Source organism: Aphelocoma coerulescens, chromosome 1 (genome assembly GCF_041296385.1).
Source record: "Aphelocoma coerulescens isolate FSJ_1873_10779 chromosome 1, UR_Acoe_1.0, whole genome shotgun sequence".
Taxonomy (NCBI): Eukaryota; Metazoa; Chordata; class Aves; order Passeriformes; family Corvidae; genus Aphelocoma; species Aphelocoma coerulescens.
Genome location: NC_091013.1, coordinates 79,337,723 through 79,626,080, shown reverse-complemented (window position 1 = coordinate 79,626,080; position 288,358 = coordinate 79,337,723). Strand labels below are relative to the sequence as shown.

Here is a 288,358-nt window from a genome sequence, read left to right as displayed (position 1 = left end):
TCAGGGAGATCACACAATTTCTGTCTTTGGAAATTTTCAGGAGCAGATTAGACATATCCATGATACATGATCTCATGCTGGAAACTGACCCCCTCCAAGTAAGACGGTGGTCTAGGTGGCCTCATGATTTTCCTTACAACTGAGATGATTAGGCTTCTGTGAAATCTTGCCATGTGGATATCTGGTGTGAGTATTCTGGAAGAAACCAGCAATGCATTGGCAGTGGTTTTGCTGACTATGATTGGACTATGTCAACCCAGCAACACATCTATCAACAACCAGGTTGATTTTTGGGGATTATTATTGCTCAGATTCATTTGGGCTTACCTTGTATTTAGCTTTTTTATAGTTTTGTCTGCTTCTTCTGGGCTCTACCTTCTTGTTTAACTACAACAAGAGAGGCTAAGTCAGGAAGTGATGATTCATGAGAGATGCATTGGCACAGTTGTAAATACAAACCAGAAAACTCGACTCTCCATCCTCATGATGCACTGCACTGAACATCAGCTTTTCCAAAAAGACCTGTTCTGGACTGCACAAGCAGAATGGAGCAGAGCACAGTTATGGGAATTAAAGCTCTGCTTCTTGGCTGAAGTTTGTATAAAATCACAAGGTTTCTGTGCAACGGTCAATGTGCAGTAGTCACTGCTAGTCACAGTCACCACTCACAAGTGATAGGGTAGTTGTTTCTTCTAAGCATTTAGGAGGGAGCAAAATCGTATAAAATGCTTCCACTTTGGCTGGAGCTGTACAGAAAATATCAATATGGAACTCTTTTGTCTAAATTTTTGCAATTCACTCCCTACAGAAGGCTTTAGTAGGCTTGCAAGACTTTTCAGGGTCTGATTGTGATCAATCATTTGTCTGCCATCCACAGTCTACTATCCTGGTTGAAAATTAACAGAGGGCATGGGTTTTCTGGTGGTGATGTAACTGCTCAGTCACTGGCAATTCAAAACAATATGAAGATAAATGGAGAGTATATGTGCATATATATGTATATGCAAACACAGCAAACATATTTCTATTATGATCAAAAGCATGAGGCAGGGTGAATTTGGTTCTATTGCTTTTTACATTGATTTTTACATTTAAATTTACTGGGTAACCACAGGTTGGTATTAATCTCAACTAACTACAAGCAACTAATATAAAACTCTTTTTCTCCTCTGAGTAATGAGAAGAAACTGGGCAATATAAAACAGTGTCATGCATGAAATATCTACAATACATGCATGGATACAGGAGATGAATCCTACCAGAACCTTGCCACTTCGGCTCAGTTGCCATTAATGTTATTACTTCCTTAAGAAATTCTTCCAGAAAGTGAATATTCCAGCTTCCAAACATTTGGAAATTTAAAAAAGTGGTGGGATGACTTCTGCTTTCTTCTGTATGATAATTTACATGATCTTAATGAATTCTGTCTCTCGTCATAAGACTTATGTAAGGTGTCCTTGCCAATGGCGGGGGATTGGAACTAGATGATCATTAAGGTACCTTCCATCCCAAACCATTCTATGATTCTATGATCTCCTTTCTCCACGGATGTACCATGAATAGTTATTTCTATTTAATTTTTTTTTTTTTTTTTTCCCCCTCTTGTTTTTTTTTTTTGACTCCTCATTTGAGTGCAGCTATCAAGTAAGAATCAGAAGCTGATCCGCACTGCCAGAAATCAATAAATATTAACTAAGATATTAAATATTGATGAATTCAAAATCAATGAAATATCAAGGAAAAATACATTTTGCTGTGCATCAAAATAAGACATAAACCCAGTATTTTTGCCCTGGTATATATGTAGATATTGCTAAAATCACTACAACTGTGTGCATTTGAAGATAAAAACTGATGATTTATGCTTTGCTACATATATTGACCACCATAATCATATTTCTGTGTTGATGCATCTAATTTGAACTTCCTACTTAAATTAATGAAAATTCTGAAGAAGGTGTGAAATTAAAACTGCTGAAAAAGAAAAAATGACCCTCCTCTTCTGTAAAGGCAGCATTAAATTTGATAAAGTTCATTGTTATGAATTAGGTATGAGTGAAGGATCATGACTAGAGAAATGTATTTCCAGGACGTGTTATCAACCATTACTTATGAGCTGAAAGAACAGTAATAGTTTCAGCTGGCTTCAGCCAGTCAAGAAATATGCTTCCTATGTGTAATAATACTAAGTATTTCACAATATTTTTTCTTTATATGTCATGTTTACCATTATTTTTAAATTTATTTTCTTTATTAATTTCTCTGTAGCCATACTTCCTGGGGCTTTGCTTATGGAAAAGATTCAATAATTGTGAAGGAAATACTGGTCTGGGAAATATGATGCATGGGAAAATACGTTTAGGAAGATAAGCATGAACAGAAACATAGTAGAAGATGAATTTGGCAAAGCTAAAGAAAATTTGAGCAAAGCTAAATTCTAACCATTCTGTTCAAAATGTCCCGATTCATCCAAGATAAGCAGTTGCAGACTCAGGGAAAAAGGCTTAAGTCCTTTTATATTTAGAACTTCACCCATATCTTGGAATTAGCCTCCCTGTTTTGGAGATATTTGTCAGGAACAGCATTTATGCCAGAGATGTGTAGCCGTAGGAAGCCCAGAGAGCCCAAACCAACCACTATATAATATGGATGTGGCAATTTTGTCTATATCCTGCTTACAGGAGAGTCTGAATACTGACTCCCTCCTCAGAGACTCTTTCCTCTATCATGATCAATAGGAAAAGAGTCAGACACTCTAGGAGATCAGTTTGGCTGAACAGGGACTCCTGTTGGAGATCAAATTCATTAAGGAATCTCAGATGGAAGCTTTGCCAGGAAGTAGAAATGAGGACAGGCTACCAAGAAAGAACTGTTTGCAGTGATTCTTTAAGTGATGAATACCAGTCTATACTGGGATCCTTTCACAACAACAAAGTTTGAGAGAAAATACCTATTAGATATGGTTTTGCTCTCTATTTTGGGTATGGTCAGGTTTGGGACCCAGGTACATGTTTAGGAACCCAGACCATAAGATGTATGAAAAGAGGGAACTAGCTTTTTTCAGCTGGAGAAGAGACTAGAAAGGAGATCTGACTGTTCTCTTCACTTACCTGAAGAGAATTATAGAAAAGGTGGAACCAGATTCTGTCAGTGGTGCATGCTGAAAAGACCAGAAGCAACAACTGCAAGCCATAATATAGGAAATTCCCACTAGGCATAGGGGAATAATTTTACAGACTGAATGTGGCAGAATCCACAGAGGCTGTGAAATTTCCATCTCCAGAAATGTTGCAAACTGGTCTGGAGAAGCCACTGAGCAGCTTAATCCAACTCTGAAGTTCACCATGCCTTGAACAGGAATTTGGACCATGTAGTCTCCACAGATCCCTCACAACTTAATATTCTCATTCTATGCCATCTGGCTTTGGATCAAGATACTAATTCCTATCCATTTTTCACTCCTAAAAGTGTACAATTACTGTCTTCCAGTTAGTGTTGGGGTGGTCTAAAAAAATAATTCATCAGTCTCAAAAGGAGCAAGAACACAAGCCAGGTTGGGAGAGAATAAAAGCAATACTGCAGTGCAAGAAAACTCACACTTCACCAATAGATGGAAACCTTATGCGCGAAGTTTAAACTGTGGATTATATAATTGGGATGACTTTCTGTTAACCCAATGGATTTAAAAATGCTGCATCAGAGAGGGCATGACTGGTACTGACACATAATCAAAGAAGCCCCATGCCTTTAAGGTTTTGCTGGAGGAAAAGTCAAAGGCACAAGGATCTAGGGCCAAAAAGGCGAAAACAGTACCATTTCCACTGTATAAATTGTGGATACTCTAGTTGGGAAAAGAACAGGTAGGCAAGGTCTGTGCATGTATGAAGATTTCTAAACATCAGTGGGAATGGAGAAACTGTGCAAAGAGCTAGCAGTATCTGTAACTGGCTGGGGAGAGTCATGCTGAGGATAGGCATCCTGAAAAGTGAAATGTGATACAGCCTTGCCAAGGAAGGAGATGGGAACAAGAATTGGAAAGAAATTTAAATAAGATTGTCAATCTTCATGGCAAGGCTCTGTTTATCACTCTGTCAGAAATGAAGTGCAGATCTGGTGAATATATCAATCCTTCACCATCAACACAATTGCATGAAACATACTTGGAAGCATTTTTTACATCCCTTTCTTAAGTCTTTGATACAGGTTGTGTTTAAATTAAATTATACATGTGTTCAGCTCTGGAGCCCTGTAACAGAAGTACATGGACCGCTTGGACCGAGTCCAGAGGAGGGCCACAAAGCTGATCAGAGGGATGGAGCACTTCTTGTTTGAGGAAAGGCTGAGAGATTTGGGGTTGTTCAGCCTGGAGAGGAGAAAGCTCCAGGGAGACCTTATAGCACTTTCCTATATTTACAAGGAGCTACAAGAAACCTGGAGAGGAACTTCTAACAAGGGCATGTAGTGATGGGACAGGGGCTAATGGTGTTTAACTGAAAGAGAATATATTTAGATTAGCTATTAGGAAGAAATTCTTTACTCTGAGAGTGGTGAGACAGTGGCACAAGTTGCCCAGGGAAGTTGTGTATGCCCCATTCCTTTTTGAGTTTTCCAATTCTGATTCTCAGGTCATACCCAGCTGCAAAGCAGTTGGCAGGAGAGAGCCACCTGTGGCAATACTAATGGTGATGCCTTGTTTATTAGATGTTGAAATGCCTTTTCCATCCTGTGAGACTTTGTTTTTACATTTGAAACATATGGAAGTTTATGTCCTCTCATAATTTTTACACTATACTAGTGTAATTCAGAGATTTTTTTGTTTTTAATTCATCCTTTTATTTAAATTAAAAAAAAAAATCTCATTAAAGTTTTGATATTGGTAAATTTGTGTGGCTGTTCCCAAGGTTATGTGGATGCCACAGAAGCACTGATGTGTTCTAGAACTTCTGCATCTGTCACTTTTCTATGTGGGTTTTTCTGTGAATATTCTCAGGATGCTAGAAAAAAGTGTCAAGGGAGAGACATTTTCTGTGCAGTTGCTTTTTAATCTTGGGCCTTGCACTCTCCCATTCACAATGCATGGATGTAAAAGGGTAAATTCTTCACAAACATAAAACTGTCACGAAATGTTCCTTGTTTTGGGATATGGAAAGGAGCCACAGGCCACCTTTGTTTTATCAGTGTTTCCTCCTTTTTTAAAGTTGAATTTCAAAAAAAGACCTGAAACTCTGAAATCACTTCTTTGGTTTGTTTCCTAGCTTCCTCTGTCTGAATAAACATGTCAATCAGTCTCAGATCCTCTGTCTTTCATAGGCCTGGGAAAAGAACAAATAAAAGAAGTTTCTCTCCTCTCTCATCAACTTCCTCTGTTTTCTTGAGTCCTTGTCTACAGGGTCTGTTTGGAAAGAAATTAAGTCTTGACATCAGCGTTTTAAAGATCTGAAACTTTTTAAACTAACTGTTCCCCAGGCTTCATGCAGAAAACATTTTACCTTAGCAGAAAACTGAGATCAGTGCTTGGCCTCATAATGATAGAATCATAGAATTCTTTGGATAGGAAGGAACCTTACAAATCATCCACCTTCTCTGCCATGAGCAGGGGCACCTTCCACTAGACCAGGCTGCTCAAAGCACCATCCAACCTGGCCTTGAGCAATTCCAGGGATGGGGCAGCCACAACTTCTCGGGGCAACCTGTGCTGGTGTCTCACCATTGTCATAGTGAAGAAATAATAGTTTATTTTATTAAGTGATACTTAAATTAGCTCCATCAGTGTCATTTTTTTTTTTTTTTCTCATGAGCCCAAAAGAGCGTTTAAAAAAAAAGAGAAAATGAGAGGTAAATCAGATAGGTAGACATTTGTGGTCTGGCTTGCTTGGTGATTGATTTCTCCATGCATTTTCCAGGTTCAAATAGAGTTTTCTGGTCAATGTCATTCTTTCATGCAGCAGCACATTTTTTAATGAATTATGTATTTTCAGAAAGTACCTATGAGTCATGAATGGTGAGCTTAGTAGTCAGGTGCTTCTTTTTCCTATAAACTGGATAATATGTAAATGAAACAAAGACTGTAAAATTTCATCATCAATCTGTTTGGCTGTAGTTTATGGCTCCTCTACTATTCATGTGTATTTATTCTTTGCTGGTTTTTTGCTCATCTTTTTGTGTGCAGGTTTTATCATATCAAGTTCCCTTTCCAGGTCCTTATGCAGCATTATTAGGCTTTCGGTTCAGAACTGCTTGCACAGGCAAAACTTGACTTCACATAGAGATTTCCTTCAGTGAGACACACTCCTAGTACTTCGTTTTCCCCTGCAAGAAGTTAGAGGGGGGAATGGAAGAGTTTAATTTCTTTTAAGAGAAGTGACTCGAAGACAATACGATTAACAACTGCTTACAGAACACACTTAACACCGTAACAGAATATTTTTACACCAAAAGATATCTGTGTGTATTAACAAGTACTAGCTGACTTGTTTGCCTTCCAGATCTGTATGTTGACTTTGTACTACTGTTAATTTTGTTTCCACTGTAAATCTAAAATATAGGTCGCATTGTACAAGCTTTAATTAGCATTTGACGTTGCGACTACAGGCCTTTTTTGTTTCCTTTAATCTCTTTGAGCTTTCACTGTAATTTCAGGTTAGTATGTGCCTTGTTTGCTTCTGTCTGTAAAACTCACTTCATGCCAAATGATACATATATTAGAAACTGAAAGAAACAGCTTACAACCTGAAAGAAGACAATTTGAAGCCAACATGGGATAACAGCAAGTTAGACAAAGAGGATCTTTTTTTCATTTTGATGCCTGTAACATGAGGAACTGCAAGGAAGTTACAAATCCACATTTCTAAGTCCATGCTTGCATATTCAGTAACTTCAGTACTGACAGTGGACTGGAAACAGCCAGTGTTCCAGGGTTGTGTCTAAAAAATCTTTAGCAGAGGGATATAAGACAAATAGCATAAAGGATGGGGTCTTGTTCTAGCATTGGAAGTGTGGAAAGCCATGTGTCCCACAATGTTTTGAAAACTCAGTGGTCTCCATAAGTGGCTGATTCTAAGCTTTAGAAACCAATTATAGAAATGGATTTCATAAATATATATTTTATGACAAACAAAACTAATCTTTTTGTGTTTCCCTCCTTAATACAAGCTGCATTGTTCTATAAGACAAGGCTGAAGAAGCAAGTGAACCTCCTTTGGTATTCTGTGTTTGGTATTCCGTACAGAAAGAAACAGTTTGGTAAAAAGATGCAGGAGTTGCTAACTTTAAAATGAAAGATTCACCCAAAGTGACTACCCCTATTACTAAAGTATATCCAAAACAAATTTTGTTTTGATGTGTTATGCTTACATATTTTTCTTTTCAACTTACTTAGCCTGCTGATAGACCTGAATCAGACTATTAAACTAAATTTCCTTGTGATTCAGTGGGCACAGGTGGGATTGTGCATGACTTGCAAGTCATCCTGCCAGAGGAGATGTGTACCCTGAAGCTTTTGCGTTGCAGGTGGACAGCAGCACTTTCTTCTCCTTCCCAGAGAAGCAGCACAGCATTGCCTCCCCTTGACCAAAGAACAAACAAATGTTCTTTGCACATTCTATTCTTCTTTGTGCTTGAATTAAAAATCAATGGAAGTTGCATGACTGGCAGCTTAAAGGCAAGAGCATCTTACTGGCTATAAAACAGCATGTGGAGCACTGTTGGAAATCCCTCCACCCCACTGTGAGACTTTCTGAGAAGCTCCTCTACCGGTTCCCTACAATGACTGCCAATTATTTTTCCAGTAAAGGCTAGTTTTAGTGTTACCTTCTGTAAAGGGAAGCCACGAGACACCTTTCAATGAGCCATTGAGCAGGTTTTATGCACCTTTTCATTTCTGTCACTGTCAATAGGAGCTGACTCCAGTAATGGCCTAACTTGCTGTCATTCAGATATTACTGGCTGTGTCCCAGGCATTCCTTGTGGTTACTGAGGTGTCGTTCAGTTCCAAGGGAACCTAAGGCTCATCCATCACTTTAATATTGCTCTGCTATTATAATTGCACAGATGACTCATCGTGGACTATAACAAAGTCTTCCAAGACAGTTAATGGGAACAATAAGGACTAAAAGACATTGGCTGCTGCTCACTCAGTGGATAAGTTCCACTTTGTTGTTATGCAGGGTAGGACACTGGGTTCTGGCTGCCCCCTATTCTAGATGTGAAAGCCTCGGTATTCAACCAGGAGAGACCAATGCACTGAGATTGGGATGGATCTCAGTTCTTGAAATCCAGAACTTGCTTCCGACAAGACTTTGCCCATGACACGCTTGCTAAATCTTTTCCTTTGAAGCTACTTCCTAAGCCTTCTTATCACTATACATTTAGATACAGGTATCCATCTTGAGTCCTACCTATTCCCACCTATGTTTAGAAAAGAGTGGGGGCCATTAAACCAATTAAACACACTGTGCAATTGGTTAATAAAGGAATAAGTTTTTGGGTACTGGACCCTATATGAAGAGTCACCTGTCTATTAGTCCTAAAAAATAGGGAAATTCAGATACATTCCTGTTGAAGAATTTCCTATTGCTTACTATGTGTCTTCTGCTGACTACCTGAGTATTGCAGATTACTTTTCTGAGGTATTCTGTTCATAAAAACAGTGGCCTTTGGGTTTCCCATTGGTGCCAACCATATAAAGTATTTGTACTATGATATCCAACTTAAAGGTAAGTAAAACCATCCTGAAGCTTGTTCTGAAGTCTACTTCTTTTCCCAAATCAAGCGAGCCAATAAGGCAAAAAGGAAATATGGTGCGTAGAACTGTGGTTGAATCTTTATCATTTCTGAGATCCTAAACAAATACAGCAGTTAGGCTAATAAAGAGCTTATCCCCGAGACAGTCTATCACTTTTTTTTTCCATTGATGTGTTGACTTTTACTTCAGCCTGATGGTCAGGAAGCCTGAAGAGATGATACTGTGATAGCTGCTTGGCTCTCTCTTCAGTGGGTCCTTCATGGTGGCTGAACAAAGGCTTGCCACAACGAAAATGAAACTTTTTTTCAAGAGTTCTTATTAGTAGAAAATTTGAGGATAAAATTAAACCTGAGATTGAAAAAAAAACCTCTTAACTAACTGGAGCTGCACCAACTTAATTTTTCTCCATACTGCATGTTGAAAAGTGCCCAAAGAATTAATGTATCTTTTTCAAGGCAAGTATTATAGGCAAAGTTTTAACACTTTTTCCTTATTCTGCCTCCTAAAATATTCACCTGAAACTCATTCTTCCAGCTAGTTCTAGCTCCCTGCCTTATAATTTGTTCAGTACATTTTTTCCTGCTAATTTTGTATTGTCCCTCTTTGCTGAAATATGAAAGACACCAACCAGCAGAAACAATTATTGCAGCTTTTCCCTCCAACTTCACAACATAATTGTTATTCTTTTGTTTTGTTTGGGTGCTATGGAAACTCTTAATTGACTTTTAATTAATAACCAAGCCAGATACAGTTGAATACGGTTTAACTGGCATATATACCTTTAGGATTTCCAAACCACCACTAACCCACTTCAAACGGTGCTTGAGCATGTTAAAGATTATGCAAAGTTATTCAGAGAAAGAAAAGCTAAGAAGGGCAAAAGTTGCAGCCATATGCTTCCTGGGAACTTATCAAACAGAAACAAAGTCTATTAAAAAAGTCAAGGTTATTCCTTTGCCTGGACTAATCTGTTGTGCTCTGACAGATCAAAACTTGAAGGCACAAACACAATTTTGGAATAGAGAACTGCTGTAAGCCATGAATTTGCAAAAGTGGAGCTGGCAAAGAGGGGAAGGTGAGCAGGCTGGGCTTAGCTGTATGTGTGTTTTTAGACTACCTTCCTCACCTTCAGTTTCTTTAAAATTGTATCTGTTGCTGTGGAATTTTTGCATAAAGGACATTGCTTCAAAGCTTTGCATAATTTACGTTCCTCTCCCTCTGATCTTCTGTTGGCTGCTTACAAAGAAATCCATAATAAATTATCACTGGACTAACCAGGAAAAGGCAAGGATGCCAATGCTAAATTTTGACATTTACAGTATCTCCTATGCTTATATTCAGCAATCTCAGATAATTTCAAGCATTTTCATATAGACCACCTACAAAAGTGTACCCACAAAGCAATTATGGAAATACTTATGCATTCAGAAGCTGTCAACTTCCATTCAGTATACTGGATCCAGACTTCCAGAAAAATTTATCTCCATAAGCCTGTTCCCTCCTGCCTTTTTATTTCAGAAGCCATCAGACATAGGTAAAAGGGTAAAGCGAGGGCTCTCAAGTTTTGGCCATGTGACGAGCACTCAACCTGTTATGTGATGTGCTTGAGTAGAGGTGTTCTGAATAGTGTTTGTCACAGGTAAATGCCCTCTGTTTGTACAGTTATTTAGCCAGAGCAAACTGAATTTGCAAGAGAAATTTATGAGTTCTACTCCCATTTAAAAAATCTGAGTGGATGACTAGAAACTCTTTGCCCTTGGGAACCTCTCCCTCTAAGTTGTGCATGGCCATATGGTGGCTCAGCAGCACGATGCAGGACCAAGTTCACACACTTCCTGTGTCCTCTTTTCTTCAACCATATAGCTTCCCTATCACCTTTAACTCTAGTCCAGTATCCCAAACTTGTTTTGGTTCATAGAACTCTTAGGAACTTAAAAGAGTCTGGGCAGTATTTGTGGAGTCTGATGCAGTACACAAAAAGCCAGAGGGTTTGGTCATGCCTTAGAAAATCATTCTAATGACTGTAGAAATTTCTTTTTGAACCTTCGTGGAAAGGGAAATAAGGTGTATTAACTTCTATGAAATGATCAGTTTCTTTGATGGTAACACTTCAGAAGTGTTTGTTGTTATCGAAGAATTGGAATAGCCAGTTGATATCTTGTACTTTCTACACTATTTTAAATGCTTTCATTACATAGGTTAATCTGCCAGTGAATGATTATTAATATAAATTGATGTCATCTTTTTGGGTGTGAATTTTGATTTCATGGCATGCTAATTTCCTTGGAATTACTCCCAATTTAAACTGGTGAAAAAGGAAACCAGAATGAGTCAAAAGTTTTTATGAATCAAAGAGATTTTCTTTGATTTTGATGGGACATGCTTATATATTCATAGCAGAATTGGTTGTGCAGCAATCATCCAGAATTTTGCAGCTCTCACACTACCTGAATACAGAAAATGAGAAAGAAGTTTCTGAAACTCAAATAGGTCTCATTACTAAGTGATGCATGAACACTCTTGTGTGCACAGCCTGCAGCACCTAGGAGATATGAAAAATTAAGAATGGCATAAAATTAACACAGAGCTTGCTGTTCCTGTATCTCTTAGGATGTAATTTAATGATTAATTCTCCTGCGAATAGACTGTGTCAACTGATCAATGCAAATGAAAGCTGTCGAGTGGCTAATACCTGCAGTGATGGTTTGGAAAGTGGATGGAGCTAGAAAGTCTTAAGCACCAGAAGTAAAACTTGTATTGCATTAAGAGACACAAAGGAAGTCTAGTGTGCCCGTGGAAAACCAGAAACACACTCACTGCAAGCAGATATCCTGTGTAAACAGGGTTAAGTCAATAGGGTGTGATGGGACACCAAACCATATTGAGTATGCCCCTATGTCTTCTGTAAACTGTCTTAGCCATTTTTTCCTGTGAAAATATAATTTTCTGTACCTGTCCCCATATATCTTCTCTCTACCTTGTTTCTGAGAGCCTGGAATTGTCAGTTTGAACTTAAAGCAGGATATCACAAGGATCTTGGTATCTAAATATCTTTCACTGACATATGTTGAGAGACACACAGCAAGTAACTCAAGTTACCTGTCTAAAAATATCTGCATGTTGTTTTGTGTTTGTACTGCACAGTGCTGTTTAAAGAATTTCTTCTTCAGTAAACTTTCATATACAATGTCATCATGATGCATATTGACTTGAAATCCTAAAAAATTAGCATAGTGGTGGCCATCATTTAGTAAAAAAACCGCAAACAACCAAAGCCCAGCAAAATAAGGGGAGGTTCAAATGTGACATTAGGAAACATTTGTTTACTGAGAAGGTAGACAAACAGTGGAACAGGCTTCCTGGAGAGGTGATAGATCCCCAAGCCTGTCAGGCATCAAGAAGCATTTGAACAATGGCAATAATAATGTGCTTTTATTTTTGGTCAGCCCTGAAGAGGTCCAGGAGTTGCATCAGATGACTGTTGTAGGTCTCACAACTGGAACTATTCTATCCCATGTTGATCTTAAGTTGATCTGAGAGCTCTTGGTGAATCTTCATTAGGAAATTTTCTTGACTGACATTGCATTATTGGTCATTGTTGCTCTTGTCCTTTATTAGCTTGTCTCTGTCAGTTGATGTGACTCTGCATCTCCAGCTGCCTATGTCTCATTCCACTGTTTTCTATTTTTGTTCTGTGATCTTTATAGTTTTAAATTTCACTGATTCACATTTCACAATTTTCCATTTATTTCCCTGCATTTTTCATGGACCATTACTAGCATAAGTTTTAAATGACTCTATGGACAAACATCTTTCTTGGATGAAGATTGGCAGTAAACCATATTCATTCAGAAAGTCTTATCAGATATTATCAACTTATTACACCCCTTTTTTTCTGAAAAAGCCTTCCTTGCTTTTAGACCGTTAAAGAAAAACTGCATTCCTTATTTTTTTATGCTTAGGAGAATGAGGGTGAATTTAAAATGAACTATAAAGACAAAATAGAATTAAGAGCAGAAAATGTACAAGACCTTTTCACTGAGAGTATGTACTCACAAGAGCAAAAAGTAGAGAACAATATGGTGTGATAGAGTGTGGTGTGATATATAACTATCTCATGAAAAATCTGCTGAGATATGGCATCCTGTTGATTTTAGCTTTGTCATAAATACTGAGATTTCTCCTAAATTGGGCAACCTACTGAGAAAGAAGAAAAGATTGCCCGATGCAGATTTCATTCGTGCTACAAGAACATTGTGCAATCATCATAAGCATTTAGATGTCATTTATGGTGGAATTCTTAGAGCAAATCAAAATATACTACCTTGAGCTCAGTGACCTCTTCAGTTGGAAGCTGAAAGCTTGTTTGACTTTAATATTTGGCTACACATATAAACTGAGATAAAACTCCCTGACCTCATGGGATGGACAGCACCACAGCAGCACTATATGGTCCTTTGTGAATATGGTTATTTTTTTAAACAGATGAAGACCAGAAAGGGATTTTAAACACATCTAAGCTTTTTTCAAAGCTACCTTAGCAATATAATCTATGTTGGAATAACCTCTGGCACATGTGATTATTGCTGTTGGATGGGTCACTGAAGCACTTAACACAAATCTGCATCCAAAAAATCAACCCAATACTGCCTAACAGCTGCAAAGCAAATGGTGAGACTAGTTTTGGCAAAAAATTACAGGACAGGAAATCATAAAGAGCTGGTTTGATGCTCACAGCTGTTGCATCTGCTTCTGAAATTCTTTCCAAGAATTATTGTATTAGGAAGAACAGCAAACTTTATATTATTTTTTCTTCTTGCTCCAATCAAATTCCTAGTTTAAATTATACCAAAGTTGTTTCAGTTTAACAGTTACTTAAATAAGAACCATAGATTGTGTTAGGTATTGTAGACTCAATCAGCAACAAGATAGCTCTTGTGGAAGTTTATTGTTGAGCCAAAGTCTGGTTACTTTGTATGAAAAACCCATAGTTTTGTGTCAAGGCTGATGAATCGAATGCATAGCCTGACAAGAACCATACATGCACAGGTGGAGGCAGTTTCTGGAAAAGCTCTGGTTGTAGGGAAGTAGCCAAGATCACAGATCAAAGATTGTGAAGACATATGTCAATTCTTAAATATACATGCTGGGTGTTTTGGTGTTGATGCGACTGCCAAAAAGTGCAGGAATTTGAGGAGCCTGTTGCCATTTTAAACAAGCTAGGATAAATGGGGTTGAGCATCTTTGTGATAACCTGGAATGATGCCTAGAGATTTGATCCAGGCAGCAGTATCCCAACTACATGACTTCATTAACTTCTCTATGTGATTGATGTTGATGAATGTTGTGGGTTTGGACTTTATACACTTTAAGTCACATCAAAGACTTTAAGGAAGAGGGGAACCTGACAGTAGCTGGCTTGGTCTTCTCTTAGATGCCCTAGTGGTGCTCTTGTGGAAAAAAAGACTCCTGAAATTGCAGTGTCACACTGGATAAAGCGCAGAAAAACAAGCACCATTTTTTGGAAGTGTATCCAAGGCAATATCTAAAGACCTGAGAATTTGTAACAGATTTGTTGACATTTGGCACAGTGGCCCAATAAGCCAACCTGGATTTCAGAGCATCATGCTAAGACTCTCCTAGACAACAAACTTTTGTTCAGTTTTGAGACCAAGAGTTCTGTGCTGGTAGAACAGAACTTTCCAGTAAAATAATAGCCCAACAGTAACTAAAGTGAAAATTCAGTTTCTTATGTGAAGATTCAGAAATTATTGTGGATTGTTTTCTAGTACAAAAATCCAGCTTGAGAGTGTTCAAAATCCTTTCTATATTCTTTTGTTTTTCACTAAAACTGTTTTGAGTCCATGTTGTCTCTTACACAATGAAGCTCCAGCTCAGCAGATATTTCTGATTATTTCAGCAAGCCATATCAGCCACCTCAAGTAATGCTTATAAACCACACTCAGCTATGCAATTCTTTTACTTCCCTTGTTTCAGTCACTACCAGTCAGTAAAAACCAGGTATGTGAGAAATTTTTTTCAAAGAGGGCCTACCTAAATATGGATAGTTCATGGTTTTGGGAACCAGTCGTGTAAGTTTCATACACACTACTGGAAAGCATGTACCCAAACATTCCCTCCAGCATAAATTTTGGCAAGATCCTACCAGTTTATTATATCAGAAAAGTTGAATTTGCATTTACAGGTTTACATTATGTTTACTTACATCATATTGCTAAATATCATATGCTCCTGCTATAGCCATAAGAAGATAAAGGCCAGTTTTTGAGAAGTCTTCAATGGAATTTTCCCATATTGTCATTGGTTGTTTCTTTGCTAAGTTTCCCTCAGCTTCAAAATAAACAAAAAAAGTTCTCGATTGCACAGAGAAGTTGTGGCCACTGAAAAATAATGTTTATACGAATATAGTGAAAATGCTCATGCTAAAAACTTCTTTCAGACTTCCTGCTTTAGCTGCTCATACAATGTTGGATGTGTTACATTTGTGATCTTATAGCACTGAAAAGCATGTTCAATGCTTTCCAAAATGCCTCAGTTCACGGTCATTCTGACTCCAAGACAAAAAAAAAAGGCTCAGATATTTACACCTGAGGATTTGAAATATTTCTGTATTGCTGTATAAGGACCCAGTTGGTAGAATCAAGTAATTGCATATAAATGTATTGGTCTTATATAAAAATTTTCTTAGATTTTACTATTACAAAGATATAAACTCAAGAGCCAAATGTAGATTGAAAAATACAAGAGAAATATTTGTTTCTTCAAGGAGTTCTCTCTGAATATGTAGGCTTAAGTGATGCTTTTTTGAACACCGGGGTGTTTGAGATTATTAAGAAAGGATCATACAAAATATTTAGCCTGACTTGCATTTTCCCAAATATTTAATGGGTGTTAACCCATTTTTGCCCTCTGTATTTTGTGATCAAGGGTGATGTTATTGAGGAAGAGGTTAATTATTCAGCCAAATGCATCTGGTGTGATCATAAATATTTCCCAACAAAATTTGCAGTAACGCCTAAAATGTGCGCTAATTGTTGTCCTCTTATTCTGCAATGCTCCAGCGTATTCTTGTGTATAGTTATAACATTGCTATACACTGAGTCTTCTTCCTTCTTTTATCTGAATATTCATTGTTATCTATTAAAAGGCATAAGATCAAAGGAGCTGCCTCTTGCAGGACTTAAATTCATTGTAGGAGAGCTGCCTAGCCTATTTGATGTCATTCATCAGAAGCACAGGAGGGATTCATCCTAACTAGCTGTAGACATCCCTACTAATAGCTATAGCTGAGTTTGTGTCTCTAGTGGGTTCATAATGACTGGAGGGAAATGGTAATCTGTGGTGTGCATCAGCTGGTCCATTCTAGACATCTACTCAGGATAAAATCCATCAGAGAAACACTAGGCACCCTAATTTCTTCACTGATTATGAGAAGAGTCTGAGGCCTCTACATGGCTGAATTCAACATATTGGCATTCACTCAGATGACTTATTAGTCCCTTGGTTCATGTTGTCAGTCGATAATTGTTCTGCTGCTTAGGGTAGAGCAAAGTGGTACTGAGGATGAACATCTTCAGCAGACAGGCAAATGTCCCACACAGCATAAAACACTGGTCTTTCAGAGCCATAGATGGATTTGATTTGATTGACAAGGAAGGCTGAGAGAAGGGTTTTGTTTGGAGAAGTGTTAAAGCAAAAGATGCAAATGTCATTTCTTGCTATATGTGTGAGCAAACTGTCAGCTAGTCATACTTTTTGCTTGGTTTTGGATATTCTTCAGTAACCCAAAATAAGGATAACCATAATTTTCAGAGTGCTATGAATTTCCATTACCTTGTCTGACATACCTAATTAGCATTTAGGTAAAAGCAGCCTGACATTTTGAAATATGCCAAGCACCTAAAGCTTCTTCACATTTCAATGGTTCTTGTTAGCCAGAGTCTCTAATAGCCAGGCAAAGAAGAGATTTAAAGACTAACTTTGGGCACTGAAGGCAGAGCCTGGGCCACGAGAATCTGTAGCATTTCTAAACTAATATAGCTATCTAGGATGAGAGACATTAAGTGACCCTAACCAGAACTGATGCAGTAATCCAGGGTTTTCACAGGGACTTGGTCAGCTTTCTGGCCTTTTGACAATGGAAACTCTTATTCACATATTTCAGCATCAATGTCTCTAAGACCAGAACTAAGAATCTGTAAGAGCTGTAACCATGGAACTCTAAAGGCCAACACACCTGTAATATCCTATGGCAACATACTTTAAAAAAAAATAATAAAATCTAACATTAACCTGAGGCTGGAAAAAAAGGAATTCAAGCGCTTTCCTGGACTAATGCAAAAACTTAAAAAATGCAAATGATTTACAGTGGAATTTTGCAGACCCCTTGTCTTCCACAGAATCTAGAATACAATCTTGCACGTCTAGAATACAGGTTTACTTAAGAGTTTACATGTGTCTCAATGCATCCTTCATAAGCATTGATATAATAAAGATTAAGTAATAAATATGCATTTTATGAGGGTTTTGTATGAGCTGATAAGAGAATTTTTTAATCCCATCTTACCAGTGTCCTAGTCACAGTGAGTACAATGTGCTTTAACATGGCCTCAGGGAGGTGTCTATTTGTGGTTCATTAATAAGGGCTGTTTTCCAAAGAGCTATCTGTTATATAATTACAAAGAACTCTGAAAAATGACCTCCCAGTTTCTGTGGTGGGGTTGTTCAATGTTTCCTGATGGCATGAGAACAGATGAAAACCTCTGTGCAGTCCTAGCTTCTTGCCTAATTAGGCAGCTCTTGTATATTTGCTTTTTCTTAAACCATGCAAACACATTTTGCAATTTCATTATCTCATTTATAGTCTGTTGGGTGTAGGGATGAGATGTAAATTTCTGTAGTTAACCCTTTTTCTTTCTGCAGACAGATAGCAATTCTCCTTTTACCTGTAAGTGATATGCTGGGTGTTTTCTGTGGGACCTCAGGAGGTAACTGTGCCTGATAGATCATTAAGGGGAATAATATGCATCAGGACCAGCAACTGAGAGACAAAAGTTCTTTCTTTTGACATTTGCATCACATCTGAGAAAAGAAGGAGACATGCCCTTAGGCTGGGCAGGAGCCTGCTCAGTAGATTCAGTGAGCAGGGTGAATCCTACTGATCTTCACTGGCATAAAGCACTCCATTGTCTGTGTGACTCTAAACAAGGTGGTGGATTCCTTCACCATTGTGTGAAATATTAATGCCAATATATAAACACCCTGCCTGCTGTGAAAGGGTAGTTATGTTTGTAATGGGCTTTGAGCTTCCAGAACACAAGGTGCCCCAGCAAACAAAATATATGATGGCTCTGAGGTTGAATTATATTTCAGGCTGGGTAAGGGAAAGAATCCCGCTGTAGAATGCATAGTGCTTCCAAATACTCATTTCTATGTGGGTTTTCCAGGAGAATTTATTGTTTTAAAATTCCTTGGACAGATGTAAGAAACAATGAGGTGACCAGGTCTTGTGTTTGTGCTAGTAGGTGATTGGATTATCCAAAAAGGAGAAAGCCCATCTTCTTCCTCCTAGCTTTCCTCCAGATTCACAGTGTAGTTCTCAGTAATGGAAAATCAACACAAATACCACCACATCGTGTTGTCTTTTTCAGCTCTGTAAACCAAATCCTTAGACTCTTCAGATCATCTCATAACATGTACTGCACTGCTCCATAGTAAACATTATTAAATAGTATTGCAGGCTGTGTTCTGAGTCATTACTGCATGAGAAGGAAAGGAGGCATTTTTTCTAAACCTTCATATATAAATTTTTGTATAGGGGTTTAATAGATGGTTAATAGATATTTCAACAAATAATGAATTATTACAGAGTTTATCAGGTCATTATTCTGCTAATTTCATGTATTTATATACATGATGCATTTATAACCATTTGGTACATGTGCAGCATAGACCTGTTGCATGCTCTTCGCATCTATTAATTATTATAAATAATTTTAAATTTTAGTATTTTAATGATGTGTGGGTTTTAGCATATGAAAAATAGCCATTGCAGCTTTCTTAAAAGGAAAGAATCATTTAGTTATCAGTTGCATGTTCAATATGTTCAGCATCTAATTTAATTTTTTGCTTCTCTTGGTTTATGACAACATGATCTTTTCCTGACAGCTTTCCTTTGACAGTGCCAATACTTGCAGTTGCTTGTTCATGTGTGAATACTATTTGATAAGTCTCTATATTCATATGCTGTCATTATTCTGCAGTAAAATAAACCACCATCCTTTTCAGACATGGGTAGAATCGGATCAGAGCTTTTCTTTTCACATGATAATAAAGTAAAATGCTGAAGGACAGTATTGCTGTGTTTTGGGAGCTTTGTGAACTGAGCTGATGAGGAAGCAATTAAAGACAGGAAAAAACAGTCCTACTGAATCCGTCTCATACAAATTACAGGAATCAGAAAATCTTTCTCTATGTTAGAGCCTGATTTAAAAGCTCTGAGCAGTGAGGAGTGAAAAAACTGTATTTGTGAGCAATGCACAAAATACACTACTGTAAACAGGCATTAGCTCCTGAAGCTTGGAAACTGTGATTCACCTCTACTGTGTACTAAGTGTTTTGGTGAGCTAGATGTCCAAGTCCTTCCAGGTTTATTCACAGAATCTGAACAATAAAGAAGAATTCTATTATGATTGCAAAATGTTAAATCTTTCTTACTTACATTTCCTTCAGGGACTAAAGGCCAGCTCTGCACCCTTCCTGACTGAGACAGAAGGCACAGGTTTAAAAAGACAGTTTAATTCCTTGCACACTGGGAGCAAGTAGGAAAGGATAGATCTTCATATTAAGGACTAAAGATAATTCTTCAATATGGCATTTAGGGACTCACATATGATTTGCCGTGAGCCAAAGTCAGGCAGCTGCCTCTGAAGGTACCTATTGTCCATCCTGTTCCCAGGCTCAGGCAGACTCACACCACCAGCACTGCTGCTGCTGAGGATGTCACATATCTTGTACAAAGGTTACAGGGCCCTCCACAGCCACACAGGGAGGCTAATGCAGCGCTGTCCAGCACACTGGGTAGGATTTTACTCAGAAGACTGAAAGATGGAGCAGGGGGTGATAGAAATGGTATTTTAGCAATTTTCTGTGTAGCTAAGCCATGTGTAGGAGTCCATTTTGCCTTAAACAGCTTCCACAGGGTTGTAAATTCTTGCAGCTTCCAGGGTAAGGATAAAGGAACCTCCAGTGTAATGGAATATTACAAAAATACAGTAGATGCTTCTCTTCCCTTCCTCCACCACGGATGACTGTGGATTAAACAGTGGTGAAAAAATGTTCGTGGGCACAGGAGCAAATCTGACCTGTTAGTAGCGTTTCCTACATGCTTTTCATTCTTGCCAGTACCCTCACCCACACTATTCCGGGATATGACACAAGGGCTATTTCCAAGGGGCTGCCTGGATACAGCCACCCAATGCTGGAAGCTCTGCGAGGTAACTCTCTCTGTGGGCACAAGCTAGTTCAGCCCTGTGAGTTTCAGGGCCAAAGAAAGACCCTGGGCACATTTAATTTACTCATACATGTGCACACTCTGTGCTGGTACATTAGTGAGTCAGGTTCCTCTGTAACCTCTCAAGATGGGGAGGATGGAACTCAAGATGGGGAGGACTGTTACCCTGGCTCTCCCAGCCCCAGGTGGCTTTGGCAATGGGGGTGCTATGCACAGCTGCATAAGTGGGATCCTCACCTGCCTCTTTATTCTCTCATTAGGGACTGCTCTTGTCAGTCCCACTGTCAAGACATGATTGTGTAAGAGTAATGAAAGCAGAGAATAAAGCTCCTGATCATCACCAAATTATCACAAATCAATGAAAAGGTGATCAGCAAAATGTTTTGTGAAAGATGATATTGAGTGCATTAATCTTGTTAAAGAGGAAATTATATACAAACTGTTGGAAAGCAGTGCAAAACCAGGCATACAAGAAGTAAATCCTGGAAAAATATGGGGGAAATCAAGGGGCAAAATGCCACACTGTGATACACAGAAAGGAATGCCACTGTGGCATTGATGGGGCACTGCATGATAGCACAGGGTTGCACCAGACAAGGAGGATGGAGGTGGAGAATGCTGCAGCTACTGCTGTCCCCTCCAGCAGAAGCACAATATGGGTAGAAGAGGCAGCTCCCCATGACAGGACCAGATTGCTTCAGTTCATGATTTCGTCAGGGCCTTGGTGTATGGCCAGACCCCTAGGCATCTCCAGTTTCAAGATTTGTAAAAGCACAAAAATATGGAGTAAATTGATGTCTAGAGGTGAACAGCACTAAGTATTCTTACAGTGTTTAGTGTGAGGATCTCAATACCATGGAAACTCGTCACCATTCAGAAAAGCAAGATGGTTTTTTTATGCTCAGATTTTTTCTTGAACAGACAAAGGGCAAAATCTAAAGACTGATCAAATAGCAAAATCTAAAACACAATAACTCAGTACACCATCACAAATAAACACCTATTTACAAATTTAGTCCAACAAGTCATTTTTCAGCTTGTTTTAAAGTTTTCCTTGTTCTTATACACATGATATTGGCAAATAAACTTGATAGGATAATATAAAATCAAGCCTATTTAATACAGGATACAATATACATGCTAAATACTCTTAATTGCAAACTATCTCTACTTTACAAGATTACTTACAACCATAATTTTCCATTGCAATTTGTTCATTTGGCCTGCCTATGGGATCCCTTATCTGGGGCTGATCTGGTAATCTTGCATTCCTGTGGCAAGACCCATCAAGTAAGTGAAGATCAACCCCAGCGTTATTTCATTTAAAGGATGAAGTTCTCTCTGTCTCTTACAGGAGTCCTAGGTAGTTAGCTTACATTAGATTCTGAATTTACAGATATCTAGACTCATCTGTACTTCCTCCCATTCTGCTTGCTTGGTTTTTCAAATGCATCCTCCTAATGATTCCCCATTCCTTCAAGATGAGTTTCACTCTCTCAGTTGAAACAGCTTCACCAGCATCTGGATGTTTCTGACATCTGGAAATTGGCAAAAAAGTAGAGATTTTAAAAAATTACACGTAGTTCTCTCATATTATAAGTAATTGCCAGCTCTGAAGGCCTTTTTTCAAGATAATCAGTGATGAAGGAATTTATACGGTATGTAATTAACTGGGTTTGTTTTATGGAACTAAGGATAGGCACCTGAAAAAAAGTGCATTAGCAGCGATTCTGCTTCCACAGAAATGGGCCCATCTAGTGCACAGAATTTAGTTTACCTTGGAAAAGCACCGGTGTGTAGAAGGACATGAAATGACACTGATGTAAAATATGGAGAAAAAAATTCTGAGTTCAGTTAAGAGGTAATGTAATAGTAAAATAATCAGGCAAACAGAATACTTTGTGCACACAAAATATATTGCTTCAAATTAATAGCAGAGCACAGACATAGATGACAATGAGCACAGCCAAGTATTTGTCTTTGTCATAATTGTGCATTGAATACTAAATTAACTCAAAACCCAAAACAAGTCAGGGACATAGAAAGCTTCTGCCTAAGTCATCAGTGCAGGAGTGCTGCTATAGAGCCTGAGTAATATAGTTAGAACCAGGGACAGTGGTTAAATCAATTGTCCTGAGATGCTGTAGTTCTCATAAAGAAAATAATTTATTACTCTTCTGTGGGTCTCTGAGTAAAGACAGAGAAATGCAGTGGAGTTGTAAGCTAACAAGCTTGGATGCAGCAAAACTGTAGCCTGATCCTTCATAATTAATTATAAAAAAATTATAAACTCTCCCAAATATTGAAAGATAATGAAAGAAACAGAATCTGATTCCCCTATTTGTCTTTCCTGTTCAGTTTTGGTCATATTCATGTTTACTTTACATATAAACAACGATAACATCAAGATCGTAAAAATGGAGGTAAGGCAGGCCATAGACAGTCCTGCCTCACCTCCATTTGTGTAAACAGAATGTGGACCTCTGACAGCAACAAGGAAGAAACTGTCTGGGCGAAATGATAGAACACAAAGAAGACTGATTTTCCCAGGGTGGAACCAGACTTCATCTGAGAAGAGCTGCTTGACACAGTATGGTCAGCTGCTTTTGTCTGTGGTTTAATCTCCCTAGAAGTCAGGAGATAGAGGTCAGGATTCAAAATGCTAATAGTGAAGGAAATTAATTTCCTCCCTCGTCCTCCAGAAATTAATTGGAATGTCTTCAAAAACCTGACCAGAGTAGTGGGATCCTGCCTGGTTCAAGAGCAGTAAGCAAACTTCAGCATGGGTGGTTGTAGAGGAAAGAGCCAAACATGGTACAGGAACCAATGTTTGGAAACATTTGAAGTTTTCAGGGTTGGTGTTGAAAAAGCAAAATAAGCTGGGAAATGTAAAGTGCTCTCTCAGCCTAGATGTTGCAACAAGCAAAGAATTGTGAAGACATGAGCAAACTGTTGGCAGTCATCTAGGGGGGTGGAATCAGCTCCCTTAACTCCAGGTGTCCAAAGTGTCTTATTTCTGGTAATCTCAGTTTCCTTTGGGATGACTATAGAGACAGAGGACTGTTAAATAACACCACAAATTGCTCTCTGGATGCACTTTTCTTTTTCACTGACTAAAGGAACTCAGACAACCAGCTTGGGCTGGGCACTCAACTCAAGATGCATAGAATTAGGTAATTCCTACCTTTAGTAACCCAAAGCACACCAGAAGCTTGCCAAAGAGGGTGACAGAGACATGGGCCACAGCAGGCTTGCAGCTATCATCAGGAGCTCCAGTATTTCTGTGTAAGAGTGGATTTGGGACAAAACCAGCTCTCCATGTCAGCCTATAGTGAGACAGTTCTACCAGTTCAAAAGCAGGTTTGCACAGCTGTGTGAAAGCTGGTCAGCCCAGACTCCTACAACACGGTTGGTACTCAAAATTAGTGAGTCAGTGCTGTTTTGAGTGAGGATGGTAAAGCCATTGTGCTAAGAGTTTACCAGAGCTGGTAGAAATTTCTAACTTCTGGAAGAGGAGATTTGAAAAAGGGGTTTCAAATATAAAATCTGTTTTCACAGGAACAATTTTCCACAAGACCCCACAATACATGCTCTTTACATCCCCTGCACATCATAGAGTATTCTATCCATTTGATTCTCCATTTTAAATTGTGAGCTTCTGACACCAACTTTGTAGTATACTTTAAGCTCTATGGACAAAAGATCCAGGGATGGTTATCCTCACTATTATTCCTTAATCCCCCGAGAAGTTTGCTGAAATGACTATTGATTACTTTTGGATGGTTTTGACTTAATATTCCTGTGTGCACATGTGAAGAGACAGGTACCAGATCTTGACTACAATATCTGTATGATCAAAATTAGTAACCATTGTGCAGTATTTGTTTTATCACCACTTTGAATGTATAACTCAGAAGCTGACTGTTGAGCACTGGCTGCCATGATCTTGGTAGCATGAAGAAGAAACCTAGCAAATACTTAATTATGAGTCCAACACCTCACTAAGGGACTGGAAAGAGGTAGAATGAAACAGCTATGAGGCTGAAAATAAAGAAAATGTTTCACAAGTTTCTCCATACTCCAGGGAATAGGTCTAGTTCAAAACACAAAAACACAAAAAGTATGCTTTTATTTACAAGCATATGGCATGCTTGTTCAACTCACAGTCATTAAATCTGCAAAAATGAAGTAAATATTCTGGCAGTTTTATTAGGCATTCTTCCTTCTCTAGAAAAGCATACCCCGGACTGGATTCAGTTCAGAGAGAGGTTCTCAGGCTTCACCAAAGGCACAAAATGCAGCAATTATATCACCCAATGGTTGGAGCTGCCATCCCTTCCCTTGGGAGGCTTTTCACAGTCTGGTGGACCTCACTACAAGGAAAATCACACTAAAATGTCAGGTTGAGATCCAATCTATTTTTTTCCTTTTTAATTTTTTTTTATATATCTTCTTCCCCCTTATTGTTACAGTCATCAGCACTGAGGCATAAACCCTTCAACTTCTGACACTTAGTTATCTTTTTTCTTGATTTTTGAGAATTTTGGGTTAAGTTATAATAATTTTGAGTGTATTTCCTTTGACAGAATCAATCAGGACCTTAGCTGCTGTAGTGACCAGCTATTACTGCCAGCCAGGAAAACTCTCTACCTTCAGTGCAGCCAGTGGGCTTCTCTGTGCAATGCAAGGAGACATATAGGCATGTAAGCAGGGCATTTTCAGAGAACTCATGAATCCCTGCCATTTAAAAGTAGTGTATATCCACCTGCACTTGGCATTCCCAGTCAATGTATCCAGGTCAACCCTTTGCCATGAAGGACCTCAAAGTCTATTACCAATGTGTTCCATAGCTGAGGTCTGTGTCCACTCTTCTTTCCCATCTTTTCTGTGGAGTGTATTTGGATAACTCATAGCTCAATCTGTCATGCTCCTGTGTTTTCCTCCAGACAGAAGGAATTGTCACGTCCTTGAGCTCTTGGATTTAACCTGCTCCAAGAAATGTATTTTTTTGTCTTTTGTGAGGACAGAAAGGGCAATGACAATGTTTAATCTCAGGTGGGGTCAGTAGCAGAGGCTGTGATGGGAGCTCTGAGCAGTTCAGCAGGGACACACAGTTGGTGGGCTGGAACGAGCATGCAGACATGAACATAAGCACCTAATGGGCATCTCTGTCTGTTTAGGCTCTCAGATACTGTAAAATTAGTCTGTAGTTGGGCAGAGGGCTTGAGAAGTGAAATGGTACTCAGACAGTCAGTCCATGATGTTTCTGGAGAGACCTGAAACCTATATCTGCCATGGTGTGGGTGTTCGATTTCCTGGAACTGAGAAATTATTCCTTGAGCAGAAAGGAAACACACCATTTGAGGGAAAAGGGGGATTAAAAATGATGCAAGAACTTTAAATTAATTTTTTTTTCCCCAAAAGGACTGAAACAATAGCTGAGTAGGCTTTGACAGAGGTGAGAAGCCTGTGTGACTGTGGTACAGATTTATACTTGGAGCTGAAGTGGGTTTTGCAGCAAAACAGCACTGTCTGTGGTGACACCTGGCCTCTGTGAAGTCAGTGGGAAAACTCCAATGACCCCAGAAGATGAAAAGCCTTGAATGTGGGAACCAGTAAGCAGGATTAGATCTGCTGTCTGTCCTGTCTGTTTCTGAAACTCTGACAGATGGGTCCCCAGTTACAAGTACTTTGGAAGAATATGATAAGTATAAAATACTCAACTCCTAGGCCAGTATCTTGTAGCCAAGATATTGTCATGGCTTTTTGTCCTTAACCATGATTTTAGATTACTTAGATATGTTTATCTCATTGCATGAGATATTACATGGATTCTTTGGACATGGAAAAGCCACAGCCTCAGCCTTGGAGACAAAACAATTTCATATTTCAAATCCTTTTTCACTGGGATTCAAGTGACACTTCGGGCTCTCTCTGGAGCAGAATGCATTTTTTCATGGTCCAGACTACAGTTTCGTCCTATGCCTTCTGAACCAAACAGCTTTTCCCTTCCAAACCCCAAGGACTCATCATCAAAACCCACAAGATACCCAGAGCACTATGAAGTTTGCTTCTTTCCATTTAGCATTTAACATGAGTTGGACAGGGAAATACAGAGTATGCAGAGCCCCAAGACAGCCTGGCACAGTTGCTGAGACGCGTCAAGTGCAGTAGTGCATGTCAGCCCGTGCCAGGTTCTGCACTGGTTGGGAAGTAACGCAGCTGCAGTCCTAATCACCACTGCCCTCCCAGGGGAATTCCGTGCATGTTTGTGAAACTTTTCCTAGGGGATGTCGCTGGCTGGGAGGGTGTGAGAATAGAGCAATGGACACAGCTGTTTTCCTCATTCCATGTGCCAAATGTTTTCCCTTCTTGTTTACAGTGCTATAAATTATTTTTTAGTTGAACCTTTGTTCTGGGCGCGGCTTATCCTTGAGCTGGGTTTGCTTGTTTGTTTCCATTTCCTCTGCCTGCTTCCCAGCATGACTAACACTGTCTGTGCTGCTTCCCTTGTCTCCACTGTTTCCCCCCCAGTTCTCTGTCCTGGACACGGGCAAATGCCATGCTGGTACTCTGTGTGCTGCCAAAGAGCGACCTGCTCAGCGTCGAGCAGCGGGAAGTCTGCTAACAGTGGCAAAGAGGCAATGACTTCACGGAATCACAGAATTGTTTAGGTTGGGAAAGACCTCTGAGATCGCTGAGTCCAGTCATTGACGCAGCGTTGCCAAATCCCCCACTTGAGCATGTCCCTAAGTGCTACATCCACACATCTTTTAAATACCTCCAGGGATAGTGACTCCACCATTTCCCTGGGCAACAGACCTTTGTTTCTTGTTAAGAAAATGAAAACTTTGCTAGTTTGCAAATGAAAACTTGCACTACATGAGCAAAGCAAGATGGATGTCTGACAAAGAGAAAGAAGCCCTGTGTTCCCAAATGTTGCGGCCTAACCCCCACCAGCAACTAATCCCCACGCAGCCACTCGCTCACGGCCTCCAGAGGAATGGGGGAGAGAATCAGAAGGGTAAGAGTGAGAAAACTCCTGGGTTGAGATTTAAGACAGTTTAAGAGGTAAAGCAAAAGCTGGGCATGCAAACAAAGCAAAACAAGGAATTAATTCATCCCTTCCTATGGTCAGGCAGGTGTTCAGCCATTCCCAAGAAAGCAGGGCTCCATCACACCTAACAGTTTTTTGGAAGACAAACTCCATCACTCTGAATGTGTCCCCCTTGCTTCTTCTCCCTCAACTTGATATGCTGAGCATAATTCCATAGGGTCTGGAATGTCCCTTGGATCAACTGGGGTCAGCTGTCCCAGCTGTGTCCCCTCCCAACCCCTTGTGCACCCTCAGCTTCCACACTGATGGGGTGGGGTGAGGAGCAGAAAACCTTGGCTCTGTGTAAGCTCTGCTCAGCAGTAATGAAAACATCCCTGTGTCATCAACAGTTTCCAGAACAAACCCAAAACACAGCCCCATAGTAGGTACTAGGAAGAGCATTAACTCTGCCCCAGCTTAAACCAATACCTGATGTACTTTTTGATGGATTAATAGGAGTCTGGGAGATGTAAAGCGGCACCTGCCTTCATTTGATCATTCATATTCATTTGAACAGATATGTATTTTTCTTCTTTCTCATTGTCTTATATTTTGCTGGTCTGGGACAAGCTTTTTTGCTCTCCTATAATTGATATGATACATCTTCATAGATGACAACTCACTTTATCATTTCAAGCCTGTTAAGCCTCCCTGCAGACCACCATAGTCCTTCAGACTTTTCAGTGCCTTTGCTGCCTCTGCAACTGCTGGCAGCCTCTGAGCTAACTTCTGGTTCATGGGTTCTCAATGCTTCTCAGAAAGTGCAGACACCCCCTTAGCACAGGAAAGGCTTCATGCAATCATGGGTGACCATGCACTGCAAGCATGGACCTGGTGAGCTGAATAGCTTGAGCAAAAAGAGTTGAACTATCATCCTTATTTATTACTCCTTTCATATCTTTTGTGAGTTTAAGTGAAAGTGAACTTGAACCAAATCCCACTGCGGTTGGTGAAAAAATTTCTGCCTGTTCCTGAAACCTACAGCTCCTCAGGGTACCTATCTTGACCAGCTTTGTACCTCAAGTTATCCCACTGACTTCAGGCGAGTATTTAAAAGCTTTGCTGAATCCATTGGGAGCTCACAAAGACCATGTCTCAAAGCTTGTGTGGCAATGGAGCGATGACAGCTCAAAATGCAGCAAAGTAATGGGAAAAGCAAGAGTTCTGTTCCTTAACAGGAATGATTCAACAGAAGCAAAATGAGTCAGTGCAATTTGCGAGTGGATTTAATGAAAGTTTTGCCAAACCTAGCACATTTTGCAATGTAGAGATTTTTCCAAAAGAGAATGTTTTATCTCTGTTCTGTTTATTTCTCTGATATAAATTACAAAGTTGATGGCAGTATTTTTCACTCTGGACTGTTACCTGTGTCCTCTCAAGACTGAAAATCACTGCTGTGGAGTGATTGTATCCAGGGCCTGGGACTCCTGTTGGGACTCAAAGGATCTGGATCATTCTACAGCTTCATCATGGACATCGTAGATGGTCTGTGTCAGCTACTGCATCTCATTTCCTTGTTTATAAAATATGGATTGCAGTGCCTCTCTGTTTAAGAGAATGCTGTCAGGATAATGCCTTCTAATGATTATGAGACACCTGATAGTGATTGAAAGCACATATGCAGATAGATGAAACCTGCTGAGACAGATTGACAAAAATAAATGGGGATAATCTGAATCCAGAGAATTGTTTTCTACTGAACTACACTGTAGCCAATCTGTTATAACACACACCACCCCAACACAAAAATGCATACATTGTATACATCCTGTATAGAAATCCTTCTGAATGTGTATACAAGGTCCCAACAAACAAAGGAAAGTATTTTAGGATATTCTCTGTGCACAATCTTAGTCATTACTTATTGGCAGGAAGCAAGCCAGCTAAGCATTTCCCCAGCTTGTCAGCTTTCTGGGAAGCTGAAGCCAGGCCCTATCGCTGGGCAGGACTGCCAGCTGCAGGCTTGTCTTTCTTGTACTGAGGAGCCCAGCACTGGACACAGCACTCCAGATGTGCCTCACCAGGGCTGAGTAGAGGGGCAGGATCACCTCCCTCGACCTGCTGGCAAAGTTCTTCCTAATGCACCCCAGGATCCCTCTGGCCTTCTTGGCTACAAGGACACTGCTGGCTCAGGGACAGCTTGTTGTCCACCAGGACCCCCAGATCCTTCTCTGCAGAGCTGCTTTCCAGCAGGTCAGACCCCAGCCTGTGCTGGTGCCTGGGATTATTCCTCCCCAGGTGCAGGACCTGTATTTGCCTTTGGGTATCAGTCCCTCCTCACAGTTCTGTACCATCAGCAAACTTGCTGGGGGTACACTCTGCCCCCACATCCAGGTCACTGATGAATAAGTTGAACAGCTTGTTCAGTTTAGGCAAGGCTGTGCAGCCTGCTGACCATATATAATGTATTTCTGATTGCACATTTCATTACTGGGTAAGTCTGTTAAAATGCTCTAGCATGGAGGCACAGGAGCTTAAATAAGTAGTAGAATGGTGTGCAAAAACTACTGGTATTTTAAACAATAAAACTTATAAATACACCATGCTGTAGGGCTCTTTTATGTATCATTCAACAAAAGGGATAAGGAACATTTATCCTTATCAATTTAAAATGAACTACAATTTAAAATTAAAAAATAAAACTTAAAATAATATTAAAATTTAGGTATCAGTGGCTGTTACCCTTCCTGGCCTAAGCCCAATATTTTGCATGAAGTCCAGTTGCCAATTATAAATTGTGTAGTGCAATGCAAGTTCCGGGTACTGGAACATTGCATTGCCCAAGTGTTTTATTCAGAGTGTCAAACAACATGTTAATAACTTATTTAAATGCCAGTGCATCCAGTAATTTTATGATATTAGGGTTTAATTTATTCCCTAATTAAACTGAGAAAATTAAGGCAGGAGAAGGAAAAAAAGCAAGGCAGAGAAGGTGAGATTTGAATGTAAATGGAATTCCAGCAATGATTTGGGGCTGGAAAGAAAGTGTGCATCCCATAATCCATATTCTTTTTAAGAAAAATAAGCATAAAAATATGGTTTACCTAAAAAAGGTACCAGCAGGATAACTCATTATATAGACAACATGGAGTGAGACAAAAACTCTGGCTTGCTTGAAGGAACTTGTTCAGGAAAATAAGTTTCTGAGGTCCCAAAGAAAACAGAACAAAGCCAAATAACTTGGAATTAAAAAAAAAAAAAAAAAAAAAAAAAAAAAAAAAAAAAAAAGAAAAGAAAATTTATAAAAATGACACCATGTACACCCCAAGACAGTCAGGACAACTATCCAACCTCTCCTGAAGAAAAGGAGGAAGACATGTCTGCTCCCAGTCCTTCTCTGTGCAAAGACTCCAGGATGCTGACACCCCAAAGAGTGACTGTCAGCATTAGCACCCAGGACAGCACTGACAGGGTGAGCATAACACCAAAGAAAAGGAGGACATACTAAGAAGGCTTTTCTATATAAAATATTTTAAAGATATTGCAGTTTTTCTGTATTAATTTGGGTTAGTGTATGGTGTGGAGAGATGGATTGGATGGGTAGATTGTGAGATGGATAGCAAAGTGGTTGGATGTCACATCCAGAGGGTGGTGATCAATGACTCAGAGCCCCAATGGATGTCAGTGACGAGTGGTGTCCCCCAGGGGTCCATACTGGGACCAGTGTTATTTAATTTCTTCATTAATGACACAGATGAAGGGATTGAGTGCATCTTTAGCAGGTTTTCAGAGGATACCAGGCTGAGTGGTGCTGTTGCCACACCTGAAGGATGGGATGCCATCCAGAGGGACCTGGGCAAGCTTGAGAAGTAGGTTCATGGGAATCTCATGAGGTTTTACTAAACCAAGTGCAAGGTGCTGCACCTGTGTGGGGCATCCCCCAGTATCAGCAGAGGCTGGGGATGAGCAGATGGAGAGCAGCCCTGCTGAAAAGGATTTGGGGATGCTGGTGGATGAGAGGCTGGACATGAGCTGTCAATGTGCACTCACAGCCCAGAAAGCCAGAGGTGTCCTGGGCTGCATCCAAAGCAGCGTGGGCAGCAGGGCCAGGGAGGGGATTCTGCCCCTCTGCTCTGCTCTGGTGAGACCCCACCTGCAGTGCTGCATCCAGCGCTGGGGTCCCAGCACAGGGAGGACATGGAGCTGTTGAAGAGAGTACAGATGAAGCCACAAAGATCATCAAAGGGATGGACTTCTTATATGAGGAAAGGCTGAGAGAATTAGGATTGTTCAGCCTGGAAAAGAGAAGGCTTTGGGGTGACCTGAGTGCAGCCTTTCAGTACCTGAAGGGAGCCTACAAGAAAGACAGACACGCTTTTTACAAGGACATGTAGTGACAGGACAAGGGGGAATGGATTCAAGCTGGAAGAGTAGGTTTAGATTACATATGAGAAAAAGACTTTTCATAATTATTCTTTACATTGTAAATGATGTATCTGAGTTTCTGAAAATAGCTTAGCTGTTCAGCAAAGCAACTAAAGTTCCTCAGACCGTGGGGAGCCTATCCCTTTCAATATGACTGATTCACACATTGTAATCATTCTTCTTTGCAAGGCTATGATGTGTTTTCTTTCTCATTGGTAGGATTATATACTATGATATAATCTTCAGAGTACAGCATTTCAGTTTAAGTAAAACTTTTTTCTCTGAATCATTTGCAACAAAGCTTTTTTCAGTGACTAAATTACAATTCTGCTAGTAGCTTCCTGTTCTATTTTATTTTTATAAAAAGAAAATAAATGAGCTTTAAATAATAAAAAAATAGGGTTTACTTAGGAGTTCAGCTGCATCAGAATGGATTCATTTTTGACAACTTGTTTCTGAACAATTAGTTTGGCTGTTTAGAGGGCTTATGCAGAGATGAGGTTTTCAGGTACTTCATATTAGTCCTGTAGGTAGAAACATGATACCACAGGAAATACTTGTACTCTGTAGCAGCATTTTTATGAAGAAACCCACTTAAGCCCGAGAGCAGGTTTTAGGAAATGAGGACCTAAGTGACTTTCTCCAGATGAGTATTTTCAAACCTAGTTGTTTTTTTTTTTCATCAAAATTTTGGTGACTGAAAATAGGGCTAAGTTTTTAAAAGGACTTAAACACTCCAAAGATTTAAAGTGAAGTATGACCCACTGTAATTGCATAGCCTTTGGGAAATCATGTAATAGTTTTTGTGCTAGGGTTTGTAGCATGAAGCTGGTCCCCACACATAGAGAAGCCCTATGGGGAACCCCAATTACATCCCAAGTGGCTGCTCTTTGGGCATTGAAGGAACTCCCCAAAGGCTTGTTCCCTACCATGAAGGACCCTGAGGCACAGAGACATGTAGACTCCCAGTGTCCCTATCACTGACATGAGGCCCAATTCACTCCTCTGGGCTATCCTGGGGAGCCTCAGGCCCTAAGCTGGAGCACCCCATCACCACAAACCAAAGGGAGAGTTGCTATTACCCCACAGACAAAGAGGTCACTGCCAGGGATGTGAGGATCACCACTGGAGGGGGGGGGGGGCAGGCAGAGAAACGGTATTCTAGGATTGCACGGGACTTAATGGGATGTTCTGTGAAGGACGGGAAAAAGGGAGACCAAGGTGTTTTTGGAGAAAGATGAGTGAGAAAACAGTAAGATACAGGAATGCAATATAAAAGTATGGGCTGGTCAGTGCACCTGCCTGGCTGTGCCCTGTGTGTGACCAGTGTAGTCCATCGTGGACTCTGACTGAACCCCACTTCTAGCCATTTGTCCAGGCAAACAGCCCTGTTCTCTGTGCAGAAGGTCTCAGTGACAGCCCATGGATTGAGACCAGGGGCTGGAGGCCCCTGCATCTCTGGTGAAAAAGAGACTGGTGTCTGGAGAGACCAAATTGGCTGCTGGAGGGACCAGAGTGTAATGCTATGGAGCAGCGAGGAGTCCCCACGTGGGTGCAAAGGAGGAACTTTATTTACAAAACCCTGGCCTTTTTATGCCATTCATTGACTGTTAGTTTACACAGTTCTAAGGCACAACAAACCCAATTCAACCAACCACCATACACCACGGTGCGGGCACGAGGCATTCACTCAGCATGCCTCACTTCCCTTATTCTACATGAGTCACTCTCCCACAGCCCATTTCTACTTAGGCTGAGTAACAGGTCAGAGCCATGATTTTACAAAGCTTTACCTATCGGTCACACCAGAGGGTCCAGATCAGAGAGACTCTGGGATTTGGATGTCAAATGAGACCCACCACTGTGTGTGTGTGTGGTTTTGCATATCAGAGAGTTGTCCATAGCAGCAGCTGCAGGGTTGCAGCCTCAGAGGCTCGTATGTCCAAGTGCCAGCAGCTGGGGAGACTGGGAGCCCAGGGCAACTACTGAGACAGCTGAGTGTCTGAGCCCAGCTGCCGTAGGAATTCACCTTGCAGGATCACATTTCCCAGCAAGGAACATTCTGCCTGAGCTAACAGACAGAGGACAGGATGAGGCCACTGCTGCATTTTGTGTCTTTTGGAGTGCCATATTCTCTGTCTGTTGATCTGTGTGGCCAGCTAGGTATGTATGCACATGTACATATGTGTTGTATATGTGTGCTCCAGGCACATGTGCCTTCTGGGGACACCAGTGCACCCTCACTGATGGCTGGAGCTGGGGCTATGGAGGTGTGGCAGCCTTACCTCTGTCAGGCCACAGGATTTAGCAATCCCCTAACATCACACGTGGCTTCACCTGCCTGTAAGTGTCAGTAGCAAGGCAGTCCTCCATCCTCTCACATACAATCAAAGTTTGAATTAAAGAAGTTTTCCTTAAACAATTTTTTACTCAGAGCAAAAATCTGGTATTTAAAAGACTCAAAACAATCTATGATTCTGTGATTGTGTGGTCTCTGAGCTAAGCTATGAGGCCAGGCAGTTCAGGTGAATAGGGAAATTACCTGGTTTCCAGGACTGGGAGTACAGAGCCCATCTCAATGAAAACACTTGGAAACTCAGGTAGAGACTGAACCATGAGGAAGTTGTGGCTATTGGAGTCCAGTCTTTTTTATACAAATTGAAAACCTAAGTTGTGTTAATTTCCTTACCTGTGTTGTGATTTTGTTTCATGAGTCAGTGCAAAGAGTTGTCTTGCGAGATACAGTAATTGCTGGGAAACAAAGCTGAAATCTTAGACGGTGACTCTTGGGTCAATGCAGCCTTGACATTTATCAAAGATTTTTTTTCAGTCCTGTACCCAAGCTGTACAGATGTGACAACTTCCTCTGCACCAGACAATGGGGCATGATTCCTGGGACTGAAAACACCAGACTTAGACAATGACCAATTTTCAGTTTCTTTTTTTCCTTGACATAAGAGGGTCATTTTCTATTTCGTATTTCTACCCATGTCTTGCTGCCAAATGGCAAAAACATTACTGACATGAGAGACAGATTGCTGTGATGGATTGCTTGAGCAACAGAGCCAATGTGGGGAGAATACCAACAACATACAAAGAGAGAGAAAACAAATAGAGAAGGAACCAGCAGATGGCTGGGATACACATCTATAAAACTTTGTCAAACACCAGACAGAAGCTCTAGAGGGTCATTTTATAGGCACATTTTATGCATTGTTTGGTGCTAGTTTGAAGACTCACCACATCTCTTTCCCAGTAAAGCCAGGTTGCTGAATAACGTACCATGCAGTTATATGTGAGATTTGGGCCATGGATTCTGGTTTAATTTGGTAATTGGTGTCTAATGGGCAGTGGAAATTTAGTGATGTAATAATAAGTATTAAAATTAAAGGACAAGGATTTACTGTTTCTCAGGGTCTCACAATACTGTGGGATGTATCGCCCTATCTTTGCAATCCTCATTTCTGGATAATTTCTGTCACCCATAACGAGAAAATCCTGACCCTACGGCATCACTTTGACATTCCATATTCTTAATTATTTCTCTGTATCTCTCACAAGCACTATTTTTCAAACTTGTAACAATGTGCTTAGACATGCCATTTGATTACTCTGTTGTGGTTTGCTTATTTAATTACAGACCCCAGAGAAATCCAAACCTATGAAACCTTTGTTCTTCATTCTAAACTATGGACTGAAGAAAGGTGAAGGGGCTGGGTGATAGACCCTTTTGAAGACAAATGCAACAAGGGTCAAGTAAGCAATATATTCAGCTTATTGCTAAGTAGGATGTTGTTTGTGGGAAAGGCACTTGGACTTCCCATGCAGTTCATGCTACATGCTGCTTGGACAAGCCAAAAAATAGAAAAGGTGTGGCAGCTATGGGCCTTTTATGCACCCAGTGGTGAATTTACTGTATAGTGGTGCAATACTGCAGTGTTCAGTTATAAGCATAGGCAAGGGAATGAACAGGAGCCAAGGACCCTCATGTAGACAACACACTTTATAAAATGTACTTTAACATTTAAAACTTAAAGCAATTTCTTACAACCCTGCAGGCTTTTGATGCAATATCTTTAAGAAAAATGCTTTGCCGCAGAGCACAGCCATGCTTGCCTATCCTTGTCCTGACTTCCCAGAATCTGTACATTCCATGAGAGAAGGTCACCAAAGCTTTCTCTTCTCTGGCAGTGTGGTGGTGTTAGCTACTCAAACCTAAAAACAATATACAGGTTACAGCACCTAAAGGCCTTGGGTACTAGAATTCACACAGAGCTGTGTTACAGGATAGATTTGGGTCCAAAATGTCATTCACAGAAAAAAAAAAAAAAAAAAAAAGATTGAATACATCAGTCTCAGAGTCTTTGTCTTTTGGGTTTTTTTCTCAAAGGGGAACATGAGCTGAATTTCAGCAGTGTTTTTCTTCATGATGACTCCTTATGACTGCCAGAGCTTTGAGTTTAGAAGGTTAAAATGGGTTAGTAAAAGTGGCCCAAGGTTAATCTACCAATCCCCATCCTGTAGTAGAGTGATTGGACTAACTGTGCTGAGTATTGCTGACTGCTGCAACTTGTGTGGGTCCATGCTCATGGCTGCATTTTTTTTGCATGCATGTACACTTCAACAAGGGCACAATGATACATTAATTCTGCAGCTTTTTCATTTTGGGGAGTTTCCATGATGTTCTCAGTATTTCAGGTGAGGAGGGTTGCCCTTTGTGCACACCACCAGTCTCTCCAGCCCCCACTGTGCTGCCCCCAGCCCCATGGTTTGGCCACCCACAGACAGCAGCAGGGGCAGTGGGCACTGCTGGCACCAACAAGGCCTCTGCAGTTGAGCTTGCACTGCCACAGCTGAACTCGCATCTGGTTTAGAGCAGGGCAAGCTGTGAAAATGCAGATTGTGATATTCTTGGGTTCAGATCATCTTTTATAGAGAGGCAGGGACTGCTTTGCACTGGTAGCTGTTGCAACTGGGGATGAAGCTTATGTAGTCACAAAATCTTAGCTCACCGTATTGGCATTGCCACGATGGGCACTCTCAGATTCATTATTAGATGACGGTATATGACCCTTAGAGACAGACAGACTATACAGTGACAGTGATTTAGTGCCTGGGTGTCCAGATGCATAGAGCTCACTGAAATCAATACCTGTTAGTTATCTGACCAGCTCTGAAGATCCGGGCCAATAGACTCTAAAGCTTCATCAGCTCAGAAAGCACAGCTTTTAGTCTGAAAAACAAGGACAGAGGCTCCTGCTGAGTGTCTAATAATGCCTCATTATGCCTGCTGATTTTACATAAAAGGTGCTCAGACCATCTGCAGATGGACAGCAGCACAAATCTTTCCAGAGCTGCCTAGAAAACTCAGTGTTAGTGTTCGGTCCATTGGATGCTGCTGTTTCACATCAATGCTGCTTTCGCTTCTTCTTATTACAGCAGTGATAAACTGTCAGGCTTATCAGCAAGTTCTTGCCAAAGGTGTGACTTGCATGTGCATTCAGAAGTCTCTTTTTTCAGTTCTACTCCAGAGTTATCTATCAGCATAAATTTTAATCATTGTTATCTCAAGAGGAAATGCTATACTGCAATTAATGGCTCAAATAATTGTGCTCAGTATGCGATTTGGCTGACAGTCACAGCTCCTGTTAACTATATGGTCGCTGTTTCGGCGGGTACTGGAAAATCATGTTATTACCATTCCAAGATAATCAGCATTAACTCTGCGAATTCAGAGGCTGAGCAGGGCAGAGTGGCACAGACCAGAGTTACTCTGTGTGACATACTGCATTGCAGCAAGGCAGCTAATAACAGTGCAGCAAAGCACATTAGCTGTCGAGCAATACACTATGCTGTGGAGAACAGACTGACACCATGTCATATTTTGTAATCATGCATCCACTGGGGGATTTTTAAGGAGCTGAGGCGTATTTCTAACAGGGATGCTAATATAATGAACACTCAAATGCATTTCTTTCACTTCTGTTATTTGAAAAATATTATCACTCTGTTGTTTGTAGATGTTGGTGAGATAATTCTTATCTGTTAGAGTGCGCTGTTTGTCTGATAGCACATCCCACTGGGGACAGAGAATGATGTGATGAGCCTGTTGTAGGAGTTATACCCTGGTTTAAAGCAAAATCCAACAGCAAGAGTTATAAAGCCACAATATTTTAGGATGATAATTCCTTTTCTGTGAGGATTTTTTCAGTCATACAAACCAGACCTGGACATTTGTTTTCCATTAAGTATCAGTTGTTCCTCTAGAACAAGTGGAAATTTCACTGGATAGTAGTCACTGCTGTAATGGTTGTCACTGTTCTGCCCCATAATTGAGGATGCTTGCAGCAGAGAAAATATGAGAACTAGACCTACTCCCGCGAGTAAAAAACTACAGGTCACACTACACTTTCCCATGTCTTTGCAGGGGATTTGGGAACCCCCTGTTAACTCAGCTGTCCTAGACTTTCCCACTGGCCAGTGCATTAAGGGTGGTGGTGGGAAGAAATATAGGCCAAGTCTGACGGGTGCTCAAGCATCCATGCAGACCTAAGCACAGTAATCGCACTTTGCAGCACCTTTATGAGTGAGGTGACCTGCACCTGCACTTTTTGCTTTGCAGCATTTCCTTACAGAAAAATGTGTGCCAGTCCCAAGAACTGGAGGTTTTTCCTCCCTAGGGCATGTCACTGTAGTCTATTAGTAGTTACAGGTGCAAAAGGAGTGGCTAATAAATTGCTCTCAGACAAAATATCCCTTAGCCTGTCCTTTAAAATCTGTCCTGAGAAACTATCCTTCCACTTTTTACACATCCAAATCACCTAGAAATGCACTGGTAGATAAGATTAAGTAAAGGCTGACCATTGCTTTACTGCATAGTTGTACACTAGCACATATTTAGTGTTACTTGGAGAAAAATCTGCTAGTTTTCCATGCATACATGGAGGAAAATGTTCAAAATACCTTCAGAAACATTAACAGAGGATGCTATTTAAGAAATGGGACGTGAATTAGGTGGCAGAAGTTTGCAGATTTGATTTCATTATGAAAAATAAATAAAACAACTTTCAGAACATGTGCTGAAATACTGAAACTGCTTTTAAAGAGCTCACATAACCTACATAGTGATCCAAAGAAATAATCAGAAAATTTTACTATAAACACTGCAGACAAGTTTAGTAAATTCATGAGGACATATATAACAAAACCACCCTCATTTATTGGACAGAATAATAGTTAAGAAGAAAACTGAAGAAAGGAAAGCATCTTTCTGTATTATATATGCCAATATATGGTTACATTATATATATATACAGATTAGGTATACCAAATTCTAGTGCAAAAATAAAGACAACAGAGAAAAGAAAGAGACAACTGCTGCCTGGCTGGCTTCTAAATTTCTGATGAATCAGAAGTGTGTTACTGTGGAGAGGAATTAAACTGGTCTATAGTCTATATGGTCTTTTAAACTTTGTCATGAAACAAATCGAGAATCATGCCTAGAAATGTTGATCTCTTTAAAAGTGCTTTATATGAATGGAGTATTTTAATAATAAAACAAAACAAATAGCAACAGCTGTTTAATGACCTTGAAGTGATTTAGCTCAAACTCTCTCCAAATGCCCCTCTTGTCAGAGATAAATACAGGAAGCTCCAGGTTCATAGACAGCTTTTTGAGTAAAAACGAGGAGTGCATGATAATTGTTTCCCCAGATTCATAACCTCAAATACAGTGGCTTTTTTCAGGAAATTTGGACTGTTTTTATTTTGAAAATACAGATTTGCCTTTGCATCTTTGCATTCATAACTTCTATGAATATAATTATATTTTTATTAAGGTGATTCCTGACTTTGATTAGTCTTTATCAAACACATTTTACATTATGGGTAATTTTTGAGTGTTTCTCTGCACTATTTCTTCAAGTGTGTGACAGTTTTAAGCCATCATGATGCTTGTTTCGCTACTGAAGAAGACAGAAGGTGAAACTAGTTGGGTACAAGGAATCCATGCACATTATTTATCCCTGCCATGAATAAATCGATCCTGATTTCACCAGCAGTGTATCTTGAAGTATGATCAAGGAGACTGGTTTTTTATGCTATTGCTGCCATTTGTGTCTTTGCAATGGGCTTCTGTAGCATTTATGAATATTTTGTCTCTAATTATTTTGTTAACAAGGCAACCTGCGAATCAAAGTGTATTCTGCTCCATGTTCAGGGAGTTAACCTTTTGGGATCCCTCTTGCTGACCAGTTAAAAAATCTCCTGTAAAGTATATGTGAGAGGAAGTAATAAGTTAACTAAAAAATATGGAGATGAACAAACTACCCTTTATTTAACAGTATTGATTTCCTGAAGTGTTGAGTTCTAGAGCTCTTTGCTTCTTATTTTAGCCTCAGAGTGAGGTTTTTTATTATCATTTTAACAATTCTTTAGAATTTTGGTTCAGAGAAGAAACAATACAGCTCAGCTAGGAAACACCCCTTTCCCACCAGTAGCCTTGAATATTTTATCACCGAGTAGCTAACAAAATGAAAAGTACTGAGACAATATTCTCTTTCTTTAAAGTCATTTGGGCAAAAGAATGGCCTCAAAGAACCGTTTTCTGCAGAGGATAACAGGCTTCTGGGCTGGCTAGTTGCTAGCAGAGCTTTTTGTGCTGTTTTGGGGTCCATTTTGGCTCAGACTTAACAAGCTAATGTCCATCTGGACCGGAAAATGAAAAACCATCATGGTCTGAGAATACTCTGAGCTCCATCTTCTCTGTAATATTCCATCAGATAACTGTAGATGACATCACCTGTTTTCCAGTCTCTTTTCAGGGTGAGCAGTGCCAGCTCACTCAGCTTCTCCCAGTATGACAGATACTCCAAAACAGCTTTATTTCCCCTCACTTTCAAGAGCTGCACTCTGCAAAGCTTAGTCAGAACTACCACACCAATGGATCTAAGCACTGGCTGAAGAAATGAAAGATTTGTGTGTTCAGCATTGATCTCCACTGTCATAGGCCTGAAAAGTAATAATTTTAACAAATTCAAAATGATTAGCATCTCTGTTCGGAAAAAAAAAATAATGCAACTAATTTTGAAAATGGTCTTGGCTCTCTTTTGGTCATAGAAGAAGCAAGGGTGGCTTTGATTCACTTAACCATTCTTGTGAATTATGAATTTCTTGTGTTCTTGTTTACACAGAGGCCTGTTAAGGTTCACTTTCCACCTGCTCTGATTGGAAACAGGTGCTGAATAGTTACCTACAACAGAGACAATGTCCCCTATGTACTTCTGCAAGTTGCTTTCCTGGGCACAGGTAAGATGAAGCATCCACAGACTAATTTGTTCCGTGCTCAGTGAAAGAGTGTTAATCATTATGAACTAATGTGATTTTAATGGGAATGTCATAAGTACCCCAATGCAAATTCTATTTTAATGTAGCCATTAATTGTACTGTAATTTCATCAAATGAGATAACTTGCAATGCAGCATTTCGGCTGGTGCACTGAAATGATGCAGACCTGTGTTACTGACGGGATCTTCCTACATAAGCCTTGAAAACAGAGTGGGGGTCAGGTGGCTGGAAGGGGGTATGTGCAGACCAAATTTGATTCTCTACTCTTGTTTCTTACATAGTAATTAATCCAACTGAAAGAATCAAGAGCAGGCTACTAGAGGATGACTGGCCAATATCTGTGATAGAGAAACTTAGTTTATAAATCACTTAAAACAAGAATTCCTAATTCCCACGAAGAAAAGGACCTCTGTCTCCACTAACCAGCGTGACTTACCCCTTTGCACTCACTCACCTCTACTGGCACTTTTCCCATTACTTGTAATATTTCCAAGAGGCCTAGACAAAAGAATAGACCTTCCCATTTCACAAAGAAATTTAAAAATTTCCTCTGTAATGCTGCTGAAAGAAACGACCATCTTCCCAGTGAGCTAGGACAGTAACAAGGGTACATAGCCCTCAGTACCTGCATCAACAGCTGAGAAATAGGTGTTTGGAGAGGTATTTGGAGGCTGACATGCTCTGTCCCACACTTCTATGACCACCTTATACTAAAGTGCTCGTCTCACACCTCCCCAGCTCGTGGGATATCAGTCATAGAACTACAGTGACCTTCAAAGAGAAGAGAGAGAGGCGTGTTAACTCTTCACAGCCACTGTTAGACACAGGTGGCTGTCCTGACTTTGAGCAACAGTCTTCCTTCTCAGTGGGGAAGGGAAAGGCTGATGTTCAGGTCACTGGATACAAGCAGGAGTCAGGCTCTCTCCCAGACACATTCTGTTCTGTCAGCAGGAATTTTACTCGCCTTCTTGTGTGATACTCCCAGTTCTGCCAGTGCTGTAGCTTTTTTTTGTGAACTTAGGGCACATTCTGGGAAGGGAATGGAACCAAGAGCTAGGAATTCAAACCTTCAAAGCCTGAGAAGGAGAAAAATCTCAAACTTCTTTTTCCTAGGCAGCAATCTGATTGATAAGTAGTCTTCCAAAGCAGACTTCTTTGGAGGAGATTTTGAATGGTCAAAGGTGCTACTGTGTATGAAAAGGGCTGAAAGGTAGGCTGCAAATTAACTGATGCTGGCTCATTATAAAAACGTGGGTAATATTTCTGCAAATTGGTTAAGAGTCACTTGAAGTCTAGGACTTCTCTGGCAGGAAAATTAATTGGTATAAATCAGTTATAAATAAAAATAGGTTAGAATTTACAAGAAATTTCCTAAACTTCTAAAGACTGAATCTTTGGTGGACTTTTCCAGAGCTCTTCCTACTGGGGAAAGAAAGTCAACACTCTTTAAGGCAGAGTTTGTTAAAGATAATTAGGAGAATCTTATAACTTGGCTGAATGTACCATCAAGAGACTGGACTGAGTGAATCAGGAAGACTTTTTGGTTTATATTCTTATAGCTATCATCTTAGCAGGTGCCTTTGGGGCAAGACTTGGCAGACTACGTGAGAAGATTATGAGGGAATTGCTATTTTTCATCCAGTCACTTTTGCCTCTTGTTTCTGCCATTTCATTTCCACTTTTCATCCACAGTGATACCAGTGATCAGGTTTTGTTGTTCTTGTTTTCAATCAGGATGAACAGAGGCAATAAACACCTGAGATAATCCCACAGCTGTTAGCAATTGGATTTCTTTTTTTTCTTTGGGAAAGCCTTACAGCTACTGAATTGGAATCAGAAATGAATTTGGAAGTCAAACAGTTTCCTGACTGATGCACATTCCTGTTTTCTAGATGAGACTCCCGCCCCCCAGAGCAATGAAAACTACACACAACTCATACAAAACTTGAGCCTTTGCTTGTGGCTGTTTCCTGCAAAATGTTTTCAGAGTAAATTCATTCTGCAGCATATATCTCAATTACACATTTATTCCAATTGTTAGATGCATTGTCAGAAGGATAATAACGATACTGGGGACAGGGAAGATTTATCTGGCTAGGAAAAATCACATTGTGTTCAGACTCCCTGTAAAGCTTTTATTGACTCTGCTGCCAGCACAGATTAGTGCAATGCAAAAATGTTAAATACAAAACCAGCATTTCCCATTTAAATGGTTCAAATAATTAGCAGTTCTGAGCCTTTCCACTTTCATCTTTTTTAACAGCTGGCAGACTTCATTTTCAAAAATATATCTATGTGGATTTTTCTGCCCCCTTAACATTTCTGAATTCAAAGTCTTTTACTAGGCAGTCAATATCTTTGGATAAACATCTTGCCCAGTGCAACATCTTCCGAAGAATAATAAAGGCCTTAAGTCACTGCCTCTTCACAAAATTAAAGAAGCCACATTTCATATGTAAATTAATTTATTCATTTATATCAGTCATATAACTCCTGTACCTACAGGGTTTTACATTTTGTGGTAGCATGAATACAATAAATTGCTTTCTGATTCTCTTTCAATGAAATTTCTTTCCACTGACAATAGAGAGACCCTGAAGGTATTCAGTCCTATCTTGACTTCAGCATCTAATATTTTATAGAAAGGTCTCAGTGTTTGCTCTCAGGTGTGAGGCAATGCACCCTTTCAGACAGCCTGGTATTCAGCACAGGGTGGGAAGGAAGTGAAGGAAAGATGAGGCTAACTCTTCAAAGTGTATTACAGTGTATTGGGTTTTCATGGACAGCTTTTGGGATTGGGACGGACTACAGGTGTGACTTCTGTGAGAAGCTCCCAGAAGCTTTCCCCATGTCTGAGAGAGCCAATGACAGCTGGCTCCAAGATGGACATATAGCCACTGGCCAAGGCCAAGCCAATCAGCAATAGCGGTAGTGCCTTTGGAATAACAGATTTGAGAAGGAAAAAAGAGTTTTTGCACAGATGTAATTGTTGCCAGAAGAGAGAGGAGTGAGATTATGTGAGAGAAACAGCCTTGCAGACCCCAAGGTCAGTGGAGAAAGAAGGGAAGGAGCTGCTCCACGCACCAGAGCTGAGATACCCTTGCAGCCCCTTGTGCAGAACATGGTCAGGCGGCTGTGCCCGTTTCCCCATGGAAATGCATGATGGAGCAGCCCCTGGAGGAGCCCAAAAGAAGGCTATGACTGGAGCAGGTGGATGCCCAAAAGAAGGCTATGACCCTGTGGGAAGCCTACACTGGGGAAGGCCCCTGGCAGGACCTGTGGCCCCATAGAAAGAGGAGCCCACACTGGAGGAGATTTTCTGGCAGGACTCATGATCCTGTGATGGACCCACATTAGAGCACCCTGTTCCTGGAGGACTGTGCCCTGTGGAAGGGACCCATGCAGGAGCAGTTCAGGAGAAACTGTAGCCTGTGGGAAGGAGTCATGTTGGAGAAGTTCACAATGGACTTTCTCCTGAGGGAGAGATCCCCCACTGGAGCAGGGGAAGGAATCCTCCCTTGAGGAGGAAGCAGCAGCAGAAACAACATGGTATGAACTGACCATTAACCCTGTTCTCATCTCCCTGCACCACTGGAGGGAAGGAGATAGAGAAATGGGAATTAAGTGAAGTCGAGGAAGGAGGAAGGGGTGGTAGAAAGATGTTTATAAAATTTGTTTTACTTCTCATTATTCAATTCTGATTTTGATTAGCAATAAATTCAAGTAATTTCCCTAAGTCAAGTCTGTTTAGCCTGCGACAGTAACTGGTGAGTGATCTCTCCCTGTTCTTATTTTAACCCATGAGAATTTTATTATAATTTTTCCTCTCCTGTCCAGTTGCAGAGGTGAGTGATAGAGAAGTTTTGGTGGGCACCTGGTGTCCAGTCAGGGTCAACTCCCCACATTCAGCAATCTTGTTCTCAGCTCTATCTCATATCCAAAGGGTTTTACTTCAAGACAAGGATGGTACAGGAGTAAATTGTTTTTGTGTGTTCTTGGGTGTTTCATTATATTGTGTATGAGCAGCACTTTCTCTGCATTGGTTTGTGCAGTGCCATATAAAATCTTCCTTCTGCTGCCTTCTTCTTGTCTGGCTGAATGATACTCAAGGTTCACAGTAGAAGAGGCTCAGCATTTCAAAGATATGTGGAGAAAATAGTGATGGAGAGGAGGTGCATGCTGCGTATAAATTGTCTACCTAAGAGCAAGTATTGCTTCAGAGAAGGTGGGACCCTGAGAAAAAAATGAGAAATGAGACTCTGAAATATTCTTAAAAAAGAAAATACCAATGTGACCCTGCCAGAAGCCTATCCACCACACAGGCCAACTTCCTTTTCTTGTTTGCATAAGCCCACTTTCCCCAAAAAGCAACAGCAGAAGGATTAAAGAGAACAGCATATACTTTGGCTGTAGCATGCGACAACTGCAGATCCAGCAATAAGCGCAGTGGTAATTTTTTATTAGTTTTGATTTATGTATTGTCTTGTGCCAGACTCTTTTGAGTTGATACTTGACTTTAGAGAATTGCCCCCATGAATTTGCCAGGGACCACTTTGCTTAATCTGTTTTGAAATTGCAGGTGACATCAGGGTGTAAAATGGGAGACATTAATTGGTCATAGTAATCACCACATGGCTGAAGTCCAACCCTGTAAAAGTTGCTGCCTTTCAAATCCTCTGACCTTGGTATCATTGTATGCTCCCAGGCAAAAGGTCTTTACACTGGTAGCTGTGGAAAATCAATCTCAATTCCCTAAAGATGGAAGCACTGTTGCTAAATGTCACTGAGAGCTGGCAGCTGCTTTTCACTGGCTGTAGTTTTGAACAGAGGTATTAAAAAGCAAACACTGGCTTGGGGATTGTACACAGGTTCAAGTGTTTATGTTGATGTTTCAACTGTGATTTTTAATTTTTGGCATCCCTATCTGAAGAGATTTCACCTCAGTGTACACTGTTGTCTTTACCTCTCCTAAGTTTTTAGTGTCTTTTGGGAGTCATCCATAGAGCTGTATGTGTTGTAGATTCTCATTCCAGGCAATGAAACTGAGTGGGCCTGACATTCACACTATTTTGGTCCAATAAATTCTCTGTGATTACTTGGTAAAACAAAAGACCTGAGTTCATGAGAATCTCTTCTTCTATTTAATTTAACCAAATCAAACTCAGAACAAAAACAGCTTAGGAAAAAGACCCCAGAAAGACAAATTAGCACGACTGACAACTAGAACTTGCAAATGTGTACCAGTGTATCTGCATTTGTGCTTCCTGCTGGATATAACATGCAGTGGTTGAGTTAAATTTTTATGTCTTTGTTGGTTTCTGGATGACTGATATTTTAGAAAAATAAATAAATAAATAAATAAAGAAAACAAAACCTAAAAATGACCAAAGGAAGAAAAACAGTACAGAAGTTTAAACATGAAATTAATAATGAAAGGTTCCAGAAGTCCCTAGACTCAGCTAAATCCCTATATTTCCTCAGTGTCTTTGGCAACTCTTGAATCCTTTTTCTCTCTGGAGCATGGGCATAGTAAGAGCTATTTGTCTAATTCATTGTGAATTTGAAGCTTTCATAATAAATATTTTTTTATGTCTTAACTGTTGTTACTCCTGTTTTTTTAACACTCAAAACTGCTGAAGCAGCCTGTCAACACAATATCTTGAAAACAAATAGCTATGCTTGTCTTCTGTTTTTCTGTGGCTATTTCATTTCTCCTTCAAATTCTGAGTTGCACACCAGCAAATTATAACCCTGCCCAGATAATCCTGTATCTTTCTTCTCTTCCCAAATTTGTAGTATTATAGTTACTAATTTGGATGACTGCTATTTATAATTACTGGTGTCAATCTTGAATACACAGATTGCAGGGTTAAAGGAAAATAGTGGTTAAAATGTAGTGCTCTCCAGGATATTCACAAATCCTTTTCAGTGTGTTTGATGACAAATACTTGAAGGAAGTACCCTAAGACCCTGAATTTTTTTTAAATGAGATATTGCAATTTTATGTTTTAATCAGCAATATCAAATTATTGCTAGCATTAACTATCTGCCACAACTGACACATTTAAAGAAAAAATCTTCACTGAAATGCTGGTCTAGCCATGCTGCCACTGTGCTTTCTCAGAATTACAATAATTATTTGACTAATAGGGTGGGATGCAGTCTTCTAAATACAGGTTTCAATCTGCCTTTCCAGAAGGGCTTGAGACTCTATAGACCCTGTTTCATATCTTCTGGTCCCAGCTGGGTGTGTCAGATACAACAGAGTATCTGAGAAATGTGGTTCTGAGTATCAGCGTTCAGGCAACTGATCTCCTCTCACCATGTGTCTTATCTAACAGTTGATCTCCCCTGGGGGAAGGAAGGTAGAAAAAGAGGAAGAGAATAGAATTTAGTTTCTATTTCCATAAGTGGTACAATTTTAAAAAACCTTGAAATTATTTAACTAATTTCTGAAAATTAAGTTCTCAGTCATTTCTACTTTTCCTATGCATCAGGACTATGTGGAAGTCTTGGAGAGTCTCTTAAATGGTTGGGAGGAAGTCCTGGAGTCTTCTTGTCCAACCTCTTGTTCAAACCAGGATTGTTGCTGACACTAGATGATGGCTATGTGGCTTTAGTGAGATGAGTCTTGAAAGCCTCCAAGGATGGAGGTTTGAAATACTCCCTGGGCAGCCTGTGCCAGGGCAGCCCTGCTGCAAAAAAACCCCTTTTCCTCATGTCCATGCAGAATGTCTCATCCCAGGAACTGTGACTGTTGGTCCTTCTTCCGCCATCTGATGCCAAAATGAGTTTCACACTGCTGCTTCTCTAAGGCTCCTTCAAGCAGCCACTGGCAACTATTAGCTTTCCCTCACTCTCCTCTTCACCAGATCAAACAAGATCATCTTCCTCAGCCTTTCCCTATGGGCCATGAACTCAAGGTTTCTTCACCATCTCATGTTTTCTCCAGTCTTTCAATGCTTTTCTTGCACTAGGGGGACTAAATCTAGACATGGGATTCCTGATGTTGCCTCATCAGTGGTAAACATGGGGGGACACCACCTTCTCTTCAGCTGATGGCAGTCACCCTAATGTATCTCAGGATGCAGTTTGCACTATTTGCACTGAGAGCACACAGCTGGCTGATGTTCAGCCTGGTGCCAACAGTAATTGTCCTTTGATCGTGGCTGCTACTCAGCCAGTCATCTCCCAGGGGTACTGGTGGATGGAGTTAGTCCACCTGGGCACAGAGATTTGCACTTCTCACTGCTGAAATCCACATGATTTCTGCTGGCTCAGTTCTCAGGGTCCTTTTGGACTGAGACTTTATAATGCACTGTCTTCACAGTGCCTTCCTTTTTTTCGACTCCTATGTGTTGTCATTTAAAGATATGCTAAAGTTTTTACTTCTCCACATACAGGACAATGATGAAGACACTAAACAATACTGCCTTTGTACTGGCCTCTGGGTATCGTGTTTACAGTCTTGCAGAGAATTCACAACTGTTATCTGGTTTACATTTTATCCCAGTCAATACTTTGTTGTTTGTTCACATGTATCAGATTTCACTGGCACTGCCTATTCTCAAACTCAATAGACCTCTTAAAACCAGACAGTTAAGGTCTAAGTGCTGGGAACATATGCTTCCTGCAGAAAACAAAGACAGCTGGGTGAACTCAGCAACTTTGAAAGAGTAGAGAAAACACTAGTTTGAATATGGACTTAGGTACTAAATTTTTGCAATTAAATGTCATATTATTCATGAAATTTATGGCTTGTACAGTCTCCAGATAATGCACTAATTTCCACTGTCAGATACTTAGCAGATGTCTAAGGCAGAAGCTGTATTGCATTACTAAATTCAGTAAAGGAAGATAGGAAGACAGGAACAGAGAACCACACCTCCAGCCACACACACCTTTGTCCAGCAGGTACTTCGTCCCACCTCAAAGGCACCTTTGAGTCCAACAGTGGGATCCATCTCACCTGTTAGAGCTCTACAGTGCAGATACTGAGCATGCTGTTACAATTGCCTTAGGGAAATAAGCATTTTCGAGGTATTATTCTTCTGACTATCTCAGTTATGTATGGGGTGTTCTTATTGTTGATTTACTTGTGGATGCTTATGTTATGGACATCTACACCTGGTCACCTGAATCTCACCCTTGTCGACTATAGAGGGATCTTGTGGTTTACACAAATTCCAAACTTCCATGCCTAAATGTAATTTGAATAAATGTTCCTTCTTTATGTTCTGCAATGAAATGAAAGCTGTCTCTTACTAATTTCCTTGACCTCAGATCAAGTAAATTTCATCTGTTGCTGTCAAATATCTCATCTAAATGCTTTGTAGCAACTTAGAAGATCCATCTTTGGGGTACTCATTTCTGTTCTACATTTTGGTCATTGTAAGAATGGGAGTACCTCCAAATACCAGTTATCCTTCCTCCTGTACAGCCCTGATGAGAAGACACCTCTGGAGATTATCAATATGCAACCTAGAAAGACATGTGGTTTATCCAAACTATAAAATAGAGAGTGAGCTAATAGTAGTTGAAACTGCAGGTGATGAAAAGAAAAATCTTTTACAGAATCAGAAAGGAAAGCAGTCAGGAGGAACCTCTAGAGGGATGACAGAACTCAATAAAATTCAGTATCTAAATAGAAAATGAAATGAACCTTGCTTTTACTCAGTTAGGCAAGACTGGCTCCATCACAATGAATAAGCCACTTACATAGCTGTCATTTTAGTATTAGAACACATGAAAAATATTCTAATTTCTTGTAATTGTACACAAATGAATAGAGACCTTGAATCACTGATATTAACAGGATTGAAGAAGATACCTGCTGGTATTGCCACGTGAGAAGAACAATAGGCTGTCTCTAGAAACAATACAGCGCAATACCATTAGTAGCATTAAGTAACGACTGGTATCAAAGAATCACAAAATCATAGAATATCCTAAGTTGGAAGGGATCCATCAGGATCATTGAGTCCAACTCCTGGCCCTGCACAGGACACTCCAAGAGTCACACCATGTGCCCAAGAGTATTGTCCAAACGCTTCTAGAACTCTGCCAGGCTGGTGCAGTGACCACTCCCCTGGGGAGCCTGTTCCAGTGCCCAGCCACCCTCTGGGTGAAAAACCTGTTCCTGGTATCCAATCTAAACCTCCCCCAACTCAGCTTCATGCTTTTTCCTTGAGTCCTTACTTTTTCTCAGCTATTTCCTGTTACTTTGGATCTGCTACCCAAAAAAACTTGCTTTTGCTTGATGTGGAACTTCTTTTGCAATCCTCAGCAATGTTCTAGTATAGAAGAGCCCTGACACAATCCTGAGAGCACTCAGAGGCCTTTTTGTGTTACGGAACCACAACTTTGGACTTCAGTGGGGAAACAGGATCCTTCACAAGGCAATGCCAGACCCTAGCTAGAAATCATAATTTGTTTGAAGTAAAACTATTTTCTACTGTTTCGTATTCTGTTTATTACACAGAATTCCTAGTCTGGGAATTGGACAGTTGCCCAATTGATCTTAGTGGTTTTTTTTGCAGTGAAAAAGAGATAGTTTATGTAGTGTTGCATATGAGGAAGTTCCTCAATGAAATCATGCTTTTATTGGCAATGAAACACACCACTCCTGGTGTAGTAAAATTCTGTAGGTTCTATGGAAGGCTCTGGTGTGTACTGCTCAGATAGTACTTCTTCTCTGGCAAGCTGTTGAATTCTGCCTCAAAATCTAAAGTGGTAATTTATGCTTTTGGCAACTAATAAGGTGGTTAAAGTTACTACCTCTTTGAAAGACTGTGTAAAATTTACAGCATATTTGTTCTGACTGCAGAGTTTTAAGAATCATTTGCTGACTGCAAAGCATTACTCAAAAAAAAATTGTTGAGAAATTGGCACTATTTACTGTGCAGTCAGCAGGGGTGGCAGGTAACACTTAATTACATATTTAAATGCCTGCATGTTCTGCTGTGAAAATTTAAACAAGAAAAAATACCACACTTTATTAATAACACTAATTCCTGGCCTGGCTATTGTTCCTCATGGCAGGTGGTTGCTCGAATCACAAATCTGTAATCAAAAGGGTATTAAAGCACGATTGATCATTTCCAGAACACTTTTTTCAACTTGCAGGATTTTTACAGTTTTTCAGAAGTATCTCACTTTGTGCCATTGCAACTCCATGCAATGCATAATTTCCTGCAGTTTCAGCTCTCTCCTTAGGCATTGGATTTTAATTTTTATAATTTACGTGTTTCCCTCTCCCTCCTTCCTTCCTTCCTTCCTTCCTTCCTTCCTTCCTTCCTTCCTTCCCTCCCTCCTTCCTTCCCTCTTTCCTTCCTTCCTTCCTTCCTTCCCTCCCTCCTTCCTTCCTTCCTTCCCTCCTTCCTTCCTTCCTTCCTTCCTTCCTTCCTTCCTTCCTTCCTTCCTTCCTTCCTTCCGAATTCCTTCCTTCCTTCCGAATTCCTTCCTTTCTTCCTTCCTTCCGAATTCCTTCCTTCCTTCCTTCCTTCCTTCCTTCCTTCCTTCCGAATTCCTTCCGAATTCCTTCCGAATTCCTTCCGAATTCCTTCCGAATTCCTTCCTTCCGAATTCCTTCCTTCCTTCCGAATTCCTTCCTAATTCCTTCCTTCCTTCCTTCCTTCCTTCCTTCCTTCCTTCCTTCCTTCCTTCCTTCCTTCCTTCCTTCCTTCCTTCCTTCCTTCCTTCTGAATTCCTTCCTTCCGAATTCCTTCCTTCCTTCCTTCCGAATTCCTTCCTAATTCCTTCCTTCCTTCCTTCCTTCCTTCCTTCCTTCCTTCCTTCCTTCCTTCCTTCCTTCCTTCCTTCCTTCCTTCCTTCCTTCCTTCCTTCCTTCCTTCCTTCCGAATTCCTTCCGAATTCCTTCCTTCCTTCCTTCCGAATTCCTTCCTTCCTTCCTTCCGAATTCCTTCCTTCCGAATTTCTTCCGAATTCCTTCCTTCATTCCTTCCTTCTGAATTCCTTCCTTCCTTCCGAATTCCTTCCGAATTCCTTCCTTCTGAATTCCTTCCGAATTCCTTCCGAATTCCTTCCGAATTCCTTCCTTCCAAATTCCTTCCTTCCGAATTCCTTCCTTCCTTCCTTCTGAATTCCTTCCGAATTCCTTCCTTCCTTCCTCTTTAAATGGTTTCCAGTAAACTTGAGTTTAGCTGGCTAAAACAATTAATTATTAAAATTACCTTATTTATGATAAAGAATTTACTTCCAACCGCAAAAACATGAGGTTGACTAAGCTCTGCACTATGCTGTCAGGGAACAAGGTGATACTGCCTTCCCCAGCCAGCCTTTCCTAACAGCTTAAAGTGGTGATTATGAGTTTTTTGGTTTTTCTTTCTTTTCAGTTAATTTTAATCCAGATACTTCCATGGTGTAGCTCACTTCACGACTATGTAAGTGTTAGCAACAGTGGAGATGAAGGAGAAGAAGCTAAAGGCCACTAGACTGATATCAAAAATACTGGAACTTAGCTTTTTGGATGAAGTACAAACAGTCCTAAATCAAAGTGACAGCATTACCAAACCTCGTTACCTTCAAGAAATTAACTTAAGCATGCACACACAAGCTTTGCTGAAATTCTGTTGTGAACGAGTCTCTTTGAGATTCAGAGGTTGAAGCTGTAGCCTCTAGACATATTCAGATCCATGAAACCAAACCAGAATTAACAACACACAAATTAACCTTTTTTCCAGCTTATGATGAATTTTCTTCTCAGCTTCCAGCATTGGAACCCTTCTACCCCTCTGGTGCTTCTCTTTTTTCTTTAAAGGTATACCTTAAACCCAATATCTTTTTAACTGCAGAAAGCTGATGCTTTATATATTCTGCATATAAATAGTGTCTTACTATTTCTACCTCATTGTGGAACAGTTCAACAGAAAGACCACAGCAAGTGGTCTTTCTGGATAATGTTGTTTTCTGTCTCAAAAACTGCACAGGTAATTATTTTTAAGCTCACTTATGATATGTCTATAATTATAAAAGAATGTTTTGAGAAATAGACTGTAGCACAAATTGGTTTTAGTGTTTAGAATCTGTCTCTGTTTACTAGATCAAAACAAAATTAATCCACACTTTCTCTACAGTATGAAAGCAGCACTAAATTAAACGGTATCTTCTCTATCATGCTGCCAGTGCTGCTAAGAAATACAGCACTAGAAATAAGATGGCACAGTAACTCTCTTGCACTTTAATTCCTGCAAGGCTTCTATAATTTGTTTCTCTGCAATCTAGGATTTCTTTAGCGCAGTAAGAAACACAGAGAAAATTTTTGAGAGAGCAAAAGCGTAATTTATAGCATGGTCCTTGACCCATTCCTCAGCTAATAAGATCAGTTCTACCCTCTGTGATACCTGAATGTCATGGGGAGTTAATCATCAGAGCTTTTGGTTGTTGCACAGTTCCCATCAGGCTTACTGCACCATGGTTTCTCAGTCTAAAATTTCTTCTCAAATTCATATTGCTTACCCTGTCCATATTATCCTGCTGAATTATTTCTTTGGGCTTTTTACTAATGCATCACACTCTTCAGCGGGCCTGATGCCATGATGATTTTTCTTATCTTTTCTTTTATACCTCTGTTATACCTTTTTACAACTTCTGTACTCTTAGTGCTTTTTGCCTACATTCTTGGACTTGTTTGTTAAGTCAAGAGACAAAACATTTTAGAAGCTTTGTAGCTGGGGATCAGTGTGCCCCAGACCCCAAGGTCCTCTCCAGAACACATCCTGTAAACCAAGATAGAACCATCCAGGGGAAGGTTCCTTGGGGATGGGGGCTCATTCAAGCCTCTCATTGGGGAATCTTTGATAAATATGTTAATTAGTAAAACCTATAATGTGATACCAGGTCTTTGGTGTGGTGTGCATTTCGGTGTGCGTTTCGGTGCATTTGACCTATGAGAGCATGGTGCAACTAAGGATCCTTAAAATAAACACCAAGGTAAAGTCCTTTTTTGCCTTCTTACTGTGTCTGACTCTTGATTTTAAGACCAGAAAAAGGCATCAGGCCCAATATTGAGTAAATGAACACATTAGGAGTCTACAAAAATTCTGAATTTTGAAGGTGATTTTCAATATCTGGTTTGTCTTTAATGTGACTGGGAATTTATAATCAGCTACACTAGAAAGCTACTAGATAAATATTTTTATTTTTATTTTTATTTTTATTTTTATTTTTATTTTTATTTTTATTTTTATTTTTATTTTTATTTTTATTTTTATTTTTATTTTTATTTTTATGAAACCAGAATCAGCATATCTATGTCTCTTTAAAAAAAATCCTGTAAGTGCTTGCTTTCTGCCATTACATCTGCAATGTCTAGAGTTTTCTTGAGTGCTCTGGAGTTCTGCCTCTTCAGGCAGGTTTTATTGGCACCCATTGCTCAGGAATGAGCTCTGGCCGATGACAATGAGGTTTGACTGAGTAATGTTCTTGCAGGGACAGTAGGTGCAATCAGGGCTTGCATATCACCAGCTGTGCACAGGTTGGAAATGAACCTGTTTAAAAATTAGCTCTTTTTCTCAGAAAAATGTTTTCAGGTGGGATTTTATCTTCAACAACTCAGGAAAACCTCTACAGAATATAAGTATTTGTGAGGAAGGTATCAACATATTCTAAGTGTCACTATTTTTCCAACTAATATCACACATCAGGAAATCTGGGGAAACTGAAACCCTGATTTTTGCTCATTTTTGGATGTGGGCTCTAAGACTGTTTTTCTAGCTTGTGGTGATGTCACATTGATGCATGTAAATAAATATTCAGCACAAGCTAAAAAGTTTGGCTCAAGTGAAGCATGACTATTCTGAATTCCACAGAGAGGCTTGCCCTGTCATTTCACCAAAATAACTTTCTTGCAAGAAAGATCCAATGTAAAATAATCATCCGGACTACGACAGAAAGAATAACTGTTTCTTTGTGGACCCAAATCAGTGAACTTGTGAATCCAGTGGGGAAAAAAACTGACATGGACATGGGGTTGAAATGAAATCTTGCTTCTGAACACTACCTGATATGGATACCTGAAAAACATGGAGCAAACTGGTTGTATTGGAATAGAAATAATAGTTAGAAATACCAAGCTGTGAGCTGTAAGCATGTACCAAAACTAAGCTTGGAAGCTTAGGGATTGGGATTTTGCTGTAGAACTGCCTCTCAAAACAATTGTAATGATCCACACCACAAATGACATGATATATGACATTGTATGCCTGAATAGAATTAGTACTCTACAAGCGTGATAAATCCATCTGCCATCCTTCCCAAAGGAAAGAGGAATTCTATAGCTTTCTCTGCCTCACACAATCCATTTCAGCTGAATTCCAAACAACGGCAGGGCATGGTAGGTTTCCCAGCCACTTGTACATTCTCTTGTAATAATTCTTTTAGGGGAACTCAGTCTTCCTGTTATTAGTCGGAATGTACTTTATAATTGCCCACTGCTTCAGTCTGTCCTAACTGTTCAGAACTAAGAGACAGTTCAGAATTAATAGACAGGAAGTTTCTGTTTTCTGCAGTTTTTATGACTTTTTTGTTACATTGCATCCTGCCATTCAGTCATCACTGGAAAGAACAGAGAGTGTTGTTTGCCAATAGACAGGGGAGAGGACTTTGCAGGGATCTGTCATTTATTTTTAGTTTCAACAGATTTTAGTGTGAAAAAATGGATGATGTAATCGGTTTAGTTGGCAAATGGTGCCTTGGTCTAGACAGTGTGAATAAGCAGCATTGTATTAGTAATTTTCTTCAACGAGGAAAATGGTTTATTTGCAATGCAGTAGTGTGCTTGTGCTTGAATTTACCTTACTCTCTACAGAGCATGCCAACATATCTGCAGTCTGGTCTTATAAATGCAACCTCAAGACCATATTTAACAAATATAACGTCATTTAACATAGTATTCTAGTTCAGGCCTGTGTAGCAATAGCATGTAAACCCACTGTTTTTTTGAAGGAAAAGGTGGGGAACAGTTACACAATCAAGTAGGAACAGTTAATCTAGATGACCTTTATTCAAAGCCCAGGGAGAGGTGTGTTTAGTCACCAGTGACAACTCAGTCCAATTATTCAGCTTTCCATCTACAAACATGTCTACTGGGACCAGCCTTCAACCTTCACCAAAAAGACTTAGTAGCCCTTTGTATAACTTTTTATGAGCTGCTCTTCCCATGCCTCACAAGTCCCTACTTCTTGTGGTACCACGTGCTTATTAGCCATGCGCATTAGGAACTGAAGCTGTGTGGATGCTAAAGAGCAGGACCAGAGGAATTTTCCAGCTGCTGAAGCATTTTGTGAAGTTTTCCTTTCTCATGCTTTAGCTGAGAAACAGTGGAAGACGGTTCTGTAAACTAACTCTCTATCTCACATCTGCATGGACTTGTTTTGGTTCACTGGGAAAATATTTTGGAAATGGGTGTTATGCCGTTCAGCCAATCCCTCTGGGAGGCAGATGGTCAAGTATCCAATGGTTTTATGCCACCCTTGTGAACAAAGCTGAATTACATAATTAAATATAGCCACTTCTGGCCTTTGAACCCAATCCTGGACTTGTGTAGTTTCTCGCTGTCCCTGCGGACAACAGCAATGAAGCTGTAGAAGTTGTACTGAACTGAGTTTTGGGTGACCTTGACAAGGGAGCGCTTCTTCCTCTCTGTTCTTCCCTGACCTGGTTTAGATATTTGTGTTATGGTCAGGGAAGCTTCCCTGTATGGATCTGATTCTCTCCTGTGACTGTCAGAGGATGAAAGGCCAGGCCAGAGATGTCTTACCAGACATCTTAACAATGCTAAGTTTCTGAGCCAAAGACCCTGTTAATTATCCAGTGCTAACAACTGATAAGCAATATACAATCATGATATCAAATTGAAGCAAAGAGTCTCAAAGCCAGATTAATCTTGCTGCTTTTAGAGGAAAGAAGGCTTATACTCATCATTCATCCTCTATGTGTCTTTTCCCATTCTGTCAAGACTGCTGTAGTACATACTGGATAACTTCTTTGAGGTTTCCTCTCTCCGTAGGTTGTGGTCCTATGAACCTGAGACAAGTTATCACCTTAGATGAAAATGATAGTACTAAAGGGTTTTCTAGGAGTTACAGCTCAAGGTGATGATGCTTGCAAGTGAAATGAGGCGAGGATGTTCATGCTTTCATAAAGTTCACAATTTCCCTAAGATCTACAGGCTTGCTGTATCTTGGAACAGTAAGACCTCAGGGTTCTTCTAACAGATATCTGAGGTCAACATCAATGCCTAATTCAAAGACCTCGGCAGAGGAATATGTAGCATTTCCTCTTTTCTCGTGCACTGAATTTCTCTATCAAAGGCACATTTCTTTGATGTCTTGTAGTTTTAAATGCCCAAAAGACAAAGCATAGCTGTTGGCAATCTTTCAAGGCTTGTGCAGAAAAGCCAGACTGCAAAATTCACAAAAAGAAATTCAGCTGAAGAGTTTCAATGAACTACAACTAACAACCTTCAGTAAGCGTGCTGAGCAGACATCTCAGGATTTCTTGTGTGAACAATGGAAGCCTGGAAGAGAAGGCTGGAAGAAAAATGAGACTGTCTTGCAGAGTACTCATATTAAAAGCCTTCAGTGATTCTCAAAGAAAAAAAATTTACCTGTAGTGTAAGAATATTTCTCTTTGCCTGCTGATGAATTTCATGGGGGGATTTGAACTTTTTCTGCTTATTTTTAAATGTAGAGTTATGGAATATTTTATATATTTGTATATGAAAAAAATTATTTATATACATGTGTGGCTATATTTATACATACACAGATATAGTCCCAAGATGTATTTGATCAGAGAATTGTTGCATTTTTTTATTGAACTGAGGAGGAGCAGCTGCTTGGAACAAGATACAGTTAAAGAAATTACTCTGGAAACTTCCTGAGACCGGAAAAATCACTACAAATTAAGAGTAATTTATCATACAGTATTGTATAGCAAGTTTCTCAGTTATTTGGTACCCTATCAGGTGCTCTACCTGCAGGAAAGTTCATAAGGTCCTTTGCAGTTTTCAAGGACCACCCAGATAATTTTTTTTTCCTGGAGCATGCAGCCTCCTTAAATTTTCTCTGAGTTAAAGGCTTTAGCATGGTCTTTTAAAATTTCCAGCATTTATCTACAGGCAACTTTTTACCTGTTTTATGCTGCATGTAATTGTATGCTTCACACACGTTTTATAAAGAGTAAATAACAATATTGTGAGTCAGCCTTCACTTTGATAGGCTAAAAAAATGTCAGGTTGATTCTTTGGTCAAACCAGTTGTCGAGTGTTTACTTGCATGTCCCTGAAGGTCGATGTCATAGAGGATCAGAAATTGCAGTTTGTGTAATGTCAATCTGCTTTAGTGTCAGGATGCAGTGGAAAAGGCAGGAGGTGTCAGTGGGAGGAACAGTTTCACTTAGGAGATGCCTCGCAAACATGGTTTATAGGATGGTTATCACTTTCAGCTGGGTTATTACTTTGCCAACCTGTAGCCACTGTTGATTATTCAGCAGGGTCTTACATGAATATGCAACATGGTGTTTTGGAAACTAAAAGCAAACTACTGCCTTTAAACACATCAGCCACAAGAAAACTCCCTCAGTACACACCCACAAATCATTCTAAGCATACTGTGTTTTTTTTAATGTATAGATTTGGGTGTCTATTACAGCTGGTGGTGGGGTCCGTGGCTCTGACCCAGGAAGAGGTGACTGGTCCAGAGAGATGGTCCCAAAAGGGATCGCCTTCCCGAGGCCCAGTGTCTTCCCTCTCAGCTGCTGGCAGGAGGGCCCTTGCAGAGGCTAATATGCGTGTTACAGTAATCCCCGCTGTAACAGGTGTCCATGGGAGCTCTGGTCTATTCAAGGAGTGCCCTTTGGTCTCTGTTTTTCAATAAGCACTTTTTTGAGGGGTAAAGAACAGCAACTTGGTATTTGATGAAAGTTGCATAGCTTCTTAAAATGCTTGTCAGACAGAAGAAATTATAGACTCAGATAAAATAAAAAGCTCTTGATGCTGGCCATAGCTCATTGCAATCAGCTATGATATTAAAATGCAAGGACTAGTTTTAATTTGCTCCTTGAATTAGCTTTATGTAGAAGGACTTTTCAAGGGGTACTGCCATTTTGATTATTAAAATTGCTGACTCGTTCACTGCTGAAGATTTCAGGTATGCTGTAGCTGCATTTCCCAGTGAAACTAATTTGCTTACCTTTTCTTGTCAGGGTCTTAATTTGGACCCAAGTGTCTTTATTTTAATTGAAAAAAACAATTAGTCTTCTTCATGCAAGCCTACATGGCTTATCTTTATTTAATAATCAGTTGTGTAATCGGTGTTCAGATGCAGTTTAACTGAGAAAATTTCAGTGTTTTGCCTATGTGAGGTTATTTGAATACTGACAGTGCAGCTTCCTATAATGCAATCAATCCCTTGAGGGCACACAAATCCTTGCCTGACCTTTTGAAATAAATTAGCAACAGAATCCAAGGGTTGGTATTTTGATGTAAAGGTTGTAATGAATGCCATCTGTCGGGTATCAGAACAGTTTAATGAAGGCCTCTTACATCAGGTGCTCTACAAGTTCAGGAAGATGCTCTGGGGGCTCTGCTCTGAGCTACATCCAACCTGTATATTCTGGCAAAGCTGGACAATTTGCTTTCCTATGCCTTAATGAGAGAATCTATCTGAAAGCTGTAAAATACTGCAGTCCCCAGTCTTTCCACAATGTATGAAGGATCCCTGGGGTGGCCTGCTGAACAGTGTTAGTAGCTCCTGAGTCTGGCAGCAAGATGGAGGCTCATGCAATCGTGCTCCCATGATGGTCCTCACACCCCGGGCAGTGACCACTCCTCCCTCTGCGGGGTGATGGGGTATCCCACAACCCTGAGACTCTCCAGAACAGCCCCGAGTGAGGGTGTTGGGGTCTCCATTGTTCTGGTGAGGTGGCTGGGGCTCCCTCCTGTGCCATGTATCCCTCTGCTCTGTCTCGTGCGTGGGCAGAAGCCTTTAGGCATGTAAGCTAAAAAATTGTTACTGTACCTTGGGGGAAAAATCCTCTGGCATGGATGTCTGGCCCTCTCCCCACACCACCTAAGATATGTGATACTGTTGGATATATGTGGCAGGGAGAAAGGCCTGGTCGTCATAGACTGAAGAGTCTTCCATGAGCCACAGCCCTCAGTGGAGCTCCAAGAGTTTTTCAGACTTTTCTCTGTCTCCACAGAATTTCTTAAAACTAATGCCTCACTTCCTCTACACAAAGTCGAGTAAAAAGTGCTGAGTCTCCATCCTTGATGAAATTCAAAACTCAAGTGGAGAGGACTGAGAACTGCTGTAGTGCTGTAGGATGACCCTGCTTTGAACAGAGGACTGGACAAGACCATTTCCAGAGATCCCTTCCTACCTCAGCCCATCTGGGATTCTTCAATGTAAAATGGTCCCCCATTTTGGGGGAGGGAATCCTCTTTCTTCCCATAATACACGCAAGTGGAAATCCAGTATTACCAAACCAAATGAATTCGTTTATTCTTTGACAGAAAGTGATGACAATGGGAGCACACAGAAAGATTTGACAGAATCGCACTGATATCAAGGGTGGTTCTCCAGACCACCTTCATCTCAAGAGAGGGTAAACTGATTTCAGACTGAGCTGAGAAAGCTCATTTCAGTGTCTCCCACACTTGAGATGATACTCTCCAAACTCAGAACAAAAAGGTTAAGAAGTCTGCTCTTATTATTTTCCTAAGGAAATGCAATGAATAAAAGTTGAGGGTTTTTTTCTTATGTCAAAGAATTTGACTGTTTATGTCAAAATCTTTGAGGGCACCCTGTCCTTTTTATCCTGTTTGCTTTGTATTAGTTCTGAAACTGAAATTCTTTCAACTGAACCAGAAATCTTTGTCAGCTTGAAATTGGAGCATCAAATACACTAACTGTTATTACATAACTATTTCCATTTTTATTAAAGCATGTCTGTGCCACAGCAAGTTTCTATAAGCAATACATAAATGAGGTTTTGAAACTCGGTTTCAAAAATCAGGTTATATAAACTCAGCTTTGAAATATACAATTTTTTGCTACAAGAATTTCAGACCGTCTTAAATCAATTTTAGAAGACAGACTGAACCTAGAATATCTCCCTCCTACTAGTCATAGCAGAACATTTGCTGGTTTGGAAATTCCATCTCTAGAAGTATTTGGAACTAGATGATCTTTAAGGTCCCTTCTAACCCAAGCCATTCTATGATTCTTTGAAAAGAAATGGAAAACTGAATTTGCGCTTTGAACACTTAAAGCAGATTTTCATGGCCTGCCAATGAATGACCAAATAAACTATGAATGTGATATATTTTAGCATATTTGACCAAGACTGTCAATAAACAAAGTTAAAGCTCCTAGAATGAGAGACAAGAATGCTAATTTCTAAATTTTCATTATCTGCTGCACTGGAGTCCCTGGGAGACTAAGTACAAATTTGACATCTGCAGAATTTACATTACAGCAGTGTGCATGGGCAATGTACTCTGGACAAGAGCAAGAGAAATCTTAACTGAATTTACAGGGAAGTATTTTTACAGCTGTTACAGATCTTAAAATCAACTAGAAGCAGATTTTGCGTTCTTCAGAAAGGAGAAGATGAATGTTTAAAAAACCCACAATTTTTAGAAAAAGGTAATGGTGAGTTTCTGAATGACCTTGGGAACCACATACTTTTACAATGAAGAGACACAGAGTGGCTTTCAAAGTTTCTGACTTATTAAAGCTTTCACTCACACACTCCTTGTCCTGTGAGCATAAGGACAAACTGGTGTTAGCTATCCATTAGTTACAGAGGTGTGTAGCAATGCCAGCTGGGAGGAGCTTTATGCCATCCTTGAACATTTAACAGTTACTGAGCTGCTGTCTGTGTAGTGCATTCAGTGCATTTCTAAAAGGCAAAAAATATCTCCTCTACCCATTAACTATGGCCCTGCTCACTGTACTCAAGAGAAATGATTCCTTTGTTAGAAAATGTCTCTTCTGACTGCCTTTAAAAAAAAGGAAAAAATACATAGTAATATTTTTCTCTGAGTAACAAGGACCAAACCAAGGGGGATAAATACGCTCATCTGAATGGCTGACTCTTCCAAATCACTGGCATTACTGTACAGAAAAAGGTGCTCATGCATGAGGAAAGACTACAAAGCTGGGTTCCCAGACTACTGTATGTTATCTGTATTTCCCTTATCAGACAGGGCAGCTACCTCTTGAATAACCAGTTAGGGAAAAACTCCTTATTCAGTCCAAGGTCCAGTGAAGGCCTAAGGCAGCTTCAGCTTAACACAAGAACCTTAAATTGAAAGTAGTTACCAAAGCTATTAAGGTTATTATTTACTACAACACAGCAAAATTTGCTTCTGGCAAAGCTGGAGGAAATGCCCAAACTTAGAAGCACAGCTCAAATTTGCCCACCTTGAGAGGCCTTAGGCTCCTTCAGCTGCCCTGCACACATTGGATGCTTAGCTCTGCCCTTGCTCAGGTGAGATGCAGAGTTTCTGCAGCAGCTTCCTTTGGCAGTAAGGAGCAGATAGCAAGTGAGGACAGCTCTCCTGGAGCCAAGCCAAGCCTGCAGGGGCTGAGATCAGCACCAAATATGGGGGTGTGCCCTAATCCAGCTCTTAGACATGCTGTGCTGCTTCCCACTGCTGCTGCTCCACAAGGCAGCTGTTAGCTCTGCCAGCTCAGGAGTTCAAACTCCATTATCCCAAAACTGCACTTTGGTCCCTCCCTGATGCTCCTGGGAATGACTGCTAAAATTCAAAATGAGACCTTGTGAATATGGATGGTGTCATGTTGTGGAAATGTCTTTCAGCAAACAACAGCTTTTCTTCGTCCAAATTATAAATAATCACTCAGAGTACTTTCTTTCAAAAGCAGTATTTATTTTTTCATCAAGATAAGACACATTACATACTGCATAAAGTAAAAAGTACTGCTAGGAAAGCTGCATTTACTGAGATAACAAAAAAATATACATAAATTGCACTTGAGAAAGTAGGCTTTATCCCGGAAGAATATAGTAAATAAAAAGCTGATGAGTGGTTTGAAATTAGGACTCTTTCTGAATTGCCAATGAAAATGCATTTATTTTGGGGCATTCCAGTTCCACCAATAAAACCGAACCAGATTCATTTTTTTAAAAGCTTTGTTCTTTAAGTTAAAATAGTGTGTAAACAATGTAATGACTATACATGGACAAAAGAGGGAAAAAATATGGAGATACACCTTCGCAATTTCTGCTAATAAATAAAAATGAAAAATTTTGCTGATATTTGGGTTCACCAGGGTCACTGAAGCTCGTGGCTTGGGTTTTGTGGAGTTTTTCTTAGTTCACATGTATGTTATCATCCCCACACTGTCACATGAATCCCATCCTCCTGCACTGGCTGGGAGCATGGTGTCTGTATGGCAGCAGGAAGCAGTGAATGGTTGCATTCATTAGTAATTGTCCCAGGAGTAATACCTTAAACTTTGTGACAATCTTAGCTTATATTTAAGAAGGTAAACCCATCATTAAGCAAGAGGATGTTTTTCACTTTGCATCTGAATTTTTCTGCTGGACCATGGCATCCACTGCTGCCTTTAGCTAACTCAGCTAGCTGAATTCTCAGCTGTTCAGACTTTAAAAGGAGTATCCATACTATTTACCTTTGTGTATCGCACTTAGATGCCCAAATCAGATTTTGAATTTTTCTATATAGTCAAAAGACAGAAAAGAAAGCTCCCAAACTGGGTGCTTTCAACCTTTGGATTAAGGCACACTATGGGAGAGCCTCTCCCAATTGCCTCTAGGGGTAACTCGGGCTCCCAGACAAGGCTGAATGCCCCCGATCAGGAGGCAAAAGCACCCCTCACAACACGTGGCTGTTGGGGTGGGACCGGGCGAGCAGGCAGTGCTGCATGGCACACACCTGATGCAGCACTGCCTGCTGCACAGTTCCCTCGTCGGGTGGGAATTAAAAGGACCATTTAGATCACAAAGCCTTGTGAAATTTGTGTATCTTGCAACCAACACTAGCTATGAAGTCAGAGTGCTTAGGCAGGATTCAGTCAGAGATATACAAAGAGTGTGCTGTTTCAAAAACAAGCCATACTGGCAAGGTCTTGCATGCAAATTTCTTCCAAACTTAGCTAAAAATTATGGAAGGGCTGGGTCAATCTTGTTATTAAGCTAGAGACAGAAAAAGAATGAGATGTTCTTTAAACAGTCCTGAACTACAAAATGAAGGTGGTAATCTTTGGTTACAGGGCTGTTCTTTTAATGTGAATTGCTTTGAAAAATGATGAATCACTTCCCGAGTAAGCATTCAGGAGCATTTTTAAATAGACATCTGGGAGCCAGAGAGGAAAAATTAATATAAATAATAAAACCCATACACTTTCTGAATCTCCAAGGTTAAAGTACAGGAAAGAAAGTAACACATTTCTAAGGTATCTTTCAGCAAAGTTTTGCTAAAATGATAAAAAAGTACTTAAAAAAATACTTGAGCTGATGAAGAGAGAAAATAAGAACATTAGAGTGCTTTTGTAACAAACCTGTAGAGTACTAAAACATACTGGTTTGAAGGCCTTGTATTATTTTACAGAACACGCCATTTTCCACTAACTATAATTATTATTGTCAACCTACTTCACTCTTTCAGAGAGACAGAAAGACAAGAGCCAGCACAGACAAGATGATTCAATGCAGCCTATGTCTACTATAAAACATAAAACCTCAGTCATTAAATGTGCCACCCTATTCCCTCTGTTACATTCATGATCAAAACTCCAAATTTCTTTGCCAGACTTAAATCTGCCTGTTTTTTTACATTTTTGGAGCAGCATTTGAAAATCCTTAAAGCTAATTTGGAAAGATTTTTTTTTCTTTTTCAGCTAGAGCACTTCTGTAATAGTTTAAAAGGCACAGGAAGCTATGCTGTAGCTTTTAAAGTGCTAATTTTATTATGAGGTGGTATATAGTAGTATTCTTCTGGAAGTTAATAAATGATGCACATCTTCCATGACTGACAGACACTATTTAATGAGTTAATATGCTTCAGCAAAATGCAATTTAAAGAAAGAAATTCACTGTCAACAGTTTAACCATGGCAATACACAGAGCTGGAATGAGACAACTAACCTCAGATAACTAAGATTAATGCATATATGACAAAGTTATAATAATCCATATTTAAAACAAACAAATAAAGAAACCCCAAACCAAATAATGATAATTAAATCTCAAACACAGTTTTGTTTTCCAGTAACACAACTGCAAAACAAATCAATATTTTCAACAAACAAGTGCCCTATTTCATCTCCACCACAGGAAAACACAGCACTCCTCGAACTGCTGCGAGGAGGATCCAAGGGGAGGGCTCTCGCCCCCCTCGTGTAGAGGGGGCTCCTCTTGGGCAACTGTGCGGCCACTCTGGGCAAGGGGCAGGAATCCAGATCAGGTAGGTAGTGACCAAAATCAGTTCCAGCCTGCAGGTATTTAGCTGGGGGCCTGGCAGGAGCCCCCTCTTGCAGAAGCACCTGGGTGATGGCTCCCATGGAGCCACCACAGCAAAAGTACCAGCCTCTGCACCCTCCTACCACCCTCAGTGTCCTGGCTTCTGCAAAGCATCTACGAATTTCAGCACATGATTTGGTCAAGTGTGAACACTGAGATTTGACTTTACTGATGCGTTATTTCATGTAGTGAAATCTATCTGCATTCTATCTCACTCTGTTGGGACAGAATGCTGGAAAGTTCCCTCTGAGAGTGGGGCAAACCATTTTGCACTCATACAGGCTCAAATTCTCCCTTCATTTATACCCACCAGAAAACCCTACCTACCATCAGGAGAGCTGAGGAAGTAGAAATGGCAGCAGAATTTGAGTGTAGGAACTGGTGAGTGAAAAACAAACACAACTCTATTTCACTGCCAGCTACCACAAATACCTACACACCTGGTATTTATATTCAGGTGGGCACTGTGCACCTAAGGGCTGCAATTGAGCTTTTAAAATCTCAACCCTCAGAATCTAGCTACAGATAACCACAATCCTAAAACCTTGGATGCTGATACATAAATGTATGATATACCTGTTTAGTTGCCATGGCACTAATCAGCACAGCAATGATTTTTGCTAATTGCAAAGGCAGGCTAGTAGCGAATTTCAAATGATTAGTGAGTAAAGGTCCTCAGAGCAATCCTGCTTGAAAGTAAATGTCCAGTAAGATGAAATTAGTGTGTCTGGTTTTTTCTTTTCTTTCTTTGTTTTTCCTTTTTTATCGGGGTGGTCTTGAACTGCAGACACAATCACAACGCTCATGGTGATCCAGTTGTATATCTACCAAGGACATGTTGTTCCTGATTCTGCCTCTTCTTCTGGTATGCCCAGCCTCAGGGACGAATTTCAGCACCTGGGAGGATCAACAAAAACACAATGAATTAGAAAATGCTGTTGGAGATCTGAGGAGATGTGAGTGTTGGGACCCCAAGGGCACCAACGGCCCTTAATGGCCCTGACCAGCATTAATTTGGACACAGTTTTGTTTTATTTCCAGCTTTTTCTTTGCACCCATTGACATCCTGCTGTACTGTTTGTCCTGGAGCTTGGACAGACTGTATTATTTCCTACATCAGGTATCTTTATATCTTGCAGTTTCCTATGTCCAAAATTGCTCCTTTGCATGCAAATTATCCAGCATGTTTCCTTTGGATCATCTTTGCAGTCCCATACATATTTGAAGCATCCTGTCCCTCCTCTCCCTTGTGCACTATTTCTCCTCTAAAGAACAAGGAACACTTTTTTATGCAATTTGAAATTTCTGAAGCACGTATCACTACAATTGGTCCAAAAATTAAATACTTGTGGAGGCAGAAGGAGATGAAGGAGCTTGCACAAAATGTGTGTCAGATCCCTCTGAGCTTCTGTGGAATCTGAGTTTTGTTGGCTTATCTTAAAAATCTCTGCCTCAACCTAAATGATTTCTGTAGAATTTACTGTGAATAATGTCAAACAAACAAGCAAACAAAATTACTTCCTAGGGAAGTATACACTGTACAAGATGCTTTTGAAAAAAATTCTATCTAGGCAAGGTGATCTTGAGACCTGGAGGAAGGGGACTGTAGGTTGTAAAGAATATGAGAAAGAGGCAACAAACACGAGATGCAACAACAACAAAAAATCCTATTTGGGTACAGGTAAAAAAATACTGAGAGTGGTTAGACACTGGAGCAGGTTGTCCAGAGAGGCTGCAGAAACCCTCAACAAAGTCAAAATAAACAGGATGAAACCCTGAGCAACCTCATCTAACTTCAACACTTTTCCTGCTTTTATGGGAGATTGGGTAGGAGACCCTCAGAGACGTCTTCCAACCCATATCATTATATGGATCTGATTCCCTGAAAACGATCTTGTATCTTCCCAAATCTCACAGCACATTGTCCAGAAAGATATGTGTAATTGTCAGACTTGTGTACATGGAGAATCTGAAACTGGTTTGCTCAAGGCTATGCCACACATTAGTAGAAACACTACCAGTGCCATTATACAGTCCTTTCCATTCAGAAATTTACTGATGGGGAGCAGGACACGGAGATAGCAAGGCTGCAGCTGCACAGCTGTGTAAGCAGGTGGGTCGGTTCTGCGCAGTGCGGCCTCAAGCGCTTGAGTCCAGAAACCACACACTGGTAAGGCATTAGAGCTAACAGGTCTCACCTCCTGGCAGGCTGATGTGACTCATGCTAGCTTGGCCAAGTGACTGCTAGATCAGCTGGATTTCTCTTGCTTGTTCCAGGATGGAGAGATGTCTGTTAAGTGCACGACCTCCCAAAGCCAGTGGCCAACTGGGAAGTGGGACCTAAACCTCTGAAACAAACACCTCAACCACCGAAGCACCCACATTTCTGCTCTAACAGATCATACTGATTTATAAGTAACAGGTTGCTCTGTTACTCAACAAATCTTTTCTTTAAAGTACTTTCTGATGTTGTAACACCGTACAAGAGTTGAGATGGTTTTGGAAAGGACAGGGAATAAGAGGTTGTGTGCCAGATCAACAGAGTGTGAGCATTTTCAACAGAATTAGAAAGTCCCAAAACTTAAGTGTGAAGCACTTGCCAAAGGATAACCAGAGATGCTGCACACGGTGGGTGGGGAAGGGCAGGCAGGTTAGCAGCTCTCAGGATGAGCCCATTTGTTGTCTGCCATTAAGGCCTTGAGGCTAGAAAAGTAATGGAATGTAACAAAAGTGGTGAGCACTGAACGCAGTCTATTATTTTGTTCTCCCTTTTATGATGAAATTTATATTTACCCTATGTAATACTGAGAGTAAGGACTGTGCCTAAGCAAGGTCCTTCATGCTGCTGTACTGTGTTGGGAAAATACAATTACTTTGTCCTGTTAGAAATGCAGAAACATGTAATTATTTTTTTTTAAAGCAACAAAAATACAGTGCCTTTGAATTGATTTCAAACACTGGCTGCATCCACATATGCAATAAATCCTGATGGACACTAGCAAAATTTGCTGTACCACACTGCAGTCCCAAGCACAAAAGGACTGAACCTAATCATATTGCTGCAATTATTACAGAGATAAAAATAGACCACATCTTCAAAGACGATTTTTTAAAGAAAACATACTTTTAAAATCAAGCACAGATGCTGATGCTGAACCCATGATAAATTCTTTATTTAAAGAAGTCTTTCAGCAAAATCTGACAAATCCAGATGACTGGCATTTTGCAAGATCATGGGTAGGTAGATCTGATTTTTCCAGCTGAGCGCAAATCAAAGTATGCAAGGGGATGTGGACTGTATTTAAGTTAACAGACCATCTGACAGCTTGGGGACTTTCCCTGTGTTTTTTAAAAGGAAGCATGAACACAGTATATAGGCTTTGCTGATAAGAAAATGAACTGTCAGGCAGTTCCCCAGACAAGACAGGAAAACAGTGATTTAACATAACTGAAATTATCAAATCATAGAATCATTTAGGTGGGAAAAGACCTCTGAGATCATTGGGTCCAACCATTATCCCGGCACTGCCAAGTCAACCACTGACTTCTGTCCTGTAATGACACATCCCACATGCTTTTTGAATACATCCAGGAAAATAGAGACTCCCATTTCCCTGGGCAGCCTGTTTCAATGTTTGACCACCCTTGCAGTGAAGAAAATTTCCCTTATATCCAATCTAAACCTCCCCTGGTGCAACTTGAGGCAATGTTCTCTTGTTCTGCCACCTGTTACCCAAGAGAAGAGGCCAACCCTCACCTGGCTACAGCCTCCTTTCAGGCAGCTGTAGAGAGGGATAAAGTCCCCCCTGAGCCTCCTTTTTCCAGGCTGAACACCCCCAGCTCCCTCAGCTGCTCCTCACAGCACTTGTGCTCCAGACCCTTCCCCAGCTCCGTTGCCCTTCTCTGGACACGCTCCAGCCCCTCAATGTCTTTCTGGCAGTGAGGGGCCCAGAACTGAGCACAGGATTGGAGGTGTGGCCTCAGCAGTGCCGAGTACAGGGGGACGGTCACTGCCCTGGTCCTGCTGGCCACACCACTGCTGATCCAGGCCAGGATGCCATTGGCCTTCTTGGCCACCTGGGCACAGCTGGATCATGTTCAGCTGCTACAGACCAGCACCCCCAGGTCCTTTTCCACCAGGCAGTTTTCCAGCCTGTGACACTGCTTGGGTTGTTGTGACCCAAGTGCAGGACCCAGAACTTGGCACTGCTGAACCTCACACAATTTGTCTCAGATCCAACCTGTCCAAATCCCTCTGCAGAGCTACTTTAATAGCTGATCACAGAACTGATATTCAAAGCTCTCTGTCTTCTGCCTAACAGTTTTGTTTTCATCTAAGTACAAGGGAATCTGGAAGTAAAGCCATTTCTGGTGACCGCAGTTGATGGAAGACAACCCTTTATTCTGCAAATAGCTGCTGTTTTTTCCATGGACAGGTCCTTAAAGCTGAGGAGATACTGAATTAATGAGAACAGTTCAAATAAATTCTGTTTAGGACATTTTATCACTCCTTTTTTGATGGGATCAGTAGTTGTAAGAAAATATGCATATGACAGGTCCAGAATGCTCAAAAGTTTGGTTGGTTTTTTTTGTGGGTGAAAAAGAACAACCTTGTAGTTTTCAAATTAAAGGATCAATGTCTGTCACTTCTCATCAAATTGCAGTGCCTCAGCTATTCAGATCATTGCCTCACAAAGAGCACGTAACTACAGTCATACCCCTCTCATCAAACACTGAGTAAATTATGGTCATAAAACTATTAAAACAATTAAAATAAAATCAAGACAGATTATTTTGCTTCTGAGCTGGATTTGGTGCTTATAGATAATACAAAAAAAAGTGCAATAGGGCATTTTCTGTGCGGGGAGCCCCACAGGAGCACACAATATGCTGGATGGCATTTTAATTTGTAGATATGCCTGAGCATCTGAGAAGTTTCAAGCTGAGATGACTGTAGCCACTGCATCACTTTCCTTGGGGACAGTGTTATAGGAAATATAAAGAAAATGCCTACATGCATTTCCTTGCCAGCAGTCTTGCTCATTGATCATGTATTGAATTTGGATGCCAGCTTCTGAAACCCTCTTTAAACCAGAGAGCAAAGCCATTACAAAAACCAGGATCTGGAAGTTGAAGCCAGAAAAACTTCAAGTGGAATTAGGGCACACTTGTTTAAGTGAGGCCCACTCACCACCTGGACAGCCCTCCAAGGAACTGTGGGGTTTCCAGCCTGTTTGAGGACTGCCTTTCCAGGAGGTGTACAGTACCAATTTGGGTTGTGCTCTGGGGGCAGCAGGTGCTCTCCAGTGGCCTGTGGAGCACAGGGGGTCAGGGCTGATGGCCCCTATCACCTCAGCAAAAATGTAAGAACACCTCAACATCAGGGGCTGAGGAGAGCAGAGTGGCAATGACTGTCAGGAAGAGGACCCAGCTGGAGATTATCTGTTCACCCTGCTCCATACATGGCATGTCTCCAGTAGAAGCTGCAATGAAGTAGTGACTAAAGAGAATGATTCACCTGAAACACCCACCTCTGGTGGCGCTAGCTCTGGGGACTAGGAAAGGAGCCCAAAGCTTGGACTCAGTGTTAGATGGGTAGAGCCAGATGAGGTGAAGCATCCCTTAAGCATTTGCTGATGGTCCTAGCCAGGTATCACTGACCCTTGGAGTCAGGCAACATTTAGCCATGACAGTCCATGATGGCTGATTTCTGTTTTATTAAAAAGCAAAGAGTGATAGCAAACCCAGTCAAAACTTAAAAAAGGTTTCCCACAGGCATTTCTGACATCATTTACTTATTAGTAACAATAGTAAAATTGTTTTCTGAATTCTTGACCAGTATTTTGAGCACCAATAGAAAAATGAAGTCCCACTCAAAAATCATCTTTTTTTTTTCTTTTTGATTAGCTTAAGAAGGCTACAGAATATCAATGACTATGGCTTACCCAATTCTAATTAGCTTCACATTCTTGTGACAGAGGATGGTGAGCAACTCTGGATGCTATTTTAGACACTGAAATTTGTACTTTGCAGAACTTATTTTAAAATTCTGCTAAACAGCATTATCTAATCTCCTTCTGCACATCTAAAAATAACACCATTCTAGCATGCAAACCAAATTATATTTGTCTGAGATTCATGAAAGAGGAAGCATCAAAAGTGCAAAAGATTCAACACAGATCCAAGTTCTGATAGACATAAAAAATCTTACTCTGCAATTTTTGAAAGTTATCTAATCCAAAGGTCACACACAATTTAGCTGTGCTCTGAGTATAAGAAGCCAAGCATTATGGGAATGTGGTTCATAATTTAGCACAAGGACCTTTACTCTACTAGGAACACAGCCTAAACCAATGACATAGACCCAGAGATGTATTCTTTATTACCAGAGATAATACCCAGGGTATCAGGGACAAGAAAAAAGAGTTGGCTTGCTGATCAGTGGCAGCAGGCAAACTAAGGGATCATTGAATATAAATGGGATTATTGTTTCTATTTTTTTTTATTTTTATGCATAAAAAACCACCTGGTTTTAATACAACAAACATGGGAAAGATTAATTGGCTCAAAACTCAAGTACCTGAAGTACTTACTAAAGCTATGATATTTCTGACATATGTGACATCAACAAGAGCCTCACTTTTGCTGATCTTGTCAGGAATTAGGTGTGCATTATGACACAGCTATTGTTTTGTCACTGACAGTACAGATGTTCCTCCTTCACAAACTGCCTCTCTGTCCTGACATGTATCACAGGATGTCTCACTTGCTTAACTTCCACACATCAACCCAAGAACTTTCATTTTCATCTAGTTAAAAATGAACCTTTTTTCTCTCGCTGCACTTCTGAGCTCTCTCTGCTCATCCCGTGACCTAGCAGTCATTTTCTGACTCATTCTGTTTTCTTGTACTTGCATTCCAAATAAATCCCATTGCTGCTTCTTGTACAATATTCCATGACTTAATTCTTTTGTCAGGCTAATTCTGTGCCTTTATTACCATAACAACCTTTTATCTCCTTTATACATGTACTATCAAGTCCAGGACATACAACAGCAGACCATATTCCTTGAACACTGCTTTGATGATTCCAGCTCTTTTTAATCCCTTAGCAAATTCCCTTTGTTGTGTCAGCATCATTTGGATCATTTTTTGACCAGTTATCTTATGTTTCCCTGTGTAAGGACAGGATGAGAATTACTGTCTGCTCTCTCAAGTGCCTCCTTAAGGTTTGCTTCTCATTTCTCTGAAAAATAAAAGAAAAAAAAGAAAAGAGCCCACACAGCATCGAATTGTGTTAGTTAAATTTCTTAACTCCATTGAGTTACTCCACAAGTAACTCTGTCTTCTTGAAGTTCCACGCCACTTTTTTATTTTCTGTTGTGCTCCTGTGTTCTTTTCTCCCGTATAATATTCCCTCAGTCTTGTTTTCCCTTTGCAGTGTTGGGTTCAGTTGAAGCTGTTTCTATGCCCCAGCAACTTGTGCCAAGATATGGCATTGGGTGCTCTGGGGTACCTACTGCCTCTCTCAAGGCAACCAAAGGTTATGAAATTGCCACCCTAACACTAATCAAAACTTTGCCTCTGAGAATTAACTGAATGTATGTCCTGTGAAGGCATCAGACAAGCTCCAGTCAACATCAAACTTGAATGGAGGCATAATGTTTCAAAAAGGGGTGGGATGGGGGGTGGGGAAGAAGCACCTTATAGACAGTGAAAAACACATCAGTCTTTACAGGAGAGACAAATAAGTAGGTAAAAGATGCAATCAGCTTGATAGCTGATTTTTTTTCTTTTTTCTTATATGCCCTTTAGCCGTGCAGCTCAGCACTGCATTTGTGGAGGTTTACACATTCTGACAAATTCTGGTTGCTACCTTAAGAGCACTTATTCCCCACAGAAACTCATTTCACATCTCATCAGTTACAGCAATGAGATGGGAAAACCGATTTCTTGTTTCTCTGAGGTATGTGCATGCTGGCTGGATAGCACAGCCAGAGCCACAGCTGAACTGAGTCCTGGCCTGAGTTCCCCCACACCTTCTCTGTGCTGAGTAATCTCCAGGTTTAGAGCCTGTGCCTCTTTAATGAACAGCTCCAGGCATTTTTAAGGAAATTAACTGCAGTGGGAAACACACTTTTATTTCAGGTCCCCTTTAGAAAGTCAGACAGCAGTAGGGCTGAGCATTTGTATCACCTACGGCAGACTATGCCTGAGAGACGTTCTCAGACACTGCCACGACGTGGCCTGTTTGGTTTGAAGGGTTTGTGACACTATGTGGTAAGTCATGAGTATTTGTCCAGAGTATTTGCTCTGCTCTAAAGGAAACCCAGAAGCCACAGAAAACCACAGAGCATCACAAGACTCCTGCAAGAAAAAAAAAACAAAACAAAAAACCCACCAATAAAACTGTTTACCCAAGTTATGACCCCATTCATTTCTAAAAACTGCTGAGTATTTTGGTAAAGTCATGGCAAACTTCCAGGCCATAAAGAAGACCAGAGAGCTCATGATTAACATCTCCCAGGGCAATAAAGAAAAAGCTACCCCTTTCTGTGGCATTCTCATGTTCGCATTTTCCCTGCTGTTGCATCACTTCTTATAGTTGGACATGATAGAAAAGAGCTGTACATTCCATTCAGGGAACTGGAGCAGCAGTCTCAGCTTGGGAAAATTACAGGCTCCACATGATAGCTATTAGTCCTGAGAGGCTAGGCTAGGAGGGAGCGCTCAGTGATTACAGTGGGAGGCTTTGAACAGGAACTAAGAGGGAACTAAAAAGCATTAAGAGCACACGGAGAAGATAACCTTGAAATCTCTCTGGACTATAAGCCTCTCTTTCAAGAAACACCCTGGACTTTAAGGTCCCCACAGCTACCAACATGCAGCAGCAATTGCTACCAAGCCAAAAAGGAGCCTATTGCTTTTGGAAAATTTGCCTGCCTGTCTTTCTCACCCAGAAATACTCAGTAGCTCAGAAATGCCAGGGAACTTTTAAGTGATCTCCAGAGACATTTTTACTTTTGAGGACACGCATATCCATGTGCAAGACACAAAGCTCTTGCAGGTTCAGGAGCTCAGTAGATGAAGCTCCAGGATAGAGGTTAGGCAAAATCAGTCTGGCAAGAGAAGGGGTCTGGGGTCTGCTGGACTCAGTTGCAGTTACTTCAAACACCTTCTTTGCTCCACTACTTAATATTTCCTTCTGGTATCTTCTGTAAATCAAGTTAACTGGGACTTGTGGTTGAATCTGGCCTCTGTCCTCCTGCAGGAGAAGGCAGAGCTTTTTAACCAAATTAATGGTGCTGGGGATTTCATAAAGTGTGAAGCTCCATCCTTCGTTATGCAACTAAAGGCTCTTTGGCTAAGGTTAGTAGGTTTCAAATTGGCTTTTAAGAGAGCAAACTGGCTCCATGGTTCTAAAACTGGCATGTGGAGAGCCTCTGCTCAGTGCCTTTTCTACCTGGTATTTAAGTAAAATTAAAGTGTCAAAGGAGAATAAGAATAAAACTGATTAACTGTGCGTGGCTAATAATAATAAAGTGGAAAACATTTTGGACTAAAATTAATGGATACATCTTTAGTATGTTATATGTGAATTTATCTGCATGACTTCCACTCATGTTAATGGGAGATACTTGGCTAAATATCTACTCAGTGAGCTGTTTATTCATCCCTAAGGGATGAAATTTAAATTTAAACTTACAAAGGCCATTTAATGTTAAAGCTGAAACACTGTCTTGAATTCAGAATTCAGATGGTTCTCAGAGAAGAAATGAGTAGGAAAATAAATTAGCAGTGATGTATAAGTGTGAATGCTGAATTTCCTGAATTTAGTGATTAATTTGGGGCAATTGTAAGTCATGACATCCTGGTGCTGAGCAATACCTGGCTAGTTTGATATTCTGGTGTCCCAGCACTACCTGTTTCCAAACACTTGAAAAAAGTAAGTGCTTGATAACATACTCATAATCAGCACTTTTCTTTCTAGCTGCTGTCAACAGTTGACTTAAATTCTGACACAGGTGTAAGTCAGGATTCCTTAGTTTATATTTTACTGAGTTCTTTCAGAAATCTTCTGAATTATGCACAACTCATATTTAAGTGTTGAAATTCCACACAGATTTAGTGTGGAAAAAAACAATTCATTTTTATAATTTTAAATTAGTTCCCTTCCAGTCTCCCTCTTGTTATTTTCTTAAGGCAAATATCATTTAGGAAGACCTAATTTTCCTTTAGCTACTATTCATTATTTTCTACCTTTCACTGTGTCCTCTCTTACTACCATTTTTTTTTTCTAAATGAAATTATCCAAAACTTTTGAGCCACTTTCCTTACAAATATTTTTGATCTATATCTTCCCCTACATCTCTCATGATGTATATTTGCTGCTTCTATTTATCTTTTCTAGTCCTGCCTTTGTCCTTTTAAGTACCAATGGTCAAAACCCAGGATAAGTCCCCCACCAATTTATCCAGACCATAATATTTGCTGTGTTATTACCCCTTCATCTCCATTCCTGCAGAAGACTGTCACTTATCTTTTTCTTATCACTGCACTGAACAACTGTTTTCCTGAAGCTCTTCACAGTGATTCACTACTTAACCTTTAGCCCAATTTCCACCCCTCATTTCTCCCTCCTCCCCTCACACATCCAGTGTTACATGAATAAATAGTTGAGACCACTCATCCTAATGATTGCTGCTCTTCTAACCTGCATTTATAAGCAGTTACAAAGGCCTTCTGAAATTCCTCACAGCCTTCTCTGCTGTTCAAGTATGTTATCTCCTGTGCCACCTGACATTTTTGCCACCTCCCTGTGCACATCCACCCAGACTGAACACATGAAATAACAATCTGTGTACTGGGAGCACCCTCAAAAAGCCCTTTCCCATTTAGAAAATTGCTCATCTCTTCCACCTCGTTGCTCTTTATCTCTTAACCAGCTTCTAATCCATGTCTGATCTTGTCTGGCTGACTGTTTGCTCTCTGCAGGAGGTGCCAGTCCTTTTAGCATTCTTGTACAATGTTGTGGTGCTGTATAAATATTTATTCATATATAAGGCATTCTGAGTTAATTTTATCAGCTCACAGTCATCTAGGTACTTTATACCTATTAATATTTTTTCCAATTAACTTTTCTAGCACTGAGATAAGGCTTTCTGCTCTGTAATTAGGGTCATTACTAGGGTCATCCCCTGCATCTTGTTTAAAATTAGAGAAAATATTATTCTCTAGTCCTAGCACGTGGAGTATGCTGTATTCTGCAGTTATGTGTGAGAAAGTATCTCTTACCTTTGAAAAGAGTAACCACATTGCTCACAGTGTGGGCAAGTTCTGACCTTCACCAACCCTCTGCTATTGCAGCCCCAGGGTCTCCCAAGACAATACCTTAATTTTATGAGCCCACATCGCATCCAGGTTTAAAGTCCATAAAGTTCATTTTCACTTGGGACTTAAGCCAAATGGTAAATCAGGCTCTTATGAGAGATATGTGTCAGAAATAAGGTGGCATGGCATGCAGCTACCCTACCTTCTGACAACTGAAAGGCAACTACCAAGTAACTTCCCTAGATATGCTCACTTTAGGGGACACGGCTCATGTCTTGATCTGAAAAGACTGCATTAGAGGCAAGAACATAAAATGCTCTTTCCTTGTGCTTTTCCTCCCTAAATGTGTTCTGAATGGATTAAAATAATGGGCATTGTTCCTATGCAAAAAGTTTGCCTTCCTAAAAAATTCCTGAGTGGGAAAAAAGCTAAAGCTGAATGATTCAGCTGCCTCCTGTAAGTAATAAATCTGAAAGGGAAGAGAGTTTACAAGAGACTTAATTGTAATTTCCAAGTGTGAGCATAAGTTTAAAGCAAGAGGAAGTGAAGTCAAATAGCTCAAGAAACACATGTTCCAAAAAGAGTATTTCCAGTGGTATATACATTTACTCTGTATTTGTCCTTCACTGGGAAAAAATCAGTCCAACATAAGGCTCATTCTTGCGACAAAGCTCACTAGGATGCTGTGGTGGCATCCACTCAGAGGTGGCAAAAGTTCTGTCCAATTTCTCCTAAATTAACTTACCCACAAATAGCTGCCTACACCCCTTTCTCACACACATAGCCAATTAACAAGCAGCACACGCAGCTCCAAGAAAAGACTTCAGAATCCGTGGAAGCAATACATACCCAAAAGAAGTAACAAAGAACAAATTAAAATACCTCATGATATTTTTTCACTGTTTTCCCTGACACGCAGGTGCAGGATTTCCAGTTCGGAGTCCCACAGCCGCAGTTTCCGCCACAGCGCTGGACAAGGAGGCAGCGGGGGAAAAAAACTACATTTGTCAGCTTCAGCTCCTCCCTTAAATTGACAGAGTAGTTCCTTGGAGTGCAGCTGTAACGCTTCACATCATCATTCAACCTGTCCAGGTCAACTGCAATGCAAAAGAAGTTTCATTAGTGAGGTTTGAGCGGGACATTCCTCTGGTTTATACTGCTCCCCAGGCAGTCAATAACACAGAGTGATAGGGTGCTGATTGAAAAATATGTGAACTATAGCAGTGATTTCTGAACAAATAAACATAAACCGACCAATTTTAAATCATTACAGGTGGCCATCCAGGCTGTCATCCTTCTCCCACTGACTGCCATAGCAGAGATTGCACTTACTATAAAGGTGAAGGGAAGGTTTGCAGTAAAATATTGGCCTCAAAGCTGAAGGCTGGTCATTTTATTTGCTTTGTCACTCATCTGTTGGATCCTTGGGCAAGAGATTTCACCTCTGCTACCCTCTTCCCTCCTCGGTTTATACCTGGCTTACTTAGATGCTAATATCTATTTTGTTATTTTCAGCAAAAACAAGGCCCTTCCTGTGGTCAGCAGAGAAACATTTCTGGGGAGTGATTCATCCCTTCCTCGCAAGATCACTTAGGACAGGCTGCATGACTTTCTTCCTCAAGTTGCCTGTCTGTATTGTTTATAAATAGAATTTAGATAACTCACTTTTAGATGGAGAAACCAATCTAAGCAATATTAATTTCATCTGGTAAAAGTTACTACAACAGGCATACAAATAAATACAATTAAAATTAATAGGTTTATTGAATGCCAGTAATTGGTTGATGTTTAAATGCCTAGTATCTGAGATGTGTCATGTAAACAACTAATAAAGCCAGCCATAAAAATAACTTATAGACTATCAAATGTGAGTTTAAGTGCCGTTTCTAGCTTTAGCTTGTAAAGCTAAAACAAAACAAAAACCCACTTTTATTTCCACAATTGTAACACAGACAAAAGTAACGAATTTAATGAGTTCTATTTCTATAGAGGTTTTTTGATTTCTTTCTCCTTCCTTTTCTGTTATTTTCTTTCCTTAGGATTCTGTCTACCAACCAGGTGTTCAAAAGCTCAGTAATTCATTCAGGATTGGGGACGTGAACTTGTGTTGAGTTCAACTCCAAACAGTATTTGCTAACAGAAGTATCAATAGGAAAACAGGGATGGCTCAAATGAGAACTGAGGTAACAGTCTAGTGTTTGTGAACATATCAGATTTTAAGGGCTTGTTTAACAGATCAACATAACCTCTGGTTCTGAGAACACTTACACTTGTGCTTTAATACAAATATGTGAAAACTTACAACAAAGACACTTCATGCTTTCTGTGACTCAGACCTTGTCAATATGACAAAGTTAATTGTGGAAAAAGCTGTGATTTTTAAGTATCATACACCCTTTACATTCTGACCTGGAGATATTCACAAGGCTGATATGCAAGTGGCAAGGGTGCATAAATTTTAGAGGTGCTATTATAGAAAATGGTAGCAGATCCACTTTCCTGGCAAGGTTTATCTCAGTCAATGGGAATTTAGCAGATAAATTGCTATTTTATAGCAATTATGATACATTCCCCCATGAAATCTCAGTGGTTCTCTCCAGAGAGCTAGCACCTCTCCAAAAGAGGTATAGATCATCCTCCTGCTATAAGCACAAAATCAATGGGGCTGGTGGTATACTCATGCACTGAGAGAAAAATACACTGCGAATGTCCTTAGCCAGGACTGACAAAGTCCAGGGTATATTGATTTCTTTGTTTTAACAGATGATACTTTCTTCTCCACTGTCATTCTTCAAAGCCAGCTCTTCTCACTGCAGGCTTTCAGGCTAATTCCTTCCACAGGGAAGTGTTTCCCACTCCTCTAAACCTTCTCATCAGGACCTTTGGCGTCAGCTTTTCTAACTGGTAAAGCAAAGCACTATCTGGCTTGTATTCATTTCAGCTGACTGATGTGAAGGAAAAATCTACTAAAGGAAGAAGAGGGCTGAAAATTTCCTGCCTTCATCATTAATGAGATTTCTTGAGGGGAAAGCCTGGATCATCCACACTCTGACACTGCAGCAATCGAGGGGAATGGATACTGATATGAGCAGGCTGCTATCAGGACAAACTGGCTATGGACTGTGATGGCGTTTACTGATTAAAATAAAATGCGCAAAGGCTTAATTCAGACTTAATTCAGCTGAGGTAACACAGGAAACAAGGCTTCCAGTAAAAAACTGGTCAGTAAAGAGGGTCCAGACACAGCTCACATGAACTGACATCTGTGTCCAGAAGATAGTTGGGGGACTGAACAAAATTTGCTCTATCACAGATGACATTTCCCCTCAGGCTCAACACTCCTTCTTCCTGCATGGAGCTGATACCTATTGGCACTGCTGTGTTATCACCACAGAAATGAGTCTTTGCAAGGGTTCTTGAAGAGAGGGAAAGCACTAGCAAGGAAAGGACCCGGGTGGGGGAGCTTTCCTGCAGAGAGCAGACTATATCCATCACAATGTTACTCATTCTGGTCTCAGTACTTAACTACTCAATTCAAACAGCAAGGGTTGACCTTGCAGAAGGCTTTCACTGGGGGGAAGGCTTTGCTCACTGCCTTCAAATGCACAGTTTTGATGACCTTCCAAAGTCTCTTTGCAGGGTCTCTTAGGCTGTAGCTGAGTCAGGGCTGTTGAGAGCTGCTGATTTGCTTGAAGCATAGGAGGGGATAACAAGATAATTAGCATGATTTTCTTTCTCTATGCAGTATGAAGAAATAAACCATTTATAATGAGGACTCAAAACTTTCTCTGAATACATTCTTCAAGAATTCTGAAATCAACTAGTAGCAGAATACATTTTATTTAGTGTACTTTTTTTCTATGCCAAACTATATTTGAAATACCTATAGAAGATTTTCCAATGGAAAATTGCATGAATTCTTGATATCATACTCAAGGAATTCTGATCTTGACTTACTATCAGTTTTTTAGAACTGCCAAATCCCAGGGTTATCAGTTAAGATGTGAATTCTCTCCATTTTGTGTATGTCAGGGTATCAAAGTATCGGAGTCCAGGTTGAAATGGACTAGTACAATAGCAAAAAGGTCTTATTTTAGTGATGCTGAAAAATTAAAATAAGTAACTTCAAGCAGAGAAGAAAAGCCTAAATAAATATATTTAAGAGGTACACAAGTCATCCTCCATTAAAATTCCTTTGGAGGAGAACACCTACACTCTTTTACTCTGCAGAACTGCAGTGCTTGTTGGGATAAGGTGAGCACCCAGTGTATGCTGTGAACAACGTACACTGTACTCTGCTAGCACCACACTGACACACAAGAACAGTTCCCACTGCCTAATTAAATCCTAAACTCTAGATCACGGTTTATTGCCTCCTAACAAAAGAACACATTTTATTCTGAACAATCCTCTGCTGAAAGCTTCAATATGCATTTTTCCCTGTCTTTGGATTGTTTTACTGTCTGGAGCTAGTCCATTTCCTCATCCATATAACAATGAGATTTTACAGTACAGTCAGTTTCATGCATCACTTCACTGCTGTGACTTAAATGTAACCGAGCCTTGGTGTGATTGGTGTGAAATCCAGCTGCTTTACTTATCAAGGACTGAAACCACTGGAGTCCTTAATTTAAAACTAGAACTAAAAGGTTCTTTAGACTGGATGCAAATAATTCCCAAGTATTATTACAGAATGTCTGCATCAGAGACTCAGCTTAAAGGTAAAGCAGACATAAAAGAGATGCAGTGGAGCACTAAGCTGGATACCTGGGGTCCAATGTTTATCCCTTCTTTCCCTGAAATCCTCTGCTTAAAACCATCCTCATTTCACATAGCTCGATGGCAAGTGTTTACCTTGAAGCATTGATCAAAATATTCTGTGATTCTGTGATCTTAATCAGAGGTAGGCACTGAAATCAAGAGACTGCAACTAATGCCATGTTTTATTCAGAAAAAGGGAGGCCTTAAAGATTGAGGAGAAAATCTTTGCTGCTGGTAACTGATTAATTTTAAAAAGACAGGTGGTCTGTTAGGGTCGCTTTTAACACTTCATGTGTTCCAAACTCACACATGGTCCTAACACTATCTGAACATTTTACACTTTTTCATGCATCAGTCACAGAGCGGAGCTAAGGTGTAAGAGATGGTAGCCACCTTGCCATGGTATTCCTACACCACATGTCAAGGCCATCTACAAGCAAGGCAAGGAGGATTTGGGCAGCTGCAGACTGGTCAGCCTAACCTTAGCCCATGATAAAATCAAGGGGTAAATCCAACTTGGAAGCAATGCCCAGGCACATAATTGACAAGGGGATGACTGGGAACATCCAGAACAGATTTAACAAAACCAACCTCAGAGTTTGCTATGATGAGACAACTGTCTTGCTGGATGAGGTGAAAGCAGCAGAGGCATTTGCTGATTTTTGACAGTGATCCATAGTATCCTTGCAGCCAAACTGCTGAGATATAATGGAATAGGTGGACTACAAATTCAACAGACAACTGGAATATCGGAGAGACTTGAGGAAAATGGTCAGCACTTCCAAGTACAACTGGAAGCTGGCTATTACTTGTGTTCCCCACAGAGTAACGCTGGGATGAATACTGCTAAAGATCTTCAGGTAGACTAGAGGTACTGCAGAAGCCATCAAAGACATTCAGAGCAGTGCCATAGCTTACTGAAGCTATGGTGTGGCTGAACTTGAGTTGGAAAATTCACAAAAAAGCTGGAGAGGAACTTTTTTACAAGGGCAAGTAGTGATAGGACAAGGGGATATTGCTTCATACTGAAAAAAGGTAAGTTTAGATTAAGTTTTAGGGGGAAATTCTTTACTGTGAGACTGGTGAGACACTGGAAAAGGTTGTCCAGAGAGGTTGTGGATACCCCATCCCTGGAAGTGTTCTAGATTGGATGAACAACCTAGAACAACCTGGTCTGGTGCAAGGTGTCTCTGTGGCAGGGCATTGGAACTAGATGATCTCTAAGGTCCCTTCCAATCCAGACAATTCTATGATTCTGTGATCTCAACAACAACGTAACAACGAATATTGGGATTACCAACATAATGATATCCTTTATCCAATTATATGATAATAACACATGAAACATTATTTTCCAGTTGCATCTTCTACTGGTTAAATCATCTAAATGTGCTGACACTGATGAAAAAATTCTTCTCCATACCAAATTTTGACCAAATCCGGTGGCTTTTAGACTTCAACACATATGGCTGATGGTTTTTACTGTTCTACTGCACAGGCTTAATGATATCACAATAAGCAATTTGTTGAATATACCTGGAAACTTGGAGAGCTATCTAAATCCTTCTCATGAGAGCTAAGAAGATCTTGCAATTTGCATTTACTGAAGAATCACAGCACCGAGACAAACCTCCTCAATACAGCAACTATTATTTTAGAGGAACGAAAGATCAGAATTTCAGTGGGATTATAGTTGTTTTCATGGAACAAAGTGGAAAATATATAGGTCTATTATGGACTGGCAAACCGATTATCAGCTGTGGTACCGGTCAAGTAGCAAAAGCAGGCAAAACTATTGGACACAGCTTCACTGAAATCAATGGAAAAGAGCAGGTTATTCCAGTGATAAATAACATGCTATGTGCATTTTAAAAAAGGGTTTAATAAGAAAATCTTTCACTGCAGTGACCAACAATTACATTGCATAACACACGAGGGAAAATCTAATTTGTCACAGAGGGGGAAGGTATGAATGTAGATTGGAATTAGATTGTAAAGTGAATGAATGTGTGTGCAGTTTGCATGCAACAGACAACTGAGTTCCTAACTGAAGAATGGTGGGAGAAATATTCTGGGTTTTAAGCACAGGGAATACTTTAAATTATCAGTTGTTTAAGAAGGTATTCCATGTACTTGGAATATTCAAATTTGCCATGAATGAGTGAGCATTCAGCATTTGTGATGCCTGCACGCCCTGTCTGGTGCACTGAAACTTGCTGGCAGCCATCCCAGAATCTTTCAAGGAAGACTGCTTGGACGTTCACAGTAATTTATTGACCACTGCTTGCAAGCCTCTGAGAAATTACATTAAAATTTTAACTTCTTGCTAGACCATTGTATGTAATGACAATTAGAGACTATTGTTAAGGACATGGTGAAACTTGCCTGATCTTGGGAACCCATTTGGCAATGAACAGCAGAAACATTCCATGAAGACCACTGGTCTGAGCTCACTACTCCCCTTCCAGAGAGCAGTGTGGTTATGCCAGCAAGAGTTTATTTATTTAACTTGTAAAGCTGTCACTGCAGACAGATGCTATTGCAAGATTGTCCCACCTGATTAATTTCCTCTGATAGCCAAAGGCTTCTTGCATACTATTTCCAAAAAAGAAAATGAGCTCAGAGGCAGGGGTAGTCTTGTTAATTACCAGAATGTATCTATCTACATGTGTTCCTGCCTCCTAAGTTTATTTATGGGAAAACAAAACAGAACACCCAATTCCTTTCTAAAGACAATCCCCTTCTTTGGGTACCAGCCCCATCACATTTGGATTTACTTCTATGATGAGAAACAGTGAACTTGTTCTTTTTCCTTCCGTTCTTCATTTGTACACAAACCATTTCACAGGCAGAGGTCTGTTTTTAATTAAAACCCCTTATTCAGTGGGAGGTAAAAAATCAGAGACAACAGCAAAACATAAATGCAAACAAGCATGTGGGAAAAGTTAAATCATGTTTAATTGATGGTTGGAACTGTTTACAACAGTATCTCTTAGAAGCTCTTCTAACATTATTAACCAGATAAATTCATGCTTTCAGAAATTTAACTAGGACGAAGATGCTCACTTGAAACATGTCTGAACTCTCCTTATGACTCTCTAAAAGAACAGAAACCTATTTGTGGAGAAGTTCAACATAATTGGAAGCATGGATGTTTACTTCTTTACCTGTGTTCTTTCTATGAGCAGTATTAAATAACCCAATAGCCAGTGATATCTTTTTGGAGATGCTTAATATTTGTAATAACCAAATTACTGTGACACTGAGGTCAGCAATATATTACATCAATGCAAAAGGAATTATTTTAAAGTATATACTTTGATATGACCTGCTTTTTTTCTAAGAGCCAAGGATGAACATAAGGCTGAATATTCATACTTTCAGAGTTTCCAAAATGCAGCAATTGGTAGCAAACCTTTATAAGTATATTTACAACTGCAGAGGTTATTTGAAACGTCTATCATATTTTCATGTAGGTGTACACCACAGTTTATAGCTTATACATGGGCCCTCATTTAAGGATTGTGAAAATCTGAACGTGCATCTTCCCCTTCCTTTCCTGTCCTGTTCTGCCAGTCCAGGTTGCACTGCGATTTTACAGTCAGCTTTCACTGGAGTGGTTAACAGCAAACCTTGCTGAACATATATAGAATTAAATTTCAAACTTCATGTGGTTATTAGTGAGACATCTCATGCCAATATCTCACTTCAATAGTGAGAAATGCAATAGAAATTTCAATAGAAATGCAATTTTGATTTCAATAGAAAGAAATGCACTTAATAGAATCGCATCAGTATTGTAGAGATGTGAGATCAGATTTTGTAGACTGAATGGAGTTATCATAACTATAGATTTAATCCACATACTCTTCAACTTTCAGGTACTTGCAAGAGATATGCAGGAAGGGATTGATCTGTCTATGTATTTATTAACGTGTGCAAATACATAAAATCATAGAATCCTTAGGGCTGGAAAAGACCTCCAACATCAAAAATACAACCACAAAACCAGCACTACCAAATCACCTCTAAACCATATCCCCATATGTCACATCCACACACCTTTTGAAAATTTCCTGGGATGGCGACCACCACTTTTGCTGGGCAGTCTATTCCAATGCCTGACCACTCTTTCTGCGAAATTCTTTTCCCTAATACACAATCTAAGCCTCCCCTGGTACAACTTGAGGCCGTTTCCTCTTGTCCTGTCACTTGTAGCCTGGGAAAAGAGACTGACCTCCACCATGCTACACCCTCCTTTCAAGAAGGTGTAGAGAGCAATAAAGTCCCCCCTGAGCCTCCTTTTTCCAGGCTAAACACCCCCAGCTCCCTCAGCTGCTCCTCACAGCACTTGTGCTCCAGACCCTTCCCCAGCTCCGTTGCCCTTCTCTGGACACGCTCCAGCCCCTCAATGTCTTTCTGGCAGTGAGGGGCCCAGAACTGAGCACAGGATTGGAGGTGTGGCCTCAGCAGTGCCGAGTACAGGGGGACGGTCACTGCCCTGGTCCTGCTGGCCACACCACTGCTGATCCAGGCTAGGATGCCATTGGCCTTCTTGGCCACCTGGGCACAGCTGGATTATGTTCAGCTGCTGTCGACCAGCACCCACAGGTCTTTCCCAGCCACTCTTCCCCAAGCCTGTGGCGCTGCCTGGGGTTGCTGTGACCCCAAGTTCAGGACTCTGCACTTGGCCTTGTTGAGCCTCATACAGTTTCCTTCGGTCCATCAATGCCGCACTGATGTGAGGAAGCAAAGATGGAGCCAGAGTCTACTTTGAAAGAATAAAAGGTTCTGGACTCAAATTTTAACATAGGAAAAACTATTCAAATGTTGAAAATTACTTTTTTTGTTTTCTTTTGTTTAGAAAGTGGTTTCAGAGAGATTGAGCGCCTTCATTCTTGGAGATATTAAAAACCTGACTTGACATGGTCAACCTTCTATTGATGATCCTGCCTTGGGCAGGAGCATATAAGTTCTTGAGGTGTCTTCCCACTTCATCTATTCCCTGATTCTGTGAGTTTCAGCTACGATAAAATACTGTCTTCTTCTTTGCCTGACCTTGATATTTGTAGATTATTAATTGGAAAATTAAGAAAACATACCATTTAAATATCATTTATCACCTATTCCTGTTATCAGAACTAGTATTCAGCAATACTTGAGCCTCTTTAGCTCAATTTTGAGCCAGAGTTTTGTAAGGGCAGAAGGCTGTATAGGAGCGAAATTATTAGTGATTAATTTATACCATTTATATGGCATGATCTCAAAATGCTATGAAAGATAGGCAGAGATTACATCAAATTGTTCTTACCTGCCTCAGGGCTGTTCTAACTTAGGATAAAAAAATAAACCCCAAGCTGGAAGCAGAAACAGATAGGTATCTGAAATAAATTATGATATAATCTATTGCTCTCTTTGCTGCAAGGTTATCCCAGTGCCTATAAACATTCCTCAGAGATCCACACTGTCTGTGTTTAAAAGCCACCAAGCATTTCTAATTTAAGGATTTGTTAAAGCTATTCCCTACTCCTCACATCATCCAAGAACAAGCCTTTAATCTTGTCAGAAGTTTATGACTAAATAAAAATTCTTAACTGAAATTTTAAAAAGATTTCACTGTGGTGAGGTACTTTAGCCTAGAGAGCTGGTAACACTCAGAGAATTTGGCCTTTAGTTTGAAGACAAAAGGAAAACTGTTATAAAACTTTTCTTCTTTTTCCTGTAACCAAACCACCACCACCAAAAATCCTATTAAAATAAATCAAGTAATAAAATCGTAACTGGAAAAACGTTTAGCTTCTTGCATAGCAAGAAGCTGAATTACATTTATAATAAAGGGAGAAAATTTGATGCATCTGAATTTTCTGAGCACTACCAGATCAGACTGATGCCTGTAGCCTGCCTAATTAGCATCAATAAAGCATCAAATGCTATTTTATATTTATGTGGTTATTTAAATAATATGGGCTACTAGGCCAAATATGATCTGAGAATGAAATGAAATCTGGAGAGCAGAACCAGTACAGGATCCCGGTTTGTAATCAGCTTCTATTTTAAACAGATGTAGTGGTTTCGGTCCAAAATACTCATTACTTACTTATTTACTTTCTGTGAGATAAGAATTAGGAGAAAGCAAAGCAGGCACAAAACTTAAAAAAATATAAAGAAGTTGATTAACAGATCTAAAAGAAAGGGAAAAAAAATCAGACTATACCTTCAGAACACTTCTTCTCCCCCCACCTTTCTTCCTTCTCCCACTGACAATGTAAAAAGACAACCCTTGAGATGGTCAGTCTGTTTACCACTTCCATAATAACCTTGTTCAGTTCATTTAGGGAGAGGAGTCTCTCTTGCTCATGCTATGGAGACATCTCCACAAGAAGTTCTCTCATGGCTCAGTATCACAGCGAGCCAGCCGCCCGGGTTGGTTCTCTGCTTGCATGTCAGAGTCCCTTCCCCTGACTTACAGCTTTCCCCACAACTGCTTTCAAGGGTCCAATTTTGAGCTACTGGGGTACCATTTTAAGGTTGAGCTGTTCAGAAACAAAGATTCTCTTCACCCATCTCTGGGAGCATCTTCATCTCTAGGAATAGAGGCCCTCCCCCTTCCCTGGGAGAAAAAGGGTCCTCATCATCTTCATCTCTAAGACAATCTCTGGGAGCATCTCTAGGAACAGAGGTCTTCTCCTTCCGATTGGAGCAAGAGTCCTCATCACTTCTATCTCTCCCTGTTCAAACTTCTCATCAAATTACAGCTGCTTCAGCATTTGCTTATTCCAGCACAGGTACTTTTGTTCACAAGTACAGTTTGAACTCTCCACCCCCCATGCATCCATGAAATTACAACGGGTATTCTAATATATCATAGTCTATCACCACTATAGCTTTACAACAGAATTTCAGCTTTTAAGCATCTCCTCTTTCTCCTCCCTCAGGATTTCAGCTCTTCCTTCTTTACTTAATGTCTGCAGGCTTCATCTATTCTGGAGGAAACTTACAGCACTAAAAGGGTTAATCTCACCCAGGCCTTGCAGCTGGAATTTCACTCATCGTTATTGCTCACATGATCTTTGCTGGGCAGCGGGCAGCTCCTGCTGAATCTTCAGCCGCACTGGAGAGAGGGAAGAAAGCCGGGCCGAGCCGTCTGCACGTAACAGAACTGGGGGGGCCGCGGGGGGGGGGGGGTCACGGGTGGAACAGGGCCACACAGCTCTAGTAGGGCTGTGTCCCATCCCAGACCAGGCCGAGCAGGGCCCAGCCCAGTTACCTGTCCCAAGGCAGGAAGCAGGAGAGAGCTTCCCGGGGTTTGTCCATTCTTAAATGTGGACCACAGAGGCAGTCAAAATCCTAAGTGGCTTAAAAAATTGTCAACATTCAAACTAGCCAGTTGATAGGTTCTGTTAGGTCATAGAGGAAGCTGTGAGCACCTCTTTGCAAGAAAATCACTTCCGCAGCTATGCTAACCCACGACAACAGAACAGGCCCTTTATTTCTTTTTAATACATATCTATTGGTGCCAAATCCAGCCTGGATGAATAAAGGACACAGAGATCATGTTCTGCAGGCCCCCCCCCCCCCCCCCCCCAGAGATCAAACCACTCTTGAAAGTCACTGAGGTGAAGTTTTTCCCCAACAAGGGCTGTTGTGGTTGCCTTAAATTTTTGATGTGCCAAAAGGGAGCAAAGTAAAGGGGTTCACTCTTTGCTGGATGGGAGCTCAGGGCTTTGTCGCAGGTTCCTTTGAAGCGCTGAGCCCAGAAACAAAGAAAGCCAACCTGTCTTGGAAATTGTACACCAGTACTATGTCTACTAATACACTGTATGTGCCTGAGGTTATTCTTGTGCTCAAAGGACAACACCCATGTGATAGCCCACATTCCTACCATTCACCTCTTACTCTCCAAGTCAAGGTGGGTACATGAATGGCAGGCGGCCTCTGCCAGATTCTGGTTCACACCCAGCAATGACCTGGGTTAAACAGGCTGACAATTTAGCAACATGGTGATTGTATTTCAGGGCCTGGGAACACTTCCTGACACAGTTTGCCTGAATACAGATGCAGTCTATATATCCCTTTTAAGAGCATAGCCTCATAATTTAATAATAAGTAAGTTACAAACATGGAACTACAATTCTCTCTCCCTCCTTAGCACATGCTTAATGTATGGGAGGATATAAATAAATAAGTGGGGGAAATAAATGGTAAATTGCACAGAATTGGAACTGTGATCTGGGAAGTATAATTTTAAAGTTATAAAGAAGAATGCATGTGAATACACAGCTTGAAAATCGATGACAACAAGAGAAATCAAATAAAATTCTTCACTTCAGCTCTTCTGTGAAAATTACAGCGACTGTCATCCTGGAGAATCCTAAAAGACCTCCTACATCTATATTGAACATGAAGGGCAATTTCATCAGACCCTTCAGCGCATGGTTACCCTAGAGCACAACTGTGTTTCTTTATCAATATGGCTTTGTACTGCCAGCTAAACGCCCCTTTGCTTTACCATTTGGTGGATGATTTGAACTAACAGAAGGAAACAAGAAACATAACCCAGAAATGTGTGCTTTGCTCAATTACAGACGAAGATGTTAAACCATAATAATGTTCCCTGCCAACATAATGAAAAACAGTGAGATATTCACATCCTAAAAAAACCAGCTGCACATACAGGTGTCTGCACCAGATGCTTCCCTAAGCACAATGTGATAAAAGTGATTATTCCTCACTCAACAGAGAACAGTCCCTAAACAGGGTATTTAAAGAAGGATGATAACACAGGTAATTAGGAGCCCCACACTTTACACACACAGCAATGCTTAAGAGGGTAAAGCTGAGAACCATCTGTCTTTTCATGTGGACCTGTGCTTATACTTGTGAATTTATCCTAAAAAAGGGCAGTTTTCAGTCTGATTTCTCAAGTGAGATCCTACCTAGAAATTGATTAAGGATTAAACAACACATCCATGGTTTTAATAGGTGGTACCTTGCCCTGTGACTCCAACAGAAACATGAGCACCAGAATGTAATACCTGACTTTTCTATGAGGAGTGAAGGAATATCCTGGTCTTACCCCAAAGTATGCATACAGTGTCTTTTCCTACCTTTGGACTTCCTGTCATGGTAGCTCCTGCCTCGATAATGGTGCCCACTGTCGGTGTACAGATTCTCAAGATCTTCTTGCCAGGAGTCTGGGTTAAAGTGTTTGAGCAGATCCTCCACTGTGTCAAATGCAGCAATGGTCTGATCCAGTGCTTCTGCCGTGAGCGTAGGGTCAGTCACTGATGGAGAGGGATAGGATACCCCCTAAGAGTGACATACATCTCAGTGTACTTGGAATAAATTACAGCACCACTTTAAACAACTGAAAACAGTTATTGAGAAACTTGTGTCATTATTGAGTGAAATGGTTATTTCAGGCCATCTTTGCAAGTCTTTGGGCCAGGGCTTTCTTTTACCTTTTTTTGTGTTTTCTTTTTGTAAGGAGAAGAGATACCAAGAAATTCCCAAGCAAATCCCAGGAGATGCAGGGAGCAAAAGCACTGCCACTGGGGGACTGTCAGTATTACATGCACTCCTCAAAGGGAATGATGGGTTTGCACGTATACAAAGATGTAATGAAAATGTCTTTTGAGAGCCCTCTGATGGCCAGGGCCACAGAAATGGAGATGTCAGCTCTGCTGATTATTTCACAAGAGGCAGATCAGAAACCACAGCACAGAAAGACAAATGCAAGAAGTTCACAGGACTGTCTTTCTCTGGTCAATTTGGACAACAAATTTGGCATGGTTAGAGACTTGAAAAAATGGCCCTTTATTCCCCAAAATTAAATGTATTACAAACCACTGATGAATTGACACTGAATTGGCCTCTTTTACCAAATATACAACTTGTTAAGCAAACAGAAAAAAACATGATATTTGGATCTTGGGGGTGCTGGTGGGTGAGAGGCTGGATATGAGCTGGCAATGTGCTTGCAGCCAGGAAAGCCAGTGGTGTCATGGGCTACATCCAAAGCAGTGTGGGCAGCAGGGCAAGGGAGGGGATTCTGCCCCTCTGCTCTGCTCTGCTGAGACCCCATGGGGATCAGAGCATCCAGCTCTGGGGTCCCCTGCACAGCGAGGACATGGACCTGTTGGAGTGAGTCCAGAGGAGGGACACCAAGATGATTAGAGGGCTGGAGAAAAGACTGAGATAATTGGAATTGTTCAGCCTAGAGAAGAAAAGGCATCAGGGTGACCTAACTGTGGTCTTCCAATGTCTGAAGGGAGCCTACAAGAAAGATGGAGAGAAACTTTTTACAAGGGCATGTAGTGATAGAAACAGGGTGGAACGGATTTAAAATGAAAGAAGGTAGGTCTGGATTAGATTTGAGGAAGAAATTCTTTACTGTGAGGGTGGTGAGACACTGGAACAGGTTGCTGAGAAAGGCTGTGGATGCCCCATCCCTGACAGTGTTCACAGTCAGGTTGGAGGGGGCTGTGAGCAGCCTGGTCTAATGAAAGGCATCCCTGCCCACTATAGGGGGTTTGAAACTAGGTGATCTCTAAGGAACCTTCTAACACAAGCCATTCTATAATTCTATGATCTCAGCAATGTAACAATGAATATTTGGATGACCAACATAGTAATATGCTCACAATTATATCATAATACCAAACGGAATATTTATTTTCCACCAGTAAGGATCAAATACCATGGTCTGAGTGTTCCCACCGAACTTCTGGCACAATTTGACTTTGAAAGAATGACTGCAGCAATTTCAGTTTTATTGGAGAGGACTTGAAACATTTTTAAGATTCTTTATTTAGAATCACAGTATTCACTATCTTGATATCACTTTTTCGCTTGTCCAAGCACAAGGCCGAATAGTATGCAAATACAATGTAAAATATGTATAAGAAAAACTATTAATGCAGATCTCTTACTATCTGAAGGACCACAATCAAAATACATGATTTTGTCCAACAACAGGCATAGTATAGCACAAGAATTGTTTGGTCTTGTAAGTTAAAACATTGGGGAGAAACCCCTAGAAACCTAAATTCTTTCATTAAAACTCAGCTCTGAAGTAATGCAGCAGAAATATGCCAGTTAAAATTAATGGCTTCCCAAAATATTTGTTTTGCCTCATCTCCCAAGTAAATGCATATGTTAACTATTAATCTTTGTGATTAACTTCACTCAGTTGGGTTGTAATGGAAGGGTCAACTCATGTGAGTAAATTCACTCACTCGTTTGCAGGATTGTGCCCTTCAATTCCTATTATAATAGTTTTACAGCATATATATCTTTTAAAATTAAACACTTGTCTCTAATGGTAAGCTATAACACATAAGTAACAATCTTTGACATTTTCCTGCATATGTTTGCTGAAAATATGGACAGTCCAAATTATTAAAATTCAGAAAGAGAAGAAACAGCAAACACATAGTGCAGTCAAGAAAGCATAGCTGTGCTTTACTGCTTACCACCACCAGCCCTAAGAAGTTTCAGAGGGCCCACTTGTGACTGCAGTGCCTCTCCAGTGCAGTGCTAAGACACAGTGCAGAGCCCTGTAAAAATTCATGACCCCTTAAAAAGGAAGGCATACCTCAAAGCCTCTCTCCTGACTTCAAGTGGCTTGGAATAGAGATTGTCAGAGAGATGGAAGTCCCAAGAGTGGAAGAGCTCACACCAGCAAAGTGAACACAGCATTGTTATCTAAAGCAATGGTGCAGCCAGCATCATGCAGTGTGCTAACACAGGCACAGAGGTTACAAAAGGAAAAGGCACCCAAATGCTACTTTATTACTGAGGAGAGCTTGGTGGAGCTCATGACAATCAGCAGGGAAAGATCAGATCCTGACTGCCTTTCAAAAGTGACTGAGGGCAAGGATGCTGAAGAAACAGGAGCATAAAAATCAGGCCACAGGTGTGTGGCTTACTCAAAGCAGGAGTTTTTAATTCCATATGTTCAACTGTACATTTCATTACAGAAGTGGAGGTCAGGCTGTGAATATGCAGGGCATTTCTCACTCATACAGGCAGCTGGGATTCCCCATTTTCTTTTCATATAAAAGCTCCTACTCAAGAGATTTGTGCAGCCTTGTTCAAACACTGAAGAAAGCTTAACTTTTTCTCAGTGACAGCCAAATCAAGAGGAATTATTTCAACAGCTCAGATAGCCTCCTGGCAGCAACATCATGTGACAGGCCCAAAAGCAACTTTAAAGCCGCCAACCCAACTGCCTCTCTTTTGTCCTGCCAAGAATGAGGCGCTGGCTTTAGGAGAGTTTGTGCTCGTCGTAATCTGACTTCTGAGATCACATCCAAAGAGGGGGCAAGAGGAAGAGTGAAATGTAAGAAGTAATGAAGAGCAAAGATTTTCCATATAATGTACCTCCTCTGCATTTCTTGAAAGCACTGAATAAATTTTTCAATTACTGGAACACAAAGGTATCTTTTTTTGGTATGTGCTCTTGCCCTTAATTTCTGTTCGCTCATTCTTTTCACTTTCCTATCTCTATTGTGAGCTTGACAGGCAATTCAATGTGCATCACAGTTTTTTTGTTGTTCATAAAATTACTTTACATATAATGGAAACTAACCTTATAAGGAGTGGATTTTGTTTCCTTTTTTTTTTTCTGGGTTTGCCACGATGGGTTAAGGAAAGAAGCATTTATTTTAACTTTCTGAGAAAAAACCCAAACAAAAAAACCAAAACAAAATATAACTCTATAATATGACCTTAGACATGGAAGAAAGAATTTTCTCACTCTAAAATTTTCATTCTGAGAGTTGTAATGTGTCTAGATCCTAAAATGAGTCTTTGGGTTACTTGTGGGTTTGAGAGAAGAAACTTAGACCTGCCATGAGCATCAGCAGAATTGTATGTCATCTTGTCCAACACTGACAGGTCTGAGTTTGTCCTTCTGCCTCTCAAAACCTTAACAGAATCCCTGAATCTTTCTCTCCTGAAGAACTTGGATGTCCTCAGACATTCTCCTTGGTGCCTTTGTGAAAAATTGCTCAATCTCCCAACCTTATTTTCTCTGAGGATAAAAAGGACTTGTGGGTGCAACGTGCAATGTGCTGGAGAAAGTCTATTTTATTAGATAGGGAATGGCATGGGAAAACCAATGAAACTGAGGTTCTGCTTCTGGTTTAGCTGTAGGTTCCCAGGTGACCTTGGGCATCAGCTTGATACCTGTAATATTTGTATTGAACTTCCTTAGCTGTAATGAACACATTAAAAACAAATTTTCAGAAAAAAAAAAGGATGCAAAAGATGAACTTAATTTTTCAATATGAAAAGGACACTGGGTTATTGTTTGGTATATTGTGCATTTTATGATGTTAAGGATGTTAACTAACATGGCGTTTACCATATGCTTAGTCTGATTTACATAGTTACCTGATGAGGGAGCCCTAGGCTTACTTTTTCAAACATCAGCCTACCATATTTTTAAACAAAATATTCCATCACATTGATTTTTTTTCCCCCAAGCCCATATTAGAATGAAAAATGAATTCATATCTTTTAGTGAAACTGCTCTAGCATCTCCTTCTTGGCACATCCAGTAGATCTCAGCCCTGCTAACATCACTCCTCAAGACTTTCAGCACAGTTGGTTCCAGGCAATCAGTGAATTGTATCATGAAAGGCAAGTGCCATTTGCAAATTCAAAAGTAAACACAAGTGCGATCGGCTTAATATCTTCTAATTTTGGCAGCACAGAATTTTCTCTCTACTTGCTGCCTTGATTGAACCCTGATCAGTAGAATTTACCCATATTTTATTTATTGCTCCTTCACCAGATACTCCTGGTAGCTACTGTAGCAAAGGTGCTATCACTAAGCTCTCTTCCATGAATGCTCCAGACACTGGTGTCAAGTCTGCTTTAAGCACTTATCCCCAGTCTCATGTGTTTTAAGAGGAGTTAACAAGAGCTGTGACATGGTGCAGAGCACACAGCAAAGCACATAGAAGAAGACTGCCCATATTATGAATTCTCATGCTACTATGCCATTCCCCAGCACTGGGAAATGAAAAGAGAAGACACAATTTTTGCCAATGAGACAAATCAAATGTAATGAAGAGAAAAATAAAATTTCATACTGGATTACTCTTTTTTTTTTTTTCCCCTTAATTTTTCTCCCAAGCTGCAATTCACTGCTGAATACGGAGTAACTATATCTGACTTCATATATAATATTTTATTGGAAACACTTAAAAAGAATTTCTCAGTATTGACAATGAAAGGCTAGGCACATTTTCCTGCCAGCCTGTTTTATGTATAGTCTTCCATGTAGGTAAAGACACTCTATGATTAAAATTTTTAAGTTTGTATCTTGTATTTTCATACTGGCAGGATGAGTTTGAAAGCAAGAAATGGTTCCCAATGGCTGTCTCGTGTGTTTACAACAGCTAATGGCATATCCTGAATCTTTAATCCCTAAAAACATAGTTTGATTCCAGTATGAGTTGGATAAACATTTTATTCATCCTCTTTCAAAGGTGAAAGAGGTTTCTCTGTGCAAATGCCATTTTATTTGGTTGGATTCAAGCCACCCTACCAATCCATCCATGGGCAAAACAGTGAGAAATTACTTACTGAGATGGAGCTTGTGACTGACTCCCAGTTGGTTTCTGAGGCTGCATGCTGGAAATCATCCTAAGGGGAAAAACACACAGGAAAAATCACCATTACAGCAATATCCTAAATTAACTACAGACTCTAAAAAATGTTTCAGCATTCAACATCTGTTACTTTTTCTAACCCCTTTTAAGGCAGAAGTCCCTTGCCATGAGTCACTCCTAAATAAAGCTACTTCCATTCAGGTTCCTCCCTTTTCAATGTTTATAAACTCCTTGTGAGCTTGCTTGAACAAGAATGGGTGAATATTATTATTGTTGTTAATATTATTGTTATTATTCAACAGCACCGACAACAATAATAATACCAATCTGATATATGCTGCTTTGCATAGCAGGACCTAATCTGGTCAAGGATACTACATTCATCTGCCAATATAAATATTAAACACCATCTCTGTATTTCAACAGTCAGATTATTAATGCAGTTGCCAAACTGATCTGTTGGAAAGAATGTGAACATGCTAATACCCTGGTACTACTTAGTCAAGGTGAAAAGCAGGGTAATCTAATCCATTTGAAAAGTAGTCCTAACATGACTGTACTGCTTTTGGTGCTTGTGCTGAACAGTACATGATCATCACTGCACTGTGTCCTTCACATCAAAAAGCACAGCCACTGTACATTCCCATTAACAGTGTCATTGCACAGAATCTCTGGGCATTTATTATTAATTTGAGCACAGGGATGGGATTCATATCATCTATCTTTGGACATCTACAAAGCCATCATTTAAGCTAGTTTGTCTTGTTTCCATTTACAGTCAACTAAACCTGGCATTTCCAGGGTGCAAATCATCTGATCTGTTTTAGAAGCTTAACTTGGGATGACAGTGCACCCTAAAAATGCATTTTTTGTCTCCATTATCTCTATAAAGGGAACTTGGGAGGATGAGCTTAGATACAGATGTCAAAACTGTAGCTGACATGTGGTCACCTAAATCCCAATCCACTTGTCTGACCAGTGATGAGCAACCACTACTTAAATAAAGAAGAACCCATTTCTTTAATCTTTTGGCAGCTTCACTCATTTTCAACTGGAAGAACTAAACTGTGAAAAATGGAAAAAAAAGGCAGCATTACAGAATGGTTATTAAACACACACATGCAGTGAATAGCTAATGATCAGAATGAATATGCAGGTAAGGAAAGTGGACTGAAGTGACAGCATACCGAGATTTTAATTTCTAATAATAGAACTTATAATGAAAAAGTTTAAGGAAGATGGATCAATGCCTGGGCTCACAATTTCACAGTGACTCAGTACCTGATAAGCTTTTTTTTAAGCTGGCAAGAGAAAGGGGAAATGGAAGGGAAACTGCACAGCTGATGCTTCCTAGACTTGATCCTGGATTGGACCATACATATATGCATATATTAAATCATTTCTTAGGAATGGAAAACAGAAAACTGATCTCATAATCTGCTAATTCACCAATAAAATTTTTCTTTAGTCAAGAAGGAACAGAGCTGCTTTCAGATCAAGAATCAATATACTTGGCTTTTTAATGATTTTCATTTGCTATAGAAAAATATTTAAATGCCTCAAAAGTCACAAGATTGTTTATTCAATACTGTTACTGTTTCTTCTTTTTCAGTATTTAAGATTAGCAGAAATTAAGAAACCCCATCACTAAGAGACCACTGAAGCTGCAGGGCAATTAAAATGTTAATAATTATGTGGTCATTTTCTGCTAAGAATACAGAAGCAAAACACTGGTGACATTTTGAATGCAGATTTTTTTCTTAAAAACAGTAAAGGAATCTGCAAATGCCATGATCAGGTCATACATAATTCTGAATATGCCTACCTTGGCCACACTGTCTACACATTTGGTTGCCCAGTTCTTGACAAGCCACAATTTAAATTAAATAAAAATGTATTTGAAAAGCTCATGAATCCTCTGGTAAAGGCTGCCAGTTGCAAAACTTGGAAATAATTTCCTCTCTGTCATTAGCTTCTATTTAGCACTTCCAGGAAAAAAAGTGGCACTGAGTTCTAAAGCATTATTTTAAAACAGAAACAATTTGCTTCACTGAATGTTTTGAGAAGATTGTAGTCTTGTGTTCAAAGGGATGGTCCACTTGTTTTATCTAAACATGGATATCAAAACTGTTTCTTTAGTCTGTGATTCTTTGAGTTGGTTCATGCCAGGAAACCCCTCCAAAATCCTGATATAAACACGTGTACCACCTGCTTCTTGGATCTCAAACCTGATGACTGCACATTTCGACTCTGATTATATTCAATCTGCATAAACTATTCACAACTCTATGGCTTTGTTCCACTACCACTCAAGGCAGCTGCAGTCATTCTTGGCTCCTTGGTGCTTTCAACCTCTACAGTTTGGAAATTATTATTATCTACGGCTTCTGCTTGCAGCTATTTCAAATAATAATATCAAAGTGGTTCTCATCATTACAAAACCCTCTCCTACTTTCTCACCATTGCCCCTAGCAGAGGCTGAAGGACAAATTTATTTTCAGTGCTATCTATTCAATTCATACTACCTCGTTCATGTGAATTTGTCTATGATTGCTTTGGCTGTTCTTTGGCTGTTGTTTCTTCATTACTTAAAAACATATTAGAACTTTTAGTTAAAACATTTAAAAAAACACCAAAATTTTCACATCTTTTGTAACTGAATCCAGAACAGCAAGGTGGAAATAATTTGGATACATCACCTTGACAACAGTGTTTAAATTTTTGTATTTGTGTCATGGTAACATAGAAACTTTACCAGAGACTTCAGGAAAGCATCGAATAAACTGTTCTACCAGCAGCAAAAATACAGGCAAAACAACAGGACTACCAATCACCTTCTGATAGCAGCTACATTTAGTGAAGAAAAATGACTTCCAAGCATCAACTTCCAAAACTACACCTCAGCAAGACAAATCCTGAATCAGTCCTCCGAGTTAAATATGTATGGACATTGATATATTGTTCTTGGCTCTGTTTCAAAGAAAAGCTACTCTCTCCTTCGCAGACTGACTTTATAGCCTGTCTCCCACCACTGATCACCAATAAGTGACAAGGAGTTGCAGGGAATAATCTGTGTTTCACCCCGGACATTCACAAGTGGAGACCATGATGCAAAACACAGCTATTAATGATCCATGGGGCTGCATAGCCAGATAGCACTGGTTTCTGAGGAAGATGATTTGCAGCCTGGGGGTCCATGACCTGCAGCAGCACAGGCTCTGCTGTGTTGAAGCCATGGGGCTTGGCAGGGTCAGTAGGAACAGAGAGGCATCAGGAAAACCTCTGGGATGTGGCTGGGAAGCTCACCAGTTTGAGAAGAAGCATGTTGTCATGACTCACTTTGTTGTACCACCCACGTGGCAAAACATGCGAGTCCTCCCAGCTATGCTGAGTTACTGCCTGGTCTTCAAATTAAAAGCAAGAAGCACTGTGATTCTTCACTTCTTCACATAGGTTATCTCTGTAGGTTAGTTTTTTGCCATCTTGGTGCATGATTACTATGAGGAAGGATACCTGGGATAGGCAATAACCACCACAGGACTGGCACAGGATACTGACAGCTCTCTCCAGTGCAAAGAAGCCCCATATCTCTGTAAGCTTCTCTCTCCACTCTTTTTCTTAATCTGTAGGTTTATAGGGTGATTGGATTAGATTTGATAAAAAATTGTTTATCTGACAAAACAACTACAAAATATTGCTAATGAAAGCTGAGGTGATGCTCTCCACTTCAGTGTGTGGGAAAGGTTCTCAAAAGAGTTGCAATTAAGAAGAGTCCAGGCAGCCACCCCTGACTGATGCTTAGGGCCTGCTGGTTCAATATGGTCCTGTCCTAAAGGAGCCACCTTCTCTACTGTGCCCTTCTACTCAGAAGAGAAGTGAGGGAGAAAGGGTCAAAATGCAGGCATGATCTTGGGGCAAGTAAGCATGAGAAAGGGAAAGAATGAAGTAAACTAAGAAAAAATTAAGGCAGAGAAGCTGAAGTGTTGGCCTCTGCCTGTGGTCACCCCATTTGTGGTATTTAGACTATAAATGATCCAAAAGAGAAGCGGTTTCCAGAAATTTACAGAAGAATGGGACTAAGAGATCCACTGAAGCACACAGTAGATCCTGCAGAAACGAATCATGGGTGAAATGGGGCATGTTCAAAGAGGTCCAGTACAAAAACAAAAACAAGTTGTGAGCTCTCCCTGGAATGCAAGAATTAGGGACAAAGGATAATGGAAGAAGGTCTCTAAGGAAAAATTAGGGTGGATGTCAACTTAAAGAAAAAAACAGACAAAATTATCCTAACATTTAGATTAATAATAGAAACTCAATGGTACCCATTGTTGAACAACAGTCAACATGCATCTATTGCATTCAGTTATGTGCAGACAGGTAGCTGATAAGCAGATAAACTTGTATTTGTATATAGTAATAACAAATTATAATAACCTGTAAATCTTTCCTACTTTTTTTTTTCCTGACACAAGAAATAGTATCTATATTTTCGCTAACAATTGAATTTATAGGTATTACATTTCCTATACAAAGTGACACAGATTTCAAGCAAATAAACTCCAAATTCAGAACATGCTGTATAACATAAATGGTGTTATGTAAGTTAGAGGCAAAAGAAACATCACAGTTCCATTCAAAAAAATGCTGTGATACATACTCAAGGTTGTACACTTCAACTGATTAAATTTAATTTCTCATGTAGCATTTTAGTACACTCCAATTTATATAAATGTAAGCATATAGATTTACCCTTTGAAATATCTTTTTCTTGTACCATACTTTCATTTTATCACATTGCTAGGTTTAAATTTAGTATCAGAATGGTATTTATTAACACTTCTACTAAGGATGCCGAAAGATACCTACAGCCGACTACTCACTAGGAAGACAGAGGCTGCATTTTTTCTTACAGTAATGGTCAAACCACTGCTTTGTTCAGCTCTGGTGACCAGACATTAAAATAAAGATTACTGAATTTGGAAAGTGTGCAACAATGATGGTTCGTAATCTGGGAATAATGCTTTGCAATGAAACATTAAGTGGAGGCCAGTGTCCTTCAAGAAGGTTAGACGTGACTTGACCTTGTCTCCCCAGATAATAATCTATACTCTGCTAAAAGAGTCTATTACCAATGTCAACAAGCTCTTTCATTTGGCAGTGCAAGCATTAATGAATCCAGGTAGCTGGGATGTGGAGGCAGCAATATCCAAACTGGAAGTACAAGCAAATTTTACCACCGATGCCAGCTATTACTGGAACAGCTAAGAAATTAACAAATAACTTTAATCATACTGAATTGTCTTCTCTATTTTTTGATGCAGTCCCATAAAGGCAGGCCATCCATGATAACAGTATTTTAAAGTCAGTAACAAAAGGTCAGCCAGCCACCAAACTGTCTGATCTCAAAGGTAGTAGCGTGACTCCAACCCCCTAAGAAAGACATAAATTGAGTTTCTGAAGCTTAGTTACCACTACATATCAGTAGCCACAACCTTATCAGTGAAGTTAATACTAGTGCAAGGTGACATATAAAATCTCTCCTGATTTTTTCTGACACATTTACTAGCTATAAATGAACAGGAAAGACAAGATACTTAAAATTTTAAAAGTTTAAGGCTGTAATAATGACTTAGGTTAACTGCAGTTTGTTACATTTATTTATGAAAAGCTGAAGTAAAAATGAAGCAGAAGAATATATTTAATAACAGTTATGTTTCGTGAATACTCCATCCTTCACCTAGCTCTGGAAATAAGCTTTGCTAGGTGCATACTGGAAGAATGTCCAAGACACTGACTTAAATGATCTGTCTGAAAGGTCACATAGTACTTGTTCAAATGAGACAATAGTTATGCCTTTGAAAAATCAGATGTCATCTGACACTATTATGCCCATGAGCATCCTGTTTGCTACACATACCCACAAGAAAGTGGGCACGACTTCATTACCATGCTGTGCAAATTGTGCATTACCTTTATTTTTTTCCATTTACCACAGAGGCCTGTCTTCATATCTCCATGTACAAGGGATTTGCTAATAGCTAATCTGCTGCATACTGCAGTTAAGCAATTGTAAACAAAATACAAATCAGCTAACATTCACTGTAAATATTCTGCAATTCCTCCTTTGCCATTTTTATCTGAATAGCAAATTTTGATTCTGCAATTAAACACCAGGACACAAAACTTGAAAGGCTCTCCCAGGCTGTCTCTTCCAAACCGCTCAGACTGGTTGGCTGTTTCTAAGCTAAATTTATCTTTATTGCACTTATGTAAGTACCAGCTTTATCCTTTTCTTTCCCTCCCAAGTTTGCTTCCTGCAGTAATTCTGAAGAGATGTTATATCTCCTCTCACCATCCGTTTTATTACACTATGCAAGCCAAGTTGTCTTGGCCCTTAGTAAGAAATGTCCTTTCTCCCCCATTGTCCCTGAACTCAGTCCAAGAAAAATGTGGTTGCTCTGTACCATGGAGACCAGAACTGTACAAAGTATTCCAGAAAAGATGCAACTACAGCCTCATTGGTCACATGCCTAGTACACTGAGAAATTTTCTTTTCCCTTCTTCACTAACCAGTGAGATGCCATTTAACAGCAAATACTTTTGCTATTAATCTCTACATGAGTGACCTCTTTGCTCATTTTTGGGCCATTCCATTTCAGTGAAAATCAGTTCTGTGCTGCTCAAGGTCATCCAGCTTGCCTCTCTGATACTCTGATTTTCCCATTCACGAGCAATGAACTTCAGCACTGTGTGTGCTGTAAAAGCCATTAAAATGCTACTCTGCAGGTTGTACTCTGGTCCCTAAAACGTCCCAGAAATAAAACTGACCATAAGACCAACCTTTTAGAAACTCCCATTAGCGAGCTGTCCCTGGCTGGATACTCCCTTCTGCGTTACAAGACACTGCCTTCCCTTTGACTGCCTCATGCCATCTTCTCCACCACAAGGGACTGTTTCCTGCATGACACGGGGTGAGATGCTCCTCTGAAGTGCAACTGTATTTGCTGGACAGCATTTCCTTCCATTCCAGGCTATCCTTCAGTCTGGAAAGAGTTTCTTTGATAAAGAGATGTGGAATTTTTTTCTGGTTTCCTGCATCCTTAACCACCTTGTTTGCTGACAAGTGCCCTGTAAGGGTTCTAGGTCGGACTTACAAGCATGAAGGTGCCCTGGCCACTCTCCTGTCATTGATGCTTTAGGCTGCCACTGCATTCACCATCTCCACGTGAGCCTTGGCTCACCTTACTGCAGTCCAGGGACGCAATCCAGGGGCGTTAAGCTTTCACTGCATCTGCTCCCTATTCCCTTTCTACTCCTGTTGCGTATAAAGGAGACCTGCTTTCAGAAGTGACTCTTTGTGCCTTATGGTCTGCAGTGCCCATCCTTTGGCAGCAACAGTGGAGAGTTCTGAAGGCAACTGGGCTCCTTGCTCACCTTGGGTCCATGTCTAAGCACACCTGGGCCATGGTGGCATCCCCTTTTGCAGGGCTTGCTGGTCCCCCTGTGATACCCCATGCTGGCTCTGCCAGGGCAGCAGGGAACAAACTTCCAGAGGGGTCCTGATCAGGGTGATGCTGCATATCAAAGTGGTGTCCAGGGCTCTTAGGTGGAAAAGAGCTTGGGAGGAGTGATCCTATGGGCCAAAAACTTGCTGTCAGGTCAGTGTCTAGCGCCCTTGTGAGGACTTTGGTGAACTTCTGCCATACTGACTGGCAGGGTTTTGGAAGCAGCCTTCCTGGTAATAGGTGACTCTGCCCTGAGCAAAACTGAAGAAGCTGATACTTCACTTGCCCGGCAGTGTCTGTCCAGGTGGACAAAAAACTCTTTCAGAGTTAACAGAAGGCAGTGACAGCTGGTTATTTCAGGTCCTCCTTCTTGGTGTGACTCATACCAAATGGGAATGTACTGAAAGGCCCCAGTACTAGCGATAGAAGGAAAAATATTATTGAGAGAAAACCTCCTAGGAACAAGCTATTAATTTTCTGACTTCTTTCCACTTGAGTTCTACACATACTTTATACATTTAAACACGGTCCATAATCAGAGAAAAAAAAATATTAACAAATACAGTGTAATTTCATTTAATATTCCAAGTTTTCCATTGTTCTACCAGGAGAATCTGCTAAGTGCTCAGACATGCACATTTAGATTTTCAGACGTGATTTGGGAGAAACATGGAAGCAATAATAATAATAATGAAAAACTCTAATGCAGCTAAGCAAATTTAATTCTAAAGCTGAGGACACAATGTAGAAGGGTACTGGTAAGGGATATTAGCTACCCTAGCAGCAATCCCAGCCTATTGATTTTTTGTGAAGGATCCATTTGTTTTTGAGCTCTATGACAGAGGATGCTGTTTAATTCTGCAGTAAGCATGCAGCAGGAGCATGTGTTGTGTTTCACAGATAATGCAAAACAAAGCAATTTGTTCACCCTCCTGCTTTGACTGGAAGGCATTGCATTTTCTAGGACAACAAAAAAGGACTGCTATCCAAGCTTTCTAAGATGTTCAATAATCATAAAAATAGCAAGGATACCTAATCTTTGAAGAATAAAAGAACCATTTTCTCTTCGCTTTTCCAGGTTTTTGATGTGATCTAAAGGAGTCGATTTACTGCACACAGCACAGGATACTACTTTCTGGGGATATAGTTTAACTTGAATTTCATCGAACAGGTAAATTAAGGAAAAAACCAAACTATTCCAACTGAACTTCCAGACCCAGATCTACTCCTCAGAAACACCACTGCTGTTAAAGCTAAATACAAGTACCTTAGGAGCAGTTATGCTTCTCATTTCTCTTATGCATTATTTTACAAACACCAATTGTAAGTGACACCATGAATAAAGACCAGGTAAAAAAACCCTTACATTTGCCACCTTTCTGTAAACAATCTAACTAAACCATGTTATCAGTTTTGGGATCAGCTTACCAAAAAATGGCCTTGAAAATCCTTCTAAACACCAAACTGAGACCATAATCTCAGGACCAGAAAGGTGTGTGCTGGGCCACAATTAGTGCATGACATTTTATTTGAATTCTGACTAAATACAAGCATAACCAAATAGACTAAGGATGGCTGTAGAATTATAATAGGCTAAATATTTTCAAGCAGTGAAAATCAAGACAAGCAGTTTAATTCAGTTTTATACTAATGACCTGGAAAATGTCACAGAGAATTGAAGCTGGAAAAAAAATAAAAAGAAGTTGTAAACATCATTTAATACAAAGAAATATGGTAGGACTACCAGAGGTCAGAAGCAGTGGCAGGTAAGAAAAACAAGCTTTCACTTAAAAGAATGTAAGTGGAGAAAACGGTACAAGCCATATACTCTATCTGATGGCACACATGGACTCAGAAAGGAACTGGTACAAAGAGCCTTGATGGAACAAAGATAAAAACCCATTAAATTAATCTGAAATGTGACACAGTGGCACAGCATGGAGGGTGACTTACACCTGCCCAAACAGATCTTCCCCAGGGCACAAGGAGATGCTCTCCCCATACCAAGGGGACACCCACTACCATAAATCACCAAGAAGATGCCACATGACCACGAATTACCACCTCCCAGGGGGCCACAGGCACAGGTGGGGCCTCTCCTCACTGGCAGGCATGTGTGAGCATTTGCATGTCTTCACTACCTTCCCATGAGTTCAGAAAAGGGTTATGCTCAGAAAAAAAGTGACGTTTGTGTGTGCAAGCAGCTCTTCTGGAAACTGATGATGGGTATTCTCCAGATAACAGGCAAAGTCAGGTTTAACCTACGTGGGTGTGGCATCAGTATCGATAAAATTGCAGGAAGTAGGTACATACCCCATCTATGGAGACACCAAGCTGACACCAAACCCCTGCCATCCTGGCCTTGCAATGCTGGTCTGCGCAGGCCAGATGTTTTGGCAGCCCACCTCCATCAGCAATGCAGGCTTATGAGGAGAAAACACAAGTAGAGTGCTCTCACACACTCTGGCAGAGACATTTTGCTCTGTGGTTCAAAAACTCTGAGTCTTTCCTGAACACCAGACAGAATTTTTGAAGTACCAAACCCACTGCTGTGTTTAGTTTCCACTGCTGGTTTTTAGTACAACCCTCCTGGCCACCCTGTTTATCCCTGTCCAGGAATACCAGCCCTCCTGGGCAGCCACTGCACCAGCAGTAGGCCAGCACCCATGCAAGACTCCAGAATTCAGCAGGTGATATTACAAGCTTGTTGTCTTTGCTTTTAATCTATCCCTTAATGCACCTGGAAAATGTACCTGAACCAGCACTGAGCTAGCACTGTCAGCAGACAAAGTTGCTGCTAAGGTGGGAAAACAGTGTTTACTTTCACATATTTCTGATGGAGATAAATTATGTGTATAGGGAGCAGAGTGTCCTATTTTCCGCTGCCTTACATTATCTCCTCTGAGTTGGTTTTTTTGCTCTCTCTTCAGAGCTTAATAATGCCAATTTTTCTGTATAAACTCATGCATATGCAAAAAGAGGTGGAAGGCCTGAATAAGAACATGACTGATACATTCAGGTTCTTTCCTAACCATCAGCATAAGATAAGCACACAAGACTTTGTGTACACCACGCCTGCTGAGAGGACATGCAGCTCAGAGCTAATACACACATGTAAATACAATGCACATTCTGAAATAGGATCTCATTTCCAGTCGGGCACAAAAGTTTCATCTCATCTGTAAAAAACAGCAATTGCTTTGTGTTTGGTTTAGCTTCCCATACCTACACAGCATTCCCAATTTCTCTTCACGCGTAGAGAAAGCAAAGTTTTCAGCAGCTTATTTCCATCACTAGCAGCCTCTTCAGCATTCAACACAAACCACACAGAGCAGTCAGACTACTTGTCCTCATGGTGCCCAGGTTCTTTCAAGAATTTTTTTTTTGGTTTCAAGTTTATTGGCCAGACCTTGGTGTCAGATAAATTTTTGCGGTCCCAAGGTGGTTTATTTTATGTTGCCTTACAGCAGTGGAAAAATTAGCCTCATACTTTCTAAGCTGTTTTCTCAAGTTTCAGGGTTTTTTTGTTATTTTCATTTTTCTTTCCTCAAAGATAAAATTCTTTTTCAAACTTACCCATAAGCCTGCAAACAATGAATCCCAGGGCTCACAAATGCCATTATCTGTGTCACTCACAGTGTTGTGAGGAGAGATGAGAAAATGAAAGAAAAGACAACCTCCATGTAAGAACTTTTGGGCTACATCTATATTAAGTGGTAAAATGAGGTAGAGAGTGATCAGATGCAGCGTGACTCATGTCTTCAGACACAACTACTACCCTGCAAAACAGAATGGCCACAACAAACTGCACACTGGAAACAGCCCGAGGCCTATGCTGGCTCCAAACTAGCCATGCTAAAAATGTGAATCGTGCAAACAACCTTGTGCCTATGCCTTGGCTCATATCCATCCTGTTGAAAAGTCTCTACTGACAATTCTGGATACACAGACTTCCTTATCAGAGGGTCTGATCCTGGAAGAGCTTGCATTTAGGCTTCATTTATATGATTGATGGCTGGACAACAATGGTGACTAGAATCAGGAACACATAATGAGACAACGTGGTGCCTGATTCCTACAGTCTGAGGAAGAGTTTCAATACTGTTTTTTACAAAATATGACCTACAAAATACATCAAGACACAAATATTGATTAAAAGGAACCATTTTTATAGCTGCCAAGATCAGAAGCATTATTAAAAAAAAAAGGCTCCTTCAGGTTAAGAAAGGGACCTGGAAAATAAGCTTTATCTGCCACAAAACACCATTTTGTACAATTAAACTATATTCCCAAACAACAGCTATTAAAATGAAAAAAAGCCCCTGTTGTTACATGTGGAGGGCTGTGAGCCCTTGGCACAAGAGCCCTCTGCACTCCCTAGGAGAAGAGAGACCTGAGCACAAACAGACTCTCCCCAGAGATACACAACCTTCCTCTGGGTCATGGTGACAAAGTGAACCACCCCCAGCATGCCTTCTTTCTATATGGTAATAGCCTGTACCCGGTGGGCTAATTGGTTTCTACTCCACCCCCTGCCTTTCCCCTAAAAAGCCCCCTTGGTAGGGAGCCTTTGTCCCTGACCTGTTCACAGGGGCTTCTGGACAATAAAAGCCACCTCTGTGGAACTGACAAACGAGGCTCCTGTCTCTCGGTCCCCGAGTTCACCTTGGGTGATTTCACAAAGAGCTGCATCACAAGAGCTGGAATCACTTGTAGCAGAGAAGTTGCTACACCTGCTGGAATCCCCTGCTGCCCAGGGAGGCCTGCCACGGCCCCTGGAAGAGCTGTTCTTTGCAGGACGCTCTCTCTGGGAAGGTCGCGGCACACCGGTGCTGACCAGCAGCGTACCCCCTGCAATCGTTACGGGTCACAGAAAAACTGGATGTTATTTGATTCTGCTGAAAATGATCTAACAGGAAGATACACTAATTCCAGGAACCCAAAAACTATTTTTAGCTTTCATTGCTACAGATGAGTTGCAAAATCTGACCCTAGGCTGGAGGAGGTGTTCAGTTCAGTAGCACAAAGCTCAGCACCATGCAGGGGGTTATTTTATGTAACAGTGTCATTTAGCCAAGAATTTTCAAGTAAGATTTATCCTATCAAGTCTAAAAATAATAACTAAATATAATAATATTAAATTATAAATAAAATATAAGTAAAAATAATAACTAAAAATAATAACTGCAACTAATAGAAGATGTGTGTGTGAATATATACGAGTAAGGAAAGACCAAAACCACTCTGCCATGTCTGTCACCTATTTTATTATGAAGACATGCATGGACTTTATCAAGTGCTCAGAGCAAAACAGAAGGTTCTAAATTTAATAAAGGTGTATGCATAGAAAACACAAGTACGATTTACACAGCACCGTGACTGTCTTTGGAAATGTGTGTAGAGTGTGAAGGTTATTGAAGTCAGAACCCCTGCGCTGAGCAAACAACAGCAGCAGCCTGTGAGCAAACCAGCTTCCCCAGCAGGGAGGAAGAATGACCTGTGCCTGGGGCTACAGAGTCAGAATAAAACTAAGAATTCTTAAAAGGAAGTGTAGAGATCCCACGAGCTCCAGTCATCATGCCACCTAAGAAGGAGGGGAGGGATGAGAATAGCGACAAGCTTTCTCACACCCACCAGACCAGTGTCTCAGTGTGGTCTGAAGCTGATTTTTGTTCTTTCACCGTCTTGGTTTGGAATCTGGGATTGTTGTTCTCCATTTTGTAGACATGCAATTTCTTACACTAAAGAGGATCTCAGGTAAATCTGGCAGGCACAGGAAAAGCAAGCATCCAAATAAAACAGCACAGCAGACAAATCCCTTTGTTCACTCTTGGTTTAGCCACACAGCCCACCCTGCTGGCACAGTGTCCCAGACTGGAAGCTGGAACACCACCATCTGCTTCTGTACTGTCTTTTAGAACTTAATCTCATGGCATTTTACAATTGTGCCTGTCTTTGAGGTGGCAAGGTCTCAGGCTGCAAGAAGGTGTCAGGGCAAGCAGTGGCGAAGCCTGGCCTGGAAGCCAGCACCCTCCCTGAGGTCACAATGCTGCATCCAAACCCATGAACAGTGCAACTGCAGGCCCAACCATCTTCACTGAGGACATGCAAAAAATCACTAATATTATCATAACCCAGCACGAAGAAAGTTTGCTGTGGAAAGAAGCAACCTAATGTGTTTTTAAATTACATGCTGGATAGAAGGAGGAGTCTAGGAAACCTGGGAGCCCAAAGATGGACTGAGCTGACAAAAGAAAATCCATTAAAAGACACATTCCCAGTGTTAGGGCAGCCAGACTGGCAACTGTCATACAGACCTGCCTAAGCAGGGTACCCTGGCAGGTGACACTGATGCCAAAGGGATTTTTGGCAACAACACCACCCATAACACAGCCCTGGTGATGCCTGAACTACCAGACTTAGTTCCATTCACTACTACAAACGCATTGTAAAAAGTTAGGAAAATATGGGGCAGTTTTGAAAAGAACGTCAAAAACTCTGAGGGGATTGAATAGCCTGAATTTTTGGGTAAGATTAAAAGCTAAATATGGAGATCATTGCTTGACTAAGCAAAAAGCAAAGGTGTGAAAGTACACTGCAAATATCTGAAGGAGATATACACCCACAACAAAAAGAACAGACTTTATCATAAATCAGGAAGGAATATAATTGCAGGCAATGGTATGGCATTAAAAAAAAAGGGAAATTAGAACTTATTATGAAAGAAAAAATGTCTTTGCAACAGTGATTTATTAGTCCATGGTTAAATGTTCTGTATGCACTTGTTATATTTAAAAATTATACTAGAGATCAAGCAATGAATTTACAATACAGAAAATTCCTCTCCTGAAGGAAAATTGACTGCATGACCTCCCATCAGAACTCTAGGTTTGTCTGCATCAGACATTACCAGGGGAAAAAAAACGCCTAAATTTAGATTCAGTAATCTTAAAACAATCAGTATCATCTGATCCAGACATGTAAGCAGTTTACAGCAGTTACAGCTGTTGCAACAAACAAGGCAAAGATTTATTATGTAAGCAATTAAACACCCATTACACACAATGCACTGAAAATGCAATTGCATTCCTTGCCAAGAATGACAAAAACACATTGAACAGTGCTAAGGTTGAAACAAACCCTGCAACCCAAACTTGGCTAGAACAGTACAAGAGCAAGATTGTGCTGCCAGGCTTTGCAAGGTGCTGACACACAGTCAAATAAATAGCATTGGAGGAGTACAGAACATGAAGTTGTGCCTTGGAGCCCCTCTCTACACACAAGGCTGTGAAGACACGCAATCCTTGTTTTGATTTAATAGACAACTTGCAACCAACACCTGCTGTGATGGGTTTTCACAAGTTCCTCAGTGCAGGTTGGAGGTCTAGCATGTTTCAATGCACCATACCACTTTTGGTATTTTCTTCTGACAGGCTTCCAGAGGAAGCAGACTGACTTCCTACTCTTCTCCAGCGCAGTTGGTACACTTAAATTAAGCTGTGCACCTTCATCTTTTGTACAAAATCTAGAGCAGAGGCTGCTCAACAGCAACAGCGCCTGGGAAGAACAGGCCATTCATTTCCTCTTCCCTTGTGGCCACAGTAGTAGGTCAGATTAGTCCTGCCACATTAACCAGGAGGACTTAATTAACACCTCTTTGCAGCATTGCAATACAATGTGCTCAATTAAACTTTTTACAGAATCAAGCATGGCATCTCTCTTCTCCCAACAAATCTGCCATCTAAACTAAATTTTTAGAAAACCCCTTCCAAATTTACCACACCAAAATAAGTTCTTCATATATATTATGATCATTTCACATGCTAACATTCTTCAACTGTTGCTGTAAAGGACAGAATACGGATTTACAGAGACAGCATTATGTCCTCAAGTCAACAGTCTGAAACAGTCCCACTTTTCAAACAAACAGCTAATGTGATCTACAGGTTAATGAGTGCTGTTAAAAAAGTTTGACAGTGTAAACTCACCTCATGTTCATGCATACTGATATGTTGTTGAGGGTTAACTTAGGGGAGAATGGCTGGATTTAACCCTCCTCTTTAGTGCAGATGCAAGAGAGGACCACACGTCTATCAGCAGCACTGTTTGAGTGTTTATGGCAGGCTCAGTTTGCTACTGCATTTGCCATCTCTCCTTTTGGTGTCTTCCTAATGGTCAATTCCAAGCAGACAAATTAGCTATGAGGTCTCTGTCTTCTAACAGGAACTGTATTAAAGCTGTGACTGGTGTCTCTTGTACGGTGTCAAAACACCAGGTCCAAGCTACTTATATTTTCTGTTTGCACAGACATGGGAAGCAAAGTCAGGGAACGGGGTGGCCTTTGCCCTCTCCCAGGTTATGCTCATTATGGCACATAAAATGTACACTTCTATTTCATGCATTATGATTTGTGGTGGTTGGATCCATCCTAACTTTCTGCTACCTACATATATTTAATGTTAATTAAAATATTTCTTTATAGATACCATGAGAAAGCTGTCCAACACACCTGGTAAGTAGAATTATGGGTTTTAACACTGAAAAGCTCTAAAAAAAGTCTTACGTATCAAATCTTTTTTTAAAACTGACTGATTTGCCCAGAGTCGTTTTAATACAAAATACCTTGAATACCTTTCATCCATTTTCTAACCACAATTCATTCTCAAGACTTCCAGACTGTTAGGAATCATTGATTTGTTTCCCTAATTGAAACAACTAGGTAAGATTTTCCCAAGTTTGGAAATGGGTTTAATTTCTTACTTGTCCAATAGAACAATTTTGCCACACACCAGTATTGTGAACTCTGGCTCACTGGAACACTATTTATTGTGTAGTCTGTAATTTTGTTTAACAGAGATTGCTTGACTGTAACTGACATATGAAGATCAGGGAAAAAAATTAGCTTTCATATAGAACTTTTTTATGTATCCAGATCTATTATGACTAAAACATGACTATGAACCAGGAAGCAACATGGGCATGTGTCCTGGTTTCAGCTAGGGTACAGTTAATTTCTTCTCAGTAGTTGTTACGGTGCTGAGTTTTGGATTCAGAAAGAGAATGGTGTTAATAACACAGATTCAGGTTTTCACTAAGTCATGTTTATCCTAAGTCAAGAACTCTTTTTTCCCTCCTAGTCTCATGCTCTGCCAGTGAGGAGGCATGCAAAAGAAACTGGAATGGAGATGGGACAGGTGACCTGAACAGACCACACTTTTTGTTTCCTTTTTGTTATCATCATTAGTATTGTATTTTACTTTATTTTCAATTATTAAACTGTTCCTATCTCAACATACAAGTTTTACTTCGATCCTCCTCCGCATTCCACCAGGGTAGCAGGGTGGAGAGAGGAGGCGGGTGAGTGAGCAGCTGTGTGGTGCTTAATTTTGATCTGAGCTTAAACCACAACATTACGAAAGCTAACGAGACAGACAATTCACTGTGAATCTTCACACATGCCCTCACTTAGTCCAGTGGCAAGATCATGGCCAGATGCTATGACACCATGGCTCCCTTCATTCAGTTAAAATACTGAAGTCACTATTCTGCCAGTATTACGCACTTCCCAACAACTGCAACATCCCTGTGGCTGTTACCAGCTACTCATACATGCTATGATCCCATTGCTAATATGATTGTGTGCTTCTTGGAATTTGCATCTTCCAGTTTGCTTCTGCTGTATTTTGCAGGAAATCATGTTCATACTGAATGAGGCTTTTGAGTCTCTGATTATTTTTTTCTAACATGGGTAAGTAGCCCTCTTGTACTGCACATGATGATCTTTTCCTGTTGGTGTCTTTTGGACATCTAACTTATCTTGGAAAAGTGGAAATTTCCTCTGGGTCACTAATTTCCTCAGGAATTCTTTAAACAGGTACGTTCTGACTGCAGGAAATGCAGTCCTTCAAAATCTAAAGCTGTCCTAAATGAACAATGCCTCTAAGTCTTGTTAGTATCAATTATTTGAGACAGGACACTGGATTTGAAAATAACACACTTGTGTTTGTACAATCCTTTGAAGGTGTAAAGTGCTGCATTTCCTCGTCCTTGGCCAACGTCACAAGTTTGGTGAAATCTCATCCAGTGTATAGCACATGGCTGGGGTTCAGATGCAGCATTTTCAGCAGGAATTGGACATTAACAGGACTGCTGTTATGTTAAGACAGATCGATGACAACATCCTGCAAAGAAGCCACACTTTAACTGAGCTGTCAACAAAAAAGGACAGAGCAGAGCAAATGGCCAGTTCTCCCTCATGCTGTTCAAACAACAAAACTGCCAGGCACACATGCTTGCAGCTGAGAAAACATAGGCATTAAGGTCTATTTTCCTTTCTGATTAAAACAATTGTTTTATCAGTTGAAGTCTGACAGCTTCCAGGAGCTTCTGTGTGCTTAAATAGTCCCACTGCTTCTGGTTCTGGTATCTTCCTTGCAAGAAGGTCTGTATTTCCCTGGCCATAACTCAATTCCTCTGGTCATGTTCCCAGTTGACTCTTTTCACTTTTGAAATATATTCAAATCCAGTCCTCAAGTTCACAGTCAGAGGTTTTGCCAAAAGAGGCTGATCTAGTGAAATGGTCTTACTTTTGTCTTGCTTTCTACCTGATCCATACCTGCCCTCCCTCCTTTCCTAGACACAAGTCTTTCTTATTTCAAGTCCACTGCCTCTTTAAAATCTCCCATTCATTTTCCTCTTTTCCTTCCTAACCATGCTGCCATGACTCTTCTGGTTTACACAGATCATTCTTTCTGTTCATTACCTTGCTAAAAATGTTTCCTTATTGCCATTCACCCTCTTGAGTCCAACTGAAACTACACTCATGTGACTGTAACAAACAATTGACATGTGGACGCCTTCCTAGTAAAGAGGGAAGGCTCCTTCTATCATGATGTGCTTGCCAAGTTTGACATTGTTAGTCACAGCCTCTCCGTCCTTCGGTTTTGTAATTTTCCCTTTTGCTTTCAAGAATATTTGCTTGTCTGGGGCTTCACCTGCATCTCTGACCATGGTATTTTGGTGCTTCTGCTGCCTTCTCTCTCTCTGTGGACCTGACTCTTTTACTATGTGGGTTTGCCTTACCCACAAAAACCTTTATTTCTGATCTTGGACTACACTTAACTGTCCTCCTTTGTCTTTGCTGCTGCCACTGTTTCGTTGCCATTCCTGGATGACCCTATATTAGTCCTTCCCTCTAGTACTTGTAGCATCCTCTAATGCTAAGCTGATAGGTGATTCCTCTTCTCCCTGAAATCTCTGAACTTTGAATGGCTTTTGAAATTAAGACAAAAGACAGGGAGACTCCAAATGAAGTTTAAAATTTGGGCAGTCACATAGCAGAAGGATTGGGGCCAATCTTTGTGTCTGAGACAAGAGCAAACATGGAAGGGGCCTCAGACCTTCAGAAGAGACCTGCCAAGAAAAGGACTACGTTAAGACCACAGTCTACGGAACAGTGGGGGACGATGCAGTCTGGGACAACTGACTGTGAAGAGCTGGGTCACGTCAGGTTTGGTTGCTTTGGCTGCAGCCCTCAAGCTCCCTGTGACTCATATGCTGCCTTCAGCTGGTGCATCTCAGACTTGAAAATCTGCAAGTTTTCTCACCCTGGAGGAAAAGAGATTATTGGGTGGACAGGACTTAGGAGTTAGGCAGTAAATATTTAGGGTTTTGGAAAGTGTGACAGGATGCTGAAGGGAGAAAAAGCTCTTGGTTTGATGCAAATGTAGGAGTGAATATTTTAATTAGAAACTTTGGCTGCCCCTGGAGCAGCCAATGCTGCCTGTGAAACCGACCATCCAGACATGCCTTCTAAACCCAAGAACACCCTTTCCTTATTGCCAAGCTGACTCCCACTTTCGCTTTTTTTTTGTATCCTTCACTATCTTTTGTTCTGCTCTGAGTGCTGGGAGAACCAGAATGTGCCTGCCTTACCACACTGCTTTGCTTGTCTTAACACACCATCTTCCTTTCTTCCTCAAACTTTGCTGAAGGACAGGTTAGGTGTTGTGAATTGAGTAGAAGCTTGAGGATTACTGGATTCTCAGGCACCCCTTATTAAATGGAAAGCATTCCTCCTTCCCATATAAAATTACTCTGAGATACTCCATGTCTCAAGATGCACCGAGGTATACTACCTCTTTTTAACGTGCTGTCATTTTATGTTGCTGTTTAAAAATTTTAACACCTTTCAAAGTTAAAAAAAAAAAACAACAAAATTGTGCATAGATAATCTCCTGAATTCCCTGCTTATGTGAAGTTGGAGAAGTAATGTTAAAGATTTTGAGCAAGTTTTATCTAACTAGAAGCTAGGACCTAATTACTTCTCTCCTGAAAGATAAGCCTCTGGCAGATAATTTTATGAGGATAGTATGCCTTGAGCAAAACAGAAAATAGTTTTCTGTCAGAACTTAAGAAAATAGAAGGTTCATCATTACACGTTTTGCACATGGGTTGTATTTATAAAAAAATCTTTGCTGTCTAGCATAGACAGGCAATCAAAACTGAAATCACAGAAAGCAGAAGAACTGATAAAAGGTCCCTGATTAATTTCTTCTTTCTCCATCATGAGATCTATTTCATGTTCAACCCCTTTATTAACCAAGACATACCACTCCACGCCATTCCTTTCCTTAGGTACTCCCAGCAATTTACTGGATTCCTTCTGTGGATTATATACTAGAAAGGAAAGTATAGATGCACTATTATCACTCCTGGTGTCACATGAGATATATGACATGGAGTTTTAGGCAGAATATTTTGTCCTGGATATATAAATGAATTATCTATCTATTCTGTGAAAGAAGTGACAAGCTAAACCAGAAGCACAACAACAGACTGATGCAGCTTCCAGACTGGCTTCAGCTTAGAATTAATCATTCCTTATGATATTTATGAATCTGTATTCCCACTGGTGAATCTTTTTGTGATCCTGTTAACTCTTAAGAGCATTTATTTATTGACTTATTTAAAAAACCCCTTAAGCCTGCTGCTGCACTACTTGCGCAGACAAGTCTAGTAAAATACAGGGAACCAGTCACTTAATTCAGAGTGATAGCAGTGAGTGCAAGTATCAGGATCAGGTTCATATTTTTCCCATTTTCATTTTCTGATTGGTCTTCCAATTTTCTTTGTTCTCTTCTGAACTTAACAGGCAAGTATCAAACAGTTTAAGCCTAGAATTTGAGCAAACTTTGACTGGTCAATATTCTTTGCATGGGAAAGTAATTGCATTTTATTGTGGTGTCTTACCCCTGTTTGTGACTAATGCTGTCTTTTTGATCATATGAGTGGTGACCTATATACAGGATGTTGAGCAGAAAGCTATTTTCCTGTAAAATTCCAAATATGGATCCAAACTCAAAATTCCTCTCTCCTCCATTCCATTAATTTCTTTATGGCTCCCTCATCCAAAAAACTTCATTTTAAACGAGGCAAAATTATTTAGGATTTAACACATTGACACATATTTTGACACCTAAGCTTATCTTGGAACAAATGCTCTTATATGTTCTCCAGTTTAATACCACGTGTATGTATATGTATATATATATATGTAGGTTACATATATGTAACCTTACATCTTTATATATATATATGCATGTTTATAAAAGTGCATATACATATGTACCTAGCTTTTTGGTAGCCCTTGTTCCCAATAATGACTTTAGTCAAAGTTCCAAAATATGGATTTCATTTAGGATTAACTGAATAGTCAGTAAAGCAATAGCAATTTACTGTTATAAATGTATAATAAATAAGTGCCTTTTACAATAAACTTCATGCTTGTAATTAGCAAATGGAATCCAACATTTTCTATCTGTCTCATTAAAATGGAATTAGATGAAGAGTTGAGAATTTTAATTCAAAACATTCACCTTTATTGTTGAAACATGTTCCTGAATGAGTTCCTAGACGATTTCACTAAGTGCCCATGCAAATGAAGTTGTAAAACATGGGATCCAATCTTGTTAACATTCCCTTCCAGAATTATGACATTGGAAAAACTTCAGAAGGAAAAAGGGGATTATATGAAATGATTATTTATCTTCCTCTGTTTCATGTATCACTACACTGTTGTGAGTAACTATGTCCTTAGAGTAAAAAATAATATAACAACAACAAAAAAATACTAGAATACCTCAGTGCCTTCCATAACATAATTTAATGTTTCTACAGCAACTCAATCAAGAAAAGCATGAAAAAAGTACCAAGAAATAATGGCTTTAAGTGATAATGATAGGGAGGAATTTCAACCAAATTTGCAATCAAATGAGGCTCACGCATAGTAGCTATCTAGGTCTTGCTCCAGACCGTTTTTGCTCTACAGATCTGTGAAGCTTAAAGGAAAAGACAATTTTTAAAGAGGTTTGAGGGAAAAAATTTACTATGCAGATACCCAGACTAAGCCAACAAACTGCACAGTTACAACTGGGGGCTTTGAATGTGAGGTGTCAAGTGTAGAGACCAGACCCCAGCTGTGCACGCCCACCTCCTCCTGCAACCAGCACAGAGGAGGAGGGACTTTTTCCAGAGAGGTTAGGACACTTTTGACTCCTAGGCAACTTGAGGTCAGCAGTGGAAAGCAGGACACACTCGACTCACTAACAAACTCCTGGAGTCAGGTCCACTGACTCCCACTCCAGGGAGTGCTATAACTTCGAGAGAGAAGAGCAGATCTGGGACAGGCAGCTGGCCACCAGCACGCTGGACCTGTCCCATGCCTTCACGACCACCATCACTGCTCCCCTTCCAGCTTTCCGAGTCCCTCAGACCCACAGAGGGGACAGCAGAGGCAGAGGTGCCAAGACACAGGGGATGTAGGAAGAGCAGGAGGAAGAAGGTGGAGGGCAACAGCCTTGGCAAGCCGAAGTTGCTAAATGCTGTAACTAGATGGTCAGACTTTATTTCACAGATTTTTGCCCCTGTCCCTGGTCCCTTATCTTATATTGGGACAGCTAAATATTCACATGTATACATATAGTTTTCAACCTTATACTGTTAAAGACCATCCTTGTATCTTTTTGGTCTAATTTTCCAGAATCAGTCTGAGTTTTAATCCCATTGAACCCTTTCATCCAACATGGGTTGTTTACTATCTACACCTTGTTTCAGAAGGGCAAATGTGCTACAAGTGATACAAATCTACTTTAATTATTCTCTAGAAAAATAATCCCCTTTTGTTTCTCTAAATGGTACTGAAATGTGAAATTAATACAAAAACCACAAGTACACAGAGGTAATGAAGGATGTTTCTGCTAAGCTCTGTGGCACCTTATTTGTGCTTCGTGTAGAGTGCTGAACTAAGTAAAAGCTTGATCTGCATCAAATGTAGTGAACTTCACTGACTTCCTTGAAGATTTATAAACGAGAGGCCAAGGAGTCAGGCTGCAAGGCTGCTTGGCTGCATGAGTAACAGTGAGAAATTCCCCCAGTCATTCTGGCATGATGCACGGGAGATGGAGATGATCAATAAATTCCAAATCACTTGCTTTATTTTCTCTGGAAAATTTTCAGTCTGGTATACAAATAAACAACTACCATGCAGATCCAAACTCCAAACATAAGAAAAAGCAAGGGAATTAAGAGATTTGCACATATCTTGTGCACCATGTTCCAAGAAAGGCCCCAGAAGTAGCCCTTTGTTGGAGAAGGTTACGAAGGGAAGGAAAAAAGGCAGTGTAAAGGTCCTTCATTTCATCTCATACACAATACCATATGTTTTTGCACGCTTCATTAATGCTCCCTGGTTTACTGACTAGAAACACACTGAGTCCAACCTTCAGGGGTCAGCAGTGTTCAGCATATCTATGAACTGTGCTCTAGGCGACTGTGGGGACTATGGCATAAGGGCTGACTCTGCACAGTATTAATCCTGCAGTTTTAGGTTGGACAGTTTGGAATCTGAAAACCAGCTAGGTACAAATCATCCCCCATCTCACAAATACCACCAATAACCTGTACAGGGCTCTTCTCTGAAATAAAGAAGTATTTCATTCAGAGGGTGCACTTAGAAATTACTCTTGTAAATAGATTTTCTAGATTGCAAATTCTCTGTTTACTCATAGCTTTGAAATGAGATAAATACAGTAGCCTTTCCTGAGCTTTTTAGTCAGAGAGTCCTGTGTCTTATGAGTGATAACATTCCTTTTTGAAAAGCCCAATACTATCAGCCTATCTTTATGTTCTTTGGAATAAAACTTGCTAAATTCAGCAGAGTTTCTGTGGCTGTGCTGAAATACAAACAGTATAAAGAAAGGCTGATGCTTCACTGTCTCATTTTTTATGCCCAGTGGTCTTTCATAGACTGTTCTGCCTGAATTTGAGTTTTAGTAGATTACCTTCAAATTAGAGGTCAGGATGTACTTACAATTTAATGCCTTATTCCACTAGAAGCCTAACAATTTAAATGCAAGGGAGCAAAATCTTTATAGTTTTGCTCTGTCTTGACAATGTGCTGTTTATGAACTCTTTTTAGCATACACAGGCATACACGCATGCAAAGCCAAGAGACGGAAGTGAAATGACTCAAACAATGACTCTTTCCTGTTACAACATTATTGCTATTCCAGGTTTTCTTATTCTTGTTAAAGGACAGTGGATTGAATAAAAAGGGAGTAAGAAGTGTGACGGATAGGAAAACAAAATTATGACAGTATAATAAATTAATGCTTACCATTTCCTGAGTGTTTGCAAAATCTGCCTCTTTCGAGCTACACTGCACCAAAAGCATTATAATATTAATCAGGACAATACAAAGGAATACATATTTGTATCAAAATCTACTTAAGAGTACTGAGCATTTCTGCTCCCTAAAAACAAAACCAAAATAAAAACAACAAAAAAAGAGGAGGTTTTCATCTCGTTGAAACAGTACATGATACACTACTAATGCTTCTGCATATACAGGGGTATGTTGACATCTGGTTAAAAATACAGTCTGAGCCTGCACGTTGTCTTGCATGCACAATTTTTTTGCATACAGAATAAACTACTCTTTATCTGAGAATTACAGCCATAACCCCTCAAGGTATTTTTATTTGACCTCGAACGAACATGAAAAAGGGGTTCACAGAGCAGCCATTTCTTTGCTATTTCTGCAGCATCTCTCAAGGCAGTGGCAGTGCAGTTTCAGCATAGAAAGTGTTAGTGCTTCTGAAACATGTTATTAGAGTAAATCTTGAACTGAACTTGACTTTATTTTATATTTAATGACATGATGTCAAAAGTACTTTGATCTGCATTAATGCAGTTGCTGGAATAAAATTACTTTCAGTCATTTAGTGTTTTGATACCACAGTTAGCTACACCATCCAGTCTTCAAGAACTGATGCTCTTTTACACTGCAATCTGTCTCTCACCCCTGTTATCCCTAGGAGACTTACCACAAGAGAGTAACATATCTTGAATCCAGGTTTAGCCACAAAGTAGTCATCAGATTTGAAGGTTATCTTTATGTGATTTGTTCTTGATGTTATTCTTGGAGGTACTTCCTTGTGTCCGCACCACCGTCCTCGAATAACTGTGCTGGTCTCTGATACATCTTCCACTTCCACAAAGTCATACCTTAAAAAGAATATGAAGAATTAGTTTTTGCTAACTCTGGTTACAGAGGGTGCTTGCAAATTTACAGGAGCACAGCTGGAGACATAAAGACAACTGTTCCCTGTTCTCCACTCCAAAACATCAGACTAAATATTACAAATGGTGGACACGCTCATGTGGCACAAAATAAACTAAGCTGCAAACTACTGCCTGAGTGCTCAAATGACTGATTTCTGTGCTTCTGGAACATGACAGTATTTGCTACCACATTAAAATAGCAGTAAGAGGCACTTGCATGTGCTTAGTATACAGTAAGCATACGCATTGCGTTTCATGTGGTGGGTAAATAATTTAGAGACCTGATAAAATATTATTTAAGGCACGCTGCCCAACCTGAACAGCTGCAAGCACTTGTGCACTTTCTGGTGGTTGCCCAGCTCCCTGCAGCAGCAGCCACAGGCTCCCGCCTGCTGTGTCAGTAGGAGGGCTAGAGCGGGGCAGCCGCTGTGCCAGGAGCAAAGGGAGATGCTGGAGGGACACAGGGCAGTGCATGCTGCTGAAAGGTGCTTTTTAGGACCTTCCTTGTAGGTGGTACATTGCTCCTGTAGTTGGTTTGGAAAGATTTATGTCCAGCTTTCAAGCAGGAAAGTATGCAGCCGCTCTGTGTGCTGCAGTGCGGAGTACAGTTATTAAGCTGGAGAGTAAAGAGGACAGAGAATACAGTTCTGATCTTACTAAATCTATGACAAAATGTCTCTCAATATCTTTGGAGATAGAATTAGGCCCCACACTTTGCAGCCAGAGAGGCAGAGGTGATTACAAGAGGGGCAGGTTGAGTGCCATCCTCACGGTACAGTTAAGCCTTAAAACTCTGGAGGTCTTTATCAGGAATGTTTTCTATTATCAAAGCATCTGCTCTGTCCAAAGAGGGAGTTCAGAACTGTTAAGTGATTCTTGCTAGCAATGCACTGCTTCCCACTCCCAGGTCTGCGGGCCAAGTACCCTCCTCACTCAGTTGTGGGAGCTGAGTAGCTCTGTAAATAACAGACCTGCTTTTCTTTTTCTGCTGAGAGCCCATGAGAAAAAACCCATAAGTACTATGTGGTTTGAGAATATCGACCCTGGTGCTTTTATATTCACCAGCCCCAAACTGCACAGAACAGAAAATAACAGTTCCACCCTGACTGAATCACTTAAACCTGTCCGAACTCTGCTGAAATATTATTTCTTTGTAACACACCAAAATTTAGCTCCAGGCAAGGGTAAACATGTCTCAATCTCTCTCCACTATCCCCAGCTCCCAGTCCCTGGTGGTAACAGATGCAGTACCCAGCAGAGCTCCCAAGAATCCATTCCAGCCCCCCGGGCAGCACAAAACTGAACGCCTATTGCAACACAAGGGGTTGTTCAGCAGAAGAAAACCTTGTAAACTTTGGTGAAAGCTGTCCTGACTGGCCTCCCCACTTTTGGAAGCCAGAAGCCAGACTAACTAGCAAAACCAGGGAAAATCCATGGACTTTTGAGATGGGCTTGTATCTCTTTCAACAGCAGAGGTTTTGCTGCAATGATCATGGAAGTAGGTGTATTCTCAGTTGCTTCTGTGCATCCAAGGAGCCTCAGCGGCTGGGTAATTTAATTGCTTTTCAGAATCATCTCTTATCAAGAGCCTGTGGAAATGCTAACAGCACTTCTAGAACATTCTGTAAGACCTTGAATATTTCCTCTCCTTCTTCAGAAGCTGGGAAGAAATATAGCTCTGCTAAAATACACCTTTGCATTCCTCAGCCTGAATGAATTTCAATCAGTTCAGTCTTAATAGTATGCAAATTACAATAATTAGCATTAATGAAAAATCGAAAGAAAACACTAGGAATTTTCTGGAGAAAAAACTTAAGGTCAAAAGCAAATACAAAAGCAAGGTAAGGTGCAGAGGTCCTGAATTACTTTTTCAGTATGCCCAGCCTTCAAGCATATGCTCAGCTCTCGGCATTCATTTCAGTTAAAACAGTCCTGGCTGTCTCTCTAAAGCAGCACTGCAGGGATTGTCAGGGACTGAAGTTGCAGAAAGGATCTAGTTTTGAAAAATATATTGAGCACTAGCAAAAAATCTAACTGCACACAGTACTTAGCAGATTTAAAGCTATCACAAGCTATCTGACCAAAAACTTCCTCACTCTGGAAATAATACTACCCAAATAAAGGTCTTCCAGAAATTCTAGGGAAAGCTTTATGGCAGAAAAGGATGTGGTATTTCTCCAGCTTCTATAGACACTATGGATGATGGAAGGTCTTTGCTTTTCCCTGCATTCTAAATTAGCTGCTCTGGAAAAAGCAGGCAGCCTGTCTTCCAAGATGTTCTCCAAGCACATAATGCCAGTAACAGCTTGACTTTACCTCACTGTGCCACCACCTTTCATGGCTTTTGATAGTGAATACTTCATCTTTTTTCCACAGTAAATTAGCCCTCTGTTTCAAAGTTGTGATGCTTTAAGGTCAGCTACAGTTTATCCACTATGTAAATATTAACAGGCCGCTTCTGTGTGCATTAGGCTCTGAATCTGGGAAAGCACTTGGGGTACTGGGAGGTTACTGTTGTTACTGACTCTGCTGCTGATCTTGGACCAACATCACCAGAGCAGAGCAGACCTGCCAAAGAGCAGGGAAGGAGAGCCAGTTTTAGGCTGCATTCTTTTTTTACTACATGGAAAACAAACCTGCAGGAACGGTTCTCTCTATCAGTAATGCAGAAAATTTAACAAAGTAAAATAAAGGAAAAAAAGTCCACCCTGTAAGATGCCTGCAGAGATGCCAAACCCTACAAATACAAATTAATTGACAAAGATAAGAAGAGGCTGGGTGTGCAGAAACACTAACAACCCAGTTCTCTGCACAGATAAGGTGTAAGTAACAACATGACCAGGCAGAATTGGAGGCTGAGACTTAAGCATTTTATATAAGTAGCATCACAGCAATCTGCCTTTTGGAGGGCATGGGAGCCTGTTTTCTCCCACAGAATAGAGAGCTGAATAAAAGAAATATAAACACATGGATTTATACTGTTTTAGTGAATGTTGGCAAGACTCACCTCTGTACTCTACTAATGCAAAGCAGTTTATCCACCTAGGTTAATCAGTCAGATCAGCTGAGCTTAAGGTCACTTCTGCTTAAAAGGGGAACCAAAGAAACTGGGATATAGTAGGGCATGCTTTAAGAGATTTATATATATATATATCAGCATGCACCAGCACACTGATGTTTGTGGACCTATATTTAATAGTTTTAAAAGGAACTGTAGCAGTGAAGAGTATCAATAAAGACAAGCAAGTACTTTGAACATAATTATATTTCTCAATGCATTTTTATCTGTCCCTCTCACCCCAGTATAAATGCTTACCTACTCACTCAAACCTCCTAGAGCCCTCCACCTACTGAAAAAGATGTTTCTTGCCTGGCTGAAACATGACAGCGGTGATAGAGGACAAAATCCTATTAAAGTAGTACCTGTGTTGTCAGATAGCTGGATTTGAGCATACAAGTACCTTGTGCTTAAAAGCTATAGAAGGACTAAAACCTGAGAAAACTGCTTCAGGTCCAGGAAAGCTCAGTTTATTTATAAACTCAACGATAAATTTCAGCTGGGAGGGCCCCTTAAAGGTCTGTCCTCCTTGCAAGGACATCCCAGACCCAGCCAGAGATGCCCTGGTTTTGCTCTGCAGTCTCATGCCAGTGAGCTCAAACGAGGTCTTAAGGAGCCCTTTGCAAACTTCCACTTGCTACTCACCTGCAGATCTCATTTTCAGGTTCCTCCAGTCCAAACTGATTATCAAAAGCCAGCTGGATCCTGGTGCTCTCTGGGGAGTGGAGCCGCCATGTCAGCAGGAGGTTCCTGGGGTAGCTGCTGGGGAAGCGAGGACTGTGGATGCAGCCATTCCCTGCCACGCTGATGGTCTCTTCTTTTCGGTACAAGTCTGTGAGGTGATTGCTCTCTGTTAGTAGTCACAACTTGTAGAAATTAGTATGTTGTTCCAGTTACAGGAAGGCAAAAAACACAACAGTTTATAATACAGCACAATTATTTGCATTTCAAGTCTATAAAAAGTTGGGTCTAGGAGCAATTATTATTAAATAGGAAGTACAGTGTATTTTCTCTTAATTCAGTCCCCTATTAAACAGTAAGAACAACAGAACTCAATATATAGACTCTTTATTTTATAAGAAATGTATCATTATTTTTTTACATTTATATTGAGTATATAATTTCCTTCTCACCACTTTGGTTTTAAAACAGAATTAAACTTTAATAAAAGCTGCAAGCTTGAGAACAATGAAGTAAGACAGACTGAAATAAAAAAGGTAAATAGCCCTGCTTCCCAAATTTTGTGCTCTGGGGAGCAATGCCCTCTGAACAAAACCAGCAATGAAGGGCTGCAGGAAAGTGAGTATGGGTGAATTTAAATTTCTTTACTGTGTCTAAGTATTTCCTCCCAGAAACACGTGTCAGGTCACATTTTGATTTTATTTATACGGTGTGAACCATTTGCTGCCTATGATCCAGTACCACAAACAGATACTCCATGCTTATACCGATGTAACTGAGGCCAGATTCTGTCCCAACAATCATCCTACTCAGTAATTTCAAGACAAATAGCCAAGTCTTTACTTAATTAAAATTCCACAACTTCTGCCTGAGCAAATATTCAATTGTTCCTAAAGTTTACTTATACTGAGGTAAAGTCTCTGCTGCTGTAAATCCCTGGCTCCAAGGATTACAGGAACTTTGGCAAGACCCAGGTCTCTAAAAGTCAAAATGTCTTCTCAGTTGCACCATACACTTGCATGGCCCAGCTGTTTCTGACACTGGAATTCGGGTCAGTTTGCATCAAAGAACTGCGAACAACCACTCTTCCGTGCATTAACAACTTTAGTATGGGGAAATGTTGAGGATTAGAAGGCTCCAAGGCAACATGGAGACCACGGCAGGTTTCAGTTCCCAGTCAAGACACACACCTCCGAGCCTCCACCTGTGGGACAGCTACCTGTGCTCCCTCCCCACATGATGTATGGGGATCAACATGAATTTGGACACTTGTTTTCATGTAAACACCCAACTCTGGTGTCTTTATCTTAAACTGAGCATCACTCTGCTGAATGCCAGGTCAACCTCCAGTTCCACCGCAAGCAATAGAAATAGAAAACTGGTGCCATCTCCTGAATTTGGCTACTGAGGAAGAATAAATGAGGGAAAAATATCTCCTCCAAGCAATTCTGTGAACACTGGAAACATGAAACCAAACCAACCAGCCTCAGCCATCTGTCACACACACTAATCTAAGTCTTCACTCTTAAAATAAAATCTAACGTGTGACTGAAGTTTTCTAAGCTCTTTATATAAAATAAATATACTTGTTTTATGAATGCTCATTAAAAACAGGAATCCAGACAAATGGTACAAACTTCATGATTAGCACATCTATTTTTCAGGTTGCTTTTCACTGCTTCCTGGCTGTAAATACCTCTCTGCACACAGCTGTAAGCAAAGCATGGTTGTCTAACAACAGTTCATTGTACTCTTCTGACAGGGAAGTAATTCTAGCTTCCAAACAAGCCGAAACTCAGAAGACAAAACTCCGTGTTTCCTATAAAACTATTTCCACAGATCTAATTGTGACATCTTTCTAAGATGCTTTCACACCCTGAGCCACCCTTTCGAAGCAAATGCATTCCTACCTCACAAAGTGCAGAACTAGCCAGTTTTGTTTTGTTCTGCTTTGACCAAACAATTTGCATTGGAAAAGTACCAATTTGGTAAAAATAAAGACCACCCACCTATTAGTTTTGTTGTGATTTTCATCACGGACATCTACGCTGAAGTCTGTTTTGTATTTGCTTTTATTCTAAAAAAAGGGGAAAAAAGACATCTGTGGGGTTTTTTTTCCCCTAATCTGGAATGAAACAAAATGTCCAGCCAACACTACTGAGCTCTTACTGAAATGCTGAGGACCTTTGGACTCTGAAAACACCCAGTACATCAAGAGAACAAGATATTTCACAGGACTTTATCCAAAATTTCCAAGAAAAGGGATAAAAATAAAACAGACGATGATAACAAATTCTAGTGGAAACAACCATTCCCTAAGTCAGAACAAAAGTTACTGCAGTAAAACATGGCAAAACTCCTCCTGTGCCTGAGAGTCCTTTACTCTTCTTTCTTGGACAGCAAACTATTGCCATTTTCCCTCTGTCACCATGCATTTCACTGTGTGGTTCAATCTGGTTCATGATTCTGAGGGAAAAGTTCCCTTTTCCCAGGCAGTCCTAGCACAGGCTTTACCCTGGTGTCGTCAGCTGCTGAAATTAGAGTTCTGGGGACAGTATCTCTTAAATGTGCTCATACATATACCCCCAAACAAAACATGTGTGCACTTTACACAGCACACTCGCTGAGAATGAACACTACCTGTGCTCTTGTACACCAAGAAGAGGGTCTGTCATGGCTTTTCATTTAACTTCAACTCTGAATCCCACAGACCATGGTGCTCCACCTGCAAGTCAATCACACCTGACCAAGACCAGGGCTGAAATGTCATGGCTGGCACAGCTCTGCAGTATCCAAGTTGAACAGGTACACGGTGCAATAGAGCTGCACGTGTTATGAAGCTTAAAAATCAAAGCACAGTGACTTGTTATTTGTATCATGGTAAATGCAGCAGTTATAAAGTCATTTTAGAGGAAAGGCTGGAGAGAAGCATGGGGAGAAAATTCTCACTATAGTAAAATAAGATATATTCAAATATTGCACTCTGAGGAAAAGTTTGTTCTACAAAGGAAGAAAGTATGTTTTATGAGAATGACCATAAGTACTGTTTCTATAGCCTACATGGGATGAAATCTAAAGCTACTTGGAGCCTTCCCCTGACACTGGAGCAGACTCTTCTGGAGCTCGGAAACAGCCTGATTCCCTCTCACCTCCCTCACCATGCACTAAATTACAACCTGAAGTGGTGTAGCCAGCTCTGGAATCAAACACACTAGAATCTTCTAAGGGGATTTTCATTGGGATTTTACAGTGTAATCAGGCTTAGATAGAACACAGTCAATCCAGACTCGCTCTCAAGAGGTTGGCTCCTTGTGAATCATCGAGCATCTGGGAAACAGATGCAGGAGATGCAAGCAACTCCCACACTTTTTGTATCAACAAAGCTATGAGACTAAAATAAGACCTTTCCAAGCAGACAAGCATTGTCCTCATCAGATACACTGGAAGAACTCATGGAAATTACACATTAGGCAAGGGGAAAGTCAGGATAAAAACCACTTAATAAAATATATAGGCAAAGGGAAAGACAGTGCATCTTTCAAGGCACTGAACTGTCCCATGTTGCAACACAACACAGTGCAGCACTACACAGTGTCCTCAATGTCACATTCTAACTATATTCTATAACGCTTCATGGGAGTAAATAAAACATGACAGTGCATAATGCACTGCCTGTCACATTTACTAAAAAGCATATAAAATCATTTCACAATGAATAAAAGCAGGTGTTAAGTCATAAGACAAAAAGGCCATTTAGACCATACACAGAAGGAGGATATTCTAGATGGCAGGAGGCACAAACATATCCTTGCACTGGGGGAGAAAAACTATCTCATAAGGAAGATGAGTGGGAAGGAATCTAGAAGACATCCTTTTTGTGAGGCAATTCCCTGTAGAGATTCTGAACTAATTGGGAAGCAGCTTGTTCTATATTTTATTTATCTGAACTAATCTCTCTTTTTTTTCTCTTAATTCTTTTGCAACCACTAATTTTAAACATATTGGCATACATGATAGTCCAGCTGTCCAAATTAGAGGAGCACCCATTTAAGTGCTCAAGGCAGCTGCATTTTCTGAAGCGCTTGCCTTCGTCCCCCTGCAAGGAGTGCAGCTGGGTGTCAGAGTGGGAGCTGGGAGGTACAGTTCAATATTCAGGAAAATGTGCTTGTCTCAAAACTGTCCCCACCACAGGTGCCCAGCACACCCAATGTTTCCCTTTCCCAGCTACGCCATGCTACACGAACAGCAACAATCAGAAACACAGATCTCATCCTGTGTTTTCTCCGGATGCCTGCACTTCCTTTGGAGCTTTAGCAGAGTATCAACACTTTCCTCTTAAAGCTACTCCTCCTAGTCATGACATGCCTATTACTACAGACAGAAGTCTGATTGTATCATCATCATCATTCAACAGAAAATGAATTCTTTCACTAAAACAACAGTCATAATACAAAAAGAACCCCAGCCAACCCAAAAGGCAATTTCTACCTGATAATAGCTAATCTGACATCTGTTCTAGGATATATCCAGCAAGGAGAGTCTGTAAGTGTCAACTCCTTTAGAAAGAAGAAGAATTCAGAAAATAACCTTGTCTAAGGACCTAACCAACAGTATGGAATACTTAGTTTCACTTAAGGTTTCTGCAATTTCAGCTTCACTTCCTAAGGTGTTGTGTGTAAGCTTGCTTCTTTCTTCCCCTTGGGGAAGTTGTCCAACCAACACTGATACAGTGGTAAAGGCTGAAAAAATACCATACTCTGACATGTTTTATGACAAGAAATATACCCTCTGAAATGCCATGGAGTGTAATCTGATGAGCTCATCCTCTGGTACCGCTGAGGAGAGAGTTTCTGAGAACCATGGTGAAGTTCATTTTACTAGTTGTGAAAGTATTTGTTATTTCAGGAAAGGACCTTGGGATTTTGCATGTGGGAGTTTTCCAGATATAACTCTCCACCCCCATGGCTGTTGTCTTCAAAAAAAAAAAAAAAATACAGCAGTCAGTGGTTTGCCACCAGTTTTTAAACAAATGAGATAACCTTCAGGGAGAATAATAGCTCTTCAGTTCCTCCAGTTGAAAATTAGCCTGATCTAAATAGCTGAATCCACAGAGAAGCAAAGAACAGTAAAACACTTTTGAATCCAGACCACAAATCAGTTCATCTCGGGGACAGGCATGCCAAGTGAGCTGTATTTATGGCAGCCTGTTCAGACAGTCACTGGCTTTTTTTTTTCATTCCCCACCCTCCTGCAATAAGCAGAAACTTTACTTGTTATCCATAAAGTTCTGCGTAAATCAGATGAAAAGATGACAGAGTTCATTGTCAAAATAGCATATTCCATAGCTGGTCACATCTTGTTGGGAAGATGTAAAACTGTAAGGTCATTTTCCTTGTTAAAAATGGAGGTTTTCTGGATTTGCATTTTTATTTTTTGTGGGTTTGTTTAAGTTGACATAAACAATAAAATAAATCCTTGACAGTGAACACAACATCACCCTTCTGCTCTCTAATGCAGAATATAATACCATGTGGTAGTACCAGTCCTAGACATCTCTGCCCTTTTAACAACAGAGGCCTAACACACCTAAGTCAGCTCTGCTCCTACCACGATTCATCAGCAGTTCTCCAAGAAGGCAAACCAAGGGAGGGAAAGAACTGAAATGGTCAGTGATGAAATGGGCACAGCACAATCCCAGCCAGGCTAAAAGTTGCAAATTGTCTCTTGTGGAAGCATTAAACTGAGAAACAGCCAATCTGGTATAAGGATGCATATTTAGGAGTATATTGGGATAGTGGATCCATCTAAAACATCACTTCAAGTTGCTTTCAGCTTTATACAACTTCAATAACCCCATTTATTTTAAGGACACAACAAACTTATAGTTGAGCTCATACTTAAGGAGTTTGCTGGATCAAAACCCAAAAAGAAGAGAACAGCATTTTAACACCACCTCATGTGTTACTTACCATTCAGCAAATGAGCAATTAAAAAGTGAACCTAAATCCCACTGGAGTTGATAAAAGACTATCAGTTTCATTGGTTTGCCACTGGACTTCAAAGAAGAAGCTCCAGGTACCTGCTCCTTCTCTTATCAAGAGGCCTCTTCTTTTTATCAGGAGCATGAAAGATACTCCAGGCAACATCAGAGTTCGTATCTAAAGCACGACCTGTTCTGTCACAGAGGCAATATCAAAAGATGATTTCAGCAAAATTCAGACCTCACAAGCAATCAGCTCCCTCCAAGTCCCTGAGCTGTGTGCAGATTATTGCTAGAAGAATATATCCATAGAGGATTTACCAAAGAAACAAAAAATTGAGCTGTACTCGAAATAAGCAAAATTAGCCAGTGCACAACACCAGAATAGAAGGCATCAAAGAATGAAAACACTCCACACACCTAAAACTCAATTCAGAACCATCATCCATTTGATAACAGAATGGTTAGTAGTCTGCCTGTGGTTCTGTGCAGAGCAACCCCACTAGTCTTGGTCAATCTGTGGTTGAACACGACCTCAGCAAAGACCCCTCATGAGAATATTAAATGAGCAATTGATAAGGAAGTCCAGGCACATAATTCAAAGAGACAGCCTGTCTCTATGCTTCTCACTATAAGAAGCATGATTTTATTTACATTTAATAATACTATTTTCCCCGTGAAGTGGTCACCATCATAACTGCACTTTGCATACAGAACTAAAAAACAGTCCTGAAATGAAGAACAGGTGGGACTCCATTTTGGTGCGGTGAAGGTTGTAACTCTCCTTTTGCCCACTTTGGTGGGGGCCTTGCTCAGTCTTTCACAGATGAATACTAAGAAAACAATTCCTTAATTATTTTTGCAAAGATACCACACTCAGTGATGTTTGCTTTTAGCAGTGACTTATATTATTTGCTTTTATTTGACTTCTTGATAGAGATTTTTCTCTACACAAAAGAACATACTGAATATCTTACAGTAAAGCAAAAGTGTCTTTAGAAAAGTAACATATGTTAGGCCAACATCTAAAACACTTTTTCAGCTGCTAGTTCTTTCATGATGGGTGGTAGTGTTGCAGTGCATCTCTCTGTTGGACTCTTAAACCAACAGCAAACTGAATGTATTTTTTTCTTGGGATTTCATAATTAAGTATGAAAGAGGAAAATGTGGATATCAAGAATATGTAGCTCTAATGATGTGCAGTAAGACTAATGCATATATCCCCATGATCATGAGCATAAAAACACATAAAACCTTGAGAAACAGTTGAGAAAAAAATACAGAGGGAAATGATTCTCCTGGCGCTGCAAAGAGCTTAAGGGAAACATGATAACTGAAGCAGATGTTTGCAGTGAGTGCCAACATCTTTGGAAGAAGGCTGGTACATAAAACTTGTGTAGTGTCTTGGACAAGATGATGCCAGGTAGAGACACAATTGCTATTAAGCACAAATAGCAACGCTGGATATCGGCTCATACTGTTTTGCAAAGAAATAGCACAGTGTGGACTTAGACACTCAGAATCTTCCTGTTGAGGCAGTGGCTTCAAGAAAGTAGACTTTTATGGGAAGCTTCCTTCTAATTCTCCTGGTGCAATTAAAGTTTATTCCTTTTCAGTTTTCCCTTCATTATTTTTCAATTTTTTACAACCAAGCAAGGACTTTTTGCCTCGTAAGTCTGGCATAGCTCAAAACTTAAAAGAGAATTTTTTTAAGATATTGTTTTAGAAACTGTTTCACTCAAGCACTTCTAAGTCTGAAAAAGACATGGAATTTCCTTATAGAAAGAAAAATGTTAGCAGAAGGAAAAAGAAAATTCAGTCAAAAGGGAAAAGGCTTCTCATGTTGAACATATTGTAGCAGATAGGCAATTAGAGTGGGGGTCACATGTTGGAACATTAGGCAGTAAAAGAAGATCTGTTTCAAAAGAAAAATCAAGGCAATTTTCTCTTGTGATGTGAATTTCCTTATCCTCTATGTCAGCACTGGAGATCCGAAATCTCTGAAATGGAGTGAAAGGTCGCTTCTTATAATGGAAAGTCTGGCAGTAGTATTCGAACAGACATCCTTTGCTTGGACTGTGTTTGTCACGGACATGTTTTTTGTCTCTTAGAGTCCATATATCAACCAACTGTGCAAAGATAAATGCTTATGGGGATATTTCAGTTCCTCTAAGGCCGGTGCACTAAATACCTAATAGCTTAAAGTTACCTAAATATTTTTAAAAAAAGGCAGATCTCATTGTATTAAAATATGACTGTTGGTAGTCTGTTCCTTCTTCTGCAGTAGCCTAACAGCTAAAGAGTGAACTCTATTCCAGACAATATCAGGACACAGCTTAATCTCCTCCAAGGAAACAGGAGCCTGTGTTGTGATTCTTCTATTTGCTTTAGAGAATTCAGGTCACTTCTGTCTTGTCTCAGGGGATGGATGGGTTCTGAATGCTGCTTCAAAGATGGCTTGTCCATTTTCCAAGGAATGGATGGAGGTAAAATGCAGAAGAAATTCTTGGCACAAGGACCAGGACTCAAGATTTAGCCAAAGAAGTAAAGACCCAGAAGCTTTTCTACTTTCTACTCCAAGGCACTCTGTCATGAGTCTCTGACAGTTTAGACCAGAGAAGACCATGCCGTGGCCCCCTTTTTGCTCCCATGCCTCAGTTTTCTTCTGCTGAAAACCACAGCACTGGTGCAAAAAGGGCAGAAGGTACTGAGATCTTTTCCCGGCATGAAGGCAAAGCACGAGTTGGGCCACAGGGGTGGCTTTACATCATTTACATAAAACCCGTGTTGCGAAACAAAATTCCCAGTCTGGAAAGTAATTTAAGTCATGCACACTGAAAGTACTGAGAACTTGAAGTGAGGGGGATCTTTCCTGTAAGCGCTTAGGATTTTCTCTGGAGGTCTGGCATCAGAATGCTGCAGAGCTGTCATGTGGATGGATACTGCAATTCAACAAAGTTTCCAGGCACATAAAGTTCTTGGCTGTGGCCTTCTTTTATTGTTATGATACTCCACCAAAAGACCATCTAGACATTTCCTTAGTCCTTCAGCTAGGAACAAAACTACATGTGGTTAAAGTGCAGGAGAGCTCCTTCACTGCCAATATACAGGGACCAGCGTCCGGGAAGATGATACTGATGTGTATCAGCACAGCCCACAAGCTCAGGAGCTCCTGTGCCATAGGCACAACCATCTCTCATGCCAGTACAGACACATCCTGACCACCATAAGCCAAAACCAAAACTGGAAATGGAGCTGGTTCCAAAGGTTTGATTTACACACCTCAGCTTCCCAAGCCCTTTCTGGAAAAACAGCTGTTTGGCTGGTTACCAAGAGGAAGCGACTGGAAACATTCCTTCTAGGTTGTACGGGGATGTTGTTAAAAAAGGGAAGAGCCTAACCTACTCTTAGGTTTGTTAAGTTCGAGGCACAAGATATCGTGTGAGCAGATGAAAACACACTGAAACCTGCGTGGAGGCAATGATAACCAGGCCTTTGCTAAGACTCCACGGGGAGCAAACATTATGTATCTTTATGTTCTGAGCAGGGCTGAGTATACTGTTGGAAAATTAGGGTGTAATTAAACAATCCTTCACTTTCATGGACCTTCAATGAACTCTCACTTTTAAACAGAAATCTGGAGTCCCCCGTGCAATTGCGCTGGAGGCAAAGCCAAACTTCAAAGTCATCCTTTGACTGTGGATTCAGTGAAATGTTTGACTGAAAAAAAAAAAAAGAATTGAGCAGTTACAATGAAAAATTCAGCCAGCTTTGGCTACAGCTTTCACGAGCAGGAACACAGAGAGGCACATTTCACTCCTCCAACTTTCAGAAGACATGTGAGATGACTTAAGATTAACCAGCAGACACCATCAGCACCCCCTCACATTAAAGCTTCCAGAGAAATATGGTGAAACAATCAAACCCAGTTTGCCCCCACCTTGCTGAAAGCCTAAAGTTGAGGGGAAATGCCTGTAGATATCATGGCAGAGGATTTAAGGGAGCAATCTCAGGTTCTGCTTTACACTTTCTGATGTAGATTGCATTGCAAAAAAGGAGAGATGCACTCAGTGGTGGTACTCATGTGGCTGGAGAGCAGGGTGGACTTGGCTGCTTGGCTGAGGCATAACCAGAGTAGGTCCCCTAAGAGCATGTGGAACCCAAGAGATCAACGCTAGGCCACCAAGCCCTGCAGCCTGCAGGTGAAAAGGTCTAACCTCCATCTGTTTTGGACAAAGGGGACTATTTTACTCCTGCCTCACCCCAGTTCTGTGCTGGTACTGATGCTGCACATCTGGGTGAACAGAATGTGCTGAGGTCCTGTCTGCTCAGAGGGCACAGCTGTGTGTTGACTATTAAACACAGCTCCAAGCAGCTGTTTGGCCAAAGGGGAGTCAGATAAGAGGCTTATGTCACTGAGATAAAAAGGGTGAGAAAGTCCAATAAATACAGTACTCTCACATCATTTAATTTCACAAACACTCTGTATCAGAGCTACTGAAGGGAGACAGGGACATATTGCACCATTTCCTAGGAAAACTATTTTCCACACTAATGCTTGAAACGCAGATGGCTACCTTGTCACTTTCTCGACTACCCAAACAAGTGACTTTTACTCAATTGTCTTTGCATATTTTTTGGCATCTAGGATTACAGTCCAGTAAGACAAAAACCATCTCTACTTATAACAACAATGGAATAGACAATGTCAGAAAAATGTTTTAGTTCATGTGTTTGACACAAGAAAGAAAAAAAATTCATCTTGCAGAACATATATGAAAGTTGAATTAATGACAAATTTGGTGTCAAAATTGTATTTTTCTGATTTCTATTTATTGGCAAGAATTCCAGAGACCTTTTTGTTGTTTACACTTCCAACCTGCTTCATTTATTCCTGCTTAGTTTATCTCAGTCTTATTTCTATGGAAGACATGGAAGAATAGTCCATCAAAGGATAAAATGTTATACCTTTCTTGATTTAGAGACTTCAGAAGTCCTACTTAGCAGCAGACACTCTAGATTACTCTGTCAGAAGGAACAGCAGCAACCAATTTTGGATTCCCTGGGGTGAAATGTTCTGGATCTTTTTATAGTTTAGACTGTAAATAAGAAAATACCACAACTATGACCTTAAATATCATCTGGTATAAACTATATGTAACTGACAACTTTGGTAAATGATAGCTTCACTGTGTGTTACTAAAATCAGTTGTGAGCAGTGTAAGTACTCTAAGTAGCACTACTACCTATAATTTGCTGGCCTCTGTATTTATTTACTTTATTTAAAATGGTTAATTTTTTACATTTTCGTGGTGTTCCCCACCTCACATCAGCTCCATCCTTCTCAGACCTTCACTTCTGATTTCTTACTAAAACAAAATTCCCACTTGGTAAACCTCATGAGCTGTTATGGACACTGATACACTCCATAATTGGCTATTTATCCTCTCTGCTCACTGCTGCACTGGGCAGCTGCAAGGACCAGTGAGATGCTGGGCTTGGCTACAGCGGTAGGGGAGGGGAGCAGATACCAGCTCAGAGAGGCTGCCGGAGCACTGGTGGAATCACAGCGAGACATTTCATGCCACCTCCTTTCCACACAGCAGATTTACCAACACAGTCCTTGCCCTTCCATTGCACAAAACGTGGGGCACCATTTCAGAGCCATCACTCTCGCTGCATCACGGGCTATGAATAGGATGGAGTATGCAAGGGCACAGGCTGCCCACATCCATGCTCCTTCTGCCAATTACAGGTCTGTATGCATTTTTTAAGCCCACACTGACATATGCAAACACTACCGAGATTTGTGCAGCAAATATTTGCCAAGGAGAAGGCAATCCTCCTTCCCTCCCTTTCTCTCTCTCTCTCCCTCTCTGCCCAGGAGCAGCACGGTGAGTCCTGCCTTGCATGCACTGGCAGAAGGTGGTGGCATTCCCCAAAATGCCACAGGAAAGCCTAAAAGCCCAGCAGAACCCCAGGTTCCCACAGACTAAAGGTTTGTCTGCTACACAGCTGCACGGTAAAGGCTGAGAGTCTTCCCTGATTCATTCACTTTAATTAAGGGACTGGTGGTCCCGTACCTGCCAATTCAAGTCTAGCCACATTTACTTGGTTATTTCATACATAAAGCTTTAAATAAAAGGCTTTTCTTTTTTGTTCCTACTTTTTAATGGATGCAGAGAACCATTCTGTCAAGAACAAAACAAATGCCCCACTAAACCCATCTCAATGGACAATTTGTTTCTTCAATGGAGCCTTTAAGTAATCAAGAAAGAATAAACATAACATTCTCCTAAGAAATAAAATGAAAACACTCTAAAAAATACCCTCACTTCTCTGAAGCATACTAAGATGTTAATAAACTCAGCTCAGACATTTACAGAAGAAGCTTGCTCACCAAATCCATTTTCATGGAGCAGTAAGAAAACCTGGAACCAGACCACCTGCTTGTGTAAATCAGCAGCATCCCAACAGTGATCACAGTTATTTACACCAGCTGAGGATCTTACCAGAGCAGAAGGTGAAAAGGAGAAGAGAAAACTAATTCAAGGAGGAGCAGCAGCAGCAAGTGCCCAGTGCAGTGCACTGAACTCACAAGAAACTGAACTAAATCAGCTCACAGGGAAAATTCAAGGCCTGCCTGACCTATTAAACAGAGTTAAGAATTTATGCATGTTTTGAATTTGCAGGTTGAGTTGGGGAAAATTCCTAATTATATAAACATAGACTGAGTTGTTTGATTCAAAGGAAAACATTTCCATTTATTTCGAAACAAGTATTAATACATTGTTAATTTTTTTGTCATTTCCAAATTATCTTTGTACACAAATGTAATAGCTGAATTCAGCAAAATCTGTGAATTTTATTCAATCTTTTCACACTTTCAGTGCTGTTAGAATTTGCTGGGATCAGCAAGTCAGGCACCCTTGAAAGTCTCACTTAGGTGCAGTGGGGACTCTCATGTGATTGAAGAGAATATCAGCTCATCAACCAGTGCAAACCAGTACTGCTCATGGGACCCAAACGGAGCTTTCCCCCAAACAACATTGCTCCTGTCATGGCTTTTTCCTTTCCTGGTCACACCTTATAAACAAAATTTGTACTGTTGCACAGAGCTAAAGCACAGATTTTGAAGTAAGAATTTGACATTAAAATACATACTTTACCGTTTATAAAATCACTCAGATACCATACCATTTGTGGATTTTTAAAAGCTAATGTAATGTCTGTTACTGACATAAACACATAGATACTTTCAGGGCCTTATTTCAAAATTCACCTAAAATCTTATCAATACCAGATTCCTGTATATGATACTTGACTTTGGGTTGTTTTTTTCCCCCCCCCCTTTCTTTAATCATGTGAAATATTTCCATATGGCTTTAAAAAGACTGCTTTTAAGAAGCAAGTCCTGAAAGAAATGCTAACTAGTCATTAAAAGCCTAGGAATCAATTACATATGTGCTGAGTTCTTCACATTCTCCAAATACATGTTGCTGTTTTGTCCAGATGCAGAATTATCAGTCTTTGTGTACTATAACAATTAATGAAGAAATCCCAGGGCAGAAGGAGACAGCTCAAAAAAAAAAATTTGGAGGAGGTGGTTTCAAAAAAGTCCACTGGCAACAACACTTTGTTGAAAGAAATATTAAAGGAAAAAAAGTCAAGCCAACTACAGGTTTGAAAAAGAAAAACAATGGAAAGAGAAATTAAAAAAGCAGGGATTTATTTTCTTAAATGAGAATGAATAGAATGGATGTAGGGATTAACTTCTTTCTCCCCAAAAAGACAAGAACTCATAAACTACACCAATTGCTTGCAGAAAGTTTGCAGAGAACGACTTTCTACCAGAACTCAACACATGGCTGATTATGAGGAAGCCAGAAGACTGTATTTTCTCTCAGAAACTAAAGGAGCAGGACACAACGACTGTCAAAGCACTTGATGTTACCATAAATATCTAAAGTTAGTGGAAGGACATGAAAGAAAGTATTACTCTCCAAATTCAACAGTGGCAGATAAGAGAAGGGAGTTTTCTTGGCTGCTGGAAAAGATATGAGACATGTTAGCACTATAAATTATTAGCATCATGGTAGTAGCAGAAATATTGTTAATATAGAGTTACTTCCTGCAGAATAAGACCAAGGCTCTCTTATGGCAGGTGTTGACAAATAGGATGGGGAAACGACTTTAGTCCTAGGAGGCCATGTATTGAATAGATATCACCAAAGCAATCTAAATTTCCTTGGGATTCAGATAAAATTTGCAATTCAGGGACACTGGACACTGGATTGCTTTATAAGAAGAATCAATACATTCATCATTACTCCCATTATTTGTACTCCAAATTGTGGCTACATCCAAAAATATCACTTGGGTATCACATTTGTGCTACAATTCTGGCAGAACTGTATTTCTTAACTTCACTGTGAAGCTTCCACCTCTATTCTTAGGAACCTGTGAGCACCACACCTTCTGCAGGTCTTTACTCTTCACCTTCTGCCCCAGCCCACCTCCAGGAGATCCCAAATACTGACTGACTGGACACAAATTGTCCCTGATTCTGTGTTTGTAAGAGATAATAGTTATCTTCTGGCAGATTACAAAAGCCTTTCATCAGGCATGCCATGGAGCATCGCATACCATGACAGAAGTCAAAATGTTGATAGTTTGAATTTCTGTGCATGCAGAATTATACATTCACAGCCCTTTTTTTGAGAATCTGCATACACAGCTAAGACATTTCTGCATGCATGCCTCTGGGGATTTTTTTTTCCCCTAAATGAGTACATCTATGATTAAATTATAACAGTTTTCTACATAGCATTCTTAATGTTTAGACAGATTGATAGAAGAATATATTTTACTCCCATTACTTGAAAAAGCTCTCTTACTGAAAGTAAACAGTGATTAAAGAAAGCATAAACATTGCTTCATTCAGAATTAAAGCCACTTCAGCTACTTCTTTCGTAGAAGCTACGGAAAGAAGCGAGGCAGACGTGGTGCTGTTACTCCAGAGAATCTGCTCACAGCACAAATAATTTTTAAGTGTCGTGGTATTTTAACAGGAAGAAATGCAATTATCAGAATAGGTCTGGATCTCAATATGTTTTACTCTCCTGCTCACTTCCATCACCAACATGAACAAGAGAAACCAAGCAGACAGAACCTGAAAAACTCCAACAAAAATTAAGTTGCAATTAATCATTATGAAAGGCTCTCTTGTTATAATATCCTTTATTCTAGATTCTGTTTGATTACTGCAGAAGACACCCAATGGATTAACCACATTTTGAACAAAAAATAGAGACGTGGAGAGAAAAAGCCTCATTTTCTTGCCAAGCAGAATTAGGGGAGGACAGTATTAGTGAATGCTCATGTAGACTCCTTCTTAAGGCAGGATCTTACTCTTCTTGAAACTGTGCTAATTTCATCAGTAACAGGACTGGGCTCCAATTTTTCATTCATGATGGATTTTTGTTTCTGTGCTTCTTTTCTTCTCATCACTGCTTTATAGCTTGGAAAGATGTAAACCATATGAACAGATGGGATTTTGCTATACTAGTTAACATGTTGATCAATCACATCATCTGCTGTGTGAGCCATCCTTCTCCTCCATCCCCTCCTTTCACAATCACACAAAAAAACCCAGCAGACCTCTCGTATATCATTGGTCATGACGATAGGCAACACATTTCTCAATCTGCTCATCCCTTTGAACATAATAAGGTCTACAGAAGGTTTCCACACCTAACTTAACCACAGATACGCACTACTCAGGACAAAAACGTGGCGCTGGTTTCTGCTGTGCAGGGTACAATGCAGGATAGACGTGCCCACAGCTTCCTGGAAACCTTCCTCCTGGGCTGGCAGAGGAACACGCCACAACTGCCTGGGGACACCTTCAGTGACGTCTCTTCACAACATGGCTGTTGCTCTTAAAATGCATCATGGCAGCAACCTGTAGCCCTCAGGATCCAAGGTGTTCCCTGAGCTAGGCACCATATGGTCACACAAATCCCTTCTGCAAAAGCTGCCGTGATGACAACTGGCAGGACAGGAAAAGAGCTGGAGATGGAGCACAAAAACCAGATAACTGCAACAATGACAAGTGAGGGAAGAACATACAAAAAGCAAGTCATATTCACATCCATTACTAATTATATGCTCAGTGTTTGCCAGTAGAAAGACTCTATGTGGTCTGAGGGTAGAAAAAAAGTTTGCAAGAAAAAGTAACATTTTAAATTAGACTAACTGAATTTAAAAAATCAAAATGCCTTTGGGCACACAGGATTTTCATTGATCCTCTCTTTTTTTGTGTCCATGTCCCACTGGCGAGGTTTACAAGTGGATTTTTTGAGGTCTCCCTCCTTCTTGTGCCAGACTGGGGAGTGCAGGAGGGGCAGATGAAATACAGTCTCCAGACCACTGGGACCAGAACTTTTCTCCTGGAAGTGAGCACCTTGAGGAAAATGGAGAAGGGCTAAACCACTCCTGACTTAAACAACAGGCTTCTCACTGCATGCCAGTGAGATGTCAGGGCCGGACTCCATTTTTAACGAAACCCATAAGTAGAATCACACCTACTTTATTGCAAGCATTTTTAACAGTAATTAACACACATAGATTGCAAAGCTCTTCTAGCAGCTGTGATGCTGCTGTTCTCTAAAGATGCTCAGGAAGACATCACACTGCTCCCTGCCTTAAAAGCTGCTAATAAAAGCAGACTTTAATTCTGAAGTGCATTCAGAGCACATGGGGGACCAAAATCAATGCTTGGTCAAACACATCAAGGAAAACAACTCCTTGGCAAAGTAACTGTGTTTTTCAGACTCCTATGTGCTCTGTTCAAATGCTACTGAAGTCAATGCAAAAACTCCCTTGGGAATTTGACAGACCAAGAAAACAAGGAAAAAAAAATCAAATCCAAACCCAAAACCTTGACCAAAGCACATTTAAAATCCAACCACTATACAGCTCAGATTCTCTGGACCCACGTGTTTTAGTATGAGAATCAGATGAAGGTGCACAAAGTCCCTTCAGTTGGTGCACATATTAGTGAGAGAATTCTGCCAACCATCAAGATTTGAATAGATTTATCACTTCTGTTTAACGTTACCTGAAAGAGCTATAGCTTCTAATATTTAAACATCAAAGGAACTGAATATATCCCAGCAAAACTATTAATCTTTAAAGGCAGAATAAAGCCAGTATTTTCAACACAATGAGAAACTGACGATTTCTCTGTATTATCTTACTATTGTTCAATAATCTGTGTCCATTCAGGGGTAGCAGCACATGCTTAAAATATTGAAGAAAAAAAAATTGCATTCCAGCCGTGGCAACAGTATGGATGCAATCGACTCTTGACTTTGATTCTTTTGAAGGAAAAAGGCTGAAAAATGGGTCTGTATTTATGGTAAAAGCAGTGCAAAAGTAGTTAGAGAAAGATAGGAAGAAAAAATGCTAACATTTCCCCTTTTAAAGTGGCATCTGATCTTGAATATAAAGATTCAATTAGTTATAAAGCCATGTTTTCAACAGACCTTTTCATAAACCCATAAAGGAACAAACTCTAGCATTACATCAATAACTTTTATTTCACCTTTTTTTCATTTTTGTGAATAGTTTACCACTAGAAAGTGGTTGCAAAAAACATATCTTAAACTCTGAATTTCTTTTAAAATCTTGCAAAGTTTTCTTTAAAAAAATACAGGCAAAGAAATTAAAGAGAAGAGAAGCAGTGGACAGAATTCATAATATCAAAAATTACTGATCTTGTGTAAGCATTATGCACTATGTAAGAAGAAGGACTTGCTCCTCTTCAGAATACAATGTTTTTATGCAACTCATTCATTTCTCCTAGAGAGAAACCACAGGCAATGCTATTTTGGTATTCTTAACTTCATCACCAAATTGTGAAAATCATATGCCTGTTGTAGTCTTACAAGTATTTGCATTTTGCAACTGGGTTCAAATCATTCAGAGCATTTTTCTTATAACAATCAGGCTCTTCTGCAACATTTTCGATGAAATTTTCCATGTCTGGATATTGCAATTACATCAGAGAAAGAGACTCAGAATTGACTAGGGACCCAAAATCTGAACCTGATGCACTCTCTCCTGCACTGTTTGCTTCAGCGCAGTCTCTGCATAATACCAATTTTCCAGAAATAAAAGTTAACAATAGGGATTAAAAATATTTTTTGTGACAACCAACAAGATTTATGGAGCACTAAGAGAAATAATTTCCAAAAAGAAAGAATTTCTGCAGAGAACAATCTAGTTGCAACCAAAACTCAGAGCAGTATTGTCTTCTGTGTTTTATATGTGCCACTGACTCAAAAACTGGTGAATACTACTGTGAAGAAGAAACTCGATAAGTCTCTCTCTCGAAAAGACTTAACTGTTCATGTCTCTTAGCTGATCCTAAAGGTGCTAACATATGCTACAGTGATATCTAGAGAGGTCTTGGGGACACAAAGGACTGCCCTCATTCAGAAAGTCCACGGCTGAAGACAGGGTAAAATACCATGGGGAAAGGAAGTAAAATTTGGGATTCCCTTTTCTCAAACCTCACTGAAGAGGTGATTTCAGCACAGTTGTGAGATAAGAGGCAGCAGTTAGCTATCTAATTAATAAATAAACCAATAACTAATCACACCAAACCCAAATCATTATCTAAATCCGTGATTTACACATCACAGTCAGTAAAAAAAAAAGGAAAGAGAAAAATGGGGACAAGGTAAGTATTGATATATAACCAAGAATCAACAAACATATTATTGTCAGACAATGAGTTCACAGATGATAAAATCAAAACAGAGCATCATGAACATCCATTTTAACTTTGGCAGGATACAGGTTATAGCCCACAGTCAAAATGTATTAGGTTAGAAACAGTTGTTCTGCAAACAGCAGAACAAATGAAAACTGGTTTCCTACTGTCTCTCTCTTGCTTGCTCAACTTCTGAGCTTATACTAAGATATTCTGTTATCTTTGCCTTCCTCCTTACAAATTTTACCTCACATCATTTGGCAGCATTCCAAAGAGCACTCCAGCAAAGAGGTCCCAAAGATGCTATGGCTGCAGCACTTCCCTGATCTCTTCAAGGTCATGCAGTAAAACACTGGCAGAATGGGCAGAATAACCTGACATGAACAGCAAGCACCTGACCTTCAAGGGCTCATGGTGAGTATTTTCCAAGGCCAGCCCCACTCTCAGTTTCAGACTGAGTGTTTAAATAATAGAGATTGGAGAGATCTGTGGGATCAAAATGATGCCAAAATTGACTTTTCTTAACCTTAAATGTTAAGATCAAAGACCAGGAGTTAACTGAAAAAATGTTGTATTGGGTTTGCATAGCCAGGTTTTGGTAGCAAGGAGCTACATGGGTGGCTTCTGTGAGAAGCTGACAGATACTTCCCTCAATTCCGACAGAGCCAATCCCTGGCAGCTCCAAGACAGACGTGCCACTGCCAAGGCTGGGGCAATTAGAAATGATGGTAATGCCTCTACAACAACGTTTTTAGAAGAAGAAAAAGAAGCTATGGTGCCAATGTAATTGCAGCCAGAGAAAAGCAGAGTGAGAACTTGTGAGAGGAACAGCCCTGCAGACCCATATACTTGTGGCAACCAATACTTGCATATGGGAAAGAGAGATGGCACTTGGCTACTTACAGGGAAATACTAACAACTCAACACAGAGGTGTCTCCCAGCTTGATTCCAGCAGCAGGATGGAATATATATTCATGAATCTGATTTCTTCTAGATGCCTCCAGGGATAATGAGCAAAACTAATCCAAACTGTATCAAAAAAGTAATGGCATTCTTTCTCCACTAAATTCAGGTATGACTTTAATTCTCCAAATGCTGTGTCAATTATGGACTCTGAGAAGGACGTAATCTCATCTCAGGGACTGTACATGGTACAGTCGGCAAAAAGTCAGCAAAATAATGGATGGAAAAGGAATTCAGAGGAAGTAGTTCCAAGCTGCATTAATTTCTAACCCTGACCTTTCCCAGAAATTATCTAGCAAAGCAGGCAACATCTTTACTTCCATTTCATCCAGTGCGACAGCATAGTTATGTGTTTGACAGGGATGAGGATCATTACGTGTCACCATTCATTATGGACCCCAACCACTTCTCCTACTTGCTGCTTTGAAAGTACACACATATCAAAAAAGCAGAAAAACAGATCAGCAATTGTATCAATTTATTCCACTTTGGATCCTAAGCATTGGAAGGAGCATGTTTGTCAGTGGTTGTTCTGTTGATGGAAAAGGTCGATGTGTACAGAACAAGCAGCTGCTAGCACAGTATTGTCTATCTTTCTGTCATAGGTACTTTTAGTGTACTTTTAATAGGGAACCCACATTTAGGAAAATGTCAACAAAAGAAGCCAATTACAATATTAGGTAAAGAAAAGAGGGTTAGAACAAATAACCTAACTCACAGTTTTGGTGGCAACATTGTGAAGTTTTGCACAATCTAGACAGTGTCTTAAAACAGCAGCAGTAGCAGCAGACAAGGAACAAAGATGTCCATTACTGTGAGAGGAGGAAGGTTTTGTTTGCAGCCGTTTTGTGAGTTTTACTGTTTTCCTCTAAGCCCCCCATTTTATATAAATAAAGCAAAAATTGCGAATTTACAAGACAAATATGTACAGTTCAATTACAGGGGAGATAGTTTTCTGTGACACTATAAAAAAAAAAAATCCAGGAACCTTGCAGGATTTTTCCTTTGCAGCAGCACCTTGGCTTTATAATATGAGTCAGATAAAACTGTTATGGGACCCAGATGCTGCTCCTCAATATTCTGAAGACATTCAGATAATACTTAGTCAGGCATATAGCATGGAAAACATTTTTATTTCAAATAGCTGTTTTCTTAAGTCCATACTCAATAAGCAGCACTTTTGTGCTTGAGAGCCAGCCATTTGTAGAGCTTCGCCCATGCTCAGGGAGAGACTGTGGTGAAGGGAATTCTGTCCTTTTCCAAAGGGATCTGAAGTCCCTCAACAGCACTTGATGCAACCTCTCATGTCTCTGAAGTTATGTATGGACCTAAACACCTGGAACAAGACAAGTGTCACTGTAGTCTCCTTGTTTTCTAACAAGCATGAATAATATATGCAAAATTAACTCCCTGCCCTCTCAGGATTATCTGTCCTAGCAGAGATAGTGTTGTGCCTTTGGTTGCCAAAAATTAAATAATGGGCTATACCCTATCTGTAGCCCATGCTTGGTGGAAGAGCTGTGTGTAGTTCAGCCACCCCTGCAATGGACCATGGGATGGCAGCACTCTGCCACTCACAATTTGTTTGGTTTGCTCTGGGTCCTGAGGTCCAGAGTCAGGTCAGGATGCCAGTGTGACAAAGCTGTCTTGCTGGAAGCATGTGGTTCTGCACACCAACGTCCACATGCACTCAAAGCAAGCAAGGCTCATAATGGAAGTGAACAGCATGGGGGACTTCAGACCAGGGAGCTCTGATCTGCTATAGTAAGCAAAAAAGAAGAGCAGCTTTAAAAAAGTTATTTAGAGCTACAACACCAGAAAAAGTTTTTCCAAGGTAAGAAATAGCCCAAAGAAGGGGATTTGGTTTTTTGATTTCAGGAACAAATACGACCTTTATGGAAGACTTGCTTTGTTCCAAAGGTAAAACTCTAATAAAAACGACTTCAAGTTTTATTAGTCATGTAAGTCCTTTTGAAGTGCTTTAAAATCAAATGTATAACAAACATTTATTTTAAAAGGATGTGTTCATAGTTTTCAGGTGCCAGAGTCTGAAATTCCTTGCTTGCCTGCTTTCCCTCATTCAAGAGTAAGTTGCAGAGTCAACAGCGTGCCAAACTGACAGAGTGCCAAGCTCCTTACTGATGTGACAGTCACAAATCTTGTACAAGTGTCACATTTCTGCGGACTAAAACCATCAATATTCTGCAATGCTAAACAAGAATAAAATGGAGTAAATCACCAAACCTGACACTGCAATGTTCACATACTTTCCTGCATACTTTTTCACATAATACAACAGCAGCCATTAAGAAACCATCATTGCCAGGCAGTGAGACATCAAAGCCTTGCTGCTTACTCCAAACCTGGGATAATTCATTTCAATTAATAGCTGACATGATGAGCTTTTCTGTATCCAGTAAAGTATGTACCTATGACAAAAGATATACTGATAAGGAGAAAAAAGAAATGGGTAGTCCCTTACATCTCATTTATTGGGGTGCTATCATCATATTTCTGTAGTGTTGGCAGCACCTTTTCACTCCAGGTCCTGTATTTGTTATGTTTGCTATGCATAAGCTGTATCTGTTGTCTCACAGCAAGCTGTAGAGCTGAAATGCAATCTGAGCTGTCATCTCTACCTTTGTCACATGGACTCATGCACCATTCATATCTATACTGGAAAATCCTGCAGACATCATTTTCCCAGGCCTATGTCTTTGACCACATCACATCATCTATACATCACTTACTGACCCACTCTGCTCTGCCATATCAAATATACAGCATTTGCCCTGACTTCCAAAGGCTGTATAATTTATTATGGCTTACTCATAACTTCTTACGTGCTATCAAACTCCTGATTATAAACTATGTCCTATGATCCACAGTCCTTGACTGGCATAATTAGTCTGCAATGTAACTTAGAAAGATCCATGCTCCCATCAGCCACTGAGGAACTCATTTATGCTCCTTTACACTCTCCTGCATAAAATACCCACAGAAACTTTACAATGACCACATCAGACCAGATGCTGGTTACTATGCTAACTTGTTTTAGAATGGCTTGCATTGGAGGGTACTTTCAAAGACCATCTAGTCCAATCCCTCTGCCATTGGCAGCGACATCTCTCATTAGATAAGGTTGCTCAAGGCTCCATGCAACCTGGCCTTGAACACTACCAGTGATGGGATATCCACAAATTCTCTCAGCAGCATGTTCCAGCATCTCACCATCTTCACTGCAGAATATCTTCCTCACATCCAATACAGACTTACCTTCTTCTCAGTTTAAAATCATTGTTCCTTGAACTGTCACTACAGGCCCTGGTAAAAAGTTTCTCTTTCTTTCAAGTCCCCTTTATGTGTTGAAAGGCTCCAGTAATGTCTCCCCTGAGTCTTCCGTTCTCCAGACTGAACAATTCCAACTCTTTCAGCCTCTCTTCACAGGAGTTGTGTTCCACCCCTCTGATCATTTTCAGGGCCCTTCTCTGGACTTGCTGTAACAGATCCATGCTTTTTTTTTATGGACTCAGGGCCTCAGAGCTGGATGCAGCACTTCAGGTGGGGTCTTATCTCAACCTGCTGGCCATGCTGCTTTGGATGCAGCCCAGAACACAACTGTTTTTCTGGGCTCTGAGTGCACATTACCAGCTCATTTTTAATTTTTTACCCACCAGTACCCTCAAGTCCTTCTCTGTAGGACAGCTCTTAACAGTTTGTAAATTTAACCTGACACTGCTTGTGTTGGACTCCAACTGGTCAGAGTAACCTCCTCTCCATTTTCATTCATGCCGCACTCAGGACAAAAAAGATGCCCAACAGAATTGATGGCAGAGGATAAGAGTGGTTTTTTTGGAGGAATGTGACCTAAGCAGAATCAGAACTGGGATGTGAACATGCTGAAGAGGGTCATGTCTTTGCTGCCTGAAAATAAGGCATCCCACTAAATCTGTCACATAGGCTCCATTTACATTCAGTGGATTCAGAATTAATTAAGATTAATTAATTTAATGAATATTTAGATAATAATTAAGAATTATTAATTTAATTAATAATTTATCTGCTGGCAGGAGCACCTGAATCATCTTACTTTAGGATGCTCATCTTCTGGTGTGGAAATGCCCACCCTGAAGTAGGAGGCTGAAGGTGAGGGCATGGGGCTGTTGGTTTCTCCAGTTCCTCTCTGGGGACTCTGGGGAGCACCCGCTCCCCTCCACTGAGGACCTGCTCACACCTGGACAAGGTCCAACAACCTTCTTTGCTTCAGTCTCCTTCATCACAGTGGGGTACTTTAACCAGGACCATCACAGCATCTGGTGTTACCGAGAGGGCTGAGGACTTTGGGGACCACTGCCACAAGTTTTAACCAGCTACTAGAATTTAACATCGCTTCAAAAACAACAGTAAGTCGTATTTCAGGAAAGATTAATTGGCTTCCTGGTCTGCCTGCCCTGCTGTCAATACACTGCACTCACTGGAGTAACAGGGGGGCTTCTCACAGACAGCTTGAAGGGAATGGTTTGTATTACATTTTAGTGAGAGGCAGAGAGCTAAACTACCTCAGGAGTACTTTGATCACACCTAACTGGGGACTGCAGAAATTTAAAAAAGATTCACTACCTTTTTCTTCTGCACAAGACCACATATCTCAAGTTTTCTTCTTCCCCTCTGCTAACTCAAAACCAGAGACAGCACTCGTGCCTCTAGCAGACTTGACACAATCTGATACACACTACAATACTTGACAACACTGACGACTGTACCTGATTTTGTAAAAATATACTGTTTCTATCTCTTTTTTTGAAAACCAGAAGGTTTGATTCTGTGTTCTCACCGAGTAGCACAAGCTTAGATAACTGCAGGCATTTCTTTCTCCTTTTTTCTTATCCATAAGCCCCCCGAAACTAGCACAGCTTAACAGGAACAAAGAGGCTAAAAAGAGTAGGGCTTGGTTTTTTTTTCCCCTACCACCATTTGGTGCCCCTGTGGCATCACAAACCTTGGCTCTTTGTCTCTTTTTTTATTAAGATAAATGTGATGGCTAGCCCCCATGCCATGTTATCACTCTTTCTGTAAGAAAAAACCCCATCTGCACACATGAGACAAAGTGCATAGCTCACCTAAAAGCATGCCTGGGGTGTGTATCAGAGTTCCCTCACCCTCAAACATCCAGCAGTAGATAAAGTCATTAAGCACTTACATAGGTTAGAAACAAACCTAACAGGGCACACAAGAAAGAGTGGCACCATCAGTGGTTGGTGCTGGCTGGGTTCAATGGCAGGAGTGAGATTTCCAGCTTCATGCTGCCAGTTTTGGGTATTCTGAGTTTCATGGCCTGGGAGTCAGGAGTCTGTGAGGAGTGAACCAGAGACCCCAAACACTTTAGCAGCTGATGATGCATGGGTGCATGCTCCAGTTCATGTGCTGGAGACAACACACCTGACATGAGGCGGCACATCACCCACTGCTTGGAGATGGGAGGAGCAGAGCGTGGGGCTCCCTCCTGAGCAGTCCCTTCCTCCCAGTGATCACTGGTAAATACAATGCTTCCCTTACACAAAACACCAACATTCTACACTGCTCAGCCAGCTGGGATGTCACAGAAAGCACAGGCAGCCCTGTGTTCCCCTGGAAGCCCTGGTGTGACCACAGGGAAAGTCATCCTCAGCCTCAACCAGGAGATGCTCCATGTGGCTGCATTCACAGGAGCTCCATGGAATATCCACTGAGCACAGACAAACACACAGCTTTTCTCATGGATATGTGTAGGAGTGGCACAACAAAACCGACCTTTTTATAAGAAATTCAGCCCCTCATCCACACCACCAACCACCCCCTGACAAATTTCAAGCCTTAGCCAAAATACAATACTCAAAGTCAACACATTTATCAAGATCAGAAAACAAACTTTTTTTTTTGCCCTGCTTTATTCCCAGAAATTCCTGACATTTTCTGGTCATCATTTTTCTAAAGAAAATAATTAATATAATATGGCTTTGGGCAGATGTTCATCTTGGAAAAACTCATCCCAAGCTGTCAAAGAGTAGCACAGTCATTAATCTTGGGGGGGGGGGGAGACAAAGAAAAAGGAGGAAGTGAATGAAGTCTTCCTAAGAGATGTCATTCCTAAGAGTGCTCAGTGGGACTGTGAGTGGAGCTGAGCTGAGCCAATCCTTCCTTCCAAAACACACTGGGTGGTGTTTGGTGGGTGGTGCAAACCGCACAGTGGGTGGTGTGCCAGCCAGCTCCGGAGTGTGCTGAGTGGTGGCTGCCCTCGGGGGCATGGTGGTCAGCATTTCAGCTCTCTCTCCAAGCACAGAATTAAAAGGATAAACTCCAGGCCATATAAGTGAATCAAGTGTAGCTTTCAAAGCAAATGAACACGAGCAATAATCCTACAGATATTTTTAAAGAGCATTATAGCTGTTTATCCAGGAGCTTCCCTGATCCACCTCTACCACAGACCCCCCTCTCCTTTGGTGTGACACAGGGGTTTATCAGCACTCCTCCAAGAAAAGTGCGTAACTGTGCCATGGCTCATATGCAGTAATACAGACAGATCCTGTAAGACTCACAATAAAGTCCTTATCTTGTATCCCATAGAACACTGTTTTTTATCCTCAACCTTCCTTGTTACCTCTCACCCTTCTCTCTACCTATAAACACCCACAACTCATGAGTGTAATCTTGTATAAAACTTAAAAAGTAAGACCACCATGAAATGCTGATCACATTACAACATTCAGATTTTGCAGATTAAGACTGAATAAAATATACTCACATCCACACACAACGAGAAGCTGAACATGTACTCCAAGAGAAGATGTCTTTAACTGAAAACTGCCTTCATATTTTGCCTCCTGAAAGAATACAGGTCTAAATGCTGTAAATCTAAGTAGAAAAACCTGCATTACTAGCTAATATACATCGGTCTCAACTTATTCTACTCTTCAGCCATTGATGCTTTTGCCATTTTAGGTTAATCATTTAAGAAGACAGTATTTTGACTTTTCAGAGCACTGTATATTAAAGAAGTGTTGAAGAAAGAACTTCACTGAAAGCCCTTGATGAAACATTCCTCTGAAAAAAACCCAAAAATCAATAAAATCTTTGAAGTGTTGTTTTGAAGTACAACTGGTCTCATTTTCTGAAGTGCCAGCATAAAACTGACTTCTAAGCAATTTCTACAGAAAGGAATAAGTAGGAATTGTCTTATATGAAATGAAAGACATGATAGAATCAATAGAAAATGCATACAATCTTTTAGATAAATACAGTTAACAATTTCAAAAATTAATGAGAGAGACAAATTCTGGAACTCAATGATGCATGTGTTCGGCATCTACCTGGAATTCTGGACTGGGAGGAGATTTGATCCCTGGTCCCAGGATCCTGACAACTGTCTTGGAAAGAGAGTTGAAGTGGTCTGTTGGTAGTGCCTGCAGCCTCCCCTGCTTTCCCACCAGGGCTGGTGTGGCTCAGGAAGATGACATGCATCCCACAGGAGCAGGCACACCCATGCCCACAGCTGCAGCAGACTTGGAAGTCTGTGTGTGCTTAATAAATGTCAGGCTTTAATAGCATGCATCATTATTGTTAATTGTACTCAAACCCAGCAGGGCCTATGCCCATATCACATTCATCAACTTGTACAAAAGCTAACAAGCTTTAGCTTCCACATGTGCAAAAGCAGCCTGTGTACCTGGCACAAACCCAAGGAATCTGCAGCAAGGTGGGAGTCAGCCTCTTCCTGCAGGCAACCAGCGACAGGACAAAAGCAAATGGAGTCACACTGCACCAGCAGAGGTTCAGGTCGAATTCAGAAGAATTTCTTCACTGAAAGGGTTGACAAGCATTGGAATGGGCTGCCCAGGGAGATGGTGGAGTCTTGAACATGCCGGATTTGTTCAAGAAATGACAGGATGTGGCACTTAGTGCCATGGTCTAATTGATATGGTAGTGTTCAGCCACAGGTCAGACTTGATCTTGGAGGTCTTTTCCAATCTTAATGACTTCGTGATTCTATGATTTGCACCAATGATCTCTTTACCTGTTAATTCAACCCTTGACTAGAGTGCTATGATAGCTATGGAATTATATAATCTCAATTAATCCTAATAAATAATTAATAATTGCAAAGCCCACAAAGACTAGTAGAGTAATTTGGAACCAATAAATGACAGCACAACCTGACAGGGCTGCAAAAGACTTTGTCATCCTTCCTTACATAAAATCTGTGAAGTTACAATGAGCAATTGAAAGTGTACAGCTCACTATTATTCTTCAGAATTTCAGCAAAATCTCCCCGTATTTCCAGGACTATCACAGCACTTATCATATACTCAGAAGTATCAAAGTAAGTTTTTAGCTGTTACAAATATCACCACGCTTTCATGTTGCATTGGTAAGAAATGCTATTGATTTAACAAGGTCTTTTTAGGCATGTCACTGCCTTAATGAATTTTCACACAGCTGTTCCTTTTCTTTTTTTTTTTAATACTATAATTTTTTATGGTTTTTTTTTTTTGTGATATTGCTATTCAAAAGGAGCAGTTAGGAGAGGAGACTTGTACCCTTTTCTCTCAAGCATCCATCAAGAAGTGAACAAATGAAACACTGACCACTTCCAAGGCAAGGCTCACAATGCCCCTAAATATGGAGCACTGCCCTGTCTGTGTCTCACAGCTCCCACCTCTGAAGCCATCTGCTGAAGAGCTGCTTCCACTCCCCCTTTCATGTTCCAAATCTTTCTTCCTTTCGAAACATAATTCAGCATCAGCTCCACACTGCAGTGGCCTGTGAAACCTCAGTATTAAATAATTTACAGTACACCAATGGGCTGGCAGCATCTACATGTCCATGCCACCCCAGGCTTATGATGACAGTGTCCCTCTGTCCAGCCAGACTTGTGCCACTGTGACCTTCAGGCAAACATTAATGTCAGCAACTATTAACTTTGTTAAGTTCGTTATGCATTGAGTGTTTTCCTTGGAATTATTCTTGTTTGTAATCTGCCACTGTATAATGTTATACTCAGGATTCTATGATTTTCAGAATGGTGTGGAATCAGACTTTGAATACCATTATTACAAAACCAGAATAGCCATCTTTGTATTTCCTCAAACTGGAGAAAAATAATTGCAAATAATAGAGAAGAAACAGATGGGCAATCACAGCAAGCAGAAGCAGATATGGTCTCTGTTTAAACTGTCGCTGACTCATGCCACCAGAACACCACTTGTGCCAAAACGAGTGCCAAACAAGTGCCAAAACACTCTTCCATGAGCTACAGGATTTCATGCAATCAGGCAAAATGATAGGAATTATGCTGATATTATCATGAAGTCTCAATGTTTCTAATTACAAATGTCATAATTTCATGGCTACTGAAATAGTACAGGGTTAATTTGTAAAAGAGAAGTGTCCATGCAGGTAGTCATGCACCCATTAAGATCTCCAGGTTCCTGCAGGTGACTCCGTGCCTTCAAAATGATCTTTAAATGCCTACTCTTTTAATGGTCTCTGAATACCTTTTAACACCTTCTGCAATATTAGAGGGTGCTGGTAGGGTTAATGGGAAACAGCTATTCTGAAGTAATGGGAAAGCCTTCTCAACATCTCTATTCCAGCTTGTCCTTAATAGTAGGTCCAGACTGCACTAAGTGTTTTTGTGTCTAGAACAATTCCTAAGATATTCCAAATACTCAGTCTAATATGTGTGGGTGATATAAGGGACCTCATTGTCTTTCACCCTTTTTCATACTTCCGCGAGGAAAAAAAACCTGGCCTGATGCCTTCATTAATATTTTGCAGTTTACTAATAAATGCTATGAAATACAGCCTCAAGTGAGAGGGAAATAAATGAACTTTCTGAGCCACTGGCAACTAGTTTTGAAAGACTGCATAGATCTGGTGAGCTCCTAAAAAAAAAAAAAAAAGAAAAAGAAAAAGGAAAATGTGGCCTCTGTCTTTCAAAAATAGAGTTAACAAGTACCTGAAGAGCAAAGCAATGTGCCTCTGGCCCGTCCAAAGGCAGGCAGCTGAGTTCCCAGCCCTCTACTTAACCCAGAGGGTGAACACACTGCGTGGGTGTCATATTGAAGAAGAATCTAAGTAACAGAAAACTGACAAACTATACATGGGACAATGACCAAACTGTGACATGGAAGAAGCAGCATTTTTCTGCATCATGTCTGCTTTTGCAAGAGCAATGAAGAACCTGAAAGTTCATCTGCAGTGTAGACAATCACATCCGAGGGGAACATGTCCCCAAAAGAAGTGCTCCGCATGAAGTGTTTGGCTTTATTTTTAACCCATTTAATAATTCACAAAGAAAGACTATCAACAATACACCTAACCAGAATTTTACCTTTCTGAGTTACAAAAACCAGCAAGTCTGTCATTGCAAACCATCTGTTAGACATAGCTGGCAATTCCTCTGCTTATACATCTGACGCTGCCTTTTACGAGCCCTTGCTGAAGTCATGGTGATGAGGTTATTACTTCATAACTGAATAATGTAGTTTTATAGCTTGTAAATTCCCTGCTGAATGGCTTGAGGTGAACTTGTGGAAAACAGAGGGAGGCAGAATGGCTGAAGAAGACAACTGCTGCAGAAATCTGCCATCCCACTGCCCTGAGGCAACTTCACGTTCTCTCTCACCAAAGGCTAAGTGTGCAGATTCAGAAGGCACTAGAGATTTGAAAAATATTTCAGGATGCATGATAAAAATGGTGCAATGTGTTTTGTCCCTGTTTTCTGCATTGGTTTGAGAGTAGGAAGAGAGCACTCAGAGGCTATGCTGACTGTGTTTGGCTCATCAAATAACATTTTGCTCTCCAAAGGTATTTCTGTTATATTTCTGAGTTACAAACCTGAAATTTTTGCAGGTCAGGTCTGGGCCTCTGGAATTTCTTGGATTGTAAAGCCACCACCCTGCTACATGCAATTTCTGTTCATAATAGGAAATGAGGGTCCTGGAAAAAATACTAGCAGAGAAAGTCTATTTATAAAGAAAAGTAAGTGCTTTATTGCAAAAGATAAAGAAGTGAAGCTGCAATACAGCATTGCAGCAGAGCAATGCATGAAATTGAATGAAATGCTATAGCATAAGAGGGAGAAGAATTCACAGAGACACACAGGAAAGAAAATTATTACAAAGTATAAAAGATTAAACTGTATTTCTACGCTACATGTTAACCCCCAGGGTACTTCAGGGTATATATTTGCAGATAGTGTGCCCAAACAAGAGTCTGGAGAAAGTTATTTCTTTCAATGAAAGGCAGATTTTTCTGTCACCAGTGCTGAAGTGGCCATTTTATTCCCTGCCAAACTACAGATTGCTTTGAAAGAAAAGAGGTTTCCTTTTTATTATGATGACTCTAAACCAGTTACAGCTGTGCAACAAAACAGATGTGGGAAGGAAGAAGTGGAGGAAAGTTCACTGGATCGAATATAAAGGAAATAATTATGAGACAATACACTATTCTGGAGCCTGAAGGCAGTGCAGAACTGCTGGCATCTTTAATGTGGGTTCCCCCTTCCCAATAGCATAATCTGCTGACAAATGCAAGCACTGTTGAATTGCATTTCCTTGCTCCTGAAAGGCACCAATGCCGTGTGTGCTGCTGGGATGGTCTGAATTTTAATGCTGCCCTATCACAAGAAGAAATGGACAGAGTGACTCTTACCATGATGGTGTTCTGCCCTTCCCTCACATAATTTTCTTCACCTTTTTTATTTCCTACAGTCAAATTGAATACCTGCAAACGAAGAAAAGTATTCTTCCTTTTCCATTTTCCATTATCTTGTTGGGTATACCCCATATATTATATAGAATACTCATTCACTGTGTAATCAGAGCACTTATGCACAGTCAACACTCCAGGAGTCACCAGAGCTCAAGGGAACATATTTGAGCTATCTTTAAATTAGCTATCTCAGTATTGATAGCAGGGTAGCTATCATAACACAGAGCACATCACAGCATGCCAAATATTGCAGCTGCTTGAAAGTTACCACAGGTATTTCTAAGAGAGCTACAACCTCAGCAGCATTTCTAATGAGGGGTTCTTTTTTTCCCCTCATATTTACTATATCTACTATAAGTTCAAAAATGAAGCAGGAAGGAAAATGAAATAGAGAAAGAGAAGAAAGGATGAAAACCAACATGAATTAGCTGAAGGAAGAAAACAAAAAATCAGGCTTCTTCATCCCTTAAGTTATTCAGGTATTAAGTAGTATTTTTACCATATTACCAGGTAAAAGAATCTTTTTGGCCTAGGTCTGCTCAAATTGAAGTCAACAGCCAAAAATTTAAAAAAAACCCACAAACAAAATGAATGGGATGACACTATCAGGCAGAGTGACTTCTCAAGGCTGGAAACTACACAGAAATCTGATAACAAATGCTAAGAATTTTGGAAAGTTGTTGCTTTTACTAAAACTTAGGATTCTGAAAGAAGCTAAATTTACAGTTATGTAATGGACTCTTACATATTTGCTGAACTATTCCCAGGAAATAAGAAAGCATAGGCTTACTTTTGGGTGAGAGAGGGATGTAGTGCTGATAAGAAGGATGAATGGATATAGGGGAGGCCCTCAGGTATGATGCAAGCAACATCTAAGACTATTACTTATTTCTTCAAGATAAGCACATTTCCAATTTATTAGTGCTGGGAAATTGCCCACATCTGGAAAGTTGTATCAGGCGTCATGTACACAACAGAAAGAATATCAGTGAAAACGACAGCACAACTTCCTAAACAAACTCTTGAAATCTCTTCCTGGTCAGGCTTGTTTGACTTAAACCATTATCTGAGTGACCCAGTGTTCTGGATCAGAGATCTTCACACAAGGGAGTATACATAGACAGATGAGCTGTCAGTCAGTTCCTTCTTCCCAAGTTTTGAGACTTTTGATCTATCTACTTTTCTTAAAGAAACATCTCTACTGATGCATTTTCAGTATCTCATGCACCTAATCCTCATTTTCACCCAGATTGCTTCCTTAGCTAAATAACTTAAATGATCAATACATTATGAAGCCAAGAATTACCACAATATATTATGAAATATCCAGAACACTTCAATAATGATACTGAAAAAAGTTTGAATTATATCCCAAAACTTGCACAAAGCCTCAAAACTTGTGTAAACCTATATTAAACTGAAAACTCTTCTCATTCCACTAGATTACCACATGTCAGAGGTCTTGTGCAACTGAAGTAGAGATATGGAATAAAAATGAGCCCAAAAGCCAAAGTCTATCATAAAAGATTTAGTTTTAAAAAGAAATACTGCTATAAATACCCATGAAAAGCATTCCTGGCAAGTATGCACCAGAGGGAGTGCCACAGATCTACGATGAGATACTAAAGATGAATGTTGAAGCTTAATTTTCTAAGAGATATCAGATTTTTAATCTCTGTAGCCTCTAGACACAGAAAGTGAATTTGATCATGTAAAAAGATGGTGATCAAAAGCTTGGACACTCATAAAAATGTTCTGTGGGAAAGGGATAACACTGAATAACACAGTATTTCATGTTGTCCTATGGTCTGCACAGCTTCTTACCAATAACAAATTTACTTACCTGAACATATCCAGGACAAATATTGTCCCCAGCTTCACCAAAGCCACTCAGCTGAGGTCCATGAGTTCAGACAGACTCAGAAAAAGGCAGGACTATGTTATTCAGTGCAACTCATCATTTATGAACCACACCAACAACATCCACTTGCAATAAAAAAAATAAATGGAATTATCTACATAGACAGTTAGTGGTTAACTTTTTATATAAAATTATCTTTCTCTTTTGGAGAAATTATTCTTTTTTTAACTAATGCAGCATATTCATGGGTGACTACGTCCTCGGAGAATAGTAACATTAGAAATAATTATGAACCATCTTAATTCATTAAAATCTGGTTTTCCACCCACTTAAGTTTTTAATCTATTGCTGTGCTAGCCAACTGAAAAGTGACACACTGACAGTAAGGAACTGATTATATCACCACCAGCACATTCTGAAAAAGCCAAGAGCCAAACATCGGCTTGTCCTTGGGAAAGAATTCACATCTAGGAAAAAAAGTCGAACTAAACTTGCAAGACTTGAGGTATTTGTGTACTAATGTCTCTTCCCAAAGCCCAGTTTCAGGAAGACATGCCCATACTGGCACAGGTAACAGGCCAGGAAGAGATCAATGTGACAAGCACACACAAAAGACAACAGAATCAACTTAAGCTCTCTGCAATGTGAGGGAACAAAGACGTGATTTTCTGTACATCTTTAATTATGGCTCATCTTTAAAAAGGCTTTGCAGAAAGAATGGTGCTCATATGCTCCTAATTCAAGGGTGCATTGTCTCCAAATGATGCCAAACATTTTGGCCAGGAATAACTATACTGTGGCTCTGCTTCCGTAAGAGCCACTGCATAGAAATACAGGGTAATACTTAGTGGATGAGAGAAGTAATGCTCATGCAGTGGCACCTACAAAAACAGAGCAGGCCACAGTACAAATCTTCTGGATGAAGACTTGCTGTGACTGAAGACTGAAGAATGGTGCTGTGGATTTTCAGTCATTCAAGAAAAATAAAAAGTAACAAATAAAAGACACCAATGGCTCAAGAAAATGTAATTCGCTTCACAGGCAAGCTTTAAAACCCCAATGTCAAAGGATTACTCAGTTATGTCCAGCTCTGCTGGACCTGATCATCCTCAACAAGGACTGATCAGAAATGTGAAGGCTGGGGGCAGCCTTGGCTGCAGGACCATAAAACAATAAAAGTCTGGCTCCTGAGAAGATGGAACAAGGCAAACAGTAGGATCACAACCCTGGACTTTGGGAGAACCAACTTTGGCCTGTTAGGCGATCTGTTTGGAAGAACTCCATGGGATACCATCCTAGAGCAAAGAGGTGTTAAAGAGCTGGTTGACTTTTGAGGATCACCTCCTCCAAGCTCAAAATTAGTCCATTCCTAAAAAGCAGGAAGTCAAGTTCAGGCAGCAGGCAGCCTCCATGGATGATTAAGGTCCTGCTGACTGAACTCAAACAGGAAAAGGAAGCGTACAAGAGGTGGAAGCAAGGACAGGAGAAATGTTGAAACAGCCTGAACATGCACAGATGGGATTGCAAAAACTAAAGCCAATCTGGAGTTGGTATAGGCAACAGCAAAAGCTTCCACAAGTATATCCTAAACAGGAAGAAAACAAGGGAAAATGCAAGCCTGCTGCTGAATGGGGATTGAGACCTGCTGACAAAGGAAAAGGAAGCAACTGCATTTTCTACCTATAAACTGATGAAGTATAGTCTAGGTAGGCGGACAGTGAGTTGGACTGAAAACTGTCAGGCTCATGGGGTTGTGGTCAGTGGCAAGAAATCCAGACCAGCCTGAAAGCCAGTCACTAGCAGTGCCTCCTGTAGTTTACACTGGCATCTACTAAATAGTGTCTAGTATCCTCATTAATCACCTGGATGATGGAAGAGAGTGCACCACCAAGTTTGCAGATGATACAAAATTTGGGGGAGTGGATGGTACGTCAGATGGATATGCTGCCATTCAGCGGGACCTTTAGGAGAATGGAGAAATCAGATGACAAGGACCCCACAAAGTTCAACACAGAAATTATATGTCCTGTACCTGTGAGGGAATAATACCAAGCACCAGGACAGACTGTGATCAAACAGCTGGAAAGCAGTTATTCAGAGAAGGACCTGGGGCTCCTAGTAAGCACCAAGTTCAACATAAGCCAGCAGTGTGTCCCTGTGACAAAGGGCAACAGCCGCCTGGGCTCCATCAGGCACAGCACCACCAGAAGGTGGCCCTGCCCCTCTGCACAGCACTGCTAAGACCCACCTGGAGTGCTGTGTCCAAATCTGGGCTCCTTAGTTTAAGGGAGACATGGACATACTGAAAGAGGCCAGCAAAGATACACAAAGGTGATTAAGGTCTTGAAGCACCTTTCATATGATGAGAGGCTGTAAGAGCTGGTTCTGCTCAGCCTAGATAAGAGAAGGCTCTAGGGATCTTATAAATGAATGTAAATACCTGATGGGCAGGTAAAGAAGATGGAGTTAGAAGCTTCTTACTGGTGCACAGTCAAAGAAAAAGAGATAATGGACACAAACTGAAATACATGGAATTTCATTTAGACAACATAAAAACCAGTTAGTCTCAAGAATGGTCAAATGCTATAAAGGGTTGCACACAGGAAGTGTGGAGTTTCCTCTTTATAGATATTCAAAATGCAACTGGTCACAGCGCTACCTAACCTGCTCAAGTTGGCTGCGCTTTGAGTAGCCCTGATGATTGCCAGAGGTGCCTTCTGACTTCAGCTATTCTGTGACTGTAATTCTGTTTCTCCTAGTATCCTGATAGTTGGCTTTCTACAATGTGAAAATACACAGCATTTTAATAGCACAACAGAAAAAAGAGCATACATGCTTGCATGCACACAAGCAGTCTACATAAGCAGAACAGCAGATGCCTTTAAAGGCCTGCAATACTGCATGGAAGTTGTGCCACAACCTCTATTCTTTGGCCAAGAAAGAGAACTGACCCAAGTCCCTACACAGCTGAAAAGCAGTTATCCCTTATTCATCATTTTTCAACCAAAGGAAAAGAGAGAAAGTGTGATGTGCATGCTGCACAGAAGAGGAATGTTGGGAAGCAAGCGCCAGCCATCAAACCACATCTGTACTCCTGGTGTATCATTTTACACTGCTCACGGCTGGAATGTGCTGCAGCAGCATGGCCCAATTGGCAGCTGGCATGTCAAACCCAGTGCCTACATTCATCTGGCTGCCTTCTCCCTGGGCAGCACAAAGAATGGCTGACTGAGCAGCCAAACGCCTCCTCCCACGCCAGCTCACGGGCCTCCAGGCTCTGCTGCCTGGCTCTGAGGGAGCAGATGGGAAGAGGTTGCTACTTCTGGGGGTGAGAGACAGGGAATAATCTTTGGTTGCCTATGGGGTGGGCAGGATAGCTAAGGAGGGAAAAGGTGTGAGTGGGTTGCTGCTGCCTGCTGCTGCCTTGGGGTGGTGGGGAAGGTGGGTTCTTGTGCAGGAAGTGTGGATATGGGAAGATGCTGTTAGAAGAGTGAGTGGTGTTTCAGGTGGAGAAATGGGGTAGCCCTCTCTGGGATAACACAGAATGGATCCAGCTGTCAAGATTACTCTGCACAAGTACATCTCTGTAAATTCCTTCTAGCAGCACTAGTGATGAAATGCCTTGTTTCTAATATCACAGTCCTATGCTGTTTAATTCCCCACCTTCCCACTTCAGGTGTGAGCACATCACCTCCCTGCCCCGGTCGATGCCCAGCTTCTCTGGTACATGCACAACTGCAGCCACTCTGCCACGCAACCATGCATGTAAGGAGATCAGAAGGATGGAGCTACCAGTCTGGCAAGCCTCTTCCAAACCTGCACGTTCCTTCCTTATGTACTCGCTTCTTTGACATATGATATTGCTTAAGCACCTTCAGTGCTTTGACTGAATCCTGTAAATAGGAAGAAGAGGCATTAACTTTTCCTCTACCAATAGACCGTTAATAACTTTTACTGGCAGTTTCCGGTCCTCTCAAGTCCATTTTTAAGGTTAATTTTACTTTAATATAGCTATGCAAAATTATGAGGTAATTTTCCACCAATGCATGCACACTTATCTAGATACACAGACATACACGGTATTAGGCAGAAGAGACACGGCATCAGAGTTTATATTAAAATATAGTTAGTAACTTGATTTGACCCAGGAGAGAATGTGTTGGACACTGACAATCACAGCAAAATGTACTTGACACTCAGATTCTACACACTCACCGTGCCATAACTACACACAGGTACAGAAATGCCCATGCTAACCTCACCATTCCTAGGCAGGGTAGTACTCTGGCCAAATGCTTAAGTCTGCTTTCAAAACAAAGGCAAATTCCAGGTCCTAAAGCCAATTTGCTTGTAAGACAGACCCACAAAGCTAATTCCCCACAGAGTATGAAGTGAGGTGCCCATCTGCTCTTCTCCACTGGAGATACACTTCCACAATGATAAACAGCTGCTAGAAAAACTTTGAGAGACAGCAACTGAGAACAATATAAATTAAGTTATATCAGCAAAGTCCCTAGAAAAACCCATGCATTTCTGATAACAAACCAAAGGGCCTGTCCAAGATGTACATACCCTCTCCAGCTAGTGGCCCCATAATGGCACCCCTAATCCCCTATGATCCAGGGAATATTTTCTACCCCACAGGAAAATTATCCATCTCTAATAGCTGCAGGATGCTAGACAGATGGGGAATTAAGGCCACACACTAAAGACATTGAGTTTTGTGTGGCTATCTTTCTTGTTTGGCAGCACAACTGTTACACCAGACAGGGTGATGTGGCCTCAGCTGTCAGGAACAGGAGAGTCCCCACAGGAAGTGTCTGGAAACAGCTGGGAAACCTCCCCACACGTTCTACCCCATGATAAATCAGCAATAAAACAGAGCTTTGTAAATGAAGGAAATACCTGGATTTAGTGTGGGCTTTCTTTGCAATGACCCTTGCAGCATTGTACAATGATGGGAAAGTGCCACAGTGTTCATTTTACATCAGGGGAACCGGCAGCTCCACTAACGGCAGTGATGGAAACTAAATCCAAAGCTGCAACACTGGCTCCATGGTTATCTAAGTTTTACCATTAATATCACTGAAGCCAAATTGCACTTAGTTCTTCTGAGTCCTCCACATTCCTTTCAGCATCTTTTTTTGGTATGAATTTGCTTTACCTTTTTTAAGGTGTGGAAAGAGCCGTTCCCTTGGATTCCTCTTAGCAGTACCTATTTCTTTGTTACAAACACACTCACTATATACCAGGGAAACAAAGACCAGTTTTGCACTCTTAATTCAGGAGTCCAAAGGTGGATATAGAGAGAGATGAAGACTTTGAGAAGCTGAGAAAAGAAAAATAGCCTGAAATTTAAAACAATAACCTGCAAAAATTGATTAACTACTTTTGCTTGTATTTCAACTGGCAGTGGGCACAAGACACAATGCAAACTTTCTCCATGATATCCCCAGAACACACTATCTCCTGGATCCACTGGAGTCAATTCTAAGAGCACAAAGATAACGAAATGCCTCTAATCATTCAGGTTGAGGCCTCTGAAGTGAGGCATATGGCAGTGTCAGCATTACTGTGCCTTGAGCATGATGCAGCACATCCCTGTTATTTTCTGTCTTATAAAATAGTCTTTTTTTTTTTCCATCCTATCACTAACTTCTGCTGAAAGTTTTCTCCCATGGTTGACTCTCTCATCTTGCCTTTGATCCCTCTCAAAATGTATCCACAACTTCCTGTTCCCTGATCCCACCATGTTAACAATTCTGCCTTCAATTTTCCAAACAGTGCAGTCCCAGTGCCAAGCCCTCCTTCAGCCTCATGGACCCCCATTCCTGCCCCCTGGTACTTAGATCCTTTCTGCCATGGGACTATTAATTGAATATGGGTGTTGCCAGAAGCCCTGGATTTTGCTCACTGAGATTATACACCTCTAGCAGAAACCAGCTCATGGATTCTGCCACAGTGCCAAAACACTAAACCTGATACATGGATAGAATTTATTTCTTGAATTACAGTCACAGGGCACCGATTTCTCTTGTCACCACACACAATCAGAACATTCTCTCTCCTTACTCCAAACTCAAACAAGCAAAAACACTAAACCCAACCAAATCAAACTCAAGCAAACCAAACCAAACCAAAGCAGATTTTCGACAAGTCAAGAACTGTTCTCAAATACATCTGTGCCCCTAAAGGAAATACCATACCTCTGACCAACATCGAGCCACATCACATCAGCAGGAAGTAATTAATTTCCAGTCACTACAGTGCTTTAAGGAAGGTTGTAGGGAACAATCCTTAAAGAAGGAAGCCCCACTCCATCCCTGACCAACACTTGGGGCAGGGCCATCACTCACCATCACCTGGAAAAGCAGCAGTGTTCACCACCACCTCTCATCATGGGCAGAGAAGTAAAGCAACTCAGTCTGGCTGATGCCAGGATGCACATGTGATGATGGCTCGGTCTGGTCAGCCTGCATGCAGCATCATATGCCATCAAATACAGTCCACATGCTACAGACTTTTTAAAAGCCACAATGAGGAGACAGCATACTCTTCAATGATAGATGGCTCTAAACAAGCTCATACATAAAATTAGAAGCAATCTGTAGAACTGCAATTTCCATTCTGCCATGGAATTGAAAGGAGGATGATTATTACAGCACCAATTGTTAGAGCTGCTATATCAAAAGGTCAACGTGCAATTACCTACACCCCTCAATACATACACACAGAACAACAGCAAACCATTCCCATTTCAAGAGCTTGTAACTCCTCCAGACATGTCATGTAGTATACAAATCTGAGCCCAAGAGCGCTCAGTCGCCATAGTAAAACTAGAAGGTCTATTTGTAGGTTTATTTGAAGTTGAGAAGGGCTTATAAAACCTCAGTACATTTTCATGTCAGCTTGTTTCAAGCACTTCAGCAAAACAGCTTTTACTTTTTCTTATCGAGAAATTTTGCACCCTATTAACCTTCTTTCTCTTGTATAAAGAACATGAGCACAGCAACATTATTCTCTTGTGCAGGAACCAGAGGCCAGGCTTTGACCAGGGACTGATCCTTCTCATTGATCCTTTCACTCTCAGTACATTTGCAGAATGTAACCAACTTACAAACCACATTCCTAGAGGACTGAAATGTCTATTGCTACCTGAAGTAAAAAGTGAACTACTTTACTGAAACAAAAAATTTAAACTGGCATTGTCCCTTTAACATTGCAAAAGCTTCTTCTAAAATCAAAGCCATATTATCTATTGGCTTCAAGACATTTTTAAAATTGTTAAATGTTTTGTGATTGTGATCAGAGAAAATGAAATTATTTTATTTCACATAAGAGCTTCAGCTTTTAAAAATATTATCAATGATGAAATAATACATTAGTTCAATAATACGCTCCACTACAATGCCCCACAAGAATATCACTGAAATTTTGGGTGATGAACACTGCAATATTGAACACTATATGAGACTGAAGAAAAAAACTGAGGGAATCTTCAGTGCATTAAAAACAATTACCAACTAAACTAAGATCAATGACGTGACAAACTACAACACAGGAATGATATTGCTTGCCTGCACTGCTTCATCTACTTTCAAGCTCGAAACAGAAATCTAACTTGGAGCTTCTGAATTTCATGACCTTCTAGTATAATTTGCTTAGTTCCAAGCAAAACCTTGCAGATAAATATATCAGTAAAGTTCCTCTGATGGCATAAAACTAGTCTGATCTGTCGCAATTCATTCTGTTACACAGCAACAGTACACCACAGATCAGACACTGACATTATCTCAACATAAAATGTACATTTACTCTTGACAAAAAACACTGTATTTGTTTTTAAAGGGCAGTTGTAGTTAGGTCATTATACAAGACTACAGGAAAAGAAATCTCCAGTGTGTCAACAGCATCAAACAGCTTGGTGTCGATGGCAAACTTTCTGAGAGTGCACTAAATCCCACTGTCTCCTCTGGGACACTGAGCCACTGAGGCACTGGCCATAACTTTGAATGCAACCATCCAGGCACTCCCTTTTACAAGCAGCCATACTCCTCTTCCACTCTACTTGTGCAGACCTATTACCTTCGAACCTCCTCTGGGCTACCTATATTTGCCATCTGCATAGGACTTCACAGCAGACTATTACTACAGAATTACTGGTCCCCCATAATTATCAGTTTAAGAAGAGAAAGAGGAACTCATACCAGGAACTCAAGGCTCTTCTAAGTTTCTAATGAGGAAGGAGAAAGAACCTAGGAAATCAATATGGAACTGTACTTTTATTTCCAATTTATGTCTGGCATCTTTTGCCTAATAATGACTGTTTCTACACTAAAAGAGAAAATAAAAAGGCTGCACCTCAGTTACCGTCTACTGCCTAAATGCATTAGGGATATTTTGTCTGAGGTGTCAAAAACTACGGCAAAAGCTAGGTCATTAAAAAAAAGTGCATATCTAAATAGCATGGTTATGTTAAGGATAAAAGAAAAACGTATTGTGGTTGAAGTCTGGCATGTGTTGGGAACATAAAACAGAACCCTCTTGCAGAGGAGACATTGGCAGAGTCTCATATAATATAATTCAGATATTTCAAATATTTCAAACATTTATACTTTTTGTACAGTCACAATACTTCTGAAAATCCACTGTGTTAGAGCAGTGTATTTATGGGGCTGAAGGACAGGACATGGCAGGCAGAGACGACATTCATCAGTCACAGAGCAGGGGGATGCCTCTGCCTGAGGCGATGACACAGTTCTAACACACATTTTTAAATGCGGCTATAGAATTTCAGACTCCAATAACAGAGTCTGCTTTTACTACTCTGTGTCTAAAACAGCTTTGTCAAAAGATTTTAAGTACACTGGTCTTTTGCTTTGGAATAACAGTTTTTGCACAGTAGGTGCAATTTCTTCTTGATCACAGCTAACCATTTAAAGTAGTATTAAATTTTAGTACAAAAATGGTACGAAACTTATGAGTATTTCCTATTCAAAAATTGAACAAAAAAACTTGTAGCAAACAAAACTTAATGATAACATTTCTACCTATTCCTATTAAAAGACTAAATTATAAATAAAACCATTTAAGCATTTAATTCCTTAAACAATGAAAATATTACTCAAAAAAAGGAAAGAAAACGGAATATATTTAACATTGATTCACCTTGCACTTGATGAAATGCAGAGGAAACCAGAGGTATACCTACCTCTGAAACCAGAAGGTTTTAAATATGACTGTGCTTTGTTTGCTTTCCATGCAAGGCATTTTCTAAATCATTGGTCTACACCACCCACAAAGCCATACTCTCATGCCCTTACCAGAACCCAGCTTTATTCTTGTCATCTCAAAGAGACTCAAGGATAAACCTTAGTCCTATGAAATCAAGCTGAAGCTTTCCTTGCTGTCACCAGAGCACCAGAAATACACAGTGGATGGTTCACACCACGCACCAGAGATACTGATGCTAGGACTGGATGGGCCCCTTTAAAAAGGTAAATAGCTCTTTCTATCAGCTGTGGAGAAAGACTGAAGAAGCCTTCCCTAGCTTTGATGTGTAATTTTAAAATCTCCAGAGCCACATGGATACCAGTGTGACCAGGAAAGAGACCTGGTGCTTGTCACAAAGGAATGTCAGAGTACAGCAGTCACACAGGACTGGCTGGTGGAAGGCCCAGGACAGTCACTGGGCTCCACTCCCTGGGGAAAGGACCAGCCCTACTGGGGCATTTAGAGCTGTGACTTCTCAGAAACAGTGGTTGTTCAGCACAAATTCATAACGACTTAAGGAACTCCACAGAGGGAGGTGGGGTAGAGCAGACACTCAATAAGAAGGTGTGTGGGGTCCTTAAAAAAACAACCCTTACACCTCAAGTGAGTTACATCCTTCCTTGGATATCCACAATTGTTTTACCATGTGTCCTCTTTACAATCTGGTTTCCCTCCCAAATGCTAATATATAACTGAACCATGGACCATGGCCCCCCTGATTCACTCTGCTACTGACACCAGTGTTTTTGGAGCATAGGTAATGGGTGTCAATGGTACTAACACAGTCCTGCAGTTTCTTGTGTTGTTCCCTCCAAATAACCTTATTTCACATCATGTCAGTGAGGCCACTCCCTTACAGTAGGAGTCGTTCATACAAATAAAGGTCACTTCCTTGACACCAAACGCAAAAGAAGATGTCTGTAAGAGTAGCTAGCCATTCCAGCTGTCTGAGGCTGTGAGAGCCCTATGATTAGTTTATTAGAGGGCTGGAAAGTGCCTTGCAACAGTGCCAAATTTCTCATATCTGACAATATACTACATAGAGTGTTTAGCTCTATATATTTAAACGAAGAGAAACCCAAGACACACTATTCACTCCAATTACTCACCAAGATGTGAAGAATCTCTCATCTCATGAATATAAAAACAAAAATTGAAACACATAATCTTCTGAGAACAAGCCATGGTTTGTTCATAAAGCTTTTGAATTGTCTGGCGAGTCCTTTCTGCATATTGACAGGCTGTAGTTGCTGCCTTTTAGCTAAAGTAAACCTCCAGCCTGGTGCCTGATCTTGTGCCTGACCCCCACTTTCATCTTTTATATTGACAGATAAAATCTGAGCCTAACACATTTTGGCAAAGTACCACAACTTGATACTGTTTTTCTTTTGACAGGCTTCTCCTAACTCTGGCCACTTCTGTGGTTTCACTCACTGCAAATATCTGGTATCATCCAGGGATCAAAATGTGCAAGTGGTATACTTCCGATAAAAAAAAAATCCCCAAAAGCCTCCTTTAGGCCAAAGGAAATTCACTTGAGCTGAGCTCTCCTCATTCTCGGTCTCACTGGGCTTGAGTGTGGCAGCAGAGATTGGCTCCAGGTCAGAGCAGAGGCTGCCAGCCCCCTGCAAGGCTCAGGTCTGGCACAGACCCCAGCAGAGACCTCAGCAGCAGGCGTGACAGCTGGGGCCTATGACAGAGGTGGAAAGGCTGGAGCTTCCAGAGCAACCGCAATGACAAAGCTGGCAGTTCTGTGGTTAAACAAGATTTGAAACAGATATTTTGGCCACTCTTTGCTCATAGGTTTGGAAACAGAAAGATCATCAATAAAATTTCTCAACAAGAAAAGCCGCAATGGAATCAACATTGCAATAGAGAGGAATGCAGGCCTTTGCAAAGATCCAGGATTTCTAAGTAACAAATTCTAGAAAAAGAAGGCAAAGCTGACACTTACTTGGTCGCTAATGCTTTCTGATCAGAAAGACTGAACTGGCTTCTTTGTGTCATGCAATCATATCTGGCCCAAAAGTCTCCCAGAGGGGAATGAGACACTCCTTCCCCTCTCTTCCCACTTTGAGTCCAAGATACTTACCAGCTTGAACCCACACAGGTAATTTTCTCTCCTCTCTCCCTCAAAGTAGTAAAAAATAAATACATGTTACGTTACCCAAGGTGCGGTTCATCCAAGTGCAGTCATCTAAAGCCGAGGTATCTCTGTTACCTCAAGGCTTTTTCTGTAGCTGGCCAAGAGAGGCTGCCTTGGAAAGGGGCTCAACCTCCATGCATCTTAGAACGGGAGGCATTTACTTTTAAATAGACAAAACTGGACAACAAATTCCCACCAGGCTAAGTGTGCCATTTTTCAGGTAACTTCTTTCCTACAATTGCCTTTCCTATAAGACAATTGTGAGGAGAAAAATGGTTTCCAAAATAATACTAAAATAAAAATGGTCTGCATCAGTTATGGGTAATCCCCAGCTGAAAATGAGGTCAGGAATTTCTGTACCAGTGAATAGGAGCTCTCTGGATTTCACAGTGGGGTCTATGGAGGCGATGTGACAAAGCTACCAAGCTGTTTCTGTGTCAGAGGATTGCTCTCCTAGCCCTATTGCAGTGTGTTTGTGACACTTCCATGCTGACAGGAGAGCAGACACAGACTGTGTCTGGGATGAGAATCATCTGCTATAATTTGCTGTGTTCAAATGTTAGAAGGCAGCTGGCTTCAGCTCTTTCATGCCAAGCAAAGTGATGAAGAAGAGAGACAGAAGGGAAATGCACTACTTTAGATGTTCCTTGCAGCCTCACTCCTCTGCTCCCTTGATCCTCATTAAATGTTTGCTCAATCCATCAGATTTATTCAACTATTGTTTTCCCAGCTCAGCTGTTTTGCAGGGACTCTGACAACAAAACCATTCCTGATGAACATCTGGGATCCCTAGCAATGTACTGCAGCAGAAAGAACAACATATAGTACAAAATAAAAGAACAAAAATGCCAAAAGACGTGGCTTCATCCAAACCATAGGCCACAAGATTCAGAACTTCTCTTTTCCATGCATACAAACAATGAAGAAAGGCTAAAATGGTACCCTGAATGAGCACTTTCATGCAGACTGCTTTGTAGAATACATACATTTTGAGAGTAGTTTACATGTATAATAATAAAAAGTGAGCTGGAGTTGATACATGATCCCTGAAACAGAACAATTTTAAAGCCTCATAAAGGCTAAGAAAGGCTACAACAAAGAGGAGATCTAAATAAAAAACACTAACTGACTAAAAAAAAAAATCACTAGAAACTGAACTGGGAGGAGTGGCTGGAAAGTTGTCTAGTAGAAAAGAACATGATACCGTTAGTCGACAGCAGCTGAACATGATTCAGCAATGTGCCAAGAAGGCCAATGGCACCTGGCCTGGATCAGCAGGACCAGGGCAGTGACCGTCCCCCTGTACTCGGCACTGCTGAGGCCACACCTCCAATCCTGTGCTCAGTTCTGGGCCCCTCACTGCCAGAAAGACATTGAGGGGCTGGAGCGTGTCCAGAGAAGGGCAACGGAGCTGGGGAAGGGTCTGGAGCACAAGTGCTGTGAGGAGCAGCTGAGGGAGCTGGGGGTGTTTAGCCTGGAGAGAAGGAGGCTCAGGGGGGACCTTACCTGAAAGCAGGTTGTAGCAAGGTCAGAGTTGGTCCCTGGTCCCAGGTGACAAGTGAAAAGATGAGAGAAATTGACCTTAAGTTGCCCTAGGGGAGGTGTAAATTAGATGTTAATATAAATTTCCTCACTGAAAGGGCCGTCAAACATTGGAACAGGATGGCCAGGGAAGCAGTGGAGTCACCATCCCTGGAGGTATTTTAAAGACTTTCATGTGTGGCACTCAGGAACATGGTTTAGTGGCGGATGTCGTAGTGCTGGGTAAACTGTTGTACTTGATGACTTTAAAGATCTTTTCTAACCTAAATGATTCTGTGATTCCATGAATGGATGCTTAAGGTTCTCAAGCCTCTGCACAGGCTTCAGCTATCTATGGCCTATGAACTAGATGGAACTTGGCTCTCCAGGGTGTCTTGTCCAACTACATGTGAATAAGGGTCAATTAAAAAAGGACCAGGGAGAACCTAATCGCTATATTTTTAAATTATACTATTGCATTTTAATTAATCTGTCTCTAATAAGCCTATTTAAACTCAAAAAGAAAACAATTATGTCTATTAAAACATATAATATACTGTTTTACTTACACTGAATAACTGAAATAATACATGCTAGTTGTCAAAGGTCCAAAACAAGTCAAATACCTAAAGTGGTTTATTAGTAACATGTGAAATGGAAGACAGTGGTTAACCACCTACAATACAAAGTGCTGAAACCAATTCTGACAGCACTAGTCTCTTCTGCAAATACAGATAATGTATCTTGCTTGACAGTTTATTTAAGAATTTTTGGTTCACTGAATAATTCATTCCAAGACTTGAGGAAATAAGAACCAAAACAAAAAGCTTCAGAGAGAGCTTGCTTTCTAATTTCATCTTGTGAATAAAAGCACAGGGTGAGAGGATGAGCACTGCAGTTCTGAAGCCTCAAATGCAGTTATCAAAAATAAACACATCAATTCATTAATTACAATATTCATTTATTTAATGAATTACTTTGTTATAAATGATAAAACTTGCAGAAAAAATAGTGAAAGGCAAAATATATTTCACATATAGTGAAATACTGTAGGTTCTGACTTTTAAACACTTTAGGAATGCTGCTTTTGAACATTATTTAGTAAATCTGCTATTTTGTTCTTGTGCAAGTTGGGACAATAACTATTATGCAGGAAGAACTGCATTATTCCTTTTGGCTTGTCTGTTTTACTAAAATGCATAGATCCAGGATCTGAGAAGGATTAGCTCCTGCCAAGTGTAAGCCAAGTCTGTAGACCTCATGCTCAACACACAACTGTACTACACCCAACACCACAGCCCTCTGCCTCCTCTGGCATGTTTCCCCACCTTCCTTGCAGCCACGCAAGGAAAGTGACTGAGTTGAGGCTTGGGGGGCATGGCTGAAAACGTCATATGCTTTAACTGACTGAAAAAACAGTACTTAAATTAACTGGAAAAAGAAGCAGAAGGAGGTGTTCAATACTGCTTCTTGCTCCCTTAGAAGCAGATTCACACCTGTAAATGATCATTATAACTAAGTGCAAGAAAAGAAGAAAATGAGGAAAGTCAATGTGAAGGAGTCCTCTTTCAGAGATCATGTTGCTGAAGTATTTGTTTTCTGTTAAAATTCTTCAAGCTGTAAATTTAAAATATCACATGTCCTTTATCCCTCAGAGAACAAATTTATGCCGCTTAATTTGCATGCAGAAGAAATGAAGGGAAAAAAGCTTCACCTGACACTCAGTCATGTAGTCTTTTCTTAGCTCTACTGTATTACTGCACAAAAGAGATAAAATACCATCACTGGGGAAGTTTTGAATGTTTCAGTGTAGCGAACAGCCTCCTGGGCGCTTGTCTTTGAACAGCCTCGCACCAGCTTCCTCTGAACATCATGCTGGAAATGAAGGGCTGGTAGACTCCAGGAGCGCCTGGCCACTATCTGCAGAGATTCCATTGCTGGAAAGACTCTAAACAGTTTTCTTCAAAGAGGCCACTTCATTAAAACTTCAATGTATAAATGAAGTTTGGTCATGTCAAACATTGTCTGGGCACAAGAAAAAGACTGCTGTTGTGACAGACAGAAAGTCTGCCTGAATTCCATGGTTTGGCACTAGAAAAATTCCAACCCCTTTCTGTACTGCAAGAAGAGAAACAGCAGCAAGAACTAGTCAGTGGTGGGTCACAAAAGCTCAAACAATGCTGGCCTGCTTTATTTCCAGCAGCACAAACCAGAAACTATTCAGGGCCATACCTGTATAAACAACCTCTTTCAATGTTTCATGCCAAAAAAGTAAAACAAGAGGTTTTACTTCACAGCATATGACTGCAACACCACTTTGCTATTCCTGAGTTGCTGGAGAGGAGAGGAACAGTGCCCACACACCCCACTGCTCTCCGCACACGGAGCCGCCCACCTCCATTTTGGGGTCAGAAGGAGGACAAGTGGTTCATTGATCAACTCCAGCTCCCAGTGCAGAGCCAGTCACAGCCCCAAAACTGTGGATCTTGGACAGTCCTAACTCCTCCTGACTCTGCCACCACAGGTGACCAGTACCTGGCAGTGCCAGGTACCTGATACAGACCCGCTCACTGCTCTTGTGAGCTCCAGCATCGTGATCGCTGCAGTGTTACCCCCGCAATGCAGGAGGTCTGAACTCAAACATCCTTAATTAATTCCCAAGTCCTCAGTGAGATAACAAGCTGCTAAAGCATCTTGGCTTCCCAAGGCAAAGCAGGAGTTAGCTGTGTTGTTTATCTGGTTGGCTTCTTTCAGGGTGGCCCTGTGCATCTTGAGCACAAGGAGTTGCACAAACACAAACAACATTCCTGGGCCTTTCAGGCTATTTCTGGTGGGTGTAGAGCCACTCCTGGCCAACACTTGAGCTGCTCCGCCCAGCTGAGCTTGAAAAAGCAGTTACCTCCCAAGGCCAAGCTCTATCCTACAAGATCATCAATTACCTCAAAGAGGATCATCAACTTAAGGCAGAATTTAGTCTCTGAGGTAGGGAAAAAGTTACTGGGAAAGATGCCATGAGATAGCACCATGGATAATGAGTGCACCATAAAAAAAAACACTACAAAGCAAGCCAGGCTGTAGCAGAGCAGTCCTACAGATCAGGTATTCCACATCCAGGATTTACAAAAACGTTAGGAGTTCAAGAGGAATTACTCTAAAAAGCCACAGGATTTATTAAAGGTGTTAAACCTTCTGTTAGCATTTTGACCTATCACATATAAAACACAACAGGTATGCAGCTTTAAAGAGCTTGTTCCCAATATAACTTTTTTTTTTTCTTATTTTCTATTAAAGGTTTCATGAGCTTTCAGCAAGCATTTTATTCCTATAGAATTTATTTGAGATCCCTGTCTGTCAGTCCAGTGGTGGTCCAACACCACTTGAAAGGTCTCTGGATGACATTTTTCCCTCTGCAAAGAGATCTGTTAGATCTCTGCCAAAGGTGATACATTCTCCACAAAAGGCTGGCTAGCTGCCCAGCACCAGAAAGAGATGAAGCACCTGCCACCTTCCCTCCTATTTCTGTGAGAGAAAGGGAAATCTTTGATCCTGAAGAACATGAGCTGAGGTGCATAGACATGCTATTGCACGTGGCTGCTGTGGGAAGACATGCGGGAAGGTCTCCAATGAACAATCAAGAGGAATCAGGAAAAGTGTCATCCTCAGACAAAAGGGAATTCCACCTAAAAAGTGAACCATGCAAAAAGATCTTGAAAATTTGCATTCAGTGCTTTTGAGCATTTCAGGGCAATGCTGGCAGAGATGGGAAGATGACGTATTGCAAAGCTGATGCTGCTGCACTTGCAGTGTCCATCTCCTCCCAGAGGGACCCATTACTGCACAAAGATCTGCACCAGCTCTGCAGGAAGCACGACAGTCACAGTGAGTTTAGGAGAGAATGCAGCCTCCTCCCTGCTCCTTTCTCCTGTGAAAGCTAAGAAACCAATCTGGCATTCAAACACAATACCAAACACACACCCTTCCCCCACAACTTAGTATTAAAAAGAAACAATAGAAATGACTCAGATCTCAATGGATTTTAATCCTCACCTTGTATACTATCGCTATCCACTGTTTAAAGTATAATTGGCTATGTATTAAAAATACTTTATATGTGACTTTTTAATTATCAGGAGTAAGTGCATTTAGGAGATTTAACTAAAACTCACTGAAATAACTGCCTGGTGGTTTTAAGAATTAAATGCTTTTCAGTTCCTAGGCTGAAAATGGGACAGCATGTTTGCAACACAGAGCGTGTGGGGAAGGTCAGACACTTCACTGAATATAACTTCACTTCAGTCACTTTCCAGGAAGTCGGCAAAAGTGCCACTGACACCTTTTTCTGCCAAAAGAAAGCAGGCCAAGAAATGGTTGGGCTGAACTTAAAATGAAAAGGATATTCCTCTGCTTTCCCATAGCCAAGGAATGTCACATAGAGAGGCCAATCACTCCAGTCATGCACAATTTGGCACAGAAGAGGCAAAAGGATGGTCTCCACGTGTCCATGCACAGCCAGGTACCCTGAGCCACACTCTCCAAAACCTCTTACCATCTGCACAGGGACAGGATGAAAGTCACATCACAGTGAGGAAAATGGATATTGTGGAACACAAGCAGAACATTTACAGACAGCAAAATCAAATAGCTTCCATGCAGCATATAATTACCTTGTGGAGCTCACTGTTACAGGATATGGAAAAGGTTAACTGTTTAAATGAGTTTAAAAAGTATTAGACATTTGTAGGGGATGGTTTCAGCAGAAGCTGTAAAATATGATGGTTTGGATACAAACTATGGCTCAGCAAGTCTCCATAGTGCTATTGATTACTTAAAAGTTGGGAGAGTAGAGCAGAGAAAATGTCTCCAGCTTTCCTCTGATTTTATATTCCTTGGCTCGACCTTGTGTTATTGCAGTCTTTGCACAACTGAAAATAGCCTCTCTGCATGCAAGAGGCTACACCAAGAAAGCCAGAAACTACTTTGTATTAGGCACTGAATGTCTTTATGACCCTGGGCAAGGCATGTGACCTCTGTTCTCGTTCTGCAGTCACCAATTTGCAAGTAGTTTGTCAATAACTAATTACCTTATGTTTCTATGACTTAAAATAGAATTATAGAATCATTTAGATCTAAAAAGAGATTTAAGATCATCAAGCTCAACCATTAACCCAGCACTGCCAGGTTCACCACTAAACCATGTCCCTAAGCGCTATGTCTTTCAAGTACCTCCTGGGGTGGTGACTCTACCATTTCCCTGGAGAGTTTGTATTTCCCCCTGTATCCAGTAGATGATAGAGATTCTCTTTGACCCTTTCTTCTGCTGCTAATGTATTTGAAAACATATTTTTTTGTTGTCTTTTATGGCACTAGCCTAAGTTCTGCTTGGGCTTTGGCCCTTTTTATTGTCTCCCTGCATAACCTCATGATACCCTTGTAGTCCCCTTCAGTTGCCTTCCCCTTCTCCCAAAGGTCACAAACTCTCCTTTTCTTCCCAAGTTCCATTCAAATCTCTTCATTCAGCCATCCAATTCTCTCTGTTCCCTGTTGGCTCATTTTTTGACACATGGGTACAACCTGCTCCTGAATCTTTAGGTTTTTTTTTTTCAAAGCACATCCAGCCTTCCTAGACTCCTCTACCCTTCAGGACTCATTCCCAAGGACTCTGTCAACTGGGCTTCTAAAATGGATCAAAGTCTGTCCTCTGAAGTCCAAGTTCTGCTGGAACCAAAAACTGTCACTGCATGACTGCTGTGTCCAGGATGGCCTCCAACCACCACATCACCCACCAGTCCTTCTCTGCTCACAAATAGCATCTTCAGGGGGGCACCTTCCCTAGTTGGCTCCCTCACCAGCTCTGTCAGGAAGGTCTCTTCCACAGACTCCAGGAACATCCTGGACTGTTTCCTCTCTGCTGTGCTGTACTTCCAGCAGACATACAGTAAGTTGAAATTCCCCACAAGAACAAGTGGTAGTTATTGTGAAACTTCTCCCAGCTGCTTACAGAATATTTCATATGCCTTCTTCATCCTGGTTGGATGGCCTCCCACCACACACTCCACTCCCACCAGAGCAGCTGCCCTGTTGGCCTTCCCCCTGGTTCTTACCCATAAATGCTCAACCCCATGGTTACCATCATTAAGCTCCAGACAGCTGAGACACTCCCTAACATACAAGGCTAGCCCATCACCTCTCACTCCTTGCTTATCCCTTCTTAAGAGCTGGTAGCTGTCCATTGCAGCACACCAGTTGTGTGAGTCATCCTGCATTTCTGTGATGGCAGCAATGTCACAGTTTTCCTGCTACACTATGGCTTCCATTTCCTCCTGCTTGTTACCCATGGTGTGCCCATTGCTGTAGATGCACTTCATGGGCTGCTGATCCCACTGCATTTCTTGGGGGATAAGTCCTAATTCCAACGTGACCATTCTCAGGTGCATCATCAACCCTTGCATCTTTGCTGCTGATTGGATCTCCATCCCCAACTTCCCCTGAGACGGCAGACAGAAGGACCTTGCTAGCACACCATCTCTCACATATCGGTGTGATGTCCCCAGGCTTATCTATTGTGACCCTGGTTTTAATCCTTTCCCCCTTCAAATCTAGTTAAAGGTCACTCAACGAGCCCTGATAACATCCGTGCAAAGATCCTACATTATCATATTCTATGTATCATCAGTTAATCTCATTTAACAAACCCCAAAGACAAATATTTATTAAAAATCCATTTTCTTTAGGAACTTGTACAACAAAGTAGCTGTTACAGCTTCTAGCACAGCAACCTAACATTTAAAAAAGAAAATCATCAGTCTATTGAAATACCATATTAAAGCCGTACAGCCTTGAGGGGGAGATGCAGATAACACAGCCACTTCTACTCAATTGTTACACAGTACTACCTTCAAAGTCACAACACTAAGTTTACATGGATACATGCCAGGTGTCAGAAACTTGCAGAGATATCACAAAAGCAGTTATCTTCCAGGTCGATCTCATCTCAGAGACTGTAGAACACAGACATGACTATGCCATGGTCTGCTGCAATGGCAACTCATGGAAACCACTGCATGATCTTTCAAACCACCTAAATCTTGATACCTGTAACAGTACAGGTGCAGCACCATAAATCTGAAGGTGAAATAACTACAAGGCATTTGCCCAGTTCCTTGGGAAAGCTTCCCCCAGCTATCCTGAGCTCTATACATATGCTGATGGCAAAAGATAATCAAGGTAGTCCAACATTATACTGGGTATACACAAATGCAGTCCCTGCAGTCAAGGAGCTTACTAGGTAGGATTAAGCCATCTAAAGCTTCCTACGCAGTCTAATGCAATGTTTGGGTTTCCTCCATAGTCAGAAGAGCTGGAATGTCCAAGCACAGACCCAAAGCTGACATTTTGTGTGTAATAATAAATATCCAGTTCTGGACACAAGATTTTCTGGGTATCAGATATGAACTACATTTGTACCTCCATCCTACTCTCAGGTTGTCTGCTGTTCTAATTGAATAAAATAATAAAACTATCACTCTGCTATGTAAAAAGCCTTAATGTGGCTGCCAGAGCAAATTAAGAGACAAAAGGACCAGTAGTTTATCACATCATTTATTGCTGAGAAAAACAGTGCATTCAATCTATTACCACTATTATGCCACAAGTTATAACAGGAAATCAATAAGGGTAAGAAAGAGAAATGTCCACATTCATCCCCAATGCACAGCAATCTCCTCTCCTTTATGCAAAAGGCAAGGAGAGAATTGAATGACTGCAGTGTTGCTGAATGATGTCAAAGGCACAGCTGTTACTCACAGGAAAGTGTTGCCACTGCAGCCATTTAATGAACTTTTGAGTATTTCAAATTCAGTGAATTTTCTAGCAGACAAACATCACACTGTAGCAAATGGGGTGCAGAAGCATATCCTCTGCCCAGCAGAGCTCTCCCCAGCCCTGACACTGACTGCAGCTGGCACCTGAAGATGCTGACAGTCAGGTCTAACACCCATCTTCTGTGCAAGTGCCCAAAAAGCAGCTCCTCTCTCCTCCTGCTCTGCTCCTTTTCTCTCACCAAGGCCAGCTATGGCACAGGCTGTTATTCCCTCTCCAGTTCATTGCTTCCTGACCTTCAGGACCTTTTGCTGAATGTTGCTACTTGCTATTATCACTGGTATACTTAGAAAGAAATACATACATACTACACAATAGTAGTAGACCAGCAAGTGACAGACCTCTGAATGAAAGGTCAGTTCACTCTCCTTGGGGGGAAAAAAAAACACATTAGGAATTACTTTTATGCAACTATCTTGCATCCATTCTGTTTATAGTGTGGCTCTCCTGAGGATGTGAAGGAAAGAGAAATATAGGCAGTGAGGTGACTCATGATCACACCTACTGAAGTCCCTTCATTCCACTTGGCAATTTCTGCTACCACTCACAATAACCCACTTTTGCTGCATGATTTTCTCCAGCCTGTGCTGTGCAAGAGTTAAGTCACCAGAGTTACTTCTGCTAAATTACAGGGAAAGTCAGATTTAACCTAACATATTAAAATTATTGGGGGTGAGGGTGCGTAAGGGGGAAGATGGACTCTCAGTAAATATTCTAGAGTCCCATTTCTTTTTCATTTTTTGTGCATCCTCTACTGTCTTTTCACAAGATTTTTTATCATATATCAAATATATTAACTTCTCTCTAGCAACAAGACACAAACAAAGAAATTGGCAGATTATCACAGCTTTCACTTTTTCCAGCCATTTTTGATCCCAGTTGTGCAACATCTTACATGTGCTACAAGCTCTTCAGAGCAACACATGCCCTAGCCTATTCTTTAACAGAGAGACACAAATGAAGTTGAAAAAATAATGTAAACGAGTATATTTTCCCTGGGGATAGGGCAAATAAAATAAGGAAAAGAAGGAGAAGACAGGTCATAGATCAAAGAAATGCCCTAACCAAAGTTTTTAATTGAATGGAAATTCAGAAACAGCTAGCATGCTTTGAAATGCTAATAGTGGGATGCAGACTTCTGTTTCGCAAAACTAGTCCCACGGGACAGTCAGAAGGTTACACAAAAAAAAGGAAAGAAGAGGGGATTAGTATCACCTTGCTTTAACATCAGTCTGAGGTGGGGTAAAGACTTCTCAGGATGAGCCCATCATTGTTCACTGCCTTCAGACGGAACCCAGATGACACATTTCATGTACACACTGCTTAAATCACTGAGTGAGGTGAATTCAAAGGTGTCACCAACACTGCCCCATTTCAGTGGGACATTCTCCGGTGAGGAAAAAATAATCTGTACGGCAGCTTCAGGGAACATCTGTGCATATATGTGACTTTGAACCCACTGCAAGTCTGTGTTCTACCGCATCTCCCTGTAAACAAGATGATATCACTTTCTATTTTCATCCTCTCTGACAAACTATTTCATCAGCATTTCTCCTGCAGTCACTAACTGACAACACATGTTAGCATTTTTCAGCACAATATTTAAAATTGTACACCAAGAGATCTCTGCCAAAGTTTCACTGTCTCACTGGCATGTTAGGTAATGCTGGAAATATTCTCCAACCACAAAGCTTGCCACTTCCACAATCTACTCTTTCTTTTTTTTTTTTTTTTTTTCTGGAAAACCACTTGATATACACTCTTTCCTGACTCTGCAAGACTCTCAAACCTTCTGGAATATTATCTTGATCTTTGAAAGCTTCATTACAACAATTAATAGATTAATATAATTTCCAGTTAAGTTCACAATGTCCTTTTTCCATAATGACATCCTAAACCAAAATCCCTACTTCTGTTAAGCAAGAGGTAACAGCTCAGACTAGCTATGTGTGGGGTTAATAAAGTATCATGAAGCTACCCCAGATCTGAAGGATCACCACACTGGAGACTTGCTGCATTCAGGTATTTCCCAAACAAAACTTAAACATGTCTCTTCATGATAGGAAGGAAAAAAAAAAAGACTTTACACATAAAACCATGTCCTCCAGACCCCACAACTTAAATAACTGTGTAAGTGTCACTGTCTCACAGCAATTCAGGTTTCTGGGGACTGATAAGCATGAATTATACGGGTCCACACTTTCAAAATTTTATGTGACATTTTCTTCAGCAGTAAGGAGGGCAGAGGAGACCAGACATCAGAGGGAACACAAGATGCCTTAACAGGTAGAAGACAGGAGATAGAGGTCCCCTTTTATCAGCCAGAAATAGCTAATTGAAGAGTTCTCCCATATGGAAAGGAACAGACCCAACATCATGGGGGAAAAAATTCTGTTCATAACAACAACCTTCATGGGGGATCCAGGATATAAAGCAAGTTATGTATTTTTGGCAAAGCAGCTCTGTTCTGACCATGCTTTTCACTGGTAGATCATAAGCTGCTCTGAGTCTGGAAATCATCCTGACACATACCTCACATAAGTATAGCAGGGCTATTTGACTTCATGTCACATCTTATTTTAAAGTTTAGTAATAAAGTTTAAAGTTATCTTGAAAAATCTGAATTCCAGTCAGTCTCTTAAGTGACAAAACTGTATAAAACTGACATAAAGAACAAGTTATTTTATTGCTTTAAAATGCTGGGAGTAGTCTCTTACAATAAAGCAAATTCACAGACTGAAAATTTTCTTAGCCAGTACACATCTTCTGTTCTCATTAGCATTATCACAAATATTTATATTTGAGGCACAGCAAACTGCGACAGCTCAGACAAGCCTCGACAAATTCAGACTAAAAACGAGATTAAATTAACTCCAAACCAGTGGAATAACTTAACAATGGATTCTAGCAAGTTTAAATGTTTTAAAATAGGATTTTTAAGTAATGAAACAAAAAGTTCCTCTAAACCTATTCAGAAAGATGTCATTGCAATGAAGTAATCATTTGGTGAAATACTGTACTCGGCACAATGAAGAATTCCAGAATCAATCTAGTGGTTTTTTCTGGTCTATAACTTGCTAACCAGCTCTGAAAGAACTCTTCTTGTAGAATAACTACCCTGGGATGAGACCCCCTGCATTTATAACAATAATGTGAGCCCACCACAATGGCATTATTTGAAAGGCCACTGTCAGCATTACAGATATAATGCATCAGGCTTCTCCTTTCTAGTACCCTACTTCTGCTGAAATCATTCAAGCTACAGTAGCATGAAACAAGAAAAAGGTCTTGAAGACTCAAAAAACCATAGCCTTTGTTTAGAAATGAGAGAGATGGTGAGCTCAGTCTTTCAATTCAACATCCACATGGCGATCAGCAACCACAGTGGGAATAATGGTAATACACAGATGGAGTGGAAAGAGATTTCAGTGTAAGAGGAAGATTCCTTAAAGTACTTCCACCCTAAAAAAGTATTCAGGTTTCTTCTTTGTACTGTTTGCATTAGCCTCATTCATTCTTAAATCACTGTGTCCCTCTCAACAGAAAAAAAACCCCACCAACTAATAATACCGAATATATTATTTCAAATATTGGTAACATTTCAACTAACAGTAACATGAAACTTTTGCTGAAAATCCCCCTTGCTCTAGCTGCTGGCACATAGCAGCACTGTGATCTCATAAGTATGAGGATATGACAGTGCATCTCAGAAGGAGATATTCACCTTTAGGCCACTGGTTCATGTAACTTCTGCAATCAGCCCTGTACACACACGGGCACAAAGAAGCTTAATGCTACTGAAGTCAATGGGATGGAAGTATGTGCTTGAGTGTTATCTTGATTCAGGGCCAAAAAATAAGGCTCTTGAAAGCAAGACGTTAAAAAAATGGGTGTTGAAAGTTGGGACTCACTCTGATGGAGAATTCTCCTAAGTATTCAACACACAGTAAATCATGAGAGTCAAATGCTCTTGCTCACTTTTTTCCACTTAAGCAAACAGAAAATCCAAGAGGTGCAAAACTTTAGAGCTCTAATACTTAACCACCTCGATGGGTTGTGTATGCCTGGTATTTCAAGATATGTGTATCATATATACATATATGTATATATGTATTTCAAGGTTGTGTATGCCTGGTATATCAACATTATCTCCTCTTTCCACAAAGAACTGTGATAAACAGAAAGAGCTCATCCAGGTAGGAGACTGGCCTTCAAACTGTTTCCACAATTGTCATATATATATTTTTGTCAAACTATTTTACTATTTTTAAGTATGTGAGATGTGCACTTGGTGAGCTATAATTTAATAATTATACTTTGATTGAAGCATGAACAATAGCATTCAATATCCAGAAGGATTCTCTACAAGGCACCACATTGACAGGCAGAATTTTAGAGCTGGCTACCAAACTTGGAAGCACACTAAGTCTCCAGGCCTCCTTGTCAATACCCACTACTGCATTTTTAACCTTCAAGCCAATTGGAACCAAGGTGAGGTAGGAAGAGAGGCTGCAAGGTACAGTATTTCTGCAAGTCAAGAGAAAACAGGACACCAGCTAGAAAAAGGGACTCCGCTAATGACGCTGGCTCAGGAAAATGCTGCACAATTGGAGGACCCTTACCAGGTATCAGGAAATCCACAGTGGCTCTCATCATAAAGGCTGAAAACCCTAAAGAAACCAATGTTTATTGGTTCACTGCTCATAAAACTACTTACTGTTATGCAGAAAAGCATTTTCATAACTTAGCACCCAAAACCTAATTCATCTGTCATCTCTGTAAGTCTTCAACCTCTCCTAATACACTGTCCACTGCTTTAACAGCAGTACAGCCCTCGTCTGCTAAAACTGGAGACCAGCATGCTCATTCTGCATTCCAGAAGGGAGTAGGAAACAAAACAACTCAGAACATCTTCCTATTAGCAAGGGTCAGTTTATCAGTACACAACATGATCATTTTCTATAAATACACCACGGTGTTAATTTCAAAGAAAGAGAAACACCCAACACGGAAGGAAGAGTTCATCTGGGAGCAAAGAGACGTAAACTTGGCACATCCAAATCATGGTCAGAATGGCAGGAAGGTTGCTAAGCAGCTTTGTTACAACCCCCAAGTAGAACCAGTAGTAGAAAAGAATATACTATTTTTAAGATGAATTTCACTTGACCTGTATACAGACTTGGACTGAGGCAACCTTTTCAACTGCAGTGTAAGCTAAAAAAGGACAAAGGGGAAGTACTGACACGAATGAAGTATGTGAATTTTAGCAAAGGATTTCACAGAAAGTGTGAAGAGCGGGATATTACCTTAGGAATATTGCCTAGCAGGAAGACAGATGCAGCTTTGTTAACGGGCAAAGCCTCAGACTCCAGAAAAATTAGCTTAATACAGCATAATAAAAAAGGCACAAGAAGAGAAAGACAATCTGTGGGTAGCGTGAGGCAGTACTTACCCCTACTGAGGGCTACAAAGTGGAATCCACAGCACAGGAAAACGAAGGACACAAATAGTTCGGCCAAAGAATGGGAAAGCGCTATCAAGATGAGAAGACTCTGGGCATAAGGCATTACAAGCCTCTGGAAGTGGACTATAGCTTAGGGTAGAGAGACCACAGGCTTGCAAAACATAAAGGACACTGAGTAATCTACTCCCAGGATTAAACACATTTAAATCTGTGGCTATATCTGAGCCACAACGCTCAGCATTTTCAAGATCAAGCCAGAAAAGAGGAGGAAAAAGCCACCAACAGTTGTGAACCTCACGAAGATGTCAAGTGAAAAGATGGAGAGCTGCAGGAAGAGAAAGGAGGACTTTAGCTTTACTTTTAATGCATGTTGAAAGCCTTCAATGTGCAGACTAAAATTTAGGCACAAAATGCTATTTTTCTCTTCAGTTCCTTCATTCTGAACCAGCCTTTCCCCAAGTGGACAGCTATGCAGTCCAAGAGAGGACTGATGCTTAGATGCCTTGGTTCTGATCACTTCCAAGTGAGTTTTCTCAGTGTGTCAACAGATAATAACCAGAGGAGAGGAAAACGAGCCGCATCTTGTCCAAACCATTATCTCCAACATATTACACACATCTGCCTTTGCTTTTCTGTTTAATCTAAGCTCAATAATAGAAGCCAAGAAAGAACTCTGCTGAAACAGGTCAAAACAGTCATTCAGTCTGATATCTCTCTTCTGATAGTGCTTGTGCCAAGTTCCTCAAAGGGCAACTTAAAACAACAATAGGCATAAGCAATTCTGTAATATTAGATAAAAAAGGAAAACATCTTTTGGTTCATAGCCTTTTTTTTTTTTTTTTTAATTCTATTTGGATTCCTAGCCCTATAAACATTCAGTTAATTTAATGACAGTTTCTATTCAATTTCATTCCGGGTCAAGCACTGAACTTTGGAAACAAAGATAGTAATGTTTCTTTCAGGGCATATGGTCAAGTCCAGAAGTGTCTTAGAATTACTCAAAACATATTAAACCATTTTTCTCACATTAGATGCAATCAAGTACCCTTTAGAAATATTCTGAATCAAGCCTTCTACCAAAGGAACTTTTGCAAGTGAATTTATTGAGTAAATAAATCCTTATGAGACCTCTACAGAAATACTGTTTTTCATTTAAATTGGGTTCCATCATATTCCCAAAGAGGGTCAAGGAAAGATTCCCATCTTAGTACTTCTGAACTGTGCCATTCATACATCCTCTCACTTCTGCATTTCTATTTACTAGCTCTTTTATTATTATATATATATTTTTTTTGTGTGCACTTCATTTAACCAAATAAAAAATGCCTCACAGCAGTAAGACAAAAAAAAAACAACACTTGGATCCCACTGGATGTTTCTGTGTATCAGTTTTTCAAGCCTAACTTTGAGAAGACAATTAGTTAATAGTTATACCCTTTAAACTACAAATTATTTGTGGAGACAAACATCCAAGTTGCAAATAGTTTTTTTAACATGAGTAGTTGAAAGAAAATAATGTAAAGCCTGGGTAAAAACTGGCTGGGTCTCTTCCTGAAAAGAAAGAAATGGGGCATGCTGAGTTACGAAGTTTTAGTTGTGTTGTAAATTCAGTATGTGTGAACCAGAAACAGTATTTGTATGGTCAGAAAATACTCAGTTTCTAGCTGCAATTATTTTGGTTTCAGAGCCATTGCACAGTACTAAACAAACCTTATAGACTCATGGTGTTCCTAACACAATATAAATCTCAGTCTCATATCCAAAATGTGATTTACCTCTCTACTACTTCTCCCATGCAAACGGTCATTTATAAAATTATATTCTACTTTCAGATAGGAATTATACATTACCTACCTTTACTGGCAAGTTTAGATATACAACCTTATGTTCATTCTTAATGGAACAGAATCTCTCCAGACTCTTACTTTCATTAATTTCTTTAAACTATTACCATTTTAAAGAGACATTAATTTTCTCTTGAAAAAGAAGAGAAGTTTTCTACTTTCTATGATTCTGACTTTCTTCTTTTATGTGTTTAAATTCTAGTATCTGAAATACTCATAGCGCTGTGAGAAATAAAAATATGACTGGATGGGGAATTCTGAAAGCTCCTAGTACTCTGTTCCCATTGAAGTCACTGCTAGTTTATTCCACACTCCTGTGAGATGAGAGCTTAGGCAGCACTGGGGCCTGATTTCATGCTATAATGTTTCCATAAATGGACTTCTAGGTATACACAAAATCTTTTTTTTTTTTAATCCTTAAGTACTCAATAACATCACCAGTGCGGATTTGCTCTACGCCTATATTCCCATTTGTGAGTTTCCCTAATAACTGTTGAACCTGTTGGCTAAATTGAGGATAAAGCCTCAAAGGTATTTCAGTTCTGTAAGCTTTCTGAAGACTAGAAGGAAAACAGAGAGAAGAGAGACTATTAATGTCTCCCAGGGAGCTGGAGAGAGCCTCATCCTCACTGTTCAGCAGTCAGTCCAGGGGGAGAACATAATGGTATGCCTTAACACTGGGAAAAGTTTAGATTGTAGCTCACATTCAAAGACTCACAGAATCAAAGAATCACAGAGTCACAGAATAAACTGAGCTGTAAGGGACCTACCAGGAACAAGGAGTCTAACTCTCAGCCCTGCACAGGACCATCCCCAAGAGCCATAGCATGTGCCTGAGAGTATTGTCCAAACACTTCTTGAACTCTGTCAGGCAGCCTACCAATGAGGTACAAAGCCTTAAGGTTGCAATACTCTACACAAGTACAAAGAACTACACTTGATTTCAATGAAATATATTAAATAATGTTTAAGCCTTAACACAGTAAGATTTAGACATTTAATATCTGCATTTAGGTAGGTTTATTTTAAGCAAGAAAATTATTTAAAAATTTCTAAATATATTTGGGATTTTTTATTTTTTTCTTTGCTTTTGCATCTTCTGATCATTAAGGGAAAACAGTATCTTACAACATGTGAGCAGTAGATAGCTACCAAATATCTCCCACTACACAGTCTGAGGTGCACAAACACATGTAGGAGCCGGTGACTACATGCACTACAGTTGCTCCAGAGAGGAGATCTGCAGACACAGAACCTTCAGACAGCATTATGCCTGAGTGGCTTTAGTCAGGATGAGTGAGGAGAGGGAAAGGGAAAAGAGCTAGTTGAGCAGTGAGACAAACACAACTGAAAAGATTCAGAAGGTAGAGAGCTCCTGGGCTCAAATGTAAATTCATGTCTGCACTTACACGTTCATGCAACCAGCCCACACCCAGAGTATCTTCCTACAAATGTTACCACAAGATTTATGATGTTCTTTGCAGTATTCAATCAATCCCTTTTCCCTTCAGTACTTGCAACTCTGCAGCAACTCCTGTCTCAACTTTTGTGACTATGTACCTTCAACCAGGTGTTGCCAAGAGCTGCTTCCTTACAAACAGTGATTTCAGACCCTGCCAGAAACCTCTGACAAATTCATTCCATGAGTCAGACCCTAATGCCATTATGAGGTCTAAACCAGCTGGCAGGGGTGAGACATTAATCTCAGCTGACCTCTGTACACATAAAAAATTGCTAACATAAGATCTTCTCAAGTATATGCTGGCCTAAGTCTATTAAATAACTGCCTGGGATCCTGGGGAAAAAAAAAAAAAAAAGAGAAACCAAATCTAATCCTAAATCTCCTCTTATTCCAACACCAATGTCACTCTCCCCATTTTATCCCAAAAGCAGTGGTAGTGAACATTTATTCTTGAAGCTCACATTTCCCAGAGTAATGGACTGTTATGACTTGCTAATCAGAAATAAAGAGTATAACTCCATTGCTCATCACTCTAAAAAAATCTTTAACCTTATCCTAAAGATGCAGCATTTCAAAGAGATTAAGAAGATTCAAACCCCATTTCTCAGAGAGTAATAAAAACTGGAACATTTTTAGGTACTTTTGTGAGCTTGCTGTGCTAGTGACCTACTTGCCCTAGACTTGCTCTGTGTTGAGTGCAAAAAGACACATGGAGAAGGTAATTCATCCCACCTGAAGGTGGACATCTAGAACAAATGGGATGAGCAGTTCTCTGCAGGTGTCCCTCTCTCCCCCTCAATTATAAGGGAAGCTTTAGCAAGATGCCCCATTTTTCAAACCACCAAAGTCTTTTAAAATGAACTTTTCTCTACCAGTTGCATTTCAGCCTCATTTAAAGGGTAAGGCAGACTGAATAAATGTAGATGTGTATGAATCCCTAAAGCACAAGGCAAACCACCACGTACATACAGATGGCTGTACATACACATACACACACACACACACACACACACTCACTTTTCAAAGGCCTGCAGCCAGGACCTGAAATAATGTGACTGACTTCATGACATAATTTCTGATCTACTATGGAGCTGGGCAGATGGACTGAATCACATCTGAGATTTCAGCTGGGTTCTAAAGGTACTGGTAGGAAACCTATGTTTATACCTTTAATTTTATTCTGAGTTTTCATTTTTACTTTTCAAGATTGCTTGTTTTAAAAGAATATTTAAAGACACCACCATCAAGAACACACTGTCTGCAATTAAATATAACCTAGCATAAGATCAAGTAATTCTGCTCCCCAGGAAGATGAGCTGTGATTAGTAGTATTTAAAGCTATTTTGTCTCATCATACATGTATTGTGCAGCCTGAATTTTATGATTTTTAAGATGTCAGAGAATATATTCATAATAATGAAAGTTATTTTGACTTTTGGTTTGCATCAAGCCCCATTTAGACAGAAATCAAAATTCAATTAAAATGTGTATATCCCAGCACTTAAAATAGTTCTTAGTTTAGAAGAACTACCTAGTTGTGTTGAAAGTATCAGAAAAAGAAGTATCATAACATGTTTAACTTAGTAAACAAAGAAAATCTACCTATTAATCAACTCCCATGGCTCCTATTCACACAATAGCAGCCCTATTTCTGAAATGATTCATAGGCCCCAAAATAAAATGAAAATGTAAATCTTTTTGAAAGCATCTGTTCAGGTGTGTTCCTATTTTTATTTTGGATGTTTTCCTCTTCAGCACTGACTTCATAAATTTGTTTTTCACTTATGGACTGGACGAGAAAACCAGTTGTTCTGTTTGTGATCTGTTTGGTTTGGAGACTTTTGTAAGCCCAAACTGATTTCTCAATTTTGAGTGAACTGGACAAAATAAAAAATGAATATTCACTCTACAACTGTCAGGTAAATTGAAACCAGGAATAATGAAAGCAAAATTTCTGTACAGTAGCAATTGAAGACTGGAGATTTTGGGAAAAAAAAAAAAAAGCCAACACCATTATTCAATCTACTGTAAATGTCGTCCATATTGATATTTAATGAACTGCATCCCACTGTGCTATGGTTGCAAAACTTGAGCTGACCTCAAGAGATAAAAATAGTTCTTAAATTCCATACATAATTAAGAAAACAGCAATATTTTAAGTAGAATTTGACAGATCTCAATGAAAGCATTTTGCAGATATCCAACACCATGTCTTACATTTTGCTAAGTATTACGTTTTGCTCACATCTTCAAATAAGCTGCCATGATTTCAAATGGGTTTCTTTTTCAAACTAGATAGCATGCATTTGTTATTAAGAATGTTTTTATTACACAATTGAGCCCTATGTTTAAAAAAAATATATTTATATTTAATCAAAAAGAAAAGTTTGCAGATTTTATGGAGATTTGTGCAGAATAATCTCCAGAGTGTAGCAGCACCACCAGCATTCAGTTTGCAATGCAACAGATGTAAACAATACAGAAAAAGTAAACAGACCTTCACAAAGTTACTAATTTCATCAAGATCATATGATATCAATTCTTCAAAACATCATAGGATTAGGAAGATTTTAATTGAAATATAAACTGGTATTATATCTAAGAACAACACATTCATTATTGTAGTATAGACGTTTTATGTTCAGATAACTTCAAAACTGTAGAAGCAAAAAAGCATGACCTCCTTTTCAATGTCTATCAGAACAATAAAAAGTCCTGCATAGATTTTAAATAGGAGGTTGTAGGGTTAACAAAAATGTACCATTTTGACACCTGAATTCGGAGTTAGGTCCCAGCTCCTGAGAGATCAGCATCAGCTTAAATCCATGCATACTACCAGGGATTGTGAAATGAAATGAATCTATAAAACTTTGCACTTATTCGAGAGAAATCCTAACTGTATGTGACATATAAACTTTCTCACTGGCTGATAATGTCACTTGGTCCATAGCAGGAATTCTTTGCAAAACAGAGGCAAACAGAAAAGGATTATTCTGAAACTGTTCCAGCAGGAAGAGACAAAGGAAAAAACGCAAATGTTACAGCATAGAGACTGCATATTATCTTTGTAATGCTCTATGGAAACAGATATTTGCACTAGAATCAAGCAAGACTGCATGGTGTTTGATTACCTTTCCATACAGGCTACCTGCTACGCACACAGGCACAGGAACCACCTCTCTTAGACAAACAGTATGTGGGAGAAGGTGGCAGAATTTGGTTAAGGTCTTAAAACTAGATCCTTGAGAGCACTAAAAACCAGAGAACTCTAGAGAATCCCTAAGACTTCCACTTAATACCCCCAGCAGTGGCATGATGAATGCAAGCCTGAATCATGTTGCAGCAGAGGATTTCTTTGTGAGGAGCTGTCTGAGGTATTCGTTTTTCCAGTTAAGAAATTTCCAGAATAATCATAGGGACAGAGACAGCAACTACTGAAGGATAATAAAGATTGTAAAAGAGCAACTCATAATTTGTATTTAAAATTAGACAGTAACAGCTGCTGCCCCAGTATTGACTGAGTGATCCTGATGGATTTATGAGACACAATGCTAGATACTGTATTCCTCAGTCAAATGTTTCTTTGCATACAGAACAGGATTCACACACCAGATCTAGACAGGAGCACGCATGAAGACATTCCCTCTCATGTTTTCTGAAATATTCCTTTCTCCTCTGCCAACCACAAGGGAGAAAACCCATGATTGTTTTATACACTATTCCTTCTCTACTAAAAGTCAAATATGGATTCACAGAGTATGAATGTAAAGATACTGGTTAATACTGAAAAGACAGACCTCAAGCCACAGTGGCAATACCAGCTTCATTACAGTTTGACTGCTTTCAGCAAAGATGTCTAAAAACTGACAAATTTCAGAAATTAATCAGTGTACTGGGGAAATTAGTGCTAATTAAGTTATCTGAGTACCTGAACTTTCTCAACACAAAAACTGTAAAATAGATTAGCATTTTATTTACCCCTCATTATTAAGAGGTGAGCAGCAGCTGAAATCACACTATATTAATAAGGTCAAAATTACAATAAATTACTTTTTTACAAACTGAACACAATCACACAATGTTTAAAATTGCATTATTACCAGTCTTGGGAACAAGGTGAAGACAGGATCTACACCTAGTGTCCATTTTCCACAGGAAGCAAAAATGGCATGCATTGACAAAAAGATGCACAAAATATACATATACCTCACATGAGGTGCACATGGACTGTCTCTCCCACACAGCTCAGTGAGGAATACAGAGTCTGAACACATCATTTGTTTTTCAGAGAATCATATATCCATAAATTGGTTGGAAGGGACTTCTGAAGATCATCTAGTCCAACCACCCTGAAACGAGCAGGGACATCTTTTTCTTGGTAAGAGCCGCAGTACCACATGGAGGAACTGTGAAAAGTCAAATCCAGCAATATATCAGATTGCTTGCTAACACAGGGCTAAACCATGGCTTCAGTTATACAGACACGGCGGGGAGGCAGGAGGGAGCCCCATCCTGCGCACACTGAAACAAGGGAACGTCCTTCCACATTCACCAGCAAGACTTGGAGCAGTTACTTCAGCAGGGTTAGTAAGGAGGAGTCTTAGCAAACTATCCAACTCATTATTTACAATGACCTCCCCTTCTTCTGCACTGTTTGTATATCCAAGGGGAAGATTATTTGGGAAACTGAGGCAGGGCTGCAGCTGCTTCCTCATCTTCCCTCTGACACTCGGGACATAGCTGGTGATGCACCTGGCTGAACATGCACGATTTCACCCTTTACTCCTGCTGTGTCTGGCCCTACAATGCATCTAACAAAAAAGAAAAACAAACACAAACAAACAACAACAAAAAAAGCAACCAACAAAAATCCATCACCATAACAACAACAAAAACCCCCTACATGTTTGGTTCTTCTGTTTTCTTTATTTTGAACATTTAACAAGGCTGCATAGTCAATTCAACTTTGTACCTAATGTGATTTTGAATTTCATTTTAAAAGTATGTTTCAAGTTAAACCCACATGTTTAGTGAACTGACAGAGCTTTTCTTTTTGTCCTGGCAAAAACTGACATGAAAATGTCTCTGATGCTTTCTTTCTTTCTGACTGCTTTCCTTTGCTTTATTTTAAAAGCATATATTTAGGGAAAAGTTTGTGAGAGCAGTGCTTTGTTTTGAATATAGAAAATGTGGGGATTTGACAGGTTCTAGAAATCTTCAGCTTTGAGGACTGCCAGTCTATTCTCAATTTTCTTTTTCTGGGCATCAGATGACAGCATCAGACAGTCAAAATTTACCAGCTTTTTAACAGAAATGTTTTGCATATGTGCAGGAGAAATTGGACATTCCATGTGAAATTACTCATCAATCATCATGGGTAAGAACTCGTTGTTAGTATCCATCATAAAGAAGCACAGTGTATCGTGCATGTCAGATGTAACTCTCTGACAGAGGTTCAGCCAGTGGGAGCTCTCTGGGTTTCTTCAAGTCGGCTCTTTCACCAGGCCCACTCACGCTCTGTGAAAAGCTTTGCCAGCTGCTGCTGGCTGCACAGGAACCTCTTGTCAAAACCAGTTTAGAAAACTGCCTGGTTTCACATGCTGGCATCAGATCCTCTGTTTTATCTGGCAATTTTAAGCAATTTTGAACTGGCAAGAACAGCAAGTCAGCAAGATAATGATAATACTGTGGAGTTCATGGTGGTTTGTCTCTTAAGAATAGGCTTTTCTTTAGCCATGGTGAATGCAAAATGAAAATAAAAAAATCGACAGTACTGATTTATAATGAACAACCAAAGGAAATGCTTCTCTCTCACCCATGAAAACAGAAGGGAAGCAGAAGGTGCATTAGGTAACTAGTCTGGGCACCTCCCTAGAAAGAAAAAGTCAGCTCACGGTATTTTTGTTCTGGGTTGGCCAAATACCTTTGAAGGTACCTTCAAATACCTTTTTGAAAATGATATGCTAGGAATTCATTGTCAAAACTACAACGACATGTACTTAAATTTGCAATCAATTCACTGCAAAAGCATAGATACAAATACATTCTGTCTCACTTCTGATAAGAAAAACAGGTGACACTTTTTTCCCTTGCGTAAGGTAAGCTTTAAAAGCAATCTGCCTGACAAGGTTTAACTTTAGGTCCTGCAAGGGCTGGCGTTGGCACAAAAGACAGCAGGAGAATCAGGAAATGGCACAGTCATTGGAGACAAATCCTGAGACAAGATCCCCGTACAAAAATAAAAGGGAGGTCCTGCAAACAGTGAAAAATATCCTGCACACATTGATAAAAAAGCCTTTAAAGTCATTCTTCAAAAAAATAAACTGAACTGACATATCAAGTCATTATGATTTCTTCTTTGTGACCTTCCTCTACATCCCTATGCACTAGATGAAACCAAACCCAGGGAACAAAAGTGCAAAGTTACAACACCAGAATAATAGCTTTCCCTGTTTTATTCTGGGGTTTCTCTGGAGAAGAGACTGCTATTTAACTCCCGTGCCACTGAAATCATATTCAGGCAAGCATGTGAAAACCAAGATATTTGATTTTTATACAGGACATCACACTGTCATTTTGTGTAATTCTTTGTTCCCCAAAACTGGCTATTCATGTGCCCTGTTATTTTACCTCAGTGTGTCGCACAGCTCTCAGTCTGCAAAAACAGTGGCAGCTCTGAGAAGGAAAGTAGACAGCAGGCAGGACAGCACAGACAGCAAGGCCACAGCATTTTAAGGATGGCTGCACCCTGGTAACGATCTCCCACATGCAACAGTGGCTGTGGGTGGCACTTCTGCCTCTCCAAGCTGCCAGGGCTCAACCCCTACAGTGAAACTAAAGATACTTACATATAGTGATATTGCCTGCAGGAAAATATTGTCAAATGCATGAACACTGCCCAGGAAAATCTTGTGCTGTGACCAATCAGGAGACTGGGGAAAGAGCAGGCTGAACAGCCGTGATAATCCACTTCTCAGCCTCCTTTGCATGCCAGTGTGGGAACAACACAGGTGCAGGATCAGTCCCCAGATGCATGCTAGAGTGTAGCATGAGGTTCCTCTAGAGTGCAAACAAGTTTATTTCTGCAGTGATGCTTGTTTCCATGTTGTCATGTGGCCAAGGGAATTACTTGTTTCCTTAAGTCTGTTGGGAGGCAGGCTGTATGTACGGAGATGGGGCTTTGCCATGCAGGTCCAAGGACAGACCCAAGACACCTCAACATTACTCAAGGGGGCTGCAACGGTGGGGTTGTCACTGCAGCCATCTCTCAGAGGCACCACTCAAGACACCGTAAGTATACTGCAGAGTTAACAGGGTATGCACCATCAGAGAACTGACTCTGGAGGTTCAAATGTTTGCAAATGCTAATTATGTAACAGCAGACCACACATGTACTAGGATCAGCCAGATCACTACTATATGATGCAAGAGTTTTATATTCAGTTTAAAAGAAGAGTTTAATTTTCCAGGATCTTATAAATAACAGAAACTGGTGAGAAATGCATGCCATATCATTAAGCTCTCCTGGGTGACAAGTGTTATTTCCAAACAAAAATAAAACCAACCCTGCTGAGGTATAGAACAGTTCTCTTCTATTAGGAGGATGAAAGAAGCAAAGAATCCCTTTCACCTTCTCACTACTTCAAAGAAATCTTTCTAGAGTAACAGTGATAACATGCATACCTGGGGGTTTGGGAACCCCAGGTCACACCATATGGACAGCGATGAAGCAAAGCAGCATCCCCCTGTGCTAGCTGCCAAACATTCAGAAACCTAACAAAGCAACATGAATGTGACTAATGGAGCAAGGGAACAGACCTACAACCTGATCCACTAAGAGAAACAGTGCCCTAACTTTGGGGCTTTCTATCAGTTTCAAAGCAGCAGATTCTCTGTAAGCTTCTGCAAGGAGGTCTTAAACCCTTTTACTGACATCTGGATGTGTGAGTGAAATTTCTCCTATCAGTGATTATCCCTGCTGTGGTATTGCGATTAAGAAGCTGTGTTAGTTCATCTCCACAAAGAATCTCAAGGCATTATCACCACCTACTTGCTGTTCTCACTCAGCATTACTGCCACTGGTTTGTTAAGGCAAAGGATTTATCTTTTGAGAAAATTGGCTGAAAAATTAAGGGCAGAACAGTACATAAAGGGTGTCCAGATCCCACAGTACTTCCGGTGATCAACATTCTGTGTATCTATTTTTATTCCTTCTCTCTAACCAGTCTGGGTCTCTGCTTTGTCCTCAATCCACTTTTTTTCGTGAGTCACATCAGATTAGAAATACATTCAACTATGAGAAAAATCTTTTGCAACTGATCCAAAAAGAAACAATAACAGAAACCCACGCATATTACATTTGGAAACTCTTTAAAAAACAAACAAACAATGCAAGACACTGACAGGTTTCCTTACGGCCTTGTTTAGAAATGTACTGCAGCTGAAGTCACTTGTAGGATATCCTGTGTGTGACACATCAGGTAGTCAATATAGGAGAAAAAGAAAGCATACATTTGAATACAAGGCTTTGTTCTGTATTTTTGCTACACAATCTGTAACTACATCAGTGTGGATGCAAAAATGCTGCTAGCAAGGATTTTCTTGCTATTTTCTAAGCCATTGTGAGATTTTTCTCTCTCACAGAAGAGGTAGCAGAGTCATGTAAACAACCACACACCTGCAGCCTTGAAAAGTCTTGTTTATAGTACAGTAGAAAAATATTTTGAAAATAGATGTTTTAGGATTTTAGCCAATCACCCCCAGCGGGTGGCTGATCCTTTGTCCAATTAGACTATGCAGAAAAAAAGTCTATAAAAGAGTTTGTAAAATAATTAAATAAATCAATCTTGCTGCACAATTCCTGCCTGCTGGATCTTCTCCTTCCTATGGCTGCGGGACACAGTGATATACCTTAGGGCATTTTTTTTTTAATACATCAGTTACCCCTCCGTCTCTATCACTGCAAAGGATTTGTCTGGTTTTTCTCAGTGTATGGACACTAACTGAACATCTTAACTGTGAGTATTGTAAATCTTACCTACACAAGCCTCTTACTACAAGAAAGAAAGGGAGGTGCTGAGGCACATCCAAAAACAAACGAAGCTGGGGAAGGGTCTGGACTACAACTCTGATGAGGAGTGGCCGAGGGAACTGGGGATGTTCATCCTGGAGAAAAAGAAGCTTGGGGGACCTTATTACTCTCTCCCACTGCCTGAAAGGAGGGTGTAGCCAAGTGGGGTTTGATCCCCCAAATAGCAATAGGACAAGAGCAAATGTCATCAAGCAGCACCAAGTGAGGTTCTAATTTGATATTAGGAAAGATTTGTTCACTGAAGGGGTTGTCAAACACAGGAACAGGCTACCCAGGGAAGTGTTTGAGGCACTAGACCTAGAGGATTTAAAAGATGTGTAGATGTGACACTAAGGGATATGGTTTAGTGGTGGGCTTGGCAGTGCTATGTTTATGGTTGGACTCAATCTTAGGGTCTTTTTCAAACTAAACATTTCTGTGAGTTTTTGATTTTATTACAAACTCATCACTGAATTTCTAAGCATTTTATTTTATCCTGTATTAATTCATGTGAACTGTGTGCTAGGTGTTTCCACAAGAAGCACTGAGGGAAGTTTTGTCATTGATTTTAGTGCAACAAAAGTCAAGATGGCTATTTTTCAAGTTCTTCATAGACCTAGTGTTTAATGAATAGTTTTACAGAGTCTCAATATCATCAAGTCCCAAGGCAAAGCAGGGCTAAAATACATTGGCAGGAAGTTTGATCAGAAGGTAAAAGTGTGTCCTCCTCCACCATCTCCAGATAGGCAGAGCTCTAATTGCCAAAGCAAAAATATGGAAATGTTGGCCTTCACAGCATGGGATACAGATCAAAAAGGAAACATGAAACTGAAGATTACTCAACTACAACAGGAAGCTTGAGATCATGTAGGATTTTTTCACCACCAAAAATATTAGAGCCAAACCAAAACTCCCAAAAGAAAGTATCACCAGTTTCACACTGTAAACAGGACACTTCCTTAGCTTTGTAAACAGGAGACTGATTTGAAACAAACTGCCAAACAACATACGCAATCCAGTATTTTAGCCAAGAGAACCTCACCAGAAGCAGTCATATAAGTGCTCTCTTTAATCCAAAATGTGCTATAAGGTAATCAACCTCATAAATACAATAGCAGGGATTTTGGAGGCAATTCTTGAATACAGCTTGAATCAACTGACTAGAAGATTACTACTAAATTTCCCTGCATTAGTGGGCAAATTCTTACTACAGAGAATGCCAACACAGAGCCTTCATGGTATTTCTTAGGATTCCTTTAATATCTTGATGTCTAATCCCTGTAAGTGCACAAAAGCCCAAGCAAGCCAGGGCAGCCCTTCTCTAGGTTTGGGATCATGCTACAAACTTTGAGAGTTAACCCAAGGTTTCTCAGATGGGTAAGCAAAACTGAGTGCAGCTACACAAGGAATGGAGGAGGATGGCAAGGAAAAGGGGCACAGCTGTCCCCAGAGATGTAAAGGACCGGACTCCATGTTCCTGCTACTGCTGCACATGGGGGAAGCAGGGGAGTGGGAAAAAGGAGGAGCAGGATGGAAGAGATGGGAAAGGCAAGCTCTACTTCTTAGGACCAATGTGTTCCACCCATCACCACTCCTCTCTCAGCTGTGGTAGATGCCATTGTGGAATGGCTGAGGTTGGAAGTGACCTCAAGAAATTGCAATTACTGCTCTGGAGACAACAAGGAAATGGTATTTTGAGGCCTTTGGGACTCTGGTATCACGTGTAGGTGCCTACCCTGCATTGAGTGCCAGTCCTGCAAGATATTTTGTTTTTAAAGAGATCAGTCTGTAATTTGCTGCAGATACATTTTAGTATTAGCAAGACAATCCATAGGAAAAGACTGGAGCATAAAACACATGAATTCCTGCTGTATCTTTTGTACATACAGTATATTAGAGTTATGAAATAAAAGCCATTCCCTGTCCTTTTAATTTACAGCTCCCCAAAGGAGTTTCTTACTGTATAAATAATATACATTTGTGGCTATATTCCTTTTACGTAATCTAAACACAGTCTAAAGAAGGAGTGACAGAAATACATTGTAGTTAACTTGTATATTATTTTGTTAACAAATTTCTGCCTTGATAATCCTTTTCCTAATAAGTTCCTTTTTAATTAATAAAAATTTTAATGTGAAAATTTCTTTCAGAATTTCAACTAGCAACCTGAAAAACTGACATTATTAAACATAACTGGTTTCAACCCAAATTCCATAAATTACATAGCTACCAAAATCATGCAAAGATCTTAACTAATAGTTAGGTTCAAATATTGGTCTAATAGTTCACTGTTCAACTAGAACTTCAAAAAATTATATTCAACCTGGGGTGTGGGGTTTTTTTTTTGTACTCTAAAAAAAAATTCCCAGGTAAAATATTTTTATAATTTTAATTTTGATTTGGAACCAACTATATCAAGTGTGCTTAATCTCACTTCCTTGTACTTCTGTCCTTAATTTATGCATTCTGTACAATCGTTTGGACAATGCTCTCAGGCATACGGTGTGACTTCTGGGGATATCCTGTGCAGGGCTTAGAGCTGGACTCAATGATAATTCCTGGTCCCTTCCAAATCAACATATTTTGTGATTCTGTGATAGGTAAATATCTATTTTCCTATACTAGACAATATTCTAAAGATACAAATTATATTCTGCAAAGGCATGTACAAAAGACTCAGGCCTACGATATATATACTTTTTTTATTTTGATAGATTAAATACAACTGACAAAAGCATAGCAACAAAGCCTGTAGAAAAGCTGAAGGTACTTAGCCTTCTTTGCCTCAGGCTTTGATAGTAAAACCACTTTTCTTTGGGTATCCAGCCTCCTGTGCTGGAAGAGAGGGACAGAGAGCAGAATGAAGCCCCCACAATCCAAGAGGAAATGGTCAGATCCACCTAAAGGTCCTGAGAGAGCTGGCAGAAGTGTCACCAAGCCACTTTCCACCATTTACCAAGAGTGCTAGCAAATCCAGAAGGTCCAGTTAACTGGAGGTCAGGAAATGTGACACCCATCTACGAGAATGGACAGAAGGAGGATACACAGACATACAGGCCTGTCAGCCTGACCCTGGTGCAAGGAAAAGTCACAGAACAGCTCGTAAACAGAGTGTCTTCACACAGAACATGCAAGACAACCAGAGGATCAGGCCCAGTCAGCATGGCTTTAGGAAAGGCAGGTCCTGACTGACCAACCTGATCTCCTTCTGTGACCAGATGACCCACTCAGTGGAAGAGGGGAAACAGCTGTGGATGTTGTCTGCCTGGACTTTATGTAGTGGGTTGACCTTGGCTGGACAACAAGTGCCCACCAAGCCTCTCTATCTCTCCCCTTCCCAGCAGGAGAGGGGAGAGAAAATAAGATGGAAAACAACTGGTAGGTTGAGATAAGGCAGTTTACTAAAGCAAAAAAAAGCTGAAGTTTGGTGTGCATAAACAAAGAGAAAAAACTTTATTCTCTACTTTCCATCAGGGAGTGGTATCCAGCCACATCCCAGGAAGCAGAGTTTCAGCACACGCAGTAATCGCTCCGGAAGGCAAACACTGTAAAATAACGAATGCCCGCCATTCCTCCTCCCTCCCTTAACTTTACTATCTGAGCTGATGTGATATGGTGTGGAATACCCCTTTGGTTAATTTGGGCTTAGTTGTGTCCCCTTCCGGACCTTTTCCACTCCCAGCCACTTGATGGGGACAGAATGTTAGAGAGACAGCACTGATGCTGTGCCAGCATTGCTCAGCAGCAGCCACGACACTGCTGTGTCATCAACACCTTTCTAAATACCAGTGCAAACCACAGCACTGTGAAGGCTGCTGTGGGGAAAATTAACTCCATCTCAGCCAGACCCAAGACACTTTAGTAAAGCTTCTGACACCATATCCCACAGAATTGCCCTGGAGAAACCAGATGCTCATGGCTTGGAGGGGTGCACTATTCCCTGGATAAGAGACTGCCCGATTGTCTGAGTCCAGAGAGTGGTGCTGCATGGAGTTACATCCAGCTGGCAGCTGCTCACAAGTCAGTTCAACAGAGTTCAGTACTGGGGGCAGTCCTGTTTAATATCTTTATTGATGACTTGGATGAGAGGAGAGAATGCACCCTCAGCCAGTCTGCAGATAAAACCAAGCTGGGCAGGAGTGTTGGTTTCCTGCAGGGTGGGAAGGCTCTGCAGAGGGATCTGGACAGGCTGGATCAATGGCCCAAGGCCAACTGTATGAGTGCTGAGTTAACAGCTGGGCTTGATGATCTTGGAGGTCTTTTCCAACCTAAACAATTCTACAATTCCTAATTTTGCAAATACTTGGTACTCTTAGTTCATCATAAAATATAGTTATTTTTTCTCACCTCATTTACATATAAGCTATTCCAGCTTTCCTATTACACCATCCTGTATGACTTGAACCCCTTAACTTTAAAGGAATTATGAAGATGGTCGAAGTTAAGCACATGATAATTATTACTGTGCTAATGATCCCCTGTGAATTTTCTATTTATGCCTATTCCTAGATGTTTTATAAAACACAACATTTCCGTGGCATGACAGTGGAAAAGAACTCCCCACATTATTTTAGATTTTCAGCACTGTTCAGTTTCTACAAATCAAAGCAATACAATTACCAAGTTTTTTCCTCAGGCCCTTTACAAATTAGCTGGCCTAATTCAGCTTCATACTAATACTTAAAAAAGCCCCAAACAAAAACCAAGAAGTTTCAAGAGACTGAAGAATTTATAGTGACTTCCACTACATGATATACATCTGCCTGATAAAACATATTTCAAGTTCCTTTAGAGAATTCCTCTACGCTGCTTCCTGCTGAGTCAGGGTTGGAATTCTCCTGCAATATCCTTTGATATTTCAGCCCAAACTGTTAATTATACAGATAAGAGACATCATCAAAGTCAGATAATTGTAGACCAAAGTGCATTACTGCAGGGAAATTAGTAAGACTTTTTTTTAAACTGATGAAGCCTGAAATACACACTTCTATATAAAATCTAGGAAACGGGGAAATGAAGCCTATAAAACCCAATTTATTTTTTCCATTTTACAGTTGACACAATTTTATGTTACCAGAGTCCTCTAAAAAATGTATACAAGCCTATTATAAAAGAACTCAGTAAGTTCATTCCAAAACTGATGTTCTATACTACTACTGATACTAGAGACATTTCATAGAATCATGGAAACATAAAATCATAGAATCGCAGAATGGTTCGGGTTGAAAGGGTCATCTAGTTCCAATCCCTCTGTCAAGAGCAGGGACACTTTGCACTAGATCAGCTTGATGAAACCCCTTGAGCAGGCCTCTCTGGGCAACCTGTGCCAGTGCCTCACCACATCCACAGTAAAGAATTTCTCCCAATACCATAAAATCATAGAATCACAGAATGGCTTGGGTTGGAAGGGACCTTAAAGCATCTAATCTAAACCCACCCTCTTTAAAACACCAACCAATCAAACAACCAAAAAACAGAAAACAACACCATCTTCTCCCAAGAGCAGACACTTAACACTTACTTGGTGAGAGAATACTGCCCAAATCACCATATACTTTTCCCTGTGATTAGGCATCAGCCAATACAGGGAAAAAGAGGACAGAGTTAATGGCACACATCCATTTGGACTGGCCCTTAAGGAGCCAAAAGCTACTGGCAGTTCCCCAGAATGATATAGTACAGTTTTTCCTTTGTATTTTGATGGTGCACAAGCAAATCAAAGTTTGAAAATTCCTTTTTTTCTGGATTCATAATGAAAACCACAAGAGTGCAGAGTCTTATCTCCAGTCATCTGATGTTATGGTTTCAAATCCACATCAGAAGATACTGATTCCATGGCTTTCAGTTGTTTATATACTAAAATGATTTGACACTATGCTGTCTGTTCTGTTCTGTCTTTTCTTTAAACTCTGGATTTTGAAGTTTAAAATATGTATGGTAACGCTTAGTCTGAAGATACAGCCTAGGCATACTTTCCTAGACTACACAGATGTTTGTTCAATCACAGATAAGAAAAAGCATGTGATGTTTCAGTTAGAGATTATATAGTAAATAATATTATTTAGCAGTTGTTATCTCCCACTTTTCATCTCCTAGTACACACAAACAACAAAAATAAGAGAAACAAAACATCAGACTTCTTGTAATTAGGCAGTATTACCTCCAAACTGCAAACTGGGAAACTGAGTCAAAACAGAACAATGGAGGCATCTGGAAGACCTGTGTGTTATTCTGATGAACTTCAAAGTACTTAATAGCATTAATAAACGCTCTAAGTGAACAGCAGTACTTGTGCTATAAATGTTGCTGGCACCTCCAGGACACTTTAAAAAATTGATTAGTGCTACACTGGACTGCTGAGTCATCAATGACCGTCCTTCCACTAGGACAAGAGGATGTCTTGTAAGCAGGTTATTTATATTCTTAGTATCTTCAGCAGAAAGTACAGTCTGGTTAGATCTGGTAGGCATTAAATGGCAATTTTTTGTATGTGCTGCCCTCATCTATAGATTCTTATCAGAGCAACTTCAGTCTTAAGTAAGAGCAATTACAAATAGGCCAACTTCTTTCAGTCTGGAAGAAGAAAGGCAATATTGAATCATGCACACTGCAAAGGTTTGTTTTGGCCAGAAGCAAGAAAAAGCCTCCATATTAAACTCTGTGTATGCAGAGTTTATCCTGCTTGGAAGCAACTGAAAACTGAATTAAAAAAAAATAAAATTTTAATAAAAATGTGCAGGTGGTCTTGCACTTGCCAAGATATTTTTTGAAGTGGGCCTTGTTTCCTCTTCAGTATCTCTTTTAATTTCACAACCCAATAATCATGATCATCAACCCAGAGCATAATATTAAACTTTTTATGCTTGCTGTGTGTTTTGAGAAAGAGTGTTGGAAGACATTTACCCCAATGTATTGTGTGCTCTCAGATCCCATTCTGTGTTGTCATGTCTGCAAATATTTACAAAGCAAAAAATACTGTCTGACTCAGCAATGCAACACACATGTCTTTCATGCTGTTCCACATCATTGCTTCAGACCAAAACAACACAAAAACACCACTGCGAATTACGAAAGACAGAAATACTATTAGTGGCCTACAGCCAACCATGGTCTAAACAGTTTGCTTGTAAGCTCATCACATGCATTCAACATTTGGAATACTGCTCAAAACCTCTGGCTGCACAAATATAGATCCTCATTCAAGGAACTCAAGCAACAGTTTCATTTGAGTAAAATCAGAGGGATCAGCAACTGATCTGCTTTAAATGTTGTAACCCCACACCCAGCTCCACTGGTCACACAAGAATGCATGGTCCTTTGCAGAGAAAAAGCAACAAGATTCCCAAGCACAGGGAGAGAGCAAGCCTGCAGCATGCTAGCCGTCATCAGAGTCTGTGACCTCCTCAGAATGTCCACAACATCCACTCAAGAACTGCAGAAATGTCTGACTTCAGCATGGGCACTTTTCACTGTAGGCTGCAGAGCTCACTAGCACACGTCCCAGCAAAGATGAAAAGTAGGATGTAATTACATATAGATCTGCCACTTTCCAACAGCCCCAGTATTAGTCCACCTGGTACCCACAAAGATCACCCACTACAGGTTGTCTCAGGTAATTTTAAAGGTACAAAGTTTAATCACAATGTTGAATGATCACAACTAGGAAGAGACCAATTAACTAATAATTTCAGATGCATGTTCTCTTCATCACTCCAAGAAGCAATTTACACCACAGGAGTAAAACATCCATCATATTGCCATTAGGATGAAAACCTTATTTCTATTAGGGGTTAGTGATTTCTTCATTGACTATACAGAGATCAGTGTAACACATATTTTGATGTTCTAAGTACGTAAGTTTTCAATGAAAAAGCTTGTCTGAAGTTTGAGTTGGATGGAAGCTTGCTTAGCTTAGTTCAGAGATGGTCTCAGTTCTTCTATGAAGTTTAAGATGGCAGGCTAACAAGTCATGAAGCTTGATAAAACACAAAATAGTTTTAAAGAATGAAACAGAAATAACACATATATACTTTTATTACAAACACATACTTTTTTTTAATGAGAATAAATTTGATTTCTGTATCAGAAGGAACTGCAATTCTGTCCTGTTTCCTGACTTAACATTTCAGTTCTTAGAAAAAAATCCTCCACCTTCTCTAAGTCTTCTTTAAGTGACTAGGAAAGGCATACAAAATATTATTAAGTTCAATATGGCTCCAAACTTTAAACAAAAACATCTTCCCAAATCAACTGTATACCCATTACATGCATTGTATACATGCTGGAAAATAAACACTGGCAAATACAGTCTTGGAAATGGCTCAAGTGACTGGGGTTTTGAAAAGGGTTTATAGAATATATAAATGCTGTCAACTGGAAGATGTTAACTCGAAGACTGATGTTAACTCTGTTCATTTTCAAGATGCATTTTTACATTTCGCCATGTAAGAAGGTACATGGCAACGTGCAAAAGCAGGTTCTCCCACGTGCGGCTGGAACACATCAGGCTGCTCCCTGGCCAGAGGCTCATCACTTTTCCCAAACTGATAATCGTGGATCCTAGAGGTGAAGTTCAGCAGCGCTGTTTTCATGCAGTCTCCCAATTCATTCCCCGTGGGGCCACAGCACACGGCCACGTTCACTCGAGGCACCTGCGTCCCACACTGCTGCGCTGCAGACCCTGGGCAGCACCTCGGCTGTCCGGAACATCCTCTGCCGGCAGCTCCCGGAGGGAACCGCACCGGAGTTCAGGCTGAAAACACCCTTCCTACGGGGCGGGCGGTGTCCGAGGGCTCGCTGCGGCCCTGCTGGGTGCTCACCATCCCCGGGCATCACAAGGGACGAGGCCAGTCCTGGTGGGGCAGTGTCCAGCAGAGCCAGAGGAGCATCGAGCCCTGGGCTCAGACCCTCCGGTCGATAAAGTCCCCTACCCAGGAGAGCAACACGCCGACAGCCCTTACAGGAGCCGAAGGCGGCGAGGCTGTGGCAGGGCCGGGAGACGATCCCGCTCCCGCCAAGGAGCCCTGGGGCGACGGCGGCGCCCCGCACACACGGCCCCTGAGAGCCCCCGCAGCGGCGCCTGTGCGGCCGGAGCCGCCCCGGAGCCGGCGCTCGCCCCGCTCTGCCCCGCCGCCGGCACATCACAGGCACACGGAGGACACGGGCCGCGGGTGCTGAGGGACGCCCGGCGGGGCCCGCCTGGGCAGCCGGGACCGAGCACTCCGCGTTGTCGGGGGCGAAGTGGCGAGGTGCCGCCCGCAGCCCGGAGGGGATGCTGGAGGTTCCGCCGACTCCCGGGAAACCTCCTCGAAGTTGCCCCGAGAAGTTTGGGACCGCCCGGAGGTGCAGCCGCCGGGCAGAGCCGCCCCCTCAGCCCACATCTCCCTCCTGCCCCCTGGCCACACGTCCTGGTCCCCCACGCCCTGGCCGATCTCCCCCGGAACGGGACCCCACCTGGACCGACCCCCGTCGTCCTCTCGGGACAGGGCCCTCGCTCCCGGGACAGGGGAACGGCAGCCCCGGGGCGCGCTCAGGGCATCCCCCGCGAAAGCAGCCCTTGGGAATAAATAAAGCAGCAGGACACTTACCATCTCGCCTGATGTTGGAAGCCCGCAAGGCTTTTATAGATCCGCTCTGGGCAGGGGCGGTGGTGCCCTGACGGCTGCAGAAGTTCGCACAGACGACGGCGTAGAGCAGGAGGAGGATGAGCAGTTGCATTGGGACCAGCTGCGAGCGGGACCGTGTCTCTGCGAAGAAACGGGCTCTCCCGCCGAGGGTGCTTCCCTCACTCGTGTTCTCTTCCCCCTTTTTTGGTTGTTGAGGGTTGCTTGTGTGTTTGGGGGAGCTGTATGCAGGGGGGAAAAAAAAGGTACGATCCCCGCCAAAAAAAAAAAAAGGAAAAAAAGCAGAACCCCAGAGCACGCGAAGCAGCGGTCACCGCCGCCGCGCTACTCTCCGAGCTGCCTCCAAACTTCCTGCATGCTGAACTTTCCGCTGCCCTTCTGGGCCGGCCAAACTCGGCAGAGGTGCGGAGCGCCCGGGCCGGGACCGCCGCCCACTCCCCTCGTCCAGCACGGCCGTGCCCCAGTGGCAGGCGGGGGCTGCCGCAGCCGCGCTCCCCCGCGGCCGCCGCCGGGCTGCACCGCGCCTCGCACCGCCCCGCCCGCCGCGCCGCGGGAGCCGCCGCCGGGGTCTGCAGCGCCGGGAGCGCCCCGCTCTCCGCGCCGGGGGCCGGGGGGAAGGGGGCCCGGGGGAAGGGGTGGGAGCCGTGCCCGGGCCCTCCCTGAGCTACCGGCCGCGCCGTCTCCACTCCGGGCAAAAAGTGGCAGGAGGGGTGGTGCGAGGAGGGGGGCTGTCCGCGCTGCGGAGTGAACGCCGGGCTCCCGGCGACTGGGGTAGGACGGGCGCCGTGTGCCAAGGGCTCTCCGCCAGCAAAGGGGCCACGCACCCGAAGGTCCCGTCACCCTCAGGCTCTCGGGGGCCACGTAAAAGTCATCGCTGGGCCGAATGACTCAAATCTCCGAGCTGTGCCACGGCGTGTGAAGAGACTTAGTGGGATAACTGGTGAATAACCCGCAGTTGTCCCTGGGAGAAACATACGGGCTTTTTCTGTCATGCCAAGCACTGTCCAAAGCCTTTCATAAAAAGTTAGTTCTTACTAATTTAGACCCTCTAAATTGGGTCTGGTAATAAAAGATTGTATTACTGCCTGAAAGGGTTTAGGTCTAAACCAAAGGCATGTGAGGGTTGTGGTCAGATTGCTAGTTTAATACTCTTTTTTCCTTCCATTAGCTGCAATGAAAATAACCAAAAAGAAGATGCAGAAAAAAGCTCGCTCAGATTTTAACAGTTTTCTAATAAATTCTTCCCTACTCAGTTTATTTCTTACAATATTTCATGCAGTCTTAGCCAGTCTAACAAACTGTTACACGCTGCCAGATCTTTAACAACATGTAACATACGTCACTAGCAGAAGAATGTCAATATGGTGCTGTATCAGGAGTCTTGGATGAGTCCTGCTACACTCTGAGGACTGCCTCTGGCTGTGTGAAGCATTTTCTCCAAGAGTGTGCTAAGATGACAATGGGACTGAAACATCTTGTATGTCTTAAGAAACAGTAGGGTGCAATTCTGTTATGCATAATTCATGCTTCTTTATCCCTTTCATGTTCCCCAAAACTGACAGTGAACCTAATCCTGCTCCCATGTGGTAGATAATGGAAAGGCTCCAACAGTGCTTCATTTGTGAGCAGATGTGCCTGTATTTTAGGTGCCCATTTCAGGGGGGGAGCTGGGTGAACAGAGGGAAGGTGGCCAACTCAATCATCCTAATGGAAGCAGAAAGTCAAATAGAGGGCACAGAGCAAATGAGTATGGGGGAGCCTGGGAGATGTTCTCTGTTCATTCAGTCAATGTGTCTGCCTCTTTCCAGTTACCTTACAAGGAACTGCCAGAAAATGCCAATAGAATCCCAGCTCCCCAGCTCTCTTCCGAGTGGAGGTACCTTTTAAGATAAAAGGAGGTGGTCAATACACTGACCTTTACCATAACCCCGTGGTGAAGTCTTGCCTTTCTTGGTGCCTTCAGGCCCTCAGTCTCTTTTAGTTTCAGGATGCTGGAACCCATCATTGGTTCTCTTTGGGGGAGTGGCCATTTTAAGAGAGGGAGAGAAAGAGAAAGAGGGATGGATTACCTTCCAACCAAAAGTCAGACAAAAGGTGTTTTGACAGTATCTGAGCAGTTGCACAAGTCAGTCAAGAAAGGGCACTGTTTTCAAGGCTGTTTCTCTTTCTGTATCCAACTTCATCCATATAAATTTTCTTATATAAAATTCATTTGTCTTCCCAAGACCTGGGTCTGGAGACAAAGTCTCTCTGGCCCCATGCCTCCCTGGCAGCAAAGGTCCAACTTTAGCAGAAAAGTAGAATAGGCTTTTGCCTTAAACACTTCACAGCTGTTTGGCTGATGTGCTCCCTGGCTTTATAGAGACTATAAGTTTAAACTTCCTCAGGCTGACCAGGGCGCAGAACTGAGGTTTCCTCAGCACTTTTTTTTTTTTTTTTTTTTTTTTAAGAGTACGTACTGTTGTGGTACATAAGATGAAGTTCCTGTTTATGTAGCAGAGATACCTGGTTGCTTAGAGAATTCTCAAGCAAAACAGCATGAGACCTCATAAACTAGATGATGATGGAGGCAGCAAGTGGATTCCACCACCAGTAGCTTTGATATACATTGAGAGGAACTGTGTATAACTCCTATCATATGCTCACAGTACATTTCTGTTTCTCCCTGTGCAAAACATGGGATGGTGCCACTCTTTTTTCTTAAAGCAAAAAATATTTTTGTAGCAGAACAGACAAGTGTCTTTCTCAGTTTAGAAAACAGGGAGTAATATTGTGGGGTCCAGAACAGAGATCTAGTTCTATGAATCACCAGATATTTATTTTAGCCGTAGTACCAGAAAAACCCAAGATTTTCCAATTTGGTGTACAGAAAGATTTTGGGACAGAGAAGCAAGACTAACATGCATTGGTAGACCGTTGTAGGAAAGGCCTGTATTCCAATGACTGTTGCTACAGCTTCTTAGTTCACTTTAAAAACCACTTAACCCACCAAAACCCAGAAACGCATCTTTATAATAAAGTGTCAGAGAACCCCCTGTCAAAGTGTGAGAAGTTTGGATTACACTCAGACATTTTTATAAGCACATCACTGGGTCTTTCCTTTTTAGAAAACATTCTAGCACATTGGCTAATCTGCATTCTAAGTGCTTGGGACAATTTAAAGCATCAGGTGGCTTCTACAGGAAGACCCACAGCAAGTCATGGTTACTGCACAAAAGGACACACTGATGTATAACTGTGATAACTTAAACTGTACATTTATCTGCTCAGCTGGGATCCTAATAACAGTCTTCACAGTTGGTATGAAGCTCAATTAATAGAAATTAAAAAGAAAATAATGTAATTATTGTTAATCAACCTGGAAAAGCTTATCATGCTAACTTGGAAATCTGGTTGACAAGCAGAATAGCATCAAATTATGGCTTTCATAAGGTACCAATTGGTACTGCACAATTTGAATCATATGAAATGAAAGCCATGCATACTAAATGTTTTCAAAACTTCTTAAATGACAGGCTCAAAAATGTTTATGAAAAGAGGAAACATTGTTAAATGGATTCGCTTTGAGAGAGTGCCACTTAGGCTAATTTTTTAATTCTGCATTGATTTGCATTTCCAACAATGACCTGTGAAAAATGCAGCTATTACTGATGACTTTTGAAGATGACAAAAACTTTGGGGGAGTAACAATGGGATGATTTATGGCATTGGTATTATCTAGAGACAGATGTGTAGATGCTGGATATAGCTGTAAGGCTGAGCCCTGACACAGCTCATGCTTTAAAATAGCCACTGGCAGCACTGCCCAGTGCCTGTGACTGCACAGTGCTATCCACCTCACCTCATTTTAGTCTTCTGAAGGTGCCTAGAGTTAGCCAGTCACACTGATTCTCATTGTTCATGGAGAGAATTGGACACCCATCAGAGGGCACTCTAGCCCAGCGGTTTTAGGCAGCTGTGCTGGGGTGGTCTGGAAGGTCCAGTTTCTCTCCACTGACTGGAGTGAGTACAGGGAACAAGTACATTCATAGTTGTAGGATAAAGTAGTTAATCCTAGAAAGCGCTGATGTAGAAAAAAATGATGGGGGTGGATTATCAAGGAAGTCAATGGGCTGTAGCCATCTCTGTTATCATTTGTTGTCTGGGAGATGTTCCAGTGCCATAGAGTTTGTCTGTGGGGCACAAATGCACTGTTTGTTCAGAACATTTGAACTATGTTGATTAAGTAGCAAAACCCATCTCTGTGAGTTTTCTCTGGGATCCCTGAATATTTATTTAGATAAGGGAATATCAATTAGAGTAGGGGCTTTTTGCTTTCTTCTATTATTAGACTGCTGCATGGAGTTCCTGTGCATAAAGCCTTAGAAAGGATCATAATAAAGTGAAAAAAAAACTGAGAGGAAAACCACAGGGTTGGCTAGAGGTTGAGAAACATGCCACTCAGGGAAAAGCTTAAAAAAATCAAAAGCCATTTAGCTTGTCAAGGAGAAAATCAGAGGGGTCACAGCTACCTCCCAGAGGTAGGATATTGATTCTAGAAGGCTATTCTGTCTAGTGGACAATGAGATATCAAGGTGAGTGCTGGAGACAGACAAATTAAGGTGAGAAGTAAAAGGCACAGTTTTCACTGTGGAAAGCTATGGATATACCAAAGTTCTTCACCACTGAAAATCTGAAAGGCAAGATTTGGTGTTTTCCTAAAACCAGTCAAGTGGTTTCAAGCTGTGCTTAGGAACTCATGGGGTCTATTGATCACTTTTAGAAAGTCTGTAAAGGCAACAGAGAAAAGCATGTTCATATGTGCCATACTACAAGCCACAGATAAAATTTTAAGTGATTCTGCAGTTTCTTGGAAAACAACAACTAAAAACAATATGCCTCCAGGGATTAATTCCAGGCACTGTGATTTCTGTTATATAGGAGGGCAGTCAGGTGAGGGCAATGACCTCATCCTCCAGTTTGTAATCTGTGAATAAGATATAAGAATGAGCAGAGGTGCATAGAGTAGGATGGAGAAACATCTCATGATTGCTAAAATATGTGTCTTAAGTAAACAACTGTAACTATGATGAAAGACCAAAAGAATGTAAGGAAAATTAGACCAAGCAATTATATGTCTGGAATTAGAAAACACAGGCAGAGTCATGTGTTACTAAGAACATCGCCCCAGGCGATTTTTCTTGAGACATCAAGAAAAAAAGCGCGGCACAGGGATCTGGGGCCAGATTTACTACCTGAGCTGCAGGAAGTGATTCAACAACACACATAGAAAATCCCCAGTGAAACTGATTGCTTTAGGTGATCAGACCTATCAAACACAAGTACTGCTGCCTGGTATCAATACAAACATAGCATTGATTCGTGGATCTTCGTGTTAGAATGCTGAGCATTAGATATGGGCCACAGAACTGCAAGTGGTGCTGCTGTTTGTCCTCCTCCAGCAACCAGCTGTGCAAGGTCACTTGTCTGGCCCATTCTTGAGAACAGCTGCAGGTAGCTTTGATTCATCCAGTCTTCTGATTTTCCTTCTTGTGCCTGCACCACTGCAGGATGCTGTGCCCTTCTCCCTTTCAGTGTATACCTTCCTCCCTTCCCAACTCTTAAATGACTTTTGCTGACTTTACGTAACTTTTGGATAGTTCTCCACTGCAAATGTTAAGAGACAAATATTGCACCAACATGCACATAGGGAGGGAAAGAAAAAACAATATCCCAAGCTGAACACGTTGATATATTAAATTTTGAGAAACCACTATATCACTCAGACTGTCTCACTGGTACCTAGTGACAGTACCAATTGACATATGGTGCGCATGCAATATTCAGACTCATGCTTTCAAAAAATGGGTGTAAGCCACAATGAAATAAGAAATGTGGCCCTCCTGAAGTTAAGTAGGATTTTTACCCCCCATTTATATCAGGGGAGCCAGCATTTAGACATAAATTCAGGTTTAAAAATACTGTGCTGTGTTTTCTCCTAACTTTGTCATAATAAGAAAGTAATAGCTTCAGAAAGACTGCATTTCTTCTGTAGCCCAGTTCCCAGGTTTATAGATTTAAAGATAAAGAGACCTTTCTGACATGATACAGTTTGATTTCTTGCATTTCTAAAACCATTTTGCTGTCTGACCTCCTGCTTAAAAGCATGGTATCTTTTAGAAAAAGAAAAGATAAAAACTTGATTTTAAAATAGTAGGAAATCAATTTTACAGTATCTTGAGACAGAGAATCACCCACCATCAATGTTAGGTAATTCAAGTGACTAATGACTGATTTTAAAGATTTTTTTTTTTTTTTGGTCCCTCTGGATCTTGTGCTGTGAATGAACAGCAATGGTTTTTCAGGATCCTCTGCTTAGTTTTAAATATTTGGATGCAAGTAATCTGAAACTATTGGTTTGGACTTGGTAAAAGATCTGTCCTCAAACCCTTGTATCTACTACCTAACCACTTGTGTTATTTCTGTGATCAATTTCTTTGCACCTGTCAGAATTATGTCAGATTTTGTTTGCCTTCAATACATTTGAGTTAGAAAACTGTCATCTAAAATTTTAGAGAAATTCTGGGAATGTTTTACTATTGGTAAGGTGAGATCTCTAGGCTCTGAGGTTTCAGATGGAATTTTTCGTGATAATTCATGCTTTCTCTTTGCATGTTGCAGATACTAGTTTACAAAAAAAGCAACAAGTTTTAGTAAGACAGAGAAACAGTGTGGTGTAGGTTCCTGTGTGTGTAATACTGCCCAGACATTCCTTCTGGACTACTCTGTGTTCTCTCCTCTGGGGCAAGATGCATTTCCCTTCTCTTGACTTCAGCATTTGTTTTCTTCAGCACGTTTTCAGCATGGGAACATTTTTCAAATTCTGTAAATTACTGTCTTGTAAAAAACTTAGGAGATACCACCTGAGCATGGTTGTAAAGACTGAAATGCATCTCAATACTGGAGCCTGGGAGCAATAACTCTTGTCTTGACACCACAAAGATGGCACAGGAACTTCTTGCTATCCACTGTGTTACCGTTTGTATTCTGGTCAGAAAACATGTAAGAGATCAAATATCTTCCCTTGTTGATTGTAGATTTCCCCTCAATTTCCCAAGGCTGAAGTTCTGAGCAGCCATCATACATATAGGTCCCATGTAAATTCCTCTACTCAGCCATCTAGAGGATCAGAAGTTTATTGAAATATTTTAAGGATTTTATAGGGACTGAATCTTCTAGTTATGTAAAATTCTTCTTGTCCTCCTGAGTTACAGCTTGCCTGTATTCCTTTGTCTTCAGTTCAATAGAACACCACTTACTCATATTGTTGACAGCGTTTCAGAACTGCCAAGCCATGATGCGGGGCTTTTTTTTGTCATTCCTTTGTGGGTAATTTCATTCCTCTTTGAGGTCTGGGCACACACATGCAATGGAGATACTTCCTAAATCTTATTGTCCAAAAACTTCAGCCCTTATTTCTTCTGTTTTACTTTCTCTGTCAAGAATTTTCCCACACTGCTTTATAAGTAGGGAAGATTCTGGCTTGCAGTGAGAAATGTGCAGTGCAGAACGGTGAACCCTTTAACCGTTGCTGGCACTCTTGTTATTGTGTTTGGTTATGTTGTTGGAAAGTAAATTTGTCATATTTCCTCTTGATATGCCCGTATTTCACAGATATAGCAAAATGAAGCCTTTTGAGTTGTTTCAGAATCAACAATTTGCCATCATTAAATGGAAAAATCCAGAACAGAAACAAAACTCTGAGGCTCAGAATTCAATGCACAGAGCTTTTATCATAGAACCATAGAATGGTTTGGGTTGGAAAGAACCATAATGATCTTTTAGTCAAACCCCCCTGCTGTGGGCAGGGACATCTTTCACTAGATCAGGTTGCTCAAAGCCCCATCCAACATGCCTTTCACCATTTCCAATAGTGGGACAACCACAACTTCTGTCAGCACCCTGTTCCCGTACCTCACCACCCTCACAATGAAAACAACCAAAACAATTATTCCTTACATCCAATCTGAACCTCCCCTCTTTCACTTTAAAACCATTGTCCCTTGTCCTGTCATTACAGGTCCTGGTAAAAAGTCTCTCTCCATCTGTCCTATAAACCCTGTTTAGCTATTGGAGGACATCAATAAGGTCCTCCCTGAGACTTTTCCATGCTGAATAATCCCAGCTCTGTTAGCCTTCGTCCATAGGACAGATGTACCAGCCCTTGGACCATTTTCAGGGTCCATGTCTGGACCTGCTCTAACAGATTGCTGTCTTTCTTGCATTGGGACCTCCAGAGTTGGATGAAGCACCTCAGGTGGGGTCTCACAAAGGTAAAATTGAGGGGGGGAAACACCTCCCTTGCCTTGCTGGCCACACGTCTTTTCATGCAGCCCAGGATATGGTTGGCTTTTGGGCCATGAGCGCACATTGACTGGTCACGTCTAGTTTTCCATTCACCGCTATCCCCAAGTCTTTCTCCCCAGGGTTTCTCTCAATCCATTCATTCCTCCAGTCCATATTCATGCTGTGCATTGTCCTGACCCACATGCAGAGTCTTCCACTCAGCCGTGTTGTAAAATGTACTCTGAACTTACCCTTTGGTTTTTTCTTTTTTTTTTAACAAAGATAATTTTAGATCATAAGGAAAACAGAACCCATATACAACTGAGTAAAACATATAAGCATATAAGATTTTCAAATGGAATTTATTTATAAATATTGGAAAAAGCACATGAAGCATATTTAAGTTTTTCTTTTAAATATATATATTTTTATATATATATATATACAAATATTTATAAAATATATATATTTGTAAATCATGTTGTTAAGAAAAAATATTTTGAATCTGCTTTGGATGCAATGCATGACTGTCTTCAACTTACTTTTGGGGCACCAGTGAAAATGACTTGTCTGTGGTTTCAGATTCGTGGGAATACATTCAGGCTGCCCAAATCTTTCTTGAGATCACATTGTCATACAGACGAGTTGAGTTCACAGTTTTATTCACACAACACATTAGCACAAGCTAGTTAACCACCTGGCATTGGTTAAGCAGAATTTATGCTGATACTCTGCTAATGACCTTGCACTATCATTAGACTAAATCAATCTCCTGGGGGAGAACCCAACAAGGCATACTAATTCGATGCATTCCTAGGAAGCAGCATGTACAGTAAAACATATTTTGCCATTTATCGGGCTCGATTTTATTTCAGAAGTACGTTCTGAATTAAATACCAAGGCCTCTCCAGAGACCTCTGGAATGGCAGAACAGGGTAAAAACATGCAGTAGAAAAAGGCAAGGAAAAGAAAGATTTGTGTGCACCTACAGCAACTGTGGACATTTTGAAGTACTGATGTACTCAATAAACAAATGTCGGAATAATCTGCTCTAAACATAGATTTAAAAACCAAAATTTAGAAGGGTAAAAAAAACTTTGAGAGCTAAATCTGATGTAGATGTTAGATTCCCTTTAAAGTGTGAGAGAGAAGCAGGTGCCACCAGAGGGTGTTTGATCTAACATGCCAATTTCATAATTAACTTAGGAAGTGTTGAGTTCCCCTTGCCCTTCCCCTACCTCCAATGGCTTTCTTTTTACCCGGTAAGACAACTATGGAGGATTAACCTAGACTTAAATGTCTAACTTAAGAAAACCTAAGTTACCAATCAGGAATTAGAACATTTCTGAAATAAAATACTTTATGAAACTTAATTCAGCCTCCTTTTATGTATGTAGGGCATATGTTGCAATTACTATGTGTGAAAAGTACCTTTTTCAGAGGATTAAATACACCTAATGAAGGAGATAAATCATGATTTTGCGGTAAAAAGGGAGATTGTAGAACCTTTACTTCATTTGTTGCAGAGCTTAAAGTTATGAAGTGAGTGGGGCAGGAGATAGATGGAAAATTGAATCCTTAAGGCAGTTGAGTGACATGGAAGGGTTTCTAAACCCACACGTGTTGCTACAGGGATGATGCAAACCAGATTTCTCACAGCTGGTCTTCGGCTCTATGTTTCTCATTTTCTGGATGCCCAGCTGGAGACAGTAGAGTCTCATTAGAAGAAGTTCAGAGCATGTATAAATATATTTGAGTTAGCAGATATTGTTCGTTGTTTCTTGAATATATTTAGAGCTATATAATACCAAGCATTACAAATCTTAGTGTCTAGAACTAATGGAAACTGTTTACCTTAATCTTTCTGCACCCCAATCCCATTTGAGAAAAGGGATGATGATGTACTTCACAACACACTGCAGCAACCAAATTAAATGGCTGATACATGATCTGCCAAATAAAATCCTGCATCTAACCATAGATATGTCTGTAGCATAGACAAATATTGACAGTTTTTGAACAGGGTTAATGCGTCTATCTAAGAATAAACTGAGTTGCACCCTGGAAGTACCTTTTTTTTGTTGTTTTCAGTGAAACTAAGGGAAACACAAACTGATTACTTCAGCTGTAGACATCAGGGCTCCAGATATATGAAGGCAGTGCAGGTGAATCCTGCCTTCCGTGCTGACCTCCATTTTGGGCCCTGAAGGAGGCATAGACTGTAAGAAAATATAGTCTCTGGTCATGTTATTTGTTAGTTGTCTTCGTAATAGCTATGCACAAAAGACCAAACTAAGGTTGCACAAAATGTCTTTTGAAAGTTTGGCATGGCAATCTTAATAGCAATATAATAGTTATTCAGTGGGAATGAAAAGACGTCAGCCTGAAGCAGACACTTGGAATGTTGCATTTCAGTTCAAACAGTTAAAGTTTGAAAAGAGAGTTGAATAGTGGGAAAGGAGAGTAAATTGATAATAGGTATTTTACCAGCTGTCCCTGAGAAACTTGCATCATTTCTCAGTCCTGTGGCAGAGCTTGCAGGGCAGCCCTGTAAGCCTGTGCATATCTCAGCTCTAGTACCTTTTTCAGCATTCCTCTGGAGTTAGCAAGGACATTTCATTTTCAAGAGTTTTCACAAAAATGGCCCAATCCTCAGAGCCTTTCTCTGGAAGCTATCTAGTTGTTTGTTAACGTTCACACTGTAGAAATGGGGAAAACATAAACTGCAATTACTTGTCCAATGTCACATTGAACAAAATTAGCAGGTAACAAATGGAAGTACGAGTCAGTGTTTAACTCATTAGGCTAACATTTCCTAAAAAGTTTACTCTCTGTTTCTTCCTGGCAAAGCTGCAGTATCCCATTACATGTGGCAATGACTTTGGATGCTGATTTTACAGGCTTGTCTAAAAGGAAAAGGACCTTGACTAAGCACTGAAAACTGTGTGATATGATCACTTAAAACAGCTCAGGGATAACAGTGTTTGGCAGGAGGTGACTGTACTGCTTATTTCACAGTTCCTCAGACACAGTTTATGTTAAACTTACAAGGCATCTTTCATGTGTCTTCCTGGTGTAAGTCTTGCTGATATTTTATGAGCAAGAAAAAGTCTTTTGATCTCACTAAACAGCATTATCTACCATTGTACGTACTTCCTAAATTTCTTTCATCTGAACTTTGCTTCCTTAGAAGCTGCTCTGGATGGGGGAAGTCAGTAAGATCAGGCATTAGAGGCTCCGCTGTAGGCTCACTCTGGCTGCATTGCAATGAAAACTTACTTTAAGCAGGGCTAGGCCATGTGAGCTCCTTATTAGCCATTATTAACTCACTGAACGGTATATGAGAATTTGTGACCTTCCTAGGCAGGGCATAAACATCTAGCATATTGTGAAAGGGCTTTGGAGGCTCAGTTCTGAGCCTAACTTGATTTGGTTTACCACAGGACACCAGAAAACTGATTTTGACCTTTATTTCCAAAGCTGCCTACTAATTTTAGAAATCTGATTTTCAGAAGAAGGCACCATCTTCAGCGGCAGTAGATATCCAAGCATTACAATTTTATCTCTATTGCAGTTGCAGATTTACTTAGGAAGGGAGAAATGGACCATGAACTTTTTAGTCATTCTGTTAACACTGACCAATTCAGCACAAGATTAGATGTATTTGCATTACTACCATTCTTCACCCAGGTTAAATAAGAACAATTGGACTACTCATTGAGTAACCAAGATTTTTTTGAGAACTGCTATTTGTGTGGCTATAGTGACAGCTACTTTATATCAAAAGTCACTGGAGTTGGGAATGAATTGTATTTATCAATCTGACATATGAATTTACCCTATGCAAATTTGCATGACAAAAAGTCACATAGCGATGCTATACACAGAAAGATGTTTTAGACTGAGCATGTCATGGTGCTGGTATAGATCTAAGACACCAAGCAAAAACTCCAACAAAGAAATTTACAGATATTTACATATGAAAGAAATATCCCAGCTTAAAACTTCAGGACTGTTGGGGCCCTCCCCCTGCCATGCTGCCCTGGGAGAGGGGCCCTGGGGGGGAGGCACGGGGTTTCCCTGCCCCTGGTCAGCCCCGTTCCCCATTGGTTGGTTTGTGTTTCCTGCGCGGACAAGGACCCTCGGGTCCCGTGATTGCAGCAGTTCCTCGGCAGAGCCCGGCCATGCGGCTGGAGAAACAAACATCTCTGAAACATCTACCAAGAATCCGTCCATATATATTTCTTTCCACAGGCCTTATTGTCTGATACACGTGTTGCTGTATCCCCACTGTAACACAGGACTATAGAATCTGCAGCTCTGGTCTTCAGTCAGGTGTCAAAGTAAACTAATCTGGAGCAAAATCAGCTGAGTCACTGAGATCTGAAAAGAACAATTTTTAAATGGAAAAATGATCAGTCTCTTTCTTGGATTAAAAGACATAAAAGAGGTTTACTGCACATTTTACAAAAGCATTTGTAGTGGGTTGGGTTTGTAACCGGGCAGAAACACCAATTTAGTGTAGTGGTTTGGTCCAAAATACTCATTACTGTTTATCTTCTGTGAGATATGAATTAGGAGAAATGCAAAGCAGGCACCAAACTTGAAAGAAATATAGAGATGTTTATTTAACAGACCAAAAAGAAGAAAGAAAGTTATACCACCTTCAGAACTCTCCTCCTCCCCCCATCTTCCTCCCTTCTCCCACTGACAATGTAAAAAGACAACCCTTAAGATGTTCAGTCTGTTTACCACTTCCATAATAACCTTGTTCAGTCCATTTAGAAAGAGAAGTCTCTTCTTGCTCGTGCTATGAAAACATTATCATGAGACAGCCGCCCGGGTTGGTTCTCTGCCTGCATGTGAGTCCCTTCCCCTGACTTGCAGCTTTTCCCACAGCGGCTTTCAAGGGTCCACTCTTGAAGTTTTTTGGAGTACCATTTTAAGGTTGAGACGTTCAGAAACAAAAACAGAGGCCCTCCTCCTTCCCTGGGAGCAAAGGGTCTTCCTCATCTTCATCGTTAGGACTATCTCTGGGAGCATCTCTAGGAACTGAGGTTTTCTCCTTTCCCATTTGGAGCAAAAGTCCTCCTCTGGTCCATCTCTCTCTGTCCAAACTTCTCATGAAATTACAGCTGCGTCAGCATCTGCCTATCTCAGCGCAGGTGCTTTTGCTTACGAGTTGAATACTCCACCCCCCATATCTTCATAAAATTACAACGGGATACTCTGATATATCATAGCTTCACAACAGAATTTCAGCTTTAAGCATCTCCTCTCTCTCTCTTCCCTCAGGTTTTCAGCTCTTCACAGCAATAAAAGGGTTAATCTCACCTCAGCCTTGCAGCTGGAATTGTTCTTATCGCAGTGGAGATGGGGGAGAGCCGAGCCGCTCCGGCTGCCCACAGCAAGGCAGTGGGGGGGGGTTCCATGGCTGGAACAGGCCCATGGCTCCAGGCTGGCCGTGGCCCGGCCCGGCCTGGCCCAAGCAGGGCCTGGCCGGGCCCACTGGCCCCTGCACGGGCCCTGCAGCCACCTGTGCCAGCGCCGGAAACGAGAGAGAGCTTGGGGGGGAGTTTGTCTATTCTTAAGTGTGGATCACAGAGGCGGCCACAACTTTAAGTGGCTTAAAGAATTGTCCATATTCAGACTGGCCAGCTGATAGGTTCTATCAGGTCCCAGAGGAAGCTGTAAGCACCCCTTAGCAAGGATATCCCTTCCGGGACTATGCTTGCTAACCTATGACAGCATTCAAACAATGTTTTCTGATCAAATCTCACAGTTTTGACAGAGAAGGAATTTATTAGGTAATTAAAGAGAGTATTGTTTGTGTAAGATTTTCTATTTGCAGTTACATGCCTATTTTTACTGTATTCTTAGAGCTGACACTTTTACCTCTTCACGCAGTACTGGTTGTTTACTGTTTGTTGGACTAATTCGCTGCACACACCTGCAGGAACACACAGAGAGTCGTATATTTGCCTGAGAAAGATCCTATTTTATGTTCCTCATTGGATCTAGTCAGTAATGAAAAGGACCTCAGTTCTAGTAACGTAGCTCTGTGACAGTGAGACAGGTAACCAGTCTATGATTTACAGTCTGGCTATTTTTATATCACATTTTCTTAAAAATTTTATAACAAAATAAGGATAATAACTCTCTACAGAAGCAATAATGCATTCTTCTAAATTCTGTTGCTGAACTCACAGAAGAAAAAGCAAATGAGGTGGAAGGGGCAATTTTCTGTTTTTCTGAAAATGCTCTTCAAAGTCTGTTACACTTTAAATAGTGTAAACAGAGGCTTAGAAGAAAAATTAGAAGGATTGCTCTTATATTAGGTGTTTGAGAAGCACTAAAGAAAAGATGAATCCAAGGAAGATGAGCATTCTTAGCTTGGAATTCAGTACATAATTGCAGAGGAAGGAGTTATAGTTTACAGAAGTAAATCGGCAATGGTAGTTTGCTGTTCATAAAAGTTGAACAGTAGGTGATTTTAATGCTTGACTTCCTGTCGGTATTTTCAGACACCGTCTCAATGAGATTGACAGCTGTGAGCTGTAGTCCAAGTAAGTAATTGTTAGTTGTAGTCCCAGTAAGAAATTATTAATGTATGTTGAACTACCCTGCACAGCATTTATGTGCTACTTTACCTTCACCCTGAGTTTTAAGATACCCTAGGTATCATTTTTTCCTTTCTGAGGGAGTGATGGAAATGGCCTTGGGCTTATTTACAACCAGAACTGATTCATGAGCAGTACTTTACTTGAAGTTTTTTGTTAGTCTCCATAAAATATTATTAATTTTAAAAATGGAAATTCATCATGTTAGACATGCTTGGTTTGGTAAGAATATCTCACATTTTGAGTAAATTAAGCTTTTGGGAGCTTACACTAATTTGTATCTTTCCAGAAGTACTGAACATCAAGTGACAATCTACCTGGTAACAGGATGAGGTGTCTCAATATGTTCCACACCCACTGAATAACTGTCTTAGGTAGAGTCTGTAATCAGTAAATTCAGACCTTGTGTAGGTCATACAGAGGTCACAAACAGGTGTAGTGAAATAATAATAAATTTGTGCCTTCCTTTGATTTATAATTAGCATGGCCTTCATTTTTCTCCTATCTCCCAAAATTCACATTTTCTTCCCTTTTTTTTGTAGCTATTCTTGAACTTTGCTATGCACATCTTAGGCTTTCTGAAGGCAAGTATATTGGCCTATGCTGCACTAACCTTCCGTAATTGATTTGGGATGTGTGCCAGTCTCTCCTATTATTCTGTGCTGATATCTTTATATGACTGGCTTTTATCCAAAAGCTGTCATCTTTTGCATTCTCTTTATCCTTTTGCTCTTTTTGTGCTGAGAGACCATATTTTTAGCCTTTGAGTGTTGCCCCTTCTTCCCTCAAATTTCCAGTGTAAAAGGTACAAAGGGCAAACTTTCCAAATATTGAGATCCCCATGCTTGGCCTTTCAAATATTTTCTCCACTCTTTTTCGTTAAGGCCATTGTTGCATGACGTTACTAAAATGACATTTAAAGGTTTCATTCATTTTATTCTGATTTAGTGCTTTAGTGAACTTATTTTCATTGCCTTATTTTTTTTTTTCCTCAGTATTTTACTTTGTATTCTCTGCACTATATTTGATTTATTAAAGAAAAGGATGTGATACATAATCAGAACACTGTACTCTTATCATGGTCCCATATAGGCTTCTCATAAGGCAGCTCCTCTGTGACTGCTCTACCCCTCCATGTGCCCTGGCATGATAGGGCACAGACTTTTTAGGAGTTCAGTTGATAGAGTCCTTTGGGAGGCAGACTTGGAGGGCAAAGTAGTGCAGGAAGGCTGGACATCCTGAAAGAAGTTCTAATGGCCACAGGGAAAAGCTGTCCCCATGTGCCAAAAGATGAACCAGAGGGGCTGGGTAAACAGAGAGCTTTATCTGGAGCTCAAGAAGAAAAAGGAGAATTTATGGAACACTTTGGAAAAAGGGGCAGGCAACTCACAAGGACTGTGAGGATGTCATGAGGTTATAAAGGGGAAAATTAGAAAAGCAAAGGCCCAACCAGAACCTAATCTCTCTACTGCCATAAAAGACAACAAAGAATGCTTTTTCAAATACATTGGCAAAAAAAGAAGGGCTAAGGAGAACTTCCATCCTTTCTTGGATGCAGGGGAACACATAGCGACAAAGGCTGAGAAAAAAGGCTGAGGTACTTCATGCCTTCTTTGCCTCAGTCTGTAATACTATGATCGGTTGTTTCCCAGTCCTCTGAGCTGGAAGACAGGGATGAGGAGCAGCATGAACTCCCTATAACCCAAGGGGAAGTGGTCAGCAACTGCTACACTCCTTAGACACACATAAATCTATGGAGCTGATGGAGTTTTCAGTGTGTGGGGTGTGGGTCAGTCTCTCCTCCCAGGTAGCAAGTGACAGGACAAGACAGGCCTCAAACTGTGCCAGGGGAGGTTTAGGTTAGATGTTAGGAAAAAAATTCCTCACCAAAAGGGATGCCAAGCAAAGGCTGCCCACAGCAGTGGTTGAGTCACCATCCCTGGAGGTATTTAAAAGATGTGTAGATGTGGCACACAGGGACATGGTTTAGTGGAGCACTTGGCAGTGCTGGGTTAAATTTGATGATCTTAGAGACCATTTTCAACCTAAACAATTCTATGATTTCTGTAAAAGATGTTTTAAAAGAGATGACTTCATAATGAGCTTTAATGTAAAGGAAAATCATCTTGGTTTTATACTGGGGACCATTGTGTTTTCATCTTCATTATAAGGCTCATAATATATATGACTTCAAGGCTCATAATATGTATGACTTCTTTTTGATTAAAGGAAAAAAGCTATTCCTAGACAACAGAGAATTCCTGCATTGTTTGTATTTGATTGTTTTTACATAGTCCAGCTCTTTCTTCATGTATCATCTGTTGCAAAAGGAGCTCTGCTCTAGATAATGTAGAAGGAAACTAGTTCTTTGGTATCTTGCTATGAGTTTTCAGCAGTGATCTACAGAGGAAAAAGATATAAAATTCAATTTAATTGTGGGCCAGGAGAAAATCACATATAACCAATATCCTCAATACACATTTTTTTAGTTTTTAATCCAAATTCCAACAAACCATTTCTCATTTCAGACCATGAAACCTTGGATAATAGAGCAGCCTTATTCAGCACAGTGCATTATCATTCCATTAGCCAAAAATGTGTGCCTAATTCTATTACAGCTGGTGGTGGGGTCAGTAGCTCTGACCCAGGAAGAGGTGACCGGTCCGGAGAGATGGTCCCAAAAGGAATCTCCTTCCCGAGGTCTGGTGTCTTCCTCTCAGCTGCTGGCAGAGGGACCCTTGCAGAGGCTGTCAGCTCTTTAGTGATTCTCAGCTCGTGATTCCAGCTCAGCTCTGCAGGGCAGCCTCCAGGCCAGACCAGACCAGAGAGACGAGAAGGCCCGTGTGGCTGGTTCCGCACGAAGGTAGCTTTATTGTTGGTTCCCTCCGGCGAAGGGGAAAGCCAGGGATGAGCTCTCTCCCCCCACAGAGCCAGGGGGCTTCCTTTTATAGGGGTACAGGGGATCAGTGGGGGACCAATGGGTTACAGAGGGTCTGGGACAGACCAATGGGTTACAGAAAGATCTGCATAAGGTCTCCCAAAGGATTGTGGGTCCACTTTTCCTCGCCATGACCCAAGAAGTGGCTGCCCCTTCAGGGAGTCCTGCTGGGCAATTGCAAAATCTCTTGTCTCAGCAGAGATCCCTCCAGGGCTAGGGCTGGGCATATCCCACATAATTCAGTCAGTTGAACTACTATGATTACTAATAGGCCTGTATGCCAGGTTGACATTGATAAATGAAGAATTTGCTAGAGCAGAGGGCTTCACAAACTTTCTTTTTTTGGATTTATTATCAGCCAGATGCCTATCACCAACTTAATGAAGATCTTGTCACCATCCTCTGCTGCATTCAGTTCATGACATAATCAGTGATTCATCTTCTTGCATATGGAAAAGCTTTCATGAATGAACCCAGCCAGACCCTAGCTATTCAAGTAGTGAAAAAGTCAGTTTATTACATTCTTTTTGTAAGCAAGATTATGATTTCCATGTCTATGGTCTTAGGGTTGTAAGTACTGGAGAACATACATTTAGAAGTTTGTGATCTGATTCTCCCAAATATAAGGATTGTTGCCTGAATGCTTTGTATATTAATCCATTTGGATGCATTTCTGGATTATTAGATTTCCTCTTGTGTCATTATGCAAAACTTAATATTTGCAGGTAACACCTTGTAACTGCGCATGGGTATTTTTAATAGTACTAAAAATAATAATGAATTATCATGTCTTTAATACAGTTTATATAATATACTATGTGGAACTGATGCAGTTACAATCAGTCCCCATCTAAAATAATATCTGAGCCATTTTCAAAATATGTTCATCTCCATCTCTCAACCTCTGTTATGCATTATTAATTATAACTTGACATTGTTTTACAGAAGAACTGGAAAACAGAGATTCTGTGTACACTGTTCTTTGAATGTAGATTCACTAATTGACCATGTTATTCATGAGGAGTGATGCAAAGGCCAAGTTTAGGGTAAGCCAGCTGCTGTACACAGTAGGAAAATTTTTAGTACCTCCTGCATTGTAAAGTGCACCCAAAGGCACTGTTATCTGCAGCGACAGCAGATCCACCCCAGTAGAATGTGTCTGGCCATTTTCATATTTCTTGCCTGCCTTTGCAGTGGCATCACAGGACTAATATCATGCATGCAAGAGAGAACAAGATTCTTAGAAGGTACTGATTTACCATTTACAAGAGAGAGTGGAATTTTCAGTCAGTCCTCATTTTGATTGCTTATCGGGACAAGGTAGATACCTGGAACCAGAGTATGAGTATATGAGCATGTGACATTGTTGGGACCAGACAGCTCAGGTTCAGTAAAGACTCCGTCACTGAGGCTACATGACTTGCCTTGTATCACACAAGGGGGTATGTGATAAAATAGGGAATGAAATTTTCTATTTCCATATCCCATAGTAATATTGTAGATATTTGGCTTTCTGTCCTATAACTGAAGCAATTTATACTTGCCAGTTAGTGTTCAAAACACTCTTAGAAGGCAGGAGATTATAATCCTGTGTACACAGGTATTAGCCCTGAACCCAAAGGCTGCAGTGTTTAGCTGATTTAGATCATGGATTTGAATTTTCTGAGCAACTTGAAATTCAAGACATAGCATCACAGAAGATCAAATCCTTGTGCAGTCTGTCCAAATGATTCAGTAGGCTATTTTGCCATCTTGTCCTATGATTAGCTATGGTGAGTAGTAATTAGCAAGGGTGCTTTAAGCTCTTGATTTAATGTGCTTTTAAAATAGATACAAGGTAAATGGAACCCTGGACAATCTTTCTGGCTTTCTCTTCTCTAGCATTTCAAAGGCACCTAGAAACTTGGCTTCTAAGTACTACTAAGCAGATATTAGACCCAAAGGGCATGAGATACATAAAAATTGGTCTGGCTGTAACAGAAAATGGTAAGGGCAGATTGGCAGCATTACATCAGAGAACACCATTTCTTCAGCATAAAGGAGGAATAGAATGTGATACCAGGTTGGACTATCTCTTAAAACTCTTAGACTTCATGTGACATGAATAAGCTAATTTTTCTCTCATGATAGCATTATTATGCACAGGAGAAGAATATAATGCTTTTATGCATAATTTATTCTTTCCCAACCTAATGTCATACTCTGGGGAGAATTTTCAGAGTTTGACTCCAAATTCACAGGACTTGAAGAGATGTTGAAGTAAATGTGGTTGCAGACATGTGAACGTGAGTAAAGCTGATATTAAAAAGAAAAAGAAAAGCAAATAAGCAAGCAAGCTACCAGTGTAAATCATTGCTAGAAAATGTACTGAAACTAAGAATTCAGGAGGAAACAGAAAATACTGAGTGATTCCTGAGTAAACATATAGCAGCCTTCTAGTACCTAGAGACGACCTAGATGGAAGTGGAGAGGAATTTTTAAAAGGACATGTAGTGATAGGACATAGGGGAATAGCTTTAAACTGAAAGAGGTCAAGATAAGATGCGATATTAGAAGAAACTCTTTACTGTGAAGGTGATGAGATACTGGAGCAAGTTGTCCAGAGAACTTGTGGATGCCCCATGCCTGGAAGTGTTCAAGGCCAGGTTGGATGTGGCACTGGGGACACGGCTTAGTGGAGAACTTGGCAGTGCTTGGTTAATGGTTGGACTGGATGATCTTAGAGGTCTTTTACAGCCTAAGTTAATCTGTGATTTTGTGATTCTTGACTGATAAGTCACAGAGAAGCAGTGTGATCCACCATGAAATTTAATGTATAATGTCATCTAAAGCCAGCATACAGACTTTTATTGCAAGCTCTGTAACACCCCCTGAGCATTAGTGTTATTTATTTCTCACAACATAGCTTTTACAGTATTTTCCATCAAGAAATTTGCTCTGCACTTTGCTTTCTATTCAAGATTTAAAAGGGTGAGGAATTTGGCTCTCTTTTAAGTCAAAAATTGTTGATTCAGTTCATTAATTAATTAATCTGTTATTACTATGCAAAACTGAAGTGAAAATTCTGTGAAGATAGGATGCGTCCAAAATATTGTGGAAAAGGACTGCAAAAGACCTGTTAGACTGAATTATTATATAAAATTAGTTCTTGCTGTGAAATGGGATAAAAAGCTAGTGGTTAGAACTGGTCTTTCAGAAAATATTCCTAATTAGAAATAGCTCAGATTTAGTATCATATTGGTTGTATAATTAAAAGTAGAAAAATGTAAAGAAATAAAAATGAACTGCTGTTCATGAAGTAGAAGTTCCTTACTCTCTCCTTCAGTACAGTTGAGCATGTCTTATTTTTCTGGGAAATTAAATTGTCAGACTTGGTATAACAACACTGTCCCAGTCTCAGTTACTATATAAACATCTACATTTAAATACACATATAGTGCATACAGTGCAGGGGACAGATTTTAGAAAGTATTTGGGCCCCAAATTCCTACCCTTGTGTCCTCCAGTATCTTTCCTAATCAAGTCACATTAATGTAGCAAACACTTCCTATACTAAGAGAGGCATCTATTTTGCAAATATTATTTATTAAATTCTCAGGGCCCCGTGAGTTTGGCAGAGTTTAGGGCAGCTGTGTTAAAGACCAGCACATGCAAGTTCAAAGGAGCTAAATTAATGATGAGGCACATCAGTGGAAGAGCTGTGTCAAGTACCTATCAGACTTAAATTCTAGTCCTCTCCATTCAAAATTTCTTTATGAAGTTGCCTGTATATCATATAAAGCCCCAAAAATGTGCACTTTAATAATATTTCTGGTAGTCTCTAGTATATTTCTCTGTAGTATTCTCCTGTACTCGAGATTCAATACATAGATGGCTTCCTGGACGTCAAAGCAAATGAAATATAAATATGAGTTTCAGTATGAGTTCCCAAGGCATAAGTAAATGGGATTTTTCCAAAGTTCATCTTGCTGCTGGAGTTTATTGTGACTTTTTAGTTATCGGGGGTATTTTTCAGTCTTTTGTGCAATGATTTGTTAATCATTATTGCCAAAGAATATGGAGCTGTTCTATGCAGTTATCTTTGCTTTATGGATGACAGCAGGAAGACACTGAGGGAGGTTAGACATGGCAAAATTTACTTTATTTGATGCAAAATAAAATAAGAAAGACACAAAATTCTATTTTTTCACTCTATAAGAGATACTACAAATTACCTAAATTGCAAAGTGCCTTATCATTGAATACTAAATGGCATTCAGAGCTGTATAAATTATACAAGGTGCATAAGACAATTTCACATATAAAGCATTTTTCTTCGAACTTTCTGTAGAGGCAAAGAAAAGCCGTACATAGTTTCTAGAAGTTCATACATATTGCTCTGCTGCAGTAGCTTGCATTCCAGTAAGTGATATCTAAGTACCCCATGCGCTCTCATTACATATCCACTCAAGGGAAGCAGAAATCGTGCAGCACTGGCAAGCCATAAAATTGTAAAAGGCCCTATGTAAAGGCCCTTCCTCATCTTTCCTGCTTTTCCAGCTGTACTATTTCGACTAAAGAAAAGCTTTGCCATTATTTACAGATTTCTCCACGCCTGTATTCTCAGGCAGCTATGATTACATTACTGCTGGACGATTTTCTGGGACCCTTTGATATGGTATGCCTCAGATATAAGGAAAATAATGAGTCCATGAGTCTGAAAAATGTCTCGAGCCTTATTTTAAACCTTGCGGCATCCATCTTCAAATTGAACCACTTTACAAGCCTAAGTATAAGCACCCTCTTAATTACTTTGTGGAATGGGAATGCTGATGAGCCACAGAAGTAGTAGAGAGGGAAATCTTACTGAAAGCTTTTAACAGAGCTTTGCTCTGTGCCCCAGCTTCTCAGTGTATTGTAACACCAAAGGTGTAGACCAACAAACTCCCCCAGCCCACCAAAAAAACAAAAACAAAAAAAACCACCCAGAAAACAATGGGGAGAGAAAATAAATGAAAAAAAATTTACACAGTTGCTACTATGAAAAACATTAAAAATATGTATGAACAAATATTTTATATTTTTCAGATACATGTTATGTGAAACAGAATTGTCTTAAGGAATGTGAAGGTATTGAAAACGTATTTCAAGTGCTATTAAAACAAAAAAAGGTGTATTGACTAAAAATGGATTATTTTCAAAGAGCTAAGCCAATTCCAAATTCCCCTGAAAATCTACCAGGTGCTCTTTTAGATGTGCCAAGTGTATCTCTCTGCTATTTTTCATTTTAGTCTTCCTATAGATTTTTTACAAAATTTGCTATGAGATAAAAAGTGATAACTTCCGTTTTTTTTTGTGGTTGATTGATACCACTGTCAAGATCCAAGTTTTTGGGCTGTCTCACTGCTATGAGAGGAAAAAATCCATCCCTGTTATCTTTTTTTATGAATTTCATCAAGTCAGTATTGTATGTCATGTACAGCTTTGGAACATGGGGGTTCTAAGAGAAGAACCTGCGTATTTTTCAGGTGAAACTGATATATGGAAATATTAATGGAAGTCTGGGACACCTCCTCAAGGCTGCATGAAATTTAAACATTCCAGTGCAGAAATGCAGATAGTAATCCCGTCCCTCTAACAGTAACCTCCAGCAGATGCTTTGTGTTCCTGTCCTGGGCAAGACTGGACACGTCAGTCTTTAATGGGGGCTGAAATGTTTGGCTCCTGACTCAGTAAGAAGCCCTTTCCAGAGAGCAGGCATTCCCACAGTCTGTACTCATAAGCAGCCCAGCCCAGCAGGGGTGCCTTCAACTTCCCTCCAGAGGATCTACAGAATCAGCACAACAGCAGAACAAATGACCTCTGTGGTCATACAACAACACTTGAGAATATTTTATCCACTGACTTAGCTATATTTAAAAGGGTACACTGTTCCCCCTAAAACAAAAAGATAAGACAAGACTTAGAAAACAAAGAAGTTGGGGGTTTAATTACTTGAAAAATTCTGAATTATCATCCTTTACAAGCAAAAAAGCAAGATTTCTTAGGAAAGGAGAAGTTATCAACTAAAGGGCAAAAGAGAAGTTTTTTAAGTAGTGGAAAGCATTTTACAAAACAACTCCTTCATTGCTGTTACTGCAGAAAGGGGAGAACAGAGTATGTACAGAATTTTAACAATCATCTCTCATCTCATGAGACACCACCTGGAGTAATGTGTCCAGGGATTATTCATCCTGGAGAAGGCTCCAGGGGGAATTTTACTGTGGCCCTTCGATATGTATAGGGGTCTTATAAGAAAAATGGAGACTTTTTAACAGGGCCTCTATTGACAGGACAAGGGGCAATGGTTTTAAAACAAAAGAAGGGTGGTTCAGAATGGATGTAAGGAAGGTTGTTGTTTTTTTTTTTTTTACCATGAGGGTGGTGAGACACTGAAATAGTTTCCTGAGAGACATTGTGGATGCCTCACCACTGGAAATGTCGAAAGTCAGGTTGTATGAGGCTTTGAGCAGCATGATCCAGTGAAAGACGACCCTGCCTATGGCAAGTATGTTGGACTAGGTGTTCATTAAGGTTCTTTCCAACCCGAACCACTCTGTGACTCCATGTTGGAGTACTTTGTGCAATTTTTAGCTCTCAAAGCTGCAGCTTGCCCCACTGACAGAGCAATCATTGTAGCATCTCTTCTATATGCCTGAGAGTAGGAAAAGATACAGAGGCTGGAGAAGTTTGTTGAAGAGGTCTGAGTCCCTCCTTAGGACTAAGCTGACCTCATGCTTTTAACAGCTTGGCAGCACAGACATGGCAATGATGCAGAAGCTGTTTTCGATGTCACACCAATTCTTTTTAATTCTTTGGAGCATGCATAGTATGATTCAGTTATCTAAAATGTATGTAAGATTAGAAATGTTCTAGAGAATTCATTGCTCCTTACTGGTACCACTCAGGATTTGTAGAAGTCTGTGCCTTCTGCAGTAACATCTGAAGGCCCAACCGGACACAGAGGGCATTTCAAATGGCACCAAATACCTCTAGAAAACAAGCCTCATGCCTAATGCTTCACTAAAACACCACTCACAGGACAGATTTTGGGGCAAAACATCCAATCACTCATTTTTAAGCAGTTTTAAATCACAAACTTACTTTCTTTAATCAGATTTACTCTCATAATAAAAAAAAACCAAACCCTCTAACAATTCTAAATCACATAAGGAGTTTCATTCTGATTATTGTTGCACACTGAGCTTGAATGCTTTTTCTTAAGACACCAATATATTCTCATGAAATCACATTGTAATATATATTTTGGATTTTATTTTTATTTTTATTAGTGGCATAACTTGTTGGGAATTACTGTTAGAGGATCTCAATATTTAAAAGACTTTTTTTTAGGGTACACAGTCCTGAAAAACCAATGGATAAATAGACAAATTCCCTTGTATCCTTTGAATCGCTTCTTTTTTATTAGTGTGATTTATATGTTTCATAGCAAGCATTCACTTTCTTATATTTCAAGCCAAAATTACTTTGACTTAGAGAACCAAGACATGGGTTTAGGTGTCCTTAAGAATGTTTATTTAGGATTCACAGGAAAATGAACACACATGTCAGGAGAGCAATTCACATCCAAGGAAGAAGGAAAAAAGACTTTCTGTGACCGCAGCACCACTCATTACTGAATCATATCCTAGGTAGCCTGGATTCTATAAGGTGGGTGGAAAAAAGACTTTTTGAAAGAATATTTGAATTTGATCATTGCGTCTGACAGTTGGCAGCCTTCCCAAAGCATAGGTGAGAGTGCCATGATCTTTATACCACTGGTTTTGTGATCCAGTGCAGAAAAGAAGCAGAGGAAATGTGTGGGTGGAAAAAAAAGGGCAATGTTCACAGATACGAGTTTAGAACTAGAAAATGGAAAAGTCAGACATCAGAAAAATATTTGTAAACTATGAGGAATGGTACAATTTTTGCAGGAAAGCAACATCATCTAAAATGCAGTGTGGAATTTTTTCAAGTGCACCTTCTGTGGGATTTTTACAGGCATTAAAAAGTAACACGAGGCTCATAAATGTCACCTGGGAATAACACATAATCTAACTGTAACAAATGGTTTTCTGAACAGCTGGAGTCTACCAGTGTTCTTTTACATGGTTGGGGCTTTATTTCCCTAGTGTTTGATAACTGTGCTGGAGAATTGATTCCTATGTGGGATCTTCTTCACTAGATGGCTTTACTAAGCTTTAAATGTAAGAAAGAATGGATTAGGTAATAAAAAGAAGTTTTCCACTGATAAAAGTAGAGCTGTGCTAATTTACCTCGACTGGTTCTAGCTCTAGAAAGCCAATAATACACATTGGAAAAAGGCTGTGGTTTGGCAATGCCTAGACCTGCAAGTGAAATGGAGTCTCCGAAAAGTAATGCCATGATAAGTGTGACAGAAAAAGCCCTTGGATGCCCTGAAGCATTAAGCACACAGCTTTAATCATGTGCAGGATTATTTGTTGGATCAAAAAGAGAGCCATCATGCTGGCCTAGCACAGTGGATATTACATACATTAAAACTCACAAGCAAAAGTTAGAACTGAAAAGTTGCTGCAGGTACTAATAATAGCAATGAAAAATGTAGTTAGTTGTCTTTGTGTAAAAAATACATTACCTTTGGTGCCACAAATATTATTTAGTGATGAATTATTCGTTATCCATGACCAGCATAAAATAACCAAGGAACAAAATAATTGTTTTTGCTGGATACACATTATTTAGTAATCCAAGTCTGTGATTAAAACGAATAAATTCATTCCCAAATGGCACTTTTCAGTGGAATTCTAAAGATAAGGACAAAATTGTGCATACTACCATTATATTAATACAAATGCCACAGTCCCTTAGGATTAAAGTTTTCGCAGGAGAAGTACATCATATAACACAAGAGTGAATGGACTAATTATGAAATTATGAAACTGTACCAAAGCATTTAAAGCTGCAATGTTTAAGTAGTTTAGTGGAACAAGTCTTTTAAATGAGATCATCTGGGAAAGATACTGCAGTGTTGGTTCTGGGACTGTTGGGTACAAACTGATCCATCAGGAAGAGGACTATGTAGGTCGATGAAATTGTGAAAAATTAAAGAATAATGAGAGATAAAGCTCTCAATTATTGTTTAGATAAGTCATCACACTAAGACCAACAACTGTATCTTGCCTTCTGCTCAGAAGATGAAAACACTGGATCCAGAACTGAGAGCGGAATGAAACCCCACTAATGATTGCTTTGTTATATCCAAGATATTTCTGACTCGGAGTGTACCAGAGACCTAACATTGTGCATAAAATTATTCTTAGATACTAAAATTCTGGCATGAAGGGTCATTCTATTGTGGAACTACTTGTCAAATAGGTGATTAAAATGGATAGAGAGCTTCATGCAGTTGTGATAAGATGACTTTGCAGTTTGGCCACAGAGATGTAGAAATAAGGGTCTGTGAACACCCTGACACTTTATAAAGCATGTGCATCCAGTAAAATTTTATATGTATATATATACACATATTCTGAACTCCTCTCCATAAAAATTAGTTCAGACACAGTTACTCCCATGTCTGAAGCTGAGTCTGTATCTTTGTCTATTTTAAAGCCCTAAATCATGACAAAGGCAATATCAACTACAAACGAGCTTGCATAACAGGAATTTAACTTGTTTCAGTGAGATCATCGTTGTATAAGAACCAACTCACCACTGAAATGTATGAAGTAATACAGTCCATTTGACCCAACGGTCATTTTCTTCACTTCAAGCATCAATGTTAGTTTTTATTTGATTTTGTCTTGTTTGAGCTTCCAGTCACTGAGCTTCTCACTTTTTTTTTTTTTCTCCCCAGATTCTGCTTATTGTAATTTTCAGATTTTTTTCCGTAAATACTGAGTTTCTTTTGTTAGTATAATGCAGGATTGCATGAATTGCATAGATTGCATTCTTGTGATCTCTGATACCTTTCACTTTCAATCATATATTTTTAAATTAAATTAATTTTTCTCCAGACAGAGAAGGAAAATCACCTTCATCTTTGTTACTGTCTTGCTTAGAGAGACAAAGTTTATATTTGCCCAGTTAGCTGCTGCAGCTTTGTTTTGGGATTGTACATTCAGTTCATGACTGATGGTTTTTCAAAGACATTTCATCTCTCTGATGATAAAGAAGATGCCTTTTATAATAATATATCCAATAATTTATCCAATAATAACTTCATTTCAATATGATATAAGCTCTTTGCTTCTGGATTTGTATTATTTGATTTAAAGCAATGGGATAGCAGAATAAAAACACCAAACCCAAGCTAATTCCAAATGAAAGCAGTTCAAAGAATGGAGAAGTCTACTTTCAAACAAATATATGAAATGAAATGGCAATGCATATGGCTCTGGTCTTTTGAATAGCAGCCAGAGCACCTTCCTCCCTCTAAGAAATTATAACTACAGCACTTTAAAAAGCTCTATGTAGTCATCATATTAAACAATCCTTCCTGTGTTATCTGGGAATTACTATTTCCTTACCTCCTCTGATGTGTCTGAGTGGAAAACCTTTCTCTTGCCTTTATCACTGCACCCTAGTACATCTGTCTCCACAGGGAACATTCAAATGACAACTTGTGCAATTCTCCATCCATTGGCATTTGATGGTCACTTCTACAAAATTCTCAGGTGGATGCTTTTGTACCAAAGTCAAAGTGTTGAAGGTTCACAGTACCTTCCACTAAGAGCTCTTCTCTGAACAGCATACATTTGTTCTCCAGACAACATTCATAAATGAGCTGGAGGAGTGTGTGAGCTCTGAGGTCATAAAGTCTGATGATGATATTAATCTATTCAAAATAAAAAAGACAGGAGATCACTATGAAGAACTACATAGGGAGCTTATGAGATTGAGTGACTGGGCAGTAAAATGAAAGCTGAAATTTGGTGTAGATAAATGTGAAGTGATGCATGTGAGGAGAAAGACATTCTGTTTCCTGTATAAAATGATGGAGTCTGAGGTGATCATTAATGCTATAAAAGTAAGACTTGAGGTTATAAGAAATAGATCAATGGAAAAAATGCATTTAGTACCCGACAGAACAACCAACAAATCAAAAAAAAACCAGAAAAACCCACCAAACCAAAATCAACAGATCACGTCCCAGAAGTTATTCCTTATGAGGAAATTACATGGGATAAAACAGAAACCAAAACTATATCAATGTATAAATTCGTGAGTTACCCTCATGCTGAATCCACAGAGCATTCAGAGCAAGAGCATTCCCGTCTACACCAAACAGTATCCATTTTGTGCAGAAACCAGCACTCCAAGGAAACAAAATTACAGCCTAGTGCAGGGTCAGTTTGAAAATGAATCATGCTGACAACCATGATCTGAAATGATCACTGAGTAGAGTAATAAAGCCTTTGTTTCATTTGTCTAGCGGAAAGAAAGAAAAGCACTTAGTAAAAAGTTTGTGGGAATGAGGAATATTTGTATTTGTCTAGCTTTTTGTGTATATGCATGTGTATGGATATATATGTATCTAAAGGAAGACAAGCTTTCAGAGGAACAAGCTTTTCTCTAGGAGAAACACTGTAAGTATCAAACTAAAGTGCAACTGTGAACAATTGATAATTTTTATACCAGACAAAAAACAGACTGGTGCCATCTGTGGGCAGAGGGAAGAAGTGACTGGAAGATTGTAAATGATTGTGAACCCATGTCCCTATTCAGTCTATGACTCCATTAGTTATGAATTTTAGTTCTCAGGATTCTAGATGACCACTGAAGAACAATACTCAGATGTAGTGATTGGTGGAAAAGAAAGGGATTGGAAAAAGTCCATATCTGACCAGGAACTTGCCTATGGAAAGCAAGAATGTGATTTTCCTCCCTAAAAAGATGTGTTTGCTTTAAACTATACTCTTCTTCCCCAAGGATTTAGGAAACTTTCTTCATTCAGAAGAAAGAGACTTATAATCATAAAAAATTTCATTAAATGAAGTGCCTCATTCGAATTTCTTTCACAAAACATGGCTAAAGAGCTACTCAACATACTTTATTCAGTGACTCTTAGATTATTGTACTCATCCAACATGTGTAAAACACGTACAGCTTCAGTTTATTCCTCCATGTGAGGGAATTGTAACAGTGATTTACCTATGTAGATTAGAGATATTCCTGAATGGGGTACTCAGCCAGATACTTTAGTGAAGCTGCTTCCTGTTGTCTGAGACAGGCAGGTAAATTCTGGGCAGGCCTTGGAATATCCATAGTGGTAACAAAGGCCAAATATACATAGAAGAGCCAGATTTTTTTTTTTTACTGAAAGATTATTATTACAGTATGGACAGTTTTCCAGATCTTTGTGGTAGGTACAGCTCTAATCTTTCCCTTAAATATTCTAGGACTTTTTTTTTTACTTTGCATGAAATTTGGTTCAGAATGTGTCCTCAAGACCTCCCACTTCTGCCAGGTCAAACCCTCATAGTGACATGAGCAGAAGAACTAGTTTGAGCATCTGAAAAAGCACAGGCTTTCTCCAAAATGTTGTTTAGCACTTTCAAGACTAAATCTGTGCTGACCATGGCAGTAGTGACATTTACATCTTCTGAGGGGAAGCTAAACAGCATTATGTATAATTTTTGTATTAAAATTTGTAAATTTTTTTCTCCCGATGGGGATGTGTTGCATCTCATGTGCTCAGAGACAGGCCAAGTTAGCGCTGATGTGCTGTACTTTGCGTTACACAGGTGAATCTATAAAATAAGTCATGGAATGCTAGATTTCATGTCTTAACACTTATAGAATAGTTTGGGTTGGAGAGGACTACCACAGATAACTTAGTCCAACCCCCTTGCCATAGGAGGAGATGCCTTCAACTAGGTCAGGTTGCTCAAAGCAGCATTCAACCTGACTTTTAATGTTTGCAGTAATGGGGCATGCGCAGCTTCTCTCTGCAGCCTGTTCCAGTGTCTCACCACCATCATCATAGGAAATTCCTTCCTTATTGCCAATATAAACCTACCTTCTTTAAAACCATTCCCCTTTGTCCTCTCACTACAGGCCCTGTTAAATATTCTCTGTCCATCTTTCTTTTAAGTCCCCTTTACATTTTGAGACGCCTCAATAAGATCACCCTGGAGACTTCTCCAGACTGAAAATACCCATCTCTCTCAGCCTGCTTTTCAGGGCGCTACTTGTATTAAAGTCAGGAGGAAAACTTCCAGAATATTCTAGGGGCACAGACCAATTGTTAAAGATGAAATTATTTTTGGATGACAGTTAATAATGCAGTGAAATAGCATTTAGTTTTTCCTGGTTTCCCCTTAATGAGTCTGAATGTTCCATTGAGAAAGAGCAAGAAACTGAATGAAAGGGAATATAAGTACGCCTAAAGAATTTAAATAGAGGAAGAACACAGTCTTTCTGTTTGCCTATATACTTCTGTCCTGCAGAGATGTACCAGCTCACTAGGGAATAGGGAGGAATAGTGAATAAGAGGGAATTATATACTAGGGAAGTAGAAATTATTAATTATTTCTATCGCTAGAAGCTTTTCATGGACTGTATTATATTGGTCTACAAAGAAGGAAATGCATATGAGGGGCAAGAGTATGAAAAAGAATGACTTTAATTTCCTGTGATGGGTGAGCAGCTGGCTCACGGGTAGGGCACAAAGAGTTACAGTGAATGGGGTGACATCAGGCTGGTATCCAGTTGCTAGTGGGTTTCCACAGGGCTCCATCCTCAGCCCAGTTCTCTTCAACATCTTCGTAAACAACTTGGATGCAGAACTTGAAGGAATACTAGGTTTGCCAGTGATACTAAATTGGGAGGAGCTCTTGACTCCCTTGAAGGCTGAGAGGCCCTGCAGAGACACCTTGACAAATTAGGGGGCTGGGCAATCACCAGCCATGTGAAGTTTCACAAAGACAAGAGCCAGATTCTGCACCTGGGGTAGGGAAACCCTGGTTGTGTGTATAGACTGGGGAATGAGATGCTGGAGAGCAGTGCTGCACAAAGGGACCTGGGGATCCTGGTCAATGACAAGTTGTACACAAGTCAGCAGCGCCCTGGCAGCCAGGAGGGCCAACCCTGTCCTGGGGGCACCAGGCACAGCATCACCAGCTGGGCAGGGGAGGGGATTGTCCCACTCTGCTCTGCACTGGGGCAGCCTCACCTCGAGTGCTGGGGGCAGTTTTGGGTGCCACAATGTAAGAAAGACATTAAACTATTGGAGAGTGTCCAAAGGAGGGCCATGAGGGTGGTAAAGGGCCTTGAGAAGAAGCTGTATGAGGAGTGGCTGAGGTCACTTGGTGTGTTCAGCCTGGAGGAGACTGAGGGGAGACCTCCTTGCAGTCTATAGCTTCCTCATGAGAGGAAGACGAGGGGAGTAGGCACTGATCTCTTCACTCATGAGCAGTGACAGGACTTGAGGAAACATCATGAAGCTGAGTTAGAGGAGGTTTAAGTTAGATATTGGGAAAAGGTTTTTCACACAGAGGGTAGTTGAGCACTGGAACAGGCTCCCTAGGGAAGTGGACATAGCACCCAGCCTGTCTGAGTGTTTGGACAATGCTCTCAAGGCACATGGTGTGATTCTTGAGGTGTTCTGTGCAAGGTCAGGAGTTGGACTCAATGATCCTGATGGGTCCCTTCCAATTCAGCATATTCTATGGTTCTATGATTCTTCCATGTTTTACATATTATCTATCTTGATACTATTCTTTCTCACTTGATGCTTATCTCTATATTCCCCTTTCTTCTGTTCCTTCTCGTAATTTTTGGTGTCTTCAGCCTCCGTGTTGACCACTACTACCAAAATATATCTGCCAACATCCTGTCGTAAGCTTGAATGAAATAAGTTGCAAGTGACTGGTCACAATGTGTTTGTAATTATGGTGAAGAGGACTGTTTTGTGCTACTGATGTTGTATAGTAATTAAATGGTAAGATCTGAATTGGAAAAGTGCTGGGAAATGGCTTACTCCAGGTCAGAAGGCAATGACACCTATTGGGTTCCATGGACTTTTTGAATTTCCTAGCACATTGTCTTTTTCCTGAAGGGAAGGAAAAACAATGGGGAGTGAGAAGACAAGAAATTTTTGTCACCTATGTCAAACTGCAGCCAAATAGGGTACAGTAGAAAAGTGGACTTCTGTAAAGTGGGAGTGATATAATTTCCCACACACCATCTCTTAATGTCCTTTGTATTTACCTTCAAAGCTGTTTGGGATCAGACTTCTTTTTGGCAGGGGTTACAGACAATGACTGCTAGGCTGATGTTCTTGTGCAAGGGGACAGATGCCAGCAGCAGAGAAGCAGAATCTGCAGGGACCTCTCTTCCAAGATTTGCAAAGGTGGAAATAGATAAGACCTGCACCACGCACAGTAACATACTTTGAGCCATGCGAAAGGTAGAAGGGATATTGAATTGCTTGGTGCCTGAGGAATGACACACCTTTTGCTGACATGTGTAGAATAATCTAAGAAACTTGGATTTGGGTAATCTAAATGGTGCTGTTTGAAAAGAGATCATAGGAAAATAAAAGTCAAATTTTCTGGAACCAAAACTACTAGCAAAAAACACTAACACACATCTTTTATTTTCTGTTAAACCTCTTTGAGTGGAATTTGGCTTCAAAAACCTGGAATAGGTTCTCTTGCTCTTAAGGTGAGGGCATGATAAGGGGAGAACAGTAGATTTGGCAAGTCTGAGAAGCAATCTGTTGCTTATTTTTGTTGACCTTTGCATTCACCTTGCTGCTGAAATAATATTTTTTCAGAATTATGAAGAGAGGAAATCTGTTCATAATAAAATCCTGATCCTGCTCAGATTTTATCCCTAATAAAGGGTGTTGCTACATGGTACAAATATCCATGGGAACTATAAACATAGTACTGAAGTATTTTCTTACTGTTTGGGACCCTGAGTCACATTAGGGTAGGATAATAAATAATATATTTTCAAAAAAAGGCTTTTGATGCTACTGTTTATATGTATTTTCCAATAAATGTCCCATGCAGGCTGCATAAATAGCCCTGGTGACACCCAGAACTTCCCCCTCTTGTGTGAGCATGTAAAATATTAGTGTACAGAATCAAGGATTTGGGAAGCAGAAAAGTTTATGCAGTTGGAGGACTTGCTCCACAACCACCAGTCTGTGATGCTGAAGAGGCATCCTTTGTCCTTAGGACTGATTGCATTAGACTCCTGTTACAGTCAGTGGAGAGAAACAGGAACATTTAATGCTGCTATTCATCTTAATCAAAGGGGTCATCTGCCCTAGAAGTACTTACTGATCACTCTCCATTGACTCAATTGTCTACGTGTCTATAGAGACGGACATCTCTATAGATGTCAGTAGTATATTTTCCTGGGGTGAAAGGAGATGAATACCAATCCCCAGGGATTTTGGTGGCACACAGATGTTACAAAAACAAAGTCAGTATGGGATGAATGATAAATATTGTGCTAGGAGACCTGTAAAACCAGGCCTTAAGATTTTCAGTCTGGGCATCCCAAATTTGCAGACGCTTTCAACGTTCTGTTACTAAAGATCCTCTCTCTCCTTGTGACTAAAATTAGTGCTGATTTACCTTGGAAGGAGGTTATAAAGACTGTAAATTTGTATAATTTTGATAATCATCACAGGAAGACCAGAGAAGAAAATATGTGCACTAGCTTTGGATCAGGACAGAAGTACCTTGCCAAGAAAAAACATGTAGAGCTGTATACTGAATAACACTTTGTCATCATTCTTCCACTGAATACAGTTCATCCTGTGCTGTAGCTGCCAACATGGCAGTCATTGTGTTTTCAGGATTTACTAAAAGATAGGAGTTCTGTTATAAATGATTGAACACCCATTCATATAATTATGACTTGTGAGATGAAATGCTCTATTTAGAGAATAAAGGGTCATCACTAGTGCTAAATTACTGTGAGGTGACCACAGCACTGGCTTAAGAGGCTGTCCACAGAGACAGGAGTGACAGCAGCTCTCTGTTGGCCATTTTCCCTGGACCTGAACTGTGGGGTTTATCCATCTCACCGCATTTAACAAGGCTGAACAGCAACAGCCATTTTTCTCCTGGGCATTCTCTCTGGCTCTGGCTCCCTCCATTGATATGGTGGCTGTGTCACAGCAGGGAGAATGCTGGTGGTTGCTGTGACACAGGGGCCTGAGGTGTGTATAGAAAAGGCTGTGTGAGACCCTGCCCAGAGTGGAGGTGAAGAGGCCGGAGCATGAGGCGAGAGGGCACAGAGGAGGGCAGGGAGGGGAGGACAGGCTGGCTGAGCCCACACAGCAGGCAGGAGTTGCCCATGGTGTCACAGATGGCAGCTACCCCTCCTTTTCCAGAGCCAGAGGTCCACACAAGGCTCTAGCGATGTGTCCTTAGACACACAGCCAGAGATTCACTACCTTCTCTTATGACATTGACGCCAAGTTAAGGTATTGGGAGACTTGTAGAGCCCTGGGCTGGGGTAGCCCATGGCCAGGGAGTGTGGATGCCCTGTTGTCTGTTCTGCCTTTTACAGCTCCATGCCCAGAAAAGAACAGGACCAGACATGGCACATACTGATCCTCAGCCACACAGAGAGAATTTCAGGGACATCAGATCAGAATGGAGCAAACTCCTTACTTTCTGGTATTCATAGCTGTGTAATGTGCCTGCAGTAACTCTGAAAGTTGCTGACATGATGTAGCAGGTTTGGTTTGTAACCGGGGACCTTTCGCGTGTGAGGTGAACGTGATAACCACTACACTAAGAATTCTTCTCCTCCCCCCACCTTCCTCCCTTCTCCCAGTGACAATGTAAAAAGACAACCCTTGAGATGTTCAGTCTGTTTATCACTTCCATAATAACCTTGTTCAGTCCATTTAGGAAGAGGAGTCTCTCTTGTCCATGCTATGAAAACATTATCACAACGAGACAGCTGCCCGTATTGGTTCTCTGCTCACATGTGAGTCCCTTCCCCCTGACTTGCAGCTTTTCCCACAACTGCTTTCGAGGGTCCACTCTTGAAATTACTGGGGCGCAATTTTAAGGTTGAGCCGTTCAGAAATAAAAGTTCTCTTCACCCATCTCTGGGAGCATTTCATCTCTAAAAACAGAGGCCCTCCTCCTTCTCTGGGAGCAAAGGGTCTTCCTCATCTTCATCTCTAGGACTATCTCTGGGAGCATCTCTAGGAACTGAGGTTTTCTCCTTTTCCATTTGGAGCAAAAGTCCTCATAGCTTCCATCTCTCCCTGTTCAAACTTCTAATGAAATTACAGCTGCATCAGCATCTGCCTATCTCAGCGCAGGTGCTTTTGCTCACAAGTACAAGTTGAGCACTCCACCCCCCATGTCTTCATGAAATTACAACGGGTACTCTGATACATCATAGCTTCACACCAGAATTTCAGCTTTAAGCATCTCCTCTTTCTCTTCCCTCAGGTTTTCAGCTCTTCACAGCACTAAAAGGGTTAATCTCACCCAGGCCTTGCAGCTGGAATTTTTCTTATCGCTGTTGGTGACATGATCTCTGCCGGACAGCAGTGGTCAGCTTTAGCTGAATCTTGGCCGCGCTGAAGAGGGGGAGCCGAGCTGCTCCGGCTGCCCACAGCAGAGCTGTGGGGCGAGTTCCGCATGTGGAACAGGGCCCATCGGCTCCAGGATGGCTGTGGCCTGGCCCGGCCCGGCCTGGCCCAAGCAGGGCCTGGCTGGGCCAGGCCTGCTGGCCCCCACACGGGGCCCGCAGCCACCTGTCTCAGCACCGGAAACAAGACAGAGAGGCTCTGCCTCAGAGTTTCCTATTCTTAAGTGTGGATCACAGAGGCGGTCACAACTTTAAGTGGCTTAAAGAATTGTCCATATTCAAACTGGCCAGCTGATAGGTTCTGTTAGGTCACAGAGGAAGCTGTGAGCACCCCGTAGCAAGAACATCACTTCCAGGACTATGCTTGATAACCCATGACACATGACAAACTAAAATTCTTCCTTTCAAGAAAGGAAATGAAATCTTGGAATCAGAGAACCAAGTGGAACAAACACTCTGGAAAGGAGATATGATAAAATAAAATGCAATTGAAAAAAAAGAAAATTGGGAAATGGAGCCACTACAACGAAATGGACTGAGATGAAATGAGGTGCAGTGAAAAGAACTAAAACTTGCCAAAATTATTCCCATTGAAATCCCGAAATCAGGGAAGAAAGGTAAACAAAGAGACAGGAGACGAATTTGAATAAATGAAATGCTAAAAAAAAAGAGAGAAAATTGTGAAACCAAGTGAAAACAATAAAGTGAATGGGACGACATGAAGTGCAGTAAAATGGACAGAAGCTTGCCCAATTTATTTTCATAGAAATCACAAGATTTAATTCCCTTTTCTGAATGGAAGCTCCTTGGTATGTTTTAATTGTCACTCCTGGATTTAGTTTTTGGAGAGAAGGTATAGAATACTGTGGTGTCTCAATGGAGATTAGATACCAGTCATTTTGTGTGACTGGAAGCACGTGATTCATTTTAGAATTTGATGTGCCAGACAAGTACTGGCGTCATCTTAGGCTTTTATGTGACACAGCTGAATTTTCTGCACTCTGGAGGAGGGCATTCTGTATGTGGTGCTGAGCACCCACCAAGTGATCCACATCCCAGAGAGCCTGACTTCCCCATTGGCTTTCTCCCTGACTGAGGAAGCAGGATGGCTCCAGCCAAGGCTAAGCCTGTGTTTTTCTTCCCCTTTACACCTGTGGCACAAAGGTGTTGCCTGCACTAGTTCTTGTTGAAGAAATAAATGAGGTTTAGTCAACTTCATCAGGCATCTGCTTCTCAAAAGCATCACCTAGCCTCACATAGTTTTGCCTTCTGGCCAAAGAATTTAAAATAATTACTTCTCAGGATTTAATCAGTCTTATTAAACGAGTCATTTTAAAAGACAGAATTCTTTCTATAATAGTGTTCAAATCTGGGCACAGTTACTGTTTTGGCCCAGAACACAGCAGAAATGAGAGCACCTGGTATCCAAACAAGAAAGTATTTTTTTCCATTTGAAGCAAACAGGTTTTCATTAGTGTAGTGGTTCTGTTCAAATTATCACTTACTTATTTACTTTCTCTGAGATAAGAATTAGGAGAAAACAAAGCAGGCATAAAACTTATAAAAATATAAAGAAGTTTATTAACAGACCTAAAAGGAAGGAAAAAAAAATCATACCACACCTACAGAACACTTCTCCTCCCCTCCCTTTCTCCCTTCTCCCACTGACAACGTAAAAAGACAACCCTTGAGATGTTCAGTCTGTTTACCACTTCCATAATAACCTTGTTCAGTTCATTTAGGGAGAGGAGTCTCTCTTGCTCATGCTATGGAGACATCTCCACAAGAAGTTCTCTCATGGCTCAGTATCACAGCGAGCCAGCCTCCCGGGTTGGTTCTCTGCTTGCATGTCAGAGTCCCTTCCCCTGACTTGCAGCTTTCCCCACAACTGCTTTCAAGGGTCCAATTTTGAGCTACTGGGGTACCATTTTAAGGTTGAGTTGTTCAGAAACAAAGATTCTCTTCACCCATCTCTGGGAGCATCTTCATCTCTAGGAATAGAGGCTCTCCCCCTTCCCTGGGAGAAAAAGGGTCCTCATCATCTTCATCTCTAAGACAATCTCTGGGAGCATCTCTAGGAACGGAGGTCTTCTCCTTCCGATTGGAGCAAGAGTCCTCATCACTTCTATCTCTCCCTGTTCAAACTTCTCATCAAATTACAGCTGCTTCAGCATTTGCTTATTCCAGCACAGGTACTTTTGTTCACAAGTACAGTTTGAACTCTCCACCCCCCATGCATCCATGAAATTACAACGGGTATTCTAATATATCATAGTCTATCACCACTATAGCTTTACAACAGAATTTCAGCTTTTAAGCATCTCCTCTTTCTCCTCCCTCAGGATTTCAGCTCTTCCTTCTTTACTTAATGTCTGCAGGCTTCATCTATTCTGGAGGAAATTTACAGCACTAAAAGGGTTAATCTCACCCAGGCCTTGCAGCTGGAATTTCACTCATCGTTATTGCTCACATGATCTTTGCTGGGCAGCGGGCAGCTCCTGCTGAATCTTCAGCCGCACTGGAGAGAGGGAAGAAAGCCGGGCCGCGCCGTCTGCACAGAGCAGGGCTGTGGGGGGGCCGCAGGTGGCCCGGATCCGGCCCAGCAGGTCCCATCCTGGACCCAACCCAGACCGAGCAGGGCCTGGGCCGGGTCCGCTGGGCCCCGTACAGGCTGAGCCCAGTTACCTGTCCCAAGGCAGGAAGCAAGAGAGAGCTTCCCGGCGTTTGTCCATTCTTAAATGTGGACCACAGAGGCGGTGAAAATTTAAGTGGCTTAAAAAATTGTCAATATTCAAACTAGCCAGTTAATAGGTTCTGTCAGGTCATAGAGAAAGCTGTAAGCACCTCTTTGCAAGACAATCAGTTCTGGGACTATGCTTGCTAACCCATGACAATTAGTAACATTGTACTACTGCAATTTAGCAAGACTTTCTGTTTGTTCTTAGCAAGAAAAAGGAGCTTGAAGAGTGCAGAAAGTGTGTGTAGTTTCCAGGAAACCCTATCCTGTGTCTCTTGAACTCTGTTCAAGAACCCACTCCAGACAAAAGGTGTCCAAGGCACGTATCCAACCTGCAGCTGGTATAGACTGGCAGCAGCATGCACAAAGTTCCTTGGGCTTTAGTCTAAGGGCCTTTGCTTTGGAATGTAGGTGAGACTGAACAAGATGTTATAAAAATAGAAAATTAGTCCTTTTCGTTGTTATTTTGTAGCCACCAGGGTGCCTATGCACAGAGGTTACTGAGATAGTGTATAGATCTTGTAACACTGGAGATAATGTCACCTAGAGAGAGTTGTGAATGTGTGGCTTATGGGACATCATCAACAGGAACATATTTACTGTCTGACTTTGACATCCTTACTAAAGCTAGAGAATTCATGGTAAAGCTGGATAACTTTGAAAGCGTTACATCTCTTCACTGTATTAAGTGACATAAGTTAGAGAACAGTTATTTCCTTGCTGTAAAGCTACTGATAACAGGTAGGATTTTTCAAAAAATAATAGGAAGATAGATTCAATTGAAATTATGTGAAATTTAGACATCCTAGTTTCTTTTGAAAAATTCATGTATACATTTTTTTGCTTCTTAAAAACATGTACTGTCATGTAATGACTTCATTCATTTCATCCACAAAAGAGGAAAGAGAAGGATGTCAGTTCTTGTGAGATCTAAAGGAGGACTTTCTGCTCTGGATGTTTTTGCAATTAGGCGGCGCCTTTAGAAATTAGCTTGGAGAACCACAATGCTTTGTGCTCTTGGTATGAATGTATACTATTATTAACATCCTCACTGGGGTTGATGTACCCTTATGCACTTCATCTGTGTGCACACCTACTAAGTCAAGATAACTGTAGTCTTAGCAGTGACCCAGCACTTAAAGAGTCACTATGAAAATTAGCAGGCAAAGTCAAAACTGGAAGATGTGGCTGTGCTTGAGTTGTCATGACTGAAACTTCATCCCAGATTATTTAAAATGAGACTCTCATTTTGTGGAGAATGTAGGTTCTCATTTGTTTGTAATATCTCTCTGAATGACATTGAATGGTGCTCATGGGCAGTGTGTCTTTTTGCTTTATAAACCGTAGAGTATCATGTACTACTGGTGTATTACAAAAGTGAAACACAGGTTCAAGCAGCTGAGAAGGAGGTTGACTAGCATATGTAAACTGATTGCAGAGTAAGCTTGGAATAAGGAAAAAAAGATGGTAAAAATCATTGAGGGGAGTACTTCAGCAGAGACAGCAAAATCTTTTAACCCAGTGAAACAAGAGCTTAGAGGATATGGAAGTGCTGTATATAAATATACTGGGGGAAGAGAAGAAAAAGGCAGATTGCTTTTGGTCCAAAGATGGTCCTCAAATATGAAAGGAGTTTTTCTGATCTTGTAATATGATGTCTTGGGGTGACAAACTGGCACATATGACTATGTAATATGCAATATTAATGTATTATAAATATAATATTATAAATATTATAAACACTATAAATATTATAAATATTATAAATACTATAAATATTATAAATATTATAAATATTAATGATGATATGAATCTGATAACCTCAGGGTTTCTTTTCAGGCTCGGGAAGATCTGGGAAATAACTAATTTATTTTATTTTTTAGACTTTGAAAGTTTCCTAGGGCAAGAGCCTGTCCTTATGTTCAAGTGAGACACAGCTCTGAGCCCTGTGTCATTTCTCCATTGCACTGAACATCAACACTGTCTGCATTTTGGTTGCCAGAGTACCTCTGAGTACAGTCACAGTAGTAGTTTACAGCACTTGCCAGTCACAAGTGAGATAAGCTGTGGAACAACTACTGAACTTGTGCCAGAGCTAAGAAAATCAGGCTAACCACCTTCCTTTTTGCACTGTTGAAAGGCCCTGGAGTTGTAATGCTTTCTGAAAGGAAAACTTTCTGGTATCACTGTGTCCATCTCTCCACATCCAAACAGTGAGTCTGGCTCTCCAGGTTTCTATCTCATCTTCATCCCTTCTCTCTTAATCTCCTTCCTTCACTTCTCTGACCCTTGTTTGGCTCCAATCTTTCATCTTCAGGGAAAATGCCAAACTGAATTTGGTTGCTGCCAAGAAGCTTTGAGTCAATGCTGGCAAAGAAGAAAAGCTTCAAGTTGTACAGCATGGCACATGCCTGAAGCCTTCTGCTGTCTGGTTTCAGCAGAAACACTGAGTTGCACAGAACAGCCCTGATTCAGGCAACTGAGTGGTAGTCTGGCACTGAATTGAATTATAGGCTTGGGATTCCTTTTTGACCTATTAGCATCCCAAATACATGTGTGCTTTGGGTCAAGTTCATCCTTCCTCTTAATTTATTATGGCTTTATTTGATGCCGAACTGATGTAGTGGTAAATTGATTGTGTGCTTGTGGTGGTATGGCATCCTTGTCTCTCTCCTGCTGTAAAGCAATGACTCAAAATACTTCATCAAAACAAACCTTATAAAGAATTTAAAAATGTGTCTTTGATGCCATAATGTTTCTGTTTCTTTGTTTCTGGGAGATTTTCTTTTAAAATTATTAGTAGTACAAAAGTACAAATGGATCTTCAAATATTTATGGATGCTGGATTTTTCTAAAAGGTATTGATAAGACACACATGATATGAATATCATGCTAATTAATCCAATAAAACTAAGTATGGTAATTATTATCCAGCAGGTAGAATTAGTTTGTAATCTAGATATGGACATTAAAAAAAAAATCCAAAGAACAGCCATCAGGTGTATTCTTTTAGTTGAGAGAAGTTAAATTAGAGGGGAAATGTATTAATATTAAAATGGTACATATTGAAGCAAACACTTGGAAGTAAATGGTCACAATGGACTTGGGCAGAAGAAAATGGATGGGCAGAAACATGAGAGGCTTAGTCTAGGGGAAAGAAAATTATTATAATGATGAAGGAGCTTGAACACTGAAATAGATTGTTTGGGGATACTGTGAAATCTCCATAACTAGGATTTTTAAGAACAGGGTAAATAAACATAGGTCAGGAGTGATTTAGGCAGAAATAATTGTGCCCAGGGACAGGATGTACTACATGACTTCCCTTTGGGAATTATGTCATTATTTGTCTCTTTATTGATGACCTTTGATGAGTTCAGGGATCGTGTGAGTATGGAGAATGACTACTCCTAGTGACAGTCTTACCAGTATAGTTGCAGTTTATATTAATGGTGCTTTTCTTTGGAATATGTAATATCAGATGACTGATAGAATTTCTGGTGTTTCATAAGCACTTTGGAAAGGGAACACTGTAATTTGTACAAGAGAGTAATCAAAAATTTTGGCAAAAAATTTGAAGGGCTTACGCTTTTTTATATATGTTTATAAAATCTACAGTCATTCTCTTTATGTAAGAATTCCAGTGATGAGGCTCATCAAGGACTTCAAAAGCACTTTAGGTGAGATCTGGAACTTGTTTATGAAATTTTCATATTACTTCTTAATGGCCTTCCTGTCAGGCTTTTTCTGCACTGTTCATGTAGTGACTGCTATTTTCTTACTAGGAATGAACACACAGTATGACAAATATTCCTTTTACCTTGGTCAAAGGAAGTTTTTTTCCTTTTCCACAGCCAGCTGCATGTGTCCAGCACTGTGTTCCTGGGCTGTGTTGAGGAAAGCTGTGATATATCTCTTGAATCAAATCTGTCTGCCTGTGACTGCAAGAGACTTTGACTATTTATGCCTGTTAAGAGATCGACACATCTTACGAAAAGACAAGCTGTGTTATCAAAATACTGCTAGCCACACAGAAAAGCATCAACCCTCCTTATCTTGTTTCTTTAAATGCATCTCAGACTAAATTTAATGGTGCTGCTATTTTTACGCAGACATTTTTCAGACTACACCCACTCTGCCTGACATAGACAACCCCCTTAAAAAACACAAGAAAAATTTAAAAACTTGACTGCATTTGAACCCATTGACATTTTTTATCTTGTCAAGTCTTGTCAAGACTACAAGTTTGAAAACATGTAAGTGCTTTTTAAGATTGCTACAAATAAATATTTTTCCCCCTCCCTATGCCTTTAGGCGGGTCTTTCCCCCTGCTTTCCTCCCCCTACCAAATGCAGTTATTTGCTGAATTTTGTAAACTAGAAACACCTGTTCTCAATGCATTTTTAGAAAATAATTATTATTAAAAAAAAAAAAGCATAGAAGTAAGAATTAGAATTACAGTAGGATGAAGTACCTGGAGTGTCCAGATTAATACCAGTATAACTTAATGGTGCTTTAGGAGGAATATTAGAGAACTATGAGAATAATTATTATTGAAGAAGGTATAAACATAATGAGTTTGAAAGTAGATTGGTTCAGACTCTGTATGGCATTTTCAAAGCTTCTCTGAAGCCCAGAAAAGTTGCTATTATCTCTTCAGATACCTTGTTGATATCTTTTCCATGAAAAGCAGGAAAATTTGATAAAATTACATACTTCCAAGTAGCAGTGTTGCCCAAAGCTGCATTCTGCATTTATCTCGTACTGTTTCTGACAGTGAGCTGGTGAGTGATCATGCCTTGAAGCTGGGATGGTTGTTCTTCAGCAAAATCCAGGGGTCTACAGGAAGATATCCCAGGGTGAACACAGCCTGTTGGTTGCTCAAGGCACAGCCTATGACTCTGGGGGTCACAGCTTGGGGCTTTCAGAGTTCCTTTCCTCAGAGATGCCTGCTGGTTTGTGTGGCCAGAGCTTTGAATGTCTGCCTGCCTCCCTCCCTGTGGCTTGCTCTTGAGTAAGGCCCAGCACCTGTGCTTACTGTCACATTACAATTTCAGTCAGGTTGCAGGAGCTAAGCAGGTGATGGCAGAATGTTACGGTTTTGAAGCAGTGTCAGGGAGACACGTTTAATGCATGTCAGTGATGCAGGGAAGAGGTAAGAGCCAAAGGTTACGAGGGAAAGACAGTTTTGTTTTAAATGTTTGCGTTTCTGACCACAAAAGTGGTGAGTGGCTGGGGACACTACAATGAGGAGTGATGGGTTCTTCATCTTTTTGGATATTGAGAGTCTGCATACTTTATTTCAGGTAAATAATGGGAAGCAGAATTATAGGATATGCTATGGAAAAGGTTGGAATAGATGATCATATATCTTGTTCTGGATATACTTACTTCACATGTAATGACTGCTCATTTACTGCATGCCTCTCAGGACTGCTTGCCATGTGCTTCTGATAAACAGTTAATGACTTTTTGTAAACTGGAGTATTTTCTGCCAATACATTGAATACACAGCCAGTCTCCTCTTCAACAGTCCCAATAGGTGAGGTGGGTGAGTAAATCAAGATGTCTGGGCTTGCAGCAGCCATGAGTCTTCTTTAGTGCATTTGCTGGAATCACAGAGAAACTACTGTAGCCATTCTAAACCATACCAAATGTAAAATAAGGATCAGGCTTTCTTTCTTCTTGGGGAGGAATAAGGTTTTGATGCTTATATTTCACTAAAAGCTACTCTTGTTTTTCCAATGTAGCCTTAATAGTTAAATTTTCTTAGCTGCAGTCTTGAACATAGTGCATATAGATTTATGCTCGACTACTGATACTGTTATGCCATCTTCATGCCAGCTGTATGGAGTTGCACTGTAAGCTGCTACCAGCTCACTGCATTTGTCTTTATTCTAGACATTCTAGACAGATTACACTTAGGTTTCCTCCCCCAGCCCCCCATATCCAATTTTTAAAGGTTTTTTTGCTTTCTTTTCCCAAAATTTTTGAAGTGTAGGAGCAAGAATAACATTTGAACCTTTACATAATAAGGAGCAAATAGTTTAATAATTTATCATTGTTTCAGTCACACTGAAGTTCACAGTCTTTCAACAGTGATGCTGCTTAGAGTGAACTTAAATAATCATTTGATTATTTATCAATAAATACTGAGGAAGCTGTAACTCAGTAACTAGTAGAGTGTGTGTCAAACAAAATGGCGAGGTGGTTTGGCAAAATTAGCTACAGTATTAAACCACAGCCAGTAGTCTCTCCTTGTGTGTTTCTCTTAGATTTATAACCTCTTAGACATCCAGTTGCAAGTGATTTTTTAAATAATTTCTTCACAGAAGTCTACAATATAATGTAGAGTATTTTTAAAACAGACCTTTTTTGAATGATTCAGTCAGCTCTAGTTACTGATAAGAAATGGCTGAAACTCCTGCTTGTTTTGTGGAAAATATTTCAGAAGAAACTGAGAACCAGAAGGTATTTCTGCCTACAAAGTAGTCTTGTTTATCTCTTATAAAATATGTATATATATATATGTGTATATATATATATATAATACCCTTGTCATCTGCTCAGTGTTGAGGGTTTAGTTTATTTTATTGGTGCTTTTAAAAAATTCTTTTCATTGTTTTGGGCAACTCTCAAAGATTCACTAGAGCTGTTTAACAGCAAAATAATGTAGCCAGAGCAACTGGTCAACTATTGGACAGGGTCTGGTCCAGATATTAATGTGTAATCATTGAATAGCCGTTTGCTAGGACATTTGCAGAAATGATGACGTGTGGTTTTACTTGGAGGCAGAGGCAAGAGAAGGGTGCTGTTGCCATGTCCTGCACATGGACCAAAAGGGGCTTCTGAAGCCCTGATTTGTTCTCCCAGGTGACGCTGAGCATGACAAGGAAAGACTTGGTGTTCACAGGTTTGTTTATGAATGAGAAAGTGTAATCCACCCTATCTTAACCCCCTTTGATTGTATGGCTTTATTATAATGCCTCTTGTTTCTTTTTTCCCCTGAGATAAATCTAGTCATCCTTCTTCATGAGTTTCTGGGAGTTTTACTATCATCCCCTTGATCTGTTGCTCTTCTTGTGTTTTGACTCTCCTTACTTCTAGAAACCAAGAGACGGCAGCAGAACAGAGGCTTCTTTCTACCACACTGTTCACTGCCATATCCATATGGAAAGTACAAGCAGAGGCTCTTTGACTGATGCTTTTTCCTTTCTATTCTGCAACATAAAGAGATTTGTTTTTCTTCTGCATAATTCAGGCTGTGCCATAAAAGTTTTGAGAAGTTAAAGATCCATATTTTTTCTGATGAGTGCCTGCAATGAGTTGAACTCAGGTAGTTTGGGAACTGAGAAAGTGTGCTCACCACCCAGCCAAAACCATTTCTATTTTGAACACTCCTAATTGCCATTCAGAATAGATTATTGGAAATGATCTAACAAAGAACTTTGAGTAGCAACTGGACCACTGAAAAAACTCCATGATCTGCTAAGGGATAATTTGTAAACTGAAAGTTTTTGCGGGGATGTAGTATAAAATAAAGCAATCTCCATAACAGCCACAGTCAGTTTTCCTATTTGGTATGTGTTTTGTTACATTGCTACAGTGAAACAGCCAAGCTAGAATAGCAGAAGCAGGAAGTGTACAGATGCTTCTGTTTATCATAGTTCTGCAGAGCTCACCAAATTGTGCATCAGCTACAGGCAGCAGGAGATCACTCAATTTTTTTTTCAGTGTTTTTCCAAATGTCTCAGAAAGAAGCTGCTAATATTTTTCAAGATCCTTAGAGAATTCATCTCTGAGGTCTAGGTAGCTCCTCTGGTACCACAAAGGAAGTACTATATTATTGGGTGCCAGCAGTGCAGAGAATAGTCAGCATCCCATCATTTCCTGTTGCTGTTCACTTGCTGCAGAGAAGCGGTGCTGACAGGTTACTGTAGAGAGCAGAGAGCTGTTGGTAAGCCTATTTGATTTTCAATTTTCCTTTGCTATGTGCAGCATAGCTGGGTATCCTTCACTCTCTTGTATATTGTGAATAATTCCAGTCAGCTTCACAGATGAATCAGAATGTAAAGATCCGTCTCAAAGGATGAGATGTAACTGAAGTAGGAATGATCGCATTTGAGAAAGGAGGTTTTAGTGCATATGACTTTGTGTGGGATGCTGTGACCTGGTGGCTATTTTTTCACTGGCTGTTGATAAATATGTCTGCTGAGGTCACCAAGGGCACAAACAGGTATTAACACAAGGAGAGGGCAGGAGACCAAACCTTCCCTCATTTTCCTGCTGTAAACAAGGGCACATTCCACCTTTATCTCTGCAGAGGACTTGGTTTTTGAACTGCATACTACTATAATTGCTGAGAGCATATGCACTCTGCTTGTTGCACTGTATAACCCCTCTGAGTTTCATGTTCGCACTAGAGATATTTTTCTGCATGGTTGCCAAAACTCAGGTTACAGAGTATGAGCACCAGCTTCACCACCTATGTCTACCATGCATCTTGGTGACCTGGGCTTTTGGTGAACCCCCATTTTTGGGGGCCTCTTGGTGACCTCCATTGTGCCAAAGTGGGTCTCCCTCTGTCCATGCTTATTGTCTGGAAGATGCACAGCAGATGCCTCTTACGAGGTGCTGTTGTGATGAGCCACTGCTGTTAACGCTTGCTTCTCTGCCCCATCTTTAAACTTACAGTACTGTGCATTTTTAAGGCTGTAATCATGCCAGAAAGCTGATGTCACTGCAGGGCAAAACAGTGGAAAAAATGGGGTCAGAGTTAAAGCTTTTATTCCAGTATAAATATCTGAGATAACACAGGCACTCCAAGTCTTGACAATGCATTTCTCTTTCCATGTGTTTCCTTTTCTTTTTAATAAAATGTGATCTGTTCCCAAATTCCCACTTCTGTGATGGAAGTGTTAGAATTGGACAAGCTACATGTTAACCTCCTGAAAGATTAGTGATCATCTACACAGATTTTAATGGCTCATTAGTGTTGGGGTCTCCTCCCCCCGCCTGTAGCCCCGGGAGCCCTGAGGGAGGCACGGGGTTTCCCTGCCCCTGCTCAGCCTCGTTCCCCATTGGTTGGTTTGTGTTCCCCTGCGCGGGCAAAGCAGCTCGGGTCCTGTGACTGTGGCAGAGTCTCTCGGCCGAGCCCGGCCATGCGGCTGGGGAAATAAACATCTCTGAAACATCTAGCAAGAATCCGTCCGTATATATTTGTTTCTTTTCCACGGGACTCCTGGTTTGATATAGGCGTGTTGCAGTATCCCCACTGCAACATAATGGTGGAAGATTGCGAGCAGAACAATCCCCGCGACTGATTTGTGTGAGTAAACCCTGGAAACTTTGGATTCCTCTTCTTGGTTTTGTTTTGCTATTGCATATCTGGACTATGGAAGAATCGTGGGAAATGGGGCTCTCTGAGCCACAGAAAAAAATGTATCTAGAAGTAAAAGGAATCCTTGAACAACAAAACAAAAAAGTAATGCAACCGGGAGATGTAGAACACTTCTTTATGTGGCTTTTCAAAGAGTTCCCCTATATTTCCCGAGACTTACTTTTTGATATCAAACCTTCTGGATATCATCAGGAGTGTTTCTGGAACGAGATCTGCGATAAGCTAAGGGATGGACGAGCGATAGAAGCTGTCCGTGGATCCTTTATAATCACTGACGCTCTTGAGGAGCATTTGTATGGTCCCATTACCCCTAAAGCAGAAGATCATACTTCTCCCGTGGCCGAGACCGCGCGGCCGCCATCCCAGGAGTGTATGACTGCAGCTGTGCCGGTGGAGGTGCCTGCGCTGGATGCGCCCGGCCCCCTCGGGAGCGCGCGCCTTATCGCGGACCCCATCCCTGCCTCGGGGTCCCCGGCCACCCGACCGCGAGTGAGGGAGCGACGCCGCAGGCGCCATGGGTGCCGTGGGCCACGAGCAGCCAGGAAGCGGAGGTCAGCGTGGAAGCCCGCTCTGTGCATACGGCTCAGAGAGCCCTATGCAGGGAGAAGCGGCGGTTTCCACAGCGACACGAGAAGCCGCGCAGCGCCGAGCCGAAACGGGGCCGCTCTCAAAGCGGCGTGGAGTTTGCAGAGCGGAACCACTCGCAGGGCACGGGGCCGGCGGCGATGGCAGCGCGGGGCCGCGCAGAGCCCAGACACGCGCCGGAGCGGGGCCGTGCAGAGAGCGCAGAGCGGCCGCGGCGCGGGGGCCTGACCGAGACGTCGGAGTCGGCGAGGCGGCGGCCACGCGGGACCGGCACCCACGACAGACACGCAAGCACGTGATGGGAGACGTTCTAGCAACAAAAGTCACAGGAACTGTGAAATGGTACAATGTAAAAAACAACTATGGATTTATAACACGAGATGATACAGGGGAAGATTTATTCATCCATAGAACTGCCATTAAAAGGAATAACCCTAAAAATTACCTGCAAAGTGTAGGAGATGGGGAAGTTGTTCAATTTGATATAGTGCAAGGAAAGAAGGGTTTACAAGCAGCGAATGTTACTGGGCCTGGAGGTATTCCCGTCAAAGGCAGCCGTTATGCACAAAATTATAAACAATATCCATTCCAGCAATTTCCCTACCCACAGCCTAATTTCCCCTTTTACCCTATACCCAATATGAACCCTTTCCTAAGTTTACCCTATCCCCAGTTTATTCCCAATCCGTTTTTTCATCCATGGTTCCCCTCACAAAACCCTGCCTTTGCCAATTGTTTCCCCTACAATTCCTCTCCGATGCCGATGGGGGGATGAAAAGGGGGAGGGAAGAGATTGAACCCTCTCCTGCCTCAGTTTCCCCACAGGCATGTCCAGAGAGTTCTGTCTCCCTTCTGTCAGCCCTAAGATGTTCCAGAGAATCTGTTTGGACATTTAAAGACTCAGGAGGGTGGCTTGTTTTGTTTTGAAACAGTTCTTGTTATGGTTATCCAGTTGTCTTCATTCTCCTTTTATTAAAATAAAACGGGTGAGATGTTGGGGTCTCCTCCCCCCGCCTGTAGCCCCGGGAGCCCTGAGGGAGGCACGGGGTTTCCCTGCCCCTGCTCAGCCTCGTTCCCCATTGGTTGGTTTGTGTTCCCCTGCGCGGGCAAAGCAGCTCGGGTCCTGTGACTGTGGCAGAGTCTCTCGGCCGAGCCCGGCCATGCGGCTGGGGAAATAAACATCTCTGAAACATCTAGCAAGAATCCGTCCGTATATATTTGTTTCTTTTCCACGGGACTCCTGGTTTGATATAGGCGTGTTGCAGTATCCCCACTGCAACACATTAGTGTAAAAGGAAGTGTTCCTGGACTGATGGGACACCAACATTATTCATACTCAAAATCTTGCTCTGAGTTCACTTGCTAATTCCCTCTTGGTGAAAAGGGCAAAGTGCAGCCATTAAAAGGTAGAAACCAAGAAAACACAGACAAGTGCTTCTGACCTGAGTGATATGCAGGCAAACTCATCACTGAAGGAGGTTAGATTGTTTTACAGGTCTAAGTGGCTGCAACTCTCTGGGATTAAGTAGAGCTACTTGTCTTTACAGCAGCAGAGAATGTAACACCAAATGTTTAATAGTTTGATACACAGTTCAGAGAATAGAAGTCTACATCCATCACTTAATTTTATTGAACATTTGAACCGTCCACATGTTTTCTGGTGTCTCCAGCTCACATTGCGACAACAAGGGAAAACACTTGGAATATAAACAATGAGATCTAGTCTAAAAATGAAGTGTTGGAGATGGATTTGAATTTGAACTGTTTGCTCTGTTTCTTCTGTGTGCATCCCCTGTGTGCATCTGACTCAAGTCCCTTTGGCACAGGTACGGGTGTAGCTGTTTTAAAGTCTACATTGCCTGTAACCACTGATGAGCTAATCACCGCAGGCTACACACTGCTAGGGTAAAAGTTTATTTGACATTGGTCTCTGCTGAGAGCTGACTGAGTTACCTGGTTACTTCTCTGATGTCAATGTTTGGCTCTAGAGACACCCTAGTAATAACATTTCCTCTGGCACTTTGGAGGAGGTATTGGTACGTTTGGCACCTCCTTTGACATTTTGAGGAAACTGCGGGGGAAAAAGATGCCCTGCAGAGCTAAGCTGTAAGTGCCTCAGAAGTGGGAATAGGCTCACAATATCGCTGTGCTAGCAAGATGTACTTAAGAATGTTCACATCTTGCAGGTACTCAGTGGCATTACTTTAATTTTGGTAAATTTTTACTCCTGTAATTCATTCAGGAGGAATTAATTTTTTGACTTGCCAATATGCTTCAGTTTAGAAATTGCTAATTTGGGTTTTACCTGCATTTGGACCAGTGGCCTTGGTTAAATAGTTCTTCCCTGATTTCTAGTGCAGTGGTTCAGTCAGGAAGCGTTTTGCCAATATCAGTAAGTATCTTAAAATGCCATAATTCATTTTTAGTACAGTCAATAATGGCAGATTATGATGAAGGCTCAACAATTCTTTTACTCTACCTCTCCCAGTGAAGCTACATATATGTACATTTTCTCTTTAATAGCTGAGGCAGAATGCCTCGTATATTGTATGTCTTGTGAATATTTTATTTAGGCTGAAAAAGTTCATTGAAAAATTACTTCTCATTGACTGTACTGCCCCTTTATGTACTTACATTATCTGCTGTCTTCTTTCCCTTTCTGTTGGTCTTCCACTACAAATTTCAAATATTTGTAGCTCTGGTTCCTGTTCCTTCCTCAGGGTAGATTATAGATGCAGACAATAAATTATGGTGAGTTAAGAGATTTTCATTAATGTCTGATGACTGATATAAGTCAGTCATGATGTCAGTCACTGATGAAGCAGTTTCAAAACAAATAAGTTTAACTCATGCAAAAAGTCTTCCGTAAATAATATTTTTCCTGTCCTGTTCATGTCAAGAGATGTTAAGGATCAGTAATAAAAGAGGTTGCAAGTAAATAACTGGTTCTTTAATACAAAGAAGAGTTCATGATAAGGAAGAATGCTTTTATTGAGGAGTTGCAGTAGGATACAGGATGACACATGGAGAACCAGTGAAAGAAGGAGGCAGTGCATTTATCTGACCAAATTCATATTTCTTATAGTTAGTTCCACCTAAGTTGGCTGTCGAACCTTGTTTTGTAGTCAGTGGAGAAAAACAGGAGCTTCTGAGATTTAGCTTTTAGACAGCTAAAATAGATCAGATGAACCAAACCTAAAAAAATACCCTTTTCTATGTGTTTATAGGGAGCACCCTGAGTGACTAGTTTCAGAGCAGACATCTCTGAGATGTCCCACTGCAAGAGTCTTGATGTTACCTGGCTTACTTTTAGAGCAGTGGCTGTGATAAAGGGAAGGTGTTCTGTTCCAAATTCACCCAAGTAGATGTGGCTCTAGGAAGGGTCTCTGTTGCACTGAGCTGATGCCATGAAGTCTGATTTTGGCTGTGTGGGGAGACAATGCTGAATCCCATGGTGGTATTGGAACCTCAGTGATACTTCTTGCTCAGGTAGCTCAGATAGCTGACTGAAATCAAGTTGGATAAATCTCAGTCCAACATGATCAGTGTGTCTGTTTGTCTACCCCTCTTTCATGAGGAAAACTGAGAAATCTTGATTCTGATGGGGAACAAGAAAAAAATGTTTGAACTATTCATGTGAGCAACTCATGGTAAAACTGCAAATGGTCAGGAGAGAACTGATGAGGTCTGACTTTTTAAAATGAGGGATGATTTTTCAACTACTTGAGAGGATGCCCAGAAGTAAGAATGTTAGTCTTTGGAATATTCCTGTAACTTCAAACAGTTATTCTTTCAGTACCATTGCATAGTGGTTTTTTAATCATCGCCATTATGAATTTAATATGCATGCTGTGTCTGTCTGTTCCTTAAAAAATATCCTGTTCTTGGAAGAGCGTAATTATCTGTTTCCTCTCCTTTTCTCTTTTTTACTATCATCCCCTGTGCTATCAATCCCTTCATGTTTGTTTTTTTTCCTTTTCTTAAGAACACTGAATTTATTTGTGTCTCTTAAAGTCTACTGATTGTTGTCTTGAGACCTGACAAATTTAGATGGTTTCCAAATGGAATTTCCACGTATATTAACATAATGATGGTATTGTGTCTACATTTATTTTCCAAAGATTTATGTTCCCTCCAAAATGTGAGCTTTGTAGATAAAGAGAGCTTATGGCAGATAGCTGAAATTAAATTTTTCTCTAAGAAGTTCAGACTCGGCTTTGGAAATGTAGCTCTTAACAGAATGGTGGAGACGCTGCTGCAGTTGATTGCTATGATGTTAGCCTAGGAGATCAAGCTAACTGCACTGTGTAATTATTACATTGCTATGAATGCTCTGGATGATATCACTTAATAGGAGGAACATCATTATCAATACTGCTTTTTCAATTTCAGATTGTGGTTAACTGATTTGACATTAAATTCCCCTTTACTTTTGTTCTGCACTGCAGAGATTAATTGTTTTGTGGCCAGAGATCAACAGAATATTGATCCACAAGTCAAATCTGTCTACCCACCTTTTACACGCTTTTTGCTTACTACATGGCAGAGAAAATTAAAGTGATCTGCTACTGTAAGCTTCTATTTCAATATAAATCTCTCCTTTTATCTTAAGCTCTTTATCACAGTTTCAACAGTGAATTCTGCTCACTCAGTTACTCCTGTCTGTTCAGATTCACCAGTCCTAGGATCCTTCATGCCAGACAGTATCTGCTTCAGTAGGATTGGAATAATTTAGCAGCTTTGAAAATGCTACTGTCATTTATTCTAGGAGTCAGCTGTCTTAGAAGGACCCAGGAAAGGCCAAAGTATTTTGCATTTATTGGAAAACTATCGCTTGTGTTAGTACTACTGACTTTTAATTTAACTGCAAAGATGAGAAAGTAAATATTATTTTGGAAACTTTAGTCCATAGACATTGTTGAGGCATTTTTTTCCTTATTTAAAAAACAATAAATCAGGTATTAATACTGGAATTCCAAATTAATAAAAAAATGCTAATGCTCTAAAAGGCTGGAAATCATAAGCTAGAAAAATGAAAGGCTGTAAATAATATCCTCAAAATTCTTTGGAGACAAAGCTGGTCATTGTATACACACATTTATCTAATTGAAATAGACTGTTTCATGAGCAGAGGACCAAGGTGCATTTAAAAAAAAAGGCAGAAAAGAGCTATCCAACATTATCCATCTTGGGAAAAATACAAGATCTGTCTTTAAGTCAGAACAGTGACAATTCAAGAAAATTCAAGCATGAATCCAGAAGGATCCAGTCGGTGTGTCTTATGTTTTGCCAAGGAGGTTTGTGAAAACAGCCCTGCCCCTGCTTAGAGAGGAACTTGTGAATAAATCCACAGCACACTTTTGTCAATGACAAGTGTCACCAGAAAGAATCAATATAATTCTGTGATTTGTGCACCCACATTCCTTTGAAATTACTGCAAGAAGGGCTTGGGAATAAAAATTAGCATTCAGTTGAGAACTCTGAAGTCTTTGTACATAAATTATGGGAAAGTCCAAATTTGGTCACTAAATAAACACCATCACCCATCTAGAAAGATGCAGGCAAAATAAAAACAGTTTCTGCTGTAGAATATATATAGTGTAGAGTGGAAGGGAATGAAACACCAGTGCCCACTGGTTTTAGTAAAAATGTACCTTACTTGTCCTTCCAGAAATGAGTTTCAGCCCCACCTGTTCATATAATAAAATCAATGATATGAAGAGGACTTAATTCTTTAGAAGTGTATCAATTAAAGCTATCATAAACTTTAGAGGTTTCTAAACTATGAAGCATGAGGTCTATCTTAAGAGCTTAACATATCATGATATATCAAAATGAGCTGTAATATGGCAGATAACCCTCACAATTTATTCAGTTTTGCTAAACATTCATTCTATATATGAAGTGTGATGAAGGGAAAGTGGTGTTGCTTATCAGTGCTCAGTCTTAGCAAGACTTTGCAGATGTTACACCAATTAATTTGTAATGGAATTGGAAAAAATGGTTTTGCTCCTGATTTTGACTGCAGAGATTATTAATAAAGCCTTTTGCAAATATTTTAGCAGCACAGATAAGAGATGAAAATCCTGGAGCTTAGGATGTTTTCTGGGTACCATAATTCTGCATTAAGTTTTTTTGCATATATGCTTTCAGCCATGTTGATCAAAATATTCCACCACTACTGAAGTATTCTGGAGTTAATATAAGAAAACAACTAGTAAACAAAAAAGATTTGAGCAATATTTGAATACAGTAACGTTGAAATTTGTTAATGGTTTTAGAAGTCTTCACCAATTATTATTTTGATATTCTTTCTAGCAGTGTCTGTGCCTTTATGAGTAGGAACAATGAGTTCTTGGTATTATTTAGATCTCAAGTACCTAGCTGTCTCTCCCTTCACCCCGAATCAAAGTTTTCTTGCAGGTAGAAGAGAAAGAGTTTATTCCCCTGCAAAAATAAGAAAACTTTTTAAGCTCTTTAGTGTACTTCTGCAATTGACAAAAGTTTTAAATTTTTCAGTATTGTTAAGTTTTATTATTTTTATAAATTATTGGGGGGTTAATCATAATGAGATTTAATATTCTCTTTGGATTCTGAGATCTGGGAATTTGGGACTTATATGAACATTCTGGCTTGTACCAAAGTAATTTTTTGTTTGTTTTTGTTTTTTTCTGGGGGTTTAAAATGTGATCCCTAACAGCTCCATGTTGCTCAACACCTTCTTCACTTTTATTTCATGCTGTTTGGTCACAAGAGAGGAAGAACAGAAAGCAAAGCTAAGCTTGATCATTTAAGAACAAATACTGACTTTCAACATGTTCAGTAAGAAAATAAATTTTATTTCTCTCACTCTGATTTCTCTGTGGGATCTGTCTGGTGGACAACACAGATATCTTCTAGAGGAGGTAAAAATAACACCATAACAAAAGTCTAGTTTTGAGGTCTGGGATTCTCACTTGCATAAGGGAAGCTCACTATGGAAGGACACAGGTAACGTGAAATCATTGAATACCAGACAAGCCATTTCACCTCCATCCTGGAGGACAAGTAAAGAGGGCGCTGACCAGAACAGACAGATCTATGCTGACTATTAGTAGTAGTAGTAGTACTTTAGGACAGTGTCCTTTCTAAAAAGTCAGTGCACACGTGTAAGATGGTTGCAGAAATGTTGTGCTTCCTCAGCATGAACAAGTGCTACTTTCAGTAACTTTGTTTTCCTACAAAACTGTAGGCAGCAAAAAGGGGCACTATGTCATCTCAGTGACATTTTTATAATCATTAACATTTCAACTTGAAATTCCCAATAGCTGCAGAGAGTCTCAGTAGCTGAAATAAAAGTGTCCACAACACTGATTAGAAGCTGGAAGGATTAGCTTGATGTCTCTGATGTTAATGCTTGCTGAAATGAAAAGGAAAAAAATGTTCAAAGGCCCAGACATAATGTACCTGACTTCCTCAGACCTATCAAAGGGTTAGCATCAATAACCAAGTAATGGCTGCTTTATAGTTTGAATTTTCTTACCCAATGTTTTCAAAAGGATAATAAAAAGCCACACTGCTGAGAGGAAATTTTAGGTTGGAATGACTGTAAAAATAAAATAGTAATGACAGAGCAATTTGTCTCAGTCTAAGAAGTTAAACCTGTAACTGTGCCACTCTTGAAGAGTAAGCTGGAAAAAAATAAGTTGCATATTTTCATGTGCATGTCTAAGTATGCTAAATAGTAAGGATTGCATAGGAATGAAAGTTTTTAAAATGCTTTTGTTAAAGCTCTGGTTCTCATGGAAAATGCCCCTTTTTGCTGTACTTGAAGATCTTAAACACTCTCAAAGAAAGTCTAGGTTGTTGAAAACAGGCATTTTAAAGATGTTGACTGCAATGTCATTTTAAATGTAATATCAAACTTCATGAAGGCTGCATCTTAGGCTTTAGTCATGCAGCTAATTGTTCAACTATTTAATTTTTATGTATGCATCAGCCTTCATGGAACTGGAAGCAGAGTTCAGAAAATACTGTTTAAAAGAGGAGAATTTGGGCCTACAATAATGTGATAACACACTCATTTGAACCATGGAATCGTTGTTAAATTTAACTTCATTTCTGTACCTGCTTCAAGTTTCTGTAGTATTGACAATAGCTCTTAGGAAAGGGAAACAAATTATGTTGGTTATACTGCATCTTAAGTAATTTGTATTTTCCCACTTTAATTTTTGGGCAATAAATGCATACAAGTGTAAAGGTCATCTGGTAGAAAAGGGTTTTTCTGTCTCAGGTGTAATAAATGCTTTTGTTCTCTTTTTGTCTGAAGCTTGAAAAATCTTCCATCTAGAAAACAGAGCACAGGAAAGTAGCTGGTGAAATTATGCACACTTTTTGGAAAACAAGCTTCTGCAACTCTGTCAGGTAATGCCATCAGCACCTCTGGAGTTCACACCTCCATTTCAGGTTATAAAATATCATAGTGGGACTTCTTTGGATCTCACTGGGCCCAGAGAAGCTGTACCAAAAGTTGAATTATCAGAAATTATTTCTTCAGCTATAACAATGTGGGTTTTGAAGCCAGTGGTGTCTCTGAGTTATTATCCCCCATTCTACACTCAGAAACCAGGTCACATACTGCCAGCTGTACCTTCTTTTTTCCTACTGTATTTGGGGTTACATCCAAAAGATTTATTTTCCCTTCATAAATGTAATCCATGGAATACTCAAGTGCATTTCTTCACACAGGAAAAATAATGTGAAGTAATGAGAAGAGAAATCCTTTAACCCTTGCTTTCACAAAGCAGATTATTTCCCCTCTTGTTGAATAATTTTTTATATGTACAAACCACATTTATCCAGTTGTGTACTGTTGTGTTTGTTATGGTGGAACTGAGAAGTGATATCTGCCTTTGCAACGCCAGAATTTGTGGTGCAGCCAAGTTTCTTCTGCTAGTCCAATTTCTACACCATCTTTCTGGGTGGTTTTCACAAATACTGCCAAGAGTCACATTCTTTGTTTTCCTAGCTTGTCTAGCTTTTAATTTCCCATTATGTTAGTTGGCTGTTTTGTCCATTTTTTTCCTAGCTTGTAATCTCAGTGAATAAGGAAACTTCATTTAGATTTATACACTTCAACAGAGGCTTCTCATTCCAGTTTTTTGTGACACTATATGAGAAATAAAAACCTGCAGTCATAATGATAGATTACAGAACATGAGTCCTCATTCTTAAAGTTGTGCCATGTGGGATTAAGTCATAGTTAATAAGTATTATGTATATTCCAGTGTCTTTTATGTGCCATTTGTCAGCTCTGTTATGTAGACAACGTCCCTTGTTAACTGGTAGCCAAGGTCATGCTATATTGAATGACAAAATAAACTTGAACATCAAATATACTGGAAACATTGGATAATTTCCTGTGAGAATGACAAGATCTGTTACAATGGGCTAAATTTCTGGTTTGATTTTATTTCAGTGAAGTTATATCTAATCAGTGGCACAGCACATAAAGTGAAAACTGTCTAAGATGCTAATTGTAAAGTATTTATAAATAATTTATCCCAAACATTTATTGTTCAGCCTAAAACTCTGAACAAAACCTCACTTCCATTTTTTTGTTTTGCTTTCCCCTCCAATGATTAACTCATGTTTTCATTGTGCCTTCTTTGCCTCGTGCAGAAAAACAGCTGTTGGGTGAGTTATGGGCTTCTGGCGTGAAAAAAATTGGTCTGCGACCTTAGTATGCATGGGGACAAAGACCTGCTGAGAGCTCTATTTGAGCTATGAGACCAGTGGTGTTTTTCAGCTGCTCTGTGATGACCATAAGAGGACTGTTTTTTCACAAATTCAGCTGAGCTCACCTGACTCTTGGCTCCAGTCAGCCAACTTCAGCCCTAATGTTTTTTGGAAATATGTGCCTCCTCCCACCCCCCACCAAAAAAAAAGACAAAAAACATGGTAGAGCAGTAAGAAGATAGTTAAAACTGAAAGCTCAAAGACTATATATATCTATATATATAAAAATGTCATTTTCATTGAGGTCACTGCTCACATGATTTGCTTCACCATGAAACTGTAATAGAGAAAAGACTCAGTTGATTTTTACATAGGTTGGCATTTTTACCAAGTTTGAGCTTGTCTAGCTGTGGCATTGGAAGGACTGTCTTTGTTTTCTTTGCTTTGTTTTCCTAAGAAGAACTTGGAAAAAGCTTTATGCTTCATCAAAAAACCCCCAACAAACTCTCAAAAAAAGAAGAAACCCAAACCCAAAAACAAAACAACAACAACAAAAAAGAAAACAAAAGAAAAAAAAAAGAAAACCCAGTTCTGCTCCCTTTTAGTTCTTTTGACAATAAAATTGAAAGCTTATTCTCCTCCTTTCTCTGTCTGATCACATAGGATCTGCATGCTTCAGAGTGCCTGTTCTTTCTGCTGCACTTATGAGTTACAGTAGTACTGTTATTCCTATGCTATTTTAGATGGAGAGCTAAAATTACCTCAGTGTTGTACTGATGATCCCAAGAAGGAGCTGGGCTTTCCCAGCAATGTTGTGATAAGGGCTCTTCCCTTGGCAGAGCTTTGCTTTGGGGCCCCCAAACCAGGCCATAAATCCAAAGGGGTTGAAACTTTTCACCTTAAATTCATGAGTGTGAAATCCTCCTGTTACACCTTTCCTTTCATTTTGTCTTTACTGAGTTTAGCTTTGGAACAGTTTATGGGTGAAGGATGCCCGATACAGAAAACAGACATCTTTTTATTCTGCAGCTGTGGCTGCAAATTGATGTTTATAGTGTCTGTAAATTGATAAAAGAGATATGGAAACCAGGTTCTTCTCTATTATTTCCATGCTCTCAGTAGGCCACTTAGTTATCAGAGGCTTGTAGAACTGCAATCTTTTCTTCCAGGAAATATGGCAGGCCTAACTCCTATAGAAGAAGCCTTGAAGAAAACAAACATTTTTTTCAGTAGTAACCCAGCATTAAGGAGTAGTACTTAGTTATACATCTGCTCTTGCTGGTTTGCAAGAACTGGTGGTTCTCAGCATGAATGTTGAAAGAACCGTGACTCCTGTGTTTCCAGCCTCTGCTCATAATCAATGTGCTATAGGATCTCCAAATTTTCCTTTAGTTGTAGGAGGTTACAGGGATAGGGAGAGCAAATTGTTGTGGCAATGTGTCTGTCAGTGTAACTCAAAGACTAAACAAGCAAGCCAGAACATTATTTGAAGCACTGGGACACTCATCTGTACTGCTCAACAGTTTTTTCCATGGCCCAGTTTGGTGGCATTTCAGCTACGTTGCTCCTAGGTAAATGGAGAGGGCTGGTCCTAAGGAGATGTTCAGATGATCTGGTTAGACTCACTGGCTCCATGGTCTGAACCAATGTGCAGAACTTTTCAGATGGGCACTAGATAGAGGCAGATTTTAAATGATTTCTCATATCTCAATCTGCAGCAGACCAAAGCTGGCCTCTGACCTCCAAGAGTAGCACACCAACAAGCAGGCTACTGCTTTTCCTCAACCCCCTGCATGAGCATCATGAATGGTCGTACATTATGCACTAATGAATCTGCCTGGTCCTTCAGAGTAAGAGTAATGACTACACCAGTGCAATGTAATTCAGCATCAGAGAAACCTTGTCTTGTTGACTTTTGTAGATTTCCTACAGGCAGAACAATGTTTTCCTCTGACTTTGGAAGAAAACGTAGCACCGCAGTTCCTACTGCAATTGAAATAATTGAAAAAGGAGTTGTGTTTTGAATGCTTGGAAACCTTTGCAAGGATGCATCTTGAAACAAAGCACTACAGGCAACTGTTGCACTGCACGGGCAGAACCTCAGCAGGATGAGTAATTCCTTAGTTTTTTATACTACTCCACTTAAATGAAAAATCAACCTGCTACACTGGTGTTTTTTAGAAAATTCAATACAGTGAGTTTTAAGGCCTTGTTTCCTGTCTTAGCAGGGGTACAGTGATGATTTTCTACATGGTACCAATTATTGCATAAAGGTTAAAAACCTAAGTACTGAAAAGAAGCATTATATTTCTTTTCAGTATATTTTTATTTTCATGGCTGAGAAAATGAAATGAAGACATTCCATGTGAATCTGAGGCAGAATACGTAATTCCTACGCTCATTCATGAGCAAACCAAGACAATGATGAAGCATCATTCATTACTAAATTTGTGCTTTCCACCTCTCAAAGCTGAAAGCAAATTTTCAGTTTGTTTGTAAACAAGCTTGTTAGGGTACACATTAAGTATATCTGTTGCTTCAGTTTTGCCTTTCATTAGTTTATCCATCTGGCCAACCTAAAAAGAAGAGGTCTAGTGAAGCCCCTGGACATTTAGTGATAGCTGCTTGACTTTTAGACAACTCCTTGATTTCTCAGTGTCCTCCCTGTTCACCATCTACTATACATCTGGACTCGAAAAAATATATGCATCAAAAGATTTTGTGGACTTTCCATCCCAAGGCTGAATGAAGCTCTGAATAACCTGGTCTTGTGGAAGATTCCCTGCCCATGGCAAGAGGGTTGGAATGAGATGATATTTAAGGTCCCTTCCAACCCAAACCCTTCTATGATTCTGTGATTTTATGCCTGCAACAAACTGAAATGCTACCTCTTTTTTCTCTGGTATTTCATGAAGTTGCTTCTTATGTCTTCATTTTCTTTTTTTCTTTTTCTTTCTATTTTTTATTTTTTCTGTGGGAACTAGGTATCATTATTTCAGTTTTTGCTGTTGAAACCCCTGTTCTGATCTCGTTCTTAAATTCTGTAACAGGTGTACTTCTTTTTCTTCCAGATAGGAAACTGAAGCTGTTGCTAAATAAGCTACCACTTTTCTTAACATTTGTTGCTTTCCGATAACCCTGATAATCTCTGGGTTTATAAAGTGCATCTGTCATTTTAGAACACCTGTTTTTAAGGGGCCAGAACACAAAAGTACAAGTGTTGGCCATCATCCTTCCAGCTGTATGCCAGAACATACTGCTTCACTAGCACTAAGACAGAAAAAGTGAAAATATTCAGGGAGGCATTTTCAAATTATTTACTACAAGTTTGGAAACTTTATATGCCTCCTGTGAAAATGTGTGGGATTGATTGATTTTGTTCTGTCCAAAGGAGCCACTACAGTTAACTGTGGGATAACAACCATTGAATCTCTTATAGTGTGAAAGTGTGAATATCCTGTACACTCTTAAAGAGTGTAAAATACCTGGTCAATTACTTCTTTAGTAGGAATCTGGCTGTGAATTGACAGTGTGTGAGCAGAACTAATCAAAATCTTTCCCATAAATTATCTGTTGACAATTAGTCCTTATGCCTGCCTGATGGCTGCTTCTGATATTCTTGTGTGAAATTATTATCAGGAATAGAGTGATCCAAGTAGTGTTTTGAGTACAGGAAACCAAAATATCTTGTCTTCTGTGCCGATTTGTATCCCATGGCTTTTCTATTTTGGTGTCTCTCTCTGTGAGATCCAAGTGAAGCTTTCTCATGGTAAGTAAGTGGGGGAAAGGAGAGGAAGAAAGAGGAAATTCATTCCCCTTGGTTATTCTAGCACTGATGACATCTTTAGTTCCTGCATCACCATACTGTTTACTTGGATGTTAATAGGTTCTTTCTTCTCTGCTTTGTCATCTGTTCGATGATCTGCTTGATCACTGCTACAAGTGTTGTATGTACAGATGTTTTTTGGGTGTTGACCTTTCCATAAAACAGGCTTGAAACTAGTCAGTGAACAGAAAAGCTAATGGTGAGAAAAGGGAGAAACATACAAATAGGGACAATGCAATTTCATGAAGGCTCCCAAGGGCCTTACCTGCCACAGCAGCCACAGCACACAGATGTAGTCACCTGGCTTCAAGAATACAATTGAGACAAAGCTGAAGGACAGTGAATGAGGAAAGGTGGATACCAAAAGGTGAGATTTGTGGTAGTGTTTAGTAGACTAAAGAGGGAATGGCTAAACTGGCAGAGAGGAAGTGCCAAAGCAGCTGTATCCAGTAAACCACCTTTCTCCTTGACTTCCATGCCACTACAGCCAGGAACATAAGTGTAAAAAGTGTGTAAAAGGCACACTGTGTGGGAGAAAAAGCCACTGCCTGCCTTTATGCAGAAGAGCTCTGCAATTAGAGCATTCTCTGGCAATATATATGTAGGTTTGATTCCTGAATTTCCTGGATGGATTTAATCCTCCTACTTCACAGTAGAGGGTCAAACTAAAGCATTTTGCTGAGTTGGAGAGAATTGTAGGCTAATGTTGGAACCAGATACCTCCATCATTCAGCTGAAAAGCTGTCTCTTGCATTCTAAGCAAAGAATCTGTCAGCTTGCTTGCTGTCAGCTGTTGCCTGTCTTCAGTAACACAACTTCAAGCACCTTCAGGAAGCTTAGTTTCCTGATAAGCCATAAACAAATAAACTGTATGTAGGAGACATGGGAAAAGTTGTCAAGCTCTTTTGCACATAAGCCATTAATGCCTGCGCTTTGGACAGCTTACTGCTTCTTTAGATTTCATTTAGTTTTCTGCAAAACAATTTATCTAGTGAGTGGGACTGAAGGTAGGAAAAAGTGACTATTCTTAGTTTTTTGAAGAAAACAATGTATGTCAAGCAAGTTTTCATCTATAAAAATGAAAATTTTCCAAAAGAAATAGAAATAGTTTTTAAAAAGCTAAGGATAATAGAAAGTGCACTGAAATTATTAAATTAGGTTAAATAATACATCTTTTAAGGTTGGAATTACAGATAAAAAACTAAACTGCCTCTATGTTTACCAGTCCCCTTTGCTTACACTATTTCTCCTTGGAGCTTTAGGCAATTTAATTTTCTTACTGACAACTTTAGTGCGATACGGTGAGTTTCTGGGGTAACATGATTCCACCTCAGGGAGCATCTGTGACTAGAAGAACTTGCAACCAGCTGAACCCACTGCCCCTTAAAGTTAAGGCCTATGTAGGCAGTTATAAATCTGTAATTATATCACTCAGGAAGACTAAACATTAAGAGATATTGTCCAGAACAACAGAATCAAGAGCAGTCAGGAGTACAACCAATGTCACCTAGACCTAAGTGCTGTTTACTAATTGTATTGCAAGTTGATATTCAGTATGCTGCATATCAGGTTTAATTATCCTGGTTGGTGTTTATAGTTAACATAAAGGATTTTTGGCACAACTCAGTGAAGGACTGTACAAGCACTGAATACCACAAAACAAATGTTTAGCAGGTGAAACCACAATGCCACCTCTAAGAATACATGCAATACTGTAGATGTTAAGCACATACAGTATACATATTCAGTATGTTACATACCTAGTTAGTCAAGGAAATTATATCTAATTATTGGCATGGCCATAGAAATACATGAAAAATTCTGCCTCTATACATACAAGTAGCATCAGTATTAAAAACGTTAATTTAGCATTTGCTTTAGCTTCTTATCTTTGAAAATTATTTCTCCTGAAAAAAAGTGTTTGTAAGATGATGAACGAGCACGTCTTCATAGCACTTCCATGAAGCCTGAATTATTTATTCTGTCAGATCTATAGAACTGGTGAGGTATGTCTGTGACGTGGAATCATAAGAAGACTATCTAAGGAATATAATTTTGCTAGCCTAGTCTGATCTTTGAGTTATTAGTGTCTATTGTAATGGGTCTTGCTGAGAACAGTGGTCTACTGAAACCATAAACTCATTTTTGTGAAGTTTTGTATCCCAGACAAGTGGTCATAACTTAGTGATATTTCTATCTTGGCTGAGTTTGCACTGTCATTGAAAAACAGAGTTATTAGTCACACAGCTATAAATTACTGGGAAAGATATGATGTCTCAAGCTCTACTGTATGATAAATAGAGCCTGAAAAATCCCTGGATTCCATTTTATGAAAAGGGATACAGGGACTAACAGAGACAACTGAATAAATGAAAGACTTAATGGTGAGGATGAGGAAGGATTGACAGGGCAATAAAAGAATACTGCAATATTCCAACTCCCAGCAGTATTGCAGAAGTTTGGTAGAGTATTCACTTACCTGAGTTAAGATATCTTTAACACATTATAATACAGTTTATATTGTTTCCATGTGGTTTTTATGAATTTGCATTTCAGACTTACTGCTGTCATCTTTAGGCTTCATCATGCAAAGAATGAAAGCAAAAAGTTGCCTGCATCCAGGCCTATTTTCAAACCTGGTGGTAAAAAGATAGCTAAAGCCAGTCAGAAGTGCATCTTCTCTACAAGGCTGCTTCATGTCATACCAAATAGACACTGTGCATTGGATTACTAGGGATGTTGTCTGTTGTAGCTTTAGAGCCTTATATGTTCTTAATGAGGGCTTCATTCCCTGAATAAATCTATACCTGGGTAATTGTGTGATTTCTGCAAATATGATCATGAGCCACTCTGATTCATGGCCTTTCTGAAGAAGTGGGAATCAGGCTTGCAGCAGTGTCAGGGATGGGAAGAACATGAATGGATATTGTCAGGTTATCAGTTTCTCCTAAATATTTTTTATTATCTGAATGAGCATTCAGAAAGCTAAAAAAGCTACCAGTGTGACAATCTTTTCTGGAAAAACAGTCTGCTCCAACATGTACACTGCTACCTAATAGAACCTTATACAGACAGATTTTTCAATTCTTATTGACAGCAATTCCAAAGCATCTTGGAACAGCACATGCTAACTGGAGGCAATAAATTAGTAAATAAAATAAAATTTGATTTTTGCTCTGTAATCCTTTAGAAGCCAAGTTGAGATCCAGAGATTATTTCTACTGTATATTACATTCATTTTTCACATTGAGGTACTTTTCCTTTGTGCATACCCATGGGTAATGCAGTCTGAAAGGATTGCATAGTGTGCTTTAATATCACCTGGATATGAGCCTTGACTAAAGGAGAGGCATACAAAGAAAGGCCAGATTTAAAAGAATTATTATTCAAAGAATTTTGAAAGCAAAGTGATGGCAGGCAATCCTTTGTGGATTATTAGTAGCTGGGTGATGAAGTGTGATATTCATCAACATGTAAAGTAAGGCTGGAATGGCAAGTGTGATGTTTGCAGCCCTGAAGCAGTACTATGAAGTGCTCGGAAAGGGCTCTTCGGTTCTCAAGTGCTGAAGGTAATCAGGAATAACTTTAGTGAAATCAATTGGGAAAAGTCACAGTATTTTGAGGGAAAACTGGAACTATGGCGTTAATGCAGGGGTTTCACACTGATTCAGAACAGGTTGTAGCTCTGTTCTTTGTATTCCTTTGAATCCATAACAAATCTGCTGAGGATAGCAGAGGAGGTTTGTACAGAGAAACTATAGGTAGAACAAGGCCTTAATGTAGTGGTTAAATTTATTTGTTTTGTTCCTTAAAACTGGATAGATGACAACCTTAAATTATCATTTAAAAGATACGTGAAGTTTTAGTCTCCTTCTGTAGTTATTGCAAAAAGAAAAGGACAGCCAGGGAAAGTTTATTCCAGCTTCTCAGGTATCTTCTGATCAAGTGGGATCATTGAGTCATATTGATGCCTGAAGTGGCCACCTAAAAACAGAGACTAGACAGGAGTAAAGGAATAAGGTAGGTATTTATTTGAAAGGCCTTCAAAGGTACACCCTGGGGAGCCAGAGGCTACTGACAAAATAGACCCCAAGACGGACGACAGGTCACGAGTTCTTCTCACTTTTATAAGTTTGGTTCATTTGCATATCAGGGTTAATTCTCCAGTTAAAGCTTCAGTCAATGATGTAATTTCCCCAAGCTTACCCCCCTTCTAAAGATGTTGATTTACATATTTTGGGCCTAGGACGGTCTGAGTGTCCTTGGAGAGCAGGCCTGGGGAGGCTTTGTTATGTCTACCTAGCATGAGAGAGCAGAAGTTAACAGGCTACAAGAAACTTCAGAGTTACACACTAAGCAGTACAGAATTTGAAAAATATAAAAGTTAAAACCTAAGGCATCACAATAATGGTTTGGGTTGGAAAGGACCTTAAAGATCATTTAGTTCCAACCCCCCTGCCATGGGGAGGGACACCTTCCACTAGATCAGGTTCCTTAAAGTCCCATCGAACCTGGCCTTGAACACTTTCAGGAACTCAGTATCCACAGCTTCTCTGGGAAACCTGTTCCAGTGTCACACCAGCCTCACAGGAAAGAACTCATAACTCCAGAGTAGTCCTGAACACAAATTCTCCTCTGCTGCTTCAGAACTATTGAATAACTATTCTTTTATAATTTTTCTAAGGCAAGACCTTAAGTGTTCTCTCAAGCACCTCCAACTCAGCCTCTGCATAGCAAGATGATATAGAGGATCTATAATACAATCCCAACCTTCTTTTGCTGTCAGTGGTGAGCACTAGAAGTTTTCAGAGGAGCCCCATGTGCATTTTGGGGCTTTCTTCAGGTAAATAAAAGGAAGTGATGGCAGTACAATGGCGTCTGGACTCTCATGCTCTGGAGTATATGTGACCATAAATGGCTGTGCATAAGGCATCTCTGTCTATTTCCTGTTTTTCAGTGAATGCCTCAGTTAAACTAGATTCAGTCCAGAGATTAGAAATCAGAGGCCAGTCCAGTCCTGTCTGGTGCCACAGGAGATGGGGTAAAGACTGCAATAGGCAAGCTACCAGTGCCAGTCATAGGGCACTGTTCCAGGTCTGTCAGTCTGGACTCCATCATACTCTGGGCCTAGGCTTAACAGAAATCTGCCAGACAGGGCAGGGATAATTTTGGAGTTTGCAAGGGCTGGGGATCACTCTCAGTAAGCATTGGCTTAATTGGCTGTGGCCACCCCATTTTGGGGACTAAAGAGTTAAGATTAATTCCACACATGAACAATTTTTCCATCTCAAGAGAGCCTTCAGAAGGGAGTTTAATGTATGTCATAAGTGATGCAACCACCAAGTAGCCTTTTGGGTCATCTAAATGCCACTCATGCCTGTGTTCTACTTGCTGGACTACAGACTCTACAGCTTTCCCTATAGACTAGTACGTAGCTCTTTTTAAAGTTATTACAAAAATGTTTTCATAGGCGTAAATAACTGGTGACACCTTTGCCTTTCTGCACTGATTTGTGATTGTACCAATAAAATAGATAACTGATATTAAAAGAAGTGATCTGCACAAGAAGCAGTACCACGTCTCTAATTATTCTAGATCACATACTCTTGCTCAAATGGGAGGTTTGGTTTTAATGTTCTTCTTTGAGGTAGGTATTTTTCCAGCCTGACATTTCCATTGTACAATATGAACTATATTTAGTAGTTTACTGCTTGCTTTCAGGTCATAAATACTGAAACCTTGTTAGAGTTACACCCTATAAATGATAACACAGGATATATTCTGTAAATTATTAGGAATTTTGGAATTGATGTTAGTAATTTATTCTTTTTATATCAAGAATGTGGCCTGCTAGAAACTATTGGTTCATCCACGCAGCAGTGTAAGGCATTGATATTTTAATACTCATCTGTAGTACTATTTATTTAGCTAAATGGATAATGTTGAGATGCTGAAAGAATAAATCACCATCTATCAAATAAAAACTGTCAAGTCCCAAAGATACAACAGTAAACAGATCAGCAGTGCTCAAATTCAGGATAGTTAGCTGCAAAGCTGAAATGACATATCTCAAAGAAATGAACATTTTATTAACTTTCTAGAAGCTGATGCTATTATCGATAACTCATCCTAAGGAATGATTTAATGGGATTTAGCTAATACCATAAAACATTTATATAGCAAATGAAAAAATAGTCTAATCCATATCCAGACAAAGGAAATGCAATAGAATGAGGGAAAAGTATAACAGAAAAATAGGACTAGAAAGTATTTTTGGTGGTTGGAGGGGGAGAGGTAGTCCACTGTATCCTCTAAGAAAGATGTATCTTGACAAATGCTCAGTTAGCTTATTCTTAAACAACTTGTCCCTTTCCTCTTTGCAGTTTATTTCAGTAGTTCACTATCTTTACCAAAGGAAAAATATCTTTAAAATCCTCCTTGAATTTTTCTTAGTACAATTTCAAACTCCTATCTGTTGTACTAGCTGTCACTGGCATGAAAGACAGCTTATTCCCTCTCTGTTTGGCAGCCATGCTTTGTTATCAGCTTCCTCCTCAATCTTCTCTTTAGACAAAACAATTTAATTTTTTTTAGTCTTCTTGATTTTAGTTCACACCATGAACTAAACAAACGATGGGTGATTTTCCTGTCCTCTCATCATTCTTCTAGTTCTCTCTTGAACTTTCTTATTTGGAAAGTTTTGATCAAAACTGATCCCAGTGCTGCAGCTGCCTCAGCATGAAATTTCTACAAGAATTGCAGATTCTTATTCTTTCAATATGTCCTGGAGATGATGCTACTTTTTTGCACAAGTGTGGCACTGTTGACTCATACTCAGCTGTCATCTGCTGTAATCTCAGACCCTACACTGAAGTTGTGTTTCCTAAGCAGTTGTTCTGTATTCTGTTTAAATGGATTATTCCTGCACAAGTGTAGAACTTGCCCCTTACCTCTCTTTGGATTTCGTTTATTATTTCTACTCCCTGTGTCAAATTTGTCAAGATTACTTTGAATCCTGTCCTCCACTCCCACTTTCACATTTCTTGCAGATTTCATAAGCATAAATTCTATTCCGTAATCTGTGTCATGAAAGGAAACATAAACAGAAACCCAGGTGAAACTTCATGCTAGATATTCTTCTATTTGGTTGCTGGTAAAAGATTTTTTTTTTTAAAGAAGAGGATGATAGTTAAATCTATATCATGTGTTCATAACTTGATTGTGAAAGCATCATTTGAGCTACCCAGAGTCAAAATTCTTAAACATCAGATAGCTCACATCCAGACTTGAGTATCTGTTATCTGTGTATTCTTGCTTGTAGAAGAAAGTTAGACTGATTTAACACTAGGTGCTCTTGAAAAATCCATGATAGCCATTTTTCATGTCATTTGCAAGCTGTTCACCACTGTCTAGATTATTTATTTATTACATAATCAACTGGGAATTTAAGTTGAAATGGTCAGTGTATAGTTCATCATCTCTTATTTTGTTCCTTATTTTGAAAACAGCATGATGTTCAGTCTTTTTTTCCACATTCCAAGATTTTGCTGCATTTTCACTTTGTCATTTCTCAGAGAGAAACATTAAGGGCTCTGATATTGCTTCAGCTATTTCTTTAGGTGCTGTAGAATTAATTTTATTAGCCTCAATGAATGTGCATTTGATACAACACTTCAGTAGCAGCTGAGTGCTGTTGGAGTCAGTGGATTTCAGAAGATGATACCAGGACGAGTCAGTATTCCTAAGTGAAGACACTACAAAAATGCAATCATGCATTTAGAACATAGTGGAACAGGTTTGGTTCTGTTGTTTTTGTAAAGACAGGGAAGCATTAAAGCCTTGGCTGCCCTCACAGCCTCTGTGCAATTCTCTTTATTCAATAGTGCCATGTGCTGGGAAAAGTTACTGGTATGATCAGGGGAATGGGACATCTCTAACAGCAGTTTATGGCTGAAGCTTCTTTTTCTATGAAATATAAATGCAAAAGGGAGAGAGGTTGCTGTTGATATTATAGATAACTCTAATGCAACAGTTATAAGACAATGTAGAGGTATTGTGTTTGTAGATCACCATGGTTATAGCTAATACTCCTCTTAGGACAGCTGCTTTTGATTAGCCAGACATTCAAATTTATGCATTTTACCATCTTGATTGATTGAGACTATAGTTTAGACTAAAAACCTTGGTTGAACTGGCAAGGTGTACAAATCTATGCCCACACCATGAAAGAAAAGAAGAAGAAAAGAAGAAGAAAAGAAGAAAGAGAATAAGGAAAAGAGTGGAAGATCATTTGAAGTCAGTTCTCCTTATAAGCAGCCTGGATAATTACTGTAAGGAATGTTTACCAAATTTATCTACATTGTAAGATATGGATGGCCAAAGAGAAGGGCTCATGTATTTTCTGTATTATATAAACTGCAAAGCAGATTAATGATTCTTAGAAAAATAATGATCAGAAAAATGACAAAGATTTTCTTTCTTATAAAGATAGATACAGACAGTTTAACCTGTGTGCAGCAGAACTGCTGAACAGACAGGAACATCTGTTAGTGCTGGTTTGACAGGCAGTGGTTTTAAAGACACCAAGTGCCAGGATTATGTACCACTAAAAGATTCACTTTTCAAGCCCTCAAGTTCCATGCTGGCAAATATCCAGAAGGATAAAGATATATTTCCCATTACATAAGTGGCATGCATTTGTTTAAACTGGAGATGTGAGATGTTCCAGTGCTGCTATGACAGCAAAGAGTTCTATTTCCCTAATTATGGACTAAAGTTTTCTCTCCTGTGTAGCTCAACACTGCTGTTAAAAGCAAGTTACCCTCACTGTGATAAGAGTTGTCATGTTACACTACTAAATCTCTGAGTAAAGTATAGCCTGCCAAAATTTAGAAAAGATGACTGAAAAGTTTAAATAGTCATTTAATTTTGTTCAGTCTATCTTGACAAAATATTCTTCAAGAATAAGATTATATGCTTGCTAACCAATGGGAGAACATTTATATACAGTCAGAGCTCATTCAACTAATTTGGGATCAGGAACTGAAATTTGCAGTGCATATAGCTAGTGAGGTACTATTTGGATATATTGTCTGTGTTACTGGCCAGCAGTGGAAGACCACAATTTGTAGTTTTACAGTTCCCCTCACTTTCATTTGCTGTGATAGCTGTGAGCTAGTCAACCAAATTCTCTAGAAAGCAGTACAGAGCAGCACTTTTACTTGGGGGAAAGACCTTTTTTTTCAATCTGCCATTCCAAAGATAATGTCTAGAGGACACTTTGAAGTACTAAAAATCTCTGTACCAGCAGATTTTTCTCAAATTAGCAGGCCTTTAGTGGAGTTGTACCCAATTGATTAAATGTCTAGGATAAGTGATTTATGAGAAAAGATTAAAATAACTTTATACATACTGCTTGGTTAAATTACAATTACTATGCCTTTAATAATGATCTACAGGTATTTTTTGAGAAGCATATGTTCCTTGGATGGAGATGAATTGTTCACTGTTATCCAAGGACCTATAACTAGGAATACAGTTGCAAGAATGGCACAAAACTAATCACCAAGATAATATTTGTGATCCCTTTAGTCACTTAAAATTAAGATTAATGCAAAACCAATTTCCTTGACAAGTAGGCTCATAGAATATTCATATCAGAGTATTCCTATAAACGAGGTATATCGTTTGTGTGCCTAGATGCCCTCCTTGTATTGGTAACAGCTAAAAATCAGCTTAAAAAAACCTTAGGATTCAAACCCATCCATTGCACAGACAGAAGCAATAGCAAGTATCTTGGCAAACACAGCAAGTAGCCAGCTATGAGTAGATGATATTCAAAGTAGTAATCAATATTTGCTTAGGGAAAAATCATCTGAAAATGCTAATACTAGCCAAAGGAACTCTAGCTAACGATGGGGGAGAAACACAGCAAGACAGACTAGTCCAGGATGTAGAAACTCATTTCCTGAATTGTTCTCAGTTGGGTAATTTTTTGTTTGTCCCTGGACACTATTGGCTGGTGGCATTCCCCCCAGGCTACAGTTAGACTTTATGAACACCCCACTGCACTGTCTGAAACAGGCTTGTTAAAACCATTCATCATGCAAGAGTACAAAGACAGAGCTCTCTCTCAAACATTGTAGTGGTGTCAGAGTTCATTCAAATATCACTGCTGCTCAAATTTACATCTGGTTTCTTTCAGTTTTGCTTTATGGTGGCTGGACTTTCTTGTTGTCTTTGGGGGCTTTTGTTTGTTTGTTTCTTTGTTTTGTTTTGTTTTTTAATGAATGGATTGATTCTTTGTCTTTGATAAGCGATGCTAGGAAATTCAAGCTGTTTTGGATAGGTGGGATTTGCCATGTGTTCTCGTGGTACAATGTGAGGCCGGTGCATTGTAGATTGTTTTCCAAGCCAGTCTTACTGCAGAAGTACAGGACAAATGAAAATAAACCATTTTTCCCTCCTGTTTATTATTTTCATCTTTTGGTGGTGTCTCAGCCGTGAATTACCAGGGGTAGAGGGTTGCAGTACAACTAGAAAAACTAACTCTGGATGAATAGACCTTTGGAAGCAGTACTGAGCTTTGTGACCTGTAGGCTTTACAGGATGAATAGAGAACATAGGCTGAGGAACGGTCGTGAAGGTGGATGAGAGAATAGTCAGAGCATAGTCAGTCCTGTGATTCTTGCAAGAGAATTTATTTGTGCTTGTACACTCAGACTCTTTCCAATGACATCAGCTGTTATTCACCTAATGCCCCACTTAATTTGAAAGTGTTTTGACGTATGTGGGTGTGTGCCTCATATCTACAGATATATCAACACATGCATCTCACCAACATCTGTTATAGAACAAAAATCTTTCTACTATATTTCTCATTCATAAAGATTCATAAAGATTCTGCTTCATAAAGATTTAATCACATGTTCCTCTTTAAAACATATACCTGCTTTTGTGAAATCAGACAGGAAGGTTAAAATAAAGGTTAAAAAGCAGAGCCCTTCTCTATTAAAAAGCCTGCCTTTGTATAGTGAAGTGATCATTACTGCCAGACGCAGGGATAACGATTTGGTACCCTATTCAAATCTAATAGAATTTAATAAGATGCAGGATTTTATATCCTTATCTGAAAACTCGATTATCACTGCTTTTATGGACAGACAGTTCAGTGTAAAATGCTAGAGGAGACAAGATGCAGTTACTTTGATGCAGTTTCTTGAGTTGCAGGTTCCCTGAATTTTACACTGCAATAAACAGCTACTGTGAGTTTGAGTGTGTTTTACAATGAGATGGGAAGCTTTTAGAGATGTGATCATTGTCTTTTTTTAGATGTTTTTGACAGATGAAAGGAACCTTAATAAGAATGCAGAACAGGAATTTGTACCCACTTCAAAGCTCCTTTATACTGCCAAAGTGGCGATGAGTGGCTTTTGTGCAAGTGGCAATCAGACCCATGTGATTTTGAACTTGGTTTTGATGTGTGGAGAACAACTTAGTAGCATTATGCTGTGTATGAATGGCTTCCCATAGCTACAACTTCATTAATTTTTTTATGGTTAAATATGGAAAGGAGTGGGGGGTTAATTGTAATTTTATCTAGTTTTTCCTAACAGTTGCCAAGTGTGACAGGCTTTTTGGGGAGAAAGGGAAATTATTTCCTTTGGTTAATATGCTGTTTTTGGCTGGAATAGTTAGTTTTCTTCATAGTACCTACAGGTACCTTCATAGTACTACTACAGGACCGCATTTTTGATTTGTGCTGAAAACAGAGCTGATAACACAGGGATGTTTTAATTACTGCTGAGCAGGGCTTACACAGAGCTAAGGACTCTCCACCCTCTTGCCCCACCCTACCATTGAGGAGGCTGGGGGTACACAAGGAGTTTGGAGGGGACACATCCAGGACAGCTGACCCCAATTGACCCAAGGGATACTCAGGACCATATCGTGTCATGCTTAGCAATAAAAAGCTGGGTGAAGAAAGATGGAAAGATGTTTGAGGTGATGGCATTTGTCTTCCTAAGCAACATTTATGTGTGATGGAGTCCTGTTTTCCTGGGGATGGCTGCGCACCATGCTTTGCCTATTAAACTGTCTTTATATCAACCCACTAGTTTTCTCACTTTTCTAATTCTGTGCCCCATCCTGCTGAGGGAGAGTTGAGTTAATGGCTGGGTGGTGCTTAGTTGCCAGCTGGGATTGAACCATGACAGTTCAAAAAATTAAGAAAAGTTTGGGTGTGAAATATCCAACAGTATTTTATTTAGTTTCCGACCTAATCTGTCTCTGTGAAGTCTTGTGAAAATTTTAAAATGTGTTGTTCAAAACAGTGGGAAAGGGAGCTTCTCCTAATATTTTCTTGTTTCATTTGTTCTGCTGCAGCTGGTGTCTTCTTTCTGACAGTTTCCTTGAAAGTTGTTTAGGGCATGGAGGGGATCTCCTTAATTTTAGAGTGTAGTAATGACTCAGTGTTTCAATGAAATTTTAAAGTGGTGTAGTAAGTAAATATTTATGACTACGGTATTATGATTGCTGAAAGAATAACCATTTTTTGGTGATGGTACAATACAAAGTGTTACAGTGCGGATACTGCAACACGTGTATCAGACAACGAGGCCGGTGGAAAAGAAATATCTATGGACGGATTCTTGGTCGATGTTTCAGAGATGTTTATTTCTCCAGCCGCATGGCCGGGATCTGCCGAGGAACTGCTCAATCACAGGACCCGAGGGTCCTTGCCCGTGCAGGGGGACACAAAACAACCAGTGGGGAACGGGGCTGACCAGGGGCAGGGAAACCCCGTGTCTCCCCCCAGGGCCCCTCTCCCAGAACCACATGGCAGGGGGGAAGGGACCCCGACATTTCACCTGTTTATTTTTAACAAAAGAGATTTAAAACTTAACATTGAAAACAACTGGATAAACATAACAAGGACAGTTTCAAAACAAAACAAGCCACCTTCCTGAGTCTTTAAACGTCCAAACAGATTCTCTGGAACATCTTAAGGCTGACAGAAGGGAGACAGGACTCTCCGAGCATGCTTTGTGGGGAAACTGAGGCAGGAGAGGGTTTCTTCCATTTGTACCTGTTGGAACTCTAAACAACAATAGTTAATTTCTTCCCTCCCCCCCTTTATCCCCCACTCGGCATTGGAAAGGGATTTTTGGGGAAACAATTGGCAAAGGTATGGTTTTGTGAGGGAAACCATGGGTGAAAAAACAGATTGGGAATACACTGGGAGTAATAGGATATAGGGTAAAAGGGAAAGGTGGGATTAGGAAAGGGAGACTGTAGAGGGGGCTTATAATGGAGATATTGCCTGACATGACTACAATTTTTAGCATATATACTGCCTTTTACAGAAACACCATCAGGCCCAGTGACCTCTGCTGCTTGTAACCCTTTTCTACTTTGCACAATTTTGAACTCTACTACTTCTCCATCTCCTAAACGTGGGATGTATTTTTCAGGGTTATTCTTTTTAATAGCAGTTCTATGAACGAATATGTCTTCTTTGTTGTCACATCTGGTTATAAAACCATAATTTTGTTTAACATTTTACTATTCCTAAAACCTTAGTTACGATGATTTTTTCCTTTTTCCGAGTGGCTGCTGTTTTCTGTCTCGCTGAGTTCCTGGTTTCTCTTTCGCTCGCTTCTGTGTTGGAACTGCCAGGGCTGCTGGGGCCGTCGGGGCTGCTTGTGCCTGCACGCTCTTCCTGGGGTCGCATTCGGGGCTGCGCGGGCCGGGCCGCGCCACTCAGCTCCCTGTGTGCCATCTCCTCTGCTCTCAGCCGCGCTGCCGCTGCCTGGGGCCACGCCCACGTCTTGGCCAGGCCCCTAAGCGACAGCTCCCCCGCGCCCTGCTCCAGCACATGTTTTGGCTAGGTGCGGCTCCGCTCCACCTCCAGCCGCTGACCGCGCGCCGCTTCTCTCACAGGGCTTGCTCCACCCCCCGCTGCACGGGGCTGGACTGCAGCTCGCGTCGCTCCGCCCACGCGCGAGAACTGCCTCACTGCTGCTTGGAGAGCGCTCGGTGCATGTGGCCGAGGCTGCACGGTCCCTGAGCCAGGCTTCACTTTGCCAGGACACAGCTGACATTGCTCAACAGTCTCGATAATTAAATAATATTCACGAAAATATTCTTCCATCGGCATATATTTTGACTCAGAAATTAACTGTGTCCAAACAGTATTCCAAAAGTCTTTGGTAAGAATGAAATCCCAAGAAATGTAGAAAAAGTTCTTAAACAACCATGCCAGGAAGTGTTTCAGTTCCTTTTGAGCTTGAATTAAGCTAAAATTTGCAAATCGTTGTTCAAGAATCTTTTCAAGTTTAAGATAAATGTCCATATGCAGCTCGGAGAGCCAAGAGTCTTTCCACGGTTCCTCCATAGTTTAGAGATGGAACAGCAAAATGAAAACAAGAAGAGAAATCCAGAGTTTTCTCACAAATCAGTCGCTGTCCTTAGGGATCGGGGATCATTCTGCCCGCAATTCCCCACCATTTGTTACAGTGCGGATACAACAACACATGTATCAGACAATGAGGCCCGTGGAAAAGAAATAGATAGGGACCAATTCTTGGTAGATGTTTCAGAGATGTTTATTTCTCCAGCCGCATGGCCGGGCTCTGCCGAGGAGCTGCTGCAATCACGGGACCCGAGGGTCCTTGCCCGCACAGGGGAACACAAAACAACCAATGGGGAATGAGGCTGCCCAGGGGCAGGGAAACCCCGTGTCTTCCCCCCCAGGGGCCCTCTCCCAGGACCACATGGCAGGGGGGAAGGGACCCCAACAACAAAGGAACAAATTAGTAATTGTAGTGGTAAGAAAAGTCATAGTTTGGCTCATAAGGAGTCAACCTGAAGGCTTGTTAGACCACATGAGAATGAGGAATCATTTGTTATTCTAGGGGAAATGAGATATGAAGTTGTAATTACTGATGATTTATCTGTTGCATTTCAGCCTCCTGTAGTTTATTCTGACTAAACCAGGCTTCTGTTCCTAATGCCTTAAGTACACAGAGTAAGTCATGTATTCAGACCAAGGTAAACTCAGTGAGATACAGGGAGCAAAATGCATGTTTGCCCTGAGCAGGATTGGCAGTTAAGTTTTCAGTGGCATTTCTGTGCCTGTGAAGGCTTAGAGGATGTTGTGCTAATTTCTGGGAGCCTTAGAAACTCCACCACAATGGCTCAGCACAGTGATAATTTTTTTGCTGATGGTATTACTGAAACACCTGCTGATGGCTCTAGATCCCAACTGCAGTGCCACCACAGGAGAGGGCTCCTGCTTCAAAGAGCTCGATCTAAAAATATTGTAATACACAGTCAAAATGTAAGGGTGCAAGAAAGCAGTGACATTTTACAATGATAGAGTCAGAAGATATGTAGACATGATTTTGGAACTTTGAAGGATAAGGAAGTAGCTTTGACAATCACAGGAAATTCTTTCTAAAAGGAATCGCAGTCATGGAGAAAGCATGAAAATGCTTCTCTGAAAACACAGTAAGAAAGAGTCTTGGACCATCTGGAAAAGAAAACAGAATATTTGATGCAGTGGAGAGAAAGGTTACTAAGACCAGCCATATGGAGGAATATGAATGTGCAAAATTTGCATGAAGGAAGGTATCTTGCCATTCTCAAGAATTGAGATCAATAGAGGTTTGGGAAAAGGAAACAAACCTGTAAGTGGGCAGGGAGAAGATGTCCCAGCAAAGGTACGGGTTCACAGCTAGTCCTACTCAGACTAGCCACGTGCTTGCCCATCTTTCCTGTTTAAGCACCAACATGCTTTTGAAAATTAGTCCTGCCAAGGTACAGTAAAGATACAAGTACAAAAAACACACTGTCTTATTTTCTGTGGTATGCTGCTGCTGCCTTTCCACTATCTCCTTTTTTATTTATTGCCTGCCCCTCCATTCCCCCCAAAAGGAGCTTTGTTTTTATTTGGAAAGAAGTCTTCAAATCAAATTCCAATAGCTGCAAACCCCTAGGGGCATGAAGACTTCACTTTTTCACTTCTCTCCCTCCTGGGTTTGCAGTTTTCCCATCGTGAAACCCTGGACTGGGTCTGAGACTCCAACAGGGACATCCACTGCAAAGCACACAGTAAAGGACTAATTACTTTAGTCAATACCAGGAGAAGCAGAGAAGGGCTTAGATTGGAAGGTACCTTAAAGATCATTTAATTACAATGCCACTACCATGGGCTGGGACACTTTTCACTAAAGCCGGTTGCTCAGAGCCCAATCCAACCTCACCTTGAGCACTTCCAGGGATGGGGCATCCACAGCTTTTTCCAGGGCCTCACCACCCTCACACTAAAATATACTATCTAATATTATGTCTAATACAATCTAGTCTCTTTCAGTTTGAATCCATTCCCCGTTGTCCTATCACTACATTCCCCTGTAAATAGTCTCTCTCCATCTTTCTTGTGGGCTCCCTTCAGGTACTGGAAGGCTGCACTTAGGTCACCCCAGAGCCTTCTCTTTTCCAGGCTGAACAATGCCAACTATCTCAGCCTTTCCTCATACGAGAGGTGCTCCATCCCTCTGATCATCTCAGTCCCTCCCCTGTACTCGCTCCAACAGCTCCATGTCCTCCCTGTGCTGGGACCCCAGCGCTGGATGCAGCACTGCAGGTGGGGTCTCACCAGAGCAGAGCAGAGGGGCAGAATCCCCTCCCTGGCCCTGCTGCCCACGCTTCTTTGGATGCAGCCCAGGACACCTCTGGCTTTCTGGGCTGTGAGTGCACATTGACAGCTCATGTCCAGCCTCTCATCCGCCAGCACCACCAAGTCCTTTTCAGCAGGGCTGCTCTCCATCTGCTCATCCCCAGCCTCTGCTGATACTGTGGGATGCCCTGACCCAGGTGCTGCACCTTGTAGCTGGCCTTGTTTAAACCGTGCAAGATTCCCATGAGCACAGTTCTTGAGCTTGTCTGGGTGGAGTCCTAGGTGGGATTAGGTATGTACAAGATTCATCCTGAAAGTTATTTTAACTGTTCTTTCTACCACCATGCTGCACTGGCAATATTGTCAGAAACTATATGTCAAACCAGCCTGGAGGGAATTTTTCTATCTGAGTTCTCATCCTTTTAACACTGGGATTTAAACTAGGAATTTTGATACAGACCTAACTATTGCAATAATTTTGAGCACTGCTGTAAGCTAAAGTGTAGAAACAGATAGGTAGATGGATAGACAAAAAGGCTTCTGAATAACTTCTAGACTTCTGCTTTTTCCCATGACAGACTCCTGCAAGTGATTGCATGGATTTACATTGCATACAAATTATCCAGGACTTTGGCAGTACATTATTTCAATTATTTGCTATCAGTTGCTGAATCAATGCTTCACATGTACAAGCTTGCATGCAGAACAGTATTTTAAACCATTTATCAGCAATAAAAAATTATATTAAAAGAAAGAGGAGGGAAAAAGATAGAAAATACTGATTAATATATATGAAGACAAATCTTAAATAGAAACTTTTATTAGCTGTGAACTTATGCTATGAAGGTAATTTTCCTGTGCATAGAATTTTTTTTTTCTACCTTTGCAAATGAAACCTTAAGGTGTATTTCAGTCTTTAAGGAAAGTTATCCTGACAGAAGGATTATATAAAAATGTGGGGGAAGGGGGAGAAAATGTATAGATTTTACTTTGGAGTCATCTAAATGACAAAATGATCATTACAGGGTGTAGTTTGTTTACTAATGATATCTATCTTTTTTTTAATATTTTTTTAGTAATAGGTCCATAATTTCAGCACCGAAATAATTGCATATGTCTGTGAATGTAAATAACATTTTTCCTAGGAAGCTTAAAGACGAAAATCTCAGTTGCATAGCTGCATTTCATTTACATGCTGAAGAAATTTATACAGTAATTTAATTGTGGTAAGCTTTTAAAAATCACAGAAATATATTCATCTTGTGACTCCACTTGATTTTCATTCTTTCTGGTTCCTCTAAAGATAGACTGTACCACACACTGCAAGAGGTGCCTGAGCATCAGACTAAACAACTCTGGCTAGCTGGAGGCAGTCTGGCTAAGCAGCAGAAGGGTCTTTCCAGGGTGATTAACACCAGTGAAAAGCACAGAGAACTGTGCTGCAATGAGTGGTTTGCTAACAGCATTCAGGATTGCAGTCCTGCATTCAGGATTACTTTGGTATCTGTGCCCACTCTCTGATCTAAAAGACAATGGCTTGGTATAATTTACCATGCTCTCCCCATGGCTTTTTAATAGTTTAATAACACATTTGCCATGACAATCTCTGCTGCTTTCTCATCTGAAGAAACAGTTGGATTATGTTGTGCTAGTTTTGTTTGTAAGTGTGCAGGAGTCAGTGTGTTTTCCGTGGAGGCTGCAAGGAAGGTAGGTAAAAGATCATCTGATGCTGTTTTGATTGTAACAAATAATAAAAAAAAAAAGCGTTGAAAACAGAAGATGCAAATTGACAGAATGTTAACAATGTCAGCCACCTGCTGGGATTGCAAAGCACTGAGACAAGTTTCACACAAAATTATGATCCTGGTTCTGTGATCCATATGTAACTCATTTAAGTTTAACTGATAAATTATAGCTTTGGAGTAATTAATTTCTTCCTTTTCATACACAGTTGCATATATAGGTATAATATGCACAAAAATTATAAATCAGCGTGCATATTATTTACATTTTAAAAAGTACAATAGAAGATTATAACAGAAATGCCTAGAAAAAATGAAGAGCAAGATGTTAAAAACCAAATTTCTTCTTTAATGGGATCCTTGGAAATATAATGAAAATTATCTTT

At 40.4% G+C, this 288,358-nt stretch overlaps 1 protein-coding gene across 4 annotated transcripts; it reads right to left on the bottom strand.

Annotated features, from left to right (window-relative positions):
• Positions 1-63,001: 63,001 nt before the first annotated feature.
• Positions 63,002-207,270, bottom strand: PDGFD (platelet derived growth factor D). 4 transcript variants are annotated; one of them, XM_069014746.1, is made up of 8 exons: positions 206,784-207,270; positions 125,166-125,370; positions 121,225-121,405; positions 120,516-120,557; positions 96,310-96,369; positions 90,819-91,020; positions 77,833-78,047; positions 63,002-66,516 (listed from the first exon to the last, which is right to left on the bottom strand). In XM_069014746.1, exons 1-8 carry the CDS (start codon positions 206,911-206,913, stop codon positions 66,382-66,384), a joined length of 1,170 nt encoding a protein of 389 aa, XP_068870847.1. In that variant the 5' UTR covers positions 206,914-207,270; the 3' UTR covers positions 63,002-66,381. The 4 variants fall into 4 exon arrangements, with proteins under 4 accessions (XP_068870847.1, XP_068870855.1, XP_068870859.1 ...); XM_069014754.1 differs by having other exon boundaries at positions 125,166-125,352; XM_069014758.1 differs by lacking the exon at positions 120,516-120,557.
• Between the last annotated feature and the right edge of the window lie 81,088 nt (positions 207,271-288,358).

Excerpts from the sequence above, each read along its gene's own strand:
- PDGFD (XM_069014746.1), bottom strand. The coding sequence starts at position 206,913 with ATGCAACTGCTCATCCTCCTCCTGCTCTACGCCGTCGTCTGTGCGAAC. Across the intron at positions 125,371-206,783 it reads TTCCAACATCAGGCGAGATG|AGAGCAATCACCTCACAGAC; the intron begins GTAAGTGTCCTG and ends GACTACTAACAG. Across the intron at positions 78,048-90,818 it reads CCATGACAGGAAGTCCAAAG|TTGACCTGGACAGGTTGAAT; the intron begins GTAGGAAAAGAC and ends TTTGCATTGCAG.